This window comes from Cryptomeria japonica, chromosome 4 (assembly GCF_030272615.1).
Source record: "Cryptomeria japonica chromosome 4, Sugi_1.0, whole genome shotgun sequence".
Taxonomy (NCBI): Eukaryota; Viridiplantae; Streptophyta; class Pinopsida; order Cupressales; family Cupressaceae; genus Cryptomeria; species Cryptomeria japonica.
Genome location: NC_081408.1, coordinates 214,595,249 through 214,883,606, shown reverse-complemented (window position 1 = coordinate 214,883,606; position 288,358 = coordinate 214,595,249). Strand labels below are relative to the sequence as shown.

The 288,358-nt window shown below is 37.6% G+C and overlaps 1 protein-coding gene across 2 annotated transcripts; it reads right to left on the bottom strand.

The window, feature by feature from the left end:
* Positions 1-130,383: 130,383 nt before the first annotated feature.
* On the bottom strand, positions 130,384-259,291 carry LOC131040587 (uncharacterized protein At2g24330). Of its 2 annotated transcripts, XR_009104882.2 has the most exons (7): positions 258,909-259,291; positions 206,378-206,645; positions 164,476-164,620; positions 161,325-161,434; positions 132,723-133,146; positions 131,069-131,968; positions 130,384-131,037 (listed from the first exon to the last, which is right to left on the bottom strand). XR_009104882.2 is itself a non-coding variant. In XM_057973536.2 (6 exons), the coding sequence occupies exons 2-6, from the start codon at positions 206,639-206,641 to the stop codon at positions 131,688-131,690; spliced, it is 1,224 nt and encodes a 407-aa protein (XP_057829519.2). In that variant the 5' UTR covers positions 206,642-206,645; positions 258,909-259,291; the 3' UTR covers positions 130,384-131,687. The 2 variants fall into 2 exon arrangements, 1 of the variants encoding a protein (XP_057829519.2); XM_057973536.2 differs by having other exon boundaries at positions 130,384-131,968.
* Positions 259,292-288,358: the final 29,067 nt, after the last annotated feature.

The following is a 288,358-nucleotide window of genomic DNA, read 5'->3' as shown; positions in this document are numbered from 1 at the left end:
CTTCTGGTGTCTCCATGTATGCATGGCGATACAAGGATAGGCGAGATTGGGGCCCTTCCATTCTTCATATGTTGTCTTATAACAATGCTTGATTTCATCATTGAGCTTTTAAAAATGTTGTAAGAAAATACAAACAACTTGAAATAATGATTCAAGCTGACCTAAGTATTTCTTACATGGATTTTGATATAGCAAGTTTATACAAGCAACTTGATATAATGAATCAAGCTGACCTGAATATTTCTTGAAGAACAGACAAGGATTATCCCTTTTCATGCATGACTCGGAATGTCCTCCTTGATATTTTATTGATCATATCCTTAGACAAGTACATACCTTAATAAGAGATAAACCACAAACAACAAACAAAGAAAATAATCATGCCCCATAATAGCTACTCTAGTCATGGACATCCTTGAGTCACATAGAGTACATGATTAGCAAAAATCAAGATATAAACACTGAATCTTGTATGTTATACACACGTTCTCATGGTCATTACTAATATAATCAACTTGCTGAATAATCATTGATAATCCTTCATTGCTTGCTAGTTGATTCCTTGTATTCTGAGTTTCATGAATCAGTTGTTACAAATGCCTTGATCTTCGTTGCCTTGTTGCTCGTTATCTGTTTCAAAACCCTAAGTGTTTTTGGTTTTCTAAGTTTTCTAAATGTTTTGGATTTTCAAAGATTTATTACAGATGTACAAAAAAATAATCAAGATCCAAATCATGGCGGGATATAATGCAGATATCATTGATAAAATTCAAGACAGTGACTACACTAAGTATGTCAAAGATTGATAACTGTTGGTAAGATGCATACTTCCTGCTAATGGTTCATAGCAATGGATGCGAAAGATGAAATGGATAGACTAGGATAGATGGAAGCGATAGATGCAAATAGGATGGATAGGTGTGCAAATCGATCTCATAGATGGAAGAACTCACTTTTAGATAGCGCCTGTTTACGAGGTTTTCACTATCTAAATTTATTGCATTTTTTTCATATCTGATTTTTTTTTCTTTTGTTTTCACTGTTTTATGCTTTTTAGGGATCTTTTGCTTTTCTAATTTTTACTGATTTCTTCCGGACTTTATATGCTTTTTACTGATTTTTTCAACATTTTATATTCTTTTTACTGATTTTTTCAAGACTTTATATCTTAAGTATAGAACTTCTTGAGATGGATGGAATTGATGGGCTCATCAAACCAATCACCTTCAAGTGTATATAACTTGTATACTACTAAGCCATATGCTGCTACTATAACAAAAGGACCTAACTAGTTCGGTTCAAACTTTCCCTTCTTCTCGCACTCTTGTTGATTCCTTGGATTCTCCCTTAGAAGTAGATCTCCAATCTGAAAAATGTGTGGCTTAACTCTGTGATTATAACTTCTCACCATTCTCTGTTGATATGTCTTCAAATGACATGTAGAATTTGGCGATGTTCCTGAATCAACTCAAGTTATTGAAGTCTAGAGACTCGTTGTTCTTCTTTTGGTATAAAACCTTTCAAGGATACTCATAAAGAAGGTATCTCTACTTCTAGTGGTAATATGGCTTCTAATCCATAGACTAAACAATATGGAGTTGCCCCCGTTGGTGTGTGAATGCTAGTTCAGTATACCCAAAGAATAGGATAATGTGGTGTAGAAAACTTATGTTGAATATGAGAGCGTTCACATAGTTCCTTCACGTTGTGATTCTTAAATGGTCTCTCATTATTAGTGATAATGGTCATTGGGACTCCATAGCGACATATTATATAATTCAGGATGAATGGTGATATTTTCTTTACTGTCACTTTCGTCAAAGGCACTACTTCAATCCATTTAGTGAAATACTCAGTAGTAGTCAGAATGAAGTTATGTCCATTAGAAGATGAAGGGTTTATCTTACCTACCAAATCAAGACCCCATTGGGAGAATGGACATGAACCTCCCATAGGATGCAGTTCTTGTGCTTGTACGTGGATGAGATTCCCATGGATCTAGTATTGTTTGCATTTCTTGGCATATGTAAATGAATCTCTCTCCATATATGCCAATAGTAACCCAAGTGAATAATTTTCTTAGCCAATGTTAATCCACTTCAATGTGTGCCACAAATACCTGTGTGGACTTCGTTAAGAACTTTCTCAAATTCCTCTCGTTCAAGACATCTCAATAGAGTACTATCTAAACCTCTCCTATATAAGATATCAACAATGATAGTATATCGAGATGATTGACATATAAAATTTCGTTTCTCATTACAGGATAAGTCAGGAGGAAGGATATTCTCTTTTAAGTATTGATAGGTTTGGTTATATAAAGATTGATTAGTTCCAGATATATGGAAAATCATGTGAGTGTTTTGGGATTAAATGGTAGGATTCAAGATATCTTCCACTATAAATTCGTAACACTATTGATTCTCCTAGTTCTACAAAAGAGATGCTTATGTAGTCATGGCATCTGTTGGTTTGTTCTCATTTCTTGGGATTTGAGTGAATGATATTTCTTCAAAGTGCTCTTTAAAATCTTCAACCAGTTGTTTGTAAGGCATGAGCTTGGCATCCCTAGTTTAATAATCAAAATTTATTTGGTTGATTATAAGCTGTGAATCACCATAAACATGCAATTCCTTGATGTTCCATTCAATAGCCATTTTGAGCCCAATAACCAATGCCTCGTATTCTGCAGTATTGTTTGTGCATGGAAACTGCAGTCTATATGATTTTGGAATTGAGTTTCCCTAGGGTGTGATGAACAAAATTCCAGCACCTGATCCATATTGTGTATAGGAGCCATCAAAATACAACTCCCAAAATTTTGTGTTTATTGTCAGAATGTCTGCATCAGGAAATTTAATGTGCAATGGTGTGTCATCTTGTAAGGGTGCTTCAACTAATTGATCAGCAATGACATGTCCTTTAATAGATTTTTTATCAACATACTCTATATCAAACTCACTTAGTACCATAACCCATTTTGCCAGTGTGCCTGTCAAAGTTGACTTTCTTGGTAAATACTTTAGTGGATCTATTTTTGCTATCAGTTTCACAGAATGAGTCAACATATAATATCGCAATTTCTAAGTTGCAAGTACAACTGCTAAGCATGTCTTCTCAACTAATGTATAGTTCAATTCATAACCTACAAGTGTTTTGTTGATGTAATACACTGCTCTTTCTTTCCCTTATTCATCATGTTGCGCTAAGAGAGCTCGTAATGATATATTTATTGCCGAGATTTAAAACAATAATGGCTTCCCTTTAATTGGTGATACAAGTACTAGAGGATTTACCAAATATTCTTTGATTTGCAAAAAAACTTCCTCACACTTCTAATCCCATTTGAATGGAACATTCTTGTGTAAAAGATGAGTGAATGGATGACATCTATCTACTAATTGAGAGACAAATCTTCTAATTGATTTCAATCTCCCTTGTAGAGAATACAATTGACTTATGTTCTTGGGTGACTTCATTTCCATGATAGCTTTGACTTTTTCAGGATATATTTCAATTCCACGAGCTTATATAATGTACCCAAGAAGTTTTCCAGAGGTTACTCCAAATGTACATTTCTTTGGATTTAATCTTAATTGATATGTTTCAAGCCTGTCAAAGATCTTATCCAATATTTTCAAATGTTATTTCCTTGTATCGGATTTTGCAAGTATTTCATCTACATAATCTTCTATAAATGTATGCATCATGTCATGAAAAATTATTGTCATAGCTCTGTGATAAGTTTATCCTGCATTTTTAAGCCCAAGTGGCATAACATTCCAGCAGTAAGTACCCCATGCACAGGTGAATGTTTTTTTTTTCTTGATCTTCAAGGGCGATTCTTATTTGATTGTACCCTAAGAATCCATCCATTAATGAAAACATCTCATGTCTTGCTAATAAGTCTACAATTATGTCTATGTTGGGTAATGGGAAATAATCTTTTGGACATGATTTTTCAAATCTCTAAAATTGGTGTAGACTCTTATACTTTTATCTGGTTTTGACATTGGCACAATGCTTGAGACCCATTCTAGATAGGCAACAGGTCTTATAAAAACCACATCTAATAGCTTCTTTAGCTCAGATTTTACAAGAAGAGAAATGTGTGGATGCATTTTTCTTAGCTTTTGTTTAACTAGTTTTGCCTTTGAATTGACATTGAGATGATGCATTATAAGGTCTAGATCAAGCTCTGACATGCCTACATAGGACCAAGCAAAATTTATCTATCTTTGTTTGAATAATTCCATGTATTCTTTCTTTTCTTCATCTGATAATGATGCAGCAGAATGAAGGACCTTGGGATCCTTTGATGTACCAATGTTTATCGCTTATTTTGGCTCTATTAAAATAGCAGATCTCTCCTAAAAATATGCAAGGAGGGTTTCAAAATTTCCATCTTCTAGCACCTCTAGGAGGTTTTCATCATCGGATACATCCTTATTTTTCCTCTTGATTGATCTAGTGTTGCCATGAAATGGTTTTCAGCACTAGGTCTTTTTCCTTGTTTTATTTCAATTTTGTGACTAAAAAGTTTGGCACTCTCCTAACTACTAGAAGCGTTACTCAACTCCATTTTGGAATATATCTTAGGTTTTATTGGTTCTATGGCAAGATATACGGCTAAGTCATGATCATTGGAAAAGACATCCAATTTAGGATCTTTTAGGTTATCCCAATCAATCAATTCTGGATGAAGCAGGGGTAGGTCATAGTCATCATCATTGTTGGGTGTTTCAAGGTTCATGACATAATAGTCATAGTTTGACGTAGACTAGGTAATGTCATAGATAGAACTCTCTTGAGGATAGTCTCTCCCAAGTGCTCTCCAATCAGCTCTAACGAAGTTAGGATTAGTATTTTGTGATTCACAATCAAGTGACTCATCATCTGACGCTTGTCCCTTAAAAGAATGGATTATATAAACACATACATCTTCGATACTACAAGTTCCCTCTTGATTAATTTCAATAGATTCATTGTGTCTTGAAGTTGGCATACTTGTGCACATGACATAGATTGTTCTCTTGCTATCTTCTGTATTCTCTCAAACTCAGCTTCTTCTGGACTAATAGTCAATCCTGTTTGACTTTCTATTAGTTCTTCTATGGTTATTCCATACTTTAATATCGTTGGCTCAACATTTGATGTAGGTTTGATATTTTGTTGATCTTCTGATGATTGATCAATAATTATTTGTGTTTCTTGTGGTGTCACTTCTTTTTCTTTTTCATCCTCTTTCTTTTGTTGTATTTCATATGCCTCTTTCCTCTAAATTTTGATCTCTTCTTGTCTTCTTTCCAACTCTATTCTTTTTTTTGTGAAAGATGAGTCTTCATTTGTAATAGTTGCTTGTTCTTTATCCTTTTCTTCACTTGATAAATTTGATGATGGATTTGGACCCCATTCATATTTGTTTGAATCTATTTTTGAACCATTTTCTAGAATCACACCACTATATCTAACAGGAATATTATATGGTGAGAAGAGTTCTTTGATTTTGGCCATCTATTTCTTTCACTGCTTCTGGAATATCTTGATCAGGTTCCACGTCTTCTTGTATTCCTTATACTTTTTTACAAGATTCTTTGTCTCTTTTGATAGCAAGTTATTCCTATTGTTTTTTATATTCTTCTTGTTTCTATTTGTTAGCTATTGTTTCTGTTGCTTGGTGTAGCCTTTCTTGTCATGGTTCTTCTTTAGGGACTCTTTTCTTTCTCCACCTTGGATGTTGATAATTATGTTGTTTTTTCTTTGATTTAGGATATCCAAGTCTTGATTTATCTTCTTTAGATTGTCTGTGAGGACAAATAGGTTTTGAAATACCTTCTTATTACTTACCAATTGGTCCTTTTCCTTCATATCCCATCTTTTTTCATGATCTTGTAACCATTACCATATTGTTCTATGGGAATATTAACTTCTACAGATGTTGTTACCAGCTACAAATGTTCATGTCTTCAGTTTCTTCTGCTAGTGTCCTAGCTTTAACAAATGCTCCATCAAACATTTCAACTGATTTATCTGGGATCTATGGTTGAACATGTGTAGGCTTTCCATATGATTTAGGTGAAAGTGGCAAGTTATGAAAAGAATACTTTCCCATTCCTTCATCATTTAGTTTGAGATTTTTCTCAGAGGTTTCCCATAATTTTTTTTGAATTTCTTTGGTGGGATAGACTGATTCTCTATTATGTGGAACTCTTGCATCTTGTGTTGGTTTCAAATTATTGTAATATTAACTAGAGTCTATGACTATAGTGACTTCTTGTCCATTATGAGGAAACTTGACACACTGATGGTATGTAGAAGGAACCACTTGCATGTCATGAATCCATGGTCTTCCTAGAAGAATATTATAAGATAAATTCAAGTCTAGAACTTGGTACAATGTATCTCTTTCCATAGTTCCTATTGTGATTGGTAACACCATAGTCCCTTTGGAAGAACGCTCTTCCTCATCATAAGCCTTGATAGTTATTTTCTTCTTTGGATCCACTGCATTTTCTGAATATCCCAAAGCCTTTATTAAACTTAATGCACAAATGGTCAAGCCAACTTTACCATCTATGAGTACGCATTTGACACGGGTCATATGAATGGTGACTTCAATATGTAAGGGAGCATTGTGAGGGTGTTTCAAGTATGAATCGTCATTTTTAGAAAAGGATAAGCAATGAGGGGCTATGAAGTGTCCCACCATGTTTTGGAATTGATCCACATCCAGGTCTTTTGAGACTGTTGTTTCTGTTAGAGCTTTCTCCAATATTTCCTTATGCATAGGTGAAACTTTTAGGAGCTCTACTATTGAAATTTGAGCGGGTATCTTTTGTAATTGTTCAACTAAATTGTATTGTCTTGAAGTGGATGTTGATTCATTTGTTATACCCGAAAATGTAACCTTTTGCTTTTCTTCTTGTAATGACATTGATTGGTTCTAAAGGTGTTTTATCTTTGACAATGATGGCATTCACCACATCATAATATGTGTACGTATAGTTTACCTTAGCTTTTCCCTTGTCATCTTTTGGGTTAGATTGTTCACCTTTTTCATAATTTGGGAGTGGAGTTTTGAATGCTAGACGCGATTCATTTGTTTTATGATCGTGCACTATAATAGTTCCATTATCAATCAAGTCTTGAATAAGGTGCTTCAATCTTTGACAATCGTTGGTTTGGTGTCCTTTGTTTCGATGATAATTGCAAAAATGATTGTCATTCCACCAATTAGGTTTGACTTGAGGTTCATAATTCTTTGCTTCTGGTAAGGTAATCATTTTATTTGCAAGAAGAGTCTTCAAAGCTGATTCCAATGGTTCTCCAATGTTTGTGAATTTCCTAGGAGGATTGGAGAAGAAAGACTTGGATCTATTGTTCTCTTTATTGTTGTTGTTTGGTGGTTGACTTGATAAGTTGAAGATTGGTTGTTGTTTGGTAGCATTGTTGTCATCATTTCCTCTGTTGGTAACATTCCTATTCTTTGACCAAATTTTAGGTTTGTCATTGTTATTGTGACCATTGTTGTTGTTATAGGAACTGTTGTAGAGTTTTAACTCTCCTTTCTTTACTATTGCATCTTCTATCTTTAAACCATTTTCAATCATTTTAGCAAAAAAAGGAAGACATTGCATTTTAAGACGGTAACTCATATCACTAGTAAGGTTGTCAATGAATATGTCCATTTTTTCTTGATCAAGTACATCTCTAGGATACCTATTGAACATTCATTTCCATCATTGCAAAAAGACCATGAAAGGTTCACCATTCTTTTGCTTGACATTACATAGATCTAGCATGGTTATCTCATTTCCTATGTTGTAGGAGTATTGTGTGATAAATCTATTCACAAGTTCTTCAAAATATTTAATCCCAGATGGTAGTCTTGAGAATCATTCCATCGATTTTCCACTTAAGCTTCTAGGAAATAGCCACATTAGATAAGTTTCATCATGTGCAAACTCTATACTCATAGTGCAGAATTCCCTAATGTGATCTCTAGGATTGGATTTTCCATCATATTTATCATACTTAGGGATTTCACAATATTGTGGGAATAGTATCATATTTAAACTTTTGTCAAAAGGATATGGGTAGATGTCCTCTAATGAATATTTATTAGAACTCGTTCCACTTTGTATATGTAGAACTTAAAAATAATTATTTTTAATTCCTCACATAATTAATTAATTAATTATGTTAATTCAAATTCTCCTCAATATTACTTAAGTATAATTAATATTGTCACTACAGTATGTGACTGATTTATTTAATAAACCAATCCCTTTCTTTATTCTTCTAAAAATTAAATCCTCACAAATCTTCCTCTTGGCTAATTAATTTCAATTAATTAGCTAACTTACATTATTCCTACAAATCATCTTCTTAATTCATCATTAACCTTATAAACTCTTCTAGAAACTTCCTAAACTCACTTAACCTTATTCTTCTATTTTTTAATTCCCTCCACTTATTCTCTCTCCTAGTCAAATCCTCCTACAAATCCTATCCCACCTAATTCTTCCTCTAAATCCTCTCCTAATGAGTTGCTAGTGGCTAATCATCATGATTAGCCACAAAGTCAACCCCTTGTCCCTTCCATGCAACCACTAGCTTTTAATGCTCTTTTCCTAGGTGAATGTGAGATTTTCAAAATCTCACAATCCTCTAGGCATCTCCTCTCCTAGGGAATTTTTTAATTCCTTCTTATTCCTCCAATCCCCATGATTATCCCTTTTTGGAGAATTTTAAATTCCTCCTCCCCATTCTTCAAGGAATGTCACATCCCTTGCTCCTCTCAAGGCACATTGGGAAATATTCCCAATGCACCTTGCTCTTCTCAAGGTACCTTGGGAAGTCTTCCCAATGTACCTTGAGGAGTGTGGAGACAAGAAATGCCTTTAAGGCATATCTCTTGGTCTCCACACCCTCTCTTGGGCCTTGTGGGAGCTCACAAGCAATCCTAGCCCTTCATCTTGAATCCATCCTAGCCATCCATTCTTCCTCTCCTCTTCCTATAAATTGAGGACTCCATCCCTTCATTCTTCATCTCCAAGTTTAGTAATCTTATGCTACCCTTTTGAGCCTAGGAAATCATATTAGCAACATTATCATGTTCAAATCATATCTCATCCAGACTTAACCATTTTATCCATATCATCCTCCTAAAATCCATTTCATATTGTGCACAATATTGGAGAGCCATCCACTTCAAGCAAGAAAGAGTAGCACATCAAGTGGAGCATCATCAAGGGGTGCTTTCACTTCATCAAGCTCCATCTGAAGAAGAAGGTATAAGGTTTGTGAGGTATATACATTTTTCCTTGTTTTGAGCATTTCAAATTATGTCTTTGGATCTCATGTGATTATATGTTTGATTTGCATGCTTATTAACTAATCCACCTAACCAAGTCTTTTCCCCTCTTCATTATAGCATGCCCAGTGGGACCCACGTCCCTAAAAACTAATATATTTTATGATTTTTTGTGAGTCATGAGATGCAGGTTCCAGAACAGTGCGAGAGACTGCAAATCAGCGCAAGCGCCTTAGGTTTAGCACGACAAAAAACTTGTTTTAGCACGAGCGCAGGCACACACGCATTGGTGTGACCGCATCCTAACATTTAAATTATTTTTCCGCTTCTAAAATTTAAAAATTTCACTCTCTGTCTATTTCTTTGTCGCGTGCACAGGAGTTTCGGTGCGAGCGCAAGCATTTTAGTGCATCCAATTCAAACCAGCCCAACTGTTTTTTTTCCAAAATTCCCGCTCTGTTATTTGGAATTGAATTTTGAAATTTTACCCACTAACTCCTACCGATCTTTGTTTTTAAGTTTCAGCATGTGCGCAGGCATTTCAGCGTGAGTGCAGGTGTTTCAGCGTGAGCGTTTCTAACCAACGCGACAAACAGGTTTAAAGTCCTTTCCAATTCTGTGCGTTCTATCATTTCCTGCTTACTGGTTTATTTAGTTCAGCTCATACGCAGGCGTTTTGGCACCTGCACAGGCGTTTCGGCACGACTGGTTGCACTTTAGCGCGTGCACTGTCTGTGCAGTGCAGTTGGGACTAATTTCTAATCTTTTAATTTTGCAGTTCAATCCGACCATCCAAGACTCAAAAAATCAAAAAAAACTACTAATCCCACTGTTTTGCAGGTTGCCTAAGCAGATTCAACCAAATATTGTGCATTTATTTAAATTAGGCACCTAGATATTAATTAAAATGGAATGAACCATTGTCTTATGTGTCTTTAAGAAAAGTGCAAAGGTAGGAGAGTATGCTCTCGTCTAGCTAAACGATTAGAAATCCAGACCCTCCAACCTTTTCTTGTTTGATTGCATGTTTACCTCTAGCGGGCCTGCCCTCCCAACTTTCTCTTTGAGAAGGTAAGATGGGAATGACCCAAGTGAGTACACCTGGCCCTGGGGTTCCCAACTCACTATAATAAATAGGCCATTGACTACGAAAGGGTTAATGGTTGGGGCTATATGAGAGTTCACTCTCACATTGGGTGCTTAGTAGGATCCTAGAGATCTCAATCACGCTTGCGTGACTACTAAGTTCTTGGTGCTTCATTGGGCTATAGTCCTCAATTATGCTTGCGCAACTTCGAAGGACAGCTCCTCATGGGAAGACTTACTAAACACCTTGTTCATAGTGGCCAAAAACCTTCTAGTCATTGGTGCAGGAGGTCGGACCTCCGAAGTCACCCATATTTTTATGACCCTTTGTAGAGACACGAAGTTCTCCATTAGGAGTTTTCATGGGAATTGATGCTTGGCTACCCTGAGAAGTGAGTGTCATGGAGGGGAGCCAGTGGGGTCAAGCATCTAAGTGTCTGCTCTGGGTAAGCGTAGCTGGGAAACCAATTGGGATCCAATGACTATTGTCCTTGCCAGCCTTAAGAATGTTGTATATGAGCATGAGTGTCTTTGAGTTAATATACATTTGATCATTGTGTTTGCTTTGGTTGATACACACTTGCCAAGAGTAGACTAAAAACATTTCATTGTCCTTAAACACTTTGCAAAACACTTGTCAAGACACAAACAATTGTCCAAGTCATTACCCACACAAAGTCCAAAATTGCGTCAAAGCTTCGTTCGTCCCATGTTTCATAAGCCTAAGAGAGAAGCTAAGAGTCCATCCTCTCCATCAACATTTAAGTTTGTCCTTTTGAAACACCAACTATCACCCAAATCAGGGTGGTCGTGTCCCTTCATATAACTTGCCATTCGAATCGATCCTCCATTGAGTCATGTTCATGCCAAGAACAACCTAGTCATCAAGTTTCTTCTAAGCCATCACTATCATACCTCCTCCATCAATCATCCTCGAATTTCCTAAGGACTTTGCACATCAAATCAGTCTCCCACCATTATTGAATCAATTATCAAAATCCAAATCCAATCATCCTCTAATCCAATTTAACCTCACGTTAAGGTTACAAGCCTTGTGAAGTTTCATTTAGACATCATCATTAATCAATTGGCTCTCATGCTTGAAGAAGATTCCTATCCAAGTACCTTTTGCCTAATCCTTTTGATTCAATCAAGATTCTTAACTCACGTCTTTACTTTGCTTAGGGTCATTAGTAAACCCTTGGTATAAGAGAGGCTTTTTAATCATCAATCCAAGGTCTAAATTCTACCCAACTTGGTCATCACCTTGCTTGTAGTTGCATCCACCACCTAAAATCCTCATCCAAGGACTAAGGTGTCATATCCTAATCAAATCCAGACTCTAATCCAAGAACCCCACCAATCAACAAAATCCCTTGTCATAAAAGACAAAATCTAAAATTCCACAAATATCTTGCTAAGTCCTTTCATCACAAATTTCCCCCTCCAAACTTTTCTAAGGTTATTCGTGTATGGTCACAACTTGATCCCAAAAGAGAAAGATGGTTGAACAACAATATGGCATGCCAGACATTAGTGTCCTATATGAAGATCCCACACAAGATCCTACACAAAGTGGGCAACCTAGCAATCAAGATCAAAGCCAAAATCCTGACATGGTTAGCCAAGATGAACTCTCTCCGGAAGTGCAAAATTTCCTAGCGGATTCTTATAACCAAGAGATGATGGAAAAGTTTATTCAACACAATCCTACTGCACTTCTGAAAACTCTCCTTGAAAATGGAGCTCAACTTCCACCTGAATTTAATAGATCCACTCTCGCCCAACAACCACAAGGAGACCTCGCTCCCACACAAAGTGTTGCACCTATTATTCAAACTCAATCAATTGCAGCCCCATCAATCATCCAAGCTCAATCAATGCCACCCGCGGCACCTCCCACTATGGTCTCCATCCCACCTTCTTCCTCCTTACCATCTATACCTCTATCACATCCAATCTCATCTATTCTCCAACACACTCCCATGCCACCTCCTTTCGTTCAACCACCTATTTCTATTCCACAAACTTACTTTCCTACCAACAATGTCTCAAGTTTTATCCGGACCATACTCAATCCCATCACAACAGTTTGGAGACCGCAACCAACTATCACACAAAACCCTGCGACATCGGTCCTCACATCCCAAGTTCCCACCTCCTCATCATATCAATATATTGGTGGTGGTGCACCTTCTTTGGCTCATCCAATTTTTGGGGCAAATACAGTTCATCATTATCAAAGTCCACACCAAGACCTTACCTCATCAAGGAAATTCAAGACATGAAAAATATCATCAAGGACATGAAAGAAAGGACTAATAAAAGGAAAACTTACTCATTCAAAGAGTTTTTCCCTTGTCCTTACGACCTGTCCATATCAGTTGCACCCTATCCCCCAAGATTTGAGATCCCCAAATTCACCAAGTATGAAGGCAAAGGAGACCCCCGCGACCATGTTCGATAATTCCACATCTTATGCCAAGAAGTCTCCTATAGTGACCTGTATCTTCGCAAACTCTTTCCCAAGAGTCTCACGGGAGAGGCACTGGCATGGTTCTCATCTCTACCATGAGGTTCCATTGTCTCCTTTCCAGACTTGGCAGAAAAATTTGTGGACCACTATGCTTACAACATGGTTAATGATGTTTCTATGATGGACCTATGCAATACAAAACAAAGCCCCGGAGAAACCTTCACCAATTTCCTACAAAGATGGTGACATCTTATCAAGAAATTCCAGTGGGACATGTCAGAGCAACATCAAATTGAGCTATTTAAAAAGAACTTGGTGCCTGAACTTTCGAGACCCTTAATATTCCAATGTATCAAATCCTTCCAAAAATTGACCGATAAGGGCCTCACCCTTGAGCATGTCTTGTTGGAGGAAGGAACCTTGAAACATTACCAGAAGTCGACACAAAGTTCTTCCTCTTATCATAATGACAAGCCAAAATTCTGGTCTAAAAACAAAAACATGGTCAATGATGATGTAACTGATGCAAAGCAGTTCCAAACCGTGGCCGCTCCCCCAAAATCCACCACCAATAATCATCAATTCAATAATCAAAACAATCAAAATCAATCCCAAAAACCTCACAACAATGTCTCCATCCAAGGACGACCACCCCGATCGAATAATAGGACTCCAAGAGACTTCACTCCTCTTGTTGAGCCTATTGAAATGGTATTTCAAAAACTTGTCCAAGCAGGTGCAGTGGTTTTTCCAATCACTCGTCTGTTTGACCCCAATCAACCTAAACCAAGATGGTATAACGAAAATGAGTATTGTGAATACCATCGTATCAAGGGGCATGATACACAAAAGTGTATGAAACTGAAAATCTACATACAAGATCTCATTGATAGGGGTGAGATTGAAGTAGCAAATGCAAAACCTGGTAATAACAATGACAAACTCAAAATGTACCAGGAACCCTTCTCGAAGCATGATAAAGGAAAAGGCTCATCATCTAACACAATGGGTTATGACTACACTAATCACATAAATGGCTTTAATTTTTTAGTAGGTCGCATTGAATGTGCAGACAATCATGTCAATGTCATAACCATCCAAGGAGTTAATCCTCCTTCTTCCCAAAATAGACCAAATCCTACCAGGATAGTCATTCAGGGCGCCACGCCTTCCACCTCCCATTTTTAGAATGACAACAATATAACTATGCACCAAGGTAAAACCACCATCCAAGGAGTCCCTCCCCCACCAAAGCCCCTCCCCATGTCTTCCACCTGCCGATATGACCTCCTTGACCAACTTGGGAAGACCCCCGCACATATCTCCATTTTGGAACTTCTCAAGACTTCCCCGGTCCATAAAGAAATTTTGGAACAAGCCCTTGTTGAATCACGCATTCCTGATAACATCAATGCCACCCAATTCCAAGCCCTCATTGGAAACCTTGTTGCCCAGCAGCACCTTGTATTTACCTCCAACGATGCTCCCACAGATGAAGACCATAACAAACCTCTTCAAGTGGGCCCCATTACAATTGAAACCCCTTACCAAGTACTAGATCTTGATCTCCCCTACAACATCCTCCTCAGGCACCCATGGATTCATTCCTTACAGGCCGTACCCTCCACCTATCACCAATGCATCAAACTCCCCTATAATGGAAGAGAGATCACTATCAAAGGTGATCCCCAACCTTTTCAATATTGCAAACTATTAGAAGGGAAGCATCTGTATCATTGTCCAATAAATAGACCCTCGCCAACGCATCCATCTGACACATCAAATGTTGCCTCCACTTCATCCCAACCAGATAATCAAATCAAGATCTTGGACAATGGCTCTGGAGAATACAAATTGGAGGACATCTTATTAAAAGGCAACCTCCCTCTCTCTCCTAAGTCATTTGGCAAACCAAAAGAGCTCAAAAAGGACCCAAAACCAGTCATGCAATGCCAAAATACCACCTTCCAGCAATGGGGCCCACTTAATGAGGAAAGCCTTTGAAGTAGATGTCTCTTCCTGGTTGTACTAGGAAGAGGATGATGATCTAGCAAAAATATCAAAAAAAATGTATCCAAAAGCATCTGCCATAGTTGAAAAAATGGGTTACAAAGGACACGGCCTGGGACCAGAGGAGAAAGGAAGAAAAGCACCCATAAATCCTATCTCCTACAAATACAATAGAGGCTTAGGGTACACCCCGGTGCCTAAGATTACTATCGTCAGTGCCCCTTCTAGTCCTTCTTTGGATATCGAAAGTTCTGATGAAGAGGAATTCCACGAAATGCCTTATGAATATGAGAAAGATATCTTCTTTGACGCTTACATCAATACCATCACCCCCGTAACCCCTCCCACTTCACACGAGCTACATCTTGTCCATCCTGAACTCATTGACTGGGGCCAATGAGACAAACTCACTTTAGATATCTACGCTGACGATAATGCTCTCATTTCTCTCCTGGCGGTGCAAAATCTGGAAGATTGTAACAGAATCGAGGGTATCCAACTACACGAAAAGGGATACTTTGGTAATCAGGACAATGCCCTTAGCCACAAAAAAGATAATGAAAGAAAAGACATGATTCCCTAGGTGAAAAACTCCTTGAGGCACCTTTGGATGAACAAAAAATAAAAACAAAGGGCGTATCTGAAAGTGAAAACCTAGAAAAGGCACTTCACGATGAGAGACTTGACCTCCCTACCATTGGTTACCTTCCACAAGATATATCAAATTTGCTGATAGAAGAAACAGACATCATCAACATGGGCACTGAAGTCATCCCACAAAATGTTCTCATTTCTAAGTCCCTCATGGAAAAAGAGAAACAAGATTTCATCAACTTCCTTACAGAGGTAAAAATCAATTTCGCATGGTCCTATGTCGATATGCCAGGGTTGGATCCTGCCTTGGTGGTTCACAATCTTGCTGTTCGCCCAGATACAAAACCTGTAAAACAAAAATTGCGCAAAATGCACCCACATATTGCACTCCTGGTCAAGGCAGAACTCCAAAAGATGTTAGATGCAGAATTCATCAAACCTATAGACTACGCTGAATGGGTTTCCAACATTGTACCTATTGGCAAACCAGCTGGTGGCATCCGCATCTGCACAGATTTCTGAGATCTAAATAGAGCTTGTCCTAAAGATGATTTCCCGCTCCCAAATATAGATATGATTGTGGACCTTACAGCGGGGCATGAGATGTTGTCACTTATGGACGGATTTTTAGGATATAACCAAATCAGGATTGCAGACGAGGATCAGCATAAAACTACATTCATAACACCATGTGGGACTTTCTATTATTGGGTCATTCCTTTTGGCCTCAAAAATGCAGGAGCTACATATCAACGTGCCATGACGATAATTTTTCATGACCTCTTACACAAAATTATGGAGGACTATGTGGATGATCTGCTAGGCAAATCTAAGACGAGGCAAGAACACATCCCCATTCTAAAGCAGATCTTTGAAAGATTAGAAAAATACAAACTACATTTGAATCCCAAAAAGTGTGTGTTTGGAGTCACGTCGGGAAAATTATTAGGATTCATTGTTTCCCACAGAGGCATCGAGGTCGATCCGGCAAAAGTAAAAGCTATCATGGAATTGCCTCCACCAAAAACTCTCAGACAACTGCGCAGTCTCCAGGGAAAACTACAATCTGTTAGACGCTTTATTTCACAACTAGTAGATAAGTGCCATCCATTTGTACACCTCCTGTGCAAGGACACAAAATTCAAATGGGACTACTTATGCCAAAAGGCCTTTGAGAAACTAAAAGAATATCTAGCATCACCTCTAGTGTTGATGCCTCCTACTCCTGGAAAACCACTTATTTTGTATAAATGTGCTATTGCAGTGGCATTAGGGGCATTATTGGCATAGACAGATGACCAAGGAAAGGAACATGTCATTTACTACACCAGTCAAACATTGGTAGGGTATGAACTCAATTATACCCCCATTGAAAGAGAATGCTCGGCATTGGTGTTTAGCACACAAAAACTCTGACACTATATGCTAAACAACAAAACAAAGCTAATTGCTAAAATTGATCCACTTAAATATCTCCTATCAAAAACTGCTCTCACTGGTAGAACCGCCAAATGGGTCATGCTCCTAAGTGAGTTTGACATCGAATATGTGGACAAAAAGGCAATCAAGGGATAGGTCATTGCAGATCAGTTGGTTGAAGCTCCACTTCCAGGTGACCATCCTCTTCTCACAAAATTACCAGATGAGTTCATTATGGTTGTTGCCACATCCTCCACATGGCAGTTGTACTTTGATGGCTCCTGCACCCAAAATGGATCGGGGGCAGTAGTATTATTAGTCACACCTCAAGGAGATGGCATCCCCAAATCATACAAGATAGCCTTTGCATGCACCAACAACATAGCAGAATACGAGGCCCTTATCACAAGTTTACACTTGGCTATCCACTAGAAAATAAAGGACAGCTCATCACAAAATAAGTCAATGATGAGTACCAAACAAAAGATGATAAACTCCATCCCTACCATACCATGGTTGAAGATCTTAAACAACATTTCACGGCAATCAAGTTTGATCAAATCTCACGAACTAACAACAGGGCTGCAGATGCAATGGCCACCATTGGCTCCCTCCTTCAGATGTCGGCACATAGTCAGAAGTGTGAGTTTTTGGTTGAGCAACTATTTATACCAGCATATGACCTACCAAAGTCTGAAATGGTGTGTGTTCTTGTTGGTCCCGAGTCCCCTTGGTACCAAGAAACCTTTGCTTTCCTCAAAGACAACACCATTCCCCCATATCTCACTAAAACCCAACAACAAACTTTCATTCGCCGATGTGCTCGTTACACCATCCTCGGAGACACCCTATTCAAAAGGCATTTTGATGGTTCCCTCCTAAGGTGCTTAGATAAACAAGAGGTAGAATGGGCATTACACGAAGTACACAAGGGTATTTGTGGGGCACACTCAAGTGGACTCACATTGGCTAAAAAACTTTTGAGAACAAGATACTATTGGCCTAAAATGGAAGTAGATGCATATAACTATGTGAAGAAATGCATCCCTTGTCAGCAACATGGTGACAAGATTCATGCACCGTCACAAGAATTGCATCTATTTATTACACCATGGCCCTTCTCACAGTGGGGGATCGATCTCATTGGGAAAATTCACCCTCCATCTTCCAACGGACATAAATTCATTATAACCGCCACCGAGTATTTCACCAAGTGGGTAGAGGCTATCCCCCTTACTTTTACCACTGGTAAGCAGATATCCAAATTCATCCTGAATTACCTGATATGTCGATATGGCATTCCAAAAGTTATTATCACAGATAATGGAAAACAATTTAAAAACCTGGATGTCAAAGAACTCTGCCAAAAATTCAACATCCAACACCGCTTCTCCACTCCATATTACGCCCAAGGCAATAGCCAAGCGGAGGCTTCTAATAAAACCCTAATAAAAATCCTCAAAAAGACAATCAATGAAGTGGGCCGTGATTGGCACCTCCAACTCCATCCTGCATTGTGGGCCTACGACACCTCCATCCGTACCCCCACAGGCGCCACTCCTTATTCCCTAGTATTTGGTTCCGAAGTCATCCTTCCCCTTGAGATCAAGATCCCCTCTCTAAGGGTATCGCTGCAAAATATCTTACCAAATGAGGAATACAGAATTGGCCACTTACAAGAGCTAGAATTGTTAGATGAAAGGTGCCTCAAGGCCTTGAATCATCTCCGGGTATATCAAAACCGTCTATGCATGAGTTATCATAAAAAAGTTAGAACCCAAGAATTCCAGATTGGTGATCTTGTCCTCATGGAGAATCAAAAAAATCTACAAGAAAGAGAAAAGAAAGGCAAGTTCAAGCCTAATTGGCTTGGACCATATGTAATCACAACAAAGTATGGATCAAGAGCTTATCAGTTGTCTACTCCTGAAGGCAATCCTTTGGATGAACCAATGAATATCATGCACCTCAAAAGATTTTATGCTTAATCCTCAAAAAGTCTTAAATTGTCAAAAAACCAAAAAAATCAAACAATCAAGAAAAATACCAAAAAAAAAAAAAGGAGAAAATCAGAAAAAGAAAACAATCCGTCCACCAGTGAAAACCACTTTGTGGTGCTATGAACAAGTACCTTGGTGAAAACCTTCATGCAAGTGCCAAGGTAAATAATGGGATCCACTGTCTATCAAGTCGACACTGCAAATCACTCTTCGTCTTGTCCTCCCATTCACAACATTCCTTCTCTTTTGCCTCCTAAATAAAACATGCGTATGATGATGAGTCTTTGCCTGAATCATGAACAAGGAATGTCCCATTAAACTGAGCTTATATGCCTGTCTGTAAGCTTCAAGAAGTCTTGAGAAACAATCCCAAGTCCGCAGGTCACTTTCCAAAATCATAAAAATCACTTGCCTAAATCCACAAGTCGACTTTGCCCTAGGGATGATTCCTTCCCTTGCCTAGCAACCTAATCCCCCATCCTAGTCCTACTCTTGGCAAGAGGTGTCATTTGGTCATGGAAGAATTGACTGGTTAGATTTTGTTGGATCTTTTTATTTAAATTTGCATCTTTTTCCCTAAGACTGCAACTATCTAGACTACTTGGGTTTACCATATCCAGGTATGTTACAATAGTTGCATACTGGGACATATTTTCATAGTATGGCATGTTTTGGATCCCTCTTGTATAAACAGATGACCTGGTACTAGTGTTTATCAACACTTACCTTCTCGTGTACAAGAGGTATCGGTGTGTTTGAGGATTTCCTTGCACAAACCCACAACTTTGTATTAGTGTTTCTTAACACTTGCATAGCTGTGTGTAAGGAATTCCTGTTTATCTGAGAGTCAGTCCATGCCTTGGGTTTCTCGTGGCATCCTAATTTCTATAATCAGCAGTGCAAGTCACCCAGGGCAATATCAAACTAGGTTGGCTCTCCACATTCGTTGTGCACAAAATCTCACCATCAGTCCATCAAATCCTAAACTCAATAACCCCATGGAGTTCTCAATTTCCCCCACTGCCCATCTATTCCATATTCTTCTATCTAAGATCATTGTGTTATTATTGTTATATTTCCTCTTTTTATTAATTCATTCACATCATATAAAGTGCATTTCTTATACAGTCATATTTTCCACAAAACATTTATCATATAAGATTGCATCACATAAATAAAAGATACACTCATCCATATAGCATTACATTTAGACTGCATCATAAATCGTTCACACATGTGTATTTATACATAAAGCATAAAAATTACTCATCCTAAATCCAAAAACTATGTCAGCAACACATCATAAACATACATATATAAGCATCCACTCTGCATCACAAAATAGGTCAGCATAGCACATCCATGATTGCATCCATATATGACATCATAAGAAAAACAAAAACAATCCATCACAATAAATGCTACACGTCATCTGCCACCAATCAAATCATGTATATATATATAAAGAGGAAAATGTGTCTGTCATGATACAATGATCGCCCCGAAGGGTCAAAATATAATACACAAGCAATACAAGGAGCTACCTCTCCCCTCCTGTCTCTCCACCCCCCTCTGCTGTACCACCCCCACCTGATCCTCCTGCTCCTCCTGCTCCCCTTGTCTGTTGACTCTGACTCAATCACTAACTCTAGGTCCTGTGAGATCACACACTCTCAGTGTACAAGACTGCTCGTTGTCCTGTAGGAACTACTCTGTGATATAATTCCCTATAATACTGTGCCTCTCGCACTGACCTCTCCGCCCTTTCTCGCTGCTGCATACTGTCAGAAAATATTTGTGCCAATCCCACAGGCACCAATGCATGTCAGGTTGCATCCCTCTCAACACGCAACCATGTCACCTCCGCCTCTGCCCTCTGCACTCAGGCCTGTAATCCTCTAACTCGGCATCCTTCTGACGAAGGGCATCCTATAATCCTGCTATGGCTATCCCTGATCGGGCCTCCTCAAGCATCCTCTCTGACACCTCCCCCTCCTCCCTCAAGGCATCCACCTCTGTCCTGGCAGTATGGAGACTCTCTATCAGATCAGATATCTCCTATGTCAGCCACCCCACCTCCGCCTCCATGCTCTCCCTCCGAGCCCTCTCTACCTGCAGCTCATCCTCCACCGAATGAAGCCTCACCCGATAACTATCCCGCTCCTACTGTAATCAGTCAAAATCAGCCTATGACGGTCCTCCCTTCTCCCTTGCTTGTGTCTTAGGAATATCCATGGGCATAGCCTCTCCCTCTCCAACTGCAGCCTCTCCCTCTCCAACTATAGCCTCCTCTCGCTTGCCAACTGCGGCCTCCGCAGGCTCCCCTGGAGCATCCTCTCCATCCCCTCCCTCCTCCTCTGGAACCCTCCGCCACACAACTCAGACTCTCCTCTGCCCTCCACCTGTACCGCACCCTGCCCAAACTACAACTCTCTCTCTCTCCTGGGCCATCATCCTCCCCACCCACCACTTGATCAACCCCTAGCTCTAACTCCTAATCATCCAAAACTCCCAGAATAGTAAGCCGCACTGGCAAGTGCCCCTCCCACCAACTCTGGTAACCACCTGTCATGCTTGGATCCTCCCCCGCTCCCATCCGCTCATCCCAGAATATGTGAAATGATGTCTGGAAGCTCATCTGGCCATCCAAGGGACTCGTTGTAGGCCCCCAATACCTCGCCTCCCGTCTAATCCGGGGATACACTAGAATATCCCCCACAATATCCTACACCTGCCCAAGCTGTCGGGCCACCCTAAATGGAGCATAATACTCCATGATATAGACTGACCTCCCAAAAATCCAAATCTCAACCCCTACCTAGTGAAGCTACCAATCATCCCTCCACCACTCACACCCCAAAAATGGCCTCCATGTGAACTGCGCCAACTCATCTACAATCCTCCTCCAAAACCACATGGACGATGTCTGTGTGTAGTGCAGCAGTCCCCTGTACCTGTCCACAAACGACTATCATGGCTGCCTATTTTGAACACCCAATGGTTGAGTCACTACAATATGCTCCCATACCCAAATATGTAATAGTGTCACTCCTATGGACAAACTTGCATACTCTTTGTAGGTCACCAGGTGCATATCATGATAAAGCTGGGCCAGCATCATGGAGCCCCATGCATATTGAACGCCATCATGCACCATAAAGTAAACACATCTACTCCACCCCAGAGGAAATCCATGTCCACCCAAATTTGAAATAATCTGCCCACTCAGAAAGCCACAAATCACCAAAACCAGCTGCAGAATCTACTGAATGGCCATCGCTCGGCCCAAGTGCATCCTACTCCTATCTAGCATTGGTGGCATCTCATACTTGCACACCTCCCTCAGATAAAAATCAGTTGCATCCAACTGGTACTCAGGGATCACGCCACGAATGGGGATCTTCAAGAGCCTTCAAACATCTAACAAGGTCACTGTCGCCTCTCCAGTTGACAAACGAAAGGTGTTATACCGACTATCCCATCTCTCCACCAATGCGGTCATCATAGTAGTATGCGCTCGAATCCTAGACCACCTACCTACATAATGTAACCCTAGCACGGCTAGCACCTCCAGCTCATCACAGGCTAACTCATGGTTTAGACTCATCGTGGGAGGCCAATTCTCCCTTGAAGACAGCGGTCCCCTCTCCGCCTACATCCATTAAACCAAAACATTATTTTCATGCCCAAAAATTCTTTCCTCACCTCTCGAACCACCCATACCCTTTCTCCCATGCCAAAAATTCTAAACAAAAAGTGCATCCCCCCCTTCCCAAGCGCACGCGCTGATTTACCCAACGCCCGTGCCAAAACCATGACGCACATGCCATTTTGCAGACGCTTGCGCCAACAGAGCCTCCCTTTCCTCTGTTTTCCCCTTCAAAACCCGTCAACATGAGTGCCCGTGTAATGCCTTGGGTGCCCGCGTTGAAACGCGAGCGCCCACGTCAAAGCGCTACCGCCCGCATTGATGCACGAGTGGGCACACTAACCCCCCCATTCCACCCAAAAATCCTATTTTTCACAGACTCCCAGTGAGCGCCCACGCTAATCGCTAGCGCTCACGCTGGCCTAGGGGCGTGCATGCTGAAACAGCGATCAGGGCGTGCACCTCGCCAAACCTACCACCCCTTTTCCAACCCTAATTTTAGCCAAAATTAAAAATTTCCAAAAGAGAGATAGACCTACTCACCGGTGCTCCATAGCTCCTCGGTCAGTCAAATCGTTGGATCCTCTCAGCGCGATAATCACGTACTGGAATGCGATCCATCTCTTCCTCTCTTCTTTTTCACTCTAAGTGGCTCCAAGGCTTGTGTGTAACAATGACCCCTCATTGGGTCCGTTGTGGCTTATATGGGCCCCCGTGAGGGCCCATTCTCCTCCACGGTCTCGCATCTCCTATTTTTCTTTCCAAATTATTCACGACTACTTCATATTTCTTCCTCATTTATCCCTTCCACCCTGATTCTTCTTCCTCTTTTTTTCGATAATTTTTCGTCCTTTTTCAAAAAAATTCTCGAGAGGGCATACACCTCCCATGCTTTACGCTGGGGCATCCTTTTCTCCTTCTATCTTCTACACACCAACAAAATGTAGACACTTAAAAATAATTATTTTTAATTAATTATAATTCTAATCATGTCTTATAGAGGATGAATCCTTCCTGAAACCAGACGTTGTGATCAATCATGTCTTATACAAGATGAATCCTTCCTGAAACTAGACACTCTGATCATGTCTTATACAGGATGAATCCTTCCTGAAACTAGATGTTGTGATCAATCATGTCTTATACAGGATGAATCCTTCCTGAAACCAGATGCTCTAATCATGTCTTATACAGGATGAATCCTTCCTGAAACTAGATGTTGTGATCAATCATGTCTTATACAGGATGAATCCTTCCTGAAACCAGACGCTCTGATCATGTCTTATACAGGATGAATCCTTCCTAAAACCAGACGCTCTGATCATGTCTTATATAGGATGAATCCTTCTTGAAACTAGATGTTCTGATCAATCATGTCTTATATAGGATGTATCCTTCCTAAAACCAGACGCTTTTATCATCTTTGTCTTATACAGGATGAATCCTTCCTGAAACCAGACTGAATCTAGATCTTATCAATTGAATCGAACAATTAGATTATTCTTTGAATCAACGTGTCATCACACCTCGCTTCAAAGAGGGGCAAAATGTAGACACTTAAAAATAATTATTTTTAATTATTTTTAATTCCTCACATAATTAATTAATTAATTATGTTAATTCAAATTCTCCTCAATATTAATTAAGTATAATTAAAATTGTCACTACAATATGTGACTGATTTATTTAATAAATCAATCCCTTTCTTTATTCTTCTAAAAATTAAATCCTCACAAATCTTCCTCTTGGCTAATTAATTTCAATTAATTAGCTAACCTACATGATTCCTACAAATCATCTTCTTAATTCATCATTAACCTTATAAATTCTTCTAGAAACTCCCTAAACTCACTTAACCTTACTCTTCTATTTTTTAATTCCCTCCACTTATTCTCTCTCCTAGTCAAATCCTCCTACAAATCCTATCCCGCTTAATTCTTCCTCTAAATCCCCTCCTAATGAGTTGCTAGTGGCTAATCATCATGATTAGCCACAAAGTCAACCCCTTGTCCCTTCCATCCAACCACTAGCTTTTAATGCTCTTTTCCTAGGCGAATGTGAGATTTTTAAAATCTCACAATCCTCTAGGCATCTCCTCTCCCAAGGAATTTTTAATTCCTTCTTATTCCTCCAATCCCCATGATTATCCCTTTTGGGAGAATTTTAAATTCCTCCTCCCCATTCTTCAAGGAATGTCACATCCCTTGCTCCTCTCAAGGCACATTGGGAAATCTTCCCAATGCACCTTTCTCTTCTCAAGGTACCTTGGGAAGTCTTCCCAATGTACCTTGAGGAGTGTGGAGACAAGAAATGCCTTTAAGGCATATCTCTTGGTCTCCACACCCTCTCTTGGGCCTTTTGGGAGCTCACAAGAAATCCTAGCCCTTCATCTTGAATCCATCCTAGCCATCCATTCTTCCTCTCCTCTTCCTATAAATTGAGGACTCCATCCCTTCATTCTTCATCTCCAAGTTCAGTAATCTTATGCTACCCTTTTGAGCCTAGAAAATCATCTTAGCAACATTATCATGTTCAAATCATATCTCATCCACACTTAACCATTTTATCCATATCATCCTCCTAAAATCCATTTCATATTTTGCACAACATTGGAGAGCCATCCACATCAAGCAAGCACGAGCAGCACATCAAGTGGAGCATCGTCAAGGGGCGCCTTCACTTCATCAAGCTCCATCTGAAGAAGAAGGTATAAGGTTTGTGAGGTATATACATTTTTCCTTGTTTTGAGAATTTCAAATTATGTCTTTGGATCTCATGTGATTATATGTTTGATTTTCATGCTTATTAACCAATCCACCTCACCAAGTTTTTTCCCGTCTTCAGTATATCCTATATTTTTTGTTGCAAGGTTTGTATTTGTTGAGTGAGGGTTAACAAAGGATTATCAGTAGGAATTCTTCTTGCACCCTCATAAGTTCTTCTTTCTCCACGCTCTCTTCCTGCTTCACCTTGGTTTCTTTAACCATCATGATCTCTTCTTTTTCTATATTGTCTTATTTCCTCATGATTTACTCGATTTACATCCTCATTATTGGGATCATCAGTGTTTTGATGGTTACTTGTTCCTGCATCTTGTTTCAAACTTTCTATGTTAAAGTCATGTGAAAATTTAGCTCCTAATTTTGCCAACATTAGAAGGTTATTTTCCTTTTTTTTCTCCAATAACTTTTCCATTAGTTTACCAAATTTAAAATCTTGTTCAAGGTCTCTAATGGTGTTATTTACCGCTTCTTCATCAACATCTGTGTATAGAAATTGATGAAACATTGGATTTTCTTCTTCCTTTTTTTTGTTGTTTTCTGGATTGCTCGTATTGAGCTCTAGTCCAAACTGGCATGTGATTGATTCGAAAACTTCCCAAGTTTTGACCTTCTAAATACAACTCAATAAGTGATTATTAGTTTAGGAAGATAAGCTTTGTTGATTTTACCACTGTTTTTAGTACATTGTGATAAAGCATTTGTTTGTTGAAAAGCATGTCTTTGCAAAAGTTCTTCATCAAATTATGTCCCGTAACCATGTAAATAGTGATGAAAATGGTGTAGGAATGTCCAATGTTTTAACAAGATTTTATGATTGATATACAAAAATCTTATCCTCTTCAAAGTAGCCTTATAACTAGGTTTTATTTTCTTAAGGTGGTATTTAAAAGTCATATAAGCATATGATGGTTTACAAGTTTGTTTGATTCCAATGTGAGTGTAAATATGATTTTGATATAACCTAGGTTCAAATAGGAATGATATATCCAAGATAATAAACAAAGGTTGATATGATCAAGTTTGTGATAAAGGATTTGATATATCCTGATGAGAAACTGATAATGATGTTGATTTTTGCACTTGAGATGGTTAAATCACTAACTTGTTGAATGTTTTATGCTTATGAAAACCTTTGGAAATAGCCTGTTGGATTGGTAACCTGGTTATCTAACTAGTTTGAAGAACTATGATAGTTGAAAACCAATCTACTCAAAAAAGGGTATCTGAAAATGATATTGAAATTTTGGTGTGATATGCAAAAATGCCCTCTGTTTCAGATGCGGGAAAACGATTGCGCTAACCTATTTGTCAAAAGTGCTAACCTACGCGATAAATGCGCTACTATGTGTGATAAAAACATTGCTCTGTGGAATAAAAGCGCTAAACTATGGTATAAAAGCACAATTTCATGTTCAAAAGCGTTGTTTCAATGATCAAATGCGTGATTCTAGGGAACAAAAGAGCTATATTGTTGATTAAAAGCATTGTTATACAGAAAAATTACATTGTTTTGTGCAACAAAAGCATTGTTTTGACTGTGTTAAAATATTTTTCAATTTTTCCAGCAAGTTGTCAGATTTTTGCTCATTTCAGGATGATGATTTTTCAAGTTTTTAACCATTTTGAACATGTTTTGCAGACACAAAAAACACAATGTTTTGAAGAAGAAAATGCACAAGCAAGCATGAATCCTATGGTAGGCCGAGACAATAATTGTTGAATCTCACATGGGGTTTCCCTCGAGGCTATGCTATTCAGAGCGGATATTTAGGTGCTTGACCTCACTGGCTCCACCCTCGGCACTCACTTCTCCAGGGTAGCCAAGCACTAGTTTCCATGAAAACTCCCCATGGAAAACTTCATATCTCTACTAAGAACCATATGTGTGTGAGCCACTTCAAAGGTCCAACCTCCTGCGCCAACAATTAGAAGGATTTTGGCAGCTAGATACACATGGTTTTTAGTAAGGGCTTCTGGTCATGTGGCCATACATTTGGCACTTTACACTCTGTAAATACAAAAGGTTCCCAGCCTATGGAGATTATGCTCCATAGGGTCTATGGGGAAACATAGTGTCGGTATGAACTAATTAGCACATGTTGTCTATGACTTTTGTCACAAACACAATTTATTTAGAGTGGATCGAAAGGACTCGGTATTATCTCGTTTCCACTTGGGTCGTCCCCCTCTCACTAGCCCCCTCAAGGTAGCTCAGGAAGGCAGACCCTCTAAAGATTACACATAAAAGAAAGTAGGTCCGGTTTTCTAATCATCGTATGAGGGTGAGAGCATACTCGCCTACTACTTCAACAAGCACAAAATACAAAGTTTTATTTTAAGCCTTCTAAGAATCGATGTGCAACTACTTTAAGGAAAACACTCAAATGCAAGTTGCATGTTGTTGATTATCCTCCTAGTTAGGCTAGATGAACAACATATGATGTTTTACTTGAAAAACACTTAATTTAGTTAAGTGAGGAAATACATGAAATTTTCTCAAAATGAACCCTCCACCCACAAATGTCAGTAGTTTTCAAATTTTCAAGTCTTGGACATTCAGACCTGCAAAGTTGTTAGCTTTCATATTATAAAAATTCCAATTTCACCCATTGACAAAACGGAAGCGCTAAAACTGCAAAAGCGTTATCCCTGTTAGGATTCCCAAAGATACTGAGAGGGGGGGTGAATCAGTATCTAACCGGTAAATGGATTTTCTGAACTTATTAAGTAAATTGCATTCCAAAACAATGTACCGATAAACTAGAATTAATGCAGTAAATAAGAACAATAAGCACAACATAGAAAGCACACCATAACACAATATTTTTAACGAGGAAACCTAGTGTGGGAAAAACCTCGATGGGATTTGTGACCCACAATATTCACTTACTGGCCAATAAATGAATATTACTTACAATAGGGGTCTGCACATGCAGGAAGGCCAACTGCCTAAAGCTCACTGCTTAATTACAAAAGGAAAGTCTCACTGACTTACAAAATGGATTATGCAAATCCAATATAATGTACTGCTTCAGTTCAGCATCTGTTATGCCAGGTTCAGTACCGGTTTAAGCTCACAGAATAACCATAAACCTTACTCCAAAAGCTGCCTTAATATTCACATGTTCGCATTTGCCTTTTCTTACTTACACAAATGATCTATAAGATCTCATACTTATATATGAGTCCTATTACAATTCGCCTTGTCATCTTACAAATATATATTATAATTAATACAAAATGCAATAAACAAAATGTTGTCGGTTGGGGTGTCGGTAATCATCTTTGCCGCTATCAGGAAACTATCTGTCGGTGTAGAGTCTGTCGGTGTCAGTGCCATAGGATTGCAAGGTTGCCATCAATGACAATACCTTCAATCACCTACAATTTCTCATTGGAGTGTGCATTTTCCAACAATCTCCCCCTTCGGCATTGATGGCAACACTCATGAGAAAAAGTCAAAATTGTATCCAAAATGTGTTGACCAAAAATCTTACCAAAATTGTGTGTTCCAAAACTGTGTGCTCCAAAATTGTGTGCTCCCCCTGAGCAAATGATCTCTTTTGCCCATTATTTTTCTCATTCCTACTACTCCCCCTTTGACATCAATGACAAAGGTTATCAAAAATGTCAACTGAGTGTAGTTCTCAGTTGGATCCCTGTAACCGGTGGGTTACAATCTAATATAGAGCTGCTAGTGCTATCAATAAAGGAATTGTGTCATCAATAGCCTTATATGCCTATGTATTACACTCTATGGTTTTCTTGATGGAATCCAATAATACCTCTGTCACATTTTTTGGTCTGAATTATATTAAGGAGGAACCAGATGATTGTCCAATTGCCTTAACAATCTGCAATCCGTCGATGTGAGCAACCTCTTTTCTTATGTTGACCTTTGGTAGGTCAGTTTGAGTCTGCATCTCAACTAGCAAAGGTTTGGGTTTCTCAGCTGTTGTTGTGGCACTATCTCTATCTCAACCTTTTTCTCTTCATGTTTCTCAGAATGTATCTCAGTATGTTTCTCTGTGCTTTCCATTGCCAATTTCTCTGATGAAGTCTCAGTGTTATCTATCGGTTTCTCTGTATGTACCTCTGAACTATCCATTTCTGATTTTTCTAGCTCAGTAGGTTTCTCAGTGTGTGCACCAGTGGTATATGTCATGGTTTTAGTTCTAGGGGATCAATTGATTGTTCAGTGTGTGTTTCAATCCCAATCTTAACATTTCCAATTGTATCCTCAACATGTGTTTCTACAGCAATATCCTCAGTCGATGGCTCAAATGCCACATCTTTATTCTTAGTGGTTTCCTTATCAACCACAATGTTTACTTCTTGTGTATCAATGTTCATAGTATATAAAACCTCTGAATCAGGATTGGTGTCTTCATGTGTTATCTCCATACTCTCAATATTATCATTTACTGGTGGTGTATCAATAGTTTGTGTCGATGGAGTATCAGAAGGAGGTGGGAGAAAATTGTCTATTACTTTTATGCTTGGAGGACCACCTACCTTGCCTTTACTTTTATCCTTATCCTTTTGATAAACTCTAAAAGCTTTGGGTCATTTAAGTTCTTCTTGTTTTTCTTTCTCTACAAAGAATATATCCCATTTGTCTGCTATCTCTTCAGTGATCTCATTCACTCTGCCGGCCATTAAAGCTACATGTTGGTGACCAGTGGAAAATATAGTCCTATTAGCTTCACTTATCAATTCATCAATTTCTTCTATTGATTTCACTGGGTGAATTGCAAGTAATTTTTCTACCTTAATCTTCTTGTCTAATTCCACAATTGCTAACCTTTTTGCATCTAATCTTTTGTACAAGTCACTTGGTAAGTCATCTACAACTTCTATCAAAAATTTCTTGTAAATGTCTAAGTGTAGAATAACACTATTTTCTATGCTTTCCTTTTCTTTATTGGTAAAAGTATTATACAATTTTCTGATATTGGACAAGTTTCCTTCTTCAGTAGTTTCATTTAGAATATTTTCAAGTGGAGGGATAACTTGTTTTTCCTTCTTCTTCCTTGGTGTCATTTTCTTTTCCGGAGGCCTTACTGCCTGTTGTTTCTGTCTTGTTCTCTTTGGTGTAGGAGTGGGTACCGGTGAAGGTTTCCTTTTTCTTTCTACTCTCTGAAAATCTGTTGGTATTTCACTGTCAGAGGAGGTGCCAATCGGTGAAAGATGTGCTTCTGGTTGTAACCCTTCCAAGTCACTTTCCTTGATACCAGTCTTTTTCAACAAGTCTTCTTTGATTTCTTTTGCCTGTTTAGTTACTTTTTTAATTGTTTGTTCTCTTCTCTTCCTTTGTTTCATGGTTTATACTTTACTTTCAATGGTTTCAGCATTTCCAAATACTTCTTCTACAGCTTCTCTAGGGGCATCAAGGAGGGCTTTAGCATATGTTTCTATTATGTTTTCATCTGCCTCATAACCTATTTCAGTTACCCAAATTGTTCTAGGAACCACTACCTCCATCCAGATTTCATCCTTCTTTATAACAAAACATATCTCCTTTTGGTATTTGTTAACTATGGTCTGAGATATTCTTTCCCTAGTCTTCATTCTAGCCTTTAATGCCTGAAAGTGTTCAATTATGTTCTTTTCCCTGTCATCTCCCATGTTGTTAAAGATATCCAAAATTTGTTTCCCTATCAGTATGTCAAAACCAAATTATTTTCTACCTATATCAGGAACTTCCTTGGTGATGTATAGAAATAGACATACAAGTAAGTTACCAAATCTAAATGTGCCTTTCTTGTCACCCTTAATTTTCTTTAGATTGTCAATTAGTTCATCCTTCTGCCATTCACATATGTCAATCTTTGCATTACTGTTTACCATGTCATAAGCACTTTTGATACATAAACTAGAAACAAAGTTTAATCTGTTAGCATGTGTAGTCTTGTATCCTAGTACATGCTAATGAATCTGACATTAATATCCTTCACATCATTGACTCTCAAGGATCTATTGTCATGGGTTGCACCGGTTAGGGTCATCACAGTATCGTTAGAGACCTTCTTTCCTTTTTCTGGTCTACTACCAGTGGAAGGTAAGCCAGTCACTGCCCTAACTGCTTCTCTTGTAATCTTCTGGATGGAATCTAGCTAAAAGAACTCCCCATGAACTATGTTCAATACAATCCTTATAACATCCTTGGGAAAATCAGGAATGCTAAGTATCTCCACAAAACCTAGGGTTTCAATTATCTTGTGTTCTGGTTTCACATTACCATTTTCATCACAAATTACAATCCTATACATGTTCATAATCTCATCAGCACCAAGGTCTTCAATATGACAATGTATGTATATCCTAGGGTCTTCAGCATAAACAACTCCTTTGGGTATTTTAGAAAATGCTCCTAGGGTATCATCCTACTTCGCAACTTTAGGAATGATCTTAAATACGGTCCTAGGGTGTTTAATCACTTCAATTACAATAGGGTTTGCAATAAATTTAGGTGCAGAGGAGGAAGCCATTGTATAAATACCTTAATCTGCCTTTAGGTTTGAATGCTTGAATGATTTTGCTTCACTTCTTGCTGTGGATGCCTTCGCTCGGGTTTTTCGCACTCTAAGGTAATTTGAATGCTCGGTGAATAAAAAAGAGTGAAAAACACTTGCTTTATAATGTCATTTCCTTCATCTACCATAATAAATGCCTATCGGTTAAGTGAAAACTTAACTCATCTACCGGTAAAGAAGCATTTCATCTTCTTACCATCAACCGAGGGTAAACTAGCATGTTTTCAATTTGTTGTCATACCCCTAAGGGATTTCTTTTCAGTTAGATGAAGAATCTCCTGTCGGTGGAGTGATACTTTGTTCTACCGGTGAAGGAATAGCCTCATCAACATTCTAAATTGTCTTTCTAATCCATTATTTTGAAAATTCTTGCTTTACCTCATCAACCTTCTCTTTACCTTTCAAACTAGGTCCTTTTGTTATTTGTGTTGAAATGTGGTGACTGATCAGCAAAGTACCGTACACTCAACATGTATCCTTGCTGGGGCCCAGGGTCGGGGCCAGGCAAAGGTTCGGGGGAGCAGCCCCCGAGAAAAGTGAGGGTTCGAGGGCAGGAGCCCCTGAGAAATTTTTTTTGGGGTATTTTTATTGATGAAAATCGACATTGTAATAAAACCCTAAAAAGGCCGACTTTGTTCGTTGCCCTAAAAATGCATGTTATAAGCAGTTGGGATGCTTAAGGCATTGTAATGTTGATGTAATATTTTTGTTGGATAATAAGAAAGATTGGACAACTGTGTATGGTGGACGTAACCCATTTTGGGTGAACCACATTAAATCTTTGTGTTATCTGTGTCCTATTTTATTTCTTTATCTTTTGTATTTAAATCTGCATATAATTGTTAGTTCATATTTGCTTCGAATCTACTTGAAACCCTAACAATTGGTATCAGAGCGAGGTTTTCTGTAAATTGGCAGGACTTTCAGATTTGAGTGGGAGCAATGAAGGATTCCAAATTCAAGGTCAAAAAGTTTAATGGCCAGAATTATCAGTTATGGAAAATGCAAATGGAGCATTACCTGTATCAAAAGGATTTGTGGTGGCCATTAGAAGGAAAGACAAAGAAAGCGACCACAATGTCAGATGAAGAATGGGACATTTTAGATAGAAAGGCACTGGGATCCATTCAATTGTGCCTTGCACCGTCTGTAGCTTTCAATATAACATAAGCAAAAAGGGTTGTAGATTTGATGGTGACATTGGCTAAGCTGTATGAGAAACCCTCGGCTTCGAATAAGGTATTTCTTATGAAGCGTTTATTTAATTTGAAAATGAGTGAGGGAGGATCTGTAGCAGAGCACTTAAATGAATTTAATACGATTACCAGTCAATTGTCTTCAGTAAAAATTACCTTTGCAGAAGAGGTTAGGGCTCTCTTGATTTTATGTTCTTTGCCAGAAAGCTGGAATAGCTTGGTTATGGCTGTAAGTAACTCTGTCTCTGGTAAAAATACTTTGGTATTTGATGATATTGTTGGTGTTATCCTAAGCAAGGAAATGTGAAGGAAAAGCACAGGTGAGACTCCAACATCATCGGGTAGTGTTTTGAATGTGGGAACATAGGAAGATCAAAGGAAAAAGGAAAAGGCCCTTGGAATAAGAAGTCATGAGGGAAGTCAAAGAAAGGACGCTCTCAATCTAGAGGAAAGAAAGATTGCTGGTACTACTGAAAGCCTGATCATCTAAAAAAAGACTGTTGGTCTCGAAAAAATAAAGAAGGAGACAAAAATGAAAATGATAGTAAGGAAGCTAATATTGCAAGTAATACTTTACAAGATGCTTTAATCTTATGTTTGGATAATGTTAATGATTCCTGGGTAGTAAATTCTGAGGCTTCATTTCATGCTACACCCCATAGAAAATATTTTCTAGATTATGTTCAAGGTGATTTTGGACAGGTATATTTGGGTGATGATGAGCCCTGTCAAATTGCTGGAAAAGGAAAGATAAAGATCAAGTTGCAGAATGGAAATGACTGGTTTCTGCAGGAGGTAAGACATGTTCCTAACTTAAGAAGAAATTTAATTTCTGTAGGGCAACTAGGTAGTGAAGGTTTCATAGTTACCTTCTCAGACAGCATATGGAAGGTCAGTAAAGGATTATTAGTAGTAGCTAAAGGTGTGAAGGTAGGCACATTATATCTGTGTACTGGTAACACTTACTCTACCTTAGCTGCTACAGATAAAGTTACTGCAGGGACAACAACAATAAATGTTGCAAGAACAGATTCGATAATGTGGCACCATAGGCTTGGGCACATGAGTGAGAAAGGGATGAAAATCCTTCAAACCAAAAATCTATTGCCAGGACTAAAGAAGATTGATTTAGAGTTCTGTGAAAACTGTGTTTATGGCAAATAGAAAAGAGTTAGATTTCTCAAGGTTGGGAAAGATAAGAAGAGTGAGAAGTTAGAGCTTGTGCATTCAGATGTATGGGGACCGGCTCAGGTATCATCTCTTGGTGGCTCTTCTTATTATGTTATTTTTATTGATGACTCAACCAGAAAAACATGGGTATATTTCTTAAAGCAAAAATCAGATGTTTTTGAAACTTTTAAGAAATGGAAAGCTTTGGTTGAGAATGAGACAGGAAAAAGGTTGAAGTGTCTCAGATCGGACAATGGAGGTGAGTATTGCAGCAAGGCATTTGAAGATTACTGCTTCTTAAATGGGATTAGAAAGCAGAAGACAGTTCCAGGAACTCCACAGGAAAATGGTGTGTCAGAGAGAATGAATAGGACTATCATGGAATGTGCGAGGAGCATGAGATTGCATACTGGATTGCCCTTACATTTTTGGGCAGATGTTGTACATACTGTTGTCTATTTGATAAATAGAGGACCTTCAACCCCTTTGGATGGTGGTATTCTAGAGGAGGCATGGACTGGTAAAAAGGTAAATTATTCTTTTCTAAAAACCTTTGGTTGTGAAGCTTTTGTCCATGTTGATAAAGAAAATAGAACCAAGCTTGATGCTAAATCTTAGAAATGTACCTTCATTGGATATGGGATAGATGAATATGGCTATCAGTTATGGGATTTTGAAAATAAGAAAATAACTAGAAGTAGAGATGTTATATTCAATGAGAAGGTTATGTATAAAGAACAGATGCAGGAAAAGAAGCATGAATAGGACAAGCAAGAATATGTGGTGTTGGATGAGATTCCTGAAAATGAAATGCCACAGGTACCTAATGCTCAACAACAACAGAATGTCTCACAAACTCCTGCAAGTATTAGACGTTATACGAGGACAAGTAGACCCCCTGAAATATTTTCTCCTTCTTTTTATTCTATATTATTAACTAATTCTAGTGAACCAGAAGAATATGAAGAAGCAATGTAGGTGGATGCCAAACAACAGTGGGAGCTAGGCATGAAAGAGGAGATGGACTCCTTGACGAAAAATAAGACTTGGGACTTAGTCCCTTTACCTGCAGAAAAAAGAGCCTTGCCTAACAAATGGGTTTATCGGTTCAAGGAGGAGGAAGGAGGTCAGAAAAGATATAAGGCCAGACTTGTGGTAAAAGGTTTTGCACAGAAAAAGAGTATAGATTATGATGAAATATTTTCTCCAATTAAAAAAATGACTTCAATTAGAACAGTACTTAGTCTTGTGGCTACAAATGATTTACATCTTGAACAATTAGATGTGAAAACAGCTTTTCTCCATGGAGATTTGGAGGAGGAAATTTACATGTTGCAACCACAGGGATATGAGGTCAAAGGTAAGGAGAACTTGGTGTGCAGATTGAAGAAAAGTTTGTATGGCCTAAAGCAAGCACCCCGACAATGGTATTTAAAATTTGATAGTTTCATGGCTGAACACGGTTATCATAGATGTCATTCTGATCATTGTGTATATTTTAAGAGATTTGATAATGGCAGTTATATTATCCTGTTGCTTTATGTTGATGACATGCTTGTTGTTGGGTCTAACATGCAACATATAAATGATCTTAAATAGAACTTAGCCAGGTCATTTGCTATGAAGGATTTGGGTGCAGCTAAGCAAATTCTGGGTATGAGGATTACACGGGATAGGAAAAATAGAACCTTGAATTTGTCCCAAAGTCAGTATATAAAGAAGGTGTTGAAAAGATTTAACATGCAGGATGCAAAAGCAGTTAGTACACCTTTGGCTAGTCATTTCAAATTGGCTAAGGAGATGTGCCCAAAGGCACAGGAAGAGGTTAATAAAATGTCTAACATCCTGTATTCATTAGTTGTTGGCAGTCTGATGTATGCAATGGTATGCACAAGGACAAATATTGCACATGCAGTGGGAGTTGTGAGCAGGTTTATGAGTAATCCAGGTATGGAACATTGGAATGCTGTGAAATAGATTCTTCGGTATTTGAAAGGAACTACTATGAAGGCATTATGTTTCAAAGGATCTAATGCTGCTCTGAGTGGATTTGTTCACTTTGATCTGGCAGGTGATATTGATTCACGGAGGAGTACTACAGGGTATGTTTTTACTATAGGGGGAACTGCAGTCAATTGGATTTCTAGGCTACAAAAGGTTGTTTCACTTTCAACCACTGAAGCTGAGTATGTTGCTACTACAGAAGCCAGCAAGGAGATGATTTGGTTACAATGTTTTTTGGAGGAATTGGGTCAGACACAGGAGGATCGCCCATTGTATACTGATAGCTAGAGTGTCATTCATCTTGCGAAGAACTCTGCTTTTCATTCAAGGACAAAGCACATTCAGCTCAGGTACCGCTTCATACGGACTATTTTGGAGGAGGGTCAGTTACGGCTTGAGAAGATTCACACAAGTGAGAATCCTGCAGATATGTTCACGAAGACAGTTCCATAGGAGAAGCTGATTTCTTCATCAGTTTTTGTTGGTCTTCTTGATTGATAATTGTGGAATTTATACCAGTCAAGTCCTAGTGTTTTATCCAACGGATGTTGCATGAATAGTGGTGTCATGTAGTATCAGTCTCCAAGTGGGAGATTGTTCAGTGTGGAGCTTGATCAGTCTCCAAGTGGGAGATCGCTGAAATGTGGTGACTGATCAGCAAAGTATTGTACACTCAGCACATATCCTTTCTGAGGTCCGAGGTCGGGCAAGGGTTCGGGAGCGGCAACCCCCGAGAAAAGGGGGGGTTCAGGGGCGGGAGCCCCCGAGAAATTTTTTTTTGGGTATTTTTGTTAATGAAAACCGACATTGTAATAAAACTCTAAAAAGGCCGACTTTGTTCGTTGCCCTAAAAATGCATGTTATAAGCGGTTGGGATGCTTAAGGCATTGTAATGTTGATGTACTATTTTTGCTGGATAATAAGAAAGATTAGACGGCTATGTATGGTGGACGTAACCCATTTTGGGTGAACCACGTTAAAGCTCTATGTTATCTGTGTCCTATTTTATTTCTTTATCTTTTGTATTTAAATCTACATATAATTGTTAGTTCATATTTGCTTCGGATCTGCTTGAAATGCTAACAATTTGTCGATGATGCCTTACTTCTACAAAATTTTGCAATATGTCCAATCTTGTTACAAGCATTACAAGTCACATTATTTTTCTGAATAGCTTTTCCATATCCTATGCTGGTATGTGTTCTGCAATGATTAGATAAGTGTCCAAATCTTCCACAAACATAACATGTTACATTCATTCTGCAATTTTATGAATTATGACCAATTTTGTTACATTTAAAACATTGACCGATAGGTGCATTAGTATTCTGATAGTTTCTAGATCTACATTGATTTTCTCTATGACCATACTTGTTGCAATTAAAGCATTTCCCATTAAATTTGTAGGCATTAGGTTGTCTTACCGGTTTGTTGTGATCATGATTGTTTGCAGTACTGGAGCTTTCACCAACTTCAAAGACAAGACCATTAGTATCTCCATTAGGTTTCTGATTTTTCAGCATATCATCAAGTTCTTCTAAACTTTTCTTGAAGATATCCTTGTGTTGATTTGCAATAGCCAACTCATTTTCCAAGAAATCTTTTTGTCTCATGAGTTCAGTTTTATCATGTTCCAAATGAATCAGATCTGTCTTCAACATATCATTTTCATGACTGAGTCTTAGATTTTCATTTCCAGCATCATTGATTCTCCTAGCCAAGTCATCTTCATTCTTCTTTTTGTCTTTAGTGTCTTTAAAAAATCTCATAGTCATATCTTGCATCTCATTTCTTAAGGTCATTTTTTTTGCTTCAACTTGCTTACAAGATCATTAAGAGTTTCTTTTTCATCATCATCACTCTATATCTTCTCATGAAGTTCTCTTTTTTTTCTTCTAGCAATAGTAAGATTTTTCTGAAGTCCTTGAATGATTTCCTATGCAGCCTTTAGATCATCTTCAAGTTTGATATTCTTCAACTTTTCTGCATCATAATCTGCAAGAGTTGTTTCCAATTGCTTTCTCAAGTTATCCATTTGTACCAGTGTCAGAATCTCCCTCAAGTTGTTAGGCTTTTGAAAAAAGAGGACCAAGCTCTGATACCTATTGTTAGGATTCCCAAAGATACTGAGAGGGGGGGTGAATCAGTATCTAACCGGTAAATGGATTTTCTGAACTTATTAAGTAAATTGCATTCCAAAACAGTGTACCGGTAAACCAGAATTAATGCAGTAAATAAGAATAATAAGCACAACATAGAAAGCACACCATAACACAATATTTTTAATGAGGAAACCCGATGTGGGAAAAACCTCGATGGGATTTGTGACCCACAATATTCACTTACTGGCCAATAAATGAATATTACTTACAATAGGGGCCTGCACACGCATGAAGGCCAACTGCCTAAAGCTCACTGCTTAATTACAAAAGGGAAGTCTCACTGACTTACAAAATGGATTATGTGAATCCAATATAATGTACTACTTCGGTTCAGCATCTGCTATGCTAGGTTCAGTATCGGTTTAAGCTCACAGAATAACCATAAACCTTACTCCAAAATCTGCCTTAATATTCGCATGTTCACATCTGCCTTTTCTTACTTACACAAATGATCTATAAGATCTCATACTTATATATGAGTCCTATTATAATTCGCCTTGTCGGCTTACAAAATGATATTATAATTAACTACAAAATACAATAAACAAAATCCTGTCGGTTGGGGTGTCAGTAATCATCTTTACTGCTACCAGTAAACTATCTGCCGATGTAGAGTCTGTCGATGCCGGTGCCATAGGATTGCAAGGTTGCCATCAATGACAATACCTTCAATCACCTACAATTTCTCATTGGAGTGTGCATTTTCCAACAACCCCAATGAGCAAAAGCGTTATCCTAAACAATAAAATCGCTAACCTATGCAATAGTGGTGCTAACTTACTGCTTGAATTCATGAATTCATGATTATAATCGTTATTCTATTGAAAACAGGCGCTAACCTAAGAGATAAAAGCACTAACTTACTCAGCAAATGCACTGTCAAATTTCACAGATGCGTGAAACTGATTTACAAAAGCGTTAAATTGATTTCGCAAGAATAAGATGGGATATTAGAAAAATTAAGTATGGGGCCTGAGCCCCATGATGGGCGCCAAAAATGTTGAGGCTAAAGTTGAACTCTAGAAAATTGACCACAAACTTGTTTGTCCATCATGAGATATAAAAGAAAGATATAGGAAAACTTAGCTTCAACCAATGAAGTAACATGAAATAGATGAAATAAATAAAATTATACCTTCCATGGTTTACACCTCATTGTGTCATAACTCCATTGTTCTTGGTTGCAGATGATTTGCTCTCAGACAAGCATTGGTAGCTTCCAAGATGGCATATGAAGAATGGACTAATAGCTAACTGATACTATGATATGCATATGCAAATGATTTAAGCTAACATGATATTAAGCTATGAAAGAAATTCTAAAATTGCTAATATCTTCAAACTTAAACTCACGGATGCAAGATAAAGACTCCTAGTAGACTATTAGTTTTTAAAATGGCTTAGGAGACCTCTATTTATAGATTTTTGAGTGCATGAGCTTAGGTGGCAGAGATCAACGGTCATGATCAAACTCACAAATTGGATGGCTATGAGCAAGAAGTTGAATGTTGAGAGAAAGGGGGAAGGAGAAGACAAGTGTCACTCATCTCACCTTGATTGAGTTGAAGACTTGAGAGGATATAGGATAGTTGGAGAAGATGTAGGAATGAGAGGACAAGTGGACTCAAGTCCTCCTAAGATATAGGGATATTGGAGAGAATATAGAAGAATGTTAGGAAATATGTGTACGTACACAATATTTCATTTATTTTGGAAGTTGGAGGTAAGTGGCTAATAAATGTTTTATTTAATTTAATTTTGTTGAATTAATTTAGCCACATGATGGATGAGTTGGCAAAGGAAAGATGAAGTGGAGATGGAAAGGTGAGTTGGAAAAGGGATTAAATAATTAAGAAATTATTTAATTAATGAGACTATAGGATAGTGGACAGAGGAATATTTAAATAGAAAAATATTTAATTATTCAATTAGAAGAAAGGGATATAATGAATTAATTAATAAAATGTTTCAATTAAATTAATTAATAGAAGGATATGAAATGAATTAAATAATTTAATCTTATCAAATTAACTATTTAATATAAGAATAATTATTAAATAAATTTAAAATATTTATTTAATTGCTCATAGTCAATTTTATGTGTATACAATTGTTTCTTCAACATGCGATTTCCAATATTTTTTTATGCATTGACATTGAAAGTTTTTGTATAAATTGTATTTAAACAACTTTACTACTCTACCCCTTTTCCTCATTTTTCTATGATTGTTCACTATGATAGCGTGGCTTGTTTTATTATTAGTCATATCATATTTACTTTGCACGGATTCTGGGTGGTTCTTCATAACAACAACAAAATTGTTAGGTTTCTTCACAGAGTGATGAATACTAAGAGGGGGGGGTGAATTAGTATGCCAAAAAACTATGTACTTAAACACTTTACTAGTCTAGCAATAAACCGGTAAAACAATTTAGCAGACAAACCGGTTAGCACACATGCAAACCAAATAGAAAATAATCTATTCACCCACAGAAGCACAATCACCATAACACAAGAGATTTTGACGTGGAAACCCAAATGGGAAAAACCACGGTGAGATAAAACTCCCAAGTAATTATCTGCAGAATAGGAACCAGACTGGTTAAGGTCATACAATGTTCTTTACCATAACAGATTCTATTAGGAATCTCAATCTCTGTTAGGAGATAAGTCCGATTAAAGACTACCTTGCTAGAGGATTTTAGATCCACATATGTGAACCACCTTGTTAGAGGATTTACAAAAGGCTTTTTGGGCCTACCCGGTTAAGGGCTTCAGACTTGTCGAAGATGTGAGTAATCAACAAGTGAGTGATCTAGCAAATAGCACAGATTGCTTGGTTAGATCCTTGATAGCTCGTTCCTAATGCATTCCAGCATTACTTCAGTCTTCAACACATTCACACTCTATCTTCTCTCACAGATATGAACTTCTCTTCTATAATCACACTTACAAAAATTCATCAACCACCTTAAACCCTAGCAACAACCTAAAACCCTAGACATGATGTCCTTATAAATGAATCTGATTTCATGTCAGTCCAATAGGATTACAATACAATTTCCTAGGTTCAATTCATCTAGACATATTCTATAACACGACACAAAAAGCACCGCCAGAGTGTCGACACCGCAAAACAATCGGTGGATGGTAACTCATCACAAAATGTCAGTTGGTAACTCATCACAGAGTATTACTGGTTCAAACAAAATACCGGTTTAAGAAAAATACCAGTTGCCAGTTTGACAAAATGAAGACTGGGAAATATGAGTTGTGCCACTTCGTTCCTTCATTCCACTTGACATCCTTGAACTGCTTGGGATCTTCATACCGCTTGAGACCGGTAAACACTTTCTGCAAAACACCGATAGTCTAAAGACTATAATACATGATACTGGTTGGAACAAATATCGGTTGAGCTTTAACTCATACATACACAAAGTGATCTCAAATCAAGTGTGTGTCCATCAATGACAATCACAGCATCAATCATCAAAAATGCCAACAATCTCCCCCTTTGGCATTGATGGCAACACTTAGGAAAATTTTGACATCTAAATGTTTTATAATAAAGAATATGCCATAATCAAAATTACTCCCCCTAAGCATATACATTATCCCTTTTGCAGAAAATGCAATGCATACTATTCCTTAACAGAAATAACATGAAAGTATACATCAAAACATCAAAATTTATATACTTCTCCCCCTTTGCCAACAATGACAAAAATATTGCAGACTAACCCCTGTTTCATTAGTATTAAAATAATAAGTGTTTATGACGGTAAAGAGTAAAACTTGTCAAAAATTGATTTAAAGTCCTGCAAAAATTGCTTCATGGATAAGGACCATGACTCAAGTAGGGATGTAGCCACCTCTTTCTCTATCTACATCTGGGAGACCTATTCTTCCATGGCATCTATCGTGCTCATTTCTTGAGTGACCATTAGGGCATCAAGATTTAGATAGCATTTTTGGAGAATTTGCAGTCGTGGCAGTAGGATCAGTTGAAGTTCCTGCAAATTACGTGTCTAGTTGCTTAGCTCTGCCTCTATTCTTGCAAACTAGATTTGAAGCTGGTGAACAGTTTGTCCATATGTGGAGAAGGAGTCATATGGCATCTTGAAGGTGCTAATAAATGACTACATATCAGTTTGTAGTTTGTCCTTCTGAGTGAGCACATCATCACAGAATAAATGAGGTTGACAAATCTTGTTGAGTAGTAGATTGCCTTCATTCATTGCATCTCTAATGTCCTTTTGTGCCTTCTGAAGATCAGACCGGAGTTCTGTTAACTTTCTCACCAAGGCAGTGTCCAAAGCCTTTTGATGTTCCTTCTTAGCATTTGCTTCTGCAACCTCTTCCAGGATTTGCACCTAGTCTTCTACAACTATACATAGGAGCTTCAATTGTGCAAGTGAGGAATCGGTACTGGGAAGGTTCGTGCCGGGTATCAAACCGGTAAGAGTGTCCACTGCAGCTTGGATAACATCTTCCTCCTTTTTCCTCCTTAGAGCATCCAATCGCTCTTGAGAAAGCTTAATGCTCTGCAGCAGCTCTGATTCATTTGTAGACTGGAGGTCAATAGGACTGGTAATGTCAGCCAGTTTAGCCTGACTACCAGTTTCCATTGGGGTCTCCACCTGTGTGCTCTTTTCCACTGCTTCCTTGTTCTTGGCTTTTTGCTTATCTTCTTGAGCCTTAGTGTGCTCCTCTTCTTCTTTCTTTCTTTTCTCTTCTTCTTGTCTCTTCTCTTCTTCCTTCTTCCTCTTCTCCTCTTCCTGTTTCTTCTCTTCCTCTTGCCGCTTCTCCTCTTCTTTCTTTTCCTCTTCCTTCTTCTTTTCTTCCTCTTGTTTCTTATTTCCTCTTCTCTCCTCTTCTCCTCCTCTTCTTTTCTTTTATCCTCTTCCTCTTTCCTCTTTTCCTCCTCTTTTCTCTTATCCTCTTCCTCTTTCATCTTTTCCTCCTCTTTTCTCTTATCCTCTTCATCTTTTTGTTTCTTCTTTTCTGCTTCCTATTGCTTCTTTTATTCTTTTGCCTTCTTCTCTTGTCCTGTTCCTTCTAATGGTGTACCATGAGTACCTTTTTCACCATCTAAGGTGTCAACGTCAATGGGGTCCATTTGTTCTATGACCGATTCTCCTTCACTATTGTACACCTCATCCGGTTTGTCAGTTTTTGGTTCTTGCTCAGCTTTCCTGTTGGCTTCAGCCACTTGATGCATCTTTAGAGCTTCTTGAGCATGAGTATGTGTATCTTTTATCACTTCATAAACCTTTCCTTCCAGTAACAAGAGTCTTCTTCTTCTCATGAAGAAGAGGCCTTTGTATTTATTCATAACTTTGAAAAGTTCTGAATTTGATACATCAGGAAAATATTGAGCAAATATTTCCTCCCTCATTTACTGTTCCTTTTCTATGGCAATGCACCATTTGTTGTCTAAAGAATTATACAAAGAATCCGGTGTCTCAGATCTAATTTCTGAAGGCGACCGGTCATTTACACACAAATACTTAATAATTTCCTATTCAACTTCTTCCTTTTCATTATCATTGAAGTCATCAAAACAATCAATTAAATCATTCAGCAATTTTCTCCTAATATTCTTTATAGTTATTTGACAATGTGTCAAAGGTTTGTAAGAAGAAATATCAATATTTACCGGTGCAGATGTTGCCGGTTCATTCTTTGTCTTTTTCCTTGTTTGCCTGATCTTCTTAGGTGGTTCTTCTGACACAGTTTCTTCAATGTCCGATGTATTTCTTTTCGTCTTCCACTTCCTCTCAAAGACTTTGGCAGGTGCAGCTTCTAGTTTCTTCTTAGCTGGTGATCGCTTGGTCACTTTGGGACTGGCTGCAATAACCGGTGTCGATGCTGAAGGCACTGCCTTTCCTTTCTTTTCTAAGGGTTCTACAACCAGTGTAACCCTTTCCAAATAGGTGTCAGTTCTCTTTGCCTTAGGATCAAGGGGTGAGGCGATTAGGGTAGAAGCATACCCATCCAGCATATCATACATTACCTCATAGCCCACAGGCTCCACTTCTTCTTGTCTGGGCTCAACGGCCTTCATTATGCATTCATCCACTTTGATGGTGAAGCAGATGTCTTCCTCATACTTTTTGACTATATCACCGGATATTCTTATCCTTTGGCTCATCTTGCATCTGAACTCATCAAAGTATTTGTTCAGTGCTTTCGGATAGCTGGTTCCAACTGCTTGTAGACTTTCCTTGATTTGCTTTGTCACCGGTTGGTCAGCAGACCACTGAATGTCACCTACTCCTGGAAACTAGCCTTGGAAGTAAAAGAACAACCTAGCCAGTAGTTGTCCGAACTTAAATCTCAGTGCATTGTCCTGTTTGATGGAATTAAGATTCAACAGAAGTTGTCTTTGCATACAAGTGCACAGATCAAATGATGCATCTTCCTTGATCATCTTGTAAGCGGCATTTACTACTATAGTAGAGACAGAATTAATTCTGCTAGCAGAGAACATCCGATAACCTATCACCATGCAGGCATACTTGACCAGATCGTCCTTGATTGAGGTGACGGTCATTCCACGTGAGTCGCTCACTGAACCGGTGAGCTTGGACATTACAGTCTTGTTGACCTTCCTTAGGGTTGGCACTTCCCCTATGTTACAAAAATCAGTGACGACATGAATCACTTCCAGTATGATATCATGCGTCCGCTCTAGGTACATCTTATCACCATGTACCCTGCTTAGAATAATGCGAATGTGATCATCCGAAAATTCTTCAAGAAAGTAAACTGCATTGTGAAGTTTCTTCTTCTCCAGAATGCTGAATTTTGGTTTAATCTTCTTATCCTTTCTGCATAATAAGCTCAGCTGGGAATGGATCACAAGAGACCCTAGGTCTTCAATTTTGAAGTCTATGAAATCGGAAATGCCTTCTTCCACTATAACACCAGCAGGTACTTGAGACAGGGCATTGTATTTTGACTTTCATTTAATAAAGTCCATAGAATCAACGGGTGTACTAGAGCTATCATGTGATGTGGAAGCCATGATAAACAGGGAATTTTGAAGAATACCTTCATAGATCAAAATTTAGGGCTTCGTAGTTTGAACTTCGCCACACACTCCTTCAGTTACTGAAATACCGCTTTGCTTTCTACTCTCCTTCAGCAGATGTTAGCTTCAGATTCTTCTTTAGGTTTTTGATAGACTCCCTGAATCACAATGTAGCTCGCTTTTCTTCACTTTGCACTTGAAAACTTCTTTGCTCGAAAAATGATAAGTGAGAAATGATTTGAAAATTCCTTTTAAACAGGTTCTCCACCTACCATAATAAATGCTCCACTATTAGGGCGTAAATCCTAATTTGCCTTTTACCATTTTTGGTCTTCTGCCGACTGATAGGTATCTCATACCGGTTAAGGTCTTTTACCGGTGTCAACCGGGGGTTCGAATTATTTCACCGTTTGCTCCCCCTAAGCTTTTTCAATGCTTAGTTTGTCAGTTCTGTGATTTCCACACTAGGTGCAGAAACCGGTTCTTCATGCAACACCGTTGGTTTCTTTTTCCAGGTTTTGTTCATATCTTCTTGAATAGTTTCAATATCAATCTTTCCTTCCAGAGTGACCGGTATGTCATCCGATATGTTCTTTCTTGTTCTGCAGAATCTGAAAATGTGACCCGGTTTGTTGCAATGATAGAAGACCATTCTAGGTGCTCTCCATGGTCCATTATTCATGTTACCATTCTTCCTCCTGCATGTTGTAGCAGTGTGACCATGACAATGACAAATCGCACAGATTGCTCTCCATCTGGTTGCCGCTTGATAGCCACTGCTATTTGACTCATGATTAAAGGTATTAAACCGGTTGGGATTCCGGTTCACAAAAGGTTCTAGACCAACTCCTTGAGTCCTCTGAGGATATCTTCCAATGTTGTTCATAACAGACCTACATTCAGATGCTCTATGCCCAAACTTGTTACATGCATAACAATTACCATTAAACTTATTGGATCTAGGTACATTATTTATGAAGTAAGGAAAATTATTGTAGGCTTTGCTCCTACACACATTAGCAGTATGTCCTTCTTTAAGACAGTTAAAGCAAATAGGTTTGAACTTTTGCTTACCTTTACCTTTGAATGTCGGTTGCTTCTTCGATGCTTCAACATTTGCACCAGAGGTCTCACCTTCCTCATGACCGGAGTAACCAAGTCCATCAGTATTCTTGATAGGTTTGGTCGATTCAAGCTTTTGCTCTAGCTTAACAGTACTCTTGTTGAACTTAGCAAGTATTTCCTTTGACTCAGAGAGTTCTTTGGAAATAGCAGCATTTGTTTCCATCAAGTTTGCATTCTTGGAGATGGCTATGTTCAGTTCTCCTTGCATGTCTTCCTTTTCCACTTTGCTCGCATGGAGTTGAGCGGTTAGGGCACTGATTTCTTGTTTTAACTTGGAGATCTCATGATCTCTATCTCTTACAAGATCTTCAACTTTCCTCCGGTTCTCAAGCTCTTGACACATTCGGATAGTCAGTCCTTCCAACTCCTTTCTTAGGTTGGAATTGGACTCATTCATATTTTCTACTTCTTGAATTAGGGCTTCCATGTCTGCTTCATCAAAGGAACTATTTTCAGTTAGCTCCATCAGTTTTTCGGCATGTTCTCTCCTTTTTGCCTGAGAGGCCTTATATTTGACCATAAGATCATCATAGGCTTGCTCAGACAAAGTGAGTCGATGAGTAAGTTCCCTCACAATGTATTCCCCCATATCTCTTGCCAAGTGGTTAAACTTATAGAAAGGTTGGCTCTGATACCAATTGATGAATACTAAGAGGGGGGGTGAATTAGTATGCCAAAAAACTTTATACTTAAACACTTTACTAGTCTAGCAGTAAACCGGTAAAATAGTTTAGCAAACAAACTGGTTAGCACACATGCAAACCAAATAGCAAATAATGTATTTGATGCTCTGCAAAAAGGATTAGAAAATCTGTTTGATGGCAACACACACAAGAGCACAAGAAACAAACGTTAGTGTTAGCAACAAAAGATTATCCTAAACAGGCATATCAAGAGAGATATTAAGCATGAAATAGAAAGCATATAAACATAAAATGAAATAGCTAATCAAGATGCTCATAGTTGCTCCTCCCTTGTTCCTCTCCTCTCCAAGTCCCAAATGAGTGTAGCTCTCAGCAGCTTTTTGCACTATGGATGCTTATGGAGGATTGAGATTTAATACTAAGCTTCAAATATGAAATGAAAAGCTAAATACTATGCTAGAGTAGATAGTGATGCTATGAAAAAGCTCTATGCTAATGCCAGTATAACAACAATACTCTAAAATGCTTCTCCTTTTGCTTGAGGAGAAGGGTTCTATTTATAGAAGAAATGGGGAAATGAAGGGTTAAGATTGAATGGTTTAATCAAGGGCCAAGTTTGAAAGTTGGGGATCCATGTGCACAATTGGCACCAATAAAATGGTGACAAGTGTCAACATAGGATTGGGTTGAGAGAAGAGGTTGGAGGCATTAAAGGCCTGAGAAGACCTCATGGTTATCTAGAAGGTAAGGGTCAAGCCTAAATTAGAATTACCCACTGGATTAGGAGTTAATGCAAGGATAAACCTTTGTGCAAATGATTAAGAGATAATCATGGTCAAAGCATTAAAGGCTTGATGAGACCCTTGGGTTGGGTAGAGGTTGAGTCAAAACAAATGTTTTAACCATGTGGGAGGGTTTGAGGTAACCATTAATGGTTATTGGAGACTTTGGGGATTAAGTGGTTGAAGGTTGAAAGCTTTCAAAGGTTATCCAAGACTTTGAGGGTTAATTTGTTGAACACACAAAGCATTAATTGCTTTTCAAAGACTTTGGAGTCTTTGAGAAGTGACTCCAATTTGCTTAGGAATGTGACAATATTTAAGGGATGGATTTAGGCTAATTAGGAAGGGTTTAGAAGAATCTAGAAGGGGTTTAGGCATACAAGTGGATTTTGTAGGAAAATGCAAGTGGGAGAAATTTTGTTATTTTCAATTAAAATAAAATCATTTATTTCAATTAAATGGTGTAATTTGCATTTGGATAAATATTCAAATAAATATTAATTTATTTAAATGAGAAAAATGAAGATAAAGCATTTAAAATGCTTGAAGACTTTGAGGGAAACCATTAAAGGCTTGAAGACTTTAAGGAAAACCATTAAAGTCTTAAGAAGACTATAGAAGGAAGCCATCAAGTTTGAAGACTTTAAAGCCATCAAGTTTGACTACTTTAAGGGAAACCATTAAAGGTTTCAAGTGGGTGAGGATAAATAGGATTTTAAATAAATAATTTTTTTAAAATAGTTGTGCAACTTGCTTTTGTAGGAAAATGCAAGTGGGTGGAGGATAAAGGTGATTTAAATAAATGATTTATTTATTTAAATGTGAGAGGTGGGATTTTGGGGGTTTTAAATAAATATTAATTTATTTAAATGTGAGAGAAGATTTAATTAAATAAATATGATTTATTTATTTAATTAATGGTCTGAATTTGGTTAAGTGAATTAAATCAAATAAATTGAATAATTTATTTAATTAATAGGAGAATAGGGTTAAGATGAATTAATTAAATATTAATTTAATTAATTATTAATTGATGGTTAAATAATCAAATAAATACTAAGTATTCATTTAATTAAGTGGACAGATTTATGTGACTACATTTGCCCCTCTTTGAGACGGTGCGGTTTATCGCGTCGTTTCAAAGAAAGAAAAATAGGTGTGAAGAAATGCCCCATAAAATGTAAATTTAATGGGTGGTATGCCCCCTCGAGAGATGGGCCGAATTTTTTTGAAAAATCGGGCGATCTCTCGAAAAAGAATGAAAAGTGGAGGGGAGGTAGAATAGAAGAAATTAGAACTAATGATAAAAGAATGGGAGAAAATGGAGTGAATATGAAGAAACAACAAGCCAGCGAGTACCCTGAGGTCATGCAAGAGATACATAGCAGATGTAGTGTGGGGTTTGGATTGATGCTATACAATTGATCAAAATTGGTTGGACAATCTGGTGCAATCGGTTTAATTGCCCCGGTCAAGTCAAAGCGTGACAGTTGATGTCAGTTGGTCGCTTGGACATGATAAAGTCTGAGTAAGTGAATCAAAGTGACCTGATGGTGACTTAGACAATTGATGTAATTGCCCGATGAAGTAAAGGTATATGAAGCAAAATACTCGTTGAGACGTAGACAATTGATGTAATTGTCCGTTGGATTGTGTTTGATTGGTTGATCAATTGATAGTGTGTGCGTGTGATGGATGGTTGTGGGGAATCATGGCAGCCCCGTTGAGACTAGGTCATTATGATAAATGCCTGATGTAGTCTAGGATTACCATAATCGATTACCTGTTGAGACCCGAAGATACGTGATCAGAGTATCTATTGATAGTCTAGGTGTGTGTGAGTCGATGTATCTGTGTAGACAGAGTAACTGGCTTGACTTATTGGATGACTTAGGATAGGAAACACAATCCCTCCTATTTAGAGATGGATGGTGATGAACGTGGCTTGATTAGGTTGATTGGGACACGATGTAGGGTATGTGATGCTGATTGTTGAGATGGGGAGGGTTGGGGGGGTTCGATGTTAGAAGAAATGGAGGACCTATGACTCATTCCTATGGAAGAAGAGGAAAATAGAGTATGCATTATTATGACTATGTATGCATGATATGCAGCTATTATGAATGTATAGATGGTTGGAATGCAACGGAATGCAGTATATACAGATGAGATGGAATGACGATCCATAGTGCTCTATTTTCATCATTGAGCTTTTAAAATGTTGGAAGAGAATACAAGCATCTTGACATAATGATTCAAGATGACCTGAGTATTCCTTACATGGATTTTATATAGCAAGTTAATACAAACGACTTGATATAAGGGATCAAGTCGACCAGAGTATTGCTTGCGGAACAGACAAGGATTATCTCTATTCATGCATGACTTGGATCGTCCTCCTTGATCTTAGGCTGATCATATCCTGAGACAAGTGCATACCGTACTAAGAAATAAAAACCTTTATCCAAATTGGATGAGGAGGAACCAAAGAATGAGCATTGTACCTGCAAACAAACAATATATACATAAAGAATAAAGAATATGGATCCTTGGTAATGGTTCATGCTCATATGGTCGAGGTATACGCTGTAGTCAGCAAGCCGTAGTGATCTATGACTGCATTTTGCATAAGATCATGTAGCTTGGTGAACTTCCCACGTAGACACCATTAGTACATGTCCCAGAACTTCATCGGAAATAATGCACAAACGATACAAAACAATGTTGAAAAGATCCCGATACAGATAAACAAATGAATTACTCACAAATCAACCAAGTATTTGACAGCCTAACAGAATTTTCTTGTCAAAGAAAACATCATCTTGTCTTTGTTTTGGTAAGGAAGGATGCATCCTTGTTTTAAAGACAGTTTTGGATTGTTGATGTGGATTGTGTGGTTGTTTCGTAAATGGTCATTGTGTGAGTAGTTTGTCGCAATGTTTGTTTTGGTATCTGCATGGATGAGTATGTACAAGGTGTTGCCATGTTTTTGTGTGATTTTTCAATGGTTTTGTCGATGTTTTTGGATTTTGAATTGTTTTGAATGTTTTTGGTATTTTTGCGAGATATTTTTGAATGTTTTTGGATTTTTGATGATTGTTTGAATGAAGAACTTAATGAATCATAAGACAATGTAGAATCCACTTCCATCAATAGGTTAAAGGCATTGCCCCCAGTTTTAGACATGACTATGAAAAAGCGAGATGCAAGATGTATGGAGTACTATCATAATTGCAGAGGAATAACAAGCCATGGTTGATGGATGGATGGATGTATGTATGAAGTAGATGTGATCGCCACAAGTCTGAAAGATAATGGAGCCATAGCCTTTACGAGTGGCGCCTGTTTGCCCGGTTTTCACCATCGTTCTTACCCAAGGTGCCACCGGAGTGGTTGTTCACCATTTGGATGCATGATTTTTCTTTACTTTTTTGAATGTTTTTATATTTTCTTCAGGACATTTTTCTGAATGTTTTTTGGTATTTTCTGATAGGCAGGGGAGCCTGATGCTCTGTACAGCTTATGTGTAAAACCGTTTGAGGTGCATGCTGTTGATTGGATCTGCGAGCGGTTCTCCGTCTGATGTAGCCAACTGATATGCCCCGGACCCAAACACAGCAGTGACAACATATGGGCCTAGCCAATTTGATTCAAACTTGCCTTGATGTTCTCTGTTTGGTTGGTTGCGAGGATTCTCTCGAAGAACAAGATCACCTACCTCAAATGTACGAGGTCTAACTCGGTGATTGTAGCTTCTACTCATGCGCTGCTGATAGGCTTTGAGATGGTTGTATGCAGCTTGTCGCTTCTCATCAAGTAGCTCCAAGTCCTGAAGGCGTGAGACTCTGTATGCGTCATCATCAATGAGATTGTGCAAGGAAACCCTTAATGATGGTATCTCGACCTCAATAGGCAAGATAGCTTCTGCACCATAGACCAATGAATAAGGAGTTGCACCTGTAGGGGTTCGAATGCTAGTTCGATATGCCCATAGCGCTGGATTCAATTGAACATGCCAATCACGACCGGCATCATTGACTGTCTTCTTTAGGATCCTCAATATGTTTTTATTGGATGCTTCGGCCTGACCATTGCCTTGTGGGTAATAGGGAGTGGAAAAGCGGTGTTGGATATGAAATTTCTCACAAAGCTCACGGACATCCTGATTTTTGAAAGGAAGACCGTTATCTGTGACAATGGACATGGGCACACCATACCGACAGATGATGTAATTGAGGATGAATGAGGCGATCTGCTTGCCGGTGACTTGGGTAAGTGGAACAGCTTCGATCCACTTGGTGAAATATTCGGTGGCGGTAATAATGAATTTATGGCCATTGGATGAAGATGGATGGATTTTACCCACAAGATCAAGACCCCATTGACAAAAAGGCCATGGTGTTGTGATTGGTTGCAGTTCTTGAGCTGGTGCATGTATTAGGTCGCCATGAACTTGACATTTTTTGCACTTCCTAACAAAGTAGTAGGAATCCTTTTCCATAGATGGCCAATAGTATCCAGCTCGCATGATCTTCTTGGCTAGTGATGGACCACTTGAGTGAGTCCCGCAAATTCCTTCATGTACCTCTTCCAAAGCCTTTGTTATCTCACCTTGTTCTAGACATCGAAGGAGAGTACCATCAAGACTGCGTCGGTATAGGGTTTCGGCAATAATGGTATATCGAGCAGTTTGGCGAATGAAGGTTTTACGTTGGTTATTTGATTGGTTGGGAGGAAGAGTGTGATCGCGGAGATAGGTGTAGAACTCACCGTACCATGGGGATTCAGAACCAACAAGGCAACATATCATTTCAGATTCGGGGATATCATAAGCGGGGATCCAAAGTTGTTCTACCAAGAACTCGTAGCGTGTTGAATTCTGTGGAAGATCTAGTAGAGATGCGATGGTAGCCATGGCGTCAGCAGCTCGATTCTGATCTCTTGGTATCTGCTCAAAAGTGATAGTAGTAAATGATGTCTTTAGAGTGTCCACCATTTGCTTATATGGCATGAGTTTATCATCTTTGGTCTGATATTCATTAGTTGCTTGTCGAATGACCAGTTGTGAGTCGCCATATACTTGTAGTTCTTGTAATTTCCATTGTACGGCTAACCTGAGTCCTGTGATCAAGGCCTCATACTCTGCTATGTTGTTTGTGCATGGAAATGTGAGCCTGTAAGACTTCGGGATGCTATCACCTTGAGGTGTGATAAATAGAATGCCTGCCCCCGAGCCGTGCCTAGTGTATGAACCATCAAAATATAGTTTCCATGGTTGTGCTTCTGTGATCATGAATATCTCTTCATCTGGAAAATTGGAAATGAGAGGATGATCGCCTATGAGTGGTGCATCGGCCAACTGATCTGCAATAACTTGCCCTTTGATAGCCTTACGGTCCACATACTCAATATCAAATTCACTTAGAATCATCACCCATTTGGCTAAGCGACCTGTCAATGCTGCTTTGCTGAGTAAATACTTGAGTGGATCAATTTTTGCGATGAGTTGTACCTTGTGTGTTAACAGATAGTGCCGCAATTTAGTGGCTGCCAGGATTACTGCTAGGCAAGCTCGTTCAATAGGTGTGTAATTGAGTTCATAGCCAACCAATGTGCGAGAGATGTAGTAAACAGCACACTCTTTACCTTCTTCATTATGTTGTGCCAGTAGCACACCCAGTGCTGTACTTGTTGCCGAGATATAGAGTAACAACGGTCTACTTGGATCTGGTGGCGTCAACAAGGGTGGATTCATGAGATAGTTTTTAAGTGCCCGAAATGCTTGCTGGCATCTGTCATCCCATTGGAAGCGTATGTTCTTGTGTAGCAGGTGTGTGAATGGGTGACACTTATCAGCCAATTGTGCAATGAATCTGCGGATGGATTGAAGCCGTCCTTGTAGTGTTCTTAGCTGACTGATATTCTTTGGAGGTGGCATGTCCATGATTGCCTTAACCTTTGCTAGATCGACCTCAATACCTTTGCTTGAGACAATGTATCCTAGAAGCTTCCCGGAGGTCACTCCGAAGACACATTTCTTTGGGTTGAGTCGAACATGGTATTGTTCCAGTCTATCAAAGATTTGATCTAAGATATGGAGATGTCCTTCTCTTGTGAGTGATTTTGCTAGCAAATCATCCACATAATCTTCCATCATAGTATGCATCATGTCATGGAAGATGGTGGTCATTGTTCTTTGATAGGTCGCTCCTACATTCTTTAGACCAAAAGGCATTACATTCCAGCAATATGTGCCCCATGGACATGTGAAAGCTGTCTTATGTTGATCTTCTGGTGCGATCTTTATTTGATTATATCCTAAAAATCCATCCATGAGTGAAAGCATCGCATGTCCTGCTGTTAGATCCACTATGATGTCGATATTTGGTAGGGGAAAGTCATCCTTAGGACATGCCTTATTTAGATCTCTGAAGTCAGTACAAATGCGGATGCCCCCTTTTGGTTTGCCGACAGGCACAATATTGGAGATCCATTCTGCATAATCAATTGGTCTAATGAAACCAACATCCAGGAGTTTCTTGAGTTCTGTTTTGACTAGCACGGCAATCTGAGGATGCATCTTACGAAGCTTCTGCTTGACAGGTTTGGCTCCTTTTGCTACTGTGAGATGATGCATGACTAAATCAGGATCAAGCCCAGGCATGTCTGCATATGACCATGCAAAGTTGATATGACGCTGTTGGAAGAACTCTATAAATTGAGGTTGTTCCTCTGGAGTGAGAAGAGATGCCAGATGTATGATATGAGGGTTTTCAGGAGTCCCCACATTGTATTCTTTAGTCTCCTCAATGAGGATCGTTGATCGTTCCTGTTGTGTATTAGCAGGGAGAATGTCAAACCCTTCATCCTCAGGCGCCTCAGAGAGGTTTTCACCATTGGATACGCTCTTTCTTTTTACTTTTGTTGGATCAAACAGTGCCACAGTGTGGTTTTCACTAGAAGATCCATGTTTTAATGTTATATTTTTGCAGCTGAAGGGTTTGGCATCCGCCCCGAAGTATGCTGCGCTATTAAGTTCAATGGCGAATCCAGCTTTGTGATCCCCGCTTGGTAGATTATCCCTTAATTCCAAAAATTCAATGATAGCCTCATCATTTTGGAAGAGGTCAAGACATGGGGGATTTGGTTGGTTCCATTCGATGAGTTCAGGGTGGATAATGGGCATTACTTCATCGATTAAGTTAAGTGCGGGAGATGTATCAGTGAGGGTTAAGACAGTGTGGTGAAGGTCGTTGATGGTACTCTCCCTGTCAGAATCAGGCGTAGGATGAGACGTAGGGTCTGTGGAAGATGTTTCTAGCTCAGGTACCCAAGTGGTCTTTATCTGTGCTTCTCCGTAAACAGGGATGTCTTTGCGGGGTGGAGGTGGTGATGTGTCTTCCTCATCTGAAGTGTTAAGTTGCACTGAATCGAATTCCCACTCATGTGAGTCGGTCTCTGAATCACTCTCCAGCATCCGATTGCTATACCATACTGGGATGTCTTTGGAGTTAAACACGGCAGGTGTGATTGGTTTATGTATCCTTGTAGTGATCGGTGCTGCAGGAATTGTGATGGGGTTTAATGGATTTGTCACTGGAAGTATCGGTAATGGTGACTCAGTGGCTTCTGCTGGAACTACTGGTGCCATAGATGCTGCTGCGGGTTCCAATATAGTTGCTGCTACAAATGGTGTTGCTGATAGGATTACTGGTTCGTTTGATGGGATGAGTGACATTGGTGATGGTGGAGTTGTGAGCCTTGAGGGGGCAGTGGGGATAGTGCTTGATGGTGCTTTGATTATGAAAGGTATCCTCTTTGCAGTAGGTGGGCAAAATGGTTTGCTGGGTTTTCCTTTGAATCTGAGTTTAGGAAGGATCTCTTTTTCAAAGCCAAGGCCTGTATTACCTTTGGGCTTGAATTCTGGTAGTAGAGGTTCGTGTCGTCCTTGTTTGCAGTATCCCAAAGCACTCTGACCATCATATCCCATTCTTTGCATAATGAGGAGGCCTTTGCCATATTGTTCCGTAGGAAGTGTAACTTGCGGTTTGTCAGTGGTGATGGGATCTTTATAGATCCAGTCCGCCAGGTCCTCATCTTGTGTCTCTTCCTCTTGACTCTTTCCAAGAATGAAAGGCGTTAAGGCACATGGAGGCGTGATTAGTGGTTGCTGGAGCAACTGCTGTGGTTTACCATGTGTTCTAGGAGAAGTGGGCATTTGTCCCACACAAAAGAGCTGACTCAAGTTGTATTCTCCAGGACCTTCCTCTGCGATTTTCATCTTAAGCTTTTCTTGCTTGGGTATAGGGGTGTTTGAACTAGCAAGAGAGGCGGGATTTACATATGATGTGGAGGAAATGGCTTCCCTATTATTAGGAACAGTAATTTCTGGTTGATGGCTGATATTATGGCAAAATGCAAAGGGATTTGCATCGCCCAGGATTGTGATCTCTGCACCATTATGTGGGAACTTGATACATTGATGGTAGGTAGATGGAACGGCTTGCATGGCATGTATCCAAGGTCTCCCTAATAATAGATTATATGGCAGAGGAAGGTCCAGAACCTGACAGATGATGTGCTTTACCACAGGGCCTACTCGGATTGGTAGTACCACAGCTCCTTTGGATGAACGCTCTGCATCATCATAGGCCTTGATGGTGATCTTCTTGCGAGGATCCACTGATTCTACTGCATAGCCCAATGCTGTGACCAACTGTAGTGTGCAAATGTTTAGGCCTGCTCCATTATCAATCAAGACTCGCTTGATCCTGTGTTGGTTGACAAAGCCTTCAATGTGGAGTGAGGCGTTATGAGGTTGCTGGAAGGAAGAGTTATCACTTTCGGAAAAAGTGAGACAAGGTGATGACTTTAGACTTCCAACCATGGCTTGAAATTGGTCCGTGTTCAGGTTTGCAGGGACTGACGCTTCTTGGAGTGCTTGATCCAAGATTGTTTTATGAGATGGTGATAGGCGTAATAGCTCTAAAATGGAAATGAGCGCAGGCGTTTTATCTAATTGTTCCACAAGATTGTACTGCTTTGGGATGGAGGTGGTGCCTTGTGGAGCTGCCTTGATGGTAACTTTGCCGCGACGCGTAACAACATTGCAATTTGAGGTGGGATTTTTGAAGGTTATGGTTGCAATTTGTTCACTGGCATCATACAGGTGATTGACAGTGTAATTATACACAGCTTGCGTATAATCAGTGGTATCAGGACCTCGTCTGGACGTCAAAGGACCCCTTTGATCTTGCGATGGAAGTAGATTCTTGAACATCTGATGGTCATTATTGGTTGTTTTTGGGTCATGCCCTTCAATTTCAATTTCTCCTCGGTCAATAAGATCCTGAATGAGATCTTTCAATCGGTGACAATTACTTGTCTTGTGTCCTCTTCCTTGATGGAACTCACAATGTTCAGTATCCTTCCACCATGCTGGTTTGACTTGGGGCTCATAATTTGATAACTTAGGTAGAGTGATCAAATTCTGAGAAATAAGTTGTCGCATCACCGTTTCAATGGGTTCCCCTAAGGGAGTGTATGTGCATTTTTGTTTTTGTGGATGGGGTCTTGGTTCATCATGAGATGTGATGCGACCTTGATTAGGAAGAACATTTGTGTTATTTTGAGGTGGAGGATTTTGTCCTGCAAATCGAACCATAGGTTGTGCATTTTGGATAGTTCGAGCATCCACAACTCCATCGTTGATGATATTCTTATTCTTGTTCCAGAAGTTCAGTTTATCACTATTGAAGCGCGGGCGAGGACCATCTTTGGGTTCATTAAAGATTTTGATGATTCCTTTTTTGATGAGTGCCCTTTCACATTTTATACCCTTGGTGATCATATCGTTAAAAGAGTCTGTGTCTTTGACATCCAGGTGAAATTCCATTTCTTCGTTTAAGTTGGAAATGAAAATTTCCACTAGTTCTCGTTCAGGTAACTGAAGAGAACGTCTGCTAGACATTTGGCGCCATCGTTGCAGGAATACTGAGAATAATTCACCTGGTTTTTGTTTGGTGTTGCACAGATCAGCCATGGTGATGTCGCGTTCAATATTATAAGAGTAATGAGATAGGAACTTCTGGATGAGTTCCTCAAATGTTCTTATGCCACCTGGTAGTCGGGAAAACCATGATGTGGTTGTTCCTCCCAAGCTTTGGGGAAAAAGGCGCATTAGGTATGTGTCCTCATAAGCGACTTCGAGACAAGCGGAATGAAATTCTCGGACATGATCACGGGGATCTCCCTTTCCTCTATATTTTTCGAATTTTGGTGTTTCGAACCCGCGTGGAAAGGGTGGCATATAAAGATTCCTATCAAACGGATAGGGACAGATGTCGTTAAGTGAGAATTGATTGGTCCTAACACCACTATGAAGTTGTTGGGCGAGATTCGCGACTTGTTGCCGCAACATCTCCATTTCATTTGGAGGAGGAGGTGGTGGGTTACCTCGAGGGATGTTATATCTGATGGGATCTCTACGTCTTTCCTCCTCATGGCGACTTTGTCTTTCTGATGCTTGTCTTAATTGGGCAAGATCAAAGTCTGAGGGGAGTTTGGCTCCTTCTTGAGCAAGTCTTAAGAAGTGAGCATCCGCATTGCTCCTGAGAATTTCATCAAATAATCTGTTAAAGTGAGGGTTATGCTGAACCCTTTCGATTGTTGAAGGAGTGGGACTACTTGGGTTTTCATCATTTACATTTCCTCCAAGTGCTTCTTGAAATTCATTGAGGTTGTCCTCTTCTTCCTCAATTTCTATTTCTCGTTGCCTTGATCGCGATCGGGTTTGAGCCATTTTGTTTGCAAGTTTGTGTTGAAGTTGATTGAAGATGATGATGAGTTGTTCGATGAAAGATGGATGATTAGTGGATTGTAGATCTCTAGCACTCTAAAGGTAGATGTAACCAAAATTCCTTCTTTGAATTGCTTGTTTGTTTTGAGGAGTTTGGATGTGATAAGGTGTAGAGAAATCTGAGATGTGTTACAGATTTTGACTACCTAGTAATGAGAGGATTCACTCATGAACTAGTTTTAACCTGCGTAGATGTGTCTCTTAGGATGAGCTTATCCTAGATGTAGAAACAATCTAAAAGTGATGTGATGTGTTTGATTTCAAGCAATATCTAAAAAGGAATCGTGGGACAAGAACCTCTTAATGTTTTGAGAGTTGGGATGGATTGATGATGAAGTGATGATGTATGAGTGGGATGATGGATGAAAATGTTTTCAACTTTCAATAAAAACTTTGTGTCACAAATGGGACAAACTCTTCTTCTTCCCTTTCAGGGGTTGGTGGCACTTCTCGAGCTGTGTTGTAGGTGATACAGATGTTTGGGAAGAAATTGGGATTAATCTTTCCTCCTTGATTTTTGTGATAACTCAGAGCTCTATATTGCATAAAAGCTCTGCGGTTTAATGATTCAGAATCAAACTCGTTTGTTTTACCTTGAAGATAGAGACGCATGCGATGTAGAAAGACTCTATGTGAGACAAAGATTTGTCGATTGATATAGAAGAATTTCCTCCTTTTGATTAAAGCCTTTGAGCTTAGTGGTCTCCTTTTCAAGGTGATACTCTGATGACACTTCTTCTTTCGCAAGATGTGAAGAATGGTCATAAATTTTTGATTCTTTGTTTGTTTGCACTTTGTTTTTGGTATTTTTGGTTGTGTTGACAGATGTTGGATGAATACTTTGTTTTTGGGATTGATTTTCTGATTTTTCTTTGACAAGAAAACAAAGCAAGCACACAAACACAAAATTGTAGCCTCAAAGGCACAAATGAGTATGGGTCTAGATCAACCCAATCCTTGGACTTGTTTTTGACCCTTCCTTTAGATTTATTTTAAGGTGTATTTCCAAAGCCTGAAGTCGGCTCAATTTGCACTAGGTCTGTAAAACGAACACACTTCAAACACTCTTTATCCCTATGGTCAGGTGGCCAGTTGTGATAAATTTAGCCCACATCTTGATATTTCTTCGACTTTGGTACTACATACCTTATGAATCCCGCCGTGGCAGGTAAGGATGTGATATACTAAGTCCTGCACGAGCATAACAAATAGATGATCCCTATGATGGGGGAGTCACCACTTTTATCAAGTCACAAGTGACTTTTCAAAAAGCTATGTTTCTACTCAAGGAAATATGTATGGTGAGTATCTTGGGAGCAAAACCTTCTATGCTCTTGCACTAAATTGTATCTCAAATATCCTCAATCAATAGAACGGGTGGGCTACTACTTAAAGGTGTTTAGTCATGTTCGATGGCTTTGGACATAAGTTCATTCTGCAGTGACTCACTTAAGAGCCTTGTAACTGGTGGTGGGGCCCATTTGTCCTTTCGGCTAGTTACACTGTAGGAACAGCTATACCCAAGGCTACAGCTTTCGCTCTCACCTGATTTCTATAGCGGCTCGAAGGATTTACCGCTCGAGGTCGTTCCCAAGAGTATCGATCCCTTGGCAGGCCTCTCTTAAAAAGATAAAATGTGAGTGTTACTAACACTTTTCTCTTGCACCTAGGACCACGAAAGCCAAGGGAGAGGATAGTGTGTGTTAGAAGTAGGACCACTCGACCAACTCTTTGCACAAGTGTGCCAAGCACGAAAAACACCTGTTCTTTTTAATCTGTCATTGCAATGTGATCTAACTATTTGGAGATGTTGCTCCAACAATCATGGTGTTCTTTTTAATTTTCAAAGGCAATTGTTTGAGTAAACTAGAATTTGAAAATCCTGGTCAACTTAATGAAAAACACGTTTGCATGAAGTAAAATTGCTTTGAAAATGAGACAAGTTGATTGTGAATTTTATTTGCACCAAAAATGGAAGTGTGGATTGTGAGTTTTATCTTGATGCAAGAAATAAAATTTGCCTTGTTGATTTTAAGCACCAAAACGAAGTTTGTTTCCTAACTTGCAAAAAAAATAAAGTTGTTTTTGTATAAGTTTGTGGTTCTTTTTACCTTTGAACAATGAAATTCTTTTTAAGAGCCCCAAACAAATGTGTGATTCTTTTTTAAAAGCCCAAATTTGAAATGTGAAGTTAATTTTAAACCAAAATAAAAAGTGAATTCATTTTTAAAACCAACTTCAAAAAAAACAAGTTAGTAAAAAATATAAATCTACTTTTTAATCTAATTTAAATCTGCACAAAAGAGAAAAATAGTTAGTAAAATCCGCCTATTTGGTGGGCTTCTACAAGCCTAATTTTTTTTTTTTTAAATTTTTACAAGGTGATTTGTACAACGTTTTGTTACAATAGCGCTAGTCTGCGTTTGAACAGAGGCACTATTTAACACAAACGCACTAAAAGAAAGGGAAAGACAGAGAAGGGAAAAGCACTGAAACAGAGTGAATAGTGCCAAAATAATGTCAAACGCACCAAAACAGTGTCAAAAGCGCAACCTGTGTGACATTTTCAACATTCAAACATGTTATTGGTTAAAAAAAAAAAAGTTGATCTTTTTGGTGTTTGGATTCACGTCGGGTTCACCAAATGATGCTCTGCAAAAAGGATTAGAAAATCTGTTTGATGGCAACACACACAAGAGCACAAGAAACAAACGTTAGTGTTAGCAACAAAAGATTATCCTAAACAGGCATATCAAGAGAGATATTAAGCATGAAATAGAAAGCATATAAACATAAAATGAAATAGCTAATCAAGATGCTCATAGTTGCTCCTCCCTTGTTCCTCTCCTCTCCAAGTCCCAAATGAGTGTAGCTCTCAGCAGCTTTTTGCACTATGGATGCTTATGGAGGATTGAGATTTAATACTAAGCTTCAAATATGAAATGAAAAGCTAAATACTATGCTAGAGTAGATAGTGATGCTATGAAAAAGCTCTATGCTAATGCCAGTATAACAACAATACTCTAAAATGCTTCTCCTTTTGCTTGAGGAGAAGGGTTCTATTTATAGAAGAAATGGGGAAATGAAGGGTTAAGATTGAATGGTTTAATCAAGGGCCAAGTTTGAAAGTTGGGGATCCATGTGCACAATTGGCACCAATAAAATGGTGACAAGTGTCAACATAGGATTGGGTTGAGAGAAGAGGTTGGAGGCATTAAAGGCCTGAGAAGACCTCATGGTTATCTAGAAGGTAAGGGTCAAGCCTAAATTAGAATTACCCACTGGATTAGGAGTTAATGCAAGGATAAACCTTTGTGCAAATGATTAAGAGATAATCATGGTCAAAGCATTAAAGGCTTGATGAGACCCTTGGGTTGGGTAGAGGTTGAGTCAAAACAAATGTTTTAACCATGTGGGAGGGTTTGAGGTAACCATTAATGGTTATTGGAGACTTTGGGGATTAAGTGGTTGAAGGTTGAAAGCTTTCAAAGGTTATCCAAGACTTTGAGGGTTAATTTGTTGAACACACAAAGCATTAATTGCTTTTCAAAGACTTTGGAGTCTTTGAGAAGTGACTCCAATTTGCTTAGGAATGTGACAATATTTAAGGGATGGATTTAGGCTAATTAGGAAGGGTTTAGAAGAATCTAGAAGGGGTTTAGGCATACAAGTGGATTTTGTAGGAAAATGCAAGTGGGAGAAATTTTGTTATTTTCAATTAAAATAAAATCATTTATTTCAATTAAATGGTGTAATTTGCATTTGGATAAATATTCAAATAAATATTAATTTATTTAAATGAGAAAAATGAAGATAAAGCATTTAAAATGCTTGAAGACTTTGAGGGAAACCATTAAAGGCTTGAAGACTTTAAGGAAAACCATTAAAGTCTTAAGAAGACTATAGAAGGAAGCCATCAAGTTTGAAGACTTTAAAGCCATCAAGTTTGACTACTTTAAGGGAAACCATTAAAGGTTTCAAGTGGGTGAGGATAAATAGGATTTTAAATAAATAATTTTTTTAAAATAGTTGTGCAACTTGCTTTTGTAGGAAAATGCAAGTGGGTGGAGGATAAAGGTGATTTAAATAAATGATTTATTTATTTAAATGTGAGAGGTGGGATTTTGGGGGTTTTAAATAAATATTAATTTATTTAAATGTGAGAGAAGATTTAATTAAATAAATATGATTTATTTATTTAATTAATGGTCTGAATTTGGTTAAGTGAATTAAATCAAATAAATTGAATAATTTATTTAATTAATAGGAGAATAGGGTTAAGATGAATTAATTAAATATTAATTTAATTAATTATTAATTGATGGTTAAATAATCAAATAAATACTAAGTATTCATTTAATTAAGTGGACAGATTTATGTGACTACAGTATTCACCCACAGAAGCACAATCACCATAACACAAGATATTTTGACATGGAAACCCAAATGGGAAAAACCACGGTGAGATGAAACTCACAAATAACTATCTGCAAAATAGGAACCAGATCGATTAAGGTCAGACCGGTTAAGGTCATACAATGTTCTTTACCAAAACAGATTTTGTTAGGAATCTCAATCTCTATTAGGAATCTCAATCTTTGTTAGGAGATAAGTCCAATTAAAGACTACCTTGCTAGAGGATTTTAAATCCACGGATGTGAACCACCTTGTTAGAGGATTTACAAAAGGCTTTTTGGGCCTACCCGGTTAAGGGCTTCAGACTTGTTGAAGATGTGAGTAATCAACAAGTGAGTGATCTAGCAAATAGCACAGACTGCTTGGTTAGATCCTTGATAGTTCATTCCTAATGCATTCCGGCATTACTTCAGTCTTCAACACATTCACACTCTGTCTTCTCTCACAGATATGAACTTCTCTTCTATAATCACACTTACAAAAACTCATCAACCACCTTAAACCCTAGCAACAACCTAAAACCCTAGACATGATGTCCTTATAAAGGAATCTGATTTCATGTCGGTCCAATAGGATTACAATACAATTTCCTAGGTTCAATGCATCTAGACATATTCTATAACATGACACAAAAAGAACTGCCAGAGTGTTGGCACCGCAAAACAAACGATGGATGGTAACTCATCGCAAAATGCCAATTGGTAACTCATCAAAGAGTATTACCAGTTCAAACAAAATACCGGTTTAAGCAAAATACCGATTGTTGGTTTGACAAAATGAAGACTGGAAAATATGAGTTGTGTCACTTCATTCCGCTTGAGATCCTCGAATTGCTTGGGATCTTCATACCGCTTGAGATCCTCAAACCGCTTGGGATCTTCATACCGCTTGAGATCGGTAAACACTTTCTGCTAAACATCAATAGTCTAAAGACTATAATACATCATACTAGTTGGAACAAATACTGGTTGAGCTTTAACTCATACATACACAAAGTGATCTCAAATCAAGTGTGTGTCCATCAATGACAATCACAGCATCAATCATCAAAAATGCCAACACAAAGATCACAGAGAAAATAACAAAGTTGAGATAAGGAAGAATTGTGAAACTAAGGGTAATATGGGAGGAAATAAAAAGAAGTTTGAACCGGCTTCTTGCTCAGACTAGAAGAAAGACAATGAAGTCTGGGAGATTCTTTAAGAGGGAGGCTTGAGTGTTTTTATGGAAAGGCTCTGCGGAAAAGACCCTACTATCACTAAGCATTTCATAAAAAAACTGGAAGAATGGTAAGGTTCTTGTTGGTACCCAGATGAAGAAGGTGGATGAAGATGTCATTGCTAAAGCTACGGGTATGGTTAAAGAAGGTATTAAATTTTATAGAGATCGAAGTGTGTCTGGCAAGGCTGCGGATAGGTTTCTTGTCACTGATGGAGAAAAAAAGAAATTGGTGAAGGTGGATAATCCCTACCATTCCCCTAAGCGTATTTGCAGGTCATGGAGGTTTGTGTTGTTTGCCACCATCAGCTACATTTCTCTGAACAGGAGATTCACAAGGGCTTATAGGCATCATTTTGTGTTGCTTAATCACTTCTGTCATGGTGACAGGGTCAGTCTGCCTTACTATATTGCTTGTTCTATGGACATATTATTAGAGAAGTGCAGAAAGACTCTCAAAGAGACCATGCCCTCCACCAAGGTTTAATGGTTTTAGTTTATAATTGTTGAAGGGGAAAACAATTGAGAAACCCATTAGTAAAGGCAAAAAAATTAGGGATGATGATACTGAAAGTGAGAATAGTGGGTTCAATCTCTACTCTGAAATTGAAGGTGAGTCTGAGGATTTCAGCAACAAAGGGAAGACCAAGGGAAATAGCAAGGGGACTGTTGTGGATTATGACCTTTCAGATTCTAAGGACGAGTCTTTTGATGATAAATTCATAAAAAGAAAGAAGAGAAAGGGTATGGGTAAGCAAACCCAAAGGACCAAGAAGACTCGTAAGGGGATAAACAAGGTGAAAAGGCATATTATTATTTCTTCTGACGAGGATACTAAGGTTGAAAAAACCGATAATAAGAAGGGTAAGGAGGAAGATGAAATGTTGGATGGTGATCATGGGGAGAACCTGAGCACACAGAGAATGCAGAATGAGGGTCAGGAGAACAACATGGGAAATCAAAATGACTGCCATGGTGACATTGGTAATGATAGCAACAAGGGTTTTTGTGAGGTCATTAGCAAAATGGCAAAAGAGATTAGTGACTTGGAAACTGACCTCAATGTGATCAAAAAGGATACTATGGGCAAGAAGCCTCTCTCTGAAAACATAAAAGAATTAATGGTTGCTATTAACAAGGCTGAAGCAATTGAGGCTATGGTTAGTAAAATTATGGAAATAGAAAAGAAGGTGAAGGAGTTGGAAGGGAACAGAGATGCTAAGGGTCTGGATACTAACCTGAACAATCTGGTCAACAGAGTGGATAGGATGGAGCTTACTGTGAAGAGGATTGTCGAGCAAAAATTCTAGATCCTTAAGGCCACTGTTGACCATATTAACATCTTGATAACATATTTGAATAGATTAAAGGCAAGGAGGGTGATAAGGATCTGATGGAGAAGAAGGGTCATGAAAAAAGAACAAGGGCCAAGACTCAGAAACAAGTTGATATCAAGGAAAAATAGCTGGAAGAAATGAAAAATTATGCGATCAATATGAAGCAAATGGTGGTTCATGTTGAAGAACTTATGAGAAACATTTAGCTTTCCTTATGTTGTCTTTGTGCTTTCCTTTGGTTGTCTAGTGTTGCTTCCTTTGTCTTGTGTTCCCTTTTTGTTTTGGCTGGGAACTGTTCTATGTGTGGGTGATCAGGCACTGTTGTTTTCTGCCTCTTTTATGCTTTATCTTTCTCCTGCTTTGTAACAAGGTTTCGGGTTCCTTTCAAAAACCTGTTTTTAATAAGTCAAAACTTTACTACTCTACCCATCAACTGAAAAGATGAAGCCATGGAAAATAGACAGCCACCTGTTGTCATTTCAAGGTAGAATATTTCTTCTCTTTTGTTGATATTGAATACTCTAAAGTGGGACATAAATGCTTATTTCTATTGACTAAAAAGAAGTCCTTAAAAAATCAATAATTATAAATTGAAAAGAAGCATGGAGATTTCAAACTAAAACCATTTTTTTAAACTCAAGACTCCAACACACTTCCCCATAAGGAAAAGTTTAACATAGGTATCATTCCTTTTCTTGGAATAAATCTTTTCCATTTGGATTAAAATATCAAAGTTTTATCTTGAATCCTTGATGGAATCATGGTTTTATATCAATACATTAAATATTGTGAGAGGAAGACAGTTTGGCATTTCAAAGTGGAAACATTAAACAACTATACTTTTATGCAATAATTCAATAAAAAAAATAAAAGTGGTGCAACTTGACATTGATTGCATTTTCTTTACAATTGTTTCTCTCAGATAAGTTATTGATGGTGTCAGTAGATCTAGTTAAGGCACTTAGACTTGCAAGTGTTTATGGTCAACAATATCAACTTCAGTAACCATAGTGGTTTGTGTGAAATGTAAACCATTCACATCATATGATAATGGTTCATTTTTTATAAGATAAACAAGTTTTCTTAAGATGATGCGGGTTTTAAAAAATTCAAGGTTTAATTTGATTGAGGGTCATAATTGATATTAAAAATCTTGTAAAAAAATTGGTGTTTAATGTAATTTTAAAGGTTGAAGTAAGTGAGTGAATGTCTTCATGTAAATATATTATCAACTTTTTTCATGTTGATCTTCTATTCATTTAGTTGTTCAACCTTTATTTCATGTTTTAGATTTCACAATTTGATACTTAAGTATTTGTATGGCTCTTCTTAAATATATAGTTCATTATCATTTACTGAGTACATGTATACATACGTTATTTTTCTTTGCACTGCAAATTGACATTGTTTATCCCTTTCACAACTATGAGTATCATATATTTTAACATTATATATATGTGTGTGTGTGTGTATATGCCTAATTGCAAATTTTGATAATTGTATTATTACATAAAATTAAGTATTATGGAGTGTAAAGGTACATAACCTAACTCTATTCCACTCTTGTTTGGTGAAACTTTTGGTTGATGTCTTCCATACATGTTTATAAGATGATTTGAACTCTTTTGCAATTTGCTTTAGATACCATCAAGTGAACTACTTTTGCAAGTATTAAGGGCCCATTGCTATATAGGATTAGATCAGACCACTAGAAGGACAAGATCTATACTCCTTAATCTATGATCAAATGTTGGATTAGATATCAATCTTTTGTTAAAATACGTAAGTATGCAAAAGTCACATTGCAAACTCTAACTCTATTGTTTCAATTAACACATTGTATTTCGATCTTAACTAGCTTACATCTATTTATAGTACTCAACTCATTATATCTTGAAGACCATTTACATTTAGTTTATTTTTACTCATATAATACATTAAATATTTGAAATGTCATTTTATTTCATTTGGTCATAAATGACTTGAGTTTTTTTAATTTAGATAAATGTCAAATATAATTATTAGCTACATGACAAAGTGGTATGAGAAATGTTATCATCATTATAATTATGTAGAATTTTATTTTATTTTTCATATATATATAGTAAGATTTAATTATATACATATGTATGAGGTTAAAGTAAGTCACTTCATTTTTTTATTTAATTTAGACAAATGTCCCATGTATAATTATTAATTACATGACAAAGTAATATAAGATATACTATCATCATTATAAATTATGAAAAAAAAATTATACATAAGATATGTGATTCTAGACAATTGTAAGTATTAGTCCTTATCATTTTAAAAAATTATAAAGTAAATACCAATCTTTATCATCTTTATAAATATTATTATAAAATAATAGTGACAAAGTAATATAAGAAATACTATCATGATTATAAATTATATAAGAAAAAAAATATACATAAGACATGTTATTCTAGACGATTGTAAATATCGGTCTTTATCATTTTAAAAAATTATAAATCAAATATCAATCTTTATCATCTTTATAAATATTATTATAAAATAATACTTCAATATTTCACAACATTAATAACTATTTTTTATTATACTTTACCCTTTTTTATTTAAACTAAAAACTTATAGTGGCAATGCTTTAACAAAGAAGAATCTACTTTGAATTTATGATTGATTTTCTTAAATGTGTGGTCCTCCAAAGTCTAAAGTGTCGCTAACCAGCTATAATTATCACCCAAAATATATTCACCATACATTGCATGTATTTTTAGATCATTAAAGTGAAAATACACTAGATGGGTAAAATATTAAAGTGTATGTCTAAATTATTGGTCAATTCAAGAAATACAATAAATGTTTATTATGTGAGCATATGTACTTGTATAACTGGCAATACAAATAACACTTCATCATTATCTCAATTAAATGACTAATTTAAAAATAGTATATAGAGATAAAACACAACACTTTTTTATTATAGTTCATAAATTCAAAATAAAAGTAAAATAAAGAGTATTTACTACATTTCAATGTTTATAGTGGATGTATTTTTTTAAACTAATATTTAATCTAAATTAAAAAAATATTACATAAATTTAATATATTAATTATTGTTTTTAATTGTATCATACTAATCAACTTAGCAATGTTCGACATGTTTAGAAATGGTAAACCAGTCAACTTGAATTTTGCAGATTTAATGTTGCTTACAATTCTTTAACAAAAGTTATCATGCTTCACCTTGATAAAATATTAATGTAAATGATTAAAAAAAGCAAATTTGGGTGACATTGCCTATATCACGGTCAGTATTATGTATATCATAACTATCCACTTACCAATATTATGTATATCATAACCATCCACTTATCAATATTATGTATATCATAACCGTCCACTTATTTATCTCAATTTGTAATTGTTTTTTGAAGAAAAATAAATTACTTAAACTTTAAGTTAGTATATTAGAATGTATATGTAAGTATAATTAATTTGAATTAATGAGTTATGAATGTAGTATTAATATTTTAATCATTTATGTCAATAATTAAATGTGAAAGTCTAAGTGTTTACCGCTCTACAATTTTTTGGTGATATGGGTGACAGCCGGCGACTAGTGGTTTGGGCAGATGTAACATGGGATGATCTGCCTCATACCCCGCAGTGGGTTTTTAATAAGGGCAAGTGGGAGGATAAGGCATTTCCGCCTTTGAAGCCAGTACATAGCCGATGGTTCAGGCCGGTGTCTCAATACTTTTAGGGGTTTTTTAAACTTCGCCGACACTTTCCTCATAGGCAACTTCCTGTGGCTAATTACACTCGGCGCTTGGATTTTTATGAGCTAGGGCAGCGACAGTGGAATCCAAGGTTGAAATGGGGGTCACCTCATGGTAAGAATCGATCATTTGCACATGTGGTTGGCTCTAGAGAAGTGGCGAAAGAAGCTAGGGTTTCTTTTATGGTACCTGGCAAATCGGGTAATAATGCGACGGAGGCTAGGGTCTCAGTTCTTGCGAATTAGGCGATCGGTCAGGTGGTTGGATCTCGAGATATGGAGAAAAAAGATAGGGCTTCCGGAATGGAATTTGGAAAAATGGGTAATATTGAGATGGAGGCTAAGGTTTCAATTTCAGTGACTCAGGTGCTTGGTCAGGTAAATCCAAAACCAAATGACGCTAGCCCCATAAAGGATAAGGTATGTGATTCTAATGATCCTCCATCGCAAGTTTGGGTACCGATTTCGTGCATTGATCTCCTCAGATCTTATGTTGATAAAAAGGCTTTTTCCTTTCATTTGAATGCTATTATTGGGGAACTCTGGGGGGATCAGATCTGTTTGTCCAAACTTTTTACTAAATTACAGAAATGTTGGGTGGATATGCATTACTTTAAGCTCCTTTCATCAAATTCTTTTATTATTGTTTTCGACTCTCTTGTGTTTCGGGATAGGGTTTTGGTTTCCCCTCATCACTGGTTTGGAAAACACTTTCTTTTGGTTATTGCTTGGAAGCCTTTCTTTGTTCCTGCTTGGTCAAATAATAAATTTGCTCCCTTTTGGTTTGGACTTCCTAAACTTCCCTTTGAATTCATGGATCCCGATGTCCTGCAACAAATTGGCAATTCCTTTGGTACTTTTGTCACATCCAGCTTGGATTTTGTGGAGGGGGAGATTTTGGTAAAAATCTATGTTTTACTCAGTCCTGAGACTGTGCATCCCCGTACTTGTAATATCAAGTCTCATGAGGGGATTTGGCGTCAAAATATAGAGAAACTAGGTTCTGAGCTTTTGAAATCTCCCAATATTTTAGATGCCCCGCTGTTTAAGGATTTTAAGAAGACTCATCAAGTGTTAGGTCCAATAGATATTAATGCTAACACTATGTTACAGTCTCAACAGTTTACTGATTATAATGGGAAAATTTTGAATAAAGATGATGCTACTTTTCAGTTGAATTTTAATCGGGTTACTGTTTCTCCTTCCGTGAATAAATCAGTAAAAATGACTGAGCCAATTTCAAACTTTACTAAGAAGGATTCTGGGAATATTTTAAATTCTCTGGGTGCTATTGATAATTCTAAAAAGAATGTCCTCTTTCCTTCCGAATCAGTAGCATTAGACATTTCTAAAATAGGTAATTTTGGTAAGGTTTCTGAAGTAGAGATTCTGTCTGACAATGCCTTAATTGCCCAAATCAAACTTTTAGCTTCCAATACTTCTGGTCTCGGCCCAAAATCTCTAGACAAGGAATTAAATCTAGGTTTTAATGAGTTACCCGGAGTAGTGGTGCCGGATATAGAGTTAGTACACCAGGTGAATGAGCTTCTGGAAAATCATGCCCCCCAAGGTGGGATGGAGGCAACGGATAGGGTTATTTGTGCTATTGATAGCAATTTAGGTGAAATAAAGTCTTCCCTTCCTATTGTTACAACTGCAAACCCTTTTGAGATTTTGGCTACTAAAGATTTGGGTACGACTAATAAACTGACTATTTCTTCTCCATTACAGAATGATAAAGACTTGCCAATTGTGCAAACCTCTTTGGTTTTGTCCCCTCCTTTTGGTTCTCCTAGAAGAGGTAGGCCTCCTAAAAAAGTTCAGACTAAATTAGAGATTGTTGCTGGGATACAGAGGACTTTGTCCCTTTCCCCTAGAGCTGTTAAGGGGAAGACATCACTCTCCTTAGGTAATTGGAAAAAGGGAAAACTACATTTGTCTAGTCCTCCTGTGAGTAGGTCTGGGTCTGTTAAGAGGAATTTGCAGAAGTGCTATGAAGATAGCACTAAGTCTCTGGCTATTGAGAAGAGGGGATTTTCGACCTCCCCTCAAGCTCAATGAAGCTTATTTCCTGGAATGTTAGGGGCTTAAATGCCCCTAACAAGAGACGCTTGATTAAGTCCCAGTTGGATTTAATCAAGTGTGATTTGGTTTTTCTTCAAGAAATGAAATTGTCTAAAGAGTCTGCTGATGTGCTTTTTTCAACCTGGAAAAAGTGGAATTCTCTATCCTCTTCTTCTTTTGGTTCTTCTGGAGGCTTAGCATTACTATGGAATTCTTATAACGTTGAGGTACAATTGGTCTCCTCGGAAGTACATTGGATGTTTTTCTTGGTTACCATTAAAATTTCTAGGGTTAAGTTTTAGTTGTTCAATATTTATGCTCCTTTTGGAATTCAAGGAAAAAAGATGTTATGGAGGGATTTGACTAGGGTGGCTTCTCCTCTGAGACAGGGGTCCCTTATTGTTTTTGGAGGAGACTTTAATGCTATATTGGATCCTAGTGAAAAAAGTGGAGGGATTTTTCCAAATAAAAGAATCATGGAGGATTTTGGGAATTTCATCCTCCACATTGGTCTTTTTGATTGCCAATCCCAATATGGGAAATTTATTTGGACAAATATGAGAAGGGATTTCTCACAAATAGCAGAAAGATTAGATCGGTTCTTACTTTCATAAAATTGGTTGCAGTCGGACCTTGAGTTTTTTTCCACCATTTTGCCTATGTCAAGATCTAATCACTTTCCGATTTCTCTCTGCATCTTGGAAGACAAGGCTCCCTTTCGGTCTCCTTTCAAATTTGAGCCTATGTGGTTCAAGGATGCCTCCTTCTTACCTCTCCTTAGAAAATGGTGGGAGTCCACTCCCTTCTGTTCAGGGTCTCGCATGTTTCAGCTTGTCAAGAAGGTAAAGTTCTTAAAAATGAACATTAAAGAATAGAATATTTCACATTTCAAAAATATTTTTCATGAAAAACAAAGAATTCAGGATATGATTGAAACTCTTAATAAGAATGTGTTGGATCATGGTATGGTTCCTCGGGTGTTTGATGACTTAAAGTCTTTAAGAATAGACCTTGAAGAGATTCTGGCTAGGGAAGAGATATTTTGGAGACAAAAGTCTAGAGAAGTATGGTTGTCCGATGGAGATAGAAATACCAAGTTCTTCCACTCTTCTCCTAAATTGAAAAGAAGTAGGAACGTGATTTATTGTATAGAAGATTCTTTTGGGAATGTGCTTACAGAGCCTGAGCAGATTGTCGCAGAGGCAGTAAGTTTTTTTAAGGCACTGCTATCTTCTGAAGGTGGCAATTTAAAGATGATTTTATTTCTGATATTCCATCTTTAGTTTCTTCAGAGGACAACAAGATGTTGATGTCTCCTTTTTCCCTTGAGGAAGTTAGATTGGCAGTTTTTGCTATGAGTCCTGATAAGGCTTCGGGTCTTGATGGGTTAACCCCTTTATTTTTTCAGAAGTGTTGGGATTTTGTGGGTAGAGATCTGCTCTTAGCTCTTGAAGAAAGTAGGAGAAATAGGTCAATTTTGAAGGAACTTAAAACCACGATGGTTGCTATTATTCCAAAAAAGGAGATTGTTAAATCTTTTGTTGATTTTCGTCCTATTGCTCTATGTAATACATTATATAAGATTTTCACTAAGGCAATATCCATTCGATTATCCAAAATCCTTCCTAAACTAATTTCGATGGAACAAGGTGGCTTTGTACCTAACAGGGAGACTCCAGAGGGGGCTATTATGGCTCATGAGGTTCTACATCCTATCTCCATTCAGAGATTCCTGACTATGATCTTGAAGTTAGATATGATGAAGGCTTATGATAGAGTGGAATGGCGGGCATTAGGACTTGTTTTGGAAAAATTAGGTTTTTCTAGGGCTTGGATTAAATAGATTAATGTATGTATCTCTTCTTCAAGGTTCTCGATTTTAATTAATGGTTCCCCTTGTGGTTTTTTTTCCTCCTCTCGAGGTTTAAGACAGGGAGATCCTCTTTCACCATTTATGTTTATACTTTTAGCCGAGTCTTTTAGCTAGGCTATTAAGACTACAAAATTGAAAGAACTTTGGTTGGGAGTCAAAATCCTGAGAGTGCCAGGCTCCATATCACACTGTCTATTTGCAGATGATACCTTGTTATTTGGTCAGGCATCTATGTGGGAAGCTTTAGTCATGAAAGAAATTATTCAGGATTATGCTTCATTTTCAGGACAGAAAGTGAATACTGACAAGTCAAAAATCTTCTTTCTAAATACCCCACAATTAATCCAAAATAGATTATTGTTCTTTTGGGGCTTTGAGCCTAGCAATATTCCATGTACTTATTTGGGTATTCCTTTCTTTATCAAACAGGATAATTTAAGCTTTGGGATAAAATCATTTATGTCATCTCAAAGAGAATTCTTTCTTGGAATCACAGATGGTTGAGTTTAGCTGGGAAAATCATTCTCATCAAATCTGTGTTGAATGCAGTTCCTATTTATCTCATGTCAGTGTTAAAATCTCCAAAGGGTGTGTTAGTAAGCTTACAAGATACTTTGAGGTCCTTTCTCTGGAGTAGCAATAAAGATGGAAGAAATAAACTTCTTCTGGTGGCCTGGGATAAAGTTTGTTTGCCTAAAGAATTAGGGGGTACAAGGATCAGAAATCTGGAAAAATAGAATTTGGCTTTAGGGGCTAAACTGGTTTGGAATTTGTATGAGAAATCCAGGTATTTATGGGCACAAATTATGTTTGCCAAGTATCTTAATAATGGTCCTAGGGAATATATTTTTCAGATTTCTAACTTACCTTCAGGATCAGTTATGTGGAACTTTATATGTAAATGCAGATCTGTTATTTTGCCTAATCTCTCCTGGATTGTCAATAAAGGCACAAAGCTTAGATTTTGGGAAGAAAGGTGGAATGGGCACCCTCCATTACGAAGCCTAAGGAATTGGTCTCCCCTGATATCTAGTCTTTCTTCCCTTTGGGGAACCTCTGTGGCAGATTATTTTGACATAATACATAGTGGAAATGTGAGGTTGGCTAAATGGAAATCTATTGACTTTTTGGAGATTGATCAAGAATTGAAATTGCAGTATACCAAGGTCTTGAGTGAGAGGGTGGTTATTCTCTCTGATCAGGAGGATGAACTGGTTTGGACTAAAAATATTTTTGGCAAATACACGATGAAGGATGGTTCTAATTCCCTTATGAGAAAGAATGATCTTCCTTCTTGGCCTGATAAGCTTTTTTGGCACTCGGCCTGCTTGCCAAAAGCTGGTGCCTTTGCCTGGTTGGCAGTTCAAGATAGGGTTCTCACAGGTATGAGGTTGGATAGGCTGGGTATCATTGTTGCCTTCACATGTGTGTTATGTCATAAAAAATTGGAATCCTCTTCCCATCTCTTTCTGCATTGCGACTTCACATATCAATGTCATAGTGGTTGTTTGATAAATTAAATTTGGCTTTTGTGATGGGAAAAGATCTGGTTGCCTTTTTTAGTTCTTGGCCACTCTTGTTTACTTCATCCTTTTATGCGTGTTTATGGGTTATTTCCCATCTATTTTAATCTGGAATATTTGGTTAGAGCGTAATAACATGATCTTTAGAAACACTAGCTCTTCTCTTCCAGAGGTCTTACTGAAAATTGAATCGTCCATTTCTGAGGTTGCTATGTCTCATATAAGCAAGAATTTGGAAAACCTCACATCCTTCTCACATTGGGATAGTAGGGTGACTAGAGTTTGGAGTATGTTATCTGCCCTTCCCTCTCATGGATCAATTTTGAAAAAGGGTGATGCCTTAAATAAAAGAAAACTGGCCTCTTGGAAACCTCCTCCTCTTGGTAAATTTAAGTTGAATTTCAATGGAGCCTCTCATGGAAATCCTGGTTTGGCTGGGGTAGGTATGGCAATTTTTGACCATCATACTCACATTATTCATGCTAGGTGTCATGCAATTGGTATTCAGACTAATAACTTTGCCGAATTTAAGGCTTTGTCTTTGGGTTTGGAGTTGGCTATTTCCCTAAGTATTAAAGACCTTATCATTGAAGGGGATTCATTGGTGATCATTCAGAGTGTGTTAAAAAGGAACTCTCATTGTTGGCAGCTGCAATATCTTCTTGATCATATTCTCCAGCAATTGGAATTCTTTGATTCTTTCTTCATTACTCATTGCTATAGAGAGATAAATAGGGTAGCAAATTTTTTGGCTAATCTAGCTATTGACAGTAATGCTAACCTTTGTGATGTAAGTTTGGATGAATTTCCTGTTTCAGTTTTGGAATACTTGCAATAATATAAGGTTTTCTTGGTATCTAATTTTTGAAAATTGCCTCTCTTTTGTCAATCAGGGTAGGCATGTTTATTGTTTATGTTTAGCTGGCAATGTGGCTCTGTATGTGGGAATATGTTCTCTTATATATAGCTTAGTTTCGAGCTGACATAGGCAATAAGGGTGGCTATGTTTATTGGCCATTAGAGTGGTGGCTTGGTTGTGTTCTTATTTACTTATAAAGTCTTTTTGAATGGTGGCTTGATTTGTTCTTACTTTATCTCAAGTCTTTCCAAACTGTTCTCGCATAAGGGATTTTATTTTGTGACACGATAATTGTGTCGTGCTTGGTCCTTTCAAATGATGATTATTGTACTATTTTTTGGCTTAGGTGGTGATATTTTGGTACTTCTCACAACGGTGATAATAAGGATCAATCATTATTTATTTGTTGGTTTAATTTGGATCAGCCGAGATGCATCACTTGGAATGATGTTTTTGGATACTTGGCCTTCGCACGAGCGGATTATTCATTATTATGTAAGGTGGTTAACTGTTTGGCTTAGTTTTTGATCGGCCGAGATGCATCTCTTGGAATGATTTCTTAGATACTTGGATTTCACACGATCGGCTCATTCATTATTGTGTAAGGTGATAAATTAATTTAGACATTAGCTTCTTTTTTGCCTCGACTATATATTATTTTTTGGTGCAGATTTCATTTAATAGTTGTGTCGAAGGTAACTTCATGAGTATTTCTCTCTGTGGGAAAGGTAATTTCTTCTTATGTCTATTACACTTCCGATTTACCGTGTTTCATTAGATTCTCCAGAGGTAGACATTGTTGATAATTATGCGTATGATTCTGAGAAGCTTGGGAGAATTTTTGTTTTGCATAATTTGGAGTTGGAGTCTGAAATTCGTAGGGTGGTGGGGAATCGTTGGTTGCTTTCTCCTTCTTTTATCTCTTCTTCAGAATTTTTGTCTCATTTTTTTACTATTTGTTATGATCTTCTGTGGGATAAGACTCTGGTCCAACTTATTGCATCAAAATTTGTGGCTCCTCCATTGCTTGATATGCATTATCTTGGGTCAACTTTGGATAATTATAACTTTGATATGGGTACTCTTCCTTATGGGGGTTTTCTTTCTGTTCAAGAGCTTTTGGAGAATGGATTCTATGGAGAGTTGCTCTTTGAAATTAGAATGGGTCTAATTTATGATACTATTGATGAAGCATTAAAAGCTGTGGATAGGTTGCTTGAGTTCATCTCTCCTCGGGTTTTGTCTAGGGCACGGGATGTGTTAATTGGCCTCCATGCTCTGATTAATTTATGTTTTCTTTCATCTACTACTCCTATCCCCGTAGTCCCAATACAGGCTCTGGTTCTTGATGATGTTCAGCCTCCTCCCACCTATGGAAAGCTCGAGTAATTAGTTTATGGCTATTTGATAACATGTTTTTGCAAGTATCTCTTACTCTTTTTTGGCAGGCTGTCTATGGGATGTTGGATTTGGACACCACATTGCACTAATGGTGCAGGTTTTTGGGCGATTCTTCTTGGCTCAATTTTTTGGAGCCGGATATAATTGGTCTATTTTAGTTTTTGACTCCCCTTTGGTACAAATTTATGGGCTCCTTGGTGTCTCGGCATGTTCTTCTTGAGGAGATAATTTTTATGATGTCCATTTTTTGTAGTCTACTACTGCTCCCCGATTGATAATAGTTGTTGGGCTCTAGGTTCTTCTTGAGGAAACTTCTATATAATGCAACTCTTCATTTTGTAACCAACTGAGTTATAATCAGTTGAGGATCTTTTGTATTTGGATATGTTCTAGGGGACCTCTATATATAGGCCAATTTGTATGGGTTTGGATGGGATTTCAGATCAACTGGATCCAGCTATTTTGTAAGGGTAGATTAGTTATTTGGTTAACATATAAGGCGACAACTGGAGGTTTTCTTGTGGGTTCTTTCCTTTCGGTATGCCTTTTGAACCCAATGTAAAAATTTCTAAAATTAATAAAAAAGTTTAGTGGCCTGGCCACTTTTATGGAAAAATAATAATAATTAAATGTGAAAATATAAATAAACATAAGTATATTTAATATTATGATATCAATGTAATAACTTGATGTAGATCTAATTCCGATATCCTATCAAATAAGGTATCTCAAATTAAGTCACATCAGAATCAAAATATGGCATTGGCATTGTACAACGATCTAACCTATAATTGTGAACTATACTATGTAAGATGTAAAGTTCCTTTACTTCTTCTACTTCTTATAATATATTTGAATTAGTTTTATAAATAACTTTGTAGGGTGGTTGGTATGTCACAAGGGAGCACAGTGTCCTAGCTTAATCCACATATAGTGTACAAGTGATTAAAAACAACTCTTTAGTAAAGCATATGATCCTATAATGATTGTAGAAAACTAAGACCCTTTAAAATCCACCAATTGAAGTGTGTAATTTGAATGATAATCAAACAATATTCTCAAATTGTGAGCAATTGAATGATCAAAATTGATTGCCTTTAAATACTAGAAAAAACCAATAAATCACACACAATTGTATTAAGTAGCCTCTTGACATAAAAGGTTTATATTTGAATTTTTAATCTTGTAATAAAAATATGTGCATAGATGAATACAATTGGGATATTGAAAAGGAGAATGTGTAGGAATGCACAAACACAAGGATGAGATAAGGGCTACATGTATAATCAAATTAGGGTAAAAGATAAATTCATAGGAATATGTGTAGGTGACAAAGGGGACCTAACTTCACAAAAATTATGTCATTTGTCATTACATCAATGTTGGAAGTACCGAGGAGATTGATTAAGGGTCTCTGATAGATGTTCGAGGAGATGAACTTTTGTTTGTGGATGTATGTTGAGAGACTCTATGTGCTTTGGGATTCATGTTTTTTTCCATTGGTGTACAAGGCTCTTCTTTTCATGCCCTAACTGCCTTGTGATTTGGCATCAATTCCTATTGTTTTGTGTCCTTGTTTTGGTTTAATCCTTTTTTAAATTCTTATTTGCTTTCCTAGATTGGGTACAACCTATTGTACCACTCTTGAGAGATTGCTCGTGCATATGTATTGATTGCATCACCATGAGTGTTTATGGAATATGGTCCATTGATTGATAGAGGAAGGCCTTAAAACAAGATGGGGGACAAAAAACTTTCACAAAAGCATTACAAGAGAAGATTAAAAAATTCTATCAAGAAAAGAAAAGTTCAATGTGGAGCTCAGAATAGATTGTGCAAGGGTTGTCAAAGGTGGAGGAGAAATTGTTTTAAAGCAATGGGAAGGAAGTAGGGATCCTCTCTTTCCTAGGGTTCTTATAGTTAACCCTTATGAGGAAATGTTGAATGCTCTTTAAAAAGAAGAGACTAGAATAAAGAGTATTTCCATTTTTTTGGCATGTAAGCATAAAAATAATTTGTCTACAAGAAAAGATAACTGGTTAAATAAGATATGGGGGAAAAAAATAGGTATTTATATTTCCTTTTGTAAGATGATTCGAAAAGGTTTATTTGTAATTTTTCTCAAAACCCATAATATGCAAAAAAAGAGTGCTTGAAATAGATGTTTGTAACATAAGAAAACCTCTACTTAAAGAAATTTCTTGGTCCCTTGAAATAGCACAAAAGAAATCATGTTTTATTTAGCTCCAAGATGGATTAATGTAAAGAATCTACCCCCACAAATGTGGGCTTTCTTACCTCAATTGTTGAAACTATTTGGAAAACTCTTCAAGTTGAAGGCACTTGCTCTACCCTACATCATATGAATACAAGGATACTTATTTCCTTTTAATGCAGGGGTTCATATCCCAAAAACCATTGAATTTTTCTTAGATTGCAAGGATTATAAATGTGAAAGTGAAGATCTAGGGGATCTCAACTCTTGTTTTTTGTGTAAAAAAGATGGCCTTCAAAAAAGAGACTAACCTAAGATTATGAACGATAGAAGGAACTACAGATCTTGAAAAACTAATTTTAATGACTCAAATTCTCAAAAATCCTCAAAGGAAGTGAGAAAAAATAATGATAAAAGTGAATCTCCAATAGAGGATTCATTAGCCACCAAAAACCTTCTAAGGAAGTGATAAGACAAAATATTGAACAAGCTTGGTTTGACACTTGCTCTAAGGACAATGAGCATTCTAATCAAGAATTGGTTTCTAAGGTTGAAAATGATGTGGAAAATACCAAAGATAATGATCCTTTGGTATCCATCAGACCTAAGCGGAATCTACCCTATAAAAAAATGCTCAAGAATTAGTTTTGAATAGATACTTTCCTAAGGCTATGAATTTAGTATATTCTAAAGGGATTCCATTTTCCTATTATTTGAAGGGTGAAAAGGGAGATATGGTTTACTTTAATCCTCTTTTCCAAGATTCAAGAAGTGATCTTAGTTTTAAAGATAAGGATGTTCATAAGGAAGAAAATAAAAATAAAAAGGAAAAAGGAAAAATGTTATCAGAACTAATAGTTTCCAAAAATCTAGGAAGAAAGGTAAAGGGGAAAATAACCCTAACTATTTTGGTTGGTTTTACAAGAATTATAAAGGGTCTCAACCTCCCATAAATGATATTGAACTTTATATGTTGGATAGGGAACTAGAATCCCCTAATAGAAAATATTTCTTAAGAGCTCTTTACAACAGTTCCCAAAATTTGGATATTTTGTTGATTTAGGTCAAATCATTGGTTTTCAATCAGACAATACTCTAAGATTTGTTTGGAGAAACTCCATTACTTTCCACAGATTATTTGTAGGTGGTGTTTAAAAAGGATCATTTAAAGTTTGGAACCTTCTCTATTTATGCACCAAATGATTATAAAGAAAGAATAAATTCATTGAAATTGATGGTTTCTAATTTTCCTAAAGTGCCCTAAATCATTGGTGCTGATTTTTATATGGTAGAAAATAAAGAAGATAGAACTCGAGGAACTTCTTCCACATGGAAAAGTAATGAACAATTTTTTTGGTCAAGGCTAAAAACAATGTTAAAGTTTTTTGGTCCCCTCAAAAGAAAGAAAAAAGAAAGCAAGAGCATTTTATATACTTGGTGTAATAAACAAAGTGATGACAAGAGGATCTATTGTAGACTAGATAGGTTCAATGCAGTTTTTCCTTTCAGCATGTAAGGCAATTTGAACAATCAAACTTGACTCAGACTTATCTTTATCCTTTTCTACCCAAACTTGTTTGGTTTCTTTCTTTTTTTCTGTTGTCTCATTCTGTTCTAATTTTGCATTAGTTTCAGCCGTTGAAATTGTCTTCTTTTTCTTAGTTGTCCCAAGCTTACAATGTTTTGCAATGTGGCCCAAGTTTTGACAATGATAGCATTTTACATTTATATTGTATGATGAGTTTGAAAATCTATTGCGGGACTGAGATACAGTTCTCCTACATTCATAACTCCTATGACCATACTCATTTCAATGATAAAAAACAACATTCATATCCCTAAGAACAACAAATTGATTTCTACTTTCAAAACTAAGAGGAGACCTATGCATAAACCTACATTTTGCAATTTTATGATCATAAGTATTACATTTATAAAAGTAGCCATGGAACTGAGGCGCGTAACAATCAATAGTAAAGTTATTTCTCATTTTCTCCTTGGAGCAACATAACTTGGTCTTCTTGAGCTCACTCCTTGTGTATCCTTGACCTTTGTGAAGCCTTCATTATCAACATTGGCTTTTCTTTTGGGATCAGTATGTTAGTTCCTAGACTGATTCTTTGTAGTAGCAGCATATGTCTTCTTCTCATTGGGCTTGATGACTGTGAAGATTTGTTTGACTTCAATTTCACTTGAAGAGATGAAGAGTATATCCTTGTCTGATAAATTTTTATTGTTAGAACATTGTCCATATTCAAATCCACCATTTATGTCCTTGTTGTTCTTCTACTTACTTAAAATTTTGTCTAATGCTTTGGTGTTGCCATCATACTTAATCCTCATGTTTAGTTCATCTTTCTTCTTTTCAAGTTATTTTTTGAGACTCGAAATCCTCTTTGCTTCTTCCAATTGAATCTTCAAATCAGAAATTGTTTTCTTTGATTCCTCAAGAGATTTTTTTAATAGCTCTTGTTCTTTAGCAACAACATTCTTGTATTTTTTATATTCTTTTCTTACTTTTCTAAGTTCTTCTAGTGCACTCACACGTTCACCTTCAAGGTCTACTTCATCTTCTATTTCCTCTTCTTCATTATCAATGATATGTTCATCAGATAACTCTTCTTTTTCTATAAAGAGATTAACTTTTATTTCACCTTCACTACAGCAATCTTCAGAGACACTTTCTTCATCAGAGGCATCATCTTCAAAAGTGTAAAGACTGCTCTTATTTTTAAAGCTTCTTCTCCTTGGCTTATAAGAGTTATTCATCATTTCTTTGCCAAAAGACTTCATGGTTTTCTTTTCATCTTCATCCTTTTCTCCATAAGGGCATTTAGATGCAAAATGTCCAATCTTGCCAAAGTTAAAACATTTGAAAGACATCTTGCCTTTGTACTTTCCAAAGCCTCTTTTGAGTTTCCTAACAAAATTTGCTACAACAACATTGAAATCATTTTCATCCTTATTTGTAGCATGTTCTTTTCCTTTCTATGCGGTATTGAAGGCAACTTCTCTCTTTTAAGGTTCAGCACTTATTGTTCTCATCTCATAGTCAAAGAGAGAGACAAACAATTCATCCATAGAGAAATTCATTAAGTCTTTAGCTTCCTCAATAGCTAAGACTTTTGTATCATACTTTGAGATTAAATATCTCAGAACCTTTTTGACAGCAACTTCATCTTCAACTTCTTCTATGGGTCCTCTTATAGAACTTATTGTCTCATCCACTCTTTGTAGATAATCAGTTATCTTCTCTTCTTCTTTCATTTTTAGGCTTTCAAACTGAGTTCTTAGATTTTTTAGTTTGGCATCTTTAATTTTGGTATCTCCTTCATATATCTTTTTCAGTTTGTCCCAAGTTTCTTTTGTTGATGTGCAATGTATGACTTTGTGTTACAAGTTAGGGTTGTCATTGCACCAAAATATTGACCTATCAATTCCTGATACAACCACTATACTTATAGAATCCACAGGAGGCTGATAAACCATGTTGTGAATCCACGTGAGGGACGCTGGCCCACTGCCAACAATCCCCCTCTCAGTGTCACTCATTGTGGCATGTGTGATTCAAACCTATGACCAAGCTCTGATACCACTTTTTACAATTTAGGGTTTTCGTTGCACCAAAAGATCAACCTGTCAATGCCCAATACAACCACTAGACTTATAGAATCCACAAGAGGCTTCTAAACCATGTTGTGAATCCCTGTGAGGGACGCTAGCCCACTACCAACACTTTGATGAACTATGTATTAGACAAACCACTTAATATTGTGTTCTTATCTTTGGAATTGTTCTCATATTCCCTTTTTTCATCAGGCTGGTAGGAGGAACTTGAGGGATAGTATATCCATTTTTTACTGACATCCAGACATCAAATCCTAGGGAAGGCAAGTAGGTTTTCATTCCTCTACTCCAGAATACATAGCTGGTGCCATCAAAGATAAGTTCTTTAGAAGATGAGGATTCATTCCTAGACATTGTGTTCACTAACGAGAATCTACCCAAGCTAGAGAAATATTTTACTACAGGGGGGAACCTAGGGCTCTAATACCAATTGAAGAACACAAATGGACACTGAGAGGGGGGTGAATCAGTATATTTTAAAAAATTTAACTATGTGTGCAAATACAACTACTGAAGATTAATTAAGAATGAACACACACAAGAGCACATCACATAACACCAGATGTACAAGGAAAAGCCAATGTGGGAAAAACCTCGATGAGAATAGTTGTTGGATTCTACTGCTCCAATCCAGACTCACAATGAATAAAAGATTACAATTTTTAGGGCACCGACCCCTAAAACTTTAGGGCACCAACCCTTGATTTTATGAGCACCTAATCAAAGGAGCACCTACCCCTACTCTAAGCACCCACTTAGAGATTTACAGTGTTTGTTCAAGATTATAATTGCAATGATAAAGCCTTGTTACAAATGAGTTTTTGTAACACAGAATTCTCATATCTTGAGAATGAATTATCCTGACTGGTGAAGTTTTCCTTTGTTTCTCCTCCTTCCTCTATCTGATTATCTTCTTCTCTGCTACAACATTACTCTCTAAAATAATCTATTCTTGCTTTGTTTTCCTCCTTTTTGGCTATACACTTTGTCTCTCTCTATCACTCAATACTCACTCTTCCTTCTATAGCAACAATGTCACACTACAGCACTACAACCTTCCTTTCTGCTACATCAACTAAAATAAGATATCTTTGTTTCCACCTTAGTCATTGTCTCATCAGCCACACATACCAATGTCGAGTCACAATTAGAGCTACTGCTGGATTGAATTGACTCTGTACTCATCAATTTTTTCTTCTATAGAAATCTTGAATATTTTATTCAAGTCGGTTGTCCTAGAGGTCTGCAACTCTAGAGATTTCATTCTCTATCATAAATATGATCTCATACTTGCAGCCAATAATAAATGTATCCAATATTTCTTCTAATCACTCTTTGTACTAAGTGGTTATTTTTAGAAAGCTTGATCTGACCAGCTAATCTGATTTTAACTCTATCAATTTCCTCGAGCCCATCAACCATCTACAACTCGGTCGCCATTAATGCATTCTTCATCCTCTCTGAAAAGTTAGACAACTACCACACTAAAATCCACCGTCATCGACTTCAACATATCAGATATCATCTTCGATCAGCCAGGGTGTCATATGTTTCCATTTCCTTTGTCTAGATCATTTGATCAAAGTCGGTTTGCCACCATGTAGATCAATTTTCCTATCGACATGCAGACATTTTCTTTTTCAATGCCCAAGTCACTTGGTCAATCCTGGTCTATCATCCATGTGGATCTCTGAGTCTATCAACTCGCAGACATGGCCGTAAAGTTGATCACAAACTTTCAACTCTATCCACAAAATACCCTTTCATCATTTCGACAAGTGTCCTCTTATTTGAGTCGTACATGCCACTTCATCAAGTCAAACTTGGTCAGCACCTAGGTGGACAATCGAGTTGCTTAGATCCTTTGAACTTCATACTATGGCTTTTCTTCATGTTATATCCATCACAAGATAAGTTTCAAGAAGCCTTCTTCTTTCTTTGTTAGCCTGCATCTCATTTGCATGGTCTCTCAACACACATGGGATAACACATCTCCCTTTTGTCTTTGCTTGTTCTTGTCCTGCGCCATATTTATTTGTTAGCTTTCGCCTTGCAGGATAAGCTTTGTCTTTCGCCTCAACAAGCAATTTGTTATCTCACAGCCCTTTCATTATCCTCACGAAGATGCGTGAGATAAGGAAACCTTTCCTTTTCCTAGATACTCTTCTCCCACAGCAGTCTTATTTATGTCATGAACCCTCCTGGGATAAGGAATTCTTATGTATCATTTGCTTTACTTTAGTTGTCCTGCGCATTCCTTGTGTAGCCTCTTACTTCATGTGGGATAAGGTTTTCTTCATGGCATGCATCACTTGTTATCCCGCGCAACATTTAATGTGCACCTTAGCCTGTGTGGGATAAGGGAATCCGCAAACTTCCCTTCAGCTACTTGTCCCGCATGACACTTGTTTGTCACTATTGACATCGCAGGATAAGAGAGAGCATCTCTCTGCTTTGACCTCCTTTGACTATCATTATCCCATAAGGCCATAAGTCCTTGTCCATTACGTTGTGAGATAGAGGGGGGTCTTCTACCTCCATGAAACTCTTGTCCCACACTCTCAGCATGAGCAATCCACTGAGCCACCAACACGTGTACATATGTGTACACCTAGACGGATGGGGACCACTAGAATCCAACTTGGTCATACCAGTCAAATACAATAGTTTAAAGAGCAACACAGGTCATCGAGTTAAACTGCCATACTAGTCGAACTGCCATGAATCAACATATTTGAATCTGCAGTCCCCATAAATCAAACCTGATTCATCCAACGCACAATGTGGCATATATAGATCAGAATCAATGCTAACTTGTACTGTGTAACCCATGTTTGTCTGCAATCTACAATATTTGTGTAGTTGTATAGCATAACCTGCATGTTATGCACATTACTTGTTGTTTGCTTCTCTGCAACCTCACATTACTTGTTGCCCGCTTCTCTGCAACCTCTTGACATCCCTGTAATACTAATTGACATCAATAAAAATAATGCCAACAATATATTTGTCCAAATCCTCCACTAATACTACCCATTAATATTAATTAATCAAAGTCTGATCTTCATTATCATTTTCCCCATTTTTAAATTCATCCCACCTACCGAAGTCCACATGTGACATGCCTCTTAAATGAATTGCATGCACAAGTCACTTTCAAGCCTCCACCTCATTCTTTGACCAAGGGTTCTCACATGTGTGAGGATGCTCTTCTCCATAGACCCACCCTACACTTTACCTTTCCATCCATTTGTCACTTTCTTCTCCCTATCCCTCTTCCACTTTGTCACTCTCTTGTTCTTCCCAAGTTTTTCTCACATGTGTGAGCACACCTTGCTCTTTGTAATGCCCAACCAAGAACCCTAAAGGAAAAAAACACAACTAGGCAACTAAAGGGTGAAATCTTTTTTTTTTAAGATTAAGTGCATTAATTATAACAATAGCACGTTTAATAACACAACGGAAGTCTAACACATGAATCAAAGTATTCCAATGCATTTAATTATCCATAAACCATTTATACAAAAGATCAAAGCAACTGAATTAACATACATTCCACTGATCTAATATTACAATATCCATAAATACATGGCTTCCAAAAATACCACGGAATCCAAAAGTTACAATATCAAGGTTACATGGCTTACAAGTGTTCTTCCCCAAATATTCCACCTTGTGACACTTGTCACAAGGCTATGAACCCAAGCCACCTCATCTCCTCACACTCAATCCTATCCCTCCATCAACTCTCAATCTCAACCGTCCATTACAAATATAGAAGTCTATAAATTGGAGCCTTCTCCCCTATATCAATAATCAAAATTTATGCTAATCTTATGCTTTCAAATTCACTACAAATGAGAGAGATCCACATACTTCAACACAAAGAGAAAATCAAATGGCAAAGGGTGTCTCCATTTCAAGCTCAATCTATGGGATAAAGAAGGTATAAGTTTTACTCTCCATTTAATTTGAATGTGTAGTTATTGTGTTGACTTATGATTTTCCTCACTTTCATTTGTTATTATTTACTTGGATGATATTCTAATTTTCAGTAAAATATTGGAGGAGAATATAATACATATTCGTAGGGTCTTTAAGAAGTTAAGAGAAGAAAAGTTAGTGATTAAACTGAAGAAGTGCAGTATTCTGAAGTCTTCTGAAGGAGTTAGTGTTCTTGGTAGATGGTCTTAAAATGGACCTAGAGAAAGTAAAGTTTATCCTTGAATGGCCTACCCCAAGGAGTGCTACTGAGGTGAGATCATTTCATGATTTGGCTAGTTCTTACAAAAATTTTATTAAAAATTTATTTATTATATGTGAACCCCTAATTGAAATTATTAGAGATAGAAAAGAGTTTAAGTGGACTGAGAGAGAAACAAAGGGTTTTGATTTGTTGAAAAGAAAAGCTACAAAACAATTTGTTTTGGCACTTCTAGATTTTAATAAGGTGTTTCAAGTAGATTGGGATGCTAGTGGCAATGCCATCGCAGTTAATTTGAGTCAGGATGCTAAACCCATTGCTTATTTCAGGGAAAATTTGAATGCTGCCAAGAGAAAATATTTTGTTTATGATCAGGAGTTTTATTCTATAGTTCGGAGATTGACAAAGTGGAGGCATTATCTTTTTTCAAAGGAGTTTGTTTTATCAATTGATCACGAAGCTTTATAATATTTGAATAGTCAAGAAAAATTGAATCAAAGGCATTTAAAATGGGTTGAGTTTTTGCAAAGTTACACTATTTTTGAAGCACAAGAGTGGCAAGTCTAACAAAGTTGTAGATGCCTTGAGTAGGAGGTAGAATTTTTTGATAGAGATGTAGATCAAAGTTGTTGGGTTCCATGAACTCAAGAGTTTGTATCTAGAGGATCATGATTTTGGAGGCTTGGAAATCTTGCATGGAGCCTTCTACTCTAGATAGGAACAATTGGTTGAATTTTACAATCCAAGATAAGATATTATTCAGAGGAAGTCAATTGTGCATTCCAAAGAGTTCCATCGAGGAGAACCTAATTAAGGAGAAGCACAATGGATAGTTAGTTGGACACCTTTGGCTGAGATAAGATCATTTCTCTTGTCAGTGAGTATTATTATTGGCCACAATTGCAGCAAGATTTTATGAATTTTTGTGCAGAGTTCTAGAGTATGTTAGATGGAAAAAGGAACAAAGCAGAATATAGGGTTATATCAACCATCACTTGTACTAGATAGACCATGAGAGGATATTAGTATAGATTTTATTCTTGGTTTACTAAGGACTCAGAGAGGATATGATAACATTTTTTGTGGTGGTAGATATATTCTCAAATATGGCACAATTTATTCCTTGTAAGAAAATTAATGATGTTCATATGGCAGAGTTATTTCTCAAAGAGGTGATGAGACTACATGTTTTACCAAAGAGTATACTTTCAAATTGAGACCCCAAGATTGTTGGGTACTTTTGGAGGACATTGTGAAAAATGTTAAAGACAGAGTTGAAGTTCAACTCAACACACCATCCACAAAATGATAGACAAGCAAAAGTAGTGAATGGGAGTTTTAGTAACCTATTAAGATGCTTAGTACAAGATAAACAGAAGGGATGGGATTTGATTTTACCACAAGCAGAATTTGCATACAATAATGTTTTTTAATAGGAGCACTGGTAAATCACCATTTCAAATTGTATATGGAAGTAGTCCTAGAAATGCTTCATAGTTAAGGAAGCTGGACAGAGGAGAAAAGAGTATTGTTGAAGCTGGAGAATTTTTGGAGCACCTAAAGAATTTGCATGAAGAGGTGAGAAAGCATATTAATAAGATGAATAATCAGTACAAGGCTAATGAAGATCAAAAAAGTAGATATAAGAAATTTCAGGTTGGAGATGAAGGTCATGGTTCATTTGAGAAAAGAGAGGTTTCCAATGGGAACATTTAATAAGTTGAAGATGGAGAAATTTGGGCAATGCAGAATCCTAAAAAAGCATTATTTTGGAAATACTTATTTAGTAGAGTTTCCAAGCGAACTTAAATTTTCACATGTATTTAATATTTCAGATTTGACAATATCATGAAGGGGTATAGAAGATGAAATAGTGGAAGAACAGTGAAATTTGCACATACTTTAGACAAGGAGGAGATAGAGGACATCTTGGATGGTTGTGTGGGTAGAAGCGCAAGAATAGGCAATGTGAAGAGTACATGGTTAAATGGAAAGGAAGACCTAATGAAGATTCATCATGGCTATCTAAGGTAGAGGTTAAATGTCTTGGTTTTCCTCAAAAGACCTAAGATATGGCAAGGTCACTTCTCAAATTACCCCTAGGTGTCTGATGCAAAAGCATCCAAGGTGTAAGAGTAATCTTTCATCAACCAAAAATATTGTTGAGTTTTTCAATAAGGGGTAATAATGATAGGCTTACTATTTTTACTAAGTTTTCAATTTTGCACAAAATATTACATAGACCTCCTAAATGGTGAAATGGAGACAACGGTGAAGGAATTATCCCAATTTCTTGTGGTATTTGAGAGATTCAGTTTTTTCTAGTAAATTTCTCCAATAAAATCCACAATTGCATTTTTGGAGGCCTTAAAGGTACTAAAGAGGCTCGAAACTTGATTGGAGCTCCACAATTGTAGGTCTCCTCACAAGCTTTCCACCTATATATGATGATTGAAAATCTAACAGACAGTTTGAAAGTTATGGCCCCTAGAGCTTCGCGGGTCAAAAATTTAATAAAATATTTTCTCAAGACAAAACTTGCTCAATTAGGGTTTTGGCACCCAAAATAAGGTATTCATCTTTCTAAAAAATTCTATGGTGTTTTTTCATTCTAAATAAAGAAGGTGAACAAGGGTGGCAAAAGACAATTTCAGTAGTGCAGATTGTTGCTTTGGCTTGCAGATTATTGTAATGAGAATTCCCATGTGGTTGTAGCATGTTATTTTCTAAATGTTGTAATTTAATTTCATTAAGATAATAGAAAGAAAATGTTTTCTTTCTTGCATTTTCAGTTTATTTCTTTATTATTTGTATATGTTTCGGGTTTGCAAGGGGAGTACCCTTCATTAGGGATTTTGCATTTTTTTGAAAAATCAATGTACAAAAATTAAAAACTCTTGCACCACTACGAAGAGCACAAAATTCTACCCCAAATAAAAAAAAAAAATTGCTTGAAAAAAAGGAGCATGGATGATTAAGATATCATTGTTTGAAAATTGTTTGTGTAATTATGACACATGAATTGTCGCCACTCCTCCAAACATCATATGGCTCTATATTTGGCCTTTGGAGTTAGATTTGGACAAAACAAAAGGTGATTATGACTTTTTCAAACCTATTGAATCCAATGGTAGCCTCAAATTTGCCCCAACAAGCTCCAGTTTTGACTTGCATCAAAAAAGCCACAAATCCAAAACTCCAAAATTGCTCAAAAAAACTCTCCAAGAAAACCAATGGCACTCTATCAGCTCTGATACCTTGTAAGGTTTGGCTATGAAGGCAGCCACCTAAGATCTAGAAGCCTAATAAAAAGTAGAATAACAAGAGAGGAATAATGTGACAAGAATAAATTGTATTCCTATCAATGATGCAGTAGAATCAATCAACTGGATTGAATGGAATGAATTTACATAAGAGACCCCTTGGTTATATAGGCCAAGGTGACAACATAGGAGTGCCTAAGATTATGTCAAATGTTGTCATCTTATGACAGGAGACAAAAAGTGAAGTCCTATCATCCCACCTAAAGTTGAAAAGTGGTAGTAGGATAACACCACTAAAGGTAGATCAACCACCTATGGCTGAAAAGTGAAGCCACAAAAGGTGGATGTGATAATTTTCTAAAGCACTAAAGGTGGAGACACCACATAAAGTGGAAATAATAACATGATAATGCCACCTAAAGTGGAGATTCTCTAACAAACTCCTATTTGGTCCCTCGGTACAATTAAGTGACATGTAATTAGGACCTAGGACAAGGTACAACACTTTTAATTACACCAACACAGCTTAAGAAGGCCACAAGGAAGGTTTGTTTAATCTATGTCGTCCAAGTTAATGATCTTAATAATAAGATACCCTATGTCAATGACTACCCTATCCTAAAGGAGTTTGAGGACTTGTTTCCAGTTGAATTGATTGAGTTGCCACCCAAGAGGGAGTTTTATTTCTCTATCGAATTACTACCAAGGACTGAGCCTAAATCCAAAGTTCCCTATCGGATGACCACAACAAAATTATTTGAGTTAAAGGCACAGTTGCAAGAGTTTTCAAATAAATAGTTCATTAGACCTAGTGTGTCTCCATGGGTTGCACCTGTCATGTTTGTCAAAAAGAAGGATGGGACTTTACACCTATGCATTTACTATAGAATGTTGAACAAGGCAACTATCAAGAACAAGTACCCTCTCCCAAAGATTGATGAGATTTTTTATCAAATGAGAGGAGCCATGATGCTATCTAAAATAGACCCTATATTTGACTATCACTAGTTGTGGATTAAGGAGGACGACATACAAGAAATAGCTTGCAGAACTTGGAATAGGCACTATAAATTTACTATGGTACCATTCAAATTGACCAATGCTTTAGAAACTTTTATGAGCTTGATGAACAGTGTTTTCTGAGATTGTTTGGATTATTTTGTATTAATATTTCTAGACATCTTAGTCTACTCAAAATCAAAATAGGAGCATGATATCCATTTGAGGATAGGCTTACAATTCCTAAGAGGGTGTAAACTCTTTAGTAAGTTATCCAAGTGTACCTTTTACCAAAGTAAGGTGACCTATCTTGGACATGTTATTTCAGTAGATGGAATTGAAATGCATTAAAAAAAGATTGAGGCTATTGTAAAGTGGTTCATTCCACAGAATATGAGTGAAGTCCAAAGTTTCATGGGTCTTGCAGGTTATTAATGGAAGTTGGTGGTAGGGTTTTATAGGATTTTCACACTAATCACCTCACCACAAAGGAAAGGAAAAAGGTTTGACTACACAAATAATTGTGAGAAAGCTTTTCATCTCTTGAAGGAGAAGATCACTTTGGCACCAATCCTAACTATGCATGATCCTAATGAACATTTTATAGTCATAATTGATGCATTAGGAGAATATCACTTAGGTACCCTTAGATGGATGATAGGTCTTATGTCTTGCAAGATATGATGAATAATGATGAACAACAAATACCCTAATTGGTACTAAGAGGAGGGGGTGAATCAGTACAAACAAAAACTTCTTCACAACTTATCAAGTTAAATCAATGCTAACCGGTTGTCTTCATCACTGAACTTAACCATGGCAATATCGGTTAAACATAGTAATGCTTCAGACAACTAAACTAGTAAAAATGAATACTTCAAATATCATTCAACACTTGATAACTACTTCACCCATATACATATGCATGTGTTGTATCAGTAATACCATAACCATTAGTTTTGCATGCATAATCACCTAAACAAAGAATACTTAATCATCACATGAAAAATGCACAACTCATGACACAGAGATTTTTCACATGGAAACCCAAATGGGAAAAACCACGGTGGGGATGAATACCCACAAGCATGTTTTTGAACTCTTTTGAAGCTCGCTCTATTAGGAGCCTAGTCCGGTTAAAGACTTTACAATGAGGTTCTGTTAGGAACCGATCCTGTTAAAGATCACCCAGTTAAGGGATGGCTCTATACCCTGTTAAAGGTTGAAACCCTATTAAAGGTTACCTTGCTAGAGGATTTGAAGAACTCAATGAACTTGAATCACCTGGTTAGAGGTTTTACAATAAGCCTATTAAAGCTACTCGGCAAAGGGATTTTCCTTCTATTGAAATGGTTAGAAGATAACAGGTAAAACTCTGATCTGATAACAACACTACATGCTAAGGTAGATCCCTTTTAGTTCCTCGACTCTTCAATCACACTCTGCAGTTTTCCACTCCTCTACTCTGCAATCACACTTTGTAGTTTTCCAATCACTGGTCTAGCAAGTATCTCATCACTCGGATACACACACAACATTTTCCAACACTTACAATAACAAACATCATCGACCTTATAGACAACAATTAGGTTGGTAGCATAAACCCTAAACCCTAAGTATTTAGGTTTACAATTACAAGCGGTCCAATCCTAACCGTCCAAAACACATTACATAGAATGAAACAATCTCAAACAGATTACAAGTCATTATGCATCGTCCATTCTTCACCGCACATAGAAATCAGTAACCCATCACGCTCTCTTCTCATACCGCTAAGAAAAATGTTCATTCTTGAGGTAGACATTTAATGTAATCGATCTTCACATGAAAGATCCTCAAGGAAATCCTTCACGTGCACAAAACTGACATGGTATCTCGATCTCATCCTTATCTCTTAGCTAACTCACCAACCGGTAGTCACACTTAGTGAAACCCTGACACCGGTTCACTTCATCTCTTCATACCAGTTCTCCAACTTGAACATCAATAACAACTTCTTCCAATCTTCATACCGATTCACCTCTACTTATTGACATCAATGACAACATACATTATCATCATATGCCAACAAGGTAATCCTTATAGTTTTGAATTCTAAGTAGATCACCCATACGTGAATCATGATAAATTCCTAGTCCTTCGATACTAATTAATGTAGGAGGGTTTATTGGGACTCTAATTCCTTGTTCAAATTTTCCAAGTCCTTATCCTCGAAAACCTTGTTTTGATATTATGTTATAGGCACTCGTATAAGAATTTATTAGAAGAAGGAGTAACATTATAATGAATCTCTCTAAAATTTGTAGTGAGTGTATTTAGAAGGAACAAAAGGAATACCTTGTGTAGGGAGATTTTCCTTTCTATCATCATGCATATCCTCTTTGATAGATTGAGAAGGAAAATTATTATCATCTAAGGCCTCATCTTTACTTAATATTATGTGGGGAGATAGATCATGAATGAAATGCATAACATCATTTTCTTTACAAATGTTTGATGATTAAGGTAGGCTCTACAAGAATAAGGGAGATCTAGTGAGATTGAAACATCAATATTTTTATTTTTCCCCCTTGCACTAGGGTATGTGTATGGGAAGAATATGGTGCCATGTTTCTCTTCAATGTGTGTTCTCCATTAAAGAGATCATTGATAGGAGTATTAGCTCTTTCTTCATTCACATTAAATACCCTAGGAGACGTACAAGTATTAGGTTTTTCATTAGCATCTACAAAACCTTTTATGTGATCTACATATGTAATGCATTTTGCTAAGAATATCACCATAAAACAACATGCATCATAGATAAGATCTTTGAGATTTAATTGATTGATAGAAAGTAATTTGGAAATTCTAAAAATGCAATTTACTAAAGTGCTATGAATGAAAAGAAGCAATGTGAAGTGAAAGAAACCATTATCCAACACATGATTAGGATAAATATAATTGAAAAGTAATGTAAGCATATGTGAAATGACAAATAAATCAAATCTATTAAGTGTCATTATGAATGTTTAAAATTATATTTGAAAATAAAAGTTATGAATTATGCAACCCAAAAATCAAGTGAACCAAAACAAATTAGGGTCTTTGTAAATGTAACCTCTAAATTTATGTAATTTGATTAAAAATATAATTTATGATTGCGAAATTGAAAATTCAAATGTTCCCAAAATCAAATCTGAAATAACTAATCCAATTTAAGCAACCGACATTTTCAATTTTAGAATTATAAATTAGGGTTTGTTGAATGTAGCCTCTAAATTTATGTAATTCAATTGGAAATTAAATTTGTAAATATAAATTTGAATTTGAAAATACATAAACACTCAAATTTGAGAACATAAAATAGAAATAAGGGTGTAAGGATTCGAGTTCACCAAAATGTGAAGTGGTGAAAATTAGGGTTTTCGCCACTAAGGTAATAAAACCACTAATTTTACTTAGGGACCATCACATTAGGGAAAGATTGAATTTGATAGATCTAAGCCTAGAAGACCAAGATTCTAATAAGATTCTAGGGGTTTTAGATGTGCCCCTTCTTTCCCTTTAAGTTGATATTGATTTGAATGTGTTGAAGATGTTGGAATTAGGTTGAATGTGTATAAATTGAAGCAATTATGCATAGACACTGAGCTACAATCATAAAATGGAGCCACGAACCTAGATCTAGGCAATATGTAAGTGTTTGGATATGTTCCTAGAAGGTCGACCTAAATTGTCAGGACCAGAATGTCAGTCACTCTATTCCTCATAACTTTTCACTCTCTAAAAGGGAACCTGTTCATCTCTATGAATAATGGTGGTCCTGAAAATTACAACTCTATGCTTGTTCCTGCACACAGAAGAGAAGGGAAAATAGTTTGCAATAGGGGTTTTCCTAAGTCAACCCCTAGTTTAGGAATTAGCCTTGAATGAAATAATGCAAAAACTAAAATAAAAAATGGAAAGATATACATCAGATCTTCAATTGTCAATGATGATGCTTTACTTATTGAATGTAATCACATATGTTGTATGGAATGGCATGAACATGACAAAACCCTAATCACACACACATGCTTGCATATGAATTATGTAATTTTTCTCCACAATGGTTCAATGAAGAATATGCAGCCTTTAAGATCTCTAGAGATGCTTGATGATGAATGCTTCACAGATGCAAGAATGCTTGAGGATGGATACTTAGAATGGATATATATGAAATTAGGTTGATCAAAAGTTTTTATATAAGGGTATCTAGCTTATTTACTGATTAGGCCGACCTTCGATGGTCATGTGGAGCCACAGAGTTGAATTCTCGTCAGAGAGATGGGACCCTTGCCCCATTTCAAAATTGGGTCCAACTAAGAGGGACCGGGGTGTTGGGAATTATAGTCCAGGACCAAGGCATGGATGCCCTAGTCCTCAGAAAGGGACCACAACTAAGCCCTAGGGAGAAGGACACCCCTCTAGGAAGTTCATTAGTTGGTGTACATGGCATCAAAATTGGAGATTTGGGCATAAAACGGACCTAGATAAGAGATGAGGATAGGACATGCTAAAGTAGGGGTCAAAACATGAGGTGTAAATTGGCTTGGTGATAATTTATGATGCTACAACCGATATGACCATAGATGCAAATACCAATACAAGTACTAGTGTTTATATGATTATTAAGCTAATATAGCTATGGAGGTTGATTTATTTGAAAGAAAAGCTTACCTTATAGAATATGCATTATACATTTAATATCAAATGTTCCATTTATTTATTCATCATGACATGCTTCTAAACCAATGATATGTTTCTCATTCATATTGAATGGAAAAACATTCAAAAATAATGTGTAGCGTTGTAAATTATATTTGCATACAATTTTGTCATCACCTAGACCTCACCTTGGTTCTTCATCTTTCGATGCCCAATGACTATTTTAATTATGCTCACACCACCTCACAAACCTACAATTTCACCATCTTCATTGCCTTCTCCTCACGTTTTATTCTTGATTCTCAAGACCACGGTGTCCCTCTCATTAAGGACCCAAATTTTCTCCTCACAATGATCATATCAAGTGAGCAAGAAATTAGATCTTGTGTTGGCCTACTTTGAAACTTCAAATAATTTTCAAGAAATCAAGTATAAAAGGAGGTATACCCCTCTCATTTAAAACCCAAACAAAATCATGACCCAAATTACACTCTAGTGAATTCAACTAAAGTGACCAAGTAATTAGGCATTCATCAAGCATTGGAGAAAAAATAAAGTCAAGTTCAAACATTCAAGATGGCATCCATAATCAACCTTTTATGACGAAATTATAAAAGACATCCATAAGATTACATTTCAGATCCAACCTTTTCCTAAAAAAAAATCATCTTGTTGCAATTTTCCTTTACAATTATTACATCAATTTCAAGGTTAATTCCTAAATGGGGGTTTGACCCAAGGCAAACTCCTATCCACAATCCTTTCTTCTATCTTTCTATGTGTGGGGAATTGACTCATGAGTTGTACTCAAATATTCCAAAAGAGTTGATGATGATGAACGAGTTTAGATTTTGACGAAGCAAAAATCAAAGGATCGGGGTGAATCTTTGCTACTCGGTCCCAAAATAATAGCCAAAAACTTCAAGATCGGGTTCTTATTCTCATATTCCACCTAAATCCTTGTTTGTGGCTCTGTTGGATATCTGTAGCAGTCTATTTTTACTGTTTCATCTCAATTATCCCTTGTCTTACCCTAATTTCACAATTCACATCCAAATTTTATCAAAAAGAGGATGGCAAACAAAACCAATGAATCTATTCATAAATTTAGCCTGTTTCCTATTTGGATTGTGGCTAGATCTATTGGATTCACCCCTCTTTCAATCATGTATTGGTCTCATAGGGAAGATTAGTGGTTTTATTGTCTTAACTAGTAAACCCCTAAATTTTCCTCACCAATACATTTTGGTGAACCCAGCTTGTTTCATGCTTGTTTATGATTTATTATCTAAAATCTTATTTGTATGCACTTTAACATTAATGTTTGAAATCATAAATCATATTTTCCGTTGAATTACATAAATTTAGTGGTTAAATTCATAAAAATCCTAATTTATTATTCTAAAATTTACTTGTGGGATGCATAATTTTTTAGTTGTGTTTTCACATCTAATTATTATGACATGCTATGTTCAAATTTAGATACATCTAATATCCAATATCATAATTCATTTTTATTTTTTTTATTTGTTAATCAATCATTGTTACAAAGAATTTCAGTGCTTAATCATAGTTTTCAATCTTTGCATTCAATATTCCTCCTTTGTGCATGAGTTTTGTTACCCTTAGTCCTACATACAATATTCCAATATTACCCTTAGTCCTGCAGGGTAAAAATGAATTCCTTCATAGATCTCAACTCATCTTGCATCTTCATGTTCCTCAATCTTTCAACATCATAGTCTTCAAGAGCTACTTGAAGTTCCTTCCTTAAGTTTATCTCCATAGATTCCGGAAACAGGATCTTCCTCAAGTTGTTAAACTTCCTCCGAGGAACCAGACTCTGATACCAATTGTTGGAAACCAAGAACACTGAGAGGGGGGTGAATCAGTGTTCTACCGGAATGGAGAAATTTAACCTTATTAATACAACAACTTATCAAATGGTAAACATAAAAGCATATAGCAATATAATTACAAAGATGAACACCATAACACCATAGATTATACGTGGAAAACCTGTCATACCCAAACTTTTGGGAAAAAATGCAACAATTTTTTTTAAACAACACTAAAATACTTGATGTTCTAAGTTCAAAGTGTGTGATATCATAATTTGTTTCAATAAAAGATATCTCATGTGGCATTAAGAATGGGTTCTAAAGAGAGCGAAAATTTATTTAATTTAATTAGGAGACATAAGTCTTATCTCAATCTCCTAAGCGGTTTAATAAACAAATTAGGTTTTAATCTACTTAACAATTACAATGATTACCATTACTGAAACTAAATTATTTAACCCTATAAAGTCATCACAACTTTATTAATTAATTAATTCATTTGCCCTATTAAAATCCTCCAATCTTAATTACATTATGAGTTATTATTAATCCCTTACAATATTTAAATAACTCCAAAATTCACTAAATTAACATTAATACAATTCATTGTATTAATAATAATTAAAAAGATAGTTAATTGAAATGTCTCCAATGTCCTCAAATAACACTATTAAGTTGACTTAGAAATTAAATCTTCCTATAGATAAGCATTAAAATTAAATCAACTCTTATAAATATAAATTAACCATATGTAATTAAATTACCCCCTTAAGGGTTTAATTGACCATTAAAAATTAAAATATCCAATGATAAATGTTAATGAAAATTAAACGCACACACACACACACACACACACACACACACACACATATATATAATTTAACCAAGAAAATATAAACCCCAATATTCTTAAGCTATAACAAAATTTACTCTATTTTAAATGGGAAATTTTCCCATTTAAATATTCCAAATCAAACTTACACCCTAATAGGTTAAAATGCCCCCTTTAACATTAAAATTTTACTTTAATTAAAATGGGGACTCTTCCCATTCACTTTAATTTAAAACTCAAATCCCCTTTAAAATATTTTATTCTTTTATTCAAAAACATATGGGAATAACCCTAACTAGGTTTTCCCCTTTTATTTTAAAAATCATATCTACCTACTCCTACTTTTCTTCCCAAAACCAAAGATGCAACTCTAAATCCAAATTTTCAACAATTCTAAGTCTCCAAGATTGGAGAGTGGGTGATCAAAATCCTAAGTTTGAATCCCTTCCCTAAGTAGGCTCTTCTCACACTTTCCAACTTCCTTGGAAAGGATGTGAGATCTCATAGGTTGCTCTTCCCAACCTCTTACATGGTTTCTAAAAATGGAAACTGAAAAAGGTAAGAGAAAGTGGGGAAGAGCAACTATCACTCAAATGGAAGGTTGTCTAACCAAGGAGAAATCCTCAAAAGTTGAATTTTCGTCCATCTTGAAAAATTCACTTTTGAGGTGACTTGACAGTCACATGTGAATGGTCACATGGCTAAAATTGACCTTTACCCATAGGTATAACATATGGACCTTCAAAAGTGCCATAAACCTAACCTTAGGAGTTAGTTTGACCCTCTAGAAACCCACCTAAAGTTTGCCTACGGGTCAAACTTGAGTTGACCATTCTAATGGCTCTCTAACCAAGACTCTATTGGGACCACACTAAAATATTTTGAATAATGCATTGGTTATACAAATTTCCTCCAAAGGACATGTCATTGCCAACTCACTATACAACACGTGTCAAGTGACACCATAAAAAATACACAATACTATAATACGCATGGCATGTCCCTTTTTGGAATCAACAAAATTAACAAATACATATTGCACACTTTCAAGCATTCACATTTACAAATATAAACACATTACATATGAGGTGTTGTCTCTCCAAATAGACAACCTTTGACTTCACAAACACACATAGGTTTAGCTTGATTCTCCGAATAGTTTTCATGATCACATGGATTATTTTTCTTGCACATCTCACTTTGCACGTTAGTAATCTCAAATAATCACATGCAATATTAATATATGAAAAGAGTACAATTCAGACACTTTGCATACAACTTAAATCATAACAATCAAATTACCAATTATCCAATAGAATCCACATGAAATAATTTACTCAATGGCATTATCATAATCATCATGAAATTAAATCATTTGTAAAGCATGCATCCATCTTTTCTAACATCATAAATAAAGTACTGCAAATCAGAAATAGATGACATGCATCATATCAATGTTATCCAATCACTGGATCATATAGAATCTATATCCATAATGCATCAAAATAAAGTATCAATAATAGGTTCAACATGAAAAATAACTACAATGCTATGACGGCTCGAGGTAGGGCCTCACAAAACCTCAAAGAGGAAAAACCATGGTGGGATTGGAGACCCACAATATCTATCCACTGATTAGATAAATAAATATTACAATAAGGGGCATGCACATGCAGGAAGGCCAACAACCTAGAGCACATTGTTCATCACAAAAGGAGTCTCACTGACTACATTAAACATCGAACAACAATCCAGAATGAATATTGAACTGCAAGTATAGCATCTCTCATGCCTAAGTACAGTTCCGGTTAAGCTCAATACTGGAGGCCTAAAACCTCTTCCATAATCCCATCTCGATCACCTATGACTGACCAAATCCTTTGCATGAATGATTAATACATTATTTGCTCACATACAATATCCCATGATCTACAATGAGATCTTACATCATATATATATATACCAACCCAGGACCTAAAGAATTAGGTCGGCCACCTAAAAGTTGATACAATAAATTCATAACTTAAACCCATAATCAAATGATCAACCAAGTCGGCTTAGACCGAAAAATAATGTAAACCTATCCTTAAATCTCGTTGATAATGCATTAGGAACATCCTCCAACACATTACAGATACCGGTCCATAACCTAGATAACATCGGACCCAATTTAGGTCCACACACACCAAAGCAATGATCCCAATCAACCAAGTCTCAAACACGATCACCATCAGCATCCTGAATCTCTACTAGAAGCTGCACCAATACCACTTATGCATAACATCAAAGATCTTTAGCAATTATCTATCGGTGAAACCCTCACTGGAACAACAAACCAAGCTTACCAGCATACAGGATAGCATCCGATTACCAAATCAAAACCAACTGACTAGACATGAATCTGAGTAGCATGAATAAGCCAATTCCATAAGCCAAAATATACTAGAGCATACCAGATCATCATGATCTAATCCAACCAGAAACCAAACAACCTACCAAGACCAACCAGATACCGATAAACAGCCAAAGCAGCTAGTGTAGCCAATGTTGCCATCAATGACAAACATCAATGCAACACATAATCAATTCCTCCAAATTGCCAAAAATCACCCCCTTTGGCATTGATGGAAACACTAAATGTGAAAAACATCCAAGTGGCAAGAAATGCCAAACAAGTCTCCCCCAATGGAAGATAGTCAGCAATCTCCCACAAAATGATATGATAATGAAATTTAGAAATGTCTCTGTACCAAATAACCATCCATAGACCTGAACCAAACTCCCCCAATGGGATACAACCAATCTGAAATTTTGTTCCTCCAATAATCTCCCCCTTGGACTAATATCTCTGTTAAGATTTGTATTACACATAAGTATCTCTCTCCTTAATGTATATAACTCCTTATGTTTTTCACATGAATATCTCTCCCCCTTTGACATCAATGCCAGAAATCTTACATAAATATCAAAGAAAAGACATAAACCACTCAATCATAAGACTAACTACTCCCCCAAAGTAGTAGCATCACCATATCAATCTAGAATAAACAATGGCTCTAATAATGCAATCTGGACTGATGCCAAATAACATCAATTAGTTCTCTACCCGAGGGGCAGAAAACCTCAACTTGTCTCTCAAATGCTCAAATGATTCCTCAAACCAATCTGACTTTATTTTGCTTCCACCTACTCCTTCAGAAAATTATACTTGATAGAAATATCGGATTCTATGATGTGTCAACAGCCACAGAGTTATTACAATAAATAACTACCAGTACATTATAATCCATCTATAAATCCCTCAACATATGCTTCATCCAAAGAACTTGTGTACAGTTAGTAACAGCAGCAACATACTCAGCTTCAGCATTAGATAAAGAAGTACATGATTGCTCCTTGTTGATCCATAGAAAAAACTTCTTTCCAAGAAAGAAAGCTTCACCGGATGAGCCTATTTGGTTACCTGTATCTCTATCCCTAACCATATCTGAACATGCTCAAAGTGTAAAATCATAAAAAATACATATCAGATGATCCTTGAAAATATTTGAAAATCCTAGCTACCAGAGCAAGGATTCAACATAATCAATTCCTTCCTTCTGGAAATATCCATTACAAACCAATCAAGCCAAGTTCCAACAATATCCAAGTCTATGTGTTGTCCTTATCCAACTGATACAATTCCTCTTCCATAGCTTTCATCTAACGTTCATCCTTACAAGCTTCAATAATTGATGCCGATACAATTAAAGAAATTAAGCATACCTCATCAATTGCCAACCTTCTTCTTGTCCAAATATCTGATCTCTTGAATGATTCAACCTTACATACCTAGAAATCTTTTGACTCTTTGTTCCACTTTCTTGTTCTTCAGTTACTATTGAATTTTTTGATACTGTCGAGTAACTAGTTCAACATTTTGTTCCAGTAAAGGTGTTACCGGTTCAGTTAAGACCATTTCCACTATCGGTTCTTGCTCATAAACTCTTATTTGACTTCTATTCTGCTCATCCACCTTGACATAAGCACTCTCCACAATTCTTTGCAAACTTTTGTTATCATCTATATACTTTTATTTCATTAGAATAACAAAGAAATATTCCTTCATCACATCTAGGATCAAATTTTCCAATGAAATCATCTCTCCTGATATAACATTTACTACCAAAGATTCTGAAATACTTAACTGTAGATGTATGACCAAGCCATAGCTCATAAAATGACTTACCGGTAAACCAAAGTAGATCCAAGATCCAAGGTCCAACAAATCTTTTTCGGTTAACCTCCAAACTGACTTCCAAAGATCTGAAACAGGGTTTCAGACCACTATCAGGGGCAATGCAAGATCTGTCATCAATTTGCCTGCCCCTAAGGCAAATGCCTTAGTTACCGGATGAGTTTCCTGTCGGTGCAGGAACATTCTACTATGTCCATTGAGTAACCGAGATATATCCTTCATCCAAATGAACATGTGGGGCAACTGATTTTGTCGATTGACCCTCAAACTTCATAACCCACTTCTTCTCATGCTCCTTCCGAGTGTCATCAACCTTCTGCTTTCCCTTCTCATCACTTCATGTTGATGGATTCTTGCTTCTGCAAAATTTAGCAATATGTCCTACTTTGTTGCATGCATAACATGTAATATTGTTCTTTTGAATTGCTTTACTATAACCTTGGCCATTCCTTGACGTGCATTGATTAGCAATATGTCCAAACTTTCCACATGTGACATTTTACATTCATTCTACAATATTTTGTCCTATGACCATACTTCTTACAGTTTGAACACTGACTGGGAACTGCATTATTATTCTGATTTTCTTTATTTCTACAATGCCTAGCCATATGACCAAATATATTGCAAACAAAGCATCTACCATAAAATTTATATGCATTGGGTTGCCTTACCGGTGACCTCTGATTTCGCTTAAACTTTTGATCTTCATTTGTAGTACCAAAGCTCTCTCCATCCTCAAATCCAAGACCTCTAGTGTCTCCAGTGTCACTTTGGTCCTTCAATAATTCATCAAGCTTAGTAAAGCTAACCTTGAACTTATCTTTGTACTCATTTACAATAGTCAGATCAACTCTTAGGATTGTTACCATTCTTTCCAATTCTTGCTCATTGTTCTGTGACTGCACTAATTCATTTCTCAACATATCATTCTCATGAACCAACCTAATACATTCCTCAAATCTGTCTTTCAGATATATAGCAAGATTTTATTTCTTCTTGTTCCAGTCTTCAATCTTCTTTGACATCCTCATAGTTAGGGCTTTCTTTTCATTCCTCGTGACCATATTCTCCTGACTCAACTTTTGATAATGTTCCTTAAGGGCATCCTTATCTTCATCATCCTAATTTTGTAAATATAAATTTACATTTTTATATTGCCTTATGGAGTTATGTCCCTAAATGGTCCTTTGGTTTGGTTGTGTTTCTCAAATTTTCTGTGTAAATCAGTCTTCACGGTCTCCTTTATTTAAGTTTCATTGTGCTTAACTTGAACCTTTCTGGTTCATAGTTCAAAGTTCAACAAGTGTCATGTTTAAGTTTTTTCCCCGCACGGTCTTGTGAGTCTTTTTCACTATTTGTCAGTATTTTGCATGGGTTGAACCTTGAACTTGAACCTTTTTGGTTCAAGGTTCAAAGTTCAATATTGGTCATGTATATGTTTTTGTGTCGTTGTTGTTCTTCAAGGTTCAAAGTTCAATGTGTGACTTCTTGGAAATCATATGAATTTTCATGAGATGGCGGCGCAGATTTTCAGGAATGGCTAGACGGCGGTAGAAAAAGGGAATATTCTCTCGTAATGATTTAAAAGTTGTCATTAATAGCAAGCATGGCATGGGAATCCGTGTTTTCAGATATGAAGTGACTTGTTATTAAATGCATGATCGTGTGTGATCATTTCAGAGTAATGTCGCGCGAGTATAGAGTAATGATGATAACTTATGGAAATCATTGGTAAGATTTTCTTGGTTTTTAAATTGAGCGGTTGTTTTGTCGAAGATTGTCATTTGTGAAACATAATTTTTAAGGAGATTTTTTGAGCGAAAAGGAATAGACTGGGACAGGGGTTTTGCAGATGACAGAGGAAGGTATGTTCAACGACTTTCCTATTTGCTGCAGTTTTTAAAAGATCTGGGTATATTGTTTTGCTACTTGTTTTTGTTTTACCTGTTTTCTGCTTTACTTGAGTTGATTGGGGAAAGATTACGGGTTAAAACATGAGGCCAACTTTGCCTAAATTAGCAAGCTCTTCTTCCCTTGTGAGTTCCTTACCAAAGCTAGCAGAGATGGCTCTAGTTCAATTAGATTTAGATGTTTTATTAGAAAGAGTAAGGAACCACTATGTGCAATGGCTGAAAGACATTGCACATAGTGGTTTATTGGAAGTGGCGACATTTCCCCCAGCTGCCTCTTATCCTGAGTTGGTTTTAGAATGCATGAATCACTATGACAAAGTAAACAGGTGCATTGGGAGAAACAATGGTGAGGTTTTGTTGTCTATTGATAGAGAGACAGTAATGGCGGCCATGGGTATCCCACATCGAGAACCCTATGAGGATTGGACTATTGGAAAGTCTTATGGGATTAATTCTGAGAAGAAGCAGTATTATAGAACCATTATTGCACAAAATTGGCTTGTAAAGTTTCAAAAGGGCAGCTCAAGGCTACCAAGGCCATTAACCTGAGAACATTTGATTCCTGGAATCAGGGATTTGGTAGTGATGTTGAGCAGAATTAAGGGAAATTCACACTCTTTCTATTGGGAGGACTGGATGTATTTCTTCATCCAAGTCACTCTTGACAAAGACCGGTTCATTGACTGGGGCACCGTAATTGCAGAAAGGTTGCATGAGGGTTTGAGAAATTACCCTGGGATGTCAAATTTTTATATGTCTTCATATCTATTTTATATATTAGCTTGTGTGAGGGAGTGGCCTAGACTGTTCCATACAAAATGGGTTCAGGGTATAAAGATCTATGAATATCACCCCCATTTGACCCAAAAAGGACATGTTGACAATTACCTCTGCTGGAATGATATTTTTGTTGGGAGATTAACTTTTGAGTTACAAGGTAATTTGCACAAGAGAATGTCGGGTGAAGCTATTGAACTAATTAACATATATGGTAGCTTTTTTACTCAATTCAGTCACTTTACTTGTATATGGGTAGGAGGCTTTAAAGGTGAACCCTTTAGGTTACCTAGATATGTTTCAGACTACTGTGTTTTGATTGAAGTTTCCAGGCAATTAGCCCATGTTGTAAAGGATTATAGTGAAGATTCAGGCACAAGTGGAATTTTTCCTATTGATTTAGGCCATTACAGTTGCAGGTCTATTTCTGATGCACTGAATCTTGAGCTAGAATTTAAAAGGTTTCATTTGAAAACTTTCGTGAAGAGAGATAATTTTGACAGCAAAGGTTTTATCGCTCATTATGTGAAAAAGATGTTTCCCTATCAACATGTCCCTCAATTGGAAGATTACTGGGAAGATTGCTCAGATGAATTCGAAGTGAGAAAAAGGAATTGGTCCAGGTTAACTTTGAAGCAGATTCTTGATATGAAGTTACAAATGGATACTTCTGGTGTGACCATTGATAATGAAGATGTATTGGATCTAGAGTTCATGAAATGGGTGCATAATGAACCCCTTTCAGAGGTTGATTAGAATAGAAAGATGGAATATAGTGTATAGGCACGCACCTTCAGTATAATTCGTAGAACAGAGAATTGGCTAAGGAGTTGCAGATTCCATCTAGAAAAGGCAACCAGTTCAAGAAATAAGAGTAGAAAAGGAAAGATTGTGAGAAAACCACTGTTTTAACTAGTGTTCTTGTTTCTGTTGCAGGAAAGAAGCAAGTTAAGATTAAAGAAGAAAAACTTGACTCTGAAGCTGCACATTCCATTGGTGGCCGAGTTACTAGGTCAAGGTACAAGAAGAACTTTCAACCACCTACCACCCATCTTATTCTTGATTTGGACACCGAAGAAGTATAGGATAGTATGACGACCCCTATTTCTGATACTAATAAAGTTGTAACCAATGTTGATGTTGATATCCAATACTCACAGGGAATTGGTGTTCCGTCTAACACAGATAATGCTATGCTACTGACTTCAGGAGGGCCTTCGTCCATGCAATCCAGGGATCTAACTGTGGCTCCTAAATGGTTAAGTGATTCAATTACCAAGAAAAGGAATGTTGTGCCTATTTTTGTGTCCATGGAAGATGTCGTGAGTAAATGTCTAGGGAGAACTACTAAGCCAAAGCGGCTAAAAATGGAGACCATGATTGGTTTTGATGAAGGCACAAATCATTGGACTGCAGATATTGCTAAGCCCACATCTGATAAAGATGATGCCATTGCCTCAGAGGTCGATTACACGATTGAGCGGGTTGATTTGCAGGTAGGAACTAGAGCGGTTGATGTGAAACATTTAGAGACTTCAACCAAAAGGATTATCTCCCACACTTGCAAGGATGAAAAGGATAAAGCAGAGTTAAAACAGAGTCTAATGCAAATGGCTCAATACATCCACACTCTACAAAATAGCCCACTGCCATTGTCCCAAAGCTTTGTTCTGTTTAGTTCAAAATCCCCTGGTAATCAAAAGTTCTTGGATGAGGTTCAACGAAACAAGATGATTGCGGAGATTTTCTCTAAGTGGCTCACATCGATTGTGCATCAAGGAACTAATTATATATCAGATTTAGTTCAAATCTTCAAGGATGCCAATGATGTTACCAAGGAATTGGACGCTGACTTAATCGCATGGCAAAAAGAGAAGACTAAATGGGCAGTGATTTCAAAGCAAATGTGTGATATTCAGCGCTATGGCTTAATGAATTTTCTTGTTGAAAGACAAGTGTCAGGATTGGATGAGGATATAATGTTCATATGCAAGGAAAGTATAGAATGGCGCAATCAAATCATTGAGCAAGGTCATAATGAGTCTGTCAGTCTGCGAGGTGAACTAACAACCTTGAGAACAACCATGCAAAAAGATTTGCGTTGTGTTGATGTTCAGCTGCTTAAAGAGGATGGTCAGACTCTGGAGGATACATTAGAAATGGTTAATATTTTCATCAATCGCATTAAGAAGATCAAGGTGGAAAAATCCTTAGCCGTAGAGGACTTTACAAAATTTTCTAAAGTGGAGTCGATGCTTACAGTGTGTCTCGATCATTTGGACTCTCACAAAGACAAAGTGCAACTGGGGAAAAGGAAGAAAGAACTCTGGAAGCAAAGGATAATTCATATCAGCCTACCACATGTAGCAGTAATCCAGGAATTCTCAAGGGTTCATCAGGAGTGGAGTGCAGCAAAAGTAGTTATGGTGTCCGCCCAGAGTAGCAATCCAGACAATCCGGCTAGAACTGAATCAACTGCATGACTAGCACTGCTGGCAGTTGTATTCCAGAATGTCTAGCTTTCTTTTATTTTCTGTTATACAGTTAGGGTAGATTCTCATTAACTCATTTGGAGTTAATTTTATCTTGGGTTGAACTATTGGGTCTGGTGACCTATTTATAATCCTTATAATGACTTTATGAAGCCCCGCTAAGTTTTTGAAAAACTCTCTTTAACTTTGGTTGAATACTTTTCATATGTATTGAAAGTGGATGATCATCTTTGAATAAAAATTGAATGACAATTTGTCTTTGACTTCAAATCTATGTGTTTGGTGTTTGGAATTTGATTTCTGTGAGAATCTATTTCAATAAAGAATATGTCATAGTTTTCCATATGTGCAGAAAATGTCACTAAAATTTATCTTTAAAGATTTTTGTTTTGTTTTGGCGTACATGTGAAGTTTGTCGGCTTTACACAAAGAATTATATATATGAATCAATGCTTGCGTTCATTTGGTATTGACTAGTGTATGCAATTTCCTTTTTGTACTTTCTAGTCAAAAGTATAATATTGGTTGTATATAATTTGGAGTTGACTGAATATTTATTAAAGGGAGTTGTACCTTAATTCAGAGGTTAATCAATATGATGGTTATCCCAACTGTATGGTGAGATCTGTCTTTCATTCCTTGGGTGAAAGGGTATAAAAGTTAAATAAATTGTGAGAGACAAATTTGTTTACCAACATAGCTTGAGCAATTGACAACCTCTCCTGCGGGGTGAAAATGAATTCCTTTGTAGATCTCAACTCATCTTGCATCTTCATATTCCTCAATCTGTCAGCATCATAGTCTTCAAGAGCTACTTGAAGTTCCTTCCTTAAGTTTATCTCCATAGATTCCGTAAACATGATCTTCCTCAAGTTGTTAAACTTCCTCCGAGGCACCAAACTCTAATACCAATTGTTGGAAACCAAGAACACTAAGAGGGGGGTGAATTAGTGTTCTACTAGAATGGAGAAATTTAACCTTATTAATACAACAAATTATCAACCGGTAAACATAAAAGCATATAACAATAAGCAACAATGTAATCACAAAGATGAACACTATAACACCATAGATTATACGTGGAAAACCTCAAAGAGGTAAAACCACGGTGGGATTGGAGACCCACAATATCTATCCATTGATTAGATGAATAAATATTACAATAAGGGGCTTGCACGTGCAGGAAGGCCAACAGTCTAGAGCACACTGCTCATCACAAATGGAGTCTCACTGACTACATAAAACATCAGACAATAATCTGGAATCAAGATTGAACTGCAAGTATAGCATCTCCCATGCCTGAGTATAGTTTCAGATAAGCTCAATACTGGAGGCGTAAAACCTCTTCCATAATCCCAGCTCGATCACCTATGATCAACCAAATCCTCTGCATGAATGATTAATACATTATTTGCTCGCATACAATATCCCATGATCTACAATGAGATCTCACATCATATATATTTACCAACCCAGGACCTAAACAATTAGGTCGACCACCTAAAAGATAATACAATAAATTCATAACTTAAACCCGTAATCAAATGATCAACCAAGTCGTCTTAGGCCAAAAACAATGTAAGCCAATCGTTAAATCCCATCGGTAATGCATCAGGAACATCCTCTAACACGTTATAGAAACGGATCCATAACCTAGATAGCACCAGGCCCTATTTAGGTCCACACATGCCAAAGCAATGATCCCAATCAAACAAGTCTTGAATACGATCACCATCAGCATCTTGAATCTCTACTAGAAGCCGCACCAACACCACTTATGCATAACATCAAAGATCTTCAACAAAGCTCTATCGATGAAACCCTCACCGGAATAACAAACCAAGCTTACCAGCATACAGGATAGCATCCGATCAACAAATCAAAACCAACTGACTGAACATGAATCTAAGTAGCATGAATAAGCCAATTCCATAAGCCAAAACATACCAGAGCATACCAGATCATCATGATCTAATCCAACCAGAAACCAAACAACCTACCGAGACCAACCAAATACCGATAAACAGTCGAAGCAGCTAATGTAGCTGGTGTTGCCATCAATGACAAACACCAATGCAAAACATAATCAATTCCTCCAAATGGCTAACAGCTTGTGCATGCATTCATAGACAAAGTGTCATAGACTTATGTCAAGAGACCTTTGTGACACATTCAATGTCATCTAAAGGGTACCAGAGAGTCATGCATTTTGTATTGCACCCTGAGTGAAGATGTTGAAGAGTGAATCCTTGACTGGTGTTCATCTTCCTATCGAAGTAATTCATTTTTTCCCATCTATAGTTCCTCCCCCTATAAGGGAAGAAAAGAAGCCTATGTCCATTAATCATCAGCCATTGCAAGCCTCGACTAAAACTAAAAGGAATCATTATGTGAGAGAACATCAACAAAGACGTCATGTTAAGGCTTGCAAAATTGCTTCCCAAACCATTTCCTCCCCAAAGATACCAAATGTTGACTTGGTCCAATTTTCCCAACCTTTGCCTAACGCTAGGGAGGAAGTTCAACTCAAATAACCTAAATTTAAAATTCTTAAAAAAAAATGATGGTTCAAATTCTTTTCATGTTAAATATCCTACTTTTATTAATCTAGATGATGGTATGGATGATGATAATGTTGTTCATACTAACAATGTTGATTCTAATGACTTCAATGATATGTATGAGCTTCTTGAAATTAATCATGAGTTATCTTCACATTTTTCAAAAGCATTAATCTTGGCTCCTAGTGACAAACAAATTGATTCATCCTTAGAGCATAGCCCATGTTTGGAACTTGCAATAGCTCCATTTGCTGTGCTCAATTTGGCTCCTATTTCATCTTGTCCACCATTGCTAGATGATGTTAAGCAAGATTAGGAGGCAGATGATTTGCTTGACTACCTTCATTAGTATCGTGGATTCTATTTTGTGTGTTTGCTTGTTCATAATGTGCTTCCCCCATGGTGTGTTGCTTGACATATTTTGTGTTATGTTTAATCCTCTTTGGATGATCCTTGTTACTCTGATGGTACAAGGTAATAAAGAGGTTGAATCCATTGTGACATTTCTCTATTTGTATCTCAATTCTTCTATATGTCATATCTATGTTATGGTGTACATGTGCTATTGTTTGTAAATATTCCTTATGTTTTCTACTTGAGGATGATGCAAAGCATTGAGATCTTATTTTTGGTCTCTTCCATGTTGACTCAAAAATACATTTGTTCATTATCTCTTGTGCTCTTTTTCCATTGTGCGCAGTTCCACTACCTTTAGGGGATGAGGTCAATACAATAAAATTATTCTTGATATACATTATTTATCATAAGAGCATACTGACCCCAGAGTTAGTGTATCCCTTATGTGATTTTTTCTATATGTGGTGTGACCATTATCATTTGATTTGTTCTTTCTGGGGGGCATCTCATTGTGGTAATGTGCTTGTCTTTTGGATGCATGCTACATTAAATAAATTGCTCCCAATAAGACATACAGTCACTTTAACTTGGGGGCATACACTCCGCTCAATGTTATACTTTATGCACACACCATGGCATGTTTTTGATACTCAAATTACTTTGCAAACTAAGATTTTTGCTTTTGTAATTTGATATTTTTCTTTTTCATGACTCGTAGTAATAAAATATTACTAGGCCAGTACAGCCATGCTCTCTCTTTCCCTTTCATGTGTTGTCCCTTTTATCTCGATATTAGAGTAGTAAGATCCTAAAGTCCCTGGGGGCTTGGTGTGTCTTGTCTCTTTGATATCTTGGTGAGAGTTTTTCAATGTGACATTTTACTTTGCTATGAGCATGGTTTAGTCTCATGCTCCTAGTAAAGTGGGGGCTAAATGTAGTGATGTAAAATGTATCCACATAAATTTTGTCCTCACCTAGACCTCACCTTGGTGCTTCGTCTTTCAATGCCAGATGATTGTTTTGATTATGTTCACACCACCTCACAAACTTGCAATTTCACCATCTTCCCTACCTTATCCCTAAATTTGAGTTCTAATTCTTAATATTAGGGCATTGGATGTACTGGTCCTAGCTTGAGACGAGGGCACCCAGCGCCCTGGTCCTCTCAATTAGGACCCAAATTTGATCCTCACAACAGAAACATCAATTGAGCGATAAATTAGATCCCGTGTTAGCCTACTCCAGAAATTTAAATAATTTTCGGGTAGTCAAGTATAAAAGGAGGCCTACCCTCTCATTTCAAAACTAATCAAAAATATGATCCTAATTACACTTTAGCAAATTCAATTCATGTGAGCAAATAATCAAACATTCACCATGAATTGGATAAGAAGTAAAGTCAAGTTCAAGCATTCAAGATGGCATCCATGATCAACCTTTAATGAAAACATTCTACAAGACATCCTAAAACCCTTGCATGAGGATTCAAGCAAGCTTCATCAAGGTATACATTTCAATTACAAGCATTACATTTCAGATCCAACCTTTCCCTCAAAAGGAAAAAATCTTGTTGCAATTTTCCATTACAATTATTATTTCAATTTCAAGGTTAATTCCTAAACCTGGGTTTGACCCAAGGCAAACCCCTATTACACTCTAACAAATTCAATTAAAGTGAGCAAGTAATCAGACATTCATTAAGTATTGGAGAAGAAGTAAAGTCATGTTCATTCTTTCAAGATGGCATCCATTATCAACTTTTTATGAAGAAATTCTACAAGACATCCTAAAACCCTTGCATGAGGATTCAAGCAAGCGTCATCAAGGTATACATTTCAATTACAAGCATTGCATGTCAGTTCCAACCTTTCCCTAAAAAGGAAATCACCTTGTTGCAATTTTCCATTACAAATATTAGTTCAATTTCAAGATTAATTCCTAAATGGGGGTTTGACCAAGGAAAACCCCTATCCACAACCCTCTCTTCTCTCATTATCTGTGTGAGAAATATAGTCAGGAGCTATTCTCAGATATTTAGACAAAGCTGACAACGACGAACAGGTTCATATTTTGACGAATCAAAAATCAAAGAACTGGGGCAAATCTCCACTACCCGTTCCTAGAAAATCAAGCTAAAATCTCAGGAATAGGTTTTGATTCTCTTCTTCTACACAAATCCATGTTTGTGGCTTTGTTGGATATTAGTAGCAGCACGTTTTTACTATTTCATCTCAATTATCCCTTGTCTTACCCTAATTTCACAATTCACATCCAAATTTCAACTAAAATAGGGTGGCAAACAAAACCAATGAATCTAATTAGAATTTTGGCCCTTTTCCTATTTGGATTGCAGCTAGATCTATTGGATTCACCCCTCTTTCAATGTATTGGTCCCATAGACAAGATTAGTGGTTTTGTTGTCTTAATGGGTAAAACCCTATTTTTTCCTCACCAATGCACAATGTTAAAATATATGCAAATGCAACATAGTTTTGAGGTATCGAACCAAGCTCATAATCACCAAATTTGGCATGTTTTATAAGCTATTATAGCAAGATGATTTTGCAGCCCTTTGTGACATATGAAACTAATTTTAATTGCAGCCAACTTAACTATGATTGTTGCCAACATAATTATTTATGTGGCTTGTTAAAAGCACCATCTATGGAAATGAAGATACCATAAAAACATTTTGTTATATTGCTCAAAAAGAAAACACCTGTTTATAGGCCATTCGTTTCTCTACAAACATAACACAAAAAGAAACTGTTCTTTCTTTATATGCACCATATTTGGGCATTGAACAACTAGGAAATATTGAATGCAACTTGATGTGTGCATTGTAGCGTGTCTAATAATAGATGGAGATTCATTTTTATAGAATTGACATAGTTGAGCACATTCAAACAAGGTATTATTTTATGAGACATAAAAATAGCTTACAATAAATGCATGAGTTTTCCACGACTAGGTAGCAAATTAGTTTTTTTGTAGAAATTGAATCAATAGGCATTGAGGAATATAGAGTATTTGCAATATGAGGATAAGAAAACTAGTGATAGGAACAAAGAAGAACTAGATAGTGTGTTGGCTAGGCTAAAGGTTTTCATCAATATTGGATCAATCTATTGCGAATTTCTCACCGATTTTCTATATTGACCAAGTAGGATTTATTTCTTTGTTTATTTCTATGTTTATTCATTTGAAAGGCTTTTGAAAGTCTCATTGAAATCTGATTTTATTATTTGAATGTTACCTCCTTTTACAAATCCATTTATATATAGGAATGATTTTTATATGAAAGGTATTCATAAATATATACAAATATGTATATATAAATATATGTCATTTATATATACATATTTGCATACACTTTTATGTAGAGCTATTGAAATGAATCTGATTGTAGATGAATCAATACTATTACTATGAATTTCAGAATCTTGAAAAGAAATTATTTCTTCAACATAGAAAACATAAACTAAAGCTACAATAAACAAATGAAACCAAATTTATCTTCTCTGTAAATTGAAATTATGCAGATTAGCTAGTTAGATTTCAATTGAAATTATGATGTCATCTTCACAGTAACCTGAAGAAGGATAGGAAGTTGTTACTCCAGTTATACATAAACAAAAATCTAGAAAGATAAAGCATTCTAGACAAATTCATTACATGCATATTGATTTTTTTTAAAATCTGATTGTTTTGTTATTATAATTTAAATATTTTTTTAAATAAGAATGTATGTGCACGCGTACACACATACACACATAAGAATAAAATGTGTCATACCTTTTTTTAAATGCATTATTGTTTTTAAAATGAAATTTGCATTGTCTTATCATGCATACAAATGACTATATAGTGGAAAGTATCAATATTTGCACATAACAACCATGTGCATTAATGCATCGGCAATTGCATATAAACAGCCATAAAGATAAATGTATCATTTCTTTGCATAAAATAATCCATGTGCAAAATTACATCATTTTGTAGAACCAAAACAACTATGTAGTCAAATATGTTGAAATAAACTCATCATAGGAAAAATGCATTGGCATGATGAAATGTATGTTAAGCTATGTTTCCAAGAAGGGGTGTCGAATATGGGTAAACAAAGAAAGGATGATTTTCTTTCCAAAAAAATTATGATTTTAAAGTGCTTTGACCAAAGCCTTGTTCATTAAAGTAGATGGATCATCTAGCAAATTTTTTAATATGTTTCTCTACCATATCCTAATAATAGGACATTGCATTATCATATATTAGATACGAATGTCGATGATTAGGTTGCACCATGGTTTCCATCCTACCATTGTTTCCAGGTAGCTAGGTTCTTCCTGCAAGGTCATTAGTTATTTGTGTCATGAAGAAGTTAAGAGAAGCATAACTACTTCGTAGTTCTGCAGAAAAGCCCCTAGGCCATGTTCTTGTCCTCAGCTTTCAAATGACATCATAGTTGGTGGCGAGCAAGGATGATTGTTTACGTTGTATTTTATTGTAAATTGTAATTCTTATTTTATTGATATTGGCACAGCATAAAGGTCATCATTGTAGTCATGTAATTTCACATTTGTATCTCATGTGTGTGTGTGCTTTACTTAGAACAAGCACTAGAATTCCAAATTACATTTCATTATTTTATAGATTTATGAAGTTATTGTTCTTTATTTATTATTTAATGTGTAAAATGAGCAATTAGTTAATTGTGGGATACTATGAAAGAGCACAAATCCTATAATTGAAAAACACCACCTCAAAAATGATAATATCTAAAATATATTAATAAAATAGTGTTTATTTAACTAACTTGACGTTAAATTCTTTCTAATACTTTTATTTAATTAATATATATGTAACTTCTTTTAAAATTTCATACATATCTATAATTGAACTAGTAAACTGAGATGATGAGAAATATTTTTAATGATCTCATAGCTTTTAAAATTGTAAAATATGATCTAAATTTGATAAAGGAACCATCAATTCCAAGCTTGATTGTAACCCTGATATGCTACAACTTTATTGCCATTCAACATACAAGATAAGTATGTGAAATGTTAAAGAATGGTTGCACCTCTCGTGATATTTTTTAAGCGTACATGATAAGATGGAACAAGCCTTTTTAAACATACAAGATAAGGTGGAAAAAGCTTTTCAAGGATTCTGACATGATGAATAGACAGGGAATAGACTTTTTATTTCAGATGTCAGAGACAGTATAAATGTTGTTTTCCTCATACTGTAAATTACAGCTCACAGTTTTCTGATTTGTGTAAGCAATGCAAAGGCTGAAAATCTTTTCAATTACCATATCAAATGCTGATTAACTGAACTTGGTCGAATTATATTTACAGGATTCCAGTTAATATAACATTATTTTTATCAGATAGATTTAACTATTTAGGAGAAGAATTAATGTATCTCATGGCATGTATCATTATTATTTAGAAATTAGAACATTAGCTATAAGCAATTAAGTAGCATACAGAAACAATTCAAAAAAAATTGTCAAAATCTGATTTACCGTTTAAAAACTGTAGATACACAAAATTAACTATAAAATACAGTTTTATAAATCATTGTTAAAAAACAAATCTACTCACTGTAAAATACAGTTTCTTGATATATTCACTATTTGACTATTACTGTTAGATTTGCTTTGGATAACTCTAAGATAGATTTTCAAGAAGAATAAACATATCTATATACTTAATTTTTAATTATTATAAATTAATATTTCTTCAGCATGCGATTTCCAATATGCATTGACATTGAAAGTTTTTGTATAAATTGTATTTAAACAGCTTTACTACTCTACCCATCAACTGAAAAGATGAAGCCATGGAAAATAGACAGCCACCTGTTCTCTTTTGTTGACATTGAATGCTATCAAGAGGGACAAAAATGCTTATTTCTATTGTCTAAATAGAAGTCCTAAAAAAATCAGTAATTATAAATTGAAAATAAGCATGGAGATTTCAACTCAATACTCCAATACACTTCCCCATATGGAAAAGTTTAACATAGGTATCATTCCTTTTCTTGCAATAAATCTTTTCCGTTTGGATTAAAATATCAGAGTTTTATCTTGAATCCTTGATGGCATCATGGTTTTATATCAATACATTAAATATTGTGAGCGGAAGACAATTTGGCATTTCAAAGTGGAAACATTAAACAAACTATACTTTTATGCAATAATTCAATAAAAAAACGAAAAGTAGTGCAACTTGACATTGATGGCATTTTCTTTACAATTGTTTCTCTCAGATAAGTTATTGATGGTGTCAGTAGATCTAGTTAAGGCACTTAGACTTGCAAGTGTTTATGGTCAACAATATCAACTTCAGTAACCATAGTGGTTTGTGTGAAATGTAAACCATTCACATCATATGATAATGGTTCATTTTTTATAAGATAAACAAGTTTTCTTAAGATGATGCGGGTTTTAAAAAATTTGAGGTTTAATTTGATTGAGGGTCATAATTGATATTAAAAATCTTGTAAAAAAATTGGTGTTTAATGTAATTTTAAAGGTTGAAGTAAGTGAGTGAATGTCTTCATGTAAATATATTATCAACTTTTTTCATGTTGATCTTCTATTCATTTTGTTGTTCAACCTTTATTTCATGTTTTAGATTTCACAATTTGATACTTAAGTATTTGTATGGCTCTTCTTAAATATATAGTTCATTATCATTTACATGAGTACATGTATACATACGTTATTTTTCTTTGCACTACAAATTGACATTGTTTATCCCTTTCACAACTATGAGTATCATATATTTTAACATTATATATATATGTGTGTGTGTGTGTGTGTGTGTGTGCCTAATTGCAAAATTTGATAATTGTATTATTACATAAAATTAAGTATTATGGAGTGTAAAGGTACATAACCTAACTCTATTCCACTCTTGTTTGGTGAAACTTTTGGTTGATGTCTTCCATACATGTTTATAAGACGATTTGAACTCTTTTGCAATGGTAACCATTTTATTTGCTTTAGATAGCATCAAGTGAACTACTTTTGCAAGTATTAAGGGCCCATTGCTATATAGGATTAGATCACACCACTAGAAGGACAAGATCTATACTCCTTAATCTATGATCAAATGTTGGATTAGATATCAATCTTTTGTCAAAATACGTAAGTATGCAAAAGTCACATTGCAAACTCTAACTCTATTGTTTCAATTAACACATTGTATTTCAATCTTAACTAGCTTACATCTATTTATAGTACTCAACTCATTATATCTTGAAGACCATTTACATTTAGTTTATTTTTACTCATATAATACATTAAATATTTGAAACGTCATTTTATTTCATTCGGTCATAAATTACTTGAGTTTTTTTTATTTAGATAAATGTCAAATATAATTATTAGTTACATGACAAAGTGGTATGAGAAATGTTATCATCATTATAATTATGTAGAATTTTTTTCATTTTTCTTGTATATATATATATAGTCTAGTAAGATTTAATTATATACATATGTATGAGGTTAAAGTAAGTCGCTTCATATTTTTTTTAATTTAGACAAATGTCGCATGTATAATTATTAATTACATGACAAAGTAATATAAGATATACTATCATTATTATAAATTATGTGAAAAAAATTTATACATAAGATATGTGATTCTGGACAATTGTAAGTATTAGTCTTTATCATTTTAAAAAATTATAAAGTACATATCAATCTTTATCATCTTTATAAATATTAATAAAATAATAGTGACAAAGTAATATAAGAGATACTATCATCATTATAGATTATAAAAGAAAAAAATTATACCTAAGATATGTTATTCTAGATGATTGTAAACATTAGTCTTTATCATTTTAAAAAATTATAAATCAAATATCAATCTTTATCATCTTTATAAATATTATTATAAAATAATACTTCAATATTTCACAACATTAATAACAAGTTTTTATTATATTTCACCCTTTTTTTATTTAAACTAAAAACTTATAGTGGCAATGCTTTAACAAATAAGAATCTACTTTGACTTTATGATTGATTTTCTTAAATGTGTGGTCCTTCAAAGTCCAAAGTGTCCCTAACCAGCTGTAATTATCACCCAAAATATATTCACCATACATTGCATGTATTTTTAGATCATTAAAGTGAAAATACATTGGATGGGTAAAATATTAAAGTGTATGTCTAAATCATTGGTCAATTCAATAAATACAATAATTGTTTATTATGTAAGCATATGTCTTGTATCACTAGCAATACAAATAACACTTTATCATTATTTCAATTAAATGACTAATTTAAAAATAGAATATAGAGATAAAACACAACACTTTTTTATTATAGTTCATAAATTCAAAATAAAAGTAAAATAAAGTGTATTTACTACATTTCAATGTTTATAATGGATGTATTTTTTAAAACTAATATTTAATCTAAACTAAAAAAAATTACATAAATTTAATATATTAATTATTATTTTCAGTTGTCTCATACTAATCAACTTAGCAATGTTCAACATGTTTAGAAATGGTAAAACAGTCAACTTGATTTTTTGCAGATTTAATGTTGCTTACAATTCTTTAACAAATGTTATCATGCTTCATCATAATAAAATATTAATGTAAATGATTATAAAAAGCAAGTTTGAGTGGCATTGCTTATATTACGGTCAATATTATGTATATCATAACCGTCCACTTATCAATATTATGTATATCATAATCGTCCACTTATTTCTCAATTTGTAAGTGTTTTTTGAAGAAAAATAAATTACTTAAACTTTAAGTTAGTATATTAGAATATATATGTAAGTATAATTAATTTGAACTAATGATTAATGAATGTAGTATTAATATTTTAATCATTTGTGTCAATAATTAAATGTGAAAATATAAATAAACATAAGTATATTTAATATTATGATATCAATGTAATAACTTGATGTAGATCTAATTTTGATATCCTATCAAATAAGGTATCTCAAATTAAGTCACATCAAAATCAAATATGTCATTGACATTGTACAAGGATCTAACCTATAATTGTGAACTATATTATGTAAGATGTAAAGTTCCTTTACTTCTTCTACTTCTTATAATATATGTAAACTAGTTTTATAAATACCTTTGTAGGGTGGTTGGTATGTCACAAGGGAGCATAGTGTCCTAGCTTAATCCACATATAGTGTACAAGTGATTAAAAACAACTCTTTAGTAAAGCATATGATCCTATAATGATTGTAGAAAACTAAAACCCTTTAAAATCCACCAATTGAAGTGTGTAATTTGAATGATAATCAAACAATATTCTCAAATTGTGAGCAAATGAATGACTAAAATGGATTGCCTTTAAATACTAGAAAAACCAATAAATCACACAAAATTGTATTAAGTAGCCTCTTGACATAAAAGGTTTAAATTTGAATTTTTAATCTTGTAATAAAAATATGTGCATAGATGAATGCAATTGGGATATTCAAAAGGAGAATGTGTAGGAATGCACAAACACAAGGATGGGATAAGGGCTATGTGTATAATCAAAATGGGGTAAAAGATAAATTCATAGGAATATATGTAGGTGACAAAGGGGACCTAACTTTACAAAAATTATGTCATTTGTCAATACATCAATGTTGGAAGTACCAAGGAGATTGATTAAGGGTCTCTGATAGATGTTCGAGGAGATGAAATTTCGTTTGTGGATGTATGTTGAGAGACTCTCTATGGTTTGGTATTTATGCTCTTTTCCATTGGTGTACAAGGCTCTTCTTTTCATGCCCTAACTACCTTGTGATTTGGCATCAATTCCTATTGTTTTGTGTCCTTGTTTTGGTTTAATCCTCTTTTAAATTCTTGTTTAGTTTCCTAGATTGGGTACAACCTATCGTACCACTCTTGAGAGATTCCTCACGCATATGTATTGATTGCATCTATGTGAGTGTTTATGGAGTACGGTCCATTGATTGATAGAGGAAGACCTTAAAACAAGACGAGGGACAAAAAAACTTTCAGAGAAGCATTACAAGAGAAGAATAACAAATTCTATCAAGAAAAGCAAAGTTCAATGTGGAGCTCAGAATAGATTGTGCAAGGGTTGTCAAAGGTGGAGGAGAAATTGTTTCAAAGCAAGGGGAAGGAAGTAGGGATCCTCTTTTGCCTAGGGTTCTTATAGTTAACCCTTATGAGGAAATATTGAATGCTCTTTAAAAAGAAGAGACTAGAATAAAGAGTATTGCCATTTTTTTGGCATGTAAGTATAAAAATAATTTGCCTACAAGAAAAGATAACTGATTAAATAACATATGGGGAAAAAAAATATGTATTTATATTTCCTTTTGTAAGATGATTCAAAAAGGTTTATTTGTAATTTTTCTCAAAAACCATAATATGCAAAAAAGAGTGATTGAAACAAATTATTGTAACATAAGCAAACCACTATTTAAAGCAATTGTTTGGTCCCTTGAAATAACACAAAAAGAAATCATGCTTTATTCAGCTCCAAGATGGATTAATGTAAAGAATCTACCCCCACAAATGTGGGCTTTCTTACCTCAATTGTTGAAACTATTTGAAAAAACTCTTCAAGTTGAAGACACTTGCTCCACCCTACATCATATGAATGCAAGAATACTTATATCCTTTTACTGCGGGGGTTCATATCCCAAAAATCGTTGATTTTTTCTTAGATGGTAAGGATTATAAATGTGAAAGTGAAGCTCTAGGGGATCTCAACTCTTGTTTTTTGTGTTAAAAAGATGGCCTTCAAAAAAGAGACTAACCTAAGATTATGAACGATAGAAGGAATTGCAGTTTTTCAAAAACTAATTTTAATGACTCAAATGCTCAAAAATCCTCAAATGAAGTGAGCTAGAATAATGATAAAAGTGAATCTCCAATAGAGGATTCATTAGTTATGGCCACCAAAAACCTTCTAAGGAGGTGATAAGACGAAATATTGAACAAGCTTGGTTTGACACTTGCTCTAAGGACAATGCGCATTCTAATCAAGAATTGGTTTCTAAGGTTGAAAATGATGTGGAAAATACCAAAGATAATGATCCTTTGGTATCCATCAGACCTAAGCAGAATCTACCCTATAAAAAAATGCTCAAGAATTAGTTTGAAATAGATACCTTCCCGAGGCTACGAATTTAGTATATTCTAAAGGGATTCCATTTTCCTATGATTTGAAGGGTGAAAAGGGAGATATGATTTACTTTAATCCTCTTTTCCAAGATTCAAGAAGTGATCTTAGTTTTAAATATAAGGATGGCCATAAGGAAGAAAATAAAAATAAAAATAAAAAAGGAAAAATGTTATTAGAACTAATAGTTTCCAAACATATAGGAAGAAAGGTAAAGGAGAAAATAACCCTAACTATTTTGGTTGGTTTTACAAGAATTAGGAAGGGTCTCAACCTCCCATAAATGATGTTGAACTATACTGGATAGGGAACTAGAATCCCCTAATAGAAAATATGTTTTAAGAGCTCTTTGCAACAATTCCAAGAATTTGGATAATTTGTTGATTTAGGTCAAAGTCATTGGTTTTCAATCAGACAATACTCTAAGACTTGTTTGGAGAAACTCCATTGCTTTCCACACCAATCATGATAAGGGTGAGGTTGGTATTGTCACTCTTGTTAATCACAGTTGGAGCACTTTCATCACCAACTTTGGTTGCTCTCCTTGCAATAGATGTTTGTGGGTGTTGTTTAAAAAGAATCATTTAAAGTTTGGAACCTTCTTTATTTATGCACCCAATGATTATAAAGAAAGAATTAGTTTATTGAAATTGATGGTTTCTAATTTTCCTAACGTGCCCTAAATCATTGGTGTTGATTTTCATATGGTAGAAAATAAAGAAGATAAAACTCGAGGAACTTCTTCAGCATGGAAAAGTAATGAGCAATTTTTTTCGTCAAGGCTAAAAACAATGTTAAAGTTGTTTGGTCCCCTCAAAAGGAAGAAAAAAGAAAGTAAGAGCATTTGGTATACTTGGTGTAATAAACAAAGTGATGGCAAGAGGATCTATTGTAGACTAGATAGGTTCAATGCCCAATAAGATACATTATGTTATGATAGTAGGGGTAACTCAAACTATGTACAAGTGGAACTTAGAGCATTGTCTAATCACTACCCCATAAAGGCAACAATAATTCTTAAATCAAGTGGTCATAAATCTACATGCAAGAAAGGAAGCTTGTATAAGCTTAACATTGAGATATTAAAATATACTATCTATCTAGATGGTCTTGCCACAATGAGGAATATTAACAAAACTCTGTTTCATAGGGAATTTGCTAGAGTATTGGAATGGGTTGGTTGAGAACCTTAAGATCTTGTTGAGCACCCTAGGGGGAAAAACTACAAGTGAGAGCGGAAAGGTGGAATGTTCTTTACAATATGATCTCTTGAAAATAGAAACTAATCTTCAGAATGACTTTGAGGAATGAGGTGTTTAGCAATTTCAAAAGAATTCAGCATAAATTGAGGAAGTTTCAATCTAAGAGAGTACAAGGGGCTAGCATTAGAGTCAAACCTAATTGGGTCAAAGATAGAGATAAGGGCACTAAACACTTTTTCAATCTATTGAGGGTTAAGCATGCTCTAGAGTCCATTGGGCCAATCATACATGAGGATACATGATTTTGTGACAATGAGGATATTAAAAATATTTTCTTGAACTTCTATGAACAATTATTCACCATCAAAGATAAAACCAAAGGTTGCCTTCAAGCTCAAGAATTGTGTAGAGAAATAACTCCTAAAAATATTATTGAAGAGATGGCTATGGATTTGGAAATGAAGAATTCAAAAGACGAAATTGTTAATGCAAGTCTTTCCTTTCAAAATCTTGAGACCTATTACTCTTTTGAATGTGTCCTACAAAATATTTGCTAAAATGCTAGCTTTGATACTGGCATACTACTAGTGATTGTCGATGAAATCCAAACGGGGTTCATCAAAAGTAGATACATATTAGAAAATTTAATAACAAGTTGGGAATCATCGGGCTGAACTAAAAGGAACTCTCGAGGAGATGGTATTTTTCTACTAGATTTTGAAAAGCCATATAGTTATAGTTCGAGTATTGGTCTTTTGTAATTACTATTTTTGAAACAATGAAGTTTCCTGATGCATTTTGTAACATAGTTAAAATCTTGTTTAAAGATACCAATGCTCAAGTAGAAATTGATCTCTAACTAAGCCCTTCCCTTTAGTCAAATCAATTAGGTAGGGGAGCCCATTGGCTCTTGCCTTGTTTATTGTAACTTTTGAAGCTCTCTTTTATGCCTTAACATCTAACTTGAATAACCCAAAATTACATGGTGTTGTGTTATTAGATAGGTCTTCATTACTGAATATTCAATTTGTAGATGACACTGCATTATTCCTTGTTTTGATTGAAAGCAATATAGAGAACATTGTGAGGAGGCTAGAGTTCTTTCTCCAAACTTTTGGATCCAAAATTTCAAAATCCAAATCTATTTTGTTAAGTTGTTATAATGTTTCTCCTAACTAGTTTTCAAATTTTGGGTGGCAATGGGGTTGTCATGATAAAATTATTAGATATTTGGGCGATCCATTTTCTATTAGACCTTCTCTGAAGAATGTGGAATTGGATGTTTGTCAAAATTAAAAGAAGTTGAAAAGCTAGAATAGAAATTCTCTCTCTTGTTGGCAGAGTTCAAATGTGTCAAAAGATCTTAGCATTTGATTCCATTTATTATGCCTCTATTTGGTTTTTTGCTAGCTACCAAATTAACAATTTGCAAAAACTAATAAGGCAATTTTTGTGGTCTAATGGGAAAGGAAGCGGTAAGAATCATGTTGTTAGATGGGAATGTTGTTGTCTTAGTAAGGATAGTAGGAATTAACAATTTGCAAAAACTAATAAGGCAATTTTTGTGGTCTAATGGGAAAGGAAGCGGTAAGAATCATGTTGTTAGATGGGAATGTTGTTGTCTTAGTAAGGATAGTGGGGGCCTGGGCCTAAGGATTTGACATTCCAAGGAATTGTCTTAGCTTGTAAATGGATCTTGAAAGCTATTAAGGGCAATGAGCCATAGAAAGTCCTAATCGAAAGGAATATCCAAGATGCGGTTCCAAAATGTACTAAACAGTAGAAAAATATTCACCATCGTGACATTTTTTTGGGGAGTTCATTGTAATACCTTTGGGATCTATCGTATTTGGTAGTATTTGCAATGTCCGAGCAATTATTAAGTAGATGTGAAGCTGACAATAAGATGAATAATGAATTTTTTGGTTTTAGATCCTTGTAGTGGAATCTAAGCCATAATAATAAACCACTGACTTTACTCCAAGAATGCTCTGTTAATAAATGGGACAGCATTGCACTCTCTTCCTTCAATGACATTCTTACAAACAACAATCTTAAAACTTGGACACAGCTGAAACAGGAATTCAAACTTCCGGACACAAATAAAGGTGCTACTCTGTTGTTCAAAGATAGCATTCAAGAAGCAGACTATTGGCCTCAAGATTTAAGAAAAGTAGGCAAGTTTCAGAATGAATACCTAGACTTTCAGAGTAAGTATTGCAAGCGTCACCAATATGAGCTTTGAAGAGATGCAACAATGAGAGACTTGGAGGTTACCCACCAAAACTTTGACTCTAGCAGCTGGGAGAGAATTTCCCCTCCCATTGGTTCCATACCTAAAATAGGTTCCTTCAACCTCAACAAAACAAAGTCAAGAAGTCGGTGAATAATCAAACAAATGATGAATGACGTATAATTATTGGTAGTTGATATAGTTGTTTATGATCTTTTTAGTATCTATGAACTGAAACATTGACGTATTTTGTTTCTATTCGGTGTAATGTAGTCCTACCTTGCTCACATATATTGTAACGAAACTATTTCTTTTTGGTAATCGAATATCAATTTTTTTTTAAAATGCATCACTGTATCAAGGTATGTACGAAGATGTAAATATCATCATTACATTTTACCCCCACTTTGATGTACATGTGAAATTAAAAGTGAACATGCATTTAAAGGTACATAGCACTCACAAACATTCACGCATGTATAGTAAATACTCAAAACATCAATAGATATATAAAGGGAGATCTATGTAAAGCAATGGACTGTGCAAGGTGTGATTGTGTATGTCCTTTAGCATGTGCTCTCCATGAATCCTACAAGACAAAAAAAAAATGTATAAAGAATAACTTTTGTCTCAAAAGAAAATTTGATACAAAATAAGAACTTGCCAAATATCGAAGAAATAGTGACAATAGGAAATGAGTAGAGTTACAAAGATTTTATGTTCATTTAGTGATGCGACAACATGCCACTCTATCGTGACAAAGCAACTACACTAGATTGTGGAGAAGTGTGATAAGATTGTGGAAAAGTGTGATAAGCTCAATTGCAATAATGGGATAGAATTACACTAAATAAAAAAGTGTCCCTATTTATCGTAAGTCGTTATTTGAAAACTCATAGGAATGTTAGTAATAACATATAGCCTGTTTAATTATTTGTATCCATAAGAAGAAAGGAATTAAAGGAGAATAAAAATAATCCATGAAAGTAAATGTAGTCTAGGACAAACTTGTAAGCATATAAATCATGTAAAATGAGCAATAATGAATACATTGTGCGATAAGCGTTTGTAATGTGTAGACTAGTAAAGAAAGCATATGTGGATTGGGGACAATATCAAGGACCTAACATGGGAAATGTGAAATGGTGATACATTGCTCAATGGCCAAGGATACTTGTGTAAGTAAATAGGGAACCATGGCATGAAGCCAAAAAAAAAGCGATGACACTAGGATAAAAACAACAAAGTTGCAACTAAGTGCAAAAGATTGGCAGCACAATCACATAAGGTGGGCAAATGTATGATGTGCCTACCTTATGTGATTGTGCCTTCATGAAATTGTTAGGTTTTGTAGACCTAATGTCTACAAATTAGCCAAAAAAAAACTATACAAATATGAATAATGGTATCGTATAAAGAATAATTAAGCATCATAAGCAATAATACAAAAGTGTGTTTGTTAAATTGCAATTAAGAGATTACTGTGCCAAGTGAGACAGAGCTAATGAGTCAAGTGAGACAAAGAAGGCCCTCAATTAAACAAAGGTGGCTAACATACTATAGGTGTATTATTAGGTAATAAATAGGTGCACTATTACACGCAGAATATAGTATAGAGGGTAAAATAAAAACGGATGTTTATGTCATGTACAGATTAAGAGATGTGGGTTGTGGGTTTAAGGATGATTATTATGTCAAACAATTAAAAATAGACATGATCACGATTGATAACAACATGTACTAGACAAAAGTGCTGAACCAAAAGGAAAATACAAAATAAACATTGTCGTCTCTACAATCACAATTGAGTTTATAACTATCCTAAAATCACCTATCCTTTTCAGTAAAATCCCATAAATATCCTTTAAAAACTAGGGCCAATTATGTGCATTAAATGACATAAAAATTGACTCCGGTCATAGATAATGCAACAATAATTAAAAATCATCTTCCAAATGCAAAAGGCACGACTTCAAACACTACATATGGCTGGTAAGATGCACAATCATCCCTAAGATGATGCCTTCTGTATTACTCTCCAAAAAAAATTTCAAAGAAGTCACATTAAAGAAGTTTACCAAGATATAATCAACTTGTTCTTACATGGCCTCCTTAATGTTTAATCAATTAGATTTACTAATCTTGTCTTCCTTTCGTTAAATGCTTACGAAAGATAATCTTGACCCATTTTAAAATATAAAATGCTTTACCAGCTAATTTGTCTAGAGGTGTCATTGCTCCCATGCCAGATTGAACTCCAATGAAGAAACATTATCCAAGGCATTGCCAACCCCTTGGCACACTATATGTTGCTCCCAAGTAGCCAATAATCAATTGTGTCTTTCCTTTGTCTCGTATATAATTTGTTATTCGGCAGGAATTTTAGGATGGTATTTTACAGATATTCCCACTTCCAATTTCATGCAGGATACTTCTTAGACAATTTATTCTTGTCATGTTGCATACCTTTTACTTAATGTGCTCCGAAGTTTGCAATTTATGTTTGGACAAGCAATGATAAGCATGCGGGTACAGATTAGCAACAAATAAACGCAAACAATTGGAAAAAATGATTTGAGTGCTCAACAGGCTGATGAGACGCATGCCCCTTCACTAAAGCACATAAAGCAACATTAGAATTTGAGAAAGAAAAAGAATATCTACACAATATTACCATACCTTAACGTTGACGAGTAGAATAATATGTATAGATATGGCATTAAACTTGATTGGCATATTGCATATTCAGAAAGTCTTCATACATCTCATTGAAAACCTGACACAGGTTTGATGAAAACAAAAAATAATAGGTCCACGTTGATCATAGTAGGTCATCAGGACTTTAAAGAATTATCAATAGCATTGTGTTGAGGAGCAACAAACAGTCTCCGATAAGAGGCTGAAACCTGAAAATTAAATAGCTCGAGAAAGATTCCAGCTAAAGCAGGCAAAATGTAAACGTCAAAATAGACTATGCCATGTATAACACATCATTACAAATAAGTTATAACCTTATATGAACAAGATGTGGCACTAATAGAGATCGTGATTAAAGGCAAAGGCTGGCCCTAATCTGCATCATCCTACAGAGGACAAACACTCTCATCACTCACTATGAAAGACCCAATAGAAGATATAAAAATGTCTGGAAGAATATCCTAAACTGAGCGAGTCTGATAAGATGATCCTAAGGGAGCAATAGACATATCTCAAGAACTCCCCTAACATCTACTGCTAAAGAACCTCAAACTAGAGAGAAGAAATTGATAACATGCATCTGCCCTGATCTCCTAGAACATGGACATGGGATAGCTAACCCTCCAGATTGAATCTACCATGTCTCAATAAGAAAAGATGGAGATTGGACATGCCCAGGTAACTAACATGGAGGATGTGGCGTCATTGATCTATTAACATTTGTGAGGAGCAACTTTTAACATCCAAAAGATACCAAAAACCTCCTACCATTGGAATAAGATTTGGAGGAAACCATTATCGTCCATGTCGCATCACACAGAGAACATGGCCTAGCTAATCTATCAATATCAGTATGCGTGATTTTTGCATAAAAGATGATTAACACCTCCCACCACTCAATTAAGTTGGAAAGAGGTAGTCAAGCTCGCAGTTCTGAAGTACCCTGTAAAGCCTGGCAAACAGAGCTGATGAAGGTGTGAAGAAAATGGTAACCAGGAACCCTCCTAATCCATGTAGGATCCCTAATATCTCACATATGAAACAATTGTAACACGCAAGCACATTATCCACTACAAATTTCATTAAAGATGACAAAAGCAGGGGAATTGGAACAAAGTAGCATGTCAAAGAGACTTTCTGATAGAGATACTGAAGAAACCATCCAGAAGACAAACATCTTTGTATCGATAAATAGATCTCTTGAAGTCATATTAGCAATCTACAAAAGTCTTCAGAAGTAATGAAACTGCTATCAGAAAGAAAGGATGTCTCCCAAATCTATTAAAATCACCATGTTTTAGATTGAGTTCATTGAAAAAATCGAGCTAGTGATGCTCAAGGCTCAAATGCATGCACTCTTGAGGAAAAGTACTACACAAGCATATTAAAAAAGAGATGATCATTGTTTCCTTTTTAATCATATTTCTCCAACAGAAAAGGCAATTTACAGGTAGAATGTGAATCTCCAAAAACATACTGGGAATGAGCTTGTTACATCGTAATGGTTATTTGAGCCACAAAAATGGGGGTTTCTTGGCATATCTTAAAGTATGTTAAATTTGCATATATCAAAAGTTTGTTCATCGGATGATAGTCAAGGGTGGAACATGTTTCCACTTCGTATAGCAGCACAATTCAATGTCAGAGATAGGCAATTAACAGATCAATTCAAGGTGAGACTAGCTTGTACAGATATCCACTTAAAAATGTAATAACACACAGGCCACACAGCTGCAGGGCCACAACATATTCAATAAAATAAATAGGCAGCAAATAACCAGATTTGATTTGAACATGAGCTTATCTCGCAAGGCAACTTGAATTTTAACATATTGTGAATGCAAGAGAATCCTGTAAAGTCAAAATGCAGCAGCCGTTGGATTGCCTGGAGCTCTGCCATTATAGTGTTCTTCTCAGGATTTCATCTTAACTAGCAAAATTTAATATATAAACGTTGGTTTTAATGTTTTGTATTCTGGCACAGAAGCTTTAGATGACTTTTGCAGGGATAAACTATGTTTTTGAATTTGTACGATAATTATTCAGTGCTCAACAGCCATTTTTACATAGCCTGTACTTTGCAATATCTTCATGGCCTTGCCATTTTATGTACATAAACAAAACACTTTTAATAGCAAACATTTGCAGAAAAATGAAACTCATTTCCAGGATGTCAATGTGAAGTGAAAATGGTAGCGTATGTAGTGACTTAGCTCCAAATATAGAACATACTTTGACACGCTATTAGTGACCTTTCCCTCTACCTAACCATTTAGAAGTCCCTTCAATCAAATCTTTTATCTCTGCTTCTTGAAATTTGCTTTCTATCTCTTGAAATAGTAACAGAAGAATTAGGGTATTTCACCCTTGTATGTTTTGTGCTCATGGAAAACAAGATCTGAATGGCAGAGAACATCTGAGTAAGGCTTTAGAAACCTCTCATAATCTCCCCAATCCCTTTAGAAACCTCTCATAATCTCCCCAATCATTTTAATTACAAAAGACATTTGAAGATTATATAAGGCTTCTTATAGCCAGCTAGTAAAGCATAATGAATGCCACTTCTGATAAGGCAACCTTTTAATTGCCTACTATAAATGCTGGATCGACCATCCCATGCATTCCCGAATAACTAAAATGGCAAGAGATTTCAGTTATTTCAATCCTGTATAGATGAATCATATCATTACTGGCAAAGCTCAAATGTTGTACATACACGGTTACACCTGATCACAATACGCAGGGGAAAACTACTCTCATAAATATTCTTGCATCCTAAATCAAACAAATTGGAAATCATGCATCCAAAAAGATCAATTGATATATGGAATGAATCTTGACTTGAAGTTTTCAACTCTTCAAATCAGCGATTTCTGTTAGTCCACATCAAAACAATTGGAACTGATCATTAACATCAAGGCTGCTTTTCCTATTTAACAGATGTGACATAAACCTACCAAGAGATTCTAATCAATACACTTGAATCTTCTCCATAAAAAACTTAATCACAAACCTTTGACAATTTTCCCTATAAGCAAACAAGAATCTTTAGGCTCAGGCACACCTGACTCGCACAAAAGCAATCCTCAACAAGCAGGGTTTTCAGATTTTGTTTCAGTTTGTTTGGTAGTCTCAGAAACGGAAGCATTTGCCAGCTTGCTAATGTCTTCATTACCAGCTCCCTTTCCTGCATTACTGCTAACAGCCTTCCCATGTCCAGACAAGCTTTCATTTCCATCAGTTGCCAAATTGGATGTTCCTGACCCAGCTGTCATGTTAACAGCTTCCGCTTGCTGTGAACCATTCAGTGCATTACAGTGTGGGCAGTAATATGTAATGTACGGAAAATCTTCTTTCCTTGCCAAACCTGCAAGCAAAGAGCTACAGATATTAAAACTGGTTACAATAACATGAGGCTAAACTTGTATCCTCCTGCTGCATGTATCTCATGGAAAATAACAGCCAATCAAGTATGTCCAATCATTAATTGAAGAGACATGTTACAGATGTTTGATACCAAAATCAAACTCATTCGAAGACTTTTATGAAATTGGATAAATATGACTAATACAGATCAATTTATCAAAATAGTGCAGATCCTAAACGCAAAAATGATAACTGAGAATCTAATTATTTCATGAAATAATCCACTCACTACATATACCATACAGAGAACAGTTTAGCTGAGAAAACTGAAAATTGAACTAAGCTTCATGCTATAATATTTAATCTACAAAAACACTAGATGAATACAAAAGTACCATTCCTTCTCCTATGCACCTCCCCATGTTTATTATATTAATACTAAAAAACAGACAATATGAATGGTGTAGATAAATTGGGACAAAATTGATCATCAATAGATGCTAAGCAATAAGATTGAAAAAGAAATAGATTTTAACCAACCAGATGCAGCAGCACTTTGTGCAAATAAAGAAAGGCTAGACTTATTGGTCCAAGTTCATATTACTGGCTTAGATGTGACTGGCAAGAATTGAACCCACAGATTAACAGATGGCTTACAATATTAGAAACTGTAACTGAACAGGATCGCTTTCAAGTGTGAATACCAAACACAAGGCAAACCATATAAGATGGAAAAGGCATCCATACTCACTCACCATTATGCATGTGACAGTTGGCACAAATTAAGGCATAGCATTGTGATGGATCTTCACCAACAAGCATGGCGGCAAGACGAGCAATCCATCCCCCATCACTAGCTCTTGCCCTCGGATGGTTGTCAACTACAAATCCCTGATGCCTTCCGCCATCCAAAGGATTTACTGGCATTGTATAAGTACCCGGTTTTTCAGCTTCAGCTAATTGCTCTGTTGTGATGCTTCCAACACTTGGATTCCTCCCATGTGGCTGTTTCCTGTTTCGCAGCCCAGCAGGTTGTACAACTTCCCTATCATGGCTTTTACCTTCATTTTGAACAAGGCTTGCATCTTGTATGAAGACATTCAGCCCTGCTTCTGCCCCCAATTTAGACACCAAAGCACTGGCAGCAGCAGCTTTTGCTGCAGGATCAAGATCATATCTCTGTGATGAGAAGAAAACAAAGAAATAAGAAAGCAAGGAACATTGTTTTGAATTTCAATGAGCAGATAATCTAAAGAATTCTAGGTCAGATTGATTCCTGACCTGACATTTTTAAGCACAGATTTGCAAGGGTGCTTCAAAAAATATCTTGTATAGAAATTTAAAGCACAACAAATGAACCTACATGCATCCATGTCAAACTCACCCTAAATGGAACTTCCCTGAATTTGCATTACTGTTGTATTAATAATGTACAACAACAAAGGACTTGGAATAGGAATATTACAGTCATTATTATCATTTGAAGTGTTGAAGACCAGCACCTTTCAGCATGCATGGTTCTCTGGATATTTCTAAGGTCTGCAACAGGGTGACTTGAAAAACTTTGGTTAAGATGCTTCAGAAATTTGTTTTCTCTAAGTCTTGAAGAGAGTGAGATTGATAGATTTATTCGAATTCTAATTTATCAGATATAGTTTACAAAATCCATACAGGGTTCTTTAAAAACTCAAAGCAGATAAGGCAATGGGGTCTAATTTCCTCATCTATCTCATTCTAACATTGCTAGATGAGAGGAGTAAGAATCCCAGAGGTTTGACTTTGAACATCTCATCTAATGATAAAGCTGTCGGTCAATTGTACTTCATGGATGGCAGGGTGATGGTGGCCAAACCTACTCTATGGAATGCAATACCATTAAGAAGATCTTGGATCTTTACAAGAGAGCTTCAGATCAATTAATCAGGATGAGAAAGTTAAAGGCCTTCATGAATTTGGGGATTTATAAACAAAATTTTCTACCTGGCATCTCAGACACTGAGATAGCCCAGCTCTTAGACACCTACCTTGCAATTCCACTCTTCAAAGGAAAGGCTAGGACTAGCCCTAGGCTCATTTTAGCCAAAAGAATGAGGAGTAAGTTGTGCGGCTAGAAAGGTATATGGTTGTCTTTTGTTGGTCACCCAATCCTCAACAAGTCAATTCTTTTGATGTAACAGATCTTAAGTATAAGAGCAATCTTGCATCACCCAGAAAAAAATTCACTTTCTTTTGTTTGCAAATTTTCAACATTCTAGTCATCATCATCTAGGCACCACAATTCCTATTGTAGTTACGCATTTCACATCGTGTCTGGAAAAACCTGTCCTACTAAGCACTAACAATGTCTCATCTAATTTTTGGGAGACTTTAATCACCACAAAGGCATATTTCTGTTCTAAAAATACGACCAAGCATAACAAGATTATAATCAATTTTTCTATTTGAAACTTGTGGCACATTTCCAAAGCATGCAGCAGCAAAGGAACATGTTTCTAGACTCGATGTTCCTTGGAGTGCTTATGAAATGGACTGCACGAGATTAAATGAAACATCATCATTCATTCTAGAGGGTTCCCTCTAAACATTTGGCCGACTACACATTACACTTGGTATTGACCTTTGCACTTCCTTGCAGCCAATAGAGATCATTCCTAAGGCAAAGGCTCATTATATAAAAATCATTCATGCGCATTTGAAGTCAAACAATTCAATTCTTAACTCCAAAACATATCATAGTATCATTTGAGACTTTTGTAATTCACACCTAGTTGTGCCCATTTATCTTTAAAGGCTGATGCCTCATATTGTAAGCCCTTGCCACAAGTTGTAATACTAAACTGTGCCTGCAAATCAATAAGGATCATATTGTTGTTTCATTACCTTCCAATATGTGTGTTCATTTGGTTTTATGGTACGATAATCCTTCATTGGATCCTCTTTCCACGATTAAATCATATTCAATTGGACCCTACCTAGTTTTCCTTTATCCAAGTCCACCCAACATGATGGTGAAGGGATTCGAGAAGATCATTAGATGCTATGGCAAAGAACAAATAATGAAAGTAAATTTCCTTTAGTTCCTTGGGACAGGCTTCACCTCCCTACAGAACTAGGAGGAACTAGGATAGAGAATTGTGACATAGTCAAATATCACATTGAACATCAAGTAGTATGGAGGTTGTACAATGAAGTAGATTACAAAAGTAGTTATCTAGTTTAGGAAAAAATCCTTAGATTGTGATGACCAAGAAAGAATTTTTGCACATATTCTCCCAAAAGGTTCAACAATATGGAATAATATTGGTTTGGTTAAATTCCTAATACTTGAGCTCTTTTTGGGTCATAGATTATGTGAGAAAGGCCAACTTCTAGAATGATCCTTGGATTAATGTTCATCCCCTTTCTATACACTTGAAGGCAAGAGCAATCTATTCTAGAAGTTCCATGTTCAGGGAACAAAGGTGGCAGAATACTAGATCACAAAAAATGGGGACCAATGGATTACTTGTAGGTGGAAAGACTTGAAGCCCTTATTTGCTCAATTGAACTGTGTTGCTTGAGCATCAACAAATCTAGTGTGAATTTAAAGTTCCTTGGGGAGCACTCCCATGTAATCTTCAATGGAATTATAGGAGTACAAGGAAGAATATCATCAACGGGTTGAGAATGCCCCAAAAAGTTTACTACCCTACCAAACAACCTCACTTTCATCTTTTTTCCATCAAATTCACCCATGTCCATTAGTGTCATCTAGTTTCAAGTTTTGTCCATCTGTGATGTCTCCATCCAAAAATGTCCCTTTTAGCCTATTTAATTTTCGTAGGTTGAATTCATTACTACGGAATAATTAATTAATTAAATTTTAAATAGTCCTAATCTTCTTGGGATTATTTATATTTAATTAATTAAAAGTTGAACCTTGGTTATTTTAATGAGGTGATTTTATTTTCTGTCAATGGAAAATTTATAAGTGGATCACTTTATTGAGAAAAAATATAAAATAAAATACTATAAAATCACTTAATAAGCAAAAAAGAAATTAATTATTAAAAAGTGATTTTTATAATTGAAATTTTGTGAAGTTCCAAGAGGGTTTTAAAAGGAAGTCGTGAACGCTCATTTGATATCCTGGATTGTTCATTTTGGAGAAAACCCTTTGTGGGAGTCTGAGTTGTGTTCAGCTATTCCGCTGTAAGATGAAAACCCTTTGGTGAAGATTGATTTCAGTAGTGAGACATCTACCATAACTGATTTGCAGGTGGAATCATATAGCTTTCACACAGGAGCTGAATGATTGAAAATTAAATAATTTATTGGAGGTTTTCCAAGCAAAAGATATATTGTTCTCTCCGATTTGCAAGTGAATATTTTAGTGTCATTTTGGTTTTAAATAAAGGCAGCGAATGGGGATGCCATATTACTGAATATTAACTATTGTCAGGTGATAGAGATTGCATTTATTTGGGGCGATTGAGGTTTCACTGCTGGCTACTACAGTAGTAATCAAGTTGGGTGTGAGACATCATTCCTATGGGCGGCTACATGAGTTTGTTGGGCAATGCATTTGGGAGCAGGTGTATGGCATTTTGGGAGTGCATAAGCTAGTCACGCCATTTTCTTGGAGCAGCGTGAATCATTTTGGAGATAGGCAACATTTTTTGGAGGTGTAGTGAGGTCTGATTGGATTCTGAGATGCTGGCATAGCAATTGAGGGAGTTCCAAGCAAGATTAAGAGGGACACTAGGATTAGAGGAATGCTCCATCTAATCGTTGAATGTGAACATATGCTGTCATAAGGTCATTTAGCTTGGGCAATACCTTCTGTAGCTATTTCTGAGCATTTAAACTGCCTATTTCTCAAGGTCAGATCATTGTACAAGTATATTTATATGGTTTGATGTGTAAAACAGCATACTGTTACATAAATTTCCAATTGGTTCAATCACCATGGATGAATGCCAACTGTTTGTCATATTGTTCCAATACATTTGTAAATGTTAAGTTATGTTTTAAAAGGAAATTTGCTATGATAGCCTTGAATATGTATCCAAGTGATTAAAAAACAAAAACTCATCATAATCAGTCATATACAAACTGTTTGACAAAATCCCTACATGATACACGATAGAGAAGTTGCAAAAATTTGGTTTAGATAATTGGTTCGGGATATTTCAGGGGCATCAGAATTGTGCATCCTACCATCCTGTGGGGTTAACAGTGAAAATATCATTTTCAAATTGCTTCCAGTAAGTGACCAGCACCTATACATATCAATTTCAGCAGATTGTTGCTCTGTTTGCAAAGATGAAGATAAATCAGGAACTCATGACAGAAATTTGGCCAGTCTTTCAAGAATATCAGAAGAATCTAACAACATTGTTAGAGCATCCAGGGATGCTAAAACCTCACAAATTAGTTGAAAGGAAAGTTAAAGGGTCGTCACTAAAGGAAAAGGAGAAATCAGAAAAACCAATATTAGTTGACACTCGTGTTGCATCTGTGGTGGTTAATGATTTGCTTTCAAATACACAAGCAATGAACAGGGATTTAGGGGTAAGAAAGAAAGTAATCATATTGCAGACAAGCACAGGAGGAGGAACCAAAAAAAGTGTGATGAATGGGTAAGAAAGGCCAAGGAAGCTAAGTTGATAGCTACTCAAGAAAACAACACCTACAGAAAATTAAGGAACAAGTTGCTCACATGGACCATGAAAAGCAAGTTTTTAGGCTACAAGGTTCAGAACTTGAAGGGAAAGTAATTGTAACGATAAAGTATGAAGAAAAAACAAAATTCGTGAAGATGAAAAACAAAATGCCTTATTTCAAAGGTATGCATGGCCAAGTTCCAAAATGAATTTATTTGAGGATTCACAACTACAAATGAGGGGATCATAGTTAGATGGTAATTTCATAACAGCAACCTTGGCTACAAATTCAAATCAATCCGGTAAAGTCTATGAAACTAATGGCTCCTATAATGACAACACTAGAAGGTATGAAGAAATTTCTGATTTTCTTTCATCTATTAATAGCAATTCATTAACTTTGCATGAGTCTAGCATTCATGAGGAAGATTGGAAAATTCAATTTATGGTGACAGCCAAGAATGAAGTGCAAATCATATCAAGGTTGGACAATCACAAGGTATAGGATCCCAATGAATGTTATGGTACATGGAGATTTCATCATCTTGAAGATACCACCTTTAATTGACTTATGGTATGAAGTCAAGCTATGCAATGTTTTGAATCTAACTAATACATTGTTGAGTATTTATGCAAGGGGTCACCAGCCAAGCATATTAGAGAGTCATGGTGTACCTTGGAGGATTATGAATCTTAGTTTTGTAGTGTCGTAAATTGCACCCCGTGCAATTCCACACTACATAGGCACCTCTACTTTACACTGATTGGAGAATTCCTTCATCTCCTTGTCATTTTGTCCATGTGGCTTGCCCCGTCACAATTTGTTTTGTACTTTTCCCAACATTGTTGACGGGCTAACTCATGGACGCCTAGGCGCCGTGAAGACGTCCACGCACCAGGCTAGCATCTCGCGAATCTACAATCCGAAGGTGGCCGTTGAAGAGTTATGCCTACGCTTGGCAAAGCTCCTAATGCCTCTTCCCACGATCACCAACGTCGGTTCCATTCCCAAGCTTCATATATTGGCTTGGGAGCTTCATTTTGGATTCTATTAACACTCTATTGGCTCTAGATTCACTCTATGCACTCTCTAGCTCTCTAACACTCGAATCGAAGCTCTCTTGTCAATCTCCAGCACTCTTGGATCTCTCATACTCTCATCATTTTCATGCATTAAGGAGGACTTTGTGCTTCTTCTTCTTCATCCAGCAAGCTCCCCACTTTGGGTGTGGAAGGGGAGTTCTTCTCTTTTCATTGTTATCTCCATCAGCATATTTGTTATTGCATTTACTTTCTATTTCGTTTATCATTTCATCTATCAATCTACCTTGGTTGTCCGTGGAGGTGGAAACATCAAAACGGGGGTCTGACTATGGCAGACTAAAAAACATGGCCCCAACATTTTCTCTTTTTTCTTGTGTGCAGGTTGCTAAGAGAAGTCTATTGCTGGAAGCTTCATTCATGGACCAGTTGTGAGATTACTTCCTTCCCCTCTTTCATTTCTCTTCTTTAATATTTGTAGTCGTTTCTACTTTCCATCATATATCTATTTAGTTTTAATTCATTTTAAACACATATCAGTCGTGTTGTAATTTTTTGTACGAGACTCCGTACTCTATCTGTACAGGACCCCAACGCGTTGTGTTGTCATCCACGACCCGCGCATGCATCCTTGGGCAGAGAGCTAACAGAGGACAACAGAAGATCTTTGTGACCTATCCCATGTTATCTATGGGGCACCTAACAGCTCTGTTCTTTGTGCTCATCTTGAGTGGAAAGGTCGATTAGTGAGTCCCCAAGAGGTTGTAATCTGCCTATTGGAGTGATTCCCTTTTCCCCCTCTACAAGTTTCAAGTGCTGATGTCATCATGCAAATCAACCATCACTTGAGTTCAATTGCATAAATAGGTTGATTGGCAAGATAGATGTGATTGGACAGATGGAGTTAGACTCTACAAGCATCACACGATGGTTCTTAATCTTGAATCTATTGTCTCCCATAATTCCAGTCCCTCCCACATTTTCTATGCAGCCATAGAAGGATTTTCAGACTTATGGTGGAAGAGTTCCCAGCTGATCACCATTGTTGAAGATAGTGTAGGGTGGTTTTCAGCTTTTATATTCCAAAATTTTGAGCAATGGAATTCAATTAGATAGCCATGGTGTGATGCTTCCAATGATCATATTGGTAATTTTATGTGTGGACCAATTATACTTTCTGTGAGCAGCTATACACCTACAAGTGTTTGGGAATTTCCTTTGTTTTTTTTTCAACTTATGTTTTGCCATTTGGGAAGAAACTCCAAGCAAATTATGACAGTTCAGCCACCCTTCAGTCCACAAACAATCTGATCTGAACTATATTTCAAGTGGTAAAGATTGCAGCCTCAAGGCAAGTGTCCTTGGAGTCCAAAGTAAACATTATAACATCAGATTAGAAGAGGCGAGTATAATTGAACGCTTGCAATGGTCACATTTCCTTGGAAGAGTTGAAATTCAAAGTGAAGGGAATTTGTATGATTGTTGGATTGCTTCACAAGGTAATGCAAAGTGATAGATTGCTTCATAGCTGGTTCATTGTGGAGCATTTATAAGATTGATTTGGGATCCTAGTATTGACAATTTTTGGGAAGGGAGGATTGTAACGTCACCTTTCGTTGAGTAGCCAAAGGTGTCCCTTTTAGCCTATTTAATTCTCGTAGGCTAATTTCGAGCTTTACTAGGGAATAATTAATTAATTAAATTTCAAATAGTCTTAAGCTTCTCGGGAACATTTATATTTAATTGATTGAAAGTTGAACCTTGGTTATTTTCATATAGTGACTTTATTTTAAGTCAATGGAAATTTTATAAGTGATCAATTTATTGAATGGGAATATAAAATAAAATATTATAAATTAACTTCATGAGAAAAAAGAAATTAATATTGTAGTGTCCCCTATTGGGATCTTTTTCTATTTTTGCCTTAAATTCCCAAATGAGGTATGAAGTATATATAGGGAATGCAAATTGCCAATTTTAAATCTTGGTTTATAAACACAAAGATAATTAACAATGCTATTATCTTCTCTGTATAATAAGTTTGGATCTGATCTGTTATGTGCCTGATTTCAGTTCGTACTTGCTGCTCAATATAGTCTTTTCTGATCTAGATTGATGCTTCCTTCAATGGATTGATGGATATATTTTCCAATCTGTATGATGCCTATATCAAACTGACCTCTTTTTGATGATTGCAGATGATATATACTGATTTCTGATCCTGGTCAATATTGTTAAGGAATTTAGATCAGAGATAGAGAATACAATAGTCTGGTAATATGTAGTGAGGATAGATTTTAATAAGATCACTGCAATGAATATGTTTTACCTCAGATGTGTATATATATATATATATAACTCTAACTATTAATCTTCTATGATAATATCAACAGCTTGCTGGTTCGTGAAACTGCCACGGTTATTGGATTTAGTTCACAGCAAGTGTCGATGCCTATAAATAAAAGGATGAAGAGTCATGTCCACGTAGGGGCATGACTTCTACGTGGCTTATGCCACGTAGAGTCATGACCCTACGGGGACATGACCCTTTGTTCAATGTCGTTATATATTACTTGCTTCAATCCGAATGAAGCTATATCCTTAACAAATATACTTCATAAATGTAGGTCCTATGTATAAGTCCTCCTGCTCTTATTCCTTTTCTGATTTTGGGTCTCTTGTCTGCTCCCTTGAAATAATATTTCCTTTTATTTTCTGCTGCTAATATGTTCTGAACTTAATTCCTACTTTCGCTCCCCCCCCGTCCCCCCACCCTCTTATCCTTCCACTTTATGTTTCTAAATACCACCTCCATGCCTCTTCACAAGAAAGGCCATTCTTCACAAAGGTCAGCCTCAAACAATATAGTTTTAATTTATTTTAAAACACCAAACAAGTTGGCCCTAAAACAAATTAATCTGATTTTATTCATTTTCATATTGAGTTGCCCTTTTTCTGGGAATTTGCTGCTTAGAATTATTGATATTTATCCTAGTCGGCCTTCTATGTTATTATTTCCTCGGTTTGCTATTAATAATACTTGCTATCAGATTTAGGAGCATGACAGTCTGCCCTTCCCAAAAATGCTTGTCCTCGAGCAATATTGGAATGATCATGGAGTCTGATTAGTAATCCACCTTTCACTGTACTACTCTGATTATCCCAAATTGTTAATTTGAACAGCTTATCCAAGGAAATTAAGACAAGTTTTCTCTCATCCTTCCTTCTCTCATCACTTGAAAATGTAAAGGACTGATTTGGATTGACCCAATGCAGGCACAATATCTTGGATACCTTTTGTGTTAACACAAGAACTTAACATATATTAAGATAAAGATTATAAGTATGACACACATCTATGACCTTAAATTGTTCTTCTCTAAATAAATTCATATCTTTTGGTTCGCTCTTAGTTATTCTCATATAGAAATCTCATGATGATAGGAATATGTTTAAAATAATCATTGGGATAGACATACTGAAAACACATAAGGTATGAACCAAACACAGAGCATTCACATAAAAACATGAAGCATACACATGAATACATGCAGATATGGAGCATACACGCAAATACATGTATTATTAGATCCCTTCTCATTGACTAGAATGCATCCATTGATTTTTTTATTTTTTTTTTACCTTGCAAACTGGCAGGATCAAAGAAGAAAGAAAGAAGTATTTGGAAACAAAAGGCAGGTGCATTGAATGGTTTGTTAGGGGCTAGGAAGGGGGCCTAACCCTGTCTTACTACTGCCACAAGATAGGAAGGGAGCCTAATCCCACCTTGCTGCTCATAAGCCACTTAGAGCCAAAAAGAGGGCCTAACCCCACCTTTTTGTTCCCATGAGCCGGGAAGGGGGCCTAACCCCACCTTGCTACTCATAAGCCACTTAGAGCCAGAAAGAGGGCCTAACCCCACCTTTCTGCTCCCACGAGCCAAGAAGGGGGCCTAACCTCGCCTTGCCGCTCATTAGCCATAGAGCAAGAAAGAGGAACTAACCCCACCTTTCTACTCCCATGAGTCAAGAAGGGGGCCTATGAAACATGCCAAGTACTGATTGAAGCAATCTGATTTAGTTTTCTGATTGTGATCTCTTTGGCCAGCGGTAAGGGAATTTGGTTTTATATGTTCGTTTTTGAGGTTTTATGCTTTTTTGTGTTTTGTAATATATATGCCTTGGGAACTTGACAATGCAATTGAATAACAATAATAAAACATGAACTAATGATTGGAAATAAACTTTCAGATTAACTGATTTTATAACAGCAATTAACAAATGCCAATAAATAATGGAATTCAACAATGATATGCCAAAATTGGCCTACCAGGAGTCCGACGCCTTGCCTGGAGGGCTTCTTTATTGACTTAAATGAATCCAGTTGTAGCATCTAGTTGCTGCTACAGGACCTTCCAAAGAGTCCTAACTGCTCCAATGAGTTTTATTCTTCTAAATAATAATTACCAAAAACAAATCTTACACAAATAGATCAAACTGCTGCTGTTTCCCTCAGGCCCCCCAGGAGACTTCACTGAAAATGGTCAATTTTCTCCACTGATTTACTCATATCTCCCTCCAAAGTTGTCATAAGCTTGAAAGAGTGATTTATTTCTTTATTCCTAATCCTGACAGAAATTTATGCAAAAGAACCAACTGCAAACCCTCCAAATTATTTTATATGAATCCCAGGCAAGAAAGAATGGTACGGTTGGCCCTGGGTGATGTAATTTTGAGCTTTGGATGCCACAACCTGCTGAAAAACGTCTGGAAAGTGCTCAGATCTGTAGGTTCAGCCCCGCCAAGGCTGCAAATGTGAATTTTCCTGCTGATTATCACTTCTAACACCCAATTGCCAATCTCAATGTTGTACAAGAGCTAGAAGTGTGGGGTTTCATCCCCACTACCCAAATTCAGGAAGGATCTCGTCCTCCAATGGCTGCCAAGCTGAATCGTGCTGGTTGCAGACCTCAAATTCTCCAAATGGAAGCAAATACAATAATCAAGAATGCCCAAAATGTACGTACTATGCCTTCTTAACCAAATCAAACCCCTAAAAGCATCTTTTCAAGATTCCAAAAGAATCTTCTTCTCTTAAAAAGGTACACCCAGCAAGAGGGTTAATTCATCATGAGATTTTGACCACTTTTAAGTTATTCACCTCCTATGGAAAAATGCAAATGTAACTTTATAATATAAAGTTACTTATTTCATCATAAAGTAACTTATTAAGTTAATTTTTATTAACTTTTTCTAAATTTAGAAAAAGTAACTTTATAACTTAATATTATAAAGTTCTATTATAAATGGCCCACCAAAGTAAAATTTGTATAAGTATAGGTCCCCTTTGGCTAACCCATCATCTCCCAACACTGAACTTCACCTGTGGAGATGGATAACAGGTGAATTTAAGCATCTGGATAGCAACTAGAGAAGTGGAGACATTACAGCCTGTTGTGACGTTTTCACACATCGCCCCATTGCAAATGGGGACCCATGTTTTTTGCTCGTTTTCGCTTTGCTTTTTAGGGTTTTGGTTTGAGTCCAGTCGGTTTTGAGGGCTTTTGAGTTTCCTTTTCTAGGATGCAAATTTTGAATGAAATGAATTCGCCAGAATGGTCTAATTTTCAATTGGAATGTTGATGCAGAGCTTAAATTTGTCTAAGTGTTGAAGATGAAATGTGAATTTTGTCCAATTGAGTAATTTTGACCAAATTTTGACTTTTTTGATTTTTGATCCTAGGCATTTCAAATGATTTGTTTTCGCCTTGTGAAGTGTTAAAATGTGTAAAATCATGTTATTTTGGCCTGTAGGAGCAAAATCGCTCCTGTCCCTTAGTGAAGGACGGGAGCTCGTTTTCAAATATTTTACTATTCCTGCAGAGTCCAGACAAATTTCGAGTTGGAAGTGATGGAGAACGGCGATATCTTTCCATTGAATATAAATTGAAGATTTTCATGAGCACAGAAATGCCTCCAGGGGAAAAATCGCTCCTGTCCCTCAGTGAAGGACCGGAGCTACAAATCCAATTTTGCTTTGTCCTTGCAAGATTTTAACGTCTTGACGATGTGAGAAGGTCCAAAGAGGTACATTTTATCAAATGAATATAACTTGAAGCGTCGCCCAGGGGATCACAGAGGATAGCAAGTCCGGCCTGAGTGAGGTCCTGATCCTGAAATTTGGCTAAGTCTGGAATGCCCTGATCCTGAATTTGACTAAGTCTGGAAACTGAAAAAACCTCCAAAAACTAGATTTTGCAATATAACTCCTGGAGGTCTGAAACCACTCTCAAACATCCTGAAAGTATATATGGAATATAACTTAAAGTATAAGTGACATTTCCTTCTATGTTTCTTTCTTATACTTAAATGTTATATTCCATTAAAATTGTCCTGATTGAGAGTGCGAAAAGTCAAATTTCGCTCGTGTCCTTCTCCAAGGGTCCAGAGCGAAAAAGCGCTCCTGTCCCTCTCCAAGGGACCAAGGCGAATCGCTCGTGTCCCTCACCAAGGGACCAGAGCGAAAATGCTTAGTTGAGCCATTCCTGACCTTGTTTGGACGAATCGAGACATCAAAGGCATGGTGAAGGACGAAATGAGCATGATAGAGCATCCAGACTTGATCAAAAACAATAAAATGCTTAAGTTCGCTCCTGTCCCTCAGGAAGGGACCAGAGCGATTTTTGTTATAGATGATTTTCTCGCCAAGTTACGACCGATTCCAAGGCATGGATGAATGGAAGGACGCATTATGAACCCGTTGAATATAAATCTGGAAGCTAGCAAAGTGAAGTGAAGCATACAAAGCCAAGATCGCTCCTGTCCCTCTCCAAGGGACCAGGGCGATATGATGATTATATTGCCGTCCCTCCAAGATCAGGACACTCCAAAGCGAAGAACAAGGTACCAAGGACGTTTCGAAGCATCTCCATCAAGCACAAAGTTACAAGGATCGCCACATTGAGGGATTTGCTCTAAAATATCCTAATTCGCTCCTGTCCCTCAGGAAGGGACCAGAGCGAAATTTGCATAAAGGCATAAAATTTGAAAGTTTATCAAGCATCAAGTGATCACGAAGGATCAAGGAACTTTATTTTGCACAATGATAGCGATGACAAGTTGAACGAGGCAATGACAAGCTCAAAATCATGAAGTTCGCTCCTGTCCCTCAAGAAGGGACCAGAGCGATATTGATTATATTGGCCAAGTCTCTCAAAATTTACGTCAAGCCAAGGTTTTGCAAGATGGTAAAAGGTCTAAGGCGTCTTTTGAAGGTGATATACCAAAGTGTTGAACGTTAAAATGCTACCAATTTGCACAAAGAGCCTATATCGCTCCTGTCCTTTGGACAAGGACCAAAGCGATTTTTACTAAAACACTCATGTTCCGTCAAAACCAAGACAAGGCAAAGATAGGCATGGTCAAGGACGTCCTTTGGAAGACAATGAATGAAGAACAAAGATCAAAAGTTTGCAAATTTGAGCCAGGACACTAGGATCGCTCCTGTCCCTCAGGAAGGGACCAGGGCGATATTACATCCAAAGGCACTCATTCACACATGCAAGTCAATCTAACTCAAAGGACCCAGCTAAAATGGCGATTTGGACGTAAGGATGAAGACCTTGGACGTAAAAAATGCAAGAATTATGATCAAATTGATGGATCGCTCCTGTCCCCCAGTCAGGGACCAGGGCGATGAGGTACGTATCTTCTCACTTTTTCATTTTGGCGCTTAAAACACATTTTTTAAATTTATTTAAATGCTAGAAAAAAAATCGATATTTAATTAAAAGCATTTAAATAGCGCATGGTATGTATTTATTAATTATTTTTTGCCTTTGTAAAAAATCGAAATTTATTAATTAAAAATAAAGGCATTTAATAATTAATTATTAATTTAATAAAAATCAAAAGGGAGCGCTTGGGTTTATTTTGTCAAGGTCGGCCTTTATTATTTATTTAAAAATCGTTTTAATTGCTATATTTTGCAAAAAGTCGGCCTAAGGTCAATATGAAGGTGAGCGCCTATAAAGGGAGGTGTTTATTTCATTTTCACATCATCATTTATCATCTCTCATATGCAACTTGGAGAAGGCAAAAGAGGAGCGAATTTCATACAAAGGAAGGGCGAAATTATCATTCAAGAAGAGGAGCGAATTCGATCAAAGGTGGTGCGAAACTACTATCCAAAGGAGAGGCGAACTTGAAGTTTCAAGTTAGGCGAACTTGCCAAGGACATTGAAGAACACATCAAAGATTCCAAGGGTGGCGAAGTTGATAAGAGGAACGTTCTTTTGAAGATCACATCAAGACCATCTTATTTCAAATTTTGCCTAGGCAAATTCCTTATTTTGCATTTTAGAGTTAAGCTCTTAAGAGAGGTATGGCGATATGAATTTATTGTTTTGATTTTGAACGTTGATCGTCATAGCTTAAATTTTGAATTTTGAAATTTTGAATTTCAATAAGCTCAGTCTTTTTTAGGAAATGATTAATAAAGGACTTATCATTAAGTTTCCTAAAATTTGCTCTCTAATTTATGTTATGTATTGCAAAATCATGTTACTAATTTTGAAATGTTGTGTAGGCATCAAATGGAGATCTCATCAAGGAAAATCAAGCCGGATCAAGGACGGTCTTCGCCGGGACGATCAAGCAAGGACATGGGCAACCTCTTTCAATCCAACGTTCCAAGGCGAGGTACATCATCATCTTGCGCATCAAGGACGCAAGGAGTTAGAACAAGGGCTCGTTGAAGAAGCAAAATAGTTCCAGATGAATTAATTAAAGCAAGCTTCTCAACAACATCAAGTTGAATATCTACCAAGTTCCAAGTGTCAAATGAGGTGGCGTCCTAGTCATCATTTCTCCAATCAGTGAAGTCCATCTCAGCATGTCCAGATTCAATGTACTTAACTCATGGAAGGTGGCACAAACTCCGATGTACCTACCCCGGCTATCCATTGGTCGATTTTTCTAAAAGGGACATGTGTCCAAGCAATACAATTTTGTCATTGGTCAAGCATTAAATGTTATGTAATGGTTGTAACAAACCCTAGTTAGGGTTTTCATCGTTGAATCTTGGCCATTGATCTTGAATTGATCTAAGCCATCAAATTGTATTGTGGGCACTATATAAGCCCAGGCATTTCATTTGTAAAGGGGAATTTTAGCAATAATTAGAGAGAGAGTTGTAAATAGTTGGAAGAGTTAGAATATAGTTGATAGAATAGCAATTAGAATAGAATAGGAGGACAAGGCAAGAAATTGTTGCCATTGATTGTAAACAAACTCCATTTTCATTGAAGTAATGGTGAAATATGTCGTTTTTCTTGCAATTTGCATGGTTTCTTGTTGAGTCTTCAATCTTAGATGGTAGATGATTAAATGAATGGAGGGAATGTGATTGATTGATGGTGGAATTCGTACATCCATACTACTAGCAGTTTGTTGATTGCAAACTTGCCTTGTGTAGTCGACTGGAATCGTTCAGCTTAAGCTCAATTTCAATTTGTCGCCTCTTCATTGATATGCATCAACTTGGATGGTATCTATGCCTGCGGTGATGATTTGAACATCATAAAGCTTCCCTAGAAGATCGCACTAGCCTTGTGTAGATGTTCCATTGATGTCAAAACAAGACCTAGTTAGAGTTTCATCAAAAATCAAGTCATTGCTCCTACATTCTTAGTATTAGGATTAGATCCTCTCTTCGCCCTTATCCTTTTTTCATTTTTTTTTCCAAATCTAAATTAGTAAGAGCTTGTGTCCAGCAAAGCAGATCGGAAGTTCAATCATCATATGTAAGTCCCCTTGTGATTCCAGCAAATCACATCATACCACTGGAGCTTGTCCACATGTAGAGACCCTACCAAAAGGAACCTTGGAGTCATCCTAACTGATCCTTCATGCGAATCTTCAGCAGTTAGAGGCTTTATTCAAGAGAGGATAAGATACCCTTAGGTATTTTATTCTGTGTATGATGGTGTACAAAATACACGTCAACACAGCCTAACCCCTAGATTTGTTCCTCCACAAAGCTCTATTAGTTTATTATCCCTTTGTCTTTCGATTGGATGCTCTTAAGATCTCCTTCATTGTACCTTGTTTTCTTGCTTGTGATTCCTTTTGCGTCTTTGTCGGACATTGCCTCTATATTACATATTTGGCTTTCTTTCCCACATATGTGTCTTGGCCTCCATTCTTCCTTGCATTTGAAGCACAAACTTTTCTCTTTTGGGTCTTCTCCTTGTTTTTTATTTTTTTCTTGATTACGATTGTGCCCATTTTCCCTTGCATCAGAAACATAATCCTTTGTTAATGAACTCCCTTCTTTCATTGTAAGATGGAGAGTGATAAGATTTGGTATGAATGTTAGAAGGTTGATTCTTTGTATTGTATTTGTCCTTTGTAGGTGGGATCTCTAATTTTAGTTCCTTTTGGATTGCATCATCAAGTCATGTAGGATTGAGAGCACTTACCAAGCCTCGGATAGTTTCTTTTAATTCCTTGATAAATATGTATGCAAGTCTTCTTTGAGACACCTCTAGTACCATGACTAATAATTTTTGGAATTTGATGGCATACTCTTCTACAGTTCCATGTTGCTTTAATTGTGTTAGTTCTTTAAAGTACCAATCGGGGTATCTTTGATCAGAACTTGTGAAAGCCTTTGAGTGAATTCATCGCAAGTGATTATGTGTTGGTGGCCATGGGTAATAAGTCCATGATGCCACCAAGCATGGGGTGTTACCGTTAAGTGGAGTATAGCGAATTTTATGGCGTTTTTTACTGTCATGGGGCTAAGTGAAAGATAGGTGTCCAACTTTTGGACCCATGAACGTGCCATAAATTTTCAAATCCATCAAAGCTGGAAAGGGTTATCTTACTTATCCTTTCTTTTAAATCTTTGTTAGGTTGCCCTCTTCTCCTATTAAGGGCAATTCGTGTTTTAGCATCACAATAATCCCTAAAGGAGATATTCCTCCTAGCTTCAGGATCTAATCTTGAGTATACTTCCGCAATATCATCCACATTATCAATGGTTGGGTTATTTGCTTCTTCCTCTATTATGTGTTCTTCCCTAGGTAGGAAGGGAGTTCTTGTTGGCCTAGGGGTTGATACCCTTATTAAGATGTTATTTTCAGAGTGGTTGGAGTTGGTATCTCTCCCATGGGTCTAGTTGGATCTAGAATTATGGTTATTCATGTTTTGGACGGCTTGGAGGAGAAAATGGGTCATTCTCTCATTTTGCTTGCTCCATGAGAACTTGAGAGGTTTGCTCCATGAAGGTCCTCAATTCGTTGCCCATTTGTTCGCTCACTGTGATGTTGGGTGCAAATTTCTTCCTTTATCTTTCCAAGGCCTTTTGAGCCCTTTGCCTAAGTTACATCAACTACCTGTTGTGACATATTCACACATCACCCCATTACAAATGGGAACCCCTACTTTTTTTGCTTTCTGGGGTTTGCTTTCTAGGTGTTTAGGGTTTGTCTGTTAGCCTTTGCATTTTGAGTGTCGCCAGGGGATCAATAGGATGGTAGGCTTTGCTTGAGCCAGGGGAGTCAGCAGGTGCCCCAAAATTAGGGTTTCTTTGAGAGTCTTCTTTAGGGCCTGGTTTTGCTCTTGTTGCTAATTGTGTCTTGCTTTGTGAGTGGGTATCATCCTTGAAGGTCATAGTTAGGTCGAGTTGGTGAGTGATGAAGTCTGGAATGTCATCCTGATCTTCAAATGCCCTGAAATTTGGCTAAGTCTGGAATGCCCTGATCCTGAAATTTGGCTAAGTCTGCAATGTCCTGATCCTGAAATTTGACTAAGTCTGGAAAACTGAAGAATCCTCCAAAAACTAGATTTTGCAATATAACTCCTGGAGGTCCGAAACCACTCTCAAACATCCTGAAAGTATATATGGAATATAACTTAAAGTATATGTCTTATACTTAAATGTTATATTCCATAAAATGATCCTGATGGAGAGTTCAAAAAGTCAAATTTCGCTCCTGACCCTTCCAAAGGGTCCAACGCGAATTTCACTCCTGACCCTTCCAAAGGGTCCAGAGCGAAATTCTCCATAAGACATTCTACTTTGACCAAAACCTAGAACTAACGCATTCCCAGGCTTGAATGAAGGAAAAAACGCTTGTTTGAATGAAGAAATATGAAAATGAAGTCAGGATCTTGGCCAAGATTAGGAATTTCGCTCCTGACCCTTCCAAAGGGTCCAGAGCGAAATTCATCATAAACCCTATTTCTTGCCTTAGATAGACATGCAACCTTGTTCCTAGCTTGGAAAATGACCTAACTTTGCCTTATGAGGTGGTTTGAAACTTGAAAAGTGAGCAATATGGTCTGCAATGAGATTTTCGCTCCTAACCATTCCAAAGGGTCCAGAGCGAAAATCTTCTTAAAGCTCATTTCTCCCTAACTTTGGCTAAATTTTGATGTGCAGGGTATCTTGGAAGGAAGGTTGGAAATTCTTGTCACCCTTGAAGATTTGAAAGCATGAGAAAATAAAGAATTTTGGACAAGAAGGGAAATTTTGCTCTTGACCCTTCCAAAGGGTCTAGAGCAAAATTCCCAAAGGCTCTTATTTTGCATTGAAGAAGGTCAAGTTTTTTGACATGGATGGAAGAAGAATAACTTGCTTTTGCCTCTTGAGGTTGTTTTGAACTGAAAAAAATGAAGGATTTAGCCCAAATGGAGAATTTCGCTCCTGACCCTTCCAAAGGGTCCAGAGCGAAAATCTCTATAAGAGACATTTCTTGCTTGGTTTGGTCAAATTGAGGTTTCCAAGACATGACGAAAGGAAGAATGAACATATTGAAATCCTTGGGCATGTTTAGAAGTTGTGAAAATGAAGGATTCTAGCCAGGAAAGGAAATTTCGCTCCTGACCCTTCCAAAGGGTCCAAAGCGAAATTCCTTGTAAACCTATTTTTAGCCTTTCTTGGACATGAAACTTTATTCCTAGCACAATGAAACATGAAATCCTACCTTGCAAAGAAGTTTCAAGTTGAAAAAATGAAGATTTTTGGTCAAGATTGAGAATTTCGCTCCTGACCCTTCCAAAGGGTCCAGAGCGAATTTTCTCAAAACTTCTTTTTGCTATCAAAATTTTGCTAAGTCAAGTGTGGGATAAGGTAAAATCAAGAAGGAATTGCCCCTGGGAGTGACTTGAAGTTGCAAGAAATCATGAAAGATGAAGGAATTGAGCCTAGAAGAGATTTTCGCTCCTGACCCTTCCAAAGGGTCCAGAGCGAAAATCCTCAAAGTCATCTTTTCTTCCAAATTTTGGACAAAACTAAACTTAGACAAGGGTGTGAGAAGGCATTTGGTTTGCCTTAGAGTGGATTTTGGTTGCTAAGAAGGAAAGTTTTGAAGCCTAATGAAAATTTCGCTCCTGACCCTTCCAAAGGCTCCAGAGAGAAATTTCTAAATTCTCCTTTTTCCTTGCAATTTAAGACAAGATTTTGGTTTTCATGACTTGGAGAGGAGTGAGGCAAGATGTTCTATGCCTTGGGGGTGATTTGAAGATGAAAGGATGGGATTATTGCCCTAAAACCTGATTTTCGCTCCTGACCCTTCCAAAGGGTCCAGAGCAAAAATCCTAAAACCTATGTATTCCTTTCAAGTTTATGCTAACACAAGACTAGACCAAGGTAGAAATTGCCCTCGAGACCACCTTTGAGTTGATGTTGGCTTCCAAAAGTGATGATTCTAGGTCAGAGGAAGATTTTCGCTCCTAACCCTTCCAAAGGGTCCAAAGCGAAAATCCTAAAATCCCCTATTTTGCCTTGCAAAAACAAATCAAACTTGGATTGGGTGAAAGAAGAGGACTATTTCCTAGCCTTGAGTGGTGGATTCAAGATAAAATGATGGAGGAGTAAGCCCAAGCAAAGAAAATCGCTCCTGACCCTTCCAAAGGGTCCAGGGCGAAATTCACATTTTTCACCTAATTTACTCATGTGAAATGCTAAGATTTGAAATGCAAGACTTTGATTAGGTCAAAACAAACATGAGCTCGCCTTCCGGAAGATTTTGGAGTCAAGAAAACAAGGTACTCAAGTCCTAATTAGAAAAATCGCTCCTGACCCTTCCAAAGGGTCCAGGGCGAAATCCTTGAAAACACCTATTATTCACCTTGTTTAGGCTAAGTTGAAGGCAAATTGCAAAATTGTGATGGCAAACCTAGGTTGTGAAGATTTTGATTCGTGAAGCAAACAAGCCTAGATGAGAGGTTCAAATAAGCCTTGAAATAATTTAAGCCTCCATCACTTTGAATATTTTAATGCCCAAGGAAAATGAAGATTCATCAAGCCTTAATCAAGCTTTAACATTCCCTAAACTAGCCTATAGTCTTTCACTAAATTTGCCAATTACAAGACATTTGGAAGACTAAAACAAGTTCGCATAAATTAAGGCATTCATAATTTGATTAATTAATTTCTAGGCCTTGAAATAAATGAAAAAATCCACCTTTGAGCTTTGGAATTAATTTAAAAAATTAAAAATTATGCTTGAGCGCTCAAAAATCATTATTGTGCCTTTACAAACAAGTCGGCCATCCTTTGAGAGGAGTTTTATTTTATTTTATTCCCTATTTGCCAAGTCGGCCTTGAGGGAAATCAAGGTGAGCACCCTATATAAGGGAGGTGTATTTTAACAAATTCAAATCATTCTTTCATTATCTCTCATGCGAACTTGAAGAGCAGATTTGGAGGTGCGAAATTGAGCAAGTTGGAGGATAATTTCCAGATTTTGGAAGGTGTTGGAAGGCGAATTTCCAGATTTTGGAAGGTGTTTGAAGGCGAATTTCCAGATTTTGAGAGGCTAGTTGAAGGCGAAATTCTTTTTGAAGGCTGATTGAAGCTTAATTCATCCAAAGGAGGACCTAAAGTTCAGATCAAACGTCCTTGTCCAGCAAATTCTCATCTCCCTTCATTCATTTTTCAAGGTTGATAGCTAAAAATTCAAGGAAGAGGTATGAAGAATCAGATTCTTGAAATTTTTATTCAAAATTTAGTTGGATTTTCCATAGTAATCCTTTGGAAAATGAAAGTCTTGTACAATCTTATTTTAATTTAATTTGAAAATTCATAATTCTTAGATTTATCATCATTTTCAAATTAATATTTAGTTATTTCCTTGAAAGGTCTTGAATCCTATACCTTAAGATATTATGCTCAAACCCTAACTTTAAGCTTTTGTGTAGGTATCAAATGACAACCTCCACAGGACCAGACCAAGACAAGGACGACCTTCTCCAGTCCGGCATCATCAAGGACGGCCTTCTCCGATCCAGCATCATCAGGGACGACCTCTTCCAGTCCAGCATTCGAAGGAAAGGTACACCATCCATCCTGCACATCGAAGACAAAGGAAGTTAAAGCAAGGGTTCGTTGAAGAAGCAGACAATTTCAGAAGAGTTAATTAAAGCTAGCTTCTCAGCAACATCAAATTGAATATCTACCAAGTTACAAGTGTCAGACAAGGTGACATCCCAGTCATCACTCCTACAGTCGGATTGGTCCACCTCAGCGTGTCCAGATTCAATGTACCTGACTCATGGGAGATGGCACAAACTTCGATGTACCTACCCCGGCTATCCATTGGTCGAATATTCCAAAGAAGACGTGTCCAAATAATGCAATTATTTCATTGGTCAAAATTAAGTTTGTTGTAACAAACCCTAATTAGGGTTTTCATTGTAAGATCTCGGCCATTGATCTCAAATTGATCTAAGCCATTGAATTGTATTGTGGGCACTATATAAGCCCTGGCTCCTCATTTGTAAGGGATAATAGTTAGTCAGTAATAGCTAAGAGTTAATAGTTAGTAATAGAGGCCAGAATAGTAGAATAGTAATTAGAGTAGATTAAGAAGAGAAGGCAAGACATTGTTGCCTTAATTGTAAAGACTTCTTTTCATTGAAGATATGGTGGAATATGTTGTTTCTTTGCAATGTGCATGGTCTCTTGTTGAATCTTCATTTTTGATGATAGATGATTAGATTGAGTGAAGAAAATTGTTGAATGCACCTGTGTGGAATCTGTCTAGTCCATACCACTAGCCTCTTACTGATGGTAAGTGCGCCCTGCGTGGTCAACTGGCATAAAATGAGCTTAATCTTAAGTCGTTACACGTCTATTGTTCATGCATTATCTTGAATGGTGATCATTGTCAGATGGTGTACAATTTGAACGTATTGGAAGCATCCCTTAGAAGATCGCACTAAGTTGGTGTTGAATTGTTCAACCTGATGGTGAGACCCAGCCCAGTAGGACTCCACCTAGTCATTCATCCATCTTCTCGCATCCTAGATAGTAGAGTAGACTTCCTGAACCCTGCATCTTTTGCCATTTGTTTGTCTTCCAGTTAGTGAATAGGACTTGTGATTCCAGCAAATTAGACGTTCAGGTCATCAAGTGTAAGTCCCCTTGTGATTCCAACAAAATCACATCATACCACCGGTGCTTATCCGCAAGTAGAGATCCTACAAAGCAGAACCTTGAAGTCCTTCCGATTGATCCTTTTTTGCGATATCTTCAGCATTCGGAGACTTTACTCAAGAGAGGATAACATACCTCTGGGTATTTTATTCTGTGTTTGGTCGTGTACAAAATACATATCAACAGTTACTTGCAACAAAGTCTTGGCAACAATCTCCTTTTCTCCTACTCTAGCTATCTACTATCAACTATTGATCAACTATTAACTATTAACCTCGTATTAACCTTCACAAATGAGGAAGTGAGCCATGATTGAAAGATAGAAACCCTAACCCTAATTAGGGTTTCTTACACCCATAACAAAACATTTAATGCTTGACCAATGATAAAATTACAATAAATAGGACACATGTCCTTCCTTGAATGTTGACCAATGAATGATGAGGTTAGGTACATCGAACTTTGTGCCTCCACATGTGGTAGTTGTTCTCCTCATTAGATGAGTCAAGAGCATTGAATCAAGACACCTTGACTTGGAATGAAGTGATTGGATAGGTGATGACTTCAACCCCACCTCAACTTATTCCTTGTAACTCATCACAAGTGTTTGTGATTTGGGCAATATCTCTTGATACTCAACATTTCCTAGTGCTTGATGTGATAATGGTGGGAGATATTCCCAAATTGCATCATCTTCTAGCTTTGATTAACTCTTCTAGAACTATCCACTTAGGAGATGCATTTTGTTTCTCTTGAGTGGAAACTCTTTAGATGTCTAGAACTTGTCCTTGTATTGCTCTCCATCTTGAATCTCCTATCCTAGATTACCTCCTTATCCTAGCAATTATTCTTGGATTTCCAAAGGAAATTCAAGATAGTCATATTTTCCTTCCTTGATGTTGATCTCTACACTTACCTTGTAGCACCCTTCCTTTGATGCCTCCTCCTTGTCATGATTCCTTCATGCTACCAATACAATGATGAAGCTGTAAAGTGAATATGCTGATCTCCTCCTTTGCATTGTGAAGTCCTTGTGTTTGATTCCTCGAGCCTTAAATATCTTGATCCCTCCAAGTTGTAATGTCTTCTCTCCATCATTCCACATGCTTGCTTCCTACATCAGACCTTGCTGTTGCTTACAGCCGGCTCCTTCATCCTCTTCCCTTAGTTGCCTGCAAAACAAACAAGGAAAGCATCAAAAACCTATGATATAGACATATTTCACATATTTTCGAAGCTTTCTAATCTGATATGGCTTCCTAATGGAGTGAAATGATGTTCTGATTTCTGATCTTATGTCCGATTTTGATATTTTGAAGTCTGATTGCCCATGATTTCAGTCTGAGACTTCACCTCTTAAAGGTCGGATTGATGTTTTCACCAAATGGTAGACAAACTTGCTGCGAGGAATAATGTCAAGATGCCTGGGCTTTTGGAGGTGCAAAGGAAATTCTTGGGTTAGGCCGGGATTTTGACCATGGAGTGGAAGTGCTGATGGAAGACCAGGCTTTTGGGGAGCAACTAGAAGTGCTGATAGGAAGGCCAGGCTTTTGACCATGAAGTGGAAGACTCCAAGGATGATTGTGGATTATAGGGGTAAGTGGAAGTGAGCTCATAATGGTCAGGGATTTGGATGGGACATGGAAGTCTTCCAAGATGGCCGGATTTTTTGGACGTAAGTGGAAGTCTGTGGATTTGGGCATGAAGTGGAAGTTGTGAAGGGTGGAACTTCTTGCTCAATTTACTTTCAAAACAACTTCATCCTTATTCATCAAGGCAACTTCATCAGCATTACTCGTCATTGCCTTTCAAAACTCTTCAGTCTTTTAGCTTCCACGGGTCGTAGATTATAGCAAGTGAGGGAATTTCTCCAGTATGGCCAAGCTTTTGGGAGGCAGGTGGATTCCAGTCAGCAAGGGAAGTTTGCAAGGACTGCCTCTCATACTTGATGGTTACTAAATCACTTTACCCTTCCTCAAACTTATTCACTTGCCCAATCAAACATCCATGTTGCATTAGAATCTTCAAAGACTGTCCGGCTTTTAAGAGGCAAGTGGAAGTCCTCCAAGATGGCCAATCTTTTGGGGGTGTATTGGAAATGAAAGGGAGATGGCCGGGGATTTGAGGTGGAAGTGGAAGATGCCTAGGACTTCTCCAAGTTGTTGATCACCTTAATCGCCCACATTCCTCATCACTGAGCCATTTTCTTGACCAAGTATCATGTTGTTATCCTTTCCTTTTGCTAAATCTTAGATTTCCTCAACCCAAGGATGAATGCTACCTAGGCCATGGACTTGAGGTGGAAGTGGAAAAGGACTGGCCTGGCTTTTAGAGGGCAAGTGAGGGTGCTTGCAAGGATGGTCGGGGTTTTGAGGGCCCAATGGAAGACTTCTTCCTTCCACTCCGAGTTGATCACTTCTTTGCCTAAGTTGATTCCACTAAGTGTTTGGTAACTTGTTTGTGGGGTTAACTTGGTGTATTTGTTCTTTTCCATCAGCACCTAGACCTTAATTGATCTTCTTGAAGCACTTCATGACAGCTGATTTGAGCATTGAGTCCACACTTAGTCTTATCATGATGCTGATTTTGCCCTTTGGTGAAGATTTTATCCTTGAATTTCCTTCCAGAAATCCAAGGAAAACAACTAATACTCTTGATTTCATTCTTTCACACATCCCTTAGATCCTAATTGATCTTCATCAAGCACTTCATCTCATTTGTTTGACCATCTCACCCTGATCTTTCCTCGCTTCCATGCCCTATCCTGAGGATGCTTGCTTGCTTGATTGTTCATCTCACTTGAGGCTCATACCTTTGACTTGACCTAGAAGTTGCATTGTGAAGCATCACTCAAAGACTACCTTGACCTCTATCAATCATTTGAATTTTGGCTTGCACCTACCACTTGAGCACCTAGAGTTGAGAAGACCTCAAACTAGTCTAGAGAAAGACTTCACTACTACTAAACTGCCTGACTTGATCACTTCCTAACAATCAAAGGCACTGCATCTCTCACTAGCAAAAGGTTAATAACCAAAGAAACTACTGCCAAGCAAAAACAACTATGCTAGAAAGCAAAAAGTGGGGGTCCCCATTTGCAATGGGGCGATGTGTGAAAACATCACAACACCTCCCTAACTCGATAGTGGCAAGATTAGGGGTTTTCATCCTTAACTTGCAAAGAGTATTTAAACATTTTCATCCTTAAAACTCTTAGTTCGCCTTGGAGGGTTTGCATCAACCAAGATCAAGATTTGGGTTTTTGTCCAGACTTCATAAGAGAAAAAAGGGTTTTTATCTTTAAATCCATTAATGAACTTGGGAAGGGTTTCATCCTCCTTATTTGCAAGTCACTTCCTCAAATTCGAGATTGATTGCATGATTGATTGATTTATTGCTGATTGCTTGATTGATCTTTGCTGATTGCTTGATTTCTTGATGGATTGATGAGTGATGCTTGAATGATGGATGATTGATGATTAATGAATTGAATTGCCCTTAATATCCATTTCTTGAAGGAATCACCACCCTTTACAAGAAATAAGTCACCACCCTTTGTTGCTACCTTTTGAGACTAAGCATTTATTTCCATATTAATTGATTGCTGTTTTTTTATATCCTCGCCTCTCAAGGAAATGATCTCTCCTTTATACCTTATTGGTGAAAGAGTCACCACCTTTCATCATCATTGCCCTTGGAAGGGTTACAATCCTATATCTTAATCACTGCTATGAAAAATCTTAGTGTAGTTTAATTACATTCTTTTGCTGGCACTACCTTATGAATATGGCTAGCACTACATTTATTCTTCATTCACCTAATCAATTATTTTTATTGGCTGCAATCTGTGGCATTGTGGCAGGACACGACATTTGAGTCATCTATTCTAATTGTAATATGTTGTTGGACCTCCTTAAGTATGGACTATATCAATCCTATGGATGCTTTTACATATTTTGGTGTTGTAGTCAAGCACGCTTGTTATCTTGTATTCTCTTAAATTCATTGCAATGTGGGTTAAATGAACTTAGAGAACATTTAGATTTGGGTTTAAAATGAACCCGATGTTCTAGAAAACATTATATTTCTAGCTTGGTTCTTGTGTTAGCTGTCTCCCATGTTTGGGATAGTGTGTTTTTGAGAACCACCTCATCAAGGTGCTATTTAAGGTTCTCTAAGTGGTCTTGGCAGGGTCGGGAGGTGTTGGACACCTTTCCCTCCCCCTAGTGTCAACCATAGTTGCAAAACTCTTACTCAGCAACAACTCTTTTGGCCCAAAATTTTAAAAAACTCAAGACTCGGCAATAACTCAGCAATTTTATCAAACATTTTATATACATAAATATTTTAAAATATTCTTTAGAAACACATATTACTAAATTTGTTGAACATATTACTAGTTTCCATCATATATAAATCATAATTAGAATTTAAGAGATACTATAGACCAAAAAACAAGTTCAACTCATATAATGCCACTTCCACTAGTCATGTCATATGTAGAAGTTGCCTCATCTGAAGAGATTTTTGGCAAGTTGTGCAATAATAATGTCTAAGTAGGCACACTAAAGAGTTAAATCCTCGTTCCCAGTAACCCCTCATTGCAGTCAAGTTTTTTATTTGACAAATTCCAATGAGTAATGGGGATTTGGGGGTGGAGACCCCAATGAGGAGGGATAATGCCCCTAATGGGGTTTTAGGGGCAACAACCCTAGTAGATCAAGGGGCAGCACCCCTTGTGGGGGTTTGGGGCAACGCCCCCAACAGGTTTGAGAGGCAGCCAAGCCCAAATTAAGGCCTTGAAAACCTTTACCACTAATGATGATTGCGTTTTTTTAATTACAAGAAAAAAAAAAGAAAATTTTTGCATTTAGAGGAGCTTTTAATACAAAACTCATGATTTTTTGCATTTACTCGAGAGTTCTATAGGAAATAATTGTCGAGAGTTTTTCAAAAACTCGTTGGAGAGTTTTTGGGCAAGTAAATCTTTTGGCATTTTGACTCAAGAGTACTTGTGAGTCAGAAGAGTTTTTCATCTATGGTGTCAACCACATTTTGAAGTCTCTTGTAGTCTCCCTTGTCCTTAGGAGTGATCTCCTTCATGAGCTAGTGTGAAGCAAGATTGGGTGTCTAGTATCTTATTGGTTCTCCAATCATTTCCATCATTTTGGAATTTGTTTCTCATCAGAGCTTCTTCCTTGTAGTTCTCGAGTGTTGGCATGTCCTAGAGACTAAAGCCTAGCTTGGATTTGCTCACTAGCCAAGACTAACACTAGAACAAGACTCCAGCACCAAGATAGGACTCTAGTGCTGACTGAGACTAACGCCAAACCTAGACACTTGAGCACTCATGGTAGTGTCCTCTCTAAGCACTAGTGTTTCTCCAGTGCCTCGTTTTGTCATTTCATCGACCAGTTGAGAGTTCCAACCATTTTTCAAGGAAACTTTGTAAATAAAAGTTGTCCCCCTTGGCCTTGACAGTCTTCCCATGTCATTTTGGCAAAAAGTGTCATACCTCAAGTTTTATGGCACCCATTTGTCTTGTGAACTGTCATTGCTAGGAAGTGACCCATCATTGTTCCAGTTGGTGGAGGGTTTGTAACTTTTAGTAAGCCAACCTCCTAAAAAGGTCTGTCCTAGTGTTTAGGTGTTGTTAGGTTGTTGTTGAGAGGATTGGAGGTTATGCCCTCGTCTTATTCCTTGTTTCGAAAACCAATAGCTTCATCGTCTAATGGTGTGTTAGCTGCTAGTCATTCCACTGTCTAAGTGGATTTTTGTGGGTGTTGTACAAGTTCCTAAGGTGTCTTGGTGTGGATTTGAGGTTGATGATTCCCTCATCCTATCCTTGTGTAGTGTTGCGAGGACACATGATTGTGGGTTAGTACTCAATTGTCATTTGGATGTCCTTTTCCACTCTATACTCTCAGACCATGGTTGCATATAGTCTTGATGTCACTAATTTTGGGAAGCCAAGTACTAGTCTTATGTTTAGGCATTGGCCTCCTTTCAATATTGTGTAATCCTTTATTCCGATGAGGGAAAAGTTCTTTCATGTACAACATTCAGAAAATAATATGGATTTACATAACAAAATCAACTTACTTGTGATTTGTGATATTAATGAAAATACAGCAATAGTGATAAACAAAGAGCAATTGTATACAATAATATACCACAATATTTTTTATAAACTGCAAAAATTGACAAATAAAAAAAACTTCTGACCTGTATGAGCTGCTGAGTCATGTAATAGTTCGTCCGCTCCTTAAGTTCATTGATTTTAGCTTGCCTTTCAGCACGCAATTTTTCAAGTGTCTTTTGGTCTTTGTTTTCACCTACACAAATTGTGCAAAAGCTTACATTTAAATCAATGGAAAACCAATAAATACCTTATTACATACAGCAAAATGTTGCATTTAGACTATAGATGGTGTTTCAATTATAGCCACATATAAGTTGTTAAATCTGCTCAGATAATGCCTTCTTTTTTGCCCATTATCATGCTAAACTCAATGACAGAGCAGAATAGTACTCTTTTAATTCAGTTGGTCACCACCCTTTGGTGCTTTACAAACTCAGGCAACTTTTGTAAAAAGGGATACAAAACCCAGACGTATGACCAACCGCATCAACTGATGCACACCATGCACTAAGCCCACTGGGAATCAAACCCCAGGCCAATTGCCTGGTGGAAACTCCTAGTCCTTCCTACCAGTTGATCCAGCTCCACAGTCTCAACAGAAAAAGTTACAACTATTAAATCATGCAAATCTTTGAAAATAAACATGGTTTGGGAGTTGCCCCTCCCCTATTCATAATATAAATGGATGATAACATGAGCTGGTACAGAAACTATGATTCCTCAAAATGTCATTTTCGCAAAACTATTAATCCTCAAAATGTCATTTTCGCAAATAGGATAAGTAGAAAATAAAACACAAGAATCTAATGGAATAAAGCGCTTAGCTGGAAGGCTACAGTTACAACTTACAATGACTAAACAAAAAATTATTTCTATGAAACATATTAAATGGCACATGTTTTTCAATTCTTCAAGTCAAATGACCATGTACGTATTTATAATGAGACCTACCCCAGAACTAACAACTTATAGCTGACCAAGATGCATAAACTGTCAATCACTCCTAACAGGTAGTGATGTGTAGTGATAGATTTGATATATAATTTGCACCAGAAACTTTGCAAAACAAACTAATATTGCATATGTAACGCCAGGTTTGATTGAAACTATCCATTGATTCTAGGATAACAAACTCCGTAACTAAGGAAAAACCATTGGGACAAAATACAACCCAGAGTTGCTAAACAAGGTTGCATCACAATTTTTTAAAAAGTAGATGGCATTTTACAAAAATATAACCTGGACAACATCAGCCCATCAGGTTTGATATCAGACTGATAAATAAAAGTAAAGGTAAAGACAGCTTTTTAGGTAGAACACAAAGCAAAACTGCAATATGATGCATGACACCCCACTTATGAAGCAATCCCCAAGGATTCTTAATTTCCAATCAACTTGTAATATTTTTAAGTGCACAACACTCCCTTATTCTAAACTCAAACATGTGACCTTCATTATGGAGATGAACACACATCTTCCACCAGCAGGAAAACTCATGTTAACAAATACATTTGCAGTGGCTAAAAATCAGAGCTCTGAGAACTGTAAAAGGAATTCATATTACATTAAGTCTGAAAAGCATAGCTTACAAAGTTATAACATAAAACCATCTTTACAAAAAAGGAAAAAAAATATGATAACTAGAGGTCTGAAGATTTCTTGTGATGGTAATAGTGCTGCTGCAAAATTCCAAATTACCGTATAACCCAAAATAACATCAGAAACAGTGGAAGCATGATCTTCATGCTGATATGCAAGAAAGTCCATAACAATATTTTGTTTCTCACTTTCTAGCATGGAAAGAAAAGATTCAACTTGTTGACCAAAGGGTCTCCAAGTCTTGAACCAGATGTATCCCCCACTGCAAGCATACCATAGAGAAATTTGGAGTGGCATACCTAGCCTGGGGATCTAAATAGGAACACTCACTCAACACCTTCGCTATTACCTTGGACAGAGCTGTATGCTTGAGAAATATGTCTTTTACAAGAAAGCTTGCCAATTTCCTTTCTTCCCTAGCCTCTTCCAATCTTTGTTTGCTATCTTACAAAATATGAGTTTTTCAATGGTGTCAAACCTTTAGTTCTTCTTCAAGAAGAGATTGATGAGATAGGCAATCTACTTGTCCACATTGAAAATTGATTATTTCCATGGTCAATTTCTAGATTCCATGTTCAACAATAATGTCACTGAGGATAATAGTGTTCCATGGAAACGCGTTTCCCCCCCTCCAGGCCCAAGTCCCCCCGTCGCTGAAACCCGTCCCCGAAACTTTTTCCCTTTGTCCCCCTGTCCCTGAAGCCCGTCCCCACGTCTCCCCGTCCCTAACAACCATGGAACAATGATTTTAGTACTACCATATGTGGCATGCAAAGCATAATCACAAAAATTTCCTTGAGATTGTAAGCAGGTTCTCCTCAAGAGATATCACTAGCTTCTTCACATCTATGGGACCTTCAATATAAGACAATGAGAACTGTAAAATATTACTTTATAAGTTCTTTCATTCCATTTCAACAAACGTTCAGCCTGCCCAGATGTTTCAAACAAATAGTTTTGAATACCAGCAGGTAGGACAAAGTGTTATCTGGTATGAACAATGAAAGACCCAATAATAACCCATTCTTAAAGGCTGTAATACAAGCCATTTTGTCAAAGCTTACTAATAAAATTTCCAGCTTATGAATAGGCAGCCAAACACTTTAGAAAAACCAAGAAACATGAAGCTGGCAAATACCTTTAAAGTTAGCCATTGTAACTATATAAAGAACATTAAGGAAAATATATTATTATCGAACTCAAATAGTAGCAATTATATAATTCTGAAAAACCAATGAATTATTATATTATTATCCAACTAGTATATTAGCAATTATGAATTCGGTAAATCTATACATTATATTAATGCCCAACAATATTTGCTGACAATGGAATAGTTCATAATAATTCATATAAAGATAAAGGTTGATATTTAGGTTACAGCCAAGCCAAAGGCCAACTTAGTGTCAGAGACATCCCTTGTGCAATCCTAAAGGAGATATCTTTCCATTTAACATATATTGCTCTGATTTTGTGCCTTTCATTAAAACCTAATACCAAAAACAAACGCACTAAGACTTAAAAATTGTATGAAATATGAGCATAACAAATATTAAAAAATACACACAAAGCACACATATAAATCACTAGATTCTTTCAGATGGAGTAACCTTGACCGAAACATCATATACTTACGCATGCGGAAATAGCTACCAAGTGTAGAATATATAATGATAGATATTACTGGCAAGGCAAAGACTGGCAGTACACGAAGAGCTCGGTTTTGCCAGGTCAAATCTGGAGATCTTGTCGACATTATTGCAGACACAAGAGCCACTATCTGCACAATGAAATAACATTTTTTACTGTAGTGATAACATTGCACTAGAATCATTTGATTATCAAAAAGTTAAGTAAAAATGCTTTAAAGAAGCAACACCCAAATGAGACATGATATTATCTGTGACTAGCATGTAAAGCTTTTTGAAAAAAATTAAGCTAGTTGGAAAATTGTCATAATATCATTTAATCTAGAATTAGTTGGGTAGGCCATTAGCTAAACACATTTCTGTATTTAGGAATTTGCTAATTTCAGTAAATAGATCATGTGTTCTTGTGCACAAAACCCAAATAAATATACAGATCTCACTTATATACACATTAACCTTGACATTCTCTGAGGTTTAGAATCTGGAAGGATAGATAGAATGTGCATCAAATGTCCTCTAAGTCCTGAATCCACACAAATAGTCAGAGTGTGCATAATTTGTGTTTCAAGTCCCGTAATACACACAAATAGTTAGAATGAATATGTTGAATCTGTGTATCTTGTAATTCTCATTTTATTTCTTGAATATTTATTTGTAATTATTAGTAACCTAAAAATCCTAATTTCTAACAAACAAACCACAAAATTGATTTGGTTCTTGAACCCCCTCTTCCAAAGAATCCTTTATACCACAGATATGTTTGAGAATGATATAGTTTGCTGCCAAATTCAAAATCTGATTGATCAAGGCAAGATTAAAGCCAATTCCTGTCCATGTATAAACCCAGTAGTTCTTGTGCCAAAAAAATATGGCACATGAAACCTCTACGTTAACTATCACATGTTCAACAAGATCACAATCAAGAACAGGTACCACCTACATGTGTTGAGAACCTCTTGGACTGGCTCCGTAGTGCACAATGCTTCACCAAGATTGACCTAAAGTCAAGATAACAAGTACTAGTTGATCCTGAAGATGCAAGTAAAACAGCATTCAAAACCAAGAAAGGATTGTATGAATACATGGTTATGTCTTTTTTCCTAACCAATGAGCCCATAGTCATGCACCTAATTAATACATCCTACAACCCTTCACCAACTCCTTCATCATCTCCTTCAATGACATGCTCATATTCAACAAGACTTGGGAGGAGCACATGAAGTACATTTCATGTCTTGGACACTCTATGCCAGCACAAGTTGTAGGCCACTAAAGTGTAGCTTTGGCACCATGCAAATCCAATACCTTTGTTCCTTCATTGATCGTGCAAGCATCCATGTAGACCTACAAAAGATTAAAGTGGTGTGAGATTAGTTGACTTTGCACAACATCACCAAATTGCACTACTTTCTTAGACTCTTAATCTCTACCATAGTCGTGTTCTCAAATTCTTGCACATTTCTTAATTGTTCAATCAACTCATGCATGTCAAGATAGCATTTGTTTGGACACCTATCAAACAATCCGTCTTTGAGAAGCTCAAGAAATACTTATTTTGGCAATGTCTAGCATTGCACACCCCTTTGAGATTCAATCCAATGCATCTATACTGTCAACACAATACTCACATCGCATCGGCACCCAATCGCATGTCACTCAAGTACCTTTGACAACAAGAGTCAACAATACACCACCTATGAGAAAGAATTGTATGTCATTGTTCAAGTTGTCAAGAAGTGGTGCCACAACCTTTTGGGCAAGGAAGTTGCAATTAATGCTAATCATAAGCCACTTTAGATCCTCCACACAAAACAAGTTGGAGATCGTGTGTCACATTGAGTGGATGACATATTTGTAACAATTCCATTTGGTGATAAAAGCGCAATAAGGGGAAGGGCAATAAGGCAGTAGATTGACTCACTTACCACAAGTTCAAGCACTCATCGCTATGCTAAACTTGCATGGCCACAACTTTTCTAAATTCGACACACTTTACTCAATAGACCCAAACTTCAAGCAGACCTACCTTGCGCTTGTGCATGGTAAATAGGCAAGCAAATTCTACATACTTGCTATACTTATGTACAAACCAAAACATCTATGTGTTCCAGGGTTTGCACCTTGCCAAATACTCACTTGGGATGCACACTACACCAAAATCACTAGAAAATTGTGTTACCAAAACACTAGCAATGCTACACCAACATTTCCATTGACCTCATATGCACCTAAACATTAAGCACCATATCAAGTCCTTCATCAACTATTGCATGTCAAGCCCACAAATAGGAAGCTAGAGCTTTACCCCTACGAATCCACAAAGCACCCAAATGACTCTATGTTTGTTGTAGGAGATAAATTTTCAAACATGGCCATCATGGTTGCTTGCAAGAAAAGTATCCTTGTACAAGAGATTGATTGCCTCTTCCCAACATCCATTGTGTCTAATTGCAACCCCAAGGTTTGTTAGTGTAGTCTAGCAATCCTTTTGGGAAGGATTGGATACACAACTAGATTGGTCCCAATGTTTCATCTACAAGCAAACAACCAAATGAAAGTGATCAATCACACTTGCATCTTCAACACCTCTACAATCGTGTGCATTCATGCACTTGGGATGACAACTTGCCATACATCCAACATACCTACAACAAAGTTATGCACACTTCTATAGGGCATAGTCTTTCCAAACATGTCATGGATTCCAACTAGCAACGCCCTTGGACATATTCTACTACACACCACCCACTATAAAGACACACACAACAAGAAGTGGACAAAGCACAAGAGTTTTTGCAGCACATGAAGGTTACAAACCAATAGCAAATATATAAAGAACACCACACACTACACAACTCATGAAATCAAAGTTAGTGATATTTGGTTGCAACTTCAAATGGAATGCTTAAAGGATCCACATAGAAAGATGAAGCATCTATGTGATGATTCATACACCATCCTACACATAGTTGGTGATAATATATTGTTCTTAATCTACCTCAATACCTAATTTTGCATCTAGTATTCAACATTGAACTTCTCAAGCCCTATTATTCTCCACTTCTTGAGCTAGCATCAATTCAACATCCTTCCTATTTGGATCCTAAGCACTTGTGCAGAATTGTTAGATATGAAATCATAAAGACAACCAACACTCATGCTTGCGAAGACACACACAAGTTATTTGGAATGGCCAACACATCCACCAATTGTTCAAAGTGTCAAGGCAAGGCAATATGCATATCAAGCAAAATGGTACTACCTTTAATAGATCCACATTAGATTTCCACAACTCAATAAAGATGCAAAGGGGTCCATCACATCTCAAGAAAGTGCAAAAGACCAAAGCACAACTACACAACTTTTTGCAAACCTTGAGCAAAGATCCACAATGCTTTGCGCAAGTACACATACACTCATGAGGTTGCACACCACCATGCAAGTTTTAGCAGCCCATGTGACACCTAGCAATCATCCTTGCAATCAACAACCTCATACATGTGACACACAACAAAAACTCAACTATCAACAAACGAAAGTTTAAGTGACACCAATTATTAAAATATGAACAATTATGTAACTACTTCTAGTAAAATCTTGTAGATATATTGCACATTCAGTCATTTGATTCATCACATTGAAGATCCAATCACAAAGAATAGTCTAGGAAAATTAGTTTAATGTGTTCAACCCTATTATGGTAATAGGAATTCACATTCTTAACCTTGCTATCGAGAACATCTACAATATCCTACTTGCTTCTACATTGAATAGAAGTTGCATTCTTTGCTAATAATTCTTCAACACATTCAACTATGTAATGTTTGCTTGTGTCTTTAGTTTTCCTTTGGACATTCTATAATCTTGTCTTTCATTGAGAGAGGATTGTCCCTCTATATTGTCGTAATTGTATCCTCATACAATTTCATGCTTAATTGGGGCTCACTTTGATGATTCTCCATCCTTGCCCCTAATTATGCTCAAAACATTGCCTGAACTTGAGGTCTCAACAATCTGCTCTCTCTCTATCTAACCCTATTCCAACCTAGGAGGACTAGACTAGGGTGCCTAGTCCCCTAGCCTAGCGCCTTAGTCCCCCTAGACTAGGGCGCCTAGTGCCATAGTCCAGCCAAAAGGGGTCCAAATTTGAACCCTCTAATGGTTGAGAAAAGTTGAGCGAAAAAATTATCCCAATATCGGCCTTCTTCATAATTTTCAACACATTTCTTGAGGTTCAGTATAAAAGCAAGTCTTATCCCCTCATTTGAAACATCTCTCATCAAGGAATTCAATTCACATAAAGCAATTCAATTGAGTAAGCAACCAAGCATTCTCAAGGCAGTGAAGGAGAGGTCAAGTATTCAGATTTTCAAGCATTCAAGGTGGTATTCATAATCAAGTTTATGTAAGGCATGCAAGATCTTCCACCTAGCAACATCAACCTTTCATGAAGACTTCAAGGCAAGGAGATTCATAAGCGAAAGTATGACCTTCCAATTAAGCATTTTGTTTCAAATCTAGCCTCTGCCCTGCAAGGGTAAGCTCTCTTTTCTATCTATCATCATTATAGGGTTAATTCTAACCGAAGTTTGACCTAGGCAAACCCCTATACACCCAGCACCATTTTTCTCTCGTGTATGCAGGTTTCAGATTCGACAGAGAGGGGTTACAAGGGTACATGAACTTTGTCATTGATTATAAATGACAAACCACAAGAATATGGTTTTGTTCAGTCAAAGAGGCATATGCACAATACAAATATTTTCCTTGTGATTAGAGAGGCTAGTTGGCGCAAAATTGTGAATCCTACCCACCTAATCTCATATATTCCTATATTGAAACAGAACAGATATGCAGACTCTAAGAACAGATCTGGATATCCCTGTGTCTGTATATCCCTTTACATGAGAATTCACAAGCCACTGCATACCCTTCACTGAAATATAAGTGTGATAGGCACAGTAATTTTATGGAACCACGTCTACAGTCCTTTGCCTGATAGAGATTATTGATTAACAGACAGAAAGAGTCTCTATACAGAGATTGATATCTCAAAATTAAGTGCCTGAAATTAAAGTGCTCCCAAGTCTCCACCTCCTAGAAGAAATAAAGATGAGTATTATATCTCTAAAGTGATTGTCATGTCCCCTCCTTGATCATTATACATAAACTAAACGAAGCAATTATTATTATTAATTAATATAATATCTATTAACGAATGATTATTTGAAATTTATTTATTAATTAAATATTAATATTTAATTAATATTTATTAATATTTATTACTAATCATATTCTTGAAATATTTAAATAAAATAAAATTAACATTATATTTTAAACATGATTTACATATTCTTGATTGTAAATACAATGGTTCAAATTTTGAAATATAGATATAGCTACTTATATAATATTTATTATAATATAATTCATAGGCTTATTTATAATCAAATGTTATTCTATCTATGTGGCCTTATTGTAAGTATTGGGCTGCAACCCACGTGACTCTTGGTCTTGGTGGGGTGTAAAGAAAAGGCACGTAGACTTTGGGCAAATCGGTGCCACCCTCCAAAGAGAGAATGTGCCTCTTCCGTAGTGTTGATGTGTTTTTTAGGCACATGCGAACACAAAATAAAATACCATAAATATTGTATCCTCTCTTGAACAAAATCTCTCAGATGCTGAAGATTAGCTTAAGGATCATTCGAGTAGACTCCAAGGTTCATGTATGTAGGATCACTACGTGTGGATAAGCTTTGTTGGTCATTGTGATTGTTGTTTCATCTAGGGGCATTTATGGTTCAAAAAGATTTCATAAAGTGGTTTGCAGATGATATGCAATGAGGTTTCTTCCTAAGACTACTAAATGACTATCAAAAAATGGCAAAAGATAGGGGGTTTAGAGAAGTTCTCAGCTATTCTAAAATGAATGAATGAAGGATGACACAAGTGAAACTCAACTAGTTATAGCATCGCCATACATGAACAACTCCACTAGAACTAGTGCAATCTTCTAAGGATGTTTGGAGATTTTCAAATCACTACGAATCATAGACACCATTAGTTGAATGCATATCAATAAGCAATAATCCAACTTAAACAATTTTAAGAGTTCCAGTTGACCACACAAGGCTCACCTACAATCAGAAAGAAAGCTAGTGGTATGGATAACGAACTTCACAATATATCAAGTGCAACATTCTATCGTTAAATCTAATGCTTAAACTAACATCAAAAGATTGACTTGAGAAGATAAAAGAACCATGCAATAGGCTTCAAGAGAAAAAACACATTAACTTCAATGTTTTATTGATCCAATAGCTAAACAACAACAATTCTTCAAGTCCTTCTCTTGTCACTAGTGTAACACCTTAACCTATTTCTCTCTTATTGCTCTTAATCTTATTCTATTGCTATTGCTATTACTATTAACCATTACAAATGAAATGAGTGGAGCTTATATAAGACTCCCAAATACAATGAAGGACCGAGATCGAATGAAGATCAAGGGCCAGGATTTTGCCACCTAAACCCTAATTAGGGTTTGATACAAATGAAAACCCTATCTAGATAATCATCATCATGAAACAACCGATGAGAAGATAACATGTGCTGACACAAAAATCGAGAAAGCGTCCTCCAATAGGAAAAATAGAACGCCAAGTGGGATCATAACAAACTTTCTTCTAGAACTTTATTCCCTTTCTCCTTTTCCTATCTGGCATATTCAATGAATCTAGACGTCATACTTTCAACTTCAAAAATTGGAATCTCGGGTAGATTCTTCATTCGTTCTTCTAGGTGGATCACTTCATCAAAGGTTGCAAAAAGAGTTATCTCCCATCCATGCTCAAGTTATTGTCTTATCAATAAAGAACATAGTGGTATACATACGATCCAATTGTTTTTCTGTGATTAGTCCACCTTCTCCCTGAAAGATGACTTTTATCTTGTCCTCCAATTCTTGAATGTCCACATTTGTTTCAATTTATGCCCTTTTGTCAAGAACGACAGACATCACCTCAATTATCTTGTCATGAATATGTTGTCCTCATTTTTGTTTTCAAAAATGGACCGTTACATAAAAAATTTGTCAAAAAATGAAAATTTTACTCTATGGCACACTTCTCGAGGCAAAATTTCGCCTTACCCTTTGACTAGACTAATCCTCAGTCCATCCACAAACCACGTTTCAAATCTCATCGCATTTTGGTTTTGTTTCCTATGTTTTTCCTCCAATTTCGGGTTTTTTTCTCCCTGACTACAGGTGGGAAATTTTCCTTAAGTTGCAAGTTTTAATGTTTTCCTTTGTTTTTGTCTTTGTAGGGAAATTTTAAGTTAATTACAAGTGCACTTTATGAAATTAGAACTTGTAACTTACTTTTTATTTCCCCCTTGACGCTTTTTGGCTTTTTAAGTCATAATAGTAACTTATCCTTTTTGGATAAGTTACAAGTTAATTTTAAATTATAAATTTAAAAGTCACTTGTAATTCTTTTATAAAGTTCCTATTTAAGTGATTTTACTTGTAATAGGGATTTTATTTCCCTATTACATGTTTTATTTTCAAGTCACTTGTAAAGGGAATTTTATTTCCCCATTACAAGTTCTTTTTACAAGTTAAGTTATTAAAACTTGTTAAGGGGATTTTATTTTCCCCTTACAAGTTATTATGACTTGTAAATCTCTCTCAAAAACCCGATTTTGCCTTGTGCATGAAAAAGTGAACATTTTAAACTTGTAAATGAGTTTCTAAAACTTGTAATATGAAGAAAGAAACCCGATTTTCATTATTACATGCAATTTAAAACTTGTATTCCTCTTCCAAGAACCCGATCAGCTACAGAGGTGGAATTCATTGAAGATTTCAAGCAATTTTTGTGGAGAAATCCTAGGAGGCGAAAAGTGTTTTGGATTCCTCCCTGGTTTCATGCATTTTCAAACACATCCCATGCCATTTGGAGGTCATAATCGCTGGTTTTATGGTGTTTAACAGCAAAAAACGTGTTTGTAAATGCCACGATTTGCCTTTAGAATTTGGCACGAATGCATTCTTTCCTAAGTCGTTTTTGCTTCCTTCACCTAGGCGTGGGATTTGTATGGAGATTTGACCATTTATTGTGCCATTTTGTTAGCAGTTTTTGCTGCACATGGTATTTTGGAAAAACGTGGCTAGGGTTTGAATCTCCTCCTTGTTTCTATTTAAGAGTTTCAATCTTCCATTTCAAAGATTGCTTCTTGCATTTTGGAGGACATTTTGATTGATCAAGGTATGTTTCTTTCCTTTCTTTTTTGTTTTTATTTCTTGTTTGTTTGGTTTCCGTTGGTCAATTTGTAAATTTGTATAGATGTTTATTTTGATAGTTCTTGCCTAAATCGGTTTTGTGAGAGAGATTTTCCCCTTTGCAAAGCAATTTGTAAATTGCATTGATCTTCCCCATTTTCCCTCTTTACTTGCATTCAGGATTTTAAATCCTGATTGCAAGTAAGATGAAAATAATTGACCTACCCCTTTGGCTGGAAAATTTTAACCATCTTTTGGTGAAATTCCAAATTTCTAAGTTGGAAAATACCCATTCTTTCAAAATCGGGTTTTTAAAATCTGATTACAAGTTAAAAGTTCTTCCCATTTTCTTGCAAGTATCTTCCCAAAATCCTTCCATTTTTGTTCATACTCATTGCCTTTATTCATACATACCATTCACGCCATTTCGCACACATCAAAATCTCATTTTTCACCCATTTCTCCATTTTCCTTTTTACAAGTATGCTTGCATTCGGGTTTCAAAAATCCGATTGCATGTTTGTCCTTCCCCACTTGTATACTTGTAAAACGTTCCCCAAGATCCGAAATTGGTCAAAGTCAAGTTTCAAACATTCCCATTTATTTCCCATCTTTCTCTCACAAAGTTGTGAAGTGCAAGGGTTAGAGTTCTTCCCATTTGAAGAAGAAAAAATGTTAGTTGCAGCTGATCTTGATGTTGCTTTAACACTTTTAAGTCTTCATCGCAGCATACCAGGTTGTTCTTCAATTTCAGATTTACCATCATCTTCCATTCCAAAGAAGATGAAGTATAAATATGACAAGTATCAGAATGAAGGTTCCCCTTCACAAGTTTCCTCACCTTTGGATCATATCAAGGATATGGAAATAGGGCATGTTGACATGTGAGAATTCATTAAAAGGGTAGAGGATCCACAGGATAGTAATATGTAGCGGTTGTTGGACAGCCACATTCATCATGTATCTTTTCTGGTGGCTGCCCTAGAACTTGAATTTGTTCTCGCTTGTGCTCACCATTTCGACAAGGAGACGAGAACCATTAAAAATGATGATGGTGAGGCAATAATCTGCCTTGATGCGGATACTATTGAGAAAGTCTTCAAAATACCATCAGCACCTGTGTATATGGAGATTTCAAAGGATAGTGCAGCTGAATACTATGTCAAGAGGGAAAAGGATTGTAAATGCCACATTAACAAGATGGATTCATGAGCCACGAGCCGCTTTCGCAAGATGGGCTAAGTTGTACCGTTGTGACTTCAAGTGGGAAATTGGAGACATCATTACTCTCCTCAGCAGGATGTTGGGTCTTGAGCACTCTAATGTTTTTGAGACCTAGATGTATCAATTTATCATGTTCATAAGGCACTCCCATCATATATCATGGGGAGAGATTATCAGTGACGTTGTGTGAACAACTTGCAGCAGTCCCTACTACTATGACATTCTACATGAACCCATACTTAGTGTATTTAGCAGCATCGCTTAGACATTTCCCTGGTCTTTCTACCAAGGGTGATCACTCACTTATACTTGTGAGGGAATACTATGATCAGTTGCCCTTGAGACCCAGCAAATTACATTTCAGGAGGGTTCAAGATGCCTTCTTTGGTTACTTCATGTGCCAGTTTGACAAGACTCTAAAGAACAGAAGGGTGTCAGATGAAGCATGGGAAAGAGTGAACGAGTATGGTTGCTTGTTCCTTCAATTCCCGACTTTCACTTATATAAGAGTCGGATGCTATAGTAAGCAGCCATACATGCTTCCTAGATACTCACCTGATAAGATTATTCTTATGGAGTTGGGAAGACAGATCATGGATGTTCATGCACATCAAATCCTGTCAAACATAAGGTTGGGAAGGGGATTCATACAACCAAACCATTGAAGATTGGTCGGTATTCCCTTATCACATCCACCAAAGCCAAAGCTATGGAGACCGAGATGTAGGAGATTAAACTCAAAGGTTTAAGTCAAGGGCAGATTTTGACTACCGAGGTATGAAGGAAAAGATCAAAAAGTCTTCCATACATGTGCATCGCATTGAGGATATCTGGGTGGATCTTCGTACAGAAAAGGAGGTTCTCAAGATGGAATACTGCAAGCTCACCCTAGAGCAGGTTATTGATTTGAACCTGGTGGACATTCCGCAAGGGATGATTGATGATGGAAATGTGCTTGATCCAGAGTATGTCTCACGGAGGGTTGATGAAGCCCCACTTCCTTTAATCCAGTGGTCACACAAAGAATGCACTTCCATTCTTGAAAGATTTCAACCCATCCTAGCTAACACCAACACTTGGCTCAAAGGTAAAGGTGTTAGACTCATCAAGATCAAGGTTGGAAAAGATGATGATTCTATGGGGCCTCTTGGACGTAAGTCTGAGATTCAGATCGACAGCAAGGAAGGTGTGTCATCTTTAGGGACTAGGATCAAATTGTGGGTTAGTCGGCCAATAGTGCTTCCTCCTGAGGAGGCGACAATTCGTGGGAAAGAAAAGTCCCAGATTCACATTCATGTGATTGATCCTGATGATCCGGAGGAAGGACAACAATCAGATGATCCTCCCTAAGTCACTGGCTTTGGAGTCACCTTGTGAGATTCCCTCCTCAGTTTCCATGGAGTTGCCTCTATCTCCTCCTGACACAGTAGTGGATGAGTCTCCTCAGAATGTCGTTCCCATTTCAGCAGTTGAGCCACCTCTTGATCATCAACAAGAGAGTTTGCTAGAAATCTTCGAGGATACTCTGCATGCATTCATTTGTCAAAGATTGATACCTCTACTTTTGGCTTTGAAGAGTTTACGGGACAATCTTCATGCCCTTTGTTTACTGAGCAAACCATAGTTGCCATCCAGACAGATACTTCTCCTAGGGTGACCACGGTTGTTCAAACAGAAACTGCTTCTCTTTTGCTTTCAATTGCTACTAAAGGAGAACTAGTCGTTTTACCTCCATGGCTTAGTTCTTTCACTCCCAAGAGGAAGAAGCAAGAGATTTCTCCTGATGTCTTTGATTATCAGCAGCTCAAGCAATCTAGGCCCAAGGTTGCTAACAAAGCCAAGACAATCTCAAGGGTAACAGTTGATAGTAATAAGATGAAGGTGGCTGAAATTGTTGAGCCTCTTGCAGATAAGCCACATGAGGAAATGCAAGCTGCTGATTACAGGGTTACAAGGATAGAATTGGGTAAACAAACGCATGTAGTGGTCAAGCATGATGCCCAGCAATCCATAGCTTCACTAGTACAGTGGTATGATGAACTCCTAGCGAAGAAAGACAAGCTAGAAGAGGAGAATAGGCAACTTGTTGCAATTGTTCATGAAGTCACAAAACCTGTTGGTGAAGGGAGTAATCCTTCAAGTTCTTCCGGTTCACAAGAATCAATTCGGGGAGTTCAAAGAGCTGCTTAGAAGGTACAAGCGAGACTCTTGGGTGGATCAACTTCATGATCTGTGTGCGCAAGTGCTAAAAGACATATTCCAAATGATGGTTAAGTTGGAGACCATTGAAGAAAAATCGAATCATACCTCCAAGACTTTCAAACAGAACTTGGAAAGCGTTGAAGGTAGCTTGACGGTTTGGCACAAGATGCCTCGACAACAATTGAGTGTTCTTCAAGAGCATGCCATTATTCCTTCCAGGGTCATGTATTTGGAATTTGGAGAGCTTCTAGAGAACAAAGCCCCCGTTCTCAAATTCCTCATTGAAGAGATTGATGACACAATGAGATTGCGAGTTGAAGTATTCCAAGGTGTTGTTTCTCACTGTGAGAAGGCCTCTTGCAATATCATGGGTCAGAATGGGGAGTTGATACTAGAAGAAGTGCTCGCAAATCTACAGATGAAGATTCATAATGAGTGGAGGAGTGAGCAATTTTCAGCTGCCTCAATTCAAGTGTTGATGAAACATCAAATCTTCTTGTATGAAATCCAATCGACTTTGGAGAAGAACAACTATCTGCTTCTTCAATGCCATGATACCATTGTGAAGACCATGATTGTTGTCAAGAACGCCCACGAGCCGAATCATGCTGAGCTACAAACGATCATCCAGAAGTTCGAAGGATTCATGTCTTCACATGTTGCAACTTAAGTGCTTTTCAACACTTAGTTGCATTTTTTAGAATTGTAATCTCTTAGTTGTAGTTTTTCTTTCGACAAGTTTACTTGTAAAACATTTTGTAAATTGCAAGTTAAGTCATTACTTGCACTTTTATAATTACAAGTAGACGAGTAACAAGTCAATTTAGAATAGGACTTGTAACTTTGAATAAGTCATAATTAGTTATTGAATAAGTCTCGGTGGTTGAGAGAATTTCTCCAATTAGTTAGGATCCTCCCTTTTTCTCAAGTTGAGAGAATTTCTCCAATTAGTTAGGATCCTCCCTTTTTCTCAAGACTCCTCTCCTATAAATACTTGAGGGGGTCTATTGTAATCTTTATTTTTGGAAAGCAAGCAAAAAACTCTTGCCAAATTTGCAGCAAAGGAGACTTTGAGCTTTTATGTGTAAATTGAAGAATTGAAAGGAATAGAATAAAATTACTCAAGTGTTGAGACTTTGTGCTATATTCTTGAGTTTATGTTCAATATTACCTTTCTTGCAAGTGTTTCTTAAAGGGCTCAATCAAATTTGATTTGCAGACTTTGTGTTGCAAGTATTGGAGATTAATTTAGTTAAAATAGGAGTTCTTTTGAGAAAAGTTGTAAGACTTTGTGCTTACACTCATTCTTGAGAGAGATTAGAAGTAGATTTTATAATAAGAAATAGCTATGAAACTTTGAGCTCACACTAGTTCTTGTTGTCTTATGTAGAAAGAAATAAGTTATTTCAGACTTTGTGTTGTCATAATTTGTTCTTGATATCATTAAAATAGAAAAGGGTAGATAGGAATTCACATAGTCAAGACTTTGAGCTTGATATTGTTGTCTCGTCCCAAAGGAGGTGACGGAAGTCTTTGAACTTTCAGGAAACTTCATTTCCTTTCTCTCATTTCATTTCAAAAAGTTGTTTTGGCTGTTTTATGTTAAATTGCTACCACTTTTCTGTGAAGAGAAAAGGATATTGGCTTTCTTGAAAAAAGAAGAAAGACTGTTGTTCCATCCTATTTTAGTTTTAGTATTAGATAAATAGGGGGAGCCTTCCATTAATTAGGAGAGTTTTACTCACACACTGTAGTTGAAGCCACAATTTTGTATATTCCCCCAAGTGTACAAAATTTTCCACCAACAGAATAGGATGGACTGTATCTTCAACTTGACTACATCTGTTACTAACATCTTCAAAAAGGAGTTTCTTCATTTGAAGCAAAGTCAACCATTGTAACAGATTAGGAGTTGATTCCTTTCTAATTACCCCTTCTTGTGCTACTATCTGTCTAGGTGCTTTCCTTATTGCTTGCAATACTGGAATGGTGACGTCTTTAGTATGAGTGAAGGCATCAACTGTCACCATGAGGTTATGAACTATTTCAAGAACACGAATGGCTCTACCAAGTATTTTCATCATATTTCTCACAAACTCATTAGCCATTGTGAAGGATTTATTGACCCATGCAATTTACCAATTCATGAGGAAGCATTAGTGGAGGTGTGTTTGTTGGGTCATGTTGTCTTAGTGGTTCCTTGAACTAATGGAAATAGCTCCTCCATGCATTTATCCCCTTTTCTAGCCTTTTGTTCTTCTCTATTTCAGCCTTTAGCTTCTCATTGACTGCTTTCACTGAATCGGTTGCTTCCTCCATGGCTTGTTCAAAAGTAAGTGGACCTAAGTCAAATATCTCCAAATCATATTCATCTGCTATAATTCATCCTCATATTTATCTACTGCCAGAGTGGCAAATTGTATCTTCCTGGAGCCTATATCATCTCTTATTACTTTAGACATTTTCGAAGCTTTCTTCTTCTCAATGACTTCTCGAGGTCCATTTAGAAGACTTTCCAAATCAAATGCTTGTTCTTCTTCTTCCACTATTACTTCCTTGGCAAGTCTTTATTTTAGCCAGTCGGGGATGGAAGATCTTCCTTCTTTTACTTGCACTTCCTTGGGCAATGGCTCATTTCTGGGAGGGGAAGTTACTTCATTATTACCTCCTTGCTACTCATCATCATAAATCAGGATATAAAAGGTTGGATTTGATGATTCTTGTGGCATCTTTCCTTTTATCTTGTCTATCATTCCTATCATTTTGTATTGTAGACTCCATTGATTCATCTACTTTATGGACCATGCTCTCATCTATCCTTTGATCCTTGCCTTCATTTATTTCTCTCTCATGCCTAGAAGAAGCACTAGGAGGCTGATTAGAATTTGTCTTTTGCTTCTTCTTGGATGTCTCTTTCTTTCCTTGTTCATTCTTCCTCTTTGATCCTTTAGAATGAGAAGTTCTCTCACTTACACTTGCCCTTTCTTCTTCTTTTGTCCTTGTCTCCAAATTGAATGTCATTGTCACATCTTGCTCCTTCAATTTATGATGTTGAATATCTACCCATCTACGTGTGCAAGTTAAGACTTGATTCATCAATTCCCTCAAATCCGTGACTTCCTTTTCATCCCAATTAATCTTTATTCCTTTTTCTTCCATCTCATAGGTAGATTGGATATATCTACCACTATCTTGTGCTTGGTTGGCCACTCTATAGACTTTGCATTTCCTGATAAGATCAAGAGGTAGCCGTGAGTGCATCTTCTTCTTTATCTCGAAGTCATCTTCTACTTGAAACACATGCTTATGCTTTCTTCCAACCATTTCTTTTGCATTACCATAGGGATCAAAGTTATCTCTAGATGCAAATGGAGTAAACGAATAGAGAGATAACTCTTGCTCGACACTTTCAGCTATTTGAAGAGAAGGACATACTTCTATTGAATTTCCAAGTGAAATGGAATTAGTGATCACTAATGACACCTCCACGTTTGTACCTCAATGACTCGGTACATGATAACAATTGTCTTGCCACCTCAAGTAGTACTACCTTGTCTGTTGGATAACGTGGCAACATATAAGGAGGAGAAGGACATCGTTGGATCCTTATGTATGTGAATTTGGGAAATTGAATGAACCATGCACCATATTGTTTGACAAGTGCTTGTGCCTCCGGAGACAATCTCTGATGGATTCCACCTTGTAGGATCCTAGTGATGTGCATTGTGAAAGTATCATTGACCATTCTATAGTGTTGCTTAGGTGGGTGATGCAATATTTCATAGGAATCACAAACCCTTATCTCTCCGGGCCTCCTTCCAACTCTGCCTCTATGTGGTAGTCACGCATATTCATAATTCCTTGCTAGAGAATATATGACATATGAGCTCATGTAGAATGACTTGGTGGGAACTAACCTTCTCGATTGTACATCTAGGCTATTACTAATGATTCTTGCCCAATTGATCATTCCCTTCCCTTGGATAATTATTTGTATGAAGAAGAACATCCATTTATCAAAACAAAAGGCTTGAGGAGCACCTATAACTCGACCAAGCATGGTGATCAAATCCTTGAATTCTTCTTGGAAGTCAATTTGGTGTGGCCCATTAGGTATCTTATACAGGCGAGGTCTACTGTTTTGCAACCAATCCCTATTGATGATTGTTAGGCATGCATCAAGATTATCTTCATAAATTGACTTGGCTCCTTCCAAGCTTCTATAGATCATGTCCCTTTGTTCTGGTAGGTGGAAAGCTTCACTTATAGTTGCTTGCAAGAACAGTTCCATCCTCGGCCACAATTGTCCTTGAGTGTGAATCATAGTGTTTGGCACACTCAATCATTAGTTCATGACATCTAATTGCAGGAGGGAAGCCGGCTGCCTTGATGATGCCGTTTTCTATTATCTTCTTAGCTATCGGTGATGGTTTGCCAATATATGGTGCCTCACGAAACTTCTTCACGTTGAAGTTCCCAAGGTTTGTATCTCCAATGTTGCTCCACCGGGATGTAATTCTGGTCTCCAAGTCATCATTCTTCTGATCTTCTTTGATGAGAGCCTGTCGGGAGGTAGATCCACTTGCCTTGGGTGCTGCCATCATTCACCTACTAAAAATATTCAAGTTAGGGTGTTGACAAGGTTATGAAAATTATTGACTTTAGGCTTAGAAATGAAAGTGAAATACTGATTTAAACCAGTCCTATACTCTATGATTCTAATCAATTGCTTAATAAGACTGGTCTAATTCTATACATGCATCCTAACTTGAGTGAATTATGATTTTCTGCCTCTAATCAGACCTGATTTTTTTTATCTCAAATGCAGTCCTTACTTCTGATTTTGATGATTTGCTTAACTAATGAATTCACTATTTGGAATGCAATTCTGATGTCTAAGGGCAAATCTGGGCTGTCCTAAGATGAGTTCACTGTATGATAGGCTCCTTTGCTGAGCAGATTCGCTTCAACCTGATCTTCAAATGACAAATTCGTCTTCTCCAAAAGACCAGACCTGCATTTAATGATAAAATTTGCCTTTTATGCTGATTGAGAATTACTGATGCTTGATGAAGTTCGCTGTTCTATTGGAGTAATTCGCTGACCTGCTGACAAAATTCACTTTTAGAGAGGAATTGTGTTTTGAATTGATGTCAAAATGATTAATTTGATCCTCCTTATATATGCGATTTAGGGTAGAGTCATGACTTTTGGAATTAAGGTCGACTTGGTTTAATAAAAACAAAAAGATAAATTGCCTCTTTCATGCCAACCGACTTGATAGATTAAAACTCTCCCTTTTAGCAATTCGAATTTGAATAAGTTTTTTTGCCCCAAAATACTTGTCATTGATAAATTCGCTCTAGAACCCTTGGAAGGACATGAGTTGAAGTTCTCTCTAGGACCCTTGGAAGAACATGACTCAAAAATGAAATTCGCTCTATGTTCTCTCCAAGGACATGACTTGGATGAAAAATTCGCTCCATGTCTTTTCTAATGTACGTGACCTTAATGAAAATTTCGCTCCATGACCCTGGCAAGGACAAGACCTAAAATAAAATTCAATCTCTGTCCTTTGGAAGGACAGGGTCAAGGTGAAAAAGTTCGCTCTATATCCTTTGGAAGGACAAGACTCAAAAATGAAATTCTCTCAATGTCCTTTGGAAGGACAGGACTTGAAAATCGCTCTTGGACCTCTCCAAGGACAAGACTTGATAAAAAAATTCGCTCTCTATCCTTCGGAAGTGTTGTGACCATTTCACACATCGCCCCATTTAAAATGGGGACCCCCTCTTTTTGCTCGTTTTTGCTCGCCTTTCGCTTTGCTTTTTAGGGTTTTGGTAGTTCGTCAGTTGTCTGGATTTAGGGTCAAGCCTTAGGGTTTCCGTTACTGTCTTTTCAGGCCAGAGTCCAGTCAGTCTTGAGAGCTTTTTAAGCTTCCTCTCGCAGGATGCAATTTTGAATAAAGTGAATTCGCCAGTGGCTAAGTGAGTTGGTCTATTTTCAATTGGATTTTTGAATGAAGAGTCTAAATTTGTCTAAGTATGAATGATGAAATTGCGAATTTTGTCCAAATGAGTAATTTTGACCAAATTTTGAGTTTTTTGATATTTGATCCCGGGCATTGGAAATGATTTGTTTTTGCCTTGAGAAGTGATTAAACTTGTGAAATCTTGATATTTTGGCCTGTAGGAGCAAAATCGCTCCTGTCCCTCAGTGAAGGACCGGAGCTCGTTTTCAAAAATCTTACTGTCTCTGCAGGATCAAGATGATTTTTCAAGTAGAAGTGGTAAAGAAAGGCGGGATCTTTCCGTTGAATATAAATTGAAGAATTTCGTGAACACGGAAATGCCTCAGGAGTCAAAATCGCTCCTGTCCCTCAGTGAAGGACCGGAGCTCAAAATCAAATATTGCTTTGTCCTTGAAGGATTTTAACAACTTGACGATTTGGAGAGATCCAAGGGAGTGCATTTTACCAGATGAATATAATTTGAAGGCACAAACATGAAGAAAAGTGGACCAGAATGCCAAGATCGCTCCTGTCCCTCAGTCAAGGACCAGGGCGAAATCCATTGTAGCTCCCGTCCCTCTCCCAGGGACCAGAGCGAAATTTCTTATAAGGCAAAATTCAGGCAAAGATCAAGCAAGTTTTAGGTTTGATGGCAAGAAAGGAGGTGAATTGAACCCGTTGAAGACAAATTGAAGATTACAAAACATCTACAAGGGACCCAAATGCCCAAGTTCGCTCCTGTCCCTCAGTCAGGGACCAGAGCGATTTTTGCCTTAGACAAATTTCTTGCCAAGTAAGAGTAAATTCCAAGGCATGGATGAGTGAAACGGAGTACTACAAGACTGTTGAAGATAGATTTTGACGTTGGCAAAGTGAGATGAAGCCTATAAGTACAGGATCGCTCCTGTCCCTCAGCCAGGGACCAGGGCGATATGATGATTATGTTGCCTTTCCGCTAAGTTTAAACCTCTCCAAGTCAAGATGAAAGGTGGCAAGGGCGTTTCGGAGCGTCTCAATGAAGAACGAAGTATCCAAGGTCGCCAATGTTGAAGGAATTACACCAAGACACCCAGTTCGCTCCTGTCCCTCAGGCAGGGACCAGAGCAAAAGTATTCAAATGAGGCTAAATTTGGGTTGCTATTCACATTTTGAATGATTGAAAGAGAGTAGAGGATATTGTTTTGCACTTTGAAGATAATTGCAAGTTAGTATGATGAAGATTTTGCACTAAATACCCTAGTTCGCTCCTGTCCCTCAGGTAGGGACCAGAGCGAAATTTTCATGAGGGCTTAGATTTTGAAAGTTGATCGCGTATCAAGTGGCCAAGAAGGACCAAAGGACTTCATTTTACACGATGAAAGCAATAGCAAGTTGATGAAAGCAAGCATGAGCACAAGACATTGAAGATCGCTCCTGTCCCTCAGGCAGGGACCAGAGCGATATTTATCATATTGGCCAAATCCTTCAAAAATCATGTTAAGTCAAGATCATGCGAGGTGGTAGAGGGTCTAAGGTATCTTAAGACGGTGATATACAAAGGTTTCAAACGTCAAACGACTATCAATTGAGCCAAGGAAGCTATATCGCTCCTGTCCTTCAGGCAAGGACCAGAGCGATTTTCATTAAATCATTCATTTTCCTTCAAAATCAAGACAAGGCAAGGATAGGCAAGATCAAAAACATCATTTAGGAAGCAATGAATGAAGAACAAAGGTTGAAAGATGACAAGTTTTGACTAGAACATGGAGATCGCTCCTATCCCTCACCAAGGGACCAGGGCGATAATCCTCCAAACATCTAAATGCCTTGATAAAACAAGTGAAACAAGCGTGGAATGGAGAAACAATGTCATTGCTTGCCATATAAAGAGGATGGGTGATTAAAGAAGCGAGATCAAGGAGAGAAACACCAGGATCGCTCCTGTCCCTCACCAAGGGACCAGGGCGATATTTGCTAAACTACTTGTTATCCTTCGAAGATCATGTCAAAGCAAAGTTACAAAGGGTTTAAAACGTCGTTTGGAAGGCAATGAACAAGGAGTTAAAATCAAGAACGAAGAATTTCAAGTAAGAACATAGGGATCGCTCCTATCCCTCTCCAAGGGACCAGAGCGATATCACCTCAAGAGGTACTCATTTGCAAAGTCAAGTCACCCAAGTTCGAAATTCATAGCAAAAACGCCAGTTTCAACGTAAGGATGGAGACTTTGAACGTCAAAAAGCAAGAATCAAGACCAAGTTGATAGATCGCTCCTGTCCCTCAGTCAGGGACCAGGGCGATGAGGTTTGCACTTTTTCATCTTCAAATTTTGGGCGCTCAAACATTTTTTAATTTATTTTAAATGCTAAATTCGATAAATTAAAAAATTCAATTAAAATAGCATTTAAAATTTGCGCAAGATATTAATTAATTATTTTTGCCTTGTAAAAAATCGAATTTGTTAAATTAAAAAACAAAGGCATTTAATAATTAATTATTAATTAATTAAAAATCAAATGGAGCGCTTGGATTGAAAGGTCGGCCTTATTATTTATTTAAAAATCGTTTTAATTACCTTATTTTTACCAAGTCGGCCTCAAGGTAATTGTGGTGTGAACACTTATAAAGGGAGGTGAAGATTTTCATTTTCACATTATCATTTTACCATCTTCATTCACATGCGATTTGAGGAAGACAAAGGAGAAGTGCGAATTGTATTATCCAAGGAGGTGCGAACCTTAGTTTCCATATTGAGCGAACTTGCCAAGGACATTGAAGATCACGTCAAAGGCATCCCAAAGGTGGCGAGGACGTTCATTTGAAGGAGATCACGTTGAAGCCATCTAATTTCGATTTTTGCCTAGGCGATTTTCTTGTTTTGCATTCTAGAGTTAGCTCTCAAGTGAGGTATGGCGATATGGTTTTTTCGTTTTAAATTTGAATTGTTGATTGTCATTGCTTCAAGTTTTGAATTTTGAAATATTTTTGAATTCCACTAGCTCAATCGTTTTTTAGGAAATGATAACTCAAAGACTTATCATGAGGTTTCCTAAAATTAATCTAATCTATGTTATGCATTGCAAATATCCAATTACTCATTGTGAAATGTTGTGTAGGTATGGCGACCCCTAAGGCGGGAGCATCCACCAGTCGTCCAGCTCTCATGAAGGAAGATCAAAAGACCGAAGAAGTGGAGACCAAGATCGTGTCTAAATGGAGCAACATTGGAGATACTAACTTGGGCAACTTCAGCACGAAGAAGTTTCGAGATGTCCCTTACATTGGCAAGCCATCACCTGTCGCCTGGAGGATAATTGAAAGTGGCATCATTAAGGCGGCCGGCTTCCCTCCAGCAGTTCAGTGCCATGAGTTGATGATCGAGTGTGCTCGTCATTATGATCCTCAATCCAGAACGATCGTGTCCAAGGAAGGAAACACTTTGGCGTATCTTTCAGAAGAGGCTATAAGTGAGGCTTTCCATCTTCCAGAGCACAGAGATATGGTTTACAAGAGCATAGAAGGAGCCAGGTCAATGTACGAAGATGATCCAGATGCTTGCCTAAGCATCATTAACAAGAACTGGTTACTCAAGAGTCGTCCTCGCCTGAGTAAGGTACCGAACACACCACACAGGATTGATTTCCAGGAGGAGTACAGAGATTTGATTACAATGCTCAACCGAGTCACAGGAGCCCCTCAGGCTTTTTACTTTGAAAAATGGATGTTCTACTTCATCTAGGTGATAGTTCAGGGTAAAGGAACAATTCATTGGGCTAGAATGATTAGCCATTGCTTGGACGTACAGTTGAGGAGACTCAAAGCTACCAAGTCCTTCCACATGAGTTCATACATCATCTATGCCTTGATCAGGAGCTTCGAGTACGCAGGACTACCTCACAGAGGAGTGATTGGAAGAGGACCCGGCGAGGTCAGAGTTTGTGATTCCTATGTTCACTTGCATCATCCGCCAGGAAGCAACTACAAGTTAGTTAATGATACCTTCACTATGAACATCACAAGGACGTTGCAAGGCGGGATTCACAACAGATTATCTCAGGATGCACAGGAACTAGTAAAGAGGTACGGTGCTTGGTTTATCCAATTTCCGAAGTTTACTTATATCAGAGTTCATGGATGTCCTTCACCTCCATACATGTTGCCAAGATATCCGACAGACAGAATTGTGTTACTTGAGGTAACAAGACAGTTGGCAGCTTATGCGAAGGCATTCAGACACAGACATGGAAATGGAGTTCCGGTACCTATCATATTGGGCAATTCAATTGAGGAAATGCAAGATTTACAGAGTGGCCGACCAAGCACAGGACAGTGGCAGACATCTCCAATCATCCTATGATCGAGAAAGCAAATCAGTAAGGTTAGATTGGAATGAGCCCGAGGTCGTGGATCTAGATGCTTTGATGGCTCCAGTCTTGTCTTGTACTCGCAGATGGGTTGATGTGCAGCATCAGAAGTTGAGAGAGCAAGGCATAGCTATGACTTTCACTTTGGAAGAGAAGCCAGCTGAAGGTGGAGCTAGAGTGAGTGAAGGTAATCCTAATCCCAGAAATGCAAATGAAGGCAACTTTCGAAGTGCAAGTGAAGGCGATCTCCATCCAAGAGGCTCGAAGAGGAAAGAGAGACCTGGAAAGAGAGAATCTTCCAAGAAGAAACAAGAGGTCAGCCGAGATCGTTCATCTGGTACATCTTCTTGACAAGAGAAAAGGACACTCGAAGTGGAGGAGTCTATGGAGTCGATGGTTCAGAATGATAAAGAAGGACAGGTACCTCAAGGGTCACCAAGTGGATCTCTCCAAGATTATGAGTTACATGAAGACAAGAATAATGACGAAGTAACATCTCCTCACAGAGAAGAAGAAATATTGCATAAGGAAATACAGGTCAAAGAGACAAGATCAGCCATCCCAGATTGGTTGAAGGAAAGATTAACAAAGGTGATTGTGATCGAGGACGAAGACAATGTGAATGATTTAGAGAGCCTTGTTGGACATTCCCAGGAAGTGACAGAAAAGAGAAAGGCTACCAAGATGTCCAAGATGATTAGAGATGAGACTGGATCCAGAAAATTACAGATAGCTACACCGGCGGTGGACAAGTATGAAGGGGAGATTCTAGCAGAGGAATATGATATAGAGACATTTGAGCTAGGACCATCCACAGCTGAGCAGACACTAGATGATGCCACCGATTCCTTTGAGGCATTGAAGGACAAGCTTAGAGAAGAAATGGAGAAGAGTAGAAAGCTCGAGAGGGAGGTCGGTGCATGGAGAACATATTTCAGCCATCTCAATCAGCCTTTGGGACGTCAGGATCCAGCAAGATCACCCATACAGGCACTTCCCCTTCAATCAATTGGTGGGGCAGAGAGATTCAGGAGTATGGTCCAGCGTATGAGTACTTGGATGGATAAATCGCATACAGTTGCCGTAGAATTTGCAACAAGGATGATGAAGACTATTCATAGGGCTATTCAGGTTCTTGAGATCATCCACAATTTGATGATAACGGTAGCCGCTTTTGCTCATACCAAGGAGGTTATCATTCCTGTCTTGAAGGTAATTAGACAAACATCGAGGAAAGTCTTAGCGCAGGAAAAGATTATGGATGGAGGACCTCACAGTTTACTTCAGTGGTCAACCTTACTCCAGATGAAGGAAGTTCTCTTTGAGGACATCAGTACTAGGTGCAGTCATGTTGAGGAGGTGATCAACCCGATCCAGGATAGAGTATTTGAGGTACTTCGTACCATTCTTGGCAGGAGGATCGAAGTTGAGACAGATGTGGATTTGCAAGAATTGGAAGATAGAATCAAGGTCATCTTTTGCAAGGACGTCAATATCACAGATGAGCAACAGGACCAGATGTTTGCTACCATGCTCCTGATCGAAAAGACTAAGGAACTTGAACACACATGGGACGCAGCTCTTCTAGATGCATTTGATCAGGTCATCCACTTGGAAGAAAGAATGAAGAATCTTCCCGAGATTCCAATTGCTGAGATCGAGGGAATCGTATCAAGATTCATTGCATATGCTAAAAAGGAGCATTGGAAAGGGAATAAGATTCTAGATGAGAGGTTGTTATAGATGACATGGCACCCTAATTGTCATTGGTCTATGTCTCCTAGATTTTCGTGCCAAATTTATAATTGGCTATGCATTTAATGTTGTGCAATAAAAGGGGAACTTTTGTAACAAACCCTAATTAGGGTTTAGGTGTCATGATCTTGACCGTTGATTTGCTTTCAATCTGGACCATTCATTGTAATTGAGGATGCTATTTATACCCTCATTTTCATTTCATTTGAAATAGAGATAGTTAAGAGATTAGAGAGAAAGTTTGATGTATTAGAGAGATTAGAGTTAGAAGCAATTTTACTTTTGTAGCAAGATTGAGTTTGAGGAAAGGAATTCAAACAATTGTTGTATATGATGACTTTGAAATCAATGAAATATTGAAGTTATGGTGTTTTGTTGCAACTTTCTTGGTTATCTTCATGGTTGTTCAATTTACTTGAATCATGCTCAATCAAAGTAGTGTGTTAATTCGAAGGACATAGTGTGAGACTTGATCTTTGGTAGGATTCGTAATCCAAACCACTAGCTTCTTGCTGATTGTAAGAACGCCTTGCGTGGTCGACTGGAGATATTTGAATCACTTAACCTTCAATCATTATTGTATCTTGGATATGTACCTTCGTGGTAGTGTCTTTGATCTTTGATGCATTGAAAATCATTTCGTTACCTTAGAAGATCGCACCAATTTCAATTAAGTTGTTATTTTATGGCGAAATTGAAGTTGGTAGAATCTTGCCAAGTCTTGTCTACATGAAGTCATTCTTAGGGTTAGAATAGATTAGATCTCTTGTATACCCTATCCTTTTGTTATTTTTTGAAACCTTCTTTAGTTTAGTAAGACTTTCGGAGTGTAAGGCCCCTTAAGAACACAGCAAATCACATCATACCGCTGGAGCTTATCCACACGTAGAGACCCTACTAACCAGAACATTGGAGTCATCCTAACTGATCCTTCATGCGAATCTTCAACAGTTAGAGACTTTATTCAAGAGAGGATAAGATGCCTTTAGGTATTTTATTCTGTGTATGATGGTGTACAAAATACACGTCAACAGGAAGGTACAAGACTTACTAGGAAAGTTTGATCTAAAATCTCCACAAGGTATATGCTTGAACAAATCTGCCCTAAAAGCCATCCAAGACTTCCAAATTCACTCTCGATCTTCACTTGGATAAATTCCCCCCCTTGATCCTCAGCAAGGTACTCAACTTAGCAAAATTTCGCCCTGGACCCTTAGGAAGGTACACCAATAAGTCAAAGTTCGCTCTGTGTCCTTCGAAAGGTATGCAAATGATTCTAGACAAAACTCGCTCTAAGACTTCTCCAAGATACACATATTCAAATTCGCACTGGACCCTTTGCAAAGACATGAAAATTTCGCTCTGGATCCTTTGGAAGGACATGACTCAAAATTCGCTCCAGGACCTTGATAGGGACATGACTTGAAAATCGCTCTTTCACTTGGTTGATTTTGTCCTTGAGTTTTCTAATCTGTCCATATGAAGCATTATCAATTCGACCCTTAAGAACACCTATGGAGGAAATTCGCTCTGTGACATTGTCAAGGTACATGCCCTTGGTGAAATTTTCGCTCTACGACCTCAGCTAGGTACAAGGTCAAGGTACTTAGGCAAATTAGCTCCAATGAGGGGCGAGGTACACAGTCTTGACGAAAATTTTACTCTCAAGTTGAGACAAGGACAAGGTACGTAACTTCATGAATGACCTTCCACTTAGCTCTTTCACCTGACTTTACTTGGTTTGTTCAATCCTCAAGTCCTTCATCTTCGAATCATTCTTGCAACACTTGATGACCTACTCCACTCCATTCACTAGAAAAGAGCATAGAGAGACTACTCTTAGAGAAGGCAAAATCCTAAGAAAAAAGGGGAGTCCCCATCTTGATGGGGCGATGTGTGATGCGGTCACAACACGTAGGGATAAAGGGGCCTGATCTTCCCCAAGGAGAGCACGGTGGAGAGAAGAGAGGTAAAATAAAGGAAAAAGTCACGGCAGATAAAAAGAAGGTTACGGTCAGATAAAGGGAAGAGAAGGAATCACCGAAGTCAATAATAGGGATCAAGGGTAGAAAAAAGGTATGTATATTATCTACAGCCATCGAACATATTAGATCAGAACTGTTATCATGTTACAGGCAGTAACAATTATGTTACAGACAGTAACATCCTCGTCCTTAGTCGTATGCATGGGGATGTCTTTAATAAGAATGCTTACTGTATGAAGATTGATAATGCTTATACAGAATTTAATAGTAATATTAATTTAGACTGCAATAAGTATGACAGTCATATTTAATATATAGTGGCAGACCAAATCTGACGCATGTCAGATCTGTCTGCCTTTACAGCCACCAATATACTAAGTACTAACAACTTGTGTGGTATTAATGATTTATACAAAAGGGTAATTAACAAATTGGTAATTCATAAATATGTAACTAATAAATATATAAATGATTTATAATATAATATAATGTAATTATTTGTTTATATGTTCAAATCAAAATATATATATTGTTGTAATCAGACATATAAAAATATTAGATTGTAAATCAGAAAGAACTCATAAGATAATAAACAGTAAGAAGAATATGTTTGGGTATAATCCTCGCTTCTGCTGTCAGTATTCACAAGGTTGGGAATTGAGATGTTCCACAGAGGGGGTCTAAATCCAATTAATAGGATTAATCCCAAGACAAGGAGGGATCAGTGACCCATAAACCTTGAGGGCGTGGTCCCAAGATAGGTAAGGGCTTGGATCTGTAAACTTATTATGGATGTGTGATAGATGAACAATTTACTTATTAATAAATTAATTGATTAAACTATGGAATATCACCGATTTGATTCTTGTTAAGATAGATTTGACTCCTAACCAATTTAGTTGAAGTCATAAGTATATGGAAATAGATTAATTATGGTCAAAACAGGCTTAAACCAAGTAGCGGACATTACAGTGACGTGGTCCCAAGATAGGTAAGGGCTTGGATCTGTAAACTTATTATGGATGTGTGATAGATGAACAATTTACTTATTAATAAATTAATTGATTAAACTATGGAATATCACCGATTTGATTCTTGTTAAGATAGATTTGACTCCTAACCAATTTAGTTGAAGTCATAAGTATATGGAAATAGATTAATTATGGTCAAAACAGGCTTAAACCAAGTAGCGGACATTACAGTGACCTGCTCAACTCTTAAGCAGTGAGAGAAATCCCTTTGTTTGGCAGCATACATCTTCAAGCCCAACGACGTTGAAGTTAGGAAACATGACATATCCATCCATCAATCTTTAAGAAAATACTCAACATAAAGAAACATTAAAAAGTTGTTAGGGAGAGCTCCAAAAAATTATGCTGAGGTGTAACCTACAGTGGCAATGAAGACTTGACTTTGTAATGACACGTGTTCACAGAAAACCTTTGCTGCCGACATGGAAAAATATTAAATATTACTTTAGTGGCCAGCAAAACCATGTCAGAACATGAACATATAGATAAGAAAAACAAAATATATGCCCAAGAAAAATGCAAACGAATGAAGAAACAGACAATCAAAGGAACAAACAAACAAATTTGAAGGTATGAGAGTAATGTTTTTATTGGGTATGGCCACCATATGTGATTGCAACCATTGCATGGCATTCAGCAATGTAAGCAATCACCTTACATATTGTGCATCACGTTGATTTTACCCCCAACAGTAGCTGTAAGCCTGCAGCAGCATCTGACACCGTGAACAATTCACAAGCATTAATGCCATGCCACTTCCTCAATGATCTCTATTTCAAATTTAATCATAAAGCCACACCCTTGCTCAAACCTTGGACCTCTAGACTAAGGTGTTTATCTTTTACTTTTACACGGCCAAAATTTTAGCCCTAAATTTAACAGACTCTATGATTCAAATGACATATACATGGCTCAAACCTTGCACCTGCATATCCACCAAGATTGTTTTTTCAAAACTCAATTTCTTTAAATAAATATGTTCTTGCTTAATACATGAAGCATGATAATGTGTGTAAAAAGATTATAGAATTAATACTGCAAATTACTAATTGAAATCTTTACCACAAATATGAATGCTTTAATTATCTTTATTAGCACCAAAAGTCTCGAATTCATGCTTGCTTATAATTCTAATCAAAACACTAGATCCACAGGATTGCATTGACAAGTCTTATTTCTGTCTAGATGATTGGTGAATTATCTATTGATGGTTGTTCTCTTCAGTGCCATTGAAAAATTAGTTAGGAAAATTCAAACTAGTAATTTATCCTGGCAACTGTAAACTTATTTCAGAGAAATTAGTAGATAACCTCATAGAACTTTAGTTCATGAGAGCACACAGACATATTATTTACCCAGCGCTTCCTGTCAAAATTTGATTTCCGACATCTTTTCCATTGAAATCTTGAAGTTTTCAAACAAGTTGTCTCTGCCACCTACTTATTAACGGAAGTCCTGGCCATAGTAGCAAAAATATTTCTCGGGAATAAATCAGCAAACCAAAATATGAAAAAGATTTTTACAGTTAACCAGTAATTGGGAAAAAAGTTGGCTCGGAATCAGGGAAAATTTCAGAAAACTACCACAAAAACCAGAAGAAAAAACCCAAAAACCCTAATTTTTTGGAACAAAAAATGGGTTGACCGTGTTGTTCAAAAAATCACCATTTTTTGAAATACAGGGGAACAACTGTCTTTATCACGATTAAACCAGATAAATGTGTGATTTTTGTGACTGGTTTGCTTTGTGAAATATCCCAGACTCGGATGTTGCTTCAAATCTGATATGGGTTTTTGTTTTTGCTCATATTTTGTTTCATCCTAATATAATATTGTGACATGCAAACATGCAGATTGAACATGCAAGATCAACAATACAGATTTTCAAGGAAATCAATCAATGTAATACGGAGAATCTAAATAAGCCAATGGTATTCTTTGATATAGAAAAGTATTACTGTATACAAACACATGCTGCTGTTACAAATCAAAAAATGCCTAATGCCATCAAGTAACACATACTCGGAATGCCTCCATACATAAATCAACAAACCTCTGAAAATATGCAAGATAGATCATCGAATCTCCATGGAAACTGATAAATGATGTGCAACTGTGAATCCTAAGATGAATTCACCAAGTGTGCTGATCTGGGTTTCCGTCCAAATAGCCAAAACCTCTAGGGTTTACTGAACCTGCAAATTAAAGCTCTCAAGCTCTCAAGGAGAAGTCTCTCTAAAAATAACAACTCAAGAATGAATCCTCGTTGCACTTTTTCCTCCTTTTATAATAATTTTACTTTTCGAAAGTAATACTTTATTTTATATCTCTTTTAAATTACTTTTCCCCTCAAAAGTGACTTTAATTTATAATTTGTCATTGACATTATTATAAAATCACTTTATAAAATAAAGTATGTCCAACTGCTAATTAATTAAATTTAAATAATCCCATAGGACTTGGCACTATTTAACATTTAATTAATTAATTTATTCCCTTAAATAAATCCAACTTGGAGAAAAGGGGACATTACACTTTGAGAATGGTAACCGTAAAATAATGGCTATTGAAAGCGAGGAAGCTGTCAGACATAATACATTATCCCATTTGATCTTAAATTTGAAGTTATAACTAAGTACTTTTTGTCAAGGTTTATGTAGACAAAATTGTTTATGTGGTTTAGGCAAATTTCAATTTGCATGTGTGCTGGTAATGCAGAAATTATCTTCATAAAGGAGAGGACTGATACGGAATCACGCTATTTTGGTCACAATCCCAATGATTGAGTCAAACCTACCATGCATAAAGATTTATGAAAGTCATTTAATTTTACCAAAATCTGTATACTTATATGCTGATAGTCTTATAAATAAAAACTAATGTTTATGGATGATATATTAGAATATTTTTAATCGATTACTTCTGAAATGATAGGGTCATATGCTCCTCCTAAAATATAGCATAGCTCAAATTCAGATCTAGGTAAAATTTGTCAGAGAACCATCTCTTTGAAAACAAGGAATAAGGATTTTCCACATCCGATCCTGCACGTAAGACCTGTGTCCCATTAAGAGAAATAGATCTGCTAGGTTTAGGAGAATACTTGCTCTCAAAAATTTATCCAATTTAAAAGCATGAAATTAGGGTGCAATTTTGAGTTGATATGTTAGCATTTTCTCCCTTTTCACGTTGATTGTCTTATAATGGATATATTCATAATTTCAGTAGATGCGTGTTGTGCGTTGCAGACACTCCCTGTCGCTGACAAGGTCCCCTTTCCTTTTTTTGGGCCCTTTTTTCGTCTTCGCCCTGTTGAGTTCCGTGCTAAGTGCCTCGCGTCCTTTTGAGCGAGCCCGTAATCAGTCCATGAGATGATTGTGTTGAACGGAGGAGCTTGTGAATCCATATGGTCAATTGGGCCTTCAAGCATGAATTCCAAGAGATCGTCTAAACTTGTAAAATCGCCTGAGATAGGCGTAGGATGATAGAAACTGGCGAAGTCTGCCAAGTAAAAGGGATAAAGCATCTGAAGGTCGCATGAGGACCCAAAGACGCCGATTTTAGCATGAGGATATAGGAGAGATAAGAGGATGCAAAAGTGTAAATCTTCAAAAACCTCCTCCGAATCCTGAAATTCGCACCAGGGGAGAGATTACATGATGTTTTGAGAGTTTGCAGGATTGGTGAGAATGGCGATTTTCACCAACTAAAAGGTAAAAGGGGCGAAAACCTTGCAAAGTGCCCCAAAGTGCCGAAATTGGTAAACGCATCCAAAAGGGCCCAAATTCGCATTTTAGAGGGTGAGCATAAAAGGTTAAAAGTTTGCAAAATGAGTAAAAACCCCGAAATGCGCCACATGAGGGTAAATTGTCAAAATGATAAAAAGTTTGCAAAAGGAGTCAAAAGTCCGAAGTTGGTGAAAACGCTTAAAATGCCAAAATTGGCAAACTCCTTCATAACGCCGAAGTTCGCACTTTTGGGTGCAAATGCGAGAAGTTTAAAAAGTTTTCAAATCCTCCCTAAAGCTCGAAAATCGCGAAGGAGGCGAAATTGCATTGAAGTTAAGAGTTTGCAAATAGACTAAAAGTGCCGAAGTTCGCACTTTTAAGTAAAGGGAGTATTAAAGCAAAGTTTTCAAAAGCCTCAAAATCGCCGAAGTTTGCAAAGTAAGTGAAAAGTCCGAAGTTTGCGAACGCACCGAAAGTGCCAATGTTTGAAAAAGGTTTAAAAGGTGCGAAGTTGGAAAACCTCTCCAAATCGCCAAAGTTGACAATCTACCTCCAAACGCCGAAGTTCGCAAAAGCCCCCCATTTGTCGAAAACTGCGATTTTAGAGGATAAGTTACGAAAAGGTAAAATGCAAAGTTTTGAAAGTGCACCCAAAGTACCGAAGTTTTCAAAATGTGTCGAAACCCCGAAAATGACATTTCAAGTTAAAAGTGCAAAATTGGCAAAGCGCCTAAAAACGCCGAAATTGGCAAAACGACTAAAGTGCTGAAGTTTGAAAACACACTTAAAGTGTCGCACTTTACAAACTCCTTCAAATGTCCGAAATTCGCCATACAAGGGTGAAGTGCGTGGATGATAAAAGTTTAAAAAACCTCTTCAAATTGTCGAAGGCGCATTGTGAAGAGAGGTGCATGAAAAATGAAGCTCGCGAAACCCATCCAACTACCGAAGTTCGCGATTTAGGGCATAAAAGTGCGAAAGTAAAAGTTTGCAAGGTGCATGATAATCCTGAAAGTCGCACAGTGAGAAAAGTGAAAGAAAATAAAGCTCGCAAAACCCTCCAAAACTCCGAAGTTCGCTATCCAAGGGCATTCCGCGATTTTTGTTGCCGCGGGTTAGACGTCGAGAGGTCAAAACGTCCAAGTTTGGCGACTGGAAGAGAAAGCCGAGGAGGTTTGGTGTTTGGTCAAAAAGCAAAACCCATTTAAATATCCAAGTTCAATCGCCATTTCGCCCAAGGTAAGAAGAATCGTTGTGTCTAAGATGTTTAAGTTCGAACTTCTCTTCCCAAATTTTAGGTGCGAAAATCCAAAATAGGGAGTTAAACGTTAAAATTTAAATTGCACTCTCCCATTCAAAATTTGGAATTCGTTCTTGCAAGGCAAGTTGTGCGAATTCGCGCCATTCATTTTCGCCAGGTGAGTGGGCTTCACCTCTCTCAAAATTATTCAAAATATTGGCAAAATCATATAGATGCGTATGCGAAATAAATTTAAACTAATTAAATCCGAAACCACATCTTTTTCCGTTTATAAGACGTCAAGGCAATTAAATCAGAATTTATTCCTAGAAATTAACCGAAACGCATTTTCAGACTTAGAAATTTCTCAAGCTTTGTCCATTTTGAAAATTGATCCTAAAGTGCCTAAGTATAAATTCGTAATCAAAAGCTTCATAAATATTCATGTTTAAATCAATCAAGCTTTTGGCTAAGGTGTAATGCTGTTCTTTAAATTTGGTTTTCGAATTGGTCCTTGTATGCTGACATATCCTTTATCTAACCCACTTTACTTCCTTTATACCGCCTCGTAATCCGCATCCGGCTGTGCAGGATAAATGTCTAAATCGGCGGTAGAATCATCAAAGACACCTGCTGCAGCTGAGACATCACGACCATCCAAGTCAGATATCCCTCGCAGAGTTGAAAGGATGAAGTATCAGTATCAGAGAGGTGGACTGAGGGAATCGAAAGTTCAGAGTGTCTGGGGGAATGTCAATGATACTGACCTGGGCCATATTGATATTCAAGATTTCAGAAACCGAGTCTTCTCCCCTAATGCCTATGGCAGGCCTAGGCGGATGATGGAAAGCGGCATCGCCCAGGCGGCAGGATTTCCCCCAGCAGTGCAGAACTATGAGTTAGTAGTAGAGGTTGCCCGGCATTACCAACCAAGCTCCAGATTGGTGCTCCTCGAGAACATTGTCCTCGCTAACTTCACTCCTGAGGCCATTGGCGACGCATTTAACATCCCCTTCCCGAACAACCCTATAGCAACAACTATGGATGAAGCGCAGGCAGCGTATGATGTAAACACTGCCAAATGCAAAACACTGATAAATGAAGAGTGGTACAAGGAGAGAAGACCTCCAAGTGTCAGGATTGGGAAAAAGACCCCTAGAAGCGACTTTCACAACGAGCATGGGGACATGATCACATTGCTCAGCAGGATTATGGGACTTCCCCAATCCAATTACTTTGAAGAATGGATGTTTTACTTCACAGAACAGATCTTCGTTGGGAAGTCCAAGTTTGACTGGGCCCAAATCATAAGCGACAACATCCACACTCAACTAATCGAACTTGAGGCGAAGAAGTACTTCACTATGACATCCTATTTAGTCTACCTGTTCGCCAGAAACCAGCCACTGCCAGGTTTGATCATGAAAGGTGAAATCGGGAATGGACCTGATCAGGTAAAAGTATATGATTGTTATCTGCAACATCACTATCAGGACATAGCACAAAGAGAAAAGAGCAGCCCTGCCTATGCAATTGGTCAATATGAGCGCATCAATGACACCTTCACAATGCGCCTGGTCAAGCTAATGCAGGGAGGATTACACATAAGGCTCTCAGAGCAAGCTACTATTCTGGTACAAAGATATGGCGCCTGGTTCATCCAGTTCCCAAGGTTCTCCTACATCCGGATAGCTGGCTTTGAGGGTACTCCTTTCTGACTTCCGCGGTACCCAACCGACAAGATAGTTCTCCTGGAAGTCGCAAGGCAATCACGTCCGACAGGCAGCTTACTCAGGGACAGGAAGCAGTCTGGATTCGCATTCCCTATGATTATAGTTAACCAGGATGTCCATCTAAAGAACCCATCCCAAGCAGAGGAATCATTTGCAGAGCTGGCCTCCTACGGCCTACAAGAGCATTTTCCAAGGAAATGCTTCGATCACGACAATCTAGCAAAGAGGGCCTATGGCAGGCGATACAGAGAAAAAGAGTCAGTTGAAGATTATTGGAAGAACTGCTCTGATGACTATGAGGTCCGAAGGCGCAAATATTCGAGGCTGAGTGTTTAGCAAATGCGACTCTACGAATACCGTCGGGTCCCAGATCAACTCACAGATTCAGGAAATTGCCTGCAAGTCCAGGAATTTGAGGCAGTAAGGCATCTTTTGCCAGGCATTGATTGGTCGCAAGACCCGATCACTGATTTTGAGGCGGTTATGGCAGCCCCAGGAAGATACACTGACCAGTGGTTGCACCAGCAGATTGGGCGACTAATACATGAGGGAGTCCAGTTCACCTACCACTTGATGGGTAGCCTTGATTCTCAATCCTCCGAAGATGAGGGAACTTCCAGTGCACCTAAGGAAGAAATCGAAAAGCCCGAGAAAAGAAAGAAGGCTAAGGCCAGCAGAGGAACTCGGACGTCCAAAAGAACAAGAAGGGAAAAGATCCCTATTAGGAGGCCAGAGGTCACTTCATCGTCAAAGGACCCTAGTTCGTTCGATGATGTAGTAGAACTAGATTATATACCTGCTCCGCCTTCCCAGAGTGATATTGACGCGTTCAGAGCTGATGATCCTCCTGCACCCGACATGCTGGACACCGAGCTTAGAGCCATTGAATCAGCGGAACCGGATAACCAAGTTGAAGAAGGAGAGATTCCATCCACTCAGGGGATTGAATTGCATGAACCCACCCAGCAGAGCTGTCATGAATTGCTGCTCCATAATACTACTAAGGATGACTCCACTGTTGAAGGAGGGCAAAGGACAGATGATACCCGCGAGCCTGAAAAGACTGAAGAACAACCATCACACGAAGGTACCAGACATTTGTTCAGTGAGATGAGAGAAAATTTGGCTGCAAGCAAGGAACTTGACACTTCCACTACTCCTCCTGTAACGGAACAGCTGCAAATATGCGATGAGTCGGCCGAAAACATCAAAGAAATAGTGCCAATTTAACCATAGCATCAGCCCAAACTGTACCTCAAGAATGGTTAATTGTTTGAGCTCAGCGCAAGGCCGCCACCAAGCCACCCATCGATTTGGAGGAAATCTTCTCACGCATAGACCAAGCTAAGGCCAAGGGGAAGAAAAAGCCCAAGGCATATTCCAGAATAACCAAAGATGAGCAAAGAAACCGTACTCTTCACATCGCCACCCCGCCTGTAGACAAGCCAACAAATCAGATTACACTAGCAGATTATAGCATCATGACTGTCCCCATCGGATGAGCCACTAAGGAACAAGAAAAGGAGGAATTCAGGGATTCAATACAGAACATACTCAGGCAACTTGAAGAGATAACAGCTGAAAAGAACATGTATCAAGCTCGTGCTGAGCAGGTCGAGGGGTACATTGATCAACTCCTGAGACCATTGCACAATGCTTCCGAATCCCACATTCTCCCAACAGCATTGGCACAGAGGACAACGACAGAATTTGAAGGAGTACGGGCTACTACCAAGGCTGTTAGGGAATGGATTCGAAGTCTCAAGGAGAAGGGTTAGCTAATCATTAAGGATGTAAAGAAAATGGCCCACCATTGGGAAACCATTTTGGTCAAATTGTACGAGATGAAGCGGGAGTGCCTCATAATTCATGAAGCCGTTACTAAAACTCTCCCCCTCATGACAGCTCTTTTCTGGACCCATCCGCAGATTCCTACATTGTCTGACATCTTGGACCCCCACGACATCAACATTTTTAAAGAATGGTACTGGACCATCAGCATGAAGAATGACACAAAGGCTACCATTAACAAAGAGCAAGAGACATGCGAGGAAATTCTGAAGAACACAGGGGAGCTTGGTGGGATAATCCTCTGATCCATGGTTTTGGGTTGGCAAAATAGTCTGTCGGATCCCATAATCCATCCAAACTGGGAGGATAGATTAAAAATAGATAAAATCGCCTACTCTGCAGAGGACCTAGATTTTGCTAGTAAATTACATTCTGATATTTTGAGCTTTAAGGCTAATCGGTCCAGCTCGCAGGACAGTTTGAAACAAATAGATCATTATCTGGAGAGCACGCAGTATAAAATTCATCATCCCCCTATGCCTCAGTTCGGTTTGCTATTCCAGTTGTGCATCAGGTTCTAGAAGTATGTTCGTGAGGAACATGCAACAGGTCGAGACCTGTGGCAAGAATATTTGCATGGAGAGGATCAATTTTTGGTAAAAGGATATGAAACTGGAAAAGAAAAAGTGCTTTCCTAAAGTGTCTTTTTTCTTTTAAATTTTGAAAAGTGCAATTTTTGGCCAAAGGGTCATATTTGACTTCCAACTCAACTATAAATGTAAACTTTGTGTGTAAGCCCCTTTTTAAATTATTTTGGATGAGTTTTAATTACCTTTTTGGGTAGTTATTGCTCCCTTTGGGGTAGTTGCTGATATTTACCCTCCATTTATGGGTATGGGTACCCTTTTGTAAGGATGAATCTGGGCCACTTGTTTAGATTAGATCTTGGCCATTCATCCATTTTTGAAGCCTATTTAAGGGGACTCGTTTTCCCTCATTTTGTAAGAAGTTCATGGATTGTTGTTGAAGCTCTGGCGAAGTTTACAGGATTTAATGCAAAGTTAAGACTGTTTCAAGTTTCCTTGTGGGTGCATGGTCTCCTTCTTCATTAATTCGAATTTTTCAGTTATGCTTCTTTCATTTATATAGCATTTTCTAGATAAACATCTGATAGAATCCTCGTTGTTCATACCATTAGGGAATGACTGATTGTCTTTCCTTCTGCATGGTTAATCTGAACCTTTCATATGCTTAGTTCGGTTAGTGAATACTCACTGAATGAATGTTAAAGTTCTGATGTTGTATTTAATAGCATGAAAACTCATTTTTCCCTTGAAGATCGCACTAGATTCATACAAATATTGTGCTTAAATGGCTGGTAATGTTTAATCTAGTTATTTGGAGGTGTCTGTCTGTTTTATGAATATGCTATCTTAGTTAAATAATTTAGACTCTGTACCTCTCCTTCCCTATCCCTCTTTTTTCCCTTTTTTACCAAGAGGAATCTGCAATCCTGCTGAAATAGTATCATGCAACTGAAACCAATCGATAACGAGACTATCAAAGTTTTAGGGAATTCATCCAGCAATTATCCATATCACCGTAAGTTCCCTTTGTGTTCCCAGCAAAACATATCAAACCACTAAGTAATCCCGCAGTCAAGACCTGACAATCAAAACCTTGAGGTTATCTCCTTTGATCAAACGCAAAAACAGCATTAGGGATTTCCTTATCTCAAGAGAGGATAGGATACTCAACGAGTACATTCTATTCTGCATTGGCCGGATGAAGTCACGAGTTCAGCGATTTTAGACACGTCAACAATGCGCTAGTGAATTTTACTAGAGAATTTTTAAGATAGAAAACAAAACAATGTTATAAACTTTGTATGGACATGTACAGTTTTTCATTATTTCTATTTTAATAACCAGTATCACTGGATTATCTAAAAGACGCCAAGTCTTGAGGCACCAAAAATGGAGGTAAGCAATTAGTTAAGATCCAAATAGATTAGAAGGTCTCAAAAACCCAACACCATAAAGATCCAAAGAGTCAATCGTCTCTGAAGAGAAATGTTCCAACTATGAGTATCTCTAATAGTAAGATGTCACATGACTATAGCACCTTAGTCTATAAATGTAGGGAAAAAAATCTAAAGATACTATCAAGGCAAAGGGATTGGGCTGCAAACTCAACTTGAACAGTACACTGAGGAACTGCCTGTCTGCAAAAGATCATATGTTAGCCTAGGCCCACTATATATGGCCCAAAACATGGATCCCAAACTTCAGTCTCAGACCTTTAACTTTTACAAAAACATGCATTTAATGGCCATCTTTGAGAAGTTTTGAAATCAATAAGACTCTTAAGACCAAAAATAAGACATATCCCTTGCAATGACTCAAGTGAGAGGCAAACTTAAGAATCAAAGAGGACCTATTCAACTTAACTCCCTTGTATGACTTGTTCTAACCTTCAAAATCTCTTCTTTTAGTAGATCTAAGACACATAAAGAGCATCCCTAGAGATGTTGTAGACTTCACCATTAGTCTCGATGAGCATCCCTAGAGATGTTGTAGACTTCAATATTAGTCTCGATTCTTGCTGCACATAAACTTTACAACCAATTTGGCTTTGTATTTATCTAAAGATCCTTCTGGCCTTATACTTGACCTGTAAACCTAATTGCTCCAGTGGGTTCTTTTCTTCATGGGTGTTACATTAACATCCATACTCTATTTTTCACTGAAGTATCATATTTGGCTTTCAAAGGTTTGCAAATATCTTAAAAATCTATCATCAGATTAAAATTCTGAGAGAGTGTGATATCTTTCTTACCTTTTTCTGGTATTCATACATCCAGTGCTCCTTCCTAGAATTGCAAAGCCCGTCTCTCTAAACATCATTCAATGAATCAACAGTGTAAAATCGCTTTGGCCTTCTCTTGATTGATGTAAAAAGTTGTATCAGAAGATTCAAATTCATCATTTTCACTTTGATTATTAAAATTGTCAGACATTGGATGCAAAAAATTGTCCAACCTCATGTAATTCTCTTGTGCTTGCCCTCGTTGATGCAAGTTTGCTGATTTTACAAACTCAAACTAAATATAATTTCACATTCCAAATCAGAAAAAAGCTGATTTAAATATGGAGCCCAATAAGAGACAAGAAGCAAAAATCAGGAGTAAGCAATAATGTATTATTAGACTTGGTAGGAAAAATCATTCACCAATACCTCTGGTCAGAAATGGACAATATATTATTGACCCTTGAAACAAGATTGAAACCTACTCAAGGATTGTAATCTAACATGAGGATACTTGGGATATAAAGACAGTATCCTACATGATGACCCCGATAGTTTGGTTTGAAAATACCTAGTTGGGCTGAAATGGAGCAAACTGGAACTATTGAAATGAATTTGGTTGCAAGTAAGTACCTAATTCTGTTGTGGTTTCAAGAAAATTTGGCAGATAACTGTCATCATTTTTTATTACAATAGGTTGTTTCCCTTTAGCCAACTCAGCCAGTCTGTCAGCTTGGAGTTTCTGATGAACAGCAACTTTGAACAAGTTGTTTTGTCCTTTAATCTTTGAATAGACTTGTTTGATTTGACATGAAATGAAATTTTATCTCCGATAGTGCCCTTATCCCTTTTAGGATTTTTACACCATTCTCTAGAAGTCTCTCACTGCATCTGAGAGGCATTACGATTAAATGGCCATTAAAAGATCTGTGTACTAAAGCTGCTTTGGGGATTTCACCATCTTCCTCCCATGCTTATAGCCCTTCAAAGTCTTCTTTGATCAACTGTGAGATGAAAAGTTGTATGCAGGCAGTTGGAAAGGATGTGGATTAACCTTCGCACTGATTTTACATAAGCATAAATGCAAATGTGGAATTGAAAAATCATAAATTATCTGCCAGAGAATAGGTATGGAGACAGATGCACAACTACCAACCTTCTTTCTCCTCTAGGTATTCATCAAATTTGGATGTATTCAGACACATTCAAGTGGGAGTAACCTGCTTTCTCTTATGATTGTCAAGCCTTCCCCCATTACCCTTGGAAAATCCCCTTGCTGACATTATCAGACCATACATTGGCGGTTGAATGGTTGTGGATGACGATGCTGTTGGTCCTCCTGCAACAATAATTGCTATAAACTAGTGACTTACTGGTTTCAACTTTGGTCTAGTTCCTTGTTTCCTCAATAGTTCTTTATATCATAACCATTTTACTGATACTTGAACCATCTGATTTGGGTTTGTACTTTAGTATTTAATTACTTTCAGACCCAAAGGTTCTTGTTACCCTGTTGCTTTTCAATTGTAATTGAATGCAATTTAAAGTCAAGAAATATAACAAGTTTGAAGAGCCATTTCTGTACCCAATCCACCACCATTGGTTGACGTTAGCTTAAGCTACAAACTAAACCTCAATACCACAAAATGACGACCAATCAAGAGTACTTGTTAGAAATTACCCTTTATTTGGGTCATAAATGTCCTTTTTATTTGTCATATATCATGTGTGTGGATATATTCCACTAAAAATTTGTGTACTCTACATCTACTTTTTCCTTGTGTCAATTGAATGAATTCCGGGTAACTCCTATATGGCATTCCTTGTTTTAGAAATAGATAAGAGCTATAATCATGTAACTGTCAACATTCCACTTGGGTGAATATGATGGTTTCTTCGCTAACCCCCAAAAAGATTTGTCATCACATGCTAGTAACTAGCTCTTATTCCCTCTATCTTTCAGTTTTTCTCTTCCTCTTATTCGTGCACTCTTAGATGGTTTTTTTATTTATTCTGTAATATTCTCTAAGAGCATCCAGCCCTTTTTTAACCTTTTTTCTCTCAATATTTTAATGTTTTGTAATCTTTTCATAGATTCATGAGAAGTTTTTATAAACCACAAGGATTCTTCTCCTTTCATTTGCCTTAACACTTTTCAGAGTTTGAATTTTAAGATAACTTGATTTTGTATTTAATTATCTACTGTTAAATATTTTAGTAGTGATCTTGAAATTCTAACTTTCAAAAGATCAAAGTCAAAACCGCATACATTTGAACTTTCTAAGTTCCAGTGATTCACCCTATGAGCATCACCTCTATGCAATGAGTGCTAAATGGACCATTCATGATCATGAGACCAGGTTCTTATGAACCACTACACATGAAAAATGGATCAATGAAGATTGACCTGAAATTACACAGTTGAATACCAATAAATCATCACAAAAATTATAGCTAGTTATAAAGAGAAACTTTAATGCAAAGAGAAACCTCTGGCAAAGGATAGGTCGAGCCTTTTTAACTAACTAAAATATGGAAATGTGATCCTAGATGCAAAATGCAAACCTTCAGTTTATCATTTACAAGTTACAACTATTGATAAATTAAATCTTTACTTCATATTTTTTAAAGCATTAAAAGAGGCTACAATTGACTTACAAATCAATGCACCCTATGATATATTGAACTGTAGATTGTCAATGAATGATCTGATTCATGACAATTTGTAGTTTGCTATTTGACATTCCAGTGTAATGTCCCCTCTTCAAACTTAAACTATATCCACAACCGGTGAACATGATCAGGTGTATAAAATATACTTTAAACCTAACGCAGCAGATGAACTCTGCAGGACAGTGTGACTTCCAGCATTAAGAAAAGACAAAAAAAGAGAATTAAGAATTAAGATTAATCACAGGTGTAGGGCCCAGCACTTTGAAGAAAATGATTTTAAGTAACAAATACATGAAGCGCTTAGCAACATACTTGTCAGATCCTCTATAAAAAGAGAATGTGATTTCAGCAAGGACTTAATAATATTATAGTTATAATTAAAAATTAATATTAATAATTTCAAGGGGCGTGTAAAGAGTTGTGACCATTGGAGGAAAAAGGTATTTTAGAGAGACCAAGCAAGGAAGATAGAGCATATTAAAAAGATATTTTATTGTTTGATTTCTACTCCTTATGGAGCATGGAATTACAGTTCAGTTAACCAAAGGGCAAAAACCCATCTAGGTCTGGAATTGGAGGACAAAAGCCCACAATATTTTAAAATGTTTCCACATGGAAATCACTATTGTGCAAATTTGAATTAAAATGTCCTTTTAACCAGCAGCTGGTCAAAACATTTTAGGGCAAAATTCAAACATATTTTGAAGCAGTCCAAGGTTAGAAAAAGTTGCTTTCACCAATAAATAGATCACTACAAAATAGTAACCTACAGGTCATTAATTTGGTCTTTCTGATCTTTATTCTAAACATTATATCTGATTGATAAATAAACTATTACCTGCAATTTCTGGGTCGATTTCATATTTATGTTAATTGTGCAGACTATTAAAATTGTGAACTAGGTTTGTTATATTTCAAACTAAAAAAAACAAGATACTACATCCAGTCCACAACATGCTTGTGAAATTTTGTAAAATATTAATGAAAAATAGTGACATTTCTAAGTGATTTTCAAAAATGAACAATAAACACACTGTTGATCGATTAAAAAACTAAATATATCTTCTGAAATGCATACACACCTCTAAGATGGCCGAATAAATTATAAGCATGCGAGCAATCTTTCGCCAATTTTGAGCGCGGCGTTTTGATTTAGCATGAACAGAAGCCTCTTCCTTTGAAATGTATTCTAGCTTCTTCTCAAAGTCTTCCTTTCCGCCTCTAAAAATTCCATTCCACAAACGTGAAAAAAAACTGTTCCTCCGAGGTTTTGAAGCCGTATTGCTTGCCTCGGCCGATGGATGTGCCTCACTGGAAACAACATTCTCTGTCTTCAATGATGCCATTATTCTGTAAATGCAACACTCTTTGAAATCAATATCTAGTTTTAGTTGAACTATCCTTCCACGGCAGAACATGCAAACTTTACATGATATCCATCCTCAGGTCACTAAACATTACATGACCTTTAATGGGTACAGTATAGATATGCCAGATTCACAAGACAAATCGAAAATTGAAATCTTGACATCTGCAGAGCAGCAACCTAGTGTATTTCTGAAACTAAAGGAGAGACGCTGTTTACTTTCCAATTCAACTTGAAAAATTAACAAATCAAATATACACATAATATTACACAAAAACTATAGCAGTGAATGTTAGAACAGTAGCTCATCCAATAAGCAAAAGGATTGAACATTAACCTGCAATAAAGTGGAACAGAGTGAATACTGCACAAAAATGACAAAGATGCATGCAGCTTAGAACAACACTGACTTATATGTTAGAAGTTACAATACTTACATTGGTGTCATTATAAACAAAAGGTGCCTATGCTTTTGTTAATATACTAGCAAAAACAAAGTAGCTGCAGCTTTATGAGAAAAGTTGATGTGTTGCCACAATTGTTGGGCCAAACAAGTGTTGGATCAGATTCTATTTTGACTTGATCTTTCTCTCCATTGAACCATTTCTGTTCAGTCAGGTAATAATTAGGCTTATATCACCTTTTCGGAGACACATTGTTCTTTAAGTCAACATATGTTATGCAAATGTATATTCAGTCATTGTGTATTGAATTAGTGCATACTGAGTATTTAAATTGGATTGGATGTTACAAGTTATGATAATTATACTAGTGCCATCATAGTTTCAACTTTCAAAAATCAGTAAGTAACTTGCCCAGTTACAAGCCAGGGCAGCCCAGCAACTTTCTTGCCTGTAAACTTGAAGTTGAGTTCTTGCATGGAATCTCACAAGTACTCAGATAATCCAAAACCAGAAACTTGTCTAGTGGCAAATGTACAGCCGTGGGTTGAAAAGTGAAAAAGCCATCATTTTTCCTCATTTTCTTATTTACACTCTTGTGCCTTCGACTCTTAACAGCACTGCATCGATTGATTGAGGGTTCATTCAAAGCAATAAAATTACGAAAACTGGCACATGCTATAAAGTTCCACATGGCCTTTAAAGCCTTAATTTAAGCTTGGTGGCAGGAGCTCTGCCCATCAACCCTACCATGTTTCACAACAAGGAATGTGCCAGGGGTGCTGTCTTAGACCTCACAAGGGGCACTGGCCCTCGAACACATTAAGGTATGCTGTCCAAAAACCCCCACTCTAGTTCTAATAAATAAGCATTAGATGGACAAACAACCTTTTTTCTATTATTAAATTATTTGGCTTGAAATAACAGAAACAGTGTTTTACCTGTCTTTATGAATATTTCAGTATTTTTTCTAAATTGCTAGTTTGGGTACAGGTTCACAAGTGCTACAGTTTTTTTCCCAGGGTTCAGTACAACTGGATTCAGTCATACATGTAGACACATAAAAATTGATTAAATTAATATTATCCCCTTACCGCATGATTAATTTAATTAATCATATTAACCTATTATTACCTTTAAATTAATTAAATTATATTCAATTAATATACCCTTTCCTTTTCTCCCAAAAGATTGATTTATTTCAATAAATCAAATTATGCCTTAGGGAATATTCCAACTTTATCCCTAATCCTAATTAGCTAAATTAATTCATAATTAATTAGGCTAATTTAGTGATTCCTACAAACCTATCTTCTAATCCCCTCATTAACCCAGAGACTAATCCTTGTTAGTATTTATTCAATTTTTAAATACTACACATCTACCCAAACCCACATGTGACTCCAAATGTGACTCACAAGGTCAACCTACCTCTTACACATGTCATTTTCACAAGCCTCTACCTTTTCAACGTGTGACTCACAAGTCACCTCACAGCCACCTTATCCCTTACACATGTCATAGACATGTCCCTTTCAGGAGTTTCCCCATGTGTGAGCACACTTACCATTGCACCCCTCTTCTCCTTGTGACACAAAGCCTTCAAACCTGGGACCACATTCCCTTTTAATCTAAGCCCTTCCTCATCCTTTTAATCCTAACCGTCCATGTCCAAGCTCCAAACTCTATAAATTGAAGCCTTCCTTTATCTCAAAGGATCCATCTTTCATCATAACTCTATGCTGCCCTTTTGGCTGCATATTCACTTTGCATCATAGCCTTATGCTGCCCTTTTGGTTGCATATCCACATCCACTCATCGCTACTTAATTTGTCATGCGATTGTGAGAGCAATCCACATTCAACTCCATCAATCTCTCCAAACCTTCATTTGTCAATCTCGAAGCGTCGGGATTGTGAAGAGGAGGACAAGGAAGACTCGCGGCAATGGGAGCATCATGATGGAGTTTGTTTATTTGTTCATGTCTCTTATGCTTTCAAGTTTTATATTCTTCCTTTTTAATGCTTTCATATGATTTAGTTTTACATGGATTTGACTAATCTTTACTAATCATTTGATGCATTACAACATTTTGGCACACCCGGTATCATTTCGCAATGGTAATATTATGGATTCAAAATATAATGGATGATTGAATGCTTTAAGATGTCTATACGCATTCGTTTTGTCAGGTTTACTAGGCTGATTTTGCCCTCTTTGTATGGCTCTCGTCTAGTTGTTGTATTTCCTTTAATTCTAAAGGATTTTTGTGTTGTCTCCCTTACTCAAAAGAACATAATCATCATGCTCGCCTTTTTAAATGCTTTCCTAGATTGCGTAGACTTTGGTTTTACAAACGCATTGCGTAAAATTTGCGAGGGAAGACATTAGCAATCATGGCACACACTGAGATCCCATTTCTTTAATGCTTTTTGTTGCACTGTTCACAACATTTATTTATACTTCCAATAGCAATCTGTGACTGTCGACTTTTGCCATGTTTGTGCCAACCTTACATTTGCCTTGATCGTTGTCCATACCCAGTTCCAACACTCCAATCACACACAGGTAGAGACGACATTGGCAAAGGCAAAGGTGGACACTGGCAGAGAGTGTTGAAATACACCTACCATTCACATTTACTTGAAAGTTCTCACAACCTTTTCGCTGCTCTCATTGCATTTCAAACATCTTTGAGTCATTTGTTAGCAAAGGTTTAGCAATGCATTTGTAAGTTTTACTTTACAATCTGTTCCAAAGCTTACACTTCGACACACAAGCAGGGAGATTGGAAATATAAGTCGTCAACTTTGGCTTTACAACCATCGATTGCATTTACTGAAAAGCCTCTTTCCCCTACACATTGCATTTGCGTGAAAGATTCTAAAGACTTTTCGTTGACTGTATTTTGGGGCTATCCTGCATACATTGCTTTCCACGAGATGGCATCGCTGTCCAACAACAATCGTGGAATTTAGATTCACACCTGCCATGCGCATTTGCTTTAAAAACTTCCAAACGCCTTTTTTTAGGCATCTTTGTTTGTTGTATATCATGCAACATTTTCTTTCCACAAGATAGTCTCTTTATGAGGCATTTTATCAACCAAACATCTAAAGAAACGTGCCTTCTATGCTATGCCCATTGTGTTTGGGGAAGAGGCAAGCAAAGTTGTGAAGTCGTATCACACACTCACTGTTCGCAAGTTTTCTCAAGTCATGAAGTGATGACTTCGTTCTGAGCCAACCCCTCTACTTTGCAAATGCATGAAAATCAAGCCATGTACTTACCTAGTCATGATTGTTGTATATTGGTGAAAGACTTTGTTACATATTGACTCTGTGCTACTTTTCTTGCACCATTCTTGTTTGAGGTGCATTTCTCCATTATAGCTCGGCATTCGAATTTGATCAATGTTTAACAATCTTATCAACCCCCTTGGTGCAATGAGCTCGAGTTAAAGCAAACAAAGATTTGTCACTACACTCGGTATTGACTAAAGGAGCAACATTTTAGCTAATCCGATTACCAGAACCATCAGGCACGGGTCCAGCTCGAGTTCTTTTGGTGGTTGCATTTATTCGTGGCCTTCAATCTTGTTTGTCATAGTGGGGAACTCTCTGCATTGAATGCTCATTCAAAACCATGGCATTCAGCCTTATACCCTGCACATTACATTAGCTTATTGCTTTTTGCTTGAAAGTTTCTAAAGCATTAGACTTAGTGCCTATCATGTAGCGCTTATCACCTCCATTTGCTGGAACGTTTTTTTTTAAAAGCTTTCTATATAAACTCCATTCCCTGCATATCCTGCAATCATACAGTCCATCATGTTGATAGCTTTTACACTTGTCACTCGCATTGGTTTGAATTCTTTTTTAAAACCATATCATTATACGCCTACAAAGTGTTGCACGTTGTTTTGAAGCGCATTACACCAGCGATACATTTGCTCCACATATTTTGCAAATTGTATGTTAAATTTGGCTTTACGTCTTATACGCCTACAAAGTGTTGCACGTTGTTTTGAAGCACATTACACCTGCACATTACATTTACTCCACAAATTTTGCAAATTGTATGCTAAATTTGGCTTTACGTCTCTTTCAGGCATTCTATCAAACAAAAACACTCAAAACCGTGTCTTCTCTGTACCTTCCATGCGTAGCATGCCTATCGACCAGAGTAGCTCCAAATACAACATCTCACAAAATTCTACTATCTGATATGCTTTGATGGATGTACATTCCCTGTTTCAAAGCATCCGTTTCACCACAGGCAAAGGGGGCACTGACAAAAGTTGCAGCATCGGGCGTTATGCCTTCCAAATGGCATTTGCTTGAAATTTTCTTAAGTCTTTTCAATGCATGCATTTAATGCATATCGTTATAAAATTTTGGTGCAGATTACAGCCTGTTAAAAATCTGTCCAGCACTCTCTAGTCAGCACATGGTCATTTGGAGCTGAAATTTAGATGACTAGGGGCTTGAGCCTAGCCTCCCATTCTTTTTCTAAATCCATAAAGGGGCAATTTTACTAAATCAGGTGTAACTTTTCGCTCACAGGTTGGATTTTCGATCTTCAAAAAGCATTGGAAAGCTGATTCGGAGCTCTACGCTTTGGTGAAAACAAATTTTCCAGATTATGCTCCAAAAATCAGGTGCACACGTCCAAAGCCAGCCTTTATTTACTTTGAAACTTCAAATGCTCATAACTTCGTCATATAAAATCATTTTTGAGCAAACTTTTTTTTCAAATTTATTAGAAAATCAAAAGAAATCTATTTTTGCAAATAGTTTTTACTTTAGACAATTTGTTTGGTGTGTTTTACTCACATTTGCAAAATGAGCTTAAAATGAACTCACCACATTTGGATTTGGATCTAAAATAAACAAGTGTTTTTTGAATCCCGAGAGCCACTTACGTATACTCTCCTCACGTCCTAGTGACGAACTTGAGTGCACCAGAAATAAGTCGCCTTGTTTTCTTTTTTTAGGGGGCCTGCTTGGGGATTTCATCACCCCAAGGGATGACCTCAACTCCCATGTTCCAGAAGAGTATAAAAAGCGAGGGGAGAATCTAAAGACACCCCTCTTGGAAGTAGAATCTTGTCAATCTTGGCTAAGCCCCAAAGAACTTTATACCTTTGGGAAGTGAAGGTGGAGATTGGGTTACCCTCTCCTCTCGGCTGTTGGCATTATTCTCTTTCATCTAGGGATTTGGGCCTCACGTACCTTCTGTATATAGAGGACACCCCCTAGTTGAGCCCATGAAGCCTACTAGTTGAAAGCTCTTTTAGCCATCTTTTCTTGTGCTTCCTTGTGTATACAAGGATTGATAATCCCTCTCGAGTAGGCTTGTTGGTGTGTCTTATGTTTTTGAATGTTTAAATCACCTTCCCCACTTGCAACCAAAAGGGGACACAAACCCAAATTGAGCCATAGGATTTTGTATTTTGAATCATTTCATTGTGTGTTTTCATCTTAAATCAAAAAAATTAAAAAAATCATAAAACTCAAAATTCCAAAAAAAAACAAAAATCAAAAAGTTGTTTTTTTTGTCTAGGTGTCCTCCAAGTCAAGCTTTGCACATCATCTCCAAGTCAAATCTGCCATCTATCAACCTCCTCCTAATCATTCTTCCCATAGTTGGACTACTTGCGACTCGGCTTGACTCGCCAAGCCCTGGGAAAAAAACTCGGCAACTTAAAAACACGCTTAAATTTAATAAAAAATGCAGTTTTTTGCAAAATTTAATGAGAAGATGCATCCAATGAGTCGATAAATGATAACACAAAAGAAACAAGCTGATTCTAGATATATTTAAATGCAAAGTGTCTACAAAATCGCATCCTCACGAGGAATGCTGATGGCTGGAAACCTGAAAGCAATATGGTAAATAGTTTTTGTAAAACCAAAAAGATTCTCGCATCCAAGACAGTACAAAGTATCCAGTGAAATCGTGAAGAAACTAATACCAAAAAGAATCTCGCATCCAAGACAGTGCAAAGTATCTTGGCTACAAAAGGAACTTCAACTTCTAGGAAAGGAGCAATATTAAGTTGAATTTCATATAGGAGCAAATAAAGATGAAATATTGTACAACATTATGTATATTATGCTTGTCACATTTTGCTTGGAAGACCTTGGCATTGAGAGAGAAGAGCTATTCATGATGTGAAAAAGAACACTCATGCCATCATCAAAGACAGGAAAGAGTACATATTGAATCCAATGAAGGATGGAAGAGAAGAAGTGGACAGCAGTTCAAAGGTATGCTTAATTACTCAAACAATTTTCAAGTGATATAAAAGAAGAAATAACATCATGTTTTGCATATATTTCTAAACCTGCAGAAGTAAAAACAGCAAGCAGAGAAGAAGGAATTCCTTTAGAAGTGCAAAATTGCTTGAAGAACATTTTGATATTAGTCACATGAGATGCCAAAAGAGTTACCACCTATTAGAAAACTTATCGGATAAGACAGCATATAGAATGACACCTGTTGAGAATGAGGACGTAAAGAAGACAAGCTCGATAACTCTTGAACAAAAGTTTGATCAAAGATATCTTGAGTCCTTGTGTTGTACTAGTAGTGCTAGCAACAGAGAAAGATGGAGATGTTGTACGTCTATAAATTATTGGGCCATAAATAAGATCACAATAAAGTATCAATTTCCTCTATCTCAGATGGACAATTTGATGGATTTTCTTAATGGAGCAAGATATTCCACAAAAATTGATCTGAAAAGCGTCATTAGATTTGGATCAAAGAGAATGATGAATGGAAAACAGCTTTCAAAACAAAAGATAGGTAATACAGACTTTGCCCATCCTCAACCTCACTAACAATGCACTTATTATATTTCTAACTATAAAGATAGGTGTATGAGTGGCTGGTCATGCCATTCAGATTAACAAATGCACCCAGTACCTTCATGAGATTGATGAATGAGGTGCTTAAACCGCATCTTGGTAAGTTTGTGATTGTTTGTCTTTATAATATAGCAAGATAGAAAAGGAGCATTTGAGACTAGCTTTACATATATTAAAAATTTAAAAGAAGAGAAATTGCTGACGAATCTGAAAAAGAGCAGCTTTATGAAAAAAGAATTGGCGTACAAAGGCCTTGTTATTTCACATGACAGGCTTAAAATGGATCCGAAGAAAATAAATGTAACATGCACCCCTAAATTTTTGTTTTTTGAATAGTTTTTGCCATCAAGGTAACTTGCCAATTTACTGAAAGTGTATGCTGATATGTATTGATTGTGATGTCTTTTTATTATTTTGGAGCTTATACATTGCATTGGAAGATACTGTTGGTGTATATAATTATTCATCTTGGATATTATTACACTTTACTTAAGTTTACTTAGGTACATGCATTACATAGTAGTTTAAGTATGAGACACTTGGGTGTTTGTGCCATATTGGGATAATGTGTGTAGGAGAAGATCTTGTTGTTACACTTCACCTTCGGTGGGTGATCCACCTCATGTGGAATATTATATTGTTTCTCCTACCTACCCACACCTATTCCCTACCTACCCTTGTTTCTTATTGAGCCACATGTCATGTTTGTGTGCTCACATATCCATATAGCCTTGCCTATATAAGCAGGCTCATATTCATTGTATGTAACTGAACGCTTGATGATCCAGTTGATCAGTATTTTCATCTTGATAGAATACAGTTTATTCCTATCATCTATTTTGTTCTCTCTTATTTGTGTTTTCCATTGCCTCTTGATCTTGGCAAAATCTCACATGGTATTAGAGCGATTAGAGTGTCATTGGTTTGCCAATTGAGAGAAATTTGATGCTATTTGGGGTTTGCATTTTGGAGCTTTCTATTGCAGGTTATTATTGAAGCTTAATGGGTCAAATCTAAGGTCACCATTGGATTGAGGAGGTCCAAGAAAATCAGTTTAAACTTTTGTTTCATCCCAATCGGACTTTGGAGGCCAAATCTAGAGGCATTTGAAGTTTGAAGCCGCGGCAGAAATTTTCTAGAAATTATAATTTTGCAGACAATTTTCATATAGTGATATCTCACTCATCCGGACTCCTTTTTTCAAGCAATTTTTTTTGTTTTGGGGTAAAATTTTGTGATCTGTACAATGGTGCAAGATTTTTCGGATTTTCGGAAACAAGTTTTTCGAAAATCATGAAATCCCGATTTTTACAACTTTGGAGGCTTCATTTGGGCTCATATGGACTCCTTTTCAGGTGTCGTTTTTTTTAAAGTGCATAATTTTTCATCTACTTTCATAATCTGCTATCAATTTTAAGAATTTTGGGTAGAAATTGTACTTTCATCATATGGTCTTATTTGGCCAATTTGGTATTTGTATTGCATAGATCTATCTTTTTGATCTTTTGCTTTGTAGTTCTCAGCCTATTGGGGCAGTTGTAAAATAAAATCAGAAGTTCACCTTGCCATTTTTTGCAAGTGGCCTATTGTACACGCACTACATATAAAGTGCCAAAATCATCATTTTTGGGGGGGTACTTTGATTGAGTGACTTTGGGGGCTGTCTCTTGTGCTTTTGTGCTCTTGTGTTCCTTCCTTTTTGCTGCTATGGGTTCTTCTAAGTTTCCTCTATTAACTCCTCATAATTATGCTACTTGGAAAATTGATGCATGGAGTAAACTTATGGAAAAAGGACTAACTCATTATATTGATGGAACTATTGTTGCTCCCGTTGATCCTAAGGGATCTCATTTTTCATATTGAGAAGTGTACTCTAATCAAGGATGCTTGGCAAAAGTTTCAAGACTTGTATGGTCAAGTTGATGAGATTGGGGATATCAGATTGATAGTGATCTCACCATGTTAGATCCCAAGAACTTTGATACTATACAAGATTATGTCGTGTAATGTCCCCATTTTGCGAGCATCAGAGTTTGTAAGAATTAGCCTATCATTTGACCCTCGTAGGCTAACAATTGTTGATAGAGGGCCTTGTGTGGCAGTTACTTGGTGATTAGAGACATTACTCTTCAGCTGGATTCAGGTTTTGGCCTTTGCATAGGTTTTTTGACTCAGATTGGCACACTTACTATTTATAGTAAGTTACTATTTTGGGAGAGTCAGGGTTCCTATTAATAGAAAGACACCTGAGTAGAGCTTATTGGCAGTGTCAACCTTGATTGGGCCTTTGCAGCTATTTCTAGACTCAGTTCCACATACTTACTATTTATAGTAAGTCACTATTCAGGGTTTCTATTTTTAGACAGGCATCCAATCACATGGAGAACAGGGAGAGTCGACTCCTGGCTCAGACGGTTTAGCAATCAGACAAGTACATCAAGAGATATTAAAGTTTAAGTGACTTAAGTGATTTATTTAATATTTTAATATTATTATAAAGTTCTAAAGTAACTTTATAATAATAAAGTCACTTTAATATAATAAAGTGCGTTAAGTGAATAATTTAATGTGGGAATAAATCTTTTATCCCACATTGGCCAGGAAGGTGTTTGAGCTCTCTTAAGGAAAGAATAAAAGGAAAGGCAAGAGTTCATTCTCGACATCCAATTGATGAATTGTAATTTTTGAAATGGGAGAAGTTTGAGAGAGGAAGAAACCAAGGTTTCAACCTTTGCACTTTGGAGAGCGTAAATTCTTCGAAGTTTAGGGCATCTGAGGTGCTGAAATAATCACTGATATTTGCCATTGGGAGTGACTTCATTCAGGGTCACTATTTATGCACAAATTGAAGAAGAATCCATGGAATGTTGAGCTGGTTAATGAATTTCATCTGGAAGTTGAAAGACCATATTGGAGGAAACATTGCCAATGCATTGTCATTATTTATTTTGTGAGCTGCTACAGTACCCGCGTCTACAGTACCCCCGTGAACAGTGCCGTGAACAGTGCGCTACAGTGCCGTGAACAGTGCGCTACAGTGCCGTGAACAGTGCGCATGAACAGTGCCGTGAATAGTGCGCTACAGTGCCATGAACAGTGCCGTGAACAGTGCGCTACAGTAGTTGGAGTTCTATAGAAGGGGATTTAGAAAGGTTGAACAGCTATATATATTTGACAAGGGATTTGCATATGAGGAGAATCAAACCAATATATCAAGGCAGCCATTGAAATACCAGGTTTTCTATCTATGGTCATTGTATTAGAAAATCATTACTTCATTGCCTCATTTTCTATTATGATTATATCATGAAATATTTGGAGGTTGCATATGTTTAATGGAGATATAATTTGCATATTCCACATTCATGGTAACATTCAACATTGATCAGCCATTTAGCTTTCATGCCAATTGTTTGCTTAAATGCCTAATGGCTGTAGGTGTACTTTGGGATGCCTGACAAGTGTTTGTCTTAATGTCAACTAGCTGTACTAGTTAATTTCAGTCATTACATGTGTGGAAAGGTCTAAAACAGCTAGTATATCATTTCTATAACAATTTTGCATTGTTAGAAGCTTTCCATAACTTCATTTGCAGCTTACAAACCCAAAGAAGACAAAGAAAGAATTCACTACAGCGGCTTCAAACATTGTATGCCAAATGTTTGACAATATTCCTTGGTGTTCATATAAGCAAAACAGGGTCAGATTAGCCAAGGGATATTAAGTGTCGCTAAGGCAAATGAGTTGAGGGCACAACTCAAGGATTGTGGCATTGATAAAAAAGATACTCAATTGATCTTCAACTTGATGGGCAAGCTTCCACAAGAATATGCAGCATTTGTTTCTAGTTTCCAAACCCATAGAATGACAATGGGTTCAAGCTACACAATGCCTACATTTGATGCTTTCACTGAAATGTTGATGATGGAACAAACTAAGTTGATAAGCATGGGCATTCTTAAGGCTTCTAAGTCTCAGGCATTAGTGGCAAATCAACGGAACAAAGGAAATCAAGGAAAGGACAACTCAAACAAGAAGAAATGGCAATCAAAGCCTAAGGACAAAGCATTATCCTCTCCACAACAAGGAGATTCATCCTCTTCCAAGAGGGATAACTCACCAAAGAGGGAGAGACCTACTTGTGCCTATTGTAAAAAGTTTGGTCATGAGGAGCATCGTTGCCATTCTAAGAAGATTGATGAGTTCACACATATCCTCAAAAAGCATAACATTGATTTGCCTAAAGTCTACAAGAAGGATGATTCATCAACTTCCACTTCCTCACATTCAAAAGGAAAAGGTCAAGCATTCATGGCTTCTAAAGTGGGAAGACTCACTCTTTTGGGACAAGAAAAGGAAAAGCTCTTTGTGCTACAAGTAGTCATGATTCAGAGAGATGGCTTCTAGATTCAGGGGCTTCTCATCATATGGCATCTTCGCAGTCTATGTTCTCTACATTTGAGCCTTGCACCATGCCGCAGATTTTGATGGGCAATCATACATACATGGATATGATTGGGAAAGGATATATTGACATTGGGGATAACTCCTTCAATGATGTGTTGTGTGTACCTGTTGATGTGTATTTTGTACACGACCAAACACAGAATAAAATACCTGAAAGGTACCTTATCCTCTCTTGATTAAAGCCTCTGAATGCTGAAGATGTCGCGAAAAGGATCAATCGGGATGACTTCAAGGTTCTTTGCCGTAGGATCTCTACGTGTGGATAAACTCTCTGTGGTATGACGTGATTTTGCTAGAATCACAAGGGGACTTACACTCAATGACCTAAACGTCAGATTTGCTGGAATCACAAGTCCTATTAACTAACTGGAAGGCAAACAAATGACAAAAGATGCAAGGTTCAGGAAGTCTACTCTACTACCTAGAATGCGAGAAGATGGATGAATGACTAGGTGGAGTCCTACTGGGCTGGGTCTCACCATCAGGCTTGAACAATTCAACACCAGCTCAATGCGATCTTCTAAGGGGTGCTTCCAATATGTTCAAATCGTACACCATCAGACACTGATCACCATCCAAGATAATGCATGAAACAATAGACGTGTAACGACTTAGGATTAAGCTCATTTTATTCCAGTTGACCACGCAAGGCGCACTTACCATCAGCAAGAGGCTAGTGGTTTGGATTAGACGGATTCCACACAGGTGCATTCAACAATTTTCTTCATTCAATCTAATCATCTACCATCTAGAATTGAAGATTCAACAAGAAACCATGCATATTGCAAGAAACGACACACTTCACCATTACTTCAATGAAAATGGAGTTTATTTACAATCAATGGCAACAATTTCTTGCCTTGTCTTTCTATTCTACTCTTATTGCTATTCTATCAAATGACTATTCACTACTAGCTAACTATTCACCTACTAACTACTCTCTCTTGACTAACTATTTTCTATTGACTAACTATCTTCTATTATCCTTTACAAATGAAGAGTCGGGGCTTATATAGTGCCCTTAATACAATTCAATGGCTAAGATCAATTTGAGATCAATGGCCAAGATTCTACAACGAAAACCCTAATTAGGGTTTGTTACAACAAACTCAATTCTGACCAATGAAATAATTGTATTAATTGGACACGTCTTCTCTAGAATATTCGAGCAATGGATAGCTGGGGTAGGTACATCGAAGTTTGTGCCACCTTTAATGAGTTAGGTACATTGAATCTGGACATGCTAAGGTGGACCAATCTGACTGAAGGAGTGATGACTAGGATGCCACCTTGTCTGATACTTGCAACTTGGTAGATATCCAATTCGATGCTGAAACTGTTTGCTTCTTCAATGAACCCTTGCTCTGACTTCTTTTGTCTTTGATGTGCAGGATGATGATGTACCTCGCCTTGGAATGCTGGATTGGAAGAGGTTATTCCTGACGATGCTTGACCGAAGAAGGTCGTCCTTGTCGATGCTAGATGGGAGGAGGTCGTCCTTGTCTTGACTTGATCTTCTTTGATGAGAGTCCGCCAAGTAGTTGATCTTCCGACTCCGGGGTCACCATTTGATGCCTACACAAAAACTTAAAGTTAGTCTTTGAGCATCAAACAATTTAGGACCTTCCAAGAGAATGGCTTAAGATATTAATTTGAAAAAGACATGATAAATCAAGAATTATACATTTTCAAATTAATTATGAATGGAAATTGGATTTTCAAGACTTAGACTTTACAAAATTGCTATGAAATCACAATAAGTCTTGAATAAGAACTTCAAAAAAAATGATTCTTCATACCTCCTCCTTGAATGCTTAACTATGAAACCTTGGAAAATGATGAAAGAAGACCGGATTTTGCTGGAAAAGGGTTGAATTGTGGTCTTCCTTTGGATGAATTATGCCTCCATTAGCCTCCAAAAGAGCTTCTCCTTCTTTAGCCTCCAACACTTAGCAAAATTTCGCCTCCAATCTGCTAGATTTCGCTCCTCAAATTGCTCCTCAATTTCGCATTTAGAAGGGATGAATGAATGATTTGAAACTTGAAGCAATACTCCCCCATTATATAGAGCGCTCACCCTACTCCCTTCAAGGCCGACTTGGCAAATAAGGGGTAAAATAAATAAAATTTCCTTGAAAAGGTGGCCGACTTGCCTATAAAGGCAAAATAATGTTTTTTGAGCGCTCATTTGTATTTTTTAATTTAAAAATTAATTTTAATGCCTCCAAGGTGAATTTTTTAATTATTTCAGGGCCTAAAAATTAACTTATTAAATTAAAAATACCTTAATTAATGCGCGTTTAATTCAATCTTTCCAAATGTTTTAATTTAGGGAATTTAGCGCAAATTGGGGAATATCAATGTTTGATTGAGGCTTAATGAAGCTTCTTCATGATTTCGCCCTGGACCCTTTGGAAGGGTCAGGAGCGATTTTTTCAATTTAGGCCAAAATTCACCTTAGCTTGATCATTGAACTCCTTCCAGGCGATCTCCAGGGTTCATTCACCTCCATCACTGGGCTAGCTCATCAAATATTTGAAGGAAACATTGCATTTTTGGGAATTTCGCTCTGGACCCTCTGGAAGGGTCAGGAGCGAAATTCATAATTGGGCTCAAAATTTTCATTTTCTAAAGTTCACAACCCCTTCAAGGCATCCCAAATAGGCTTTTTCATTGCGTTCCAAACTTAGTTTCATTCAACCTAGGAGGAAAAAGGTGGGTTTAGGTTTTTTCGCCCTGGACCCTCTGGAAGGGTCAGGAGTGATTTTTCTTGCCTAGGCTTACTCCTTCATCATTTTAACTTCAATCCACTTTACAAAGCTAGGAAATGGTCTTCTTCATTCACCCTATCCAAGTTTGATTTGTTTTTGTAAGGCAAAATAGGGGATTTTCAAATTTTCGCCTTGGACCCTCTGGAAGGGTCAGGAGCGATTTTTAGGTTTTTGGCCAATTTTCCAATCCTTTCATCTTCAAATCACTTCCATGGTATAAAACATCTTGCGTTACTCTTCTTCAATTCATAAAAACCAAAATCTCATCTTGAAATGCAAGGAAAATAGGAGGATTTGGAAATTTCGCCCTGGACCCTCTGGAAGGGTCAGGAGCGAATTTTCTCATTTGGGCTCAATTCCTTCTATTTTCACCTTGTCCCATACTTGCCTTAGCAAAACTTGATAGCAAAGGGTGATTTTGAGAAAATTCGCTCTGGACCCTTTGGAAGGGTCAGGAGCAAATTTTGAGTTTTAGGCATATTTCTTCATGTTTTTAACTTGACATCACTTCTAAGGCAAAGAACATCATGCCTCCCTCCCATCCAAATCATGAATAGCAAGATCTTGTCTTAATTTTGCAAAAGAAAGGGGAGAACTTGGAAATTTCGCCCTGGACCCTCAGGAAGGGTCAGGAGCGATTTTCCTCCTTATCCTTAAAACCTTCATTCTTAACAATCCCTTTTCACTTTAAATCAATTCAAGCTTATCCCTAGGCCTAACTTCGCTCAATTCTGGAGGAAAAGTCCAATTTTAGGTTTTTCGCCCTGGGCCCTCAGCAAGGGTCAGGGGCGATTTTCCTTATTTAGCTTGATTGCTCCTTTGTTGGCCATCCAAATTGTCTTCACAGGATAAAACATACCTTTTCACCTTCACTCCAACCATAAAAATCATTTTGTCTTTGCAAGAAAGAGGTGTTTTTGAGAATTTCGCTCTGGGCCTCCTGAGAGGGTCAGGAGCGAATTTTGCAATTTTAACCAAAATGTTCCACTTTTTCACTTTGAAACCTCTTTGTCAAGTAAGATCTCACCCTATGATATGCTATGAATATGATTTCATGTCCAAGAGAGGTAAAATACTGTGCTTATAAAGAATTTCGCCCTGGACCCTCAGTAAGGGTCAGGAGCGAATTTCCTCTTCTGGGCAAAATTCCTTCATCCTCAAGCGAATTAGGGCTCTATTAAGTTCATCTCACTATTCATCATACCTTTGGCATTTCAATTCAACCAAAACTGAGGAAACAACATCTCCCACAAGATTTTCGCCCTGGACCCTCAGCAAGGGTTAGGAGCGAATTTTAAGTTTTCAACAAAATCCTTCACTTTTTCAAATTGACACTTTCTCAGGTGGGTAAAGGGAGATGTCTTTATTTCACTCATGTTTTAAGACTTGTTCTTTTTCACTACAAAATAAGGGAAATTCAAAATTTCGCCCTGGGCCTTCAACAAGGGTCAGGAGCGAATTTACCTTTGTTGTCCAAAATTCACCATTTTTCATGCTTTCAAACCTCCAAATGGATCAAGTGACATCCAATCTTCCTTCCAGGAGACCCTGCACATAAAAATATAGCCAAAATTAGTGACAAATAAGCTCAAATAAGATTTTCACTCTGGACCCTCTAGAAGGGTCAGGAGCGAAATCTTCATCCCAAGCTAAACTGCTCAATGTTCAAGTTTCAAACCACTTCACAAGGCAAAATTAGATGGTTCACCAAGTTAGGAACAAGTTTTCAAGCTCAAACAAGGTGGCAAATGAATTTTATAATGAATTTTGCTCTGGACCCTCTGGAAGGGTCAGGAGCGAAATCCCTCTTCCAGGCTAGAATCCATCATTTTTCAAGGTTTTCAAACAATTCAAAGGTCCAAACATGTCCACTTTTCCCTTCAAATGCCTTGCAAATCCAAATTTGGTCAAATAAGGCAAGAAATAAATCCTAGGTTGATTCTCGCCCTGGACCCTCTGGAAGGGTCAGGAGTGAAAATTCGCTTTGGACCCTCTGGAAGGGTCAGGAGCGAAATTTGACTTTTTGAACTCTCCATCAGGATCATTTTATGGAATATAACATTTAAGTATAAAAACTTATACTTTAGGTTATATTCCATATATACTTTCAGGATGTTTGAGAGTGGTTTCAGACCTCCAGGAGTTATATTGCAAAATATAGTTTTTGGAGGATTTTTCAATTTTCCAGACTTAGTCAAATTTCAGGATCAAGACATTCCAGACTTAGCCAAATTTCAGGATCAGGACATTCCAGACTTCATCACTCACCAACTTGACCTAACTCAAGCAGAACCTGCTATCCTATTGATCTCCTGGCGACACTCGAAATTGCAAAGGCTAACAGACAAAACCCTAAAAGACCCAGAAAACAAACCCTAGAAAGCAAAAAGCAGGGGTCCCCATTTGCAATGGGGCGATGTGTGAATACGTCACAACAGTACCCCACTTGACAAACCATCTCCTTTCCATCTATCAAATCACACATGGCGCAACTAAGAGAGTTGTGGAGTTCACACCTGAGTCATTTTTCATTAGTGACTTGGAGACTAGAGCTATCATTGCGACTGGGGTGGTTGATCATGCATCTCGGTTATACTCCTTTTCAGATTTTTTTGATGATGATGATTTCACATTTGATGATTCTACACATGATGATCACACTTCTTGTGATGGTTCAGATTTTGAGAACTTTGGGCACTTGAACATGGGGGATCTCACATGTGACCCCGTTCTTGAGCCTTGTATTTCATCTCCTCATATTGATATCACATCATCTATTGCACCTGATGATGCGGATAGTGCGACAGTTTTGTCTTCATGTGATTCAGTGCAGCAGGATATTCATTGTCTTCCAGCTTTAGATTCATGGGATGATTACTTGAGAGACATTGCAAGTTTGTTTGTGGAATTCTACATTGCAGATTTGGGAGACATCATTGATGGCATTCATCTTCTCTTTGATGAAGATGATCTTTCTTCGATTGTTGCGAGGGAACACTCTGACCCTCTTGTTCATTCTCTACATGATCATTCTTTCGAGGTTGACATGATTGTGGATACTTATGTAAAGTAGTTGGAGGAGGTCTCTTTATGTTTAAAGGAGACATGTGAGTCTTTAAGACATGTTCTACATCCATCTCCACTTGATCTTGGAGTGCTTTTTTCAGCAGTGTGGCCCAATTTACCACCTTTGGAGGGGGTATCTTTCAGCATCGACATGGGTATCCTCCTCCTCCTCCTGCTGCTGCTTCTTGTTCTTCTTCTTCTTCTTCTTCTGTTGCTTCTTCTGTTGCTTCTTCTTCTTCTTCTTCTTCTTCTCTTTCCCCGCTTTGTGAGAGATTTCATTGCATTGGTTTGCATGCATTTGCATTTGTACATGGGTACCTAACATGGCCTCGTCACCGGGACCCATCTTGTATTGCTTAGTTGCATTGTACACTTTAGTACATTCCCCTCAGTTGCACTTAAGGGGGGGTGTTGATGTAAATAATTATTCATCTTGGATATTATTACACTTTACTTAAGTTTACTTAGGTACATGCATTACATAGTAGTTTGGGTATGAGACACTTGGGTGTTTGTGCCACATTGGGATAGTGTGTGTAGGAGAAGATCTTCTTGTTACACTTCACCTTCGGTGGGTGATCCACCTCATGTGGAATATTATATTGTTTCTTGTACCTACCCACACCTATTTCCTACCTACCCTTGTTTCTTATTGAGCTACATGTCATGTTTGTGCGCTCACATATACATATAGCCTTGCCTATATAAGCAGGCTCATATTCATTGTATGTAACTAAACGCTTGATGATCCAGTTGATCAGTATTTTCATCTTGATAGAATACAGTTTATTCCTATCATCTATTTTGTTCTCTCTTATTTGTGCTTTCCATTGCCTCTTGATCTTGGCAAAATCTCACAGATACAAATAAACAATCCAAATTTGCTATATTCAAAGTAAATGAAATTACAACTGCATGACAAACATATTACACACTGAAATAACTCTGATCTGCAGTTTGAAAGTTCAATGGCAGATCTCCTACAGGTCATTAAATATTGTTCATTCATCAACAGCAAAACATGGAGACTTCCCTTGACTGAAATCAAACTTCTAAGGGCAGCGACAGGTTAAGAAGCCTTCCCAAACATGCAAAAATTCCTCCAAATCTGCTCAGAACTATATAACAGCAAGAGGACCTCTAATTTAGACTGGATAGTGCTCAGAAAACTCCAAGATAAGACTGTTGTAGCTGTGTTTGCTGCTATCTAGTACTGGGATGGCTAGCTATCTCCCCCAAATCCTTTTTTTATTCCAAACTGCCTTAACAACAAATGCTATCTTATTGACCAGTCTAAATGCCTCAAAAGGGAGGAGTTTACTATCCTCAAACCTCACATAAACACTTGGCATGGATTACAAAGCACCCCATGTAAATGATGTTCAATTTACATTCAATATGCAAGTTATATTCTATTTAATATTATCTTGTTCTATATATTACTGAATTAACATATGAATCTGACTATCTTCTTTTGTGTGGCAGGTGAGAGGAGCAATTGTTATTTTCTATGTCCTTTCTCACGAATGCCATTCGATATATATATATATAACAAGCGCGGTACGATCAAGCAATGCCTTGATCAGTCATGACCGATCAAGACATTACTTGATCGTGCCTCTTTGTTAATAACAAACAATGCATATTAATTACCAATGCCAACCGGTATATGTTTATACTTTAACACCCGATGACTATCGGTGTATGCATAATCTTGACAGCCGATAACTATCGGTGTATGCTTAACCTTAACAGCCGATAACTATCGGCGTATGCTTAACAACCGATAACTATCGGTGTAACTTTATCATGCCACCCGACATTAATCGGTGCACATATAACCCGATATCAATCGGTGTTCGATTAATCATTTGTTTATTATCAATTATGTTAATCGATACAAATCGGAATGCATTAGCATGATTTAGTAATCGATGAACATAAACAATGATATAGTATGATTATCGATGTTAAGGATTTGATCGAACTGAATAGGTTAATTATATGCAAATGTAGAATGGCTATCAAATGAAGAATTAATTGCTTGAAGGTTTTCATCATAATTATCGATATGATAAATGATTGAATGATAGACTTCATTTATCTCTCATTCAATCATTTATCTTACCGAAGCTATCATGCATTAACACCCCACACCTGTACAGCTTGCCTAGAGGGGTGATTCCTTTTAGAAAATTCAAAATCACTCAAAAACCCTCAAATGGCATGAATTTTAGTTGCCCAGCTGAGGAAAATGAAATGAAGCAATACCCAAAAGTGGATGATCAATATCCAAAAAAAAATGAACCCAAACATGGGTAAATCAGTGGCTGGAAGCATACGGCCAGGTCTAGAAATTCACACTTTCAAATGCTCCAAAACCATAAAATTTCACCAATCATATTAAAAACACTGAAGGCTAAATCAAAATCCCATATAAATCTTCATCCTTGCAAAACCTGAATCACCAAACTCAACCAAATCAAGCATATACTCTGAAATTCTGAATAGAAACCAAGAACCAGCTAGGGTGGGTCTTTTACCACCGAAACCAAGCAAATTGCAGAAAAAATTTCATCCTCAACAACCCCAAGAAGAATTCCAAAGCTCATTTCAATAACATCTTTGTATGTGTGCAAACTCAGAATGCAGAAATGAGAGCCCAAAGTCCAAAATATAGAGCTTGGAGGAAAAAATTAGGGCATTCAAATATTTGAATATTTTATTCCCTCAAAAAAGGCCCCCATAAAATCTTTTTAAAACAACTTTTGTCCCCCACAGCCTAGGCGTCCAACTTGGGGATATAACTTTTTGAAATATTTAACACTCAAGTTAAATATTAGAAGTCAACTTTTAAAACACTTAAGTGAAAGTATGAAATATAATTTTCAACACCTTAGAAAAATTCGCCAAGGCATTGAAAAAGAAACCACTTCCCACTGAAGCTGAAGCGGATGCCAAGCGCCCAAAATAGCAAATGTTGTCGAAAACCATTGAAACTGAAAACCTCAGCTCTCCACAAAACAACAAGTCCCCTAACCAATTCAGAATAGCCAACAGGAACCCAAAAATATGCTAACGGAAAGCAAAGCTGACTAGGTGCGAGAAGGGGCCATTACAGTGAAAGCAATTGTAGATTGGACATCACCAAAAAGTACATTTAAGGCAAGAAGTTTTCATGGCCTCATGAACTTCTAAAGGAAGTTTATCAAAAATTTCAGAGGTATATGTGCACCAATCACAGAAGCCATGAAAAGCAATAGGTCTGATTTTCTATGGATAGCAACAACAGAAAAGATTCTAGTGGACCAAGACAAAACATGATGTTTGTACTATTTCATTTAGGAAGGATTATCATTCAAAGGAAGATGTTTATGCTTTCCTCAAGGATCCATGAGGGAAAACTTAATGAGAGAAAAACACAATAGGGGTTGGGCTGGTCATTTTGGGGTAAGACACTCACACAATTGAAAGAGAAATACTAATAGCCTAAAATGGATACAGACAAGAAGCATATGGTTCAGCATTTCAAAATTTGTCAATTTGGCAGGGGAAGAAGCCTAAATACTGGACTATACCAACTATTAGCTATTCCTAAAAGGCCATGGAAAGAGGTGAATACAGATTTCATACTTTGCCTACAACACAGCAAGGTAATGATTCAGTTTACGTTCTTGTTGATCAATTCTATAAGATGGTTGATTTCATTCCTTGTAAGAAGTCAAATGATGTATCTCATGTTACAAATGTGTTCTTTAAGGAGATGGTAAAACTCCATGGTTTACTGAAAGTATAGTCTCAGATACAGATACAAAAATTTGTGGGATATTCTTGGCAAAAATTGTGGAGGAAATTGGATGCTAAGCTAAGTTTCCATTCAGGCTACTATCCTCAAATGGATGGGTAGAAAAAGGTTGTAAACAAGAGTCTGGGAAATCTTTTGAGGTTTTTAATAGGAATGAAGTCCATTCAATGGAACTTGGTTCTTGCACAAGCAAAATTTGCCAACAATAATTCAGTAAATAGAAGCACCATCAAAACACCTTTTCAAATTGTGTATGGATTCAGCCCAAGGAAGGTGGATACCTTAAAAGAGACACTAATTTAAAGAGGAAAAGTGCAGCAGCAGAGGACTTTGCTGATTAGGTACAAGAATTACACAAGAAGTCAAGAAAAACTTGAGAAAAAAAAAACCAAAAAATTACAAGGAGTTAATCAAAGAAGAAGACATCAGGAATTTCAAGTTGGGGATTTAGTGTTAGCACATTTGAGGAACCAACTGAAAATTGAAGAAAATTGGATTATGAAACATCTTAAAGAATTGATGCAAAGGCAAGGAATTGATAAAACCTAGCTAAGAAGTGAGTTTGGGACCTACTTCCTTTGCTCTCTGACAGGAGCGAAAATCGCTTCCATTGCTCCTTGTTAGGAGCGAATTTGTGTTCCTTTGCTTGAGTCTAGGAGCAAAATTGCTTATGGAGCCTTTCTTGAGGTTGATTTGATGCACTTGAAGTGATGAAGGGCGAAATTTGGTTAAGTATGAGATTATTTCCTTTGCTCCCTGATTGGAGCAAAATTTAATTCCTTTGCTCCTTCTCAAGAGTGAAAATTGCTTCTTTTGCCCTTGGTTGAGAGTGAAATTCCTCCTAAGGCCTTCTTTGGGGTCAATTTGACTCATTTTCATGGATGAATGGTTAAAGAACTAAAGGTTTGAGTCAGTGGAATGAAGGAAAGTGAAAAGGGTTGAGTTAAGCATTCAAATTGCAATGACTTCCTTTGCTCCTTGATTGGAGCGAAATATCCTACCATTGCTCCTCATTGGGAGCAAATTTCACTTCTATTGCTCCAATCTCAGAGCGAAATCACCTTCAAGACATTTGGTGGAAGGGAATTTGATCACACTTGCATATGGAGAGATGAATTGATGAAGGGTAGAACTTGAGTTTTGAATTGATGGAATGAAGAGAGAGACTGAAATTTTGGTTAAGTATCTAAAAATTTCCATTCCTCCTTGTTAAGAGCGAACTCTACTTCCATTGCCCTTCTTTGAGAGTGAAAATCATCCAATTTTGGGCATTTCATATAGGAGAGATGATGATTTGAGGTGTAAGAGGACAAGATTGGTGAAATTTAGCTGAAAGGAATAAGTTTCTTACCATTTCCATTGCCCCCATTTTGGAGCGAAAAGTGCTTCCATTGCTCCTTCTTAGGAGCGAAATCACCTGCCTTTGTTCCTTCATGGGAGCGAATTCACTTCTAAGGCACTAATTGAGGGTAAAATGATGGTTTTTGCACAAGGAGACTAAAAAACTCAAGGAATGAATGAGGTACAAGAGATCAATTGATGAAGAGGTGATGAAATTGTTCCAACTTCCACTGCCTATCCTTAGGGAGCGGCCTCCCCTATAATGCACTCATCAAACCGGCAAATCACATAAAATCAGAGACTGTGTCAAATTAAAGGTTGTATATTTTATATCATGTATGCTTAATACCATCCTTGTTTATTTTGCAGGTGACAACATCAAGAACAATTCAAAAGTATGGAAGAAGACTCAAGACGCTGCAAAGGTGAAAAGACTTCAAACATCTCAACCAAGATCAACACGAGGGAGTAGGGACCTTGGAGCATGGAGGAGACAGCTTATTTGTCAATACATAAAGGAGTCTCATCCCACCAAGTGCACCATTTATCAAGTATATCATGAACAAGGGAGGATCAATCAAGGTCATCACACAGTCTACATCAAACATGATCAAGGAAGCAGATAGTTTCAGAAGAGTCAATCAAAGATTGCTAGATCATGACAATGCTTCTCATCATCATCACATTGAGCAAACTCGATAATGTTGAGTATCAAGAGATATCACTCAACATTCTTTCATGATGATCTATCAAGTCTACAAGTGCAAGTTGAGGTGTCATCCTAGTCACCACTCACCAAATCAAGGAGCTCCACATCAGCATGTCCAGATCCATTGAACCAAGCTCATCATATGGAGGCACAAACTCCAATATACCTACACCCATTGTCTATCAGTCGAATATTCTAAAAAGGACATGTGTCCAAATGTTGTAATTATTTCATTGGCCAGGATAGAGTTTGTTGTAACAAACCCTAATTAGGGTTCCATCGTAAAATCTCGGCCAATGATCTCAAATCAATCCAGGCCATTCATTGTAATGAGCTCTCTATATAAAGCTCGTTGTAATGGGCTCTCTATATCAAGCTCAAGCTCTTCATTTGTAAAGGTGAATAATAGAATAAGATAGAAGGATAGAATAGAAGAATAGAAGAGAATAATAGAATAGCATGTAGGCTAAGGATAGATAGATTAGAAGATAGAATAGAAGTTAGATTAGGAGAAGGCAAAGATTGTTGCCAAAATCTTGTTGTAAAGAGCATATGATTTCATCGAAGTTATGGTGAAATATGTTATTGCAACAAGTCTCATGGTTTCTACTTCTCATCTCGTTTTCATGTTGATTAGATTGAACTGAAGAATTTGTTGAGTGCATTTGTGTGGAATCCGTTTAGTCCATACCACTAGCCTCTTGTTGATTGTAAGAGTGCCTTGTGTGGTCAACTAGAATGATATGAGCTTAACTTCAAATTATTACAAGTCCATTGCTTATGCATTATCTTGAATGGTAATCAATGTCTGATGATAAAGATTTGAACATCTTTGAATTATCCCTTAGAAGATTGCACTGAGCTTGTGTCAAATTGTTTAGTTTGATGGTGAGACCTCGCCCAGTAGGATTCCATCGAATCATTCACTCTTCTCTTGCAATCTTAGGATTAGAATAGACTCCCTAAACCCCATGCCTTTTGCTCTTTCTTTATTCTCCAAGCAAGTAGTTAGGATCTAAGTTCCAGCAATTCAAGCATTCAATAATTCAACGTAAGTCCCCTTGTGATTCCAGCATAATCACATCAAACCAACGAGCTTATCCACACGTCGTGACCCGACATTTATGAACCTTGGAGTTGTCTCAAGTGATCCTTAAGATAATCTTCAGCATTTGAGAAACTTTGTTCAAGAGAGGATAAGATACTTTTGGGTATTTTATTCTGTGTACACATGTGCATGAAAAACACATCAACAAGAAGTAGCCAAAGTAATTAATAAGCAAGAGTAGCGGGATTTTTCACAGTTGTTACCGGGTCTTCAAGCCTCTTGAGGATCATTGGAGATCAAACACTATTGTCGTTTGTGGATTGAGCTTCATGTTGGTGGTCGAACCATTCAGCTGACTGGCTTTCCTTGTCTTTGGCAAGAGGAAAGTTTCCTTCCTTAAATCGCAAACAATCAATCCCCTGAGTTTGAAAATAAACAGATTTGTGAGGAGACAGCTTTACCATGTTTTGAGTTGCAGCACATAAGATAATAGACACGGCTTGATGAGAATGTGAAGAGATTTCAGTATCATTTTCGTGGGTGAAGTTATTAAATTTAGATGGATTACTTGGTTCGTGGCTCCGTAATTTTGGTGAGCGAACTGCTTCTTTCGGTGGGTGGTCTTCTATTTGGGCCGTTTCATCTTATTCAAACAGCCACTTCCCATAGAAGTCGTTACTACTCTTGGTCGAGCTATTTCATTTCCTTATGCAACTATACCACATATTGGCAAATTATTGGAGGAAAAAACTTGGGTGCAAATAATAATATAAGTGGTCAATTAGATAAAGCGATATAATTAAATTGAATGTGTATATCATATCGGCTCTTTAGGGAAATTTATAAGTTTTGCCGAAATTTATTTTTTTTGAAGCCTTCTTTCAAATGTCGGGGCATTTTTCATTGTTGTGAATAATTAAGCCTTATATTGGGATCTTTGAGCATGGTCAGAGCATCTAGTAACGGCACCATTGAAGCCTGTAGAGAAATTATCTCCTGGTCACGATTCCTCCTGAAGAAACTCTAATTTGTGGCATCCTTTCCTTTGGGTATGAACAAAGCCTGGCACAGAGCCGTTAGAAGAGTTGGTGTACATTTTGGATGGGTAATTTGGTTTGCAAATGTTAGAAAAAATCGCAAGTTTCAGTGATTAAATTGCAAAGCTTAGTGTCTGGTATCCTCCTGAACCCAACGTTGGAGTTGTATTGAAGTTGCACAACCTTTTGACAAGAAAACGTCTCCCCTTCTTAGTCGCAACCTTCTCAGGTGAAGCACTTTAGCGGGACTTACTGCTGAAGACGAGCACAATTTCCAGCTGAGAGGGAAGTCCACAGCTGTGTGCGACTGGAACCACAAGAGATCAGCACTGAACCCAATATCACAGGCAGCACAGTAAATCGAGGAGAAGCTTTTACATCACCCAGCAGCTATGAGTCACGGAAGAATGCCCAAAAAGTCTCAAACAAAGTTTATGTAGCAGCGCCTTTAGAGTCCAGGTCGACTTGTTCATTCACAGCCACACGAATCCATAAGGCGATTCACTGAGTTTGCTGGCAGCCCAAGGAAAGGGGTAAAGTATGTGGAAAGTTACTAGCTGGTAAGTTGTAAACCAAATTTTATTGTGGCTGGTACGTGAGGTGCTTGGAGAGTATTTATGGCCTTAGAGAAGTCTGGCCACCATACATCGTATTTGTTTGTGCAATGAAGTAGGCTGCAAACTCAATCGTATTTCACTGGAGCTGCAAGGCATGTTGGGAAAGGGCGGTAGGAGCAGAGGAACAGGGTATCAACCAGCAAGTGCAGAGTGAGCCATTCAACTCTGTAGCTTGGACGTGAAGAAGGCTGGTTGGGAGTAAACCAATGTCCGCAGTGATGAATACAGTCGGCTACTAAACAGCAGCATCTTTCCAGGTTTTTTTTTTAGTGTATTCAAGTTTGGTTATAGAATATTGTAGTTGCTGCAATATGTGATTAAATCTGAGATGTAATTTCTGTGGGACTGAGTTATTTAAAGTTCAAAGCTTAGTATGACCAAGTGTATTTGGACTAGAAAGTTAATTTTGTATGAACATTTTGCTGATTATATATACAATGTAAAGAAAATGAATGCTTGCAAACTATTATGACAAAAATGTACCAAGTACCATCAAACAAAAAAAAATCAGAACACATGGTGTATGCATGACAACTGTTTGACAAAATACACCAGACGAGGTTGTATATGGTTATCAAACAGAGGTAGCATCTTTCAGCCTGTAGAAGTGTACATCAGATTTGGTGGAATATAGTGGAATTCAGGAAAAACAAAATGAAGACAACGGCAGATCAAAAAAGTGTCTTCTTCTCAAAAGAATTTAATGACAAATTTAATAATGAGAGCTAAGGGACTTGCACAAATAAAAAGAAGTAGGAAATCGGAATTGGATTACAATTGAAATCCATGAAAAATTCTGATGGTGTTCTCTCTAAGCTGGAGGAATTAAATTCATGTTTGTCCAAAGTACACCAACCAGATTGGAGGCTTCTGAATTGGGATTTGCAGCTCTCAATGCTTGTTGTGGTCCATCACAAGTTTATGGAACATCCATATGAAGAGGTGAGACTTGCAGATGCTCCGTGCCATAGTGAAATCATAAGAATAATAGCTCCTGTAGCGCCTTATAATGATGACATATTGAAGGTTCTACAACTGAATGTGGAGAACCTACTTGGGTTACATGATGTCAAAGCCCCTACTTTTGGTAAGAGGGCTAAGATTTTAGAAATCATGGCAAGTACCAAATCATTCAACATTATGTTGGATCCTAAATGTGAAAAATTAATGCTTCAAATGTTCAATTGTTTCATTGCTGAAATCAGGAAACACCATTCAGATAAGGTGAAGACAAATATGTTCGACATATTGTCCATGGTCCTAGATGAGGATGATGATATCTGCAGGCAGTTGCAATCAGATTTATTAGCTATTTGGAGGAAGGAGTTGGTTGTCTCACATTGTGCTTATGAGTTCTCCAAAGGGTTGATTGAGCAGAAAATTGAAAGGTTCAGGGAATAGATGACTAAAAATGAACTAATCTACATGGGTTTACAAGTTTCAGGATCTCCAAAAAAGAGCAAGAACCAAATGAGAAAAGAGCAGATTTGTTTCAGATGTCAGAAGGCTTGGACACTTGATCATATTTGTGAAATCAATAAGGAAGAAGATATATTGCAGCCAAATGGTGATGAGGGCAGAATTACAAATGAAAATGCTTCCATGTCTCATGAGGAGCACGCTAAAATTACGGCCTTGAATACATCTATTAATGGGCAAGATGAAAGCAAAAAGAATAATGGCTTTCAATCAGCTAAGGTGGATAATTTGAACGAAAAAACAACCGCTTCAGGTGAGGGGTTTTCCAAACTCTTCATTGGAGATTTACAAGTCATTATTGATAAAGTTGGAGAAGATAAAAACTTATTTGATAAACCCATTCATGATCACATTGCTGCACCAATTGAGTTTCATGAGGAATGCATGCCATCCTCTAGTGAGGTAGATGAGTTTGGAAATGTTTCTACAATTGATAACCAATCAGAAAATTTGATATGTGACTGCTCATTTACTTTAGATGAATTTGAACCCAAGCCCCATTAGCATTACAAGATTTGAAGGACAGATTATTTGTCACAGAGGAAAGGGTTATAGAAGTCCTAACTAGGGCTGATGGACCTCACAAGTACATTGAGGATCTTACTTGGGAAACACAAATTGAAGAAAGACACAAGGGAGTTGCAAGTGGAATCACTAGCACTCAGTTGAGCATGATCAAAGAAGCTTTTGAAAGGATGAAATCAGATTACTTGCAGCTGCTTATGGACAGGGCTCTTGCTATTAAGTTTGCAGAAGATAAGGAGAAGGAGGTGGATGAGCTTTGTTTACAGCTGAATATGATGCATTATAAATTATCCAAATCAGCAAATCAGACTTCTACTACAGCGACTCTCAAGGAAGAAGAAGCTAATTCTAAGAGCTTGGAGATGATGCAAATCATTGAAGGGATCAATACTATTGGTAGGGACGAAACAATGCACAATATTCCTACCCTTTGTCATTCAAATGATAACAATGAAGAGCAGAAGGACTAGCATGGAAACAAACTCATTAATTTTGGTGACGAAAAATCAATTTGAAGCAATGAAATGGCTGTGACAACAGGGTATACAAGCAAATTTCAGAGTAGTTTCAGTCATGGGACAATGGTTACTTATGAGCTTCCAAATTGGGAATAAGTCATGCTTCAGGATGATGATAGGCAGGACTTTACCAGCTTTGAAGTTTCACTTGATGGTGATCGATACTTGGGTGAAGAAGTTGATTTAATTGATGACACTTGTAGTGAATCTTACTTTCAAGAGTTATCAATGTTGGACAATGAAGGCGTACACACCTCATTCCTGAGACTATCATCTATTTCCCTTGATAGTGCAGCGGTATATTTGTTGCTTGGTGACTTCATACTCTTTGATTTCTTATGGACCGGTGGCTGTCCTAGTTGGAATCATATAGTACTACCTGATTTTACATTGAATACATTAGCCATTCAATGGTATGGGAGTGTTGAAGGATGCTTCTCTTGGATCGAAATGGAGTGTGGGAGGTTTTTCTTTGATTGGCATTTGTTTGGTGACATGTTTGAAATCATTAATGTTACTAATCAAAGTTATGGCAGCGAGTTTGGGTATTCATTCATGTTGGTTTATGGGCATGAGGGGGTTCATCTTCATCTTGTCCAATTGTTCTACATGCGTGGATGGTTACCTCAAGGTGATTGGTTGACAGACTCTTTCATTACTTATAGCGGATTCTACAAATTGATATGGGATCCAAGTAGGATATGTTTGGTGCATTGGCTCTTGTGGACCAAGATATGCTTTTACACTGTGAAATTGCAGATGTTTTAATCAGTGTGGTGCAACGGATTTGTAAAACAGTGTTCCTAAGGATGGTTTGCGATCCTGGTACTGTTATGCAGATTCATGATTGTTTGAGGACAAGCAATCTTTAAGGAAGAAGGACTGTAATGTCCCCTTCTTGGGACATTAGGAAATCCATTTAAATAATTAAGTTTAAATTGACAAAACATAATAACTTTAAAGACAACTTAATTTAATTATTTATTAAAGCTAGTTAAAGTGACTTTAATGTCAACATAAAATTATAAAACAAAGTCACTTTACTATTAAAAGGGAATTCTAAGAGACAGGAAGGGAAAACGAAGAGTCACAGGGTTGTGCTTTAAAAGAACAATGAGAGGCTCATTCTGATTATGCTTGGTTTATACTTGGTTATTGGTTTCTCTTGGAGAATTTTGGAAGCATCGGCTTTCAGCAGGTTTGAGGACGGAAACCCTTGAGCTTGGAGGCAGTGGACAGAAACCCATTGTTTGTTGGAGATATCACTCGGGTGTCTCACTTTGTGCTTCAAATTCATATTGCTGGTTATCCAATCTGACTGTAAGTTTTGTGGCTATGATTGGATATTTTTGTTGTTATTCTTCTGAGGGTTTTAAAGCAATATTCAAATGTGATTTCAGATTTACATTTAGATTTGTTTGCAAAGTTATTGAATGAATAGGAAAAGACTCATGCAAAACTGTTCATTGAATTCTTGTGAAACTTTTTTAAAAAAATCTGAAAAATATCCATAGGGGGATATTATAGAAAAGTTGCATGCAACAAATGCTTGAGATGAAAAGAGATGAAGTAGAAGCTACAATAGATATTCAAACTGCCAAGAAGACAAGAGGGAAGGAATACAAAGAGTATTTGCTCAAGTGGAGGAATAAGCCAGTGGCAGAAACAATTTGGGTGCATGCATCTAAGGTGGCCAAGCATGGGATAACAGTTACAAAATCTTTGATAAATATCCATAAGTTTCAGACTCCTGAATCATTCTCTTCAACCTAGGAGAAATAATGCGGAGCATCCGATTGATCCTGCGTTCCACCAAGTTCCCAGGACGCAGGGATGTGGGGACAAGGGGACACGTTTTAGGGACAGGATTTTTTGAGGCCATTTTTTGGGGACATCAAGGGACAGCTATATAAAAATATATATACGTTGTAGAATCATTCATCATATTGACATATACATTTTAAAATCCTTAAAACACAACAATCTTTATGTAATCAAACGTTGGATGCATTCTTGTGGATAGTTAATCTACACTTTCATTGAAACCCCAATAAATGTTTAAATCATGTATTGTTTACAGTGTCAGAGCTGAGGAAGTGTCCCCACGCTATTACCGTCCTGTTGTGACCGTTTCACACATCGCCCCATTAAAATGGGGACCCCCTCTTTTTTTGCTCGGTTTTGCCTGTTCTTCTCTCTGCTTTTAGGGTTTTGAGTAAGTGAGTGAGTCGTCTGGACTAGGGTTAAGCCTTAGGGTTTCCTTTTTTGATATTTTCAAGCCGAAGTCCAGTCAAATTTTGAAAGTTTATTGAGCATCCTCGCATGAATTGCAATTTTGAAATAGGACGAGTCTGTCAGGATGTCAGGTGTGTCTGTCTAGGTCCAGTCGGAATTTTGAAAGCAAGTTCGAATTTTGCCTAAGTGTTGATAATGGAATTGTGCAATTTTGTCCGGGTGAATTTTGACCAAATTTTGGAAAGTTTGATAAGTAACCCCTGGCCTTGGAGATAGCCTAGTTATGCCTTGTGAAGTGACTGAAGTCTTAAAACCTTGATATTTTGGCCTATAGAGGCAAAATCGCTCCTGTCCTTCAGTCAAGGACCAGGGCGAAATTAGTATTTTATGCATCTTGGTCATTGACTTGTTTCATTTGTCTTGTGCAGGGTCGCCAGGAGGTGCAATCGAGCATGAATTGAAGTTTTTGAAGATTTTGAGACTCAAAAATGGCAAGTTTCAAGGATTAAGGTTAAATCGCTCCTGTCCCTCAGCCAGGGACCAAGGCGAAATGGCCTACTTAGACCATTTTTGGTCTTAGTTGATCAAAATTAAGGCATCAAGGACGCAATAAGAGATGAAATCAACCTAATGGAGCATCCAGACTTAGTCATTTGCAATGAAAGCTGAACATTTGGCCTTAAGGACAAAAATCGCTCCTGTCCCTCGCTGAAGGACCGGAGCTTGTTTCTCAAAATTGCACTGTCTTTGCAGGACCAAGACGATTTTTGGATTGGAAGAGATCAAGGAGGGCATCTTTTGTCCATTCAATATAATTTGAAGTAATTTGCAAACAAGGAAGTGTGCCAAAATGACAAAATCGCTCCTGTCCCTCACTGAAGGACCGGCGCTTGAAATCCAAGATTGCTTTGTCCTTGCAAGATTTTAATGATTTCGCGATTTAAGGAGAACAAAGAAAATGTGTTTTATCAGTTGAATATAATTTGAGTGCACCTCGATGGAGAAAATCTACTCAAAGAGTCAAAATCGCTTCTGTCCCTCTCCCAGGGACCAGGGCGAATTTCAATGATAGCTCCTGTCCCTCTCCAAGGGACCAGAGCGATTTGCTTAAAAGACAAGTTTTGGGCGAAGGTGAAGTGAGTTTTGAGTTTGAGGCAAATGAAACAAGGCGTAACCACTCTATTGAAGATAATTTTGAAGATTGCAAGACGCCAAGTAAGCCCATATTTGCCTAGGCGCTCCTGTCCCTCTCCCAGGGACCAGAGCAATTTCCTCCTAAGACAAATTTCCCACCAAGTTGAAGCGAGTTTCATGTCAAAAATGAGTGAAGGGGAGCATAATAAATCCGTTGAAGACAAATTTGAAAGTTGGCAAAGCGCAAATGAGCTTATAAGTGCAAATTCGCTCCTGTCCTTCAGTCAAGGACCAGGGCGAAATATAGAATATCAAGTCTTTTCCTTCAAGATTGGTCGGATCCAAGCCAAGACGCATGATGGAGATGATGTTTGGAACAATCCGAAGAAAAACAAAGTTACAAAGACTATGAGAATTTGATGGAAATAGCTAACTCGCTCCTGTCCCTCTCCCAAGGACCAGAGCGAAATAGTCAAGTATGCTTAAATTTTGAATGCCACTTCCTTTTCAAACGTTCAAGAAGGAGTAAGGGACACTATTTTACGCTTTGAAGACAATTGGAGGTCGATATGATCAAGGATTAGCACAAGGAGCAAAAGTTCGCTCCTGTCCTCCAGACAAGGACCAGGGCGATATTCATTGAAACAATCATTTCCTTCAAAAAACCATATTAAGGCGAAGTCATGCAAGGTCCGAAATGTCATTAGAAAGGTGATGAACAAGGAGTTAATATTAAAAGTTGACAATTTTGAGCTAAAAATACAAAGTTCGCTCCTGTCCCTCACCAAGGGACCAGGGCAAAAATCACTCAAATATCAAATTTGCCTTGCAAGGGACAAGTTAAGTATGCGTAGAATGAATGGATGAAGTTATTTCTCGCCTTGTGACGTAAGTTGGCAATTAAAATGATCAAGGATCAAGGAGAAAAGCAAAGTTCGCTCCTGTCCCTCACCAAGGGACCAGGGCGAAAATGGTCTAAGAGACATTCATTCAAAAGATTGAATAAGATCAAGATCAAGGTTCCCAATTAAAATGCCAGTTTGGACGTAAGGGAAGTAACTTTGAACGTAAAAAGCGAGAAATTCAAGAACAAAATGCTAAAGCACTCCTGTCCCTCTGCCAGGGACCAGAGCGATGAGGTTAATATTCATTATCCTTCCCATGTCTAGGCGCCAACATCATTTTCAAATTGCATTAAATGCTAAATTTCGATGAACCTTGATATTTTTAATTAAAATTGGCATTTAATGGGTGCGCACAAGGCATTTAATTGGTTAATTTAGCCTTTTAAAAATCATTAATTACGAAGGCATTTAATTAATTAATTATTAATTTAATTAAATAAGAGGGAGAGCGCTTGGGTTTTATTTTTATATTTATACAAAAGTCGGCCTCCTTTTATTTTAATTTTTTGTTATTATTTGCCTTATTTTCAAGTCGGCCTAGAGGTAATTAAAGAGGTGAGTGCTTATATAAGGAGGGTACTTTGAAGCATTTCAAATCATCATTTAATCATTCATTTGCATGCGATTTTGGAAGACAAGGAAAAGTGCAAAATTTCCATCCAAGGAAGAGTGTGAATTTGGTTAGAAGTGGAGCGAATTCTCTATCAAAACGTTGAAGTCCTCAAGGTGGTGAAATTAAGTAAGGAGGCGCCTTTGCTAGAGGAGGGTCACGTTGAATACTTCAAACTTCGATTTTTGCCTAGGCGAATTTCCCAATTTTGCATTTTGTTAGAGTTAGCTCTCAAAGTGAGGTATGGCAAGATCTCCTTTGTCCAAATTTTGAATTTTGAAACGTCCTAGTCTTAATCTAAATTTTGAATTTTGAAATTTTGAATTTCCAGTAGCTCATATTTAGGAAATGATAACTCAAGGACTTATCATGAAGTTTCCTAAATTCAATCTTTAATCCAATCTATATTTATGCATTGCAAAATCTGTTACTCATTATGAAATGTTGTGTAGGTGTTACGATGGCGACCCCGAAGGCAGGAGCATCCACCAGTCGTCCAGCTCTCATGAAGGAGGATCAGAAGAACGAAGAATTGGAGACCAAGATCGTGTCTAAGTGGAGCAACATTGGAGATACCAACCTGGGAAACTTCAGTGTGAAGAAGTTTCGAGAGGTCCCTTACATTGGCAAGCCATCACCTGTCGCAAGGAGAATAATTGAAAGTGGCATTATCAAGGCGGTCGGCTTCCCTCCAGCAATCCAGTGCCATGAGTTGATGATCGAGTGTGCTCGCCATTATGATCCACAGTCCAGATCGATAGTGTCCAAGGAGGGAGACACTTTTGCTTATCTTTCAGAGGAGGCTATCAGTGAAGCTCTTCACTTGCCAGAACATAAAGATATGATTTATAAAAGCTTAGAAGGAGCCAGGTCCATGTATGAAGATGATCCAGACACTTGCTTGAGCATCATCAACAAAAATTGGTTACTCAAGAGTCGTCCTCGCCTGAGCAAGATTCCGAACACACCACATAGGATCGACTTCCAGGAGGAGTACAGAGATTTGATAGCATTACTCAACCGAGTTACAGGGGCTCCTCAAGCCTTCTATTTTGAGAAGTGGATGTTCTACTTCATCCAAGTGATAGTTCAAGGAAAAGGAACAATTCATTGGGCTAAAATGATTAGCCATTGCTTGGACGTGCAGTTAAGAAGACTGAAGGCTACCAAGTCCTTCCACATGAGTTCATACATCATATATGCCTTGATCAGGAGTTTTGAATATGCAGGACTGCCTCACAGAGGAGTGATCGGGAGAGGGCCCGGGGAATTTAGAGTTTGTGATTCCTATGTTCACTTGCATCATCCGCCAGGAAGTAACTACAAGTTAGTCAATGATACCTTCACGAGGAACATCACCAGGACATTGCAAGGCGGGATTCACAATCGGCTATCTCAAGATGCACAAGAGCTTATAAAGAGGTACGGTGCTTGGTTCATCCAATTTCAGAAGTTTACATATATTAGAGTTCATGGATGTCCTTCACCTCCCTACATGTTGCAAAAATATCCGACAGACAGAATAGTGTTACTTGAGGTAATTAGACAATTGGCAGCGTATGCAAAGGCATTCAGACACAGGCATGGAAATGGAGTTCCTGTTCCTATCATACTAGGAAATTCAGTTGAGATATGTCCTAATGCCCTAGCCATGGATGATGCGGAAAAGGAGTTAGCTTTATATTCATTTTCGTTCTTTGCCATGAGAGAGAGTTTTGATCCTTATGGGTATATAGAAGAGACAGTCGGAAGGAAATACAGACATGAACCTCAGGTAGAGGACTTTGTGATGAATCTCTCAGATGATCTTGAAGTGAAAAGAAAGATGCATTCCAGATTGCCTTTAGACTTTATCAGAAAATGCAAAATTTACAGAGTGGCCGACCAAGCTTAGGACAGTGGCAGACATCTCCAATCATCTTATGACCGAGAAAGCAAAGCAGTAAGGCTAGATTGGAACGAACCTGAAATTTTGGATCTAGATGCTTTGATGGCTCCAGTTTTGTCTTGTACTCGCAGATGGGTTGATGTGCAACATCAAAAGTTGAGAGAGCAGGGCATATCTATGACTTTTACTTTGGAGGAAAGCCCAGGTGAGGGAGGAGCAAGTGTAAGTGAAGGTAATCCTAATCCCAGAAGCACAAGCGAAGGCAACCTTCGAAGCGTAAGTGAGGGTAATCCTCATCCTAGAGGCTCAAAGAGAAAAGAGAGACCTGAGAAAAGGGAATCCTCCAAGAAGAAGCCAGAGGCCAACCGAGATCGTTCATCCGGCACATCTTCTCGACAAGAGAAGAGGACACTTGAAATGGAGGAATCTATGGAATCAATGGTACAAAACGATAAACATGAAGAAGGACAGGCATCTCAAAGTTCATCAAGCCGATCTCTCCAAGTCAATGAACTACATGAAGACAAAAACGAGGACGAAGTGACATCTCCTCTCAGAGAAGAAGAAACATTGCCTAATGAGATACAGGTTAGAGAAACAAGATCTGCCATTCCAGATTGGTTAAAAGAGAGACTAACAAGGGTGATTGTGATCGAGGGCGAAGATAATGTGATTGATTTAGAGAGCCTTGTTGGAAATTCTCAGGAAGTGACAGAAAAGAGGAAGGCTACTAAGATGTCCAAGATGATCAGAGATGAGACAGGATCCAAGAAATTGCAGATAGCTACACCAGCAGTGGACAAGTATGAAGGTGAGATCCTCGCAGAGGAATATGATGTAGAGACATTTGAGCTTGGTCCACTCACAGCCGAGCAGACGTTGGATGATGCCACTGACTCATTTGAGGCACTTAAGGACAAGCTTAGAGAAGAAATGGAAAAGAGTAGGAAGCTTGAGCGAGAGGTCAATGCTTGGAGAGGCTACTTTAGCCATCTCAATCAGCCTTTGAGACGTCAGGATCCAGCAGTATCTCCTACACAGGCACTTCCCCTTGAATCAGTTGGCGAGGCAGAGAGAGTCAGGAGTTTGGTTCAGCTTATGAGCTCGTGGATTGACAAATCCCATACCGTTGCTATTGAATTTGCAACAAGGATGATGCAGACCATTCACCGAGCTATTCAGGTTCTTGAGGTCATCCACAACCTAATGATAACTGTAGCTGCTTTTGCTCATACTAAGGATGTTATCATTCCTGTCCTGCAAGTAATCAGGCAAACATCAAGGAAGGTCCTAGCACAAGAAAAGATAATAGATGGAGGACCTCATAGTTTACTCCAATGGTCAACTTTACTCCAGATGAAGGAAGTTCTTTTTGAGGACATCAGTAACAAATGCAATCAAGTTGAAGAGATTATCCATCCGATCCAAGACAAGGTGTTTGAAGTATTATGTGCTATTCTTGGCAGGAGGATTGCAGTTGAGACAGATGTGGATTTGCAAGAATTAGAAGATAGAGTCAAGGTCATCTTTTGCAAAGATGAGAATGTTATTACAAATGAGCAACGAGATCAGATGTTTGCCACCATGCTCCTGATTGAGAAGATCAAAGAACTTGAACCTGGATGGGACGCTGCTCTTCTCAAGGCTTTCGATCAGGTCATCCACTTGGAGGAATGAATGAAGAATCTTCCCGAGATTCCAATTGCTGAGATCGAAGGAATCGTGTCTAGATTCATTGCATATGCTAAAAAGGAGCATTGGAAAGGGAATAAGATTCTAAAAGAAAGGTTGTTATAGATGATGTGGCACCTTAATTGTCATTGGTCTATGTTTCCTAGATTTTTGTGCCAAATTTAATATTTGGCTATGCATTTAATGTTGTGCAATAAAAGGGAAACTTTTGTAATCAAACCCTAATTAGGGTTTAGGTGTCATAATCTTGGCCATTGATCTTCTTTTGATCTGGACCGTTCATTGTAATTGAGGATGCTATATATACCCTCATTCCTTTTCATTTTGTCATTAGATATCAGCATTAGTGATTAGAGATTAGCAATTTGATAGAAGCAAGTATTTTGTAACAAGATTGAGCTTTGAAGAAGGAATTTCAAACAATTGTTGTTCATGATGGCTTTGAGATCAATAAAATATTGAAGTTATGGTGTTTTATTGCAATTCTTATGGTTATCTTCATGGTTGTTTACTTTCTTGAATCATTCTCAGTCAAAGTAGTATTTAAGTTTGAAGGACTAAGTGTTGGGCTTGATCTTTGGTGAGATTCATATTCCAAACCACTAGCTTCTTGCTGATTGTAAGAACGCCTTGTGTGGTCAACTGGAGAAACTTGAATTACTTAAACCTTCAATCGTCATTGAGCTTTGGATATGTGCCTTCGTGGTAGTGTCCATGATCCTTGGTGAATTGAAAGATCATTTGTTACCTTAGAAGATCGCATCAATTTCAGTTGAGTTGTTATTTCATGGCAATATTGAAGTTGGTAGAATCTCGCCAAGTCTAGCCTACATTGAGTTGTTCTTAGGATTAGATTAGAGTTTATCTCTTGCAAGCCTTCCCCTTTTGATCTTTTTTGGAATTCATTAGTATTAGGAAATCTTGTTCCTGCATTTCGGATACGTAAGGCCCCTTGATGAAACAGCAATCACAACGACCACTGGTGCTTATCCACACGTAGAGACCCTACATAAAAGAACATTGGAGTCATCCTGATTGATCCTTTTTTGCGACATCTTCAGCAATCAAAGACTTTATTCAAGAGAGGATAAGGTACCCTTGGGTATTTTATTCTGTGTATGATTGTGTACAAAATACACGTCAACACGTCCCCGAGAGATCCGTAGTATGGGGACACAGGTGGAAAATCCCAGGGACACATCCCTATGTATCATAGGGTTAATCTTATTCTCTGTTGTTGCTCAATTTGGCGTTGAATTCTAATTGCATTCTTTCTTATGTCTTTGTGTTCGCAGGTGCTGAGATGGACTTGTTTCAGTTTTGCTTCTACACCCGATTATTTATTTCTGTTATTTTTTAATCTTCTTTGGGTTGTACATCTGGCACAGTGACAGGACAGTCTTCTAATTTTAGTTCTTTTAGGCTAGCACTGTGATATGACTTTCATTTGTTATTTTGGTTGTTGGGCGCTCGGGGAATCATGCTTTACTTTAAAAAGTTGACTGTTGTGTTGATGTTATCATTATTTTGGAGTTAGAGAGAGTAACTGACCCTACACATATCTCTATTTAGCTGTGTCTTCTTTCATCCTTGGCAAGTGGGTGGTTGTTGGGTCTATTTTCAGACTGGGAAGTTTCACACAAAGGCTATTTTTACGTGCACATTGCAGTGGAACAAGTGGAGTAGGAATTTGAACAAAGTATTGGTAATAACAAAAAAAAAAGGAAGAAGAATTTTTCGATAAGGAAGGATGCTGAGATGAACCTGTTGGATGCCCAGAACACAACATTGCTTATGACTGAAATGAGCCTGTTGAAAAGGATAGCTAAGTTCCCATTATATTTTAATGTTGCCTAGTGGCAATTAAAATATTAATCATATTGTAATAATTTGAGCGATTACATGTCTATTGGGCTGGGCTCAAAATGAAACGAGTTGTAACTTGTAAATTATGTAGGCCCCAAATTGGGCGCTAAAAGCAAATTCCAAAATTATGTAAAGTGGCGGCAATCTTCTCTAGCCGACTTGGGGGAAAACATGAGTATGAATCTTGTATATAAACAAGATTCATTTCATACTTCAAACACATCATTTTTTTTTATCAAGCAAGTATATCATATGCCTTATGCGAACTTAATCAGCAAACTTGGATATCAGTGTGCAAAGCTGGTGAGTGACCTAAGCCTTCATACTGCTGCGAGCTTATCTGATCATTAAGCGAACTTATTAGGCAGCTTGATGGGCAAATTGGTGTCTTCATACTTCAACGATTTTCTTCCCCAAGTGGTGTCGATATTCTGCCCATTCTAAAGATTGATATTCCGCAGCTGCATATACTTGGTTTGAATCTGCCCTAGATTGATACTACAATCAGATAAGTAATCTGATATATACTGTTCATGTAATCTGCTTATAAATAAAAGATCCAATCTGAATCTTTGATGCTGGGTTTTTCCTCCAAGAGGGAGGTTTTCCCAGGGTATTTGGTGTCTTGTGTCTTGTGTTTCATTGTTATTATTGTTTATTCACAGTCTGATTATAATTTAATTGGTTAGATTAACATCTGATTGCTTAAAATTAACATGGTATCAGAGCTTTAGGTTCATTCAAATAATCATATTATTAGTTGCCCTTCACTTTCAGTTTGCTGTTTTAGTTTTGCAAGATGGTTACAGGTCTGAAAGTAGAGGATAGACTTGAAGGTGCCCTCAATTTTACATCATGGAAAGTTCGTGTTGAAATGTGGCGACTGATCAGCAAAGTATTGTACACTCAGCATGTACAGTACCCTAAAAAGGCCGACTTTGTTTGTTGCCCTAAAAATGCATGTTATAAGTGGTTGGGATGCTTAAGGCATTGTAAGTTTGATGTACTGTTTTTGCTGGATAATAAGAAAGATTGGACGACTGTGTATGGTGGACGTAACCCATTCTGGGTGAACCACGTTAAATCTCTGTGTTATCTGTGTCCTATTTTATTTCTTTATCTTTTGTATTTAAATCTGCATATAATTGTTAGTTCATATTTGCTTCGGATCTGCTTGAAACCCTAACAATTGGTATCAGAGCGAGGTATTCTATAAATTGGCAGGACTCTCAGATCTGAGTGGGAGCAATGGAGGATTCCAAATTCAAGGTCGAAAAGTTTAACGGTCAGAATTATCAGTTATGGAAAATGCTGTTGGAGGATTACCTGTATCAAAAGGATTTGTGGCGGCCATTGGAAAGAAAGGCAAAGAAACCGACCACAATGTCAGATGAAGAGTGGGACATTTTAGATAGAAAGGCACTGGGATCCATTCGATTATGCCTTGCGCCGTCTATAGCATTCAATATAACAGAAGCAAAAACGGCTGTAGATTTGATGGCAACATTGGCTAAGTTGTACGAGAAACCCTCAGCTTCGAATAAGGTATTTCTTATGAAGCGTTTGTTTAATTTGAAAATGAGTGAGGGAGGATCTGTAGCGGAGCACTTAAATGAATTTAACACAATTACCAGTCAATTGTCTTCGGTAAAAATTACCTTTGCAGAAGAGGTTAGGGCTCTCTTGATTTTATGTTCTTTGCCAGAAAGCTAGAATAGCTTGGTTATGGCTGTAAGTAACTCTGTCTCTAGTAAAAACACTTTGGTATTTGATGATATTGTTGGTGTTATCCTAAGCGAGGAAATGCGAAGGAAAAGCACAGGTGAGACTCCAACATCATCGGGTAGTGTTTTGAATGTGGAGAACAGAGGAAGATCAAAGGAAAGAGGAAAAGGCCCTAGGAATGAGAAGTCATGAGGAAAGTCAAAAAAAGGACGCTCTAAATCTAGAGGAAAGAAAGATTGCTTGTACTGCGGAAAGCCTGGTCATCTAAAGAAAGACTGTTGGTCTCGGAAAAACAAAGAAAGAGACAAAAATGAAAATGACAGTAAGGAAGCTAATATTGCAAGTAATACTTTACAAGATGCTTTAATCTTATGTTTGGATAATGTTAATGATTCTTGGGTAATAGATTCTGGGGCTTCATTTCATGCTACACCCCATAGAAAATATTTTCTAGATTATGTTCAAGGTGATTTTGGACAGGTATATTTGGGTGATGATGAGCCCTGGCAAATTGTTGGAAAATGAAAGATAAAGATCAAGTTGCAGAATGGTAATGACTGGTTTCTGCAGGAGGTAAGACATGTTCCTAATTTAAGAAAAAATTTAATTTCTGTAGGGCAACTAGGTAGTGAAGGTTGCATAGTTACCTTCTTAGACAGTATGTGGAAGGTCACTAAAGAATCATTAGTAGTAGCTAAAGGTGCGAAGGTAGGCACATTATATCTGTGTACTGGTAACACTTACTCTACCTTGGCTGCTACAGATAAAGTTACTGCAGGGACAACAACAATAAATGTTGCAAGAACAGATTCGATAATGTGGCACCATAGGCTTGGGCACATGAATGAGAAAGGGATGAAAACCCTTCACTCCAAAAATATATTGCCAGGACTAAGGAAGATTGATTTAGAGTTCTGTGAAAACTGTGTTTATGGTAAACAGAAAAGAGTCAGATTTTTCAAGGTTGGGAAAGAGAAGAAGAGTGAGAAGTTAGAGCTTGTACATTCAGATGTATGGGGACCAGCTCAGGTATCATCTCTTGGTGGCTCTTGTTATTATGTTATTTTTATTGATGACTCAACCAGAAAAACATGGGTATATTTCCTAAAACAAATAATCAGATGTTTTTGAAACTTTTAAGAAATGGAAATCTTTGGTTGAGAATGAGACAGGAAAAAAGTTGAAGTGTCTCAGATCGGATAATGGAGGTGAGTATTGCAGCAAAGCATTTGAAGATTACTACTCCTTAAATGGGATTCGAAAGCAGAAGACAGTTCCAGGAACTCCACAGGAAAATGGTGTGTCAGAGAGAATGAATAGGACTATTATGGAACGCACGAGGAGCATGAGATTGCATGTTGGATTGCCCGTACATTTTTGGGCAGATGTTGTACATACTGCTGTCTATTTGATAAATAGAGGACCTTCAACTCCTTTGGACAGTGGTATTCCAGAGAAGGCATGGACTGGTAAAAAGGTAAATTATTCTTTTCTAAAAACTTTTGGTTGCGAAGCTTTTGTCCATGTTGATAAAGAAAACAGAACCAAGCTTGATGTTAAATCTTAGAAATGTACCTTCGTTTGATATGGGATAAATGAATATGGCTATCGGTTATGGGATTTTGAAAATAAGAAAATAATTAGAAGTAGAGATGTTATATTCAATGAGAAGGTTATGTATAAAGAACAGATGCAGGAAAAGAAGCATGAACAGGACAAACAAGAATATGTGGTGTTGGATGAGGTTCCTGAAAATGAAATGCCACAGGTACTTGATGTTCAGCAACAACAGATTGTCCCACAAACTCCTGCAAGTGTTAGACGTTCTACAAGGACAAGTAGACCCCCTGAAAGATTTTCTCCTTCTTTGTATTCTATTTTATTAACGGATTCTGGTGAACCAGAAGAATATGAAGAAGCGATGCAGGTAGATGCCAAACAACAGTGGGAGCTAGGCATGAAAAAGGAGATGGACTCCTTGATGAAAAATAAGACTTGGGACTTAGTCCCTTTACCTGCAGAAAAAAGAGCCTTGCCTAACAAATGGGTTTATCAGTTGAAGGAGGAGGAAAGAGGTCAGAAAAGATATAAGGCCAGACTTGTGGTAAAAGGTTTTGCACAGAAAAAGGGTATAGATTATAATGAAATATTTTCTCCAGTTGTAAAAATGACTTCAATTAGAACTATACTTAGTCTTGTGGCTGTAGATGATTTACATCTTGAACAATTAGATGTCAAAACAGGTTTTCTCCGTGGAGATTTGGAAGAGAAAATTTACATGTTGCAACCACAGGGATATGAGGTCAAAGGTAAGGAGAACTTGGTGTGCAGGTTGAAGAAAAGTCTGTATGGCCTAAAGCAAGCACCCCGGCAATGGTATTTAAAATTTGATAGTTTCATGGCTGAACACGGTTATCATAGATGTCATTCTGATCATTGTGTATATTTTAAGAGATTTGATAATGGCAGTTATATTATCCTGTTGCTTTATGTTGATGACATGCTTGTTGTTGGGTATAACATGCAACATATAAATGATCTTAAACAGAAATTAGCCAAGTCATTTGCTATGAAGGATTTGGGTGCAGCTAAGCAAATTCTCGGTATGGGGATTACACGGGACAGGAAAAATAGAACCTTGAATTTGTCCCAAAGTGAGTATATAAAGAAGGTGTTGAAAAGATTTAACATGCAGGATGCAAAAGCAGTTAGTACACCTTTGGCTAGTCATTTCAAATTGACTAAGGAGATGTGCCCAAAGGCACAGGAAGAGGTTAATAAAATGTCTAACATCTCGTATTCATCAGCTGTTGGCAGTTTGATGTATGCAATGGTATGCACAAGGCCAGATATTGCACATGCAGTGGGAGTTGTGAACAAGTTTATGAGTAATCCGGGCATGGAACATTGGAATGCTGTGAAATGGATTCTTCGGTATTTGAAAGGAACTACTACGAAGGCATTATGTTTCAAAGGATCTAATGCTGCTCTAAGCGGATTTGTTGACTCTGATCTGGCGGGTGATATTGATTCACGGAGGAGTACTACAAGGTATGTTTTTACTATAGGGGGAACTACAGTCAGTTGGATTTCTAGGCTGCAAAAGGTTGTTGCACTTTCAACCACTGAAGCTGAGTATGTTGCTGCTACAGAAGCCAACAAGGAGATGATTTGGTTGCAATGTTTTCTAGAGGAATTGGGTCAAACACAAGAGGATAGCCCATTGTATACTGATAGCCAGAGTGCCATTCATCTTGCGAAGAACTCTGCTTTTCATTCAAGGACAAAGCACATTCAGCTCAGGTACCACTTCATCCGAACTGTTTGGAGGAGGGTCAATTACGGCTTGAGAAGATTCACACAAGTGAGAATCCTGCCGATATGTTCACGGAGGCAGTTCCACAGAAGAAGCTGATTTCTTCATCAGTTTCTGTTGGTCTTCTTGATTGATAATTGTGGAATTTATACCAATCGAGTCCTAGTGTTTTATCCAGCGGATGTTGCATGTACAGTGGTGTCGTGTAGTATTAGTCTCCAAGTGGGAGATTGTTCGGTGTGGAGCCTAATCAGTCTCCAAGTGGGAGATTGTTGAAATGTGGCGACTGATCAGCAAAGTACTGTACACTCAGCATGTATCCTCGTCGGGGTTTGGGGTCGGGCAGGGGTTCGGGGGCAGCAGCCCCCGAGAAAAGTGGGGGTTCGGGGGCGGCAACCCCTGAGAAAAGTGGGGGTTCGGGGGCGGCAACCCCCAAGAAAAGTGGGGGTTCGGGGGCGGGAGCCCCCGAGAAAATTTTTTTTACCGTTTTTCGTTGTTGAAAACTGACATTGTAATAAAACCATAAAAAGGCCGACTTTGTTTGTTGCCCTAAAAATGCATGTTATAAGCGGCTGGGATGCTTAAGGCATTGTAAGTTTGATGTACTGTTTTTGCTGGATAATAAGAATGATTGGACGACTGTGTATGGTGGACGTAACCCATTCTGGGTGAACCACATTAAATCTCTGTGTTATCTGTGTCCTGTTTTATTTCTTTATCTTTTGTATTTAAATCTGCATATATTTGTTAGTTCATATTTGCTTCAGATCTGCTTTAAACCCTAACAGTTCGTGTCCTCCTTGCACTTGAAAAATTAGAGCTGTTACAGTTTGTGGAAGATATGGATCTGACTGAACCTTCGGATTCGAAAGAGCTAAAGCAATTCAAGAAGAATGCTCTCAAAGCATAGAAGTTCCTTATTGATTCCGTGAAGGATCATCTTGTTCCAGTCATCTCCAAATTGAAGACAGCCCGAGAGATGTTCAAACATCTAGAAGGGATATATGAGATCAACAACATCAGCCGGACACTCACATTGAGGCAGCAACTTCTTCAAGTCAAAAAGTGCAAAGGAGATTCAGTCATGTCCTTCTTCATGAAGATTTCAGAATTGAAGGACCAACTCAGCGCCATTGGAAGCGAGGCTGTGGACAAGGATATTGTCATGATTACTTTGAATGGTCTTCCTAACTCTTGGGATCCCTTCATTCAAAGCATAAGTGGAAGAGCTGAATTCCCTTCCTTCGATCGCCTCCGGTCAAATTGCATTCAAGAGGAGTCACGCCTTGCTACCAGAGAAATGCATAAAGGCTCTCATGGAGGAGATCAACATGTGCTTGCATCTCAACATGTTAGAAGAAAGGGAGGCCATTGGAAGAAGAACAACTTCAAAAGGGATAGAGACTTCAGGCCTCCTGCTTTCGATTCAAGGAAGAAGCCAAGGGATCTTTCACGTGTCTATTGCTTCAGATGCGACAAGTTTGGACTTTATGCCAAAGAATGTCAGAATTCGCCCATGCAAGGGGAGGCCAACCTGAATGAAGTTGCAAACTCAAAGGATAATGAAGACTATCTCTTCATTTCTGCCTTGTCCAGTAATGTGCCAACCAATAGCAACACTTGGTTGATCAAAAGTGGTACATCTAGACACATCAGGGATATCGAGAGCATCTCCCAGACTTGATGGAGAAAGAGTCCAACCTTCATGTGGTAATTGGTGATGATGCTCAATATTCGATAAGAGGTTTTGGTAGCACTTCTTTAAATTTAGAATCTGGCATGTCTTTGCATCTTAGTGATATCTTATTTGTACCTGGAATTAAGAGGAATTTGATTTCTATTTCTGCTCTAGAAGATGCATCTTAGTGATATCTTATTTGTACCTGGAATTAAGAGGAATTTAATTTCTATTTCTGCTCTAGAAGATGAAGGTTATCAAATAGCATTTTTTGAGGGTAAAGTACTTGCATGGCCTAAGAAATCTAGCATTAAATCTGCTCGTGTTATTGGAAATAGATATGATAGTTTGTATAAGCTTTCAGCTAACCCCATTCGAGCACTCATTCATGAAGCTCCTGAATCTAGCAAGCTATGGCATAGAAGGCTCGATCATCTTCACTATCAGGTACTTCCTTCACTTGAAAGGATGGTTACAGGTATGCCTAAACTTAATCAATCTCATGATGATGCTTGCAAAGGTTGTGCATTAGGTAAGAACACTAAAAGTCCATTTCATAAAAGTGAAAGTAGAGCTACAGAAAAATAAGCATTTGTTCATTCTAATCTATGCGGGCCTATGTCTGTTCCTTCACCTAGCGGATTTCTATACTATGTTACATTTATAGATGATTTTTCTAGAAAGACTTGGATTTACTTTCTAAAATCTAAAGAATCTGATGAAGTGTTAAGTAGGTTTAAAGAATTTAAAGCTCTAGCTGAAAATATGTCTGGTAAAAGGATTAAAGTGCTAAGATCTAACAATGGAGGTGACTACACCTCAAGTAGCTTCAATGACTTTTGTGTAGAAACAGGAATTAAGAGGGAGTTCTACATTCCCTACAATCCTCAGCAAAATGGTGTAGCTGAACAAAAGAATAGAACCATTGTTGAAGCTGCCAAAGCTATGATTCACGATCAGGACCTGCATACCTTCTTATGGGCTGAAGCATCCAAGACTAATGTGTACATTCAGAATAGACGTCCTCACCGTGTCCTGGAGAACATAACTCCCGAGGAAGCTTTCACAAGAGTCAAACCAGATATCAGCCACCTAAGGATCTTTGGAAGTCCTGTCTATGTTCATGTGCCAAAGGAAAAGAGGACTAAGTTAGAGCCTTCCGGGAAGAAGGGTATCCTTGTTGGATATAGTGAATCTTCCAAGGCATTTCGCATCTACATTCCTGGTCAAAGGTACATTGAGGTAAGTAGGGACGTCACCTTTTAAGAAAATATTGATTTCAAAAAAAATCTAAAGGTTCTCTTATTGACAATGATAAAGAAGTTAATGATAATCAAGATATGGATATTGATTCTAACCCTGAGATTCAGAGGGAGCCTATTGAGCCTCCTGAACCTATTGAGCATGATGATCCTCCTGAGCCTCTGGTTCCAACTGATGGACCTAGAGATATTGCAGTTAGCAAGAAAAGACCACTTTGGGTTAGAAGCACAATTCAAGATGCAGAAAAGTTTGCAGCTCCTAGTGGCACTTTCAGAGAAAGTAAGAGACCTCGGAAGCTCTCTAACTATGTTGCAATGATGTGCAACATCATTGAGGCTAAACCATCCAGCACAGAAGAAGCTATGAACCAACAAGCTTGGAAGTTAGCTATGGACGAAGAGTATCAATCTATCATCAAGAATGATGTCTGGGATATTGTGCCTAGACCTAAAGGTAAGTCTATTGTTTCTTCCAAATGGTTGTTTAAAATTAAACATGCGGCTGATGGTAGTATAGAGAAATATAAAGCTAGATTTGTAGCTCGTGGTTTTTTTCAAAAGGAAGGCATAGATTATGAAGAAACATTTGCTCCTGTTGCTAGATATACTTCTATTAGAACTATTATAGCTATTGCTGCAGCCAAAGGTTGGAAATTACATCAAATGGATGTAAAGACTGCCTTCTTTAATGGTGTTATTGAAGAAGAAGTCTATATTGAACAACCTGAAGGTTATGAGATTCATAATAGAGAGACTCATGTGTGCAAATTGAAGAAAGCTCTCTACAGTCTCAAGCGAGCCCCTAGAGCTTGGTATGAAAGAATTGATAAGTACTTAGTTGGTTTAGGATTTTATAAGAATGATGCTAACCCTAACATTTACTTTAAAGTATTTAATAGTGAAATGCTAATTTTGGTTTTATATGTTGATGATTTATTTCTAACAAGTGAAGATAGTCTCATCATTAGGTTTAAGAAAGAATTAGCTACTAAATTTGAAATGAAGGATCTAGGTCTAATGCATTACTTTCTAGGGTTAGAAGTGTGGCAAAGACCTAATGAAATCATTCTAAGTCAAGGTAAATATACTATTGATATATTGCAAAGATTTGGTATGACGGATTGTAAACCTATGTCTACTCCTATGGAAACTAACTTGAAGAAGTTGAGCATTTCTGCAGCTAACTCTGATTTTGCAGATCCTTCAGAGTACAGGCAGTTGATTGGATCCTTGATGTATCTAGTCAACACTAGACCAGATATTTGCTATGTCGTGAGTGCACTTAGCCAATTCATGAACCAGCCAATGCATGTTCACTTGGTGGCAGCCAAGCACATCCTGAGATACTTGCGTGGAACAATTGGCTATGGGCTAAAGTATCCAATCAACACAATAATCAATTTGGAAGGCTACTCTGATTCTGATTGGGCTGGAAGTGTTACTGACAGGAAAAGCACTTCAGGAATCTGTTTCAGCTTGGGTTTCGCTATGATCTCTTCGGCCAATAGGAAACAATCCTCAGTTGCACTGAGTACTACAGAAGCTGAATACATTGCTTCAAGTGTAGCAACTGGAGAAGCAATTTGGCTTCGCAAGCTTCTTGTTGGGTTGTTTGGACAACCTTAGGAATCCATTGTTATTTACTGTGATAATCAGAATTGTATTAAAATGTCTAATAATCCTGTGTTTCATGACAAGTCAAAACATGTGGAAACTCATTATCACTATGTTCGTGATATGGCACAAAGAGGTGCCATCCAACTGAAATATATCAGCACTGATGAACAGGTTTCAAATGTTCTCACCAAGCCTCTAGCTCGAGTGAAGTTTGAGTACTTCAGAGAGAAGCTTGGAATTGTGGAGAACTCAGCATTGATTGAGAGGGAGTCTTAATCTCAATAATGCAATTTAGTTTGCATCCTCCACCCTCTGCGGGCAATGCAAGGTGGAGTCACCCTCTGCAGGCAATGCAAGGTGATAGTATTTTCTTTTCTAGGAGAAGGTTGAGGTGAAAGACCTCTTCCACCCTCTGCGGGCAATGCAAGGTGGATCCATCCTTTGCGGGCAATGCAAGATGGAAAGTTTTGTTGGTTTCTTGCAGGTCACCCTTCATCCTCTGCGGGCAATGTAAGATGAAGAGGTCCATGATGTATTATTACAATATGTGATTGCTTGTTATAATCCTCCCTAGCTAAGAGGGAATGTTGAAATGGATAGCTAAGTTCGGATTATATTTTAATGTTGCCTAGTGGCAATTAAAATATTAATCATATTGTAATTATTTGAGCGATTACATGTCTATTGGGTTGGGCTCAAAATGAAACGTGTTGTAACTTGTAAATTATGTAGGCCCCAAATTGGGCACTAAAAGCAAATTCCAAAATTATGTAAAGTGGCGGCAATCTTCTCTAGCCGACTTGGGGGAAAACATGAGTATGAATCTTGTATATATATTATAAACAAGATTCATTTCATACTTCAAACACATCATTTTTTTTATCAAGCAAGTATATCATATGCCTTATGCGAACTTAATCAGCGAACTTGGATATCAGTGTGCAAAGTTGGAGAGCAACCTAAGCCTTCATACTGCTGCGAGCTTATCTAATCATTGAGCGAACTTATTAGGCAGCTTGCTGGGCAAATTGGTGTCTTCATACTTCAGTGATTTTCTTCCCCAAGTGGTGTTGATATTCTGCCCCTTCTAAAGATTGATATTCTGCAGCTGCATATACTTGGTTTGAATCTGCCCTAGATTGATACTACAATCAGATAAGTAATCTGATATATACTGTTCATGTAATCTACTTATAAATAAAAGATCTGATCTGAATCTTTGATGCTGGGTTTTTCCTCCAAGAGGGAGGTTTTCCCAGGGTATTTGGTGTCTTGTGTCTTGTGTTTTATTGTTATTACTGTTATTCACAGTCTGATTATAATTTGATTGGTTAGATTAACATCTGATTGCTTAAAATTAACAGAGCCTACGGAACCCCAGAATGTTGATTCTCCTGTTTCACTAAGAAATTTTAGAGATGTTTTTCGAATCAAGCACTTGGATATGAATGTTGGTTCAAGAAATTCTGATGCAAGGTGGTGTTATTTTGTTCTTTTAAATTGTTAAAATTTTCTGTTATAAACATGTTGACATTGTGTTACAAATTTTGTAAAAAGGACTGCCTGATTCACGACCTTTAATTGGTTTCTAAAACCTGGACTGCATTACATACACACTGTTATCTTATGAAAACTATATTTCGTGGAGCCTCATTGCAATGTATCTAGTCTAAGTTTCCCATTTCAATAGTTGGAAAAAGTGCCTGCATGTAATTTGTACAAGGTAATAGCTAAACAAAAATCCTTCTGAAGCTGTATAAATAGTACCCAATCAAAGAAAGTGGTCAATAATACATTACAGTAAACTTATGAAATAGCTTCTATGGGATCCACTCTATATTTTGACTTAAAATTTGTTAATCTGTATGTAATATGAAGTGAGCAGATAATGAAGGAGAAATATATGCTTGCTAAAATTACATTCTCCTCCCAGCATCCCTCAGTTCAGCACATTAAAATGGAAGCGAAGGAAATCACAAAATAAACTAAGCATGCCCGTTTAAGCTGATATGCTTATGCTTGCTGGTTTATATCCTACTGATTCATAAGGATCAGAAGAATGACTTCCACATTCCAGCAATTGCAACTCTCCAAAACCACCCAATTTTGTTAGCAGGACAAAATTGCTAAATTCTGCAAGTGGCAATTTCAAAAATAGCGGATACCTTGAATCACTAATTTTTAACTGTTACAATGGTTTCACAACCACCAGGGCAATTTTGTAACTACTGTGGCGAATTACAAAACTACCAGTCTGCACAAAAGGAGTGGTTTTACTTTTGTCACAACAGCAGAAATCTGAAATTTGTAGTGAAGAGTTCAATGTTTCTCCTTCCACTTCTGCGTCCAGGACCTTCTAGTGGATGAGGAGGACATCCCAATAGATTTGAATGTTGTAGAACATTCAGAAGTAAATTCCAATTGTAGTTCACACCATAGACTTAACAGTATGTATGTAACCCAATAAAGCAAGGGTTAAATTGTATTCCACGCTATTTTGTGAATCGTTGTAGTTATCTAGCTTTTAATCATATTTCATTAACAGTGCAATTGCCACTACCAAGCTGGTTTTTCTCCTTTTGAAGTTTTCCACAATAAAATCTGTGTTGAGTGTTTACTTCTCTTTCATATCTTTCTTTCCTTCCTAGCTGTCTTTTATTTTGAATAACTAGCACAGTCCATTAATTGATTGATTTATAATTTATAATCGCATATTTTGATGAGATTACGGATCACTGACATGCATAGGAAGCAACACGAGCAATTTAAAATCAAATCCTACCTTCTTCGTCCAATTAAAAATTCTTCGTCAATCTACTAAGAAAGTGAAGCAAAGCTAAAGTTTTATATTAATCTTTTGGAAAGAAACATCTCGGAACGAAAAAAACAGACTAGCTCAAACGCTCTATCTATGCTGCATATCAGAACTCATTTCACACTTGCCATCCCGAGAACTGTTACAAAACAAAACCTATGCCAAAAGAATTGACGAGCTACACAAACTAGCAAATCTAACATTTCTTAATGAAACAAAAGTGCTGGTATAGGGTATTTGCAATTTATTTTTTTAGCGAAATCTTGACTCCGGATGAAAGAAACATCCAAGAACGAGATACACGAAATCTCTTCCAAATCTATAGATAGCATAAGTTGCACCTAATTTAACATGATTAAAATTGGACCTAAATCTTAATCAACTAAACAATATGGGCAAAATATTAACACATAACCTCAAATTTCATGTTTAAATGCAAAGAAGCACCTAATCAAACAATTCGATAAGCCAAACACTGTTACAAAATTATCCATACTCATTTTAAGGACATGTGCACTCTTAATCCATCAAAATTAAAGCACCAGAAGAAAATCTAACAACATCAATCAACAAAGGCGGCCGACGCCATGTATTTACAGACAAAGAAGCAAAATAAATGTCAAATCCTAACGAAACAAACACATGTGAACAAAATCCAAGAGATTACATTACAAATTCATGCTCTAATGCAATAAAGGCCCCCAAATTAGCCGTCTACGATTCCAAAAAATGATCCAAAACCATCAAAATGGGTCCACCACTGAGCAACTAAAAAAAAACAAAAATTAACATCTGCTAAAATCGGTAAAAATCTAAGCACTTGAAAGTAGGGAAATTCCACTAACCATGGACTTTCGAGGCAAAATCTTGATCAATCTGGACCAATTTTATGTCAAAATAGAGCAAATTTAAGCTCTGAAAAATCTCAGCAGCAACACAGATTTGTGGATGCAGATCTACGGAATTCGACGTTTAAAGGGCCCTCAGAATATTCAAAACCTTCTACGAGAGTATGATAGAACGGAGGAAAAATAAAAAGGTCCACACATACTCTACGAATTTGTTTAAAGCTTCGACGGTTTCATAATCAAGATTTGTTTAAGTTGACTGGTGGAGGCCAACTGCCCCCGCTTTAATTTTATTTTACAAAGTTTAAATTTCTTATGCGGGATAGCTACAAAAGGTAAGGTAAGGTCGGTGAAGAAAGAGATCGACAGTCCTTTTTGGGTTGAAGTTATGCTTTGCATTGGGTTAGAAGGCAGGTGAATATATATAGTTTGTATATCTTATGTTTGCATTTTCTTCCTGGTTTTTGGGGTTATCCAAAGCGAGGTCAACAAGAAACGGTTTATACTTTATTTTAATAATAATAAAGGTGAAAATTGTTTTTTTTTTTTAGTGTTGATGTGAAGCCAACATCATTTTGTTATTTTTTTAATTATTTTTTTCATTATGCAAAGATTTTCTATATTATTAGCACTTGCATTGTAAGGAGGTGCAAGGGTTTCGTCGATAAAAAATTATATATAAATATGTTAGAGAGTAATTTTATGTGCATAAAAGATACATTAGTTAGTTTACAATACCTTATGTATAGAATAGTATTTTTTGTGTATACAACTTTGAAATACAATCTTGACTTTAGTTTGATAATTTGTCTTCAATCTATTAATTATCTTTAATAATTTTGCTTCATTCTTTCACTGGTCTATTTTTTTTTGTTTAAATTGATGGTTTTACACCAGTATTGTAATGGAAATGCAATGTTATGTTAATTTTGATTTATATAGATATTTATCTTATAAATTTCAAAATAACATTAGATCAATAGAGAAGCCAATAATTTTATAAAAGGTATTTAAAAATTAAATCATTAATAAGTGATTTTTCTTTTTCTTTTATAGTTAGAGGTTGGATTAAACTTGGATTCACTCATTGGGGTGAATGTTTTATTAATGGGATAACAAGTGTTTATCAAGTACCACATAGCATTTAATTGAATATAAAGACATAAAATGAATCTTCATCTCAATTTGCATTTCATGATAAGAGGCACAAGCTCTCTATAATAGGGTAGAGGAATTGGAGGAAGCAATAAACAAAGATGAGATTGAGTTCTATTCACATGATGAAAATGACGTCTTTGATTACAATACAATCTATGAGTTCTTTGAGCTATAGTGCTAATTTCCCTACAAAATAAACAAAGATAAGTTTGAGCTCTCGCCACATGTTCAAAACAATACACTACTAATTTTTTTCAGTTGCAATGAAATTATGTCTATACCACTAAATTATTGTGTGTCCAATTTATCATAAATAAAATGGTAGAAACTCAATCTTTAAAATGAGAATATTATACAATGTTATAACATGAAAGAATATAATAAAGAAAAGATGCAAACCAACTCTATAGAGGGTTGCTTTAAAAATGAAGTGAAAGTGAGCAACCAGTGACAAGGGAAGCACAAAATTAGGCAAGAGATAAGATAGATTTTCACATTGAAATCACTTAGCGGGCAAGAGAAACATGGAAGACCTTGATGAGAATGGAATAGGTAACCCAACCAATGAATGAGAACATTAAAATTGCAAAAAAAGAAAAAAAAAAATGAAATGAAAGATGTAAACAAGCATTATAAGCATATATGTGGTTGAAGAGTGAAAAATAAATAAATAGTGACCATATATAATCATTGTAGTCTTCAATATGTGATAAAAGAAAACTTGAAATCCATCAGAATTGGAAGTATCTACTCTGAATGGACTTAAAATATGTTGTCGGGTAATTATGTCATATTGTAATTAGAATGTTACGTGTGTAAAGGGTTAGTGGTTATGTGACGGTTGTCAGCAGTTGGCACCAGACAACATGTACCGACACCTATATATATGTACTTGGTTTCCTATTTCAGTGTATAGAGATTGTCAAAGAAAGCTATGTTTTGAATGTATTGGCATTTGGTATTAATGAATACAGACATATGAGTTCTTCTCACTTGCATCTTTGTGTACTGCTACTGTTTCTATATTCTTGCTCTGTTATGCACTGAATGCACACACACCCCTTAGAGGCAAAACATTTGGCGTTGTTGCCAAATTAAACCTAGGATTATGGGAACATACTACATGGCACGACGATAATGGGACAACCAGTGAGCGAGGGGACAAGTAGTAATCCCGAGGAAGAGCCAGAGGAGTTGTTCGAAGGAGAGAGAGCACTAACAAGGGATTTCACCTGCATCCTAGAGGCATCAATTGAAACTCGCGTACAAAGGGAGGCCACGGTTGAGGACATCCATTAGAGCACAGTGTGGAGTGCCCTTGGCATAAGTCTGACCGTAAACTGGTTGATGAACAACTTGCCTAACATGTTGGCACAAGCGTTCCTTGCTCTCAAAACTCGTCGGGAAGAAACCTACCGCAAGACCCATCGACAACAAATTTTGTAGCAATTTCAAGAAAGGAGTCGACGAGAGGAGGAGGAACGTGACAAAAGTCGTTGATGAACCTTCAACCCCATGACAAGAAGGAATTGGTTCCTTTGATGCTAAACAAGGATAGAAATTATGTGTCAAAGGGATAGGAAGAAGACGCGCACAAGGCAGTAGTGAGGATGCTGAGGTTAGAACAACAAGCAGAACGTCGGCGATGACTGAAGAAAGCGCAACTGGCAATGATGGATCGGGTGCTGAGGGCCAAGTTTCCGTACTAATAGAAACCACCAGAAAGCAGTTGGGGGACCTTTCCCTGACGTTGGAAGAGATTGGTGACGAGAGTACGGTAGAGTCGTACACCCCATACAGAGGTGTCAAGACCAAGAGAGAAGAGGAGACCGAGACCGAGAACAGAGAGGCAGAGGATACCAGTGTGACCGAAGGTGTCGGGAGGACACAAGGTCATGGTAGTAGAAGCAATATGTTCGGTTCTGGCTCATCACACCCTAGTAGTCAAAGTAACCTAGTGGGACCCAACGTACCAAATCTCGACGGAGTACCTTCTGGAGGACCAGTGTCTGCAGGAGTTCCAGGAGGGTCAAGTTCGAGTTCTGGAGGGCAGACTAGGCCATCGCCAAGGAGCGTGATGACGAATCGGCAAAAATTGCCTAAGTTCAATGGAGATGGGAAAGAAGACCCGATATGACATTGTCATACGTGTGAAACAAAGTGTTCAACCAATGGTGTGACCGACAAGGTGGAATGGGTGGTGCAATTCCTCGCCACCCTACGAGGGGTAGCCATCTATTGGTACTCTGATGTTGATAAAACGAAGCTCACAACTTGGGACAAATTACATAAAGCCTTCAAAACAGAGTTTCGACTTCTCAAGGACAACAGTGAAATTGTGGTGGAAATCTTGAGTACCAAGCAAGGGAAAAACGAGATCGTTTGAGCGTATAGTCGGCACCTGCAGGAATTGCTGGGAAAAATGGACAACCAGTCCGGTGATGGATTAAAGAAAAGGTGGTTTGTGGAGGGTTTAAAATTGTCGCTCAAGAGGAAAATGAAAATTGTACCACCCACCTCCTACAAAGATGCCTATAACCGGGCAATGGACCTGGAAAGTGAAGGCAAGACATCCAGGAAGAAGAAAGGCAAATCCTCTGGGGAGGAGGACTCCTCCGAGGGAAGTAGCAGCAATGAGGGGTCGAGCAAGAAAGTGCAAGCCCTCCAGAAGGACATGCATCGCATGATGAAGGAATTTAAAAGTATGAAGGGAAGCACCAGGAAGAATGAGGATGTGTGGTGCACGAAGTGTAAGGAGGAAGGTCATACAAAAGGCTCATGTCCTAAAAAGGCCTTTTGTGATATTTGCCAAGTGTTGGGACACTCCACCAAAGAATGTCCCTACAACATGAAGACACGAGGGAATCAAGTGCTCTTCACCCAGGAGCAATCGTCACCCTCCGCTACAACGGGCACATCCCAGCCTTAGGCCAACACCACGACATCATCTGATGGTTACAGAAGTAACCGAAGGGGAGAGAAAGGAAACAATAATAATAACAATAACCAGAGTCGAATGTAGTATGATGTCAAAGGACGGTCGATGATTCGGTGTCGGGCCTACAACTAGTGAGGACACTTTGCATGGGATCGCCAGAAAGAGGAAACACCCCAAAACTTGTGTAGATGGTGTGGGAGACCACGACGATACAAATTGCCCCAAGCCAGGGGTTAATCTTCTCAATATTGAGAAAATCGGCGATGATAAAGAAGTGTTGGCAATCACTCGTACTCAGGCTAAGAAGGCCACTTATCCCGACCCCATGTATGGAGAAGGAGAGATTATGGGAGGCAAAGACCGACATTGAGCAAGAGATGACAATAAAACGATGAAAAAATGCAAGGGTGGTGAGTACCTCATCCTGTACTGAAGCAGAAAAAAACATTATTGGGCAAGTCTTGTAGATGGAGGTGTCGATAAGGGTGAAGGACCTTCTGGACACAATGCCACAGCTGAGGACCGTCATTCTCAGTACCATACAAAGCATCACACACACACACCTTCACCTTCAGGTGTGACCTAGACGGAAGTCCTGGGCAGCCCTTCGACTAATCCAATGTTGTTGGCCTTAAATAGTGGTCGGCATACTGCGGTAGTGGAAATGGGAATCCTCGGGACTATCCTCGAGGACACCATCGCGGACGGAGGATCTGGGGTGAATGTGCTGCCGGAGGATACATGGAAGAAGCTCTGGAAGCCGACACTATGGCCACCCATATTCAATTTGGTGGGAGCAGACCTGCATGGTATCAAGCCACTCGGCACCCTAATGGCCCATCTCGTGACCTTTGGCACACAACCCTTCTAACTAGATTTTGCGGTAATCCCACTTAAAAAGAAGGGATATGATGCCATCTTAGGGAGAGTGTGGTTGGTCACGGCAAAAGTGAACCACAATTGGAAGAAGAACACCCTTTCCATGGAGAAAGGGGGCAGAAGTATGTTATTGATCTAAGGACCCAGGCTGTCAACGAGGAGCTTGCATCATCTAAATCTGACTCAGAACACTCAAACAGATGGGAGTGGGATTCCTACAAAGGCAGAGACGAGATGGAACCAAATGACAAAGGAGTGCTTGAACTCGATGACTGCTCAAAAGATGACATCTTCTCATTGAATGGACTCTTCCACTGGCAGATGGAAGATTATGAAGTATTCCATCTTGTGTGCCACATGCTACAAATAGAAGAAGAGCCGGGTGAGAAAGATGAGTTCCCACTAGAATACAGGGAGTATAAGGAGGGAGACGCCAGAGTGAATGATGTTTCGGCGTATGAGTTTTCAAAGGACAAACCAATGCGGTACGAAGACCCCACTGTGAAGGAGACGAACTTAGGAGACACTACCACCCCTCGAAATATATGGGTGGGATATAATTGGAGCCCAGTGCTGAAGGCTGCAACATTCAAATTTTTCACGGAATACATGGACGTGTTCACTTGGTCCAACAAAGATCTAAAAGGAGTCTCGTTGAACTGTGTGTCCATCGGATACAGTTGGTCCCTGGAGTCTAGCCGGTACGGAAGAGGTTGTACTGCATGAATAAGAACTATGCGGCCAAGGTGAACGAAGAAATCGAATGGATGTTGGAGGCTGGCATCATATTTTGGGTGGAGACAAGTGAGTAGGTCTCGCTGATCGTGATCTCATTAAAGAAGGAGGCCAACTAGATCCGCATCTGCATGGATTTTTGGTGCCTCAACGCAGTCACCATCAAGGATCTGTTCCCTATACCTTTCACAGACAATATCATGGAGGAGGTGGCTAGCCATGAAATGTATTCATTTCTGGATGGCTTTTCCAGATACAATCAGATTTCGATAGCTGAGGAGGACAAGTTGAAGACCACCTTTATGGTGGAGGATGGATTCTATGCATTCAATTGAATGTTGTTTGGTTTGTGCAATGCTTCGGCAACATTTCAGAGGATAGTCCTTCACATCTTCGATAAGATGTCTGTGGGAAATTTTAAGCCCTTTTTGGATGACTGGTCGATTTTAGTAGCGAAGACACTCACTTGGTGGCACTGCGAGAATGCATGGAGAGATGCTCGAGGGCCAAGTTGGCCTTGAATCCGAAGAAATGCAGATTTATGGTACCACAAGGAAAGTTGTTGGGCCATATTATTTGTAAATATGGATTAAAAAATGACTCGGATAAGGTACAGGTAATTGTGGAGATGGAGTCGCCCATTGATCTAACGAGAGTAAAGTCCTTCTTGGGACATATAGGATACTACCAAAAGTTTATTAAGAACTTTGCCAACTTTCATTCCCATTGGACAAACTGAAAAGGAAGGGTGAACCGTACATATGGGGACCGACACAGGGGGAAGCATTTGAGGAACTCGAGAGGAGATTGGTGGTTGCACCCATTTTGGCCTATCCAAACTGGGACCGAGAATTCCACGTACACATGGATGCCTCAAACTATGCCATTGGGGCTACGCTAGCATGGGAAGGGGGACATGGGTTGGACCATCCCATCTATTTTGCTAGTCGCTTGCTATTGAAAGTCGAGAAGAATTATAGTACCACTGAGAGGGAAGCCCTCAAAATGGTCTATGTTGTAGAAAAATTTTGGCACTACTTGTTGGCGACACCTTTCACTTTCTATGTGGATCACCAATCGTTGATGTACCTGGTAAATAAACCCATTATTCAAGGCAGAATAAGCAGGTAGCTACTGCTCCTTCAAGAGTTCCCATTCACAATAATTGTACAGTCATGCAAGAGCCATGTGATCGTTGATCAGTTATCCCAGATTAGGTCGGGAGAGCCGCCGGAGGGAGTCAATGATGACTTTCCTGACGCACATCTATTCCAAATTGTGGCACTACCTTCGTGGTATACAAACATTGGGGAATACTTGTCCACCTCTCGGTTCCCAGTTGAGATGTTACCGAGTGAGAGAAGAAAGTTGGTCTTGAGAAGGAGGACATTCCAGCTAATTAATGGGTTGTTGTATAAAATGGGACCTGAGCAAGTCCTCAAAATCTGTGTGATGGAAGAAGAGATTTCGAGAAGCACACGAAGGGCCTGCATGAGGCCACATGGGTCCAGAAACCACCACATGCAAAGTATTGTTGGCCAGACTATGGTGGCCCACCCTATATAATGATGCACGAGAATGGGTGGTGGGTTGTGATACTTGCCAAAGAGCAGGAAAACCATTGAAGTGGGACTTTATGCCCCTCAATCCATCCCATGCCCAAGAATTGTTTGAACGTTGGGGTCTGGATTTCATCGGACCCTTGAAGGGCAGTAGAACATGGAGATGTCATTACATCATGGTGGCCACATAATACCTTACAAAGTGGGCTAAGGCGTGAGCACTGCCGGATAACTCAACTTTGAGTATAGCCAAGTTCATTTATGAATAGATCATCACAGGGTACGACATCCCAATCCAACTGACGAGTGATCACGGTGGGCACTTTGTGAGCCATGTAGTTAAGATGCTCATGACGGAATTCAAGATTTTTCATTCCTTGTCAAGCCCATACTACCCGAGGGCCAATGGGCAGGTTGAGGCCACTAATAAAATATTGGTGTCTGTGATCTATAAGTCATACGGAGTTGAATAGGAAGATTGGGAAGAGAAGTTGTCATCCCTACTATGGGCATATAGGACCACCTGCAAAGTCACGACAGGCTAGACACCTTTTCAGTTGATGTACAACCAAGAGGCCATTGTGCCAGCAGTGTTCATAGTCCCAAGTCTAAGGATCGCAATTGAGAACCAGCTAGGAGATATGGAGAGCCTGTGGGAGCGACTATACGCGTTGGGCAAGTTGGAAGAACGAAGAATGATGGCTCAATGGGTCACCGAAGCCGCCCAACAACGACAAAATTTTTGGCATGATAAGCACATCTGGCGCTTGGAGTTTCATCTAGGTCAATGGGTGTTAAAGTATAACGAGCAGAATGAGATCAAACCTAGAAAATTTAAAGTCTAATGGTTGGGGCCATATAAAATCCACAAGGTAGCTACGAATGGAGCAATTAAGTTGTCCATATAGGGTGACCAACCGATAAAGGAGACAGTAAACGGGTCGAAATTGAAAATTTACCACCGCATGCAGCAATGGAATGACCCAGTTTGTCCGAAGGCGGGGCCCAGCCGCACAAATTAAAAAGGTAATTATTTAACTTTTGTTAAAAAAAAAGAAACAAGAAAAAAGATGACGAAGAACTCACCGTACGACCAATAGATTAAATAATCGTACGAACTTTAGTTTTAAATCCATACAATCATAACATTGGCAAAAGGTGAACAAAATTCGTACGACCAAAGGGGAGATAGAGAAATCTGTACGGCAGATTGAGTCAAGCAGATAAATCCGTACGACAATAGAGAGGAAGGAATCTGTATGGTGGCACAAGAGAAATCTGTACTTCCAAACACGTACAACATATTGGATCTAAGAGGAAATTCGTACGATCACACAGGCACAAGGAATCTATACAATTTGATGATGTATGATGGTGATATTGTTCCACGAAATCTATACAATGGCGAGATGTGAATCTATACATTTTGATATCCGTCCATTTTTAGAAATCCATACTATGGAGAAGAGATTAGGAGTTTGTACAAGCATTCTGAAATTTGTACATTTCCAGACGACAACATTCTATATGGCATTAGTAGGATGAGATCTTTCGCACGACAGTTAAAAAAACAACTATCCGTACGACCACGAAGGGTGATGTAAAGCGGAAAATCGCGATCGAACCCTAGTTGCTCTCCCCTCTTCCAACTCCAAGGAGAGAGAAGGGAGGTTGCTAGGGTTGATGGTTTTCACTTGGGAGACTTTACATTCAAAAGAGGGGTTGAAACCCACAAGATCCAATCCCACGCAATGCAAGATTGGATGCTAAATGAGTTTCAAGGGTTATGACAGCAAGGCTACCCTCTTTTGTAAAGAATGTGCATAGAAGAATTAAGCTAGGAATGCATAGAAAGTGAGAAAGATTCGCTTATAAACTGAGATAGGAATACAGTATGAAGCTGTGGACCTGGAATTAGCAGTAAAATGTCGATACGGCGCTGTCCTGCAAATTTGAGCGAAAGTTGCCGGGACGATGGCGCCCGAGCGCCACAGTCCTCCGAAAAATCCGCGAAACGAAGGGGGATCTGTTCGTCTCTGCACAAGGATTCCAGATCTTCAATTTCAGCCGCGTACCTGCAACCTACACACAGAAAAGCGAAGACGATTGGGGGGTTAGGGATTAGGGGTTTGCCTTTAGGTCAAACCCCTGTTTTGGAATTAACCAAGAAATGAGCAATGCTGTAAATGTAAATGTCTGTAATGTAAAACAAGTACTAATACCTTGTTGTAAGGATGTTTGTATCCTTATGTGCGAAGGTATAGATGTTGTATGTTGTATGTTGTAGTAGTATGTTGTAAGTGATCTCCTCTTCAATGGTTGAATCCTTGTCTTGAATGCAACACTTAGCCTTGAATGGAGACTTGAAATGATCAATTGCTTGAAGGAATGCTTGAATGCTTGAGTATAGTTTCCACGCTTGTACACATATCACCTTCTTACCCAAATGGGAGAGGAAAATGTAGTTTATATACTTGCCAATTAGGGTTAAAAGACTGATTTTCCCGACCTTAGGCCGACCAGGAAAGATAATTTCCAATTTGCAAACTAAAAAGACCTGAAGTCCCATAGGAGACCGGGCCCAAAATAGGGCCAGGGACCAGGGCGCTGGGCGCCATGGTCCTGGGGGACCAGGGCGCTGGGCGCTCTGGTCCCACCTCCCGGGACAGCAAGGTGCAAAGGAGGTTCAAGCCAGGGTGCTTGAAAATGCAGTTTTTGGTGTCGTGGACAAGTTTCGGGGTCTCCATTCAGGTTCCGTGTTGCGTCGCCATCGTGAAGACCGAAATGCAGTCGAAATTGCAAGTGTCGCAATTTTAGGACGCTACAGGTGACAAAGCGTACTGTCCGGACGAAGCAACATCGTACTGGCACGGGCACGTACACTTGGTGGATAGAAAAAATAATATCGTACAGCCGAAGCAATGACAAGAGCAGTACGACCACGAGGTAGAATGAACTGAAACCCGTCCGATCGCGTGACAAAGACAACAGGAGAAATAGGTCGTATGGCATCATACCACCAATCACGTACAAAGTCAAGTTCGTACACGATAAAGTCAGCCAACAGGAAACAACACAAAATACAAAGGTGAAAGATCATACAATAAGTTGTTCAATGAGCATACACAGGGAAAGTCGTCGTACCAGCTAAAGCATAACATAATTTAAAAAGTTTATTAAGTGCTACTAACAAATCAAATATCAATCAAATGGAATTAGGAAAACCAAGATTAGGGAAGATGGACTGGCGAAAATGGTTGTAATAGTTAGACCAACCATCTAAGTCAAGGAAAATGGCATAAGGAAACACGACAACCAAGGACAAGGGTAAGCTAGTGTTACAGTCTGGAGTAAAATTTGCAAGGCCAGCAGATACAGGAAAGGCCAAAAAGAAGACAATGCTGGAGAAAATCACACCTGACACTGTTACATTTGAAGGATTGAGTGGAAATGTATGCAGGACCTGGTGGCTAGAGACCCTAGATAATTATGTGATTAAGGAATCTTTTAGGAAAGCACGGGTGCACTGGGCAATTCAAATGCCCATCTTTGCGATCAGGGATTTCGAATCATGTCTGTGAATGATTGTGGTCACATATGACAATGCGATAAGGGCATCAACTTTCTCTTACCAACAGAGCATTGTGACCGTCTCCTTTGCACCCGACGATTTTGCTAGGGTATTTGGCATACCAGATGAGGGAAAGAAAATAGACAAGAATGCCACTAAGATGTCGCCAGAGAAGAAATAGAAATTGTTGTGGTTGATTTGTCGAAGTGATCTCTCCAAACAGGAATGGGCAGTGATCAAGGCACCTAAGGGCAGAGGGTTGAAAAAGTCGTACATCATTCCAGGAGAATGGAAGTGCTTGCTAAATGTTATGAAAAGTAGACTTACGAGAGCCAGCAGGGCATCAGACATGGTGGTGCCCATGATTGCTCTCATGAATGGCTTGAGGAATGGGACAATGTACAACTGGGCAACAGTTTTTTATGACAGAATTCATGAATTGTTGACCCTACTACACAAAGCTTTTTACATGTCATTCCATGCCATAGGGTTGTTCCTGGATGTTGTACGCACACAAGTCTTTCCGGAGAAGCATGTCTGGAAACCTTGAGAGACGTTGGACTCTTCACAACTAGCTATTTTCTATTGGACCCACTTGGATATGGTCGCAGGTAGCGGGAAAGCCCATTCTAGCAGGAAGCGAAGGAGACCACCATAGGTAGTAGCATCTGACATGGAACATGAGATAGAGACAGTTGATGAGGATGCAAAATAAGAGGTTGAAGAAGAGGATGATAGTAGTGCAGAGGAAGGGGAAGATTTCAAGGACACTTCTTCTAGGAGCAACCAGAGTCATGACACATTTTGCCTTGATAGCCGGAAGGAAGTAGAGAAAATCCCTAGTATAGAGGAGACTAGTGGTCGTGTAGTGTCTTTTGGGCACGTGACGAGAGGAATCCGTGGATTACTAGTGGGTGGAGTGCGACCTGTGGGAGTAGGCCGACTGGTGTATGCACCAATAGTATTGACTCAAGATGGAGGACTAACACCTCTCCCGGCTTCGGGGGTGATGGTGGGAGCCATACTAGTCGTACCCATCCCAGGATTTGGGCAATTGAGACCCCGATCCCCATTGCCTACACCCTATAGGTTCGCCACAACAGTTTCGGCAAGAGGAAGTTTCAGCAGTGTCATTGGTTCCAAGCGAACCTCCTTACATTGGGTCTACCGTACAGAGGGAACTGGTACATACGGAGGTCACGACACCAGAGGGCATGGTGACCCGAGATGATGATGCCACCATGGATGCATGGTTGGGTCGCTATGAGATGCCTCCTATGCCACCACTGGGACCCTCGCCTACCTCACCCCAACCATGTCCTTTTCTTGAGATTGTGGACCTAGATGAGGGTAGTTCTCATCGAGAGGCAGGATAGCAGGAGTTGGCGATAGACTTTTTGCTAGACACTGTTGGGTTTGAGGAGGAGATGATAGAGATACAACAACAAATGTGTGCCACAACCGAGAGCCAGCCAGAGGGCATAGAGATATTTTTGGCAGAGATGGGAGCCAGTACGCAGAGGATGAGAGTGGAGGTTGAGGCCAGTGCACGGATATTGGCAGCCTCTATTCAAGCTCTTTGGCAGCCTGTCGTTGAGGGACTCCTCGCCTTTGCCATCAGAGGGTGTGCTGAGGAGTTTGGGAGATGTTTTGAGGCTGGGGTTTGGCCTGCTATGGAGACTCCCGAGATGTTAGCAGATTGGAGGAGTGTGGAGACGGTTGGGGTTAGTGGAGTACACTTGCTGCTATAGCGGGTAGAGAAAGCCTTTCGGGATGGGTACTACCAACTCAGACGTACCCAACATGATGCCTCGACATCAGAGATAGAGCGGGTGGTGACCATCACAGCTCGAGAGGAGCTAGCCACTTGCCTGCATATGATGGAGATGGAGTTGGCACAATAGAGGGCCTGGGCGACCAACCTAGAGGAGGAGTTGGCTTGTGCCAAGATAGAATTGGCCCAAGAGATGGCGGGGCATGCACACGAGGTGGCAGAACGAGCAACCCTTGAGACCCGTCTCACATCTACCTTAGAGGAGTTGGATGGGAAGCAGAAGGAGCTTATGGAAGCAATTTTTATGGTGAAACGATCTAGGGAGAGGTAGTTGGTAGTTGAGAAAGATCTCTAGCATCAGACACAACAGGTTCACCAGCTGAGGGAGCAGTTGGTAGCAACAGCACCACTGGCCCCTTCTTCATCAAGGACACCCTCTGTACCCCCTCAGCTTTAATTTTTCATATTTGATCTTAGTGTCATTTCCCATTTCGTTTGTACGTCGTCAAGAGACGACCTTCTTTTTTGGGGGGGATGATGTTGTCGGGTAATTATGTCATATTGTAATTAGAATGTTACATTTGTAAAGGATCGGTGGTTACGTGACGGTTGTCGGCTGTTGGCACCGGACAACCTGTACCGACACCTATATATATGTGCTTGGTTTCCTATTTCAGTGTGTAAATATTGTCGAAGAAAGCTTTTTTTTGAATGTGCTAGCATTTGGAATTAATGAATACATACATATGAGTTCTTCTCACTTGCATCTTTGTGTACTGCCACCATTTCTATATTCTTGTTATGTTATGCACTGAATGCATACACACCCCTTAGGGGAAAAACAAGCATTATAAGCATATATATGGCTGAAGAGTGAAAAATAAACAAATAGGGACCATATATAATCATTGTAGTCTTCCTTATATGATAAAAGAAAACTTGGAATCCATCAAAATTGGAAGTATCTACTCTGAATGGGCTTAAAATATGTTACATTTCAAGCAAGAAATCTAGCATCACTATTTTACATATTTAATAATCTGTATTAGTATTAAAATATAATGATAATAAAATTATTTTCTCTAAAAGGCCTATTAATGGGCCAAAAAGGGTTCATCCTTTGAAAAATGAAACCAGTCAAGTGTCATGGATGCCACCAGACTAGGATTAGATCAAGGTGAATTTTGATGGCGCTACAAGAGGGAATCCTAGCCCATTAGGTGTGGATTGTAGGGCAAGAAATCATCAGGGTCAATTTATTGCTAGATGTAGTCAACGTTTAGGCGTGGGTACTAATAATGAAGTTGAGGTAAATGTTGCTCTATTGGCAGTCCAAATGGCGAGAAGGTTGGGGGTGGTGAATCTTCACCTCGAGGGAGATTCATAGATTAGAGTGCATGTTATTCTAAGAGGAAAAGTCGATAGTTGGAAGCTTGATAAAATTATTCAAACTATCAAATAGCTTTTATCTTCTTTCTAGAGATTCAAGGTGTCACATGTATTAAGGGCAGGCAACAAAGATGTTGATGCGCAAGCCAACATGGCTTTCGAATTTCAAAAAGGGGAAATCACATGGTTCAATGACCAATTTAATGGTTGACGAGGTGGTAGAATTTAAATGAAAGGGGAGTTGGCAAGATGAAACATAAAATTGAGATGTCGGGCTGGATATTTATTATGAGGATGACGATTTGAAATCAACTCGTGTAGATCCAAGTAGGCAAATTTGTTGTATAGAGAATGAGCGCCAGTAAGAAGGATTGTTTGCATTAGCAATGGTTGGAAAACACCTTATACAAGTTTCAAATTTGAACTTGACGATTGATAGGGCAAAGTAATCGCTCCTTTCTTTATTTCTCATATGCATTTAAGAGCAATTTCTCGAAACTAGTGTTTTCGACTATGACATGGTTGGCATGGTCGGGATCTTGATTCATTTAATGAATCATGTGGCAATGTGGTGGCCGTGGATTTTATTTGCTTTCAAATGTGCAAGGTTGGTGTGCATTTTGGGAGATATTCTCTTTCATCTCTGTTAATCTTGAGAAATTGGTAACGTGGGGAGTCCATGGCGAGAGCGATATGGAGCCAAATTTTTCCTTTCAATTTTCCAAACCAATAGTTGCTTTTTGGGGGTGTATCTCAGATGAACGTTAAGACATGTTTTCAAGTTTGAAGATCATGACTTCTTGAACAGAGTCAAAATTGTTTTGGGTGATGAATATTTGAATGCCCAATTCTGTTACTGAACCAATGTTAACATTGCTTCAATGTTCTTAACATGGTTCTTTGAGTGGGATTCTAAGGATACAGTGAACTGGTTGATGAACAACTGTGTGAAAGTAGAGTGGTGTCAGGGCTTGGAGAGATTTATTAGAATATCGAGAAATAGTGAAGGTTTTGTGTGCCTTAGCAGAGAATGGCTTCATGTGAGTGAGTTTGCTCCTCCATTGAGGCCTTTCCTCCTTTGGAGTGCTAACTGCAACAAAGAGGTGCGTAGGGCATCTACTCAGATTGGAATGAATAGAGTTAAAGATTATCTAAAATCAAGGGAAGCGCAGAGCATCAAGGATGAGCTCGCAAAAATGGGGACTGCACATAGAGAATTTGCTACCACTGATAGAGGTTTATCCTACGAAGTACAAGCAAGGGCAGTCAATGGGCTTGACAAAGACAAATTTGGTTCATTGTCTGCAAGTTGGTGAATCTTTGAGCCACATGGAAGGTCCATAAATGACAAAAAACATGATAGCTCTGGCAGAGATGGTGGACGCCAGGGGCAAATTTGTTAGGGAGGCAAGTCAATGGTGTTTTAATAGTTTAGATGTAGTAAAATTTTGTATCCAGGGGTATGCCCCATTTTGTATAATAGCAAGTTGGTGGTGTGGCCAAAATCAAGGTAGACTGTTTTTGCTAGCGAAACTATATCAGGGGGTGTTGTTTGACTAGTTTCATGATAATTTACAGATTATGTATCTTTCTTTTTAATTCAATATAATACTCTATTATTCGATAAAAAAAAAATCTCTAATAATTGGATCTTTATATACATTAGATGACAAAAGAATAATCGTTTAGCTAGATGAAAAATAGAGTCATTCACGAGAATAATTCATAAATCATTTTTTTGGACTTATGAAAAGCACAAAATTAAACAAGAATAAATGTATTTTACATTATATTAAAATGAATAAGAGATTAGAGATGCACAACAACAAAAAATACATCTTTGTATCTCATTATACTTTTACACTTCCTCTAATACTTTATTACTTACATCATGTTAGCCTACCCTGGAACTTTCCATTTTGAATACTCATACTTGCGGGTTACCTTATTGTGCCTTTGTTCTGTCGGGTCTTTTGTTCTGCTTCGTACTTGAACCATTGAACTCTTTCTAAAAAGTTCAATAGGTTCAAGGTTCAAAGTGCGTTTTTGAAAAAGAAACAAAAAAAAGGAGTCATTAACGATCTTTCTCTTCACAAAAGCAGGGGCATTATTGTTATACGTTTTGAACTTTCAACCCGTGAACCAAATTGGTTCAAGGTTCAAAATGTCTTTTGTAAGTCCCGACAATGTATTGTTGTATAACGAGTGCATGTCTATATGTTTTAAGTTAGTATTAGAACTTGAACTTTGAACCAATTTTCAAGTGGTTCAAATGGTTCAAGGATTCTGCCTAATAATATTTGTTGTTGCTCGTTCCCAGCATTGTTGTGTGCCGCTTGTTCATTGTTGTAATTCCTAAATGAATTTGAACCGTTGAACTCTTTGTGAAATGGTTCAAGGTTCATAAGTTCACTTCAAAACCAATTCTAAGGCTCTTGATGATAATGAAAGTGGCGCGGCAAGAAGGAATATTCCCAGCGTTCAACAGTTTAAAATTCTAAATATGGAAAGTAATCATGAGTGCATCAACTACTTGTGCGGAAGTGATGGATAATTAAGAAGGTGCCAGATTTTAGTCATTTCATAGTTACTTCACACACTTGAGTGAATTATTATGAAGTGTGTGTGGCTTTATAGATATTTTCCCGTCTGATCAAAAGGAATGTATGAATTTATTTCCATAGTTTGTAAGGGTTGTAGCTGCTATACTTGAGCAAATTGGAGGCGCCAAAGGTAAAACTAACTCTGATTTCCTGAGAAAGTTTCCAGTTTTCATGGGGGTAATGGGTAAGTTCAGATGACTCCTCCTGAGATGTGTTTCTTTTAGTTCTAAAGATTTATCAGTATAGGAAGAAAATTTGTAAATTGCTGGAGTAAAATTCTGCCTTGTTTTAAGAATTTCTCGGTTAGAAGTATAGATAGGCAAGTATGAGACCAATATTGTCGAAGCTTGGTCAGACATCGTGTCTAGTGATCATATTACCAGAGGTAGAAGATACTTCCTTGGTTCATGTTGATCTAGGAGATTTCTTAGAGAGAGCAAAGAACCCTCAAACTGGTTCAATGATGGAGAAAATAGCGAAAAGTGGTCTTGTTGAAGCTGTTGCATTCCCGCTTGTCGCACCATGTTCGAATTTGGTGATTGCTTGCATGAATAGGTATGATACGGAAAACAAATGCATCTAAACTAGTAATGGTGAGCTGCTAGTCAGTATCAACAGAGAAACAGTAATGGCGGCAATGGGAATTCCGCACAAAGACGAATATGAGGATTGGACCATTGAGAACTCATATGCCTGTTTCTCATAAAAGAAAAGTAAGTACATGAGTGTGATTGCTAGGAATTAGCTCCTGTAAGTTCAGAAAGGAGGGTCACGACTGCCAAAGCCCCTGACTAGAGATCATTTCATCACAAAAGTGCGGGATATTGTGGTACTTCTGAACAGGGTGAAGCGAAACTCACATTCTTTCTACTGGGAAGATTGGATGTACTTTTTCATCCAGGTGTTGTTATCTGGTGACAGGTATCTTGATTGGTCTCAGGTAATTGCAGAAAGACTTCATGAAGGGTTGAGTAATTTTGTGGGAATGTCAGGTTTTTTATATGTCTTCTTATCTTTTCTACATACTAGCTTGTACAAGGGATTGGCTTGGTTTGCTTAATGAACCTTGGGTAGATGGGATGAGGGTGTATAATTATTATCTGTTGTTACAGCAACAAAGACATGTTGAGAAAATTGATAGATGGAATGGTGTCTTCTTGGGAAAACTTTCTGTAGTCACATAAATTTGTCCACTTAATTAAATGAATACTTAGTATTTATTTGATTATTTAACCATCAATTAATAATTAATTAAATTAATATTTAATTAATTCATCTTAACCCTATTCTCCTATTAATTAAATAAATTATTCAATTTATTTGATTTAATTCACTTAACCAAATTCAGACCATTAATTAAATAAATAAATCATATTTGTTTAATTAAATCTTCTCTCACATTTAAATAAATTAATATTTATTTAAAACCCCCAAAATCCCACCTCTCACATTTAAATAAATAAATCATTTATTTAAAATCACCTTTATCCTCCACCCACTTGCATTTTCCTACAAATACAAGTTGCACAATTATTTTAAATAAATAATTTATTTAAATCACCTTTATCCTCCACCCACTTGTATTTTCCTACAAAAGCAAGTTGCACAATTATTTTAAATAAATAATTTATTTAAATCACCTTTATCCTCCACCCACTTGTATTTTCCTACAAAAGCAAGTTGCACAACTATTTTAAATAAATTATTTATTTAAAATCCTATTTATCCTCACCCACTTGAAACCTTTAATGGTTTCCCTTAAAGTAGTCAAACTTGATGGCTTTAAAGTCTTCAAACTTGATGGCTTCCTTCTATAGTCTTCTTAAGACTTTAATGGTTTTCCTTAAAGTCTTCAAGCCTTTAATGGTTTCCCTCAAAGTCTTCAAGCATTTTAAATGCTTTATCTTCTTTTTCTCATTTAAATAAATTAATATTTATTTAAATATTTATCCAAATTCAACTTACACCATTTAATTGAAATAAATGATTTTATTTTAATTGAAAATACCAAAATTTCTCCCACTTGCATTTTCCTACAAAATCCACTTGTATGCCTAAACCCCTTCTAGATTCTTCTAAACCCTTCCTAATTAGCCTAAATTCATCCCTTAAATATTGTCACATTCCTAAGCAAATTGGAGTCACTTCTCAAAGACTCCAAAGTCTTTGAAAAGCAATTAATGCTTTGTGTGTTCAACAAATTAACCCTCAAAGTCTTGGATAACCTTTGAAAGCTTCCAACCTTCAACCACTTAATCCCCAAAGTCTCCAATAACCATTAATGGTTAATTCAACCCTCCCACATGGTTAAAACATTTGTTTTGACTCAACCTCTACCCAACCCAAAGGTCTCATCAGGCCATTAATGCTTTGACCATGATTATCTCTTAAACATTTGCACAAAGGTTTATCCTTGGATTAACTCTTAATCCAATGGGTAATCTTAATTTAGACTTGACCCTTACCTTCTAGATAACCATGAGGTCTTCTCAGGCCTTTAATGCCTCCAACCTCTTCTCTCAACCCAATCCTATGTTGACACTTGTCACCATTTTATTGGTGCCAATTGTGCACATGGATCCCCAACTTTCAAACTTGGCCCTTGATTAAACCATTCAATCTTAACCCTTCATTTCCTCATTTCTTCTATAAATAGAACCCTTCTCCTCAAGCAAAAAGAAGCATTTAGAGTATTGTTGTTATACTGGCATTAGGATAGAGCTTTTTCATAGCATCACTATCTACTCTTGCATAGTATTTGCTTATCATATTCAACCATCTTGAATCTCCATATGGCATCCATGGCTAGTGCTAAAAGCTGAGAGCTACACTCATCTGGGACTTGGAGAGGAGAGGAACAAGGGAGGAGCAACTATGAGCATCTTGATTAGCTATTTCATTCTATGTTTATATGCTTTCTATTTCATGCTTAATATCTCTCTTGATATGCCTGTTTAGGATAATCTTTTGTTGCTAACACTAACGTTTGTTTCTTGTGCTCTTGTGTGTGTTGCCATCAAACAGATTTTCTAATCCTTTTTGCAGAGCATCATTTGGTGAACCCGACGTGAATCCAAACACCAAAAAGATCATTTTTTTTTTTTAACCAATAACATGTTTGAATGTTGAAAATGTCACACAGGTTGCGATTTTGACACTGTTTTGGTGCGTTTGGCATTATTTTGGCGCTATTCCCCCTGTTTCAGTGTTTTTCCCTTCTCTATCTTTCCCTTTCTTTTAATACGTTTGTGTTAAATAGTGCCTCTGTTCAAACGCAGACTAGCGCTATTGTAACAAAACGTTGTACAAATCACCTTGTAACCAAAAAAAAATAAAAAATTTAGGCTTGTAGAAGCCCACCAAATAGGCAGATTTTACTAACTATTTTTCTCTTTTGTGCAGATTTAAATTAGATTAAAGAGTAGATTTATATTTTTTACTAACTTGTTTTTGAAGTTGGTTTTAAAAATGAATTCACTTTTTATTTTGGTTTAAAATTAACTTCACATTTCAAATTTGGGCTTTTGAAAAAGAATCACACATTTGTTTGGGGCTCTTAAAAAGAATTTCATTGTTCAAAGGTAAAAAGAACCACAAACTTATACAAAAACAACTTTATTTATTTATTTATTTATTTATTTTTATTTTTTTTTGCAAGTTAGGAAACAAACTTCGTTTTGGTGCTTAAAATCAAACAAGGCAAATTTTATTTCTTGCATCAAGATAAAACTCACAATCCACACTTCCATTTTTGGTGCAAATAAAATTCACAATCAACTTGTCTCATTTTTAAAGCAATCTTACTTCATGCAAACGTGTTTTTCATTAAGTTGACCAGGATTTTCAAATTCTAGTTTACTCAAACAATTGCTTTTGAAAATTAAAAAGAACACCATGATTGTTGGAGCAACATCTCCAAATAGTTAGATCACATTGCAATGATAGATTAAAAAGAACAGGTGTTTTTCGTGCTTGGCACACTTGTGCAAAGAGTTGGTCGAGTGGTCCTACTTCTAACACACACTATCCTCTCCCTTGGCTTTCGTGGTCCTAGATGCAAGAGAAAAGTGTTAGTAACACTCACATTTTATCTTTTTAAGAGAGGCCTGCCAAGGGATCGATACTCTTGGGAACGACCTCGAGCGGTAAATCCTTCGAGCCGCTATAGAAATCAGGTGAGAGCGAAAGTTGTAGCCTTGGGTATAGCTGTTCCTACAGTGTAACTGGCCGAAAGGACAAATGGGCCCCACCACCAGTTACAAGGCTCTTAAGTGAGTCACTGCAGAATGAACTTATGTCCAAAGCCATCGAACATGACTAAACACCTTTAAGTAGTAGCCCACCTGTTCTATTGATTGAGGATATTTGAGGTATAATTTAGTGCAAGAGCATAGATGGTTTTGCTCCCAAGATACTCACCATACATATTTCCTTGAGTAGAAACATAGCTTTTTGAAAAGTCACTTGTGGCTTGATAAAAGTGGTGACTCCCCCATCATAGGGATCATCTATTTGTTATGCTCGTGCAAGACTTAGTATATCACATCCTTACCTGCCATGGTGGGATTCATAAGGTATGTAGTACCAAAGTCGAAGAAATATCAAGATGTGGGCTAAATTTATCACAACTGGCCATTTGACCTTAGGGATAAAAAGTGTTTGAAGTGTGTTCGTTTTACAGACCTAGTGCGAATTGAGCCGACTTCAGGCTTTGGAAATACACCTTAAAATAAATCTAAAGGAAGGGTCAAAAACAAGTCCAAGGATTGGGTTGATCTAGACCCATACTCATTTGTGCCTTTGAGGCTACAATCTTGTGTTTGTGTGCTTGCTTTGTTTTCTTGTCAAAGAAAAATCAGAAAATCAATCCCAAAAACAAAGTATTCATCCAACATCTGTCAACACAACCAAAAATACCAAAAACAAAGTGCAAACAAACAAAGAGTCAAAAATTTATGACCATTCTTCACATCTTGCGAAAGAAGAAGTGTCATCAGAATATTACCTTGAAAAGAAGACCATTAAGCTCAAAGGCTTTGATCAAAAGGAGGAAATTCTTCTATCTCAATAGACAAATCTTTGTCTCACATAGAGTCTTTCTACATCGCATGCGTCTCTATCTTCAAGGTAAAACAAACGAGTTTGATTCCGAATCATTGAACCGCAGAGCTTTTATGCAATATAGAGCTCTGAGTTATCACAAAAATCAAGGAGGAAAGATTAATCCCAACTTCTTCCCAAACATCTGTATCACCTACAACACAGCTCGAGAAATGCCACCAACGCCTGAAAGGGAAGAAGTAGAGTTTGTTCCATTTGTAACACAAAGTTTTTATTAAAGTTGAAAACAAAACATCCATCATCCCACTCATACATCATCACTTCATCACCAATCCATCCCAATTCTCAAAGCATTAAGAGGTTCTTGTCCCACGATTCCTTTTTAGATATTGCTTGAAATCAAACACATCACATCACTTTTAGATTGTTTCTACATCTAGGATAAGCTCATCCTAAGAGACACATCTACGCAGGTTAAAACTAGTTCATGAGTGAATCCTCTCATTACTAGGTAGTCAAAATCTGTAACACATCTCAGATTTCTCTACACCTTATCACATCCAAACTCATCAAAACAAACAAGCAATTCAAAGAAAGAATTCTGGTTACATTTACCTTTAGAGTGCTAGAGATCTACAATCCACTAATCATCCATCTTTCATTGAACAACTCATCATCATCTTCAATCAACTTCAACACAAACTTGCAAACAAAATGGCTCAAACCCGATCGCGATCAAGGCAACGAGAAATAGAAATTGAGGAAGAAGAGGACAACCTCAATGAATTTCAAGAAGCACTTGGAGGAAATGTAAATGATGAAAACCCAAGTAGTCCCACTCCTTCAACAATCGAAAGGGTTCAGCATAACCCTCACTTTAATAGATTATTTGATGAAATTCTCAAGAGCAATGCGGATGCTCACTTCTTAAGACTTGCTCAAGAAGGAGCCAAACTCCCCTCAGACTTTGATCTTGCCCAATTAAGACAAGCATCAGAAAGACAAAGTCACCATGAGGAGGAAAGGCGTAGAGATCCCATCAGATATAACATCCCTCGAGGTAACCCACCACCTCCTCCTCCAAATGAAATGGAGATGTTGCGGCAACAAGTCGCGAATCTCGCCCAACAACTTCATAGTGGTGTTAAGACCAATCAATTTTCAGTTAACGACATCTGTCCCTATCCGTTTGATAGGAATCTTTATATGCCACCCTTTCCACGCGGGTTTGAAACACCCAAATTTGAAAAATATAGAGGAAAGGGGGATCCCCGTGATCATGTCCGAGAATTTCATTCTGCTTGTCTTGAAGTAGCTTATGAGGACACATACCTAATGCGCCTTTTTCCCCAAAGCTTGGGAGGAACAACCACATCATGGTTTTCCCGACTTCCAGGTGGCATTAGAACATTTGAGGAACTCATCCAGAAGTTCCTATCTCATTACTCTTATAATATTGAACGCGACATCACCATGGCTGATCTATGCAACACCAAACAAAAACCAGGTGAATTATTCTCAGTATTCCTGCAACGATGGCGCCAAATGTCTAGCAGACGTTCTCTTCAGTTACCTGAACGAGAACTAGTGGAAATTTTCATTTCCAACTTAAACGAAGAAATGGAATTTCACCTGGATGTCAAAGACACAGACTCTTTTAACGATATGATCACCAAGGGTATAAAATGTGAAAGGGCACTCATCAAAAAAGGACTCATCAAAATCTTTAATGAACCAAAAGATGCTCCTCGCCCGCGCTTCAATAGCGATAAACCGAACTTCTGGAACAAGAATAAGAACATCGTCAACGATGGAGTTGTGGATGCTCGGACTGTCCAAAATGCACAACCTGTGGTTCGGTTTGCAGGACAAAATCCTCCACCTCAAAATAACACAAATGTTCCTCTTAATCAAGGTCGCATCACATCTCATGATGAACCAAGACCTCGTCCACAAAAACAAAAACGCACATACACTCCCTTAGGGGAACCCATTGAAACAGTGTTGCGACAACTCCTCTCTCAAAATTTGGTCACTCTACCTAAGCTATCAAACTATGAGCCTCAAGTCAAACCAGCATGGTGGAAAGATACTGAACACTGTGAGTTCCATCAAGGAAGAGGACACAAGACAAGTAATTGTCACTGATTGAAAGATCTCATTCAGGATCTTATTGACCGAGGAGAAATTGAAATTGAAGGGCATGACCCAAAAACAACCAATAATGATCATCAGATGTTCAAGAATCCACTTCCATCGCAAGATCAAAGGGGTCCTTCGACGTCCAGTCGAGGTCCTGATACCACTGATTATACGCAAGCTGCGTATAATTACACTGTAAATCACCTGTATGATGCCAGTGAACAAATTGCAACCATAACCTTCAAAAATCCCACCTCAAATTGCAATGTTGTTACACGTCGTGGCAAGGTCACCATCAAGGCAGCTCCACAAGGCACCACCTCCATCCCAAAGCAGTACAATCTTGTGGAACAATTAGACAAAACCCCTGCACTTATATCCATTTTGGAGCTTTTGCGTCTGTCACCCTCTCATAAAACAATCTTGGATCAAGCACTCCAAGAGGCGTCAGTCCCTGCAAATCTAAATACGGACCAATTTCAAGCCATGGTTGGAAGTCTAAAGTCATCACCTTGTCTCACTTTTTCTGAAAGTGACAACTCTTCCTTCCAGCAACCTCATAACGCCTCACTCCACATTGAAGGCTTCGTCAACCAACACAGGATCAAGCGAGTCTTGATCGATAATGGAGCAGGCCTAAACATTTGCACACTACAGTTGGTCACAGCATTGGGATATGCAATAGAATCAGTGGATCCTCGTAAGAAGATCACCATCAAAGCCTATGATGATGCAGAGCGTTCATCCAAAGGAGCTGTGGTACTACCAATCCGAGTGGGCCCTGTGGTAAAGCATATCATTTGTCAGGTTCTGGACCTTCCTCTGCCATATAATCTATTATTAGGGAGACCTTGGATACATGCCATGCAAGCTGTTCCATCTACCTACCATCAATGTATCAAGTTCCCACATAATGGTGCAGAGATCACAATCCTGGGCGATGCAAATCCCTTTGCATTTTGCCATAATATCAGCCATCAACCAGAAATTACTGTTCCTAATAATAGGGAAGCCATTTCCTCCACATCATATGTAAATCCCGCCTCTCTTGCTAGTTCAAACACCCCTATACCCAAGCAAGAAAAGCTTAAGATGAAAATCGCAGAGGAAGGTCCTGGAGAATACAACTTGAGTCAGCTCTTTTGTGTGGGACAAATGCCCACTTCTCCTAGAACACATGGTAAACCACAGCAGTTGCTCCAGCAACCACTAATCACGCCTCCATGTGCCTTAACGCCTTTCATTCTTGGAAAGAGTCAAGAGGAAGAGACACAAGATGAGGACCTGGCGGACTGGATCTATAAAGATCCCATCACCACTGACAAACCGCAAGTTACACTTCCTACGGAACAATATGGCAAAGGCCTCCTCATTATGCAAAGAATGGGATATGATGGTCAGAGTGCTTTGGGATACTGCAAACAAGGACGACACGAACCTCTACTACCAGAATTCAAGCCCAAAGGTAATACAGGCCTTGGCTTTGAAAAAGAGATCCTTCCTAAACTCAGATTCAAAGGAAAACCCAGCAAACCATTTTGCCCACCTACTGCAAAGAGGACACCTTTCATAATCAAAGCACCATCAAGCAATATTGTCACTGCCCCATCGAGGCTCACAAACCCACCGCAACCATCATCAATATCACTCATCCCACCAATCGAACTAGTAATCCCATCCACAGCAGTCATCACATCAATAAAACCATTCATAGCAGCAACTATATTGGAACCCGTAGTAGCATCTATGGCACCAGCCGTTCCAATAGAAACCACTAAATCAACACTGCCGATACTTCCAGTGACAAATCCTTTAATCCCCATCACGGTTCCTGCAGCACCGATCACCACAAAGGTACATAAACCAATCACGCCTGCAGTATTCAACTCCAGCGACATCCCAGTATGGTATAGCAATCGGATGCTCGAAAGTGATTCAGAGACTGACTCACATGAGTGGGAATTTGATTCTGTACAGCTTAACACTTCAGATGAGGAAGACACGTCACCACCTCCGCCACGCAAAGACATTCCTGTTTACGGAGAAGCACAGATAAAGACCACTTGGGTACCTGAGCTGGAAACATCTTCCACAGACCCTACGTCTCATCCTACGCCGGATTCTGACAGGGAGAGTACCATCAACGACCTTCACCACACTGTCTTAACCCTCACTGATACATCTCCCGCACTTAACTTAATCGATGAGGTAATGCCCATTATCCACCCTGAACTCATCGAATGGAATCAACCAAATCCCCCATGTCTTGACCTCTTCCAAAACGATGAGGCTATCATTGACTTTTTGGAATTAAGGGATAATCTACCAAGCGGGGATCACAAAGCTGGATTCGCCATTGAACTTAATAGCGCAGCATACTTCGGGGCGGATGCCAAACCCTTCAGCTGCAAAAATATAACATTAAAACATGGATCTTCCAGTGAAAACCACACTGTGGCACTGTTTGATCCAACAAAAGTAAAAAGAAAGAGCGTATCCAACGGTGAAAACCTCTCTGAGGCACTTGAGGATGAAGGGTTTGACATTCTCCCTGCTAGTACACAACAGGAACGATCGACGATTCTCATTGAGGAGACTAAAGAATACAATGTGGGGACTCCTGAAAACCCTCATATCATAAATCTGGCATCTCTTCTCACTCCAGAGGAACAGCCTCAATTTATAGAGTTCTTCCAACAGCGTCAGATCAACTTTGCATGGTCATATGCAGACATGCCTGGGCTTGATCCTGATTTAGTCATGCATCATCTCACAGTAGCAAAAGGAGCCAAACCTGTCAAGCAGAAGCTTCGTAAGATGCATCCTCAGATTGCCGTGCTAGTCAAAACAGAACTCAAGAAACTCCTGGATGTTGGTTTCATTAGACCAATTGATTATGCAGAATGGATCTCCAACATTGTACCAGTTGGCAAACCAAAAGGGGGCATCCGCATTTGTACAGACTTCAGAGATCTGAATAAGGCATGTCCTAAGGATGACTTCCCTCTACCAAATATCGACATCATAGTAGATTTGACAGCAGGACATGCCATGCTTTCACTCATGGATGGCTTTTCAGGATACAATCAAATAAAGATCGCACCAGAGGACCAACATAAGACAGCCTTCACATGTCCATGGGGCACATACTGCTGGAATGTAATGCCTTTTGGTCTAAAGAATGCAGGAGCGACCTATCAAAGAGCAATGACCACCATCTTCCATGACATGATGCATACTATAATGGAAGATTATGTGGATGATTTACTAGCAAAATCACTTACTAGAGAAGGACATCTTCACATCTTAGATAAAATCTTTGATAGACTGGAACAGTCCCATGTTCGACTCAACCCAAAGAAATGTGTCTTCGGAGTGACCTCCGGGAAGCTTCTAGGATACATTGTCTCAAGCAAAGGTATTGAGGTCGATCCAGCAAAGGTTAAGGCAATAATGGACATGCCACCTCCAAAGAATATCAGTCAGCTAAGAACACTACAAGGACGGCTTCAATCTATCCGCAGATTCATTGCACAATTGGCTGATAAGTGTCACCCATTTACACATCTGCTACACAAGAACATCCGCTTTCAGTGGGATGACAGATGCCAGCAAGCATTTCAGGCGCTTAAAGACTATCTCATGAATCCACCATTGCTGATGCCACCAGATCCAAGTAGACCATTATTGCTCTATATCTCAGCAACAAGTACAGCATTGGGTGTACTACTGGCACAACATAATGCAGAAGGAAAAGAGTGTGCTATTTACTACATCTCTCGCACACTGGTGGGCTATGAACTCAATTACACACCTATTGAGCGAGCTTGCCTAGCAGTAATCTTGGCAGCCACTAAACTGAGGCACTATCTGTTAACACACAAGGTGCAACTCATTGCAAAGATTGATCCACTCAAGTATTTACTCAGCAAAGCAACATTGACAGGTCGCTTGGCCAAATGGGTGATGATTCTAAGTGAATTTGACATTGAGTATGTAGACCGTAAAGCTATCAAAGGTCAGGTCATTGCAGATCAATTGGCCGATGCACCACTCATAGGCGATCATCCTCTCATTTCCAATTTTCTAGATGAAGAGATATTCATGATCACAGAAGCACAGCCATGGAAACTATATTTTGATGGTTCATACACTAGGCACGGCTCGGGGGCAGGCATTCTGTTTATCACACCTCAAGGTGATAGCATCCCGAAGTCTTACAGGCTCACATTTCCATGCACAAACAACATAGCAGAGTATGAGGCCTTGATCACAGGACTCAGGTTAGCCGTACAATGGAAATTACAAGAACTACAAGTATATGGCGACTCACAACTGGTCATTCGACAAGCAACTAATGAATATCAGACCAAAGATGATAAACTCATGCCATACAAGCAAATGGTGGACAGTCTAAAGACATCATTTACTACTATCACTTTTGAGCAGATACCAAGAGATCAGAATCGAGCTGCTGATGCCATGGCTACCATCGCATCTCTACTAGATCTTCCACAGAATTCAACACGCTACGAGTTCTTGGTAGAACAACTTTGGATTCCCGCTTATGATATCCCCGAATCTGAAATGATATGTTGCCTTGTTGGTTCTGAATCCCCATGGTACGGTGAGTTCTACACCTATCTCCGCGATCACACCCTTCCTCCCAACCAATCAAATAACCAACGTAAAACCTTCATTCGCCAAACTGCTCGATATACCATTATTGCCGAAACCCTATACCGACGCGGTCTTGATGGTACTCTCCTTCGATGTCTGGAACAAGGTGAGATAACAAAGGCTTTGGAAGAGGTACATGAAGGAATTTGCGGGACTCACTCAAGTGGTCCATCACTAGCCAAGAAGATCATGCGAGCTGGATACTATTGGCCATCTATGGAAAAGGATTCCTACTACTTTGTTAGGAAGTGCAAAAAATGTCAAGTTCATGGCGACCTAATACATGCACCAGCTCAAGAACTGCAACCAATCACAACACCATGGCCTTTTTGTCAATGGGGTCTTGATCTTGTGGGTAAAATCCATCCATCTTCATCCAATGGCCATAAATTCATTATTACCGCCACCGAATATTTCACCAAGTGGATCGAAGTTGTTCCACTTACCCAAGTCACCGGCAAGCAGATCGCCTCATTCATCCTCAATTACATCATCTGTCGGTATGGTGTGCCCATGTCCATTGTCACAGATAACGGTCTTCCTTTCAAAAATCAGGATGTCCGTGAGCTTTGTGAGAAATTTCATATCCAACACCGCTTTTCCACTCCCTATTACCCACAAGGCAATGGTCAGGCCGAAGCATCCAATAAAAACATATTGAGGATCCTAAAGAAGACAGTCAATGATGCCGGTCGTGATTGGCATGTTCAATTGAATCCAGCGCTATGGGCATATCGAACTAGCATTCGAACCCCTACAGGTGCAACTCCTTATTCATTGGTCTATGGTGCAGAAGCTATCTTGCCTATTGAGGTCGAGATACCATCATTAAGGGTTTCCTTGCACAATCTCATTGATGATGACGCATACAGAGTCTCACGCCTTCAGGACTTGGAGCTACTTGATGAGAAGCGACAAGCTGCATACAACCATCTCAAAGCCTATCAGCAGCGCA

Bases quoted from the DNA above. Each gene is read 5' to 3' on its own strand.
- LOC131040587 (XM_057973536.2), bottom strand. From the start codon at position 206,641: ATGGCATCATTGAAGACAGAGAATGTTGTTTCCAGTGAGGCACATCCA. The intron at 133,147-161,324 runs GTCAGAAGTTTT...TTCTCATCACAG, and splicing joins TGACTCAGCAGCTCATACAG to AGATATGATCTTGATCCTGC. The intron at 131,969-132,722 runs GTGAGTGAGTAT...CTTTGCTTGCAG, and splicing joins CAACTGTCACATGCATAATG to GTTTGGCAAGGAAAGAAGAT.